The sequence below is a fragment of the Anopheles nili genome, chromosome 3 (assembly GCF_943737925.1).
Source record: "Anopheles nili chromosome 3, idAnoNiliSN_F5_01, whole genome shotgun sequence".
Taxonomy (NCBI): Eukaryota; Metazoa; Arthropoda; class Insecta; order Diptera; family Culicidae; genus Anopheles; species Anopheles nili.
The window spans coordinates 10,729,871-11,018,228 of record NC_071292.1 but is presented as its reverse complement, the minus strand read 5'-3'; the positions used below and the strand labels follow the sequence as shown (position 1 = coordinate 11,018,228).

The 288,358-nt window shown below is 50.4% G+C and overlaps 6 protein-coding genes across 7 annotated transcripts; 1 reads left to right on the top strand and 5 right to left on the bottom strand.

The window, feature by feature from the left end:
- Positions 1 to 54,394: 54,394 nt before the first annotated feature.
- LOC128726498 (COP9 signalosome complex subunit 8) lies at positions 54,395 to 55,131 on the bottom strand. Its single transcript, XM_053820311.1, has 3 exons — positions 55,075 to 55,131; positions 54,941 to 55,011; positions 54,395 to 54,879 (listed from the first exon to the last, which is right to left on the bottom strand). Exons 1-3 carry the CDS (start codon positions 55,129 to 55,131, stop codon positions 54,444 to 54,446), a joined length of 564 nt encoding a protein of 187 aa, XP_053676286.1. The 3' UTR covers positions 54,395 to 54,443.
- Positions 55,132 to 56,250: 1,119 nt separating this feature from the next.
- Positions 56,251 to 62,316, top strand: LOC128723452 (MPN domain-containing protein CG4751). The gene is made up of 6 exons (XM_053817195.1): positions 56,251 to 56,328; positions 56,416 to 56,523; positions 56,607 to 56,853; positions 56,919 to 57,021; positions 57,104 to 57,522; positions 57,601 to 62,316. Exons 1-6 carry the CDS (start codon positions 56,251 to 56,253, stop codon positions 61,554 to 61,556), a joined length of 4,911 nt encoding a protein of 1,636 aa, XP_053673170.1. The 3' UTR covers positions 61,557 to 62,316.
- A 5,630-nt stretch (positions 62,317 to 67,946) lies between these two features.
- On the bottom strand, positions 67,947 to 187,788 carry LOC128726528 (pneumococcal serine-rich repeat protein). Its single transcript, XM_053820343.1, has 11 exons — positions 186,831 to 187,788; positions 90,860 to 91,040; positions 90,634 to 90,759; positions 88,686 to 88,831; positions 85,613 to 86,701; positions 75,560 to 76,303; positions 75,152 to 75,523; positions 73,009 to 73,372; positions 72,765 to 72,879; positions 72,145 to 72,380; positions 67,947 to 72,078 (listed from the first exon to the last, which is right to left on the bottom strand). The coding sequence occupies exons 1-11, from the start codon at positions 187,753 to 187,755 to the stop codon at positions 68,652 to 68,654; spliced, it is 7,725 nt and encodes a 2,574-aa protein (XP_053676318.1). The 5' UTR covers positions 187,756 to 187,788; the 3' UTR covers positions 67,947 to 68,651.
- Positions 187,789 to 227,472: 39,684 nt separating this feature from the next.
- Positions 227,473 to 228,584, bottom strand: LOC128727378 (trypsin-4-like). The gene is made up of 2 exons (XM_053821288.1): positions 228,463 to 228,584; positions 227,473 to 228,271 (listed from the first exon to the last, which is right to left on the bottom strand). Exons 1-2 carry the CDS (start codon positions 228,512 to 228,514, stop codon positions 227,547 to 227,549), a joined length of 777 nt encoding a protein of 258 aa, XP_053677263.1. The 5' UTR covers positions 228,515 to 228,584; the 3' UTR covers positions 227,473 to 227,546.
- A 3,279-nt stretch (positions 228,585 to 231,863) lies between these two features.
- On the bottom strand, positions 231,864 to 234,807 carry LOC128727091 (protein argonaute-3). The gene is made up of 3 exons (XM_053820959.1): positions 233,422 to 234,807; positions 232,029 to 233,336; positions 231,864 to 231,968 (listed from the first exon to the last, which is right to left on the bottom strand). The coding sequence occupies exons 1-3, from the start codon at positions 234,805 to 234,807 to the stop codon at positions 231,882 to 231,884; spliced, it is 2,781 nt and encodes a 926-aa protein (XP_053676934.1). The 3' UTR covers positions 231,864 to 231,881.
- A 579-nt stretch (positions 234,808 to 235,386) lies between these two features.
- On the bottom strand, positions 235,387 to 275,473 carry LOC128727871 (cGMP-dependent protein kinase, isozyme 2 forms cD4/T1/T3A/T3B). Of its 2 annotated transcripts, XM_053821822.1 has the most exons (9): positions 275,353 to 275,473; positions 272,359 to 272,525; positions 242,764 to 242,983; positions 237,884 to 238,120; positions 237,657 to 237,806; positions 237,081 to 237,574; positions 236,876 to 237,001; positions 236,614 to 236,803; positions 235,387 to 236,537 (listed from the first exon to the last, which is right to left on the bottom strand). In XM_053821822.1, exons 1-9 carry the CDS (start codon positions 275,388 to 275,390, stop codon positions 236,372 to 236,374), a joined length of 1,788 nt encoding a protein of 595 aa, XP_053677797.1. In that variant the 5' UTR covers positions 275,391 to 275,473; the 3' UTR covers positions 235,387 to 236,371. The 2 variants fall into 2 exon arrangements, with proteins under 2 accessions (XP_053677797.1, XP_053677796.1); XM_053821821.1 differs by lacking the exons at positions 272,359 to 272,525; positions 275,353 to 275,473 and adding an exon at positions 262,110 to 263,752.
- Positions 275,474 to 288,358: the final 12,885 nt, after the last annotated feature.

Sequence of the window (288,358 nt, the reverse complement as noted above, 5' to 3'; positions counted from 1 at the left end):
GAAAATGGCTTTCCATAACTGGGAACTCAGTGAAACTGTGCCACTGTTTTTGGATCATTTTACCCCGAAAAAAAAACGGCCTTCGGTGTGAGGATGCGCCATTGGAGCGGGTGGTTATGATTAAAATTGATTTTTGGCGCCAATACAAATGGAACCGTGTTAAGACGTCACCGGGTCGGGGGAAAGAATTCACTTCCAGTTTCTATTTCCATTGCCTTAGTACGTTAGTTTGGGCACAAACGGTAGTAACGTACGTCTTCACCGTGTCGTTGTCGTCTCCGTGCGAAGGGAGAAAAGAACCGTAGCCAAATGTTAATCCCTTTTGGCTGGGGTGCAGATTTTTCTTGCTTACGATGCGTCCGGTGGGTCTCGAAATCCGGACCGTGCGAGAGACCATAATTGATAAAAATGAATCCCGCCCAAATCCTGGGGTAGGTGAAAATGGTTGGCTTACGGCTGTCCGGCAGATTGTGATGTATGAGCGGCCGCCGAGGTCCCGTGGGTGCACGCTTCGTTGTTGGTTGCTTTTCCTTTCAGTAGATTTCCTTTTTGCAGAAGAAATGGAGCTGCATGTGGGTTTGTTTCTCCGGATATATTTCGGTTTTTTGTCACATGCACCAGGCGCCATTGTTTAGTGGCCAATGGAGAAATAATACTTGACAGCTGTCAAATATGCGGGTCAGAAAGCAAGCCATGAGAATGTTTCCACCTGTTCAATGGTGATTAATTGCGATATTTATGGTGTTGTTATGGCCAACAGCAAGGGAATTTATGCTAAATATATAAATTAGAACACTTCTTCACACAAAACGCATGGAGTACGAACTTTGCCTCACGAGCACTTCAGGTCAAAAAGGTGCTCGGGGATCATCTGAAGATTTACATATTGTTTTCTCGTAGCGCTTTCGTGCCGCCATCTCGGGCCACATTATGGAGCACCCAGCAGATGTACAAATATTGAACCCCAGTCCCTCTATGCCCACGTTCGGAGCTTCACGAACCCTCCGAACGCGCCAACCAGCGGACGTTCCAATTTCATCACTTGCCCAAGCCACGGTAATACAGACATATATTCCAACCCAGGCGATAAAGGAACGTGTGAGCCCAACAGGGTTCGACCCACCGGTTAGGCCGGCATGCAGCCTGCACCATCGTCCATCAATCGTCCATCGGGTCGCCTTCCGGTTGCGGTCGAGAGTCGACATCGTGCCCAAAAATGGGCCCTCCGGTCCTGGCACTCGACGCCCTAGATCCGGCTCCTGAGCAGGGTGATTGACGGGCAGATCTATACACCGGGAAAAAGGCAGACCCCGTGTGCCAAAAGGGGCAACGGGTTCGCTTTGGCCCGCTGCCCAAGCCCTGGTTTTCCCGTGGGCGAATAAATCCCCAACGCCAGTGGACGGCCATCGGAGAGGGAAAAAGGAAAAACAACAGCTTCGCCGGCTTCGGGACGGCTACCGTGCACTGAGAAGCGCATAAACACACCGGGAGCCCGCACGGGTGCTAGGACCGGCGTTCAACCCTTGAACCCTCCCTCTTGCGTCCTCCAACACCCCGCAGCTGAATGAAGAACTTTCCACCGAGCGATGGACCCCCGACTCGGCATTCCCCGTTTCCGGGTCACCCTTAATCTGTGGCGCACACTTGACGGTTTTCATGGAAAGGGGATGAATAAGGGGATGAGTAGGTGGATGGGTGGATGGGTGGATGGGTGGGTGGAAAGCGACCGATCCCCCGGACATATCATTCTTCATTCGGGTGGCAACCGTCGCCGCAGGACGACGTCGATGGAGATTGAGTGAAACAAAGGCGCAAGGGTCGCGCAAAACCGTCGCTCGGTCGTTCTTCGACCAAGGCCGCTTTCACCGGTTGCCCTCTTGATCCCCGTCTGCTCCGTTCCCTCCCCCCGCAACAGGAGTTGAAGTTATTTTTATTTGTCCCGCACACCCAATCCACCCGGAGGCCGCACCGAAGCGTAAGTGGCCGTGCCGAAGGAAATGACGGCCCGGTCATCATTCGCCTCGCCTCGGTGACCTTTTGTGGGGTGGGTGAGGTAAGATGGTGGGCGGTGGGGGTTTCGGTGCGAGGGAAAGGAAGCAGGACGAGCCACACGGATCGGTCATAACATTTCATTCGTTTTACGATCCCGATTCCGCTCGTGCACGGGACCCGTCTCTTCCCGGCAACGTTTTATTGGCCGAACGCGCGGACGGTGGGTGGTTTTCTCCCCCTTTCTTTTTGCGAAAAGTCTCCCACCGCATCATCCCTCTCAAACTGTGCGCCAAGAGGGGTTTTGTGCACGCGAGCGGGCGAGTGGGCGAGTGGGCTTTTTATCGAAACGTTTTTGCCCGAACGGGAACCGAACGGAGAGCAACTGCCGCCGCCAGAGAGTGGCTTCATTTCGATTCATTTTTCCACCCATGTGGGTGGGCGGGTAGATTGGGGCCACATTTTATTACCGCTTCTGGTCGGGTGGGCGTGCAGCCCAAGCGTGCGTGTGGGTGCGCGTGTGTGTGTGTGTGTCTGTGGGCAGGGCAGGAATGCAAATTTCCGATAGACGGTATTTTACGATTCGGAAAGTTCGAACGGCAGTCGCTTCCGTGCTCGTGGCTTTGCCATTGCACAGGGTGGAATCGATAAGGACTCGAACGGTGCTGAAAAGGGTGTGCACGTGCGTGCGTGTGTGGGTGGAAGGGAGGGAGTTTTTTCTTGCTGTTGTTGTTTTAATTCGATTGGTTTTCTGAAACCGACCGGGGCGATGAGGCGTTGGCGAGTGCCAAGCGCCCGAAGTTTAATCAGCGAAGGTGCAATAAATTCACAATTTCACATCGGGCAGGATGTGACGCCACCGTTGCCACCGTATAATAATTAATTAATCCCAACTTAAAGAGAGAGAGTGAAAGAGAGAGAAGTAGCTACAACAAAAACAACAGCAAGCGAAAAAAAAGGGGTTGCAAACCTCTTTTTCCCCATCCTGGGCTGGTGAAAATCCTTCAAATTTCGGCACGCTTTAAGCCGCACGGTAAAATATGACGCCACACACACACACACCCACAAACTTTTCGCCGCACCTTTAACGAATCGAGCCAGAGGGAGGGGGGGAACGGGGAGAAAGGGGACACATTTTTCCAAGCCTCTCTCTCTCGCCTTTCTCTGTCTGGCCTTTTGGCCGTGTGGTGAAAAACGTTTCAACTCCAACTCCACGCAGTTCTTCGCTCGTTCGCTCATTTCACCTCTGCGGCAATTTTCCGCGCCGTGCGGACAGATCTCACCCCCCCCCCTTCCACTCCCACTCCCACCCATGCAGGAAGACGCCGTTGACTCGATAAAATAAGTTGTAGCTTTGTCGCAGCCGGTTCCTGGCTCGTTTTTCGTCCCAGCAACCGACGTGCGGCACTCGGGAGCGAGAGAGAGAGAGAGAGAGAGAAACTTTTAGTGACATTAGTCTTCCGCTTGCACGTCCTTCGTGGCCTGCTCGTCCTTCCCTTTTTCACCGAACGCGCCGCGTGAAACGAAGCGTGAAAGCGGCCCACTTCAGCCCATCCCATCCCTTCAAAGGGGCTTATGTGTCGAGATTTTCCACCGTCGCCGTCGTCGTCGTCGCCGACTGCCGCCAGTAACTCATCGGTTTCGGGGATCTACGGGCAGCATTAGCGGTGGAAACGATGCGCGCCAGTCACCTCACCGGCGACAACCCGGCTGTGTTTCGAGACATGTGTCCGTGTGTGTGTGTGTGGTTTAGGGCGCCCTTTTAGCGCCCTCCAAAACAAGGGGGTTGAGATGCCACCGACCGACCGCCCGTGGCGAAAGTGTCACGCGAGCGCAACCCGGAAGGGATTAGCCGCGCAAATGGGTGGCAAGGATAAGGGTTTGCTTTGCTGGGGAAAAGCGTGACCGGAGGGGGCGTTTTAGCGCCCGGTGAGCGACACCAAACTGGCGCTTTTCACGTGCCGGCGCACATCCCAGCGGTGCGATGGGGTGAATTTTATCCTTTGGCGCGAATAATTACACACTCACACACACACATACCGGAGGCGCGTTCTCGGGAGCCGTCGTAAGGAAATCGTCGAATTTCCACACCGCCCTTCGGGCGGAGGTGGTTTTAAATTGATTACGCGGAAATAATACGCGACCCACCGGGACGTGTTGTAATTGAATTAATCTCAACCGCGCGCGCGCCGCCAGCGAGGTGCGTCTTAAGAGGGGGCTTAAAAAGGATGGCGGGGTGGGCACCCGGAGCATCTAATGGTTGCTTTTTCCCCGAATGGGTACGAATTTCCCTTCGCATCAAATTACGCTAATATTACAATTATAATTGTAATTGCACTGGTATTTCGTAATTTTCGATAAATATTCCGCGCGCATTCGAAGGTCCTTTTTTTTGCGCTCCTGCGTGCGCTACCTGATTTGCGTGTTCCAAAGCGTCTGGACAAGGAAGCAAGGAACGAAAACACACACACACACACGCGGGCGCACATGCACACAGAAACAGGGAAATAAATTAAATTTCATTCCGGTAGCGCTCTCCTCGCCATTTGACAGGCCGAAATGAGTTTCATGAGCCGCCTGGACAGGGTTCTACCTTCGGCGTCGGGGTGGGTGTTTCAGGCCCGTTTTTCATCAGCCAAGCGTTTTCCCCTTGGGACGACGGTAAGGGCGGTGAAAACAGGGGGAGGAGGGAGCGGCGAGAAAAATCCAATCATCATCTTCGCAAGCATCCAGATCTAATATTTGTCATACACTTTGCGGGGTTCGAAGGACGGAAGGTTGGAGAAAAAAACCGAAACCCGGGGAGCCCCGTCTGCCGAAGCGCCGAGTGACGATTTCCACCCACACACCCTCACGACCGAAAGGACGCGTTTCCCGGCTGAGATGAGAAACAAGGGTGTGGGCGAGCGAATGAGCAGCGAAAAAATAAAAGGTAAGAGAAGAAAGAAAAGCAAAAAAAAAGAACGTCATCGCCGTACAGCCACGGCCAAAGAAGGAAGTGGAGTGAAGCGGTAACGAAAAAATAAAAGAAAAGAAAAAGACGACCTCGAAGCGCTCTTACACACATCTTGCATTTACAGGAACTTTCAACTCCGACGTGCAGCTTCCGCTTGCGAACGTAAACCCGGCGCACACCTTGCCCATTTTCCGGCACGTTGCGATGGTGCGACGCAGTAGGCGGGATGTTGGCGAACGTGCGGGGGTTTATGTCTGCAGGTTCGTTTCTCAATTTAGAACCGGTAGCATTTCGGCTCCGGTGGTGGAAAACGGCGATGAAAAAGAAAAAAAAAAACAGTGGAAGAGAAAAAAAAAGGCTGTCGAAAGTCCGTAGTTTATAGCCGGCCCGGAAAATGTGTGCCCCCTCTCCCTCCCCCTCCCGTCTCCGTGCAGTTTTCTCTCGTCGCGAACGTCGCGAGCCACAGCCGGAATGCCGGAATCGAAAAGTTTTTCCCCCACGGCGCGCACGGCACGAGCAGGACGTCTATATTTCAGGCTCTGGGTGGAGCTGTGGGTGGGCTGGTGCGCTTTTCCGATGCCACCACCCCCACCCCCGGGTCGGCACCGGTTTGGGAAAGTTTGCCGCTCAGACGCGGCCTGGCGTTGAGTTTTCTCGTTCCGCTCGGACCGTGCGCCTGAACTTTGGCACCCATTAGGCATCGTCCTCGGCGTCGTTGTCCTCGTCGTCGTTGTTCTCGTCGGCACGAGCCAGTGTGCCTTCTACAAGTGTGCCCGGCTGGGCAGGATGTTGGGGTGGGAAAGCCTCGGCCGGTCCGCGAACTTTGGCACGAGTTTTCCACCGGAAGCCAGCGTTCCTTCGAAAGGCTTCCCATGGGCCTGAGCGAGGTTGAGGCTCTGGGTTTTGTGGTTTTTGCAGAAAAGGTCGCCCTTCCAAGATGTTACGATGTGCGCGCGTCGTGGGTTTTCCGGTGGCCAAAAGCAGAGAAGGGCCTGAACGAATGCGAGGGAGATAGTTTTCGGGGATTTGCACCGTTTGTCAGTTTTCTGCACTTTGCTCCGGCGCCTCTAATCGGTTGGGTTTGAAACGCCGGCAGGACACGAAGGTCCCTACGCAGGAGCAACGGATTGTGTCACAAGACTCGGTGTGAATGTTTTTTGTCGGCATTGCTTGATGAGACTGGGTTGGGTGGCATTTTCCACCCCACAGGGGAGTTGAGCAGGAACAGTGGGCAGTTATTCTTTATTTCAGGCCCACCCTTTGGTCCTTTCCGTCCCATTCCAGTGGGTCTTTTTTGGGGCGGGAAAGTGTCCTTTGACACGCGTTTTCCCTCGTGCCAAACATGGCGCCAGCAGCTACGGTGCGTTCCAATCAACGAAAACATGCTCGCTTTTTTCGGTGAAGGAAGCTCGGTATGAATAGGGGGAAAATCAGCCTTCTTACGGACCAAAAAGGGCCGACCATGGGGGTCTCGAAAAAAAAACGCCTCTTTTACCCACTGCACTGCCACCGCATACAAACTGCTAAATGGACTTCCGCCGGAATGGAACGAGCGCGCACCGCATTTGAATAACAAACCGGCATAATTCCACCGCACAAATGTTACCTTTCGACGCTCATTTTAACGCGCAACGCGCCACCGTACGCAATTTTCTCCCTCGCGCCCTTTACGGTGCGTCAATAATTCATTTACACCGGCGGTGGTGGAATGAAAAATCCCTGTAAATTCAATAGATCGCACATCTGCGTGGACACAGGGATGTGGAGAGCAAGAGGGCACACACACACACACGCACAAAAAACGGGCCACACCATGAAATCCCGAGCACCATTTGTTGCATACATATTCGCTTCAACCTCAAGGGGTCAACAGGCGAACCCAAACAAAGTATCGTCGCAAGTGTGCCGACCGAAAGCTAAAATGTCACGTAGGCCAGGTCAACTAGTGGAAAGGCAGGATGGAAGTGAGTGGGTGGGACGAGAAGAAAAAAAAAATAAACCGTGCATATTTTCTAACCACAACGAAACGTGCCCCGTGTATTTGCACGCCAAACAGGCGGTTGGAGAGTGCACAAAAAAAGGGACAAAATAAAGTCCCACACCACCACCAAACGGGGCGAACTTAAAACCACAGCCTACTGGGGGGTTGCAAAAGAAAAAAACAAAAATAAAAGGGACGAAAAAAGGGAGAGAAAGCTGACACACACAAAAAATGTCAGCACTCGCGCCATTTCGCAGCCAAATATCGCTTTGCCAACGGAATGTCTAAAAAGGGCGATAAATTAAATCACGGCCGCTGAGGGTTCGCTTTGCCTTTTTTTCCGAGACCTGGGGCGCAAATCCTAGCGCCTGGTCGGAAAGTAATGCATTTAAAAACGCATCCTCGGTGTGGCGCGCGTTTTTCGCATTTCGAGCAGAAGGTGTAACTGAAAGGCGTCTGGCAAAAAAAAAAACAAACCAACAAAAAACGAATAGAAAATGTATGCCAAGGAAGGGAATTTGGTGCTAAAAACATGTGCACGAGGGTGGCAAATGACGCCACATGCTGCGAAAAGGGAAACAAACACCTGCAGGTTTATCCGGAAGCGGAGGCCTTAGATAGGCGACAGCGTGGGTTTTCATTCGCCATTTCCCTCGTGAGGTGGAAAGTGAATTTAACGAGTGAAAAAATGGGCAAAAATGTGGGAGCGTGAAACACACCGACACACACAGAACGTCGAGACCATTTTTTTCTCCCTCGGGCTTTGCGTAAAATAGGCAAGATATTCCGTCGCTAAATGAGACTTTAAGTATGATAAAGTAAAGCCGCTCTCCTTCTCCGAAGGAATGTCCTAACCACAACAGGCTCGCGTGTGACCACGACGGTTTTATCCGATTCGCCCTCGGCACGTCCCCGCAGGGGTGGGAAAATAAATTAAAAAAACGTTATCCTTTTTTGGTTTTTGCACGCGCTCGCTCGCTCACCACGAGCTGGACGCAATTTTTACACCTGTTTGTGTGTGGATGTGTTTTTTGCTGCTGTTGCACCTTTTTTTTCAATTTTTCCCACCACCCAATGCATCACCGGTAGTCGTGAAAATCTCACCCCCTTCAAAGCTGGTCAGCCACCGGCCATTACACTCCGGAGGCTCCGGCGCTCGCTCAGACCGGAACTGGAACTGCGCAAAGCCCGCCCACCCCTTGGGGGGCGCGTGGGCGCAATCAGGCGAATGAGAAGAGAAAAAAAGAGGGTGTGGAAAACTCCTACGCAAATTGATAATAACGTTAGCACACGCGCCAACCGCGTGCGTTCGGTGGCACAAAGTGCCTCCGGGGGTGTGCCAGGAAGCCCCGTAAAAGTTCGAACGGAAAGGCAAAATAAAAAAAAAAGCAGGAGGCAAACCCCACCTCAGGTCGAGGTTGGAAAATGCGCTCCATGGCGTTCGCGCGTCCGCTCGGTGTTTTTGTGCCGTCGTCATTTTCTTTTTTCCCCCTTTTTTTTCTACTGCCATTATTGTGGTGTGCCAGAATGCAGCAGCCCAAAAGGTGGCAGGATAACACGTGTGTGTGTGTGGGTGTGTGTGGGTGCGCAAGCGAAACGCGCTCCGTCCGGATTGATAAGTGCCTTTTTCGCTAGCTCGTAAAGAGGGGGGCTGTGTGCGTATGGGTGGTGAAATGGCGTGGGGTGGTAAAAGTCGCCAGCCGGCTTTTAGCGGGCGCCAAAAGGACACGGTGGGCATAATTTAACATCCATAACCGGTTTGCGAACGTTAAATCGTTCCCATAAATAAGATTAAATGGCCGAACGCTAAAGCGCAAATCAGCGCAGCAAATTTCCCGCACCCTTTACAGCCGGCGTGGAAAAATCCTAATTTAAATGGGTATCGCATTGATTTATCAGCTTCTTTCCAGTCGGTGACTTCTCAAACCGGGTGCAGCAAAGTGGCCCAAGCGAGCGAGAGAGTGTGTTTTAACATTTGCCTCGACGCGTACGGGCCACGGTGCCGTTTGGCCCTGGGTGTGCCGGTTTTTCCCCGGTTTTCCACTCACTTTCCTTGCGTTTCCAGAGGGGAGGACGAGGGGGTGGGGTGGGGTGCGCAAGTGCGGAAAAACTTTTCCCCACATCCGCTCGCAAAACCACCCCCTCCCCCACCCGACCCCACGAACGATGGGGAAGGAAATCGTTCCACCGGGACGCCATAATCCCTTCTGCGCCGGAACCCGAACCCGCGTGTGTCTCGTGTAGCGCAAACGGGGGGAGGGGGGGTTGCGTCTCGAAGCATGGGCGGGAAAATGCCACCCACACCCACCGGTGTTGACTGTTTCAATTGCCAAGCTGCGGCGGTCTGCGTAGCGTGAGCGCACATTTTCACTCGAGCGAAGCGTCAGCGGCCCGCCTTTCGTTCCGTCGCAGGACATTCGTTTTCTTTGCGAAGGAAAATTGCGACTCCTTCAGTTCCAGTTGAAGGTGCCACGAAAGGCAACACACCGCGAAGGGGTTTTTCTCCGGTTGGAGAGGGTCGCTTTTTTTGCTCTGTGTTCTACCGTCGCCACTGTTGTTTCCAATTGCTCTTGGCGCTTCCGGTTAACTTTCGCACAAACACACACACACACCTCGCGCCTTTCAGGATGCAAAAGGATGTGCCGTCCGCTGTTGTGGTGAGAGTCTGGAAACAAATGCATGCACGAATGGCCGCTAGACGGCAAGTTTTCTGGCACGAAACTGAGCAAGAACGCCGTATGGTTGTTGGCCACAAAGCGCTTTGTGTTTTGGCTGCGGTGCAAAGCAACAGAACTAATTATTCAGCTATGATGGTGTTGCCAGACCGACTTGGCTTGAAAAGTTGTCGAAAAGTCTCGCATATTATATTGCACTGTGAAACGAGATCAGGTACGACCGGTAAGCCCTTTTAAAAGTCAATCCGTCGATCTAAATATGCATGAGCTGGATAGAGCTTAGTGAAGCGATGAAAAAATCCCAGCTAATAACGGTCCCCTTTTTGGAGACTGCTCCCGTATTCAGGGCGTTAAACTCATCAACCACGGAGAAATACGGAAAAGGGAAAGTGTCATAACCGATATGCTTATTAGCGGAGAAAAGTAAGTACCACCCCGAAGAGAAGGAACGATGCGACCGAAAGATAAGCCTACTAGATTAGAGAGAGCGCGCGCGTGAATAGAAGGGGATCCGTTCCATTCTGCCTCCTTGGATTGCTTATCTTACCGGGATTACTTCGCAGCTAGTTCCGGCTCCGGTGGTGCCTTCGATGAATCCGATTTTGCACTCCATTTTCGGGCACGTGAAGAGCGTATAAAATATTATTACACCCTCCGTGCGAATATCCCATCGATTTATGGACTGACGGTAATGACTTAAAACGGTTCGTATGCGTCTCCTTTCATCAGCCCTTCGAGTGGAAATATGAGAGCGCTTGAGGGCGCTGATTTTCCGTCCTGTCGTTCCTTCCAATCAGTTTAATTTAACGCAGCAGCAAGGAGCTGGCTGCACCCTAAGCCACGAATCCGTTTGGAGATAAATGAGAATACACGCGCAATTGTTCGGAACAAGCGGCACGGAAGAACGCAGAATGTATCTGCGCCAACGGTTTGATGGGGTAAAGCGATCTTCACGGGCGGATTTTTATAAATGATTGACAGCTAAAGTATGCTCCCGGCGGGGCGAAACAAAGGGAACCCATTGAATGGGGCCCGAATGATGGATTTAAAACGCTTCCATTCACACCGAGCGGTTCGTTTTCTTCCTTTACGAATTAATGAATCGAACATGCGCCAAAAGTCCCCAGCTGCAGCCAGAGCCCCTTTGCAATTCAGAGCAAAATTTGCATCGTTTCCCAGCCGACACCATTCGTGCGCATATTTATTGGAGATCCTGCGATGATCCTTCGCCCGAAAATGAACGCCACCGGGCCCATTCTGGCAACCGTGTCTCATCACTCCGGCATTTATCACATTTCACCTCCCATTTTCCCAAGCCAGTCGGTGCAAAATGCGAAAAACAAAAAAGAACACACAGGCGCCGTCTCGTTTCCATGGTCACCGCAAAGGAAAAACGCGCCCCCAACCCCTAATACGCTCGAAGGTGCCAACAGCTCGCAAGCAGCTCGCAAAAAAGCAACACACGCAACAGCAAAAAAAAGGGTCGCCGGGGCTTGTTGCTTGCGTTGACGCGCGCGCGGAAGTGGCAATGGCACTGGCGGATTACCGCCTCCCTGCCTTTCGAGTGTTTTTCCCACCAACTGGTTCCGGAGTCAGCGCGCTTGTTTTGCTTCAATTTCCATCGCCAACCAATTATCCCGCCTGTCTGCCTTTTGCGACTTTTTTTTTGTTGTCTTCCAGCGCCTCATTCGACGCTGTCTTCTGCCGGGCGCACCGCGCTCGAGGAAGGCGATTCTCGCGTTTCTAATTCCTCCCTCTCCCCCCCCTCCCTCTCTCACATCTCCTAGCCCCAGCATCCTGATGCTCGGTGGCGGGTTTTTCCTTTTTCCGAGGGCGCACATCCGCCTGCTCGCGCAGCATTGGGGGATGATGATAATAATAATAAAGTGAAGAAAGTGTCGGTCCCGCTTTTCCTTCCGCCATTTCCGTGCGAGGGTGGAAAAACCCGGTGCCGTGGTGAAGAGGCGAAGAAGGAGGAGGCCTCTGTCGGTCTGGTCGGTTCTGGCTTTTTCCTTCCGGCACCGGCAAAATGTGTTCGCTCTCTACCCATCTTCGTTTGCCGTTGCTCCCGGAAAGCGTTTGCTCGGGAGCGTGGAAAATATATTATCACCCCACCCCCCGAACGGTCGGGCTTCAGCGAAATGGCGCGCATTTAGCTCGACGCCACCGCTCCCCCCCCCCCTCCCAGGACCTACGTTCGCGCGTCCCCTTTTCCGAGTCATTTATATTCCGCCGTTCGAAAACCGTCCCGAACCCATTCCACGCGCTGGCGCTGGCATTCCACGCGGAAAGAGGTCCGCTGGTGCCACTTTGCGGCTGAAGTTTTGCCCCGGCATCGGTTCCGAAGGGAAGGGAAAAAGGATTCGCGTGTCCGCCTGCCTGCTTGTGCGCCAACGCCACCGCCTCGATGGCTCGCTTTTCCGGACCGTGCGGGTTTCGGAGTTTCGGGGTTTCGGCCCACAACCCCGCCGTTGATGAGCGACCCGTCCGTTTTGCCTTTCTTCCTTATCCCCCTTTTTTGTGGCCTGCCCCCGTCTCGTCGACCGTGACGGCGTTTTCGCGCGGTGAACCTTTTTCTCGGAGAAAAAGGGAAAAACCTCGAACGAATGAATGAAGCCAGGGTGCGCCCGGGTTTTTAGAATGTGCGCTTTCGACGCCCCCGGGCCAGGCGTGCCTGTGGTATGGATGGGGTTTATTTTCCTTCTCTTCTTCTTCTTCTTTTGTGTGTGTTTGCCACCCTCCTGTCTTGCTTCTCCGCGTCCTCCCACACCCGGAACCCTGTGTCCTTGGTTGTGCGGAAGGCCGAGTAATATGTTGCCAAGATCATGGCGTTTTGATTGCGGCGGTCGAGAGCGGCCTTGCGGGTGCGCCCTTGGTCGGGTCCTTTCCCGATATCCTGCCGGGGTGTGTATCCTCACGGAAAGGATGGGGAAAGGATACACCAAGTAGGGTTGGCTGCAGATTGGCTCGTGAATTGGCTTGCCTTTGCGGAACCGAAAGGAGCGAGAGGAAAATTGAAATTTCAGCTAACAAGTTGAGCGCAACCGACTGGAGGCTGGAAGCGTGTTCACAGGGACACACTTTGTACCGACGGACGAAACACACACACACACATACAGAGCCCCCTGGAGCGGTACGTCGGTCGGCAAATGGGTCGAGTAATTAGTTCAATCCTAGCACGAGCCCGACCTCCAGGCTGTGGAAACTTTCCCCCTTGATGATGGTGTCCTTGCGTGGGTGAGTGGAACGCGCCCAGGAGAAAGATGAGAGGACAATTCTTCAAACCGAGCAGCCAACGAGCGCAAAGAGGGGGGAGTGGCCCGCGCACGTCGTTTCGAGAACGATTTCTGTGTAAATATTTACGCTACTATTAAAAACCTTAATGAGATAAGGAACATGAATTTCAACTAACGGACGGCGCGACGGGTCGGACGGTTATTAGACGGCGAAACTCACCGCACAAGTGGCAACCCCTTGAAGTGGGTCGGAAAGTGCAGAAGTTTTCTCTGAAGAACGGCGTGGCGGGAGTTTAATTCCGGCTGTAGCGTAACGCGTACACGTAATCGCTTGTCGTTTTGTGGGAGTGGGAGTAAGCGTAGGCGTGTCGTCGTCCCCGCTGCAAGTGTGGGGAATGTTTTTCGAGCGAAAAAACAAGCGATTGAGATCGCGCAAACTACAGCATCGCCAGCGTGTGCGGGAGGTGGCGCACTTATGCACGCGCTGCATTGCCCCGAGGAAAAACTCCCGCACAGTTGGAAGGAATGTTGGCAGGGAACAATTCGAGGCACACAAATGCACACATTCCTCGGCGTGCTTTCACGCTGGCTTGCGAGGAGTCCAGGCTGCGGAAGTTTCAAGCTGGTGTGGAAAACTATTGCAACTATTTGCCACCTCGCGTGCCCTCTGCACGGGAAAACTGTTGTGCAACTTGTTGCAGCCGGTCCGATGTTTTGCGAGCCATTTCATCAAAAAAAAGGACCAACCGGACCACTGGATGCTTACCCCATTGGGAGGAATTTTCTCACCGTGCACGAACGGCTTGCAGAGAGAAAAAAAAGAAGCAAAAAAAAGCGCACTCCGTCAAACAAACGAATAATTATCGCTCCCACGTGCAGGTGAACTGACGCGACGCCAGCGGTCGGGTGGTTCGAAGGGCGCGAGGGGGTTCGTTTCCTCCCACGCCTGCGAGTTTCCGCGTTACCGAGGCCACGCGTCCCAGCTGCATGCCGACACGCCACACAGCAAGCGTTGATATAAATGGCAGAAATGACAATGAAATGTCAACGGCAATAAATTATCACCCTCGTCGCCGTCGCCTGGGAAGGACTCGCACGCGCTCACCCCCGGGATGTGGTTTTCGCGGGTTGCGGACCATAATCCAAGTGAAATGTTCCGTCGTTCGGTGTTGGGCGGAGGGGGGGCGTGGTTGGTGAAAGGGAGCACCGAGAGAGAGAGAGAGAGAGAGAGGGCCCCATTCGGTGCCTTGCCACCGAGCCACCGAGACAGAAATGTATCACAATTTTATTGCTCGGGATATAAAAGTGCCACCCATTTTCTCGGTCACCCCCCCCCCCCAGATCTCCCCGGGTGCCGCGAGGGGTCAGAAGTGATTGGGAAGCGAGGGACGAAGGAAAAGCAACCCCAGTGGGTGAATGGGAAAGAGAAAGAGCAACAACAAACAGGCAAAAAAGAAAAACACCCTCCCGTGCCAAATTACGATTAGTAGGGCGAAAGGACGTCCGGAAACCTGATCCGGTCCGGTTCACCCTAGCAAGGATTTCCACCCACCCACCTACCCATCCATCCATCCAGCCCTCGGGGTCACCACCCCACCCAGGACGTGACACGCGGCACTGGACGGTTCCGTTTCCCCCGAGGGGCTATCCGTTAAATTGACGGGGGCAAAGGAAGTCGCAAATAATTTATTGAGTACCTGGGGGAGAGACGGGGGAAAGGGAATGGGCTAGAGGAGGAACGTCAGAACGAGGCCATCGGACGAAGGGGGTACAATCGAGGGGAGATGGGAGCAAATTTATGGGCAACCGTGCGCCTCCATTGTCGGTCGGTGGGTGGGTGGATGGGTGGTGGGCGCGGTACCACCCCCTCGGTGCACGGTGGCAACGAATTATTGCGGGTGAACGTATGATAAAGTGGGACGAATACTCGACGCCACCAGGAAACGGGCACGGTGTGCGAGACGAAGAAGCGCGCAGAAAGAAAGCGAAGTAGAAGGCTAGCTTGCGGGGGTGAGAAAAACGCCCCCTCAACACGCCCCAGGTAAGACATGGAAGACAAAAAGGATGGTATTTATTCGCGCATATGTGGGGGGGAGGGGGGCAAAGGAAGGACGGGCGCAAGTTTACCGCCCCCCCCCCCCCGCACGCCAGCAATAAATAACCCTCGATCATGGCTCGGGGCCGCTTTTCCGCGGGAAATGCGCGCGTGCACCTTTTCCGGTGGGTGGATTTTCTTTCGTCTCACCGGCTCACCCTCGCTGCACGCTTTGTTTCTGCTTTTCCGGTTGGGAAGGGGGACAAAAGTTTACGAGATTTTCGCCCGAAAGTGCGCAAGATATATTGGAGGGGAATTTATGGGAAAATTTGAGTTAAATCAATAAGCACACGCAGACATACGCGTGGGCTCGCGCGTGAACGTGCCTCGAGTGCCGTCTGAAGCGGTTCCGGATAGATCATGCCGAGCGTGGCCAGATGACTTCCGGGAAAGTGTATGCGTGTGTGTGTGTGGGAAAGACGGCGAAGAAGAAGCTTAGGCGAAAATCTCGCCCGAAAGTGTCGTTTAAGATTATTGCGTTATTTTTATTGGGAGCAATCTGTTTCGCGCGCCGCCACAGGAGCCGGAACTCGCACACGCGGGAAAGCGTAACGTGATTACGCTGGGCCGCCCTTTCTTTTTCAACCTCCCCACGTTTAGCGCCGAGAGTGAGTGGCGTGGAGTTGTATGTGTGTGTGTGTCTCGTTTGTAAAAGTTTGAGGTTGCGAAATAATCCATTAGAAGAAAAGAAACGCTCGACCTTCCTAAGTAGGCCGTGAAGTTTCAAAACCAAAAAAAAAAACAACAAGCCCTCCTTCGAGCGATACCGGCCTCCTTGATGTGCTCCTGTGAAGGGAGCTGCATTTTCGGGGTGGTTTACGAAACTCACGCTTTGTGCGTGGTTGGGTGGAAAATTAATTAGATCCACCCGTTACGCAAGCCGAAGCGCCATTGCGAGACGTCGCCCCAAGAGAGGGTGGGTCGTTTTCCGATCGATCGAAAAGCACGTCGGGTTCGCGTGCCGCCCAAGCCGCGGTAGAGAGGGTGTCATTTTCCTAAATTCTCCCCCCCCATGCGTCCACGTGCAGCGCCACATTCCGTGCCGTGCCGGTTACGTAAATTGAAATTTAATCGATCATGGAAGCGTGAAGGAAAAAGTCATCAGCGAACAGAAATTACCCCTACGCAGCGCAGCGCTGGGGTGAGTTTTCCCTCGTGGCGACGCAAAAACATCCACCCCCGTCAGTTGGCTGTGGCGTGCACGAACACCCACACACCCACACACACACATACACGCACCCATGCACGCGAGCCACACAGCCACGTCGAGTTGCTGGAGGTTCTCGAGCCCGTCGAGCCACCTGTTGCCGTTTCGAAAAACCGCACCGAACGGAACGTATGTGTGCTGACGAGCCTCTGTGTGTGTGTGTGTGTGTGTGCAGGAGGGGGCGAACATTTTCTCCGCACGTGTCAGCCATCCCCTGGCTCATCCTGGAAGGGATGGTTCACGGGCGCGCTTCAGCGAGTGAAGAAAAACCGGCCGCCAGCAAAGCGGTAAACAAACAGAAAGGGCACGCCTAAACCGCTCCCGGGGTTGCGAGTGGGCGAACGAGCGCACACACGTATGTGTGTGAGTGTGTGCGAAGGGAGGGAAAAATAAAATCGCCACCCTTCCAGGCATCACGCGACACGCCATGACAACGCGCTGCGATGAAAACGCGACGCAAAACTTCCACTTTGAGGTGAACCGCGAAGGGTGCGCTCTCGCGTTCGTGAATTTATGGGAAATTATAACCATCCGGTTCCGTGCCGGTGTCATGCGGTGTGATTAAGCCAAAAGAAGGGTGTGTAGTCGGAGCTGGCGGAAAATCGGGCCATCAATTTGTCTCACCGTGAGACGTCTCACCGAGCGGGCGTTAATGAGCGACGGCACTGCATCGGATATGAGAAGAAAAAAAACAAACCCAGCTGTGGTAACTCGATCGAATGCCATGGAAACCGTGTGATGGACGCCATCTTTAACGGCTGCAAAACGGGTGGCAGCTTTACCGGTTGGCTTTAGCGACACGTGCGTGTCATTCCACGTAACGGGATTAATAAAATATTCGCAAAAGGCTTTTTCTTTCTCTCTCTCGTTCTCGTTTTTCACCGACTCTACCGTCCGTTGGTTGGTTGTTTTTTTTTCCTAGCTTCATCGGTAGCGCTCGACTTCTCATCACCCCCGAGGGGCTCCGGGAAGATAAGAAAGAAAGAAAGCCTCAACCGTCCCAGACGACAGCGGGCGAGATTTTCCAACTTTTCACCACCACTAGCCGGGAAGGGCCGAGAAGGGTGTGTGGGCGGTGGGTGGAGGTGGTGGTCGCGCCTCGCGGGCGTGATTGAGAGTTTAATATTTAATGTAGCGCATCAGCGGAGGGCACAAAACTTCGGTTGGACCAGGCGCTTGGGCCGGGAAAATGGTTTTCCCGCCCGCCGGCTACACAGACGGCGGGTGTGATTTTCCACCGAAAAAACCACTTTCGGGCCAACCGACCGGCGAAGGGTGGATTGTCACCAGGCTAGAAGGTTAATCCTTCCCTCCCGGTGGTAAGAAGCTCGTTTTTTTTTTCTCTCATCCCAGTGTTGTTGTTTTTCCAGCCATTCCGCCCTCTACTGTGCTCCCTCCGAGAAGCTCGTCGTCTTGAGCCACGTCAAATTGCGTCACTTTGTGAGGTGGGTAGCATGGGGCGCGACGGGTGAGGACAAACTTTTCGTTTTCCACCCGGCATCGGGAGTAGTTTCGTGTGTCTTTCCCGTCCTTGTGCCCGGTTGTGTGTGTGTATGTTTGTTTTTCTTCACGCTTCATCGCTTCGTTCAGCACGCCTCGCGAGGGTGACTTTTTCCCCCTTTTGCATAGTGCATGCGTTCGTAATTTAATTGAAGCGATTTTTTGTCACGCCTTAGAGCACTCAAAACAAACCTCCCCAAGCCAAAGGAAAAGGCGAAAGAGAGAAAGAGAGAGAGAGTGAGTGTGAGCGAGAAGTCATTACATCGCCAACAAGAGATTCGAAATGTGTGGAAAAACCCATCATCGGAAATGAATTTCGAACACAACCGAACCCGAACCCGTCGTCCGGTGCGCACTAATTAAAAGGAAAACCGCTCGCTGGAAAATGGGGGGGGGGTTTTCCATTAAAATTCAAACCATTATCTGTGGCGAGAGCGGTCTTCATTGTAATCCACAGGCTGCCAAAAAACCCCTGAACCAGCCTGTGGTGCGTATTTTCGCATGCATGAAAAGCTGTGGTTGCGCATTTTCGTTCAGTATTCCTTTGCGGATTTCCACGAGCTCCCATGTCGCAATTAATCGTCCGCTTCCCGGCGGCGACAGCTGGTGCTGCGGATGTGCCATTTCATTATCACTATTGTCTGGCTTCGGTGGAAAACCATCCGCGCGCTATCTAAACTTCCCTTAGCCTTCCCTTAGAGGGTGAGACCCACCCTTTGTCGTCCTGGGGCGCGAATTCTGCCGCCGGCATTCATTTCCACGCTTCAATTCCATGCCGCTCTGCTTCTATATATATATATTTTTTTTTTCTCCTCTCGTGCTTCCATTTTTCTTTCCCTCTTTTGTTTCAATGACCATTGCTTTATCTGCCATCTTGTGTCGTGCCACCCACCCACGCTGCCTATCAGATCTGTCCCTTTTTTTTTGTTTGCTCGTAGCACCCCCGGAGTCGGGCCCGAGAAAAGAGCAGCTCGGTGGTTGTGCGGGGTGAGCTAAAATAAATTGCAACACTCAATCCCGTCCTTGATCGGAGAAATCGAAGCACAGGCGAGCCAAACCCTGCGGAGAAGACCCGTTGGAGGGTTCTCGGTTTTATCTCGCACTGAAGTGCCGGCTTTTCTTTGGGGTTAATTTCACCAGCACACCCGCACGGTGCGTGTTTCTGATCGGTCAAAGGGGAAAATGCTCACCCAGTGCCACCCCAAACGCCCGCGCATGTGAGCCAGCGCAAACGGAAAAGGACAAAAGGACTCCCGCCACGGCTTTCCATTTGTTCTGGAGAAAACAATGGAAGAAAAAAAAAATAGAGCGTAAAAAAGGGTGGCGCTTATTTTGCTTTAAATTTGACAGCACAAATTATCCTTCAATTATTATTCAAATTACCGGCGAGAGAGAAAAAAAAAACACTCCCACACATCTCTCTCGATGAGGCCATTTTCCCCCCAAAAACGTAAGGCATCCCTTTTTTGGGGGTCGCCGCCAGCGGGAAAACGGAATCCGACCGGAAGGCAATCGACGCTCTGCAGCAGAACACAAACCCGTCGACTTCCTTCTTCCGGCACGCTATCGGCCACCCACCCCCACACCGCGGGGGACCGGCGCACCGATGGATGATAGCCGGAAAATCGGCAAAACCTCAGCTTCCGCCGAAAAACTTTGCCCACGAGCGGGCAGGCTGCAGGGTGTTTTGCTGCGTCAAGCACCGGTGCAGTTTCCGTCCCGTGTGGTGGGTGCCCGAGAGGGTGGCACGGTGGGTGGAACGGGAGAGGACAGGAAATTCAATACAAAATGAGCAAAAATAAAACGAGGCACGGGAAATAAAACCGAGGCTCTCGAACGAACCGGATGGCAGTTGGTCGGGGTAACGGCGGGTGGGGGGACATCAATACCAACCCGAACCGTTGGGTAGGTTGGCAAAAGGGGAAAGAGAGAGAGAGAGAGAGAGGGGGCGGGTGATGGCAGCCACTTCTGCCCGCACTCGATCCTCCCGGGGGGCGGATAAATACTTTAACCTTTTCTGAACCGTATCCTTCTTCCCATTTTATTGTTCCGGGGGGGTGGTGGTGGTGGTGATGAGGCGGATGGGTGGGTGGTGTTGGGTTGACGAGCGACGAGACGGACGGTCTGTTTTCTCTTGTGTGTCCCTTCGGTTCCTACCATCCTTTTTTGCCCGGGCCCGGCCCTTTTACCGTCATGCCGGCCACGCGGTATTACTTTTCTTCATTTGGCTCAACGGTCCCTTTTTTGCCGGTCCTCACTCGATCTCTTTCCTCCGGGGGTTATCCTTTCGTCCCCGGGTCAATCCGCGCCGCCGCAAACGAAGGGTTTCCCGTGCTCGTTTTTCTTCCGCCGGTCCCCTGAAGGTGGGGGTGGTTTTTCCGATGGCAGCAGCTGAGAATGGCGCCCAGCCAAGTGACGGTGGCCAACGCAACGGTGCATCAGTCAACCGAATCCATCACGAGCTCGTGAACCAGGGAAAACCGCGTGCGCCAGTGCACCCCGTCGAAAGGTGCCGCAGGCTAGTGGAAAGGTCCTTGCGAGCGAAAGGACGTCGGCACTCGGGTTTGGCGGTGAACTTTCTTCGCCATTTGTACGGCGAGGCGAGTTACGATCAGGGACGACTCTTTCTTTTCTATTTTTTTTTGCGGTCTCCTTTCACTCCCTCGCACTCGGTCTTTCTCTCTCTCTCTCTCTCTCTCTCTCTCTCTCACTCATAAACTCGTGCACGTGGCCTTAGTTCCGCACCCTTATTGCTTTGTTTTCGCACTTGCCACCCTCCGTGGTGGTGGGCGGAGAGCCGAGCGCCGAGCTGATGAGGCACAGTGGAACTGATTTAGGGGTTTTCCGCCGCCGGCCAACATTAATTTGGAAGATTAAAGCATAATTCCGCACGGATGGAAGTAATGCGAACGAAGATGGGGAGGAAAAAGGCAACGCAAAAAAAAAACCGTACGACAGCGAAATGAAATCTACTCGAAAAGCATGCGAGGGTTGAGAAACGAGCACGCGGTGGATGGTTTAAAATTTGGATTCCTTCGTGCTTGTTTTTTTTTTTGGCTGCTTCGCGATACTCGCTCCTTAAAAGTAATAAATATTTTCGAAGCAGATGCATACGGCCACGAGTATTTTGGGGGTCTGGTAAAGCGTTCGTTGATTTCACCCGGCTTCGGATTGTTCAAATATGTTTAACTCTTGAGTTTTCACGGTGGTGACCGTTCAAAATGTTGTTCGTTTTTTTTTGTTTTCACTGCACTGTAAAGAAACAAATGCGAGGAATTTTAATTAAGCTAGAGCTGACTTTTGAAAAGCAAAAAAAAAATGCAAACAAAATCGATTCAACGATGGATCGAAGGTCATTACATAAGGAAGATTGGGTTTTACATTGAAAAAATCTATGAGCAAAGCATTTGAACCATCAAAACGCCGTTTGCAAATTTTCAAACAACAGAGAGAAACTCTAAAAGATCCATTTGGAAACCCTTAACCACTTCATTTGAGCCAGCAGAATGTTCGAAAAGTATGCGAACAGCTCATTTACGCTTACACAACCGTATTGGCTTCTTTTCGGCAAAAAAAAAGTCCCAATAATTAACGAGAGCAAGTTCATGTTCGTTTAAAATTTCCCCTGACCGCATAAAATTCACTTTTCGTTTCGTAAGGTGCACCCGGCGAAATGGTGTGGAAAAAAAAGAGCTAAACTGCATCACGAGTGGAACGGAAAGGCGAGAAAAAAAGGGTGGCTGGTAGCCCAAAAGAGAGAGAGAGAGAGAGAGAAAATTACCACTAGGTAGTACAGCACAACGCCGTAAGCCGTGTAAGGCAAGCGAACACGCCAACCAGCCGAACGCGGTGGCGCTGTTTATGAAGTTGAACTTTTGCCCGCACTACTTGCATTAATTACCCACGGTGTGGTGCCTTCCATTACGGCCGCCCTCGGAGTTCGATGTGCCGCAGGACGTGCAGCAGCAACGATGGCAGCATCAACGGCAGCCTGCCAGCAAACGGCCAGAAACAGCAGCAGCAGCAGCAAGTCATCGCATCAATATTTTTCCCTCACTCGTCGGTGCCTCGATACCCGAACCCATCTGTCATGCTCGTGAGGCTCCCGGTACACCTTTCCCCCAGGGGACCACCCTCGCTGCCAAAGGACGAGACGAGAGCATGGTCCTTTCGCTGGGGCACCGGGCTTTTGGCAGCACGGAATCCTTCGTCGAACGGAAACAATACCGCACGTGGAAGCGAGAGCGAAGAAGGACACACAAACAAATGCAACAACAAAAAAACTTGCACACCGAGCGCGAGGGAACGAGTCACAGGCAGGAGAGGACAAAAAAAAGGAAGGAAAAACCCCAACCAGGCTGCTGCAGGAAAAATAACCTCCACCATGGCAACGCCGCGAGCGCTTGCTACGATCGCTATCAACGAGCGGGCTCTGGCTCTGTGCTCTCGAACGTGCGTTTTTCTTCTTCCACTTGCTCTTGCTCTTCTCGCTTTCTCGCACTTGTTTTTCTTTTCACCACAAACCCACCCACTCGCCTGCTGCTGCTGCTCCTGCCTTATCAGATCCTGGTCGGGCAGGTCGTCCGTCCATGGTTCGTGATGATGGGCCGAGGAAGCATCGCACCGTCACAGGCGGCAATCGCTCATTCGCATTCGACCGATCCTTCCCCGCCCTTCACCCCCCCCCTTCTTCCGTGGCTCCACCATCCCACCCACGCACGCTCGAGGGCAGCCTTTTTTGTGCGCCTCATCGTCCTCGACCGGCGTCCTTTCGATGCTTTCTACCACGCTTTCCACGACAGCCAGGCAGACAGCCCTCAGAGCTCGGGCTTGTCATTTGCACACGGTTCGCCTTTTCCCAACCCACCCACTCGCCCTCCCTCCCCCTCCCCCACTCCTCACTTCAACCCAACCGCTCAAAGCCACATTAGTCGGGTGCTCCTTCCGGTCCGTGGGCAAACTTCTCGCTTTCTCTCTCACTGCCCCCCCCCTCTTCTTCCGGGGCCTGTCGATCCGACCGACAGCCAACCGCAATCCCTGCCCCACTCGCTCACCTCGAACCCATCGAACAGGACCACCCACCCACCCACCCACCAACCGGGCGAGCCGTTTTTCGGAAAACTCTAACTTTCCCACTGGGACGGACTAATTCCTCCCGCTGCTCGGTGGCGCAACCTTTTTGCTCTAGCGCTTTCGGTGCGGTTCGTCCATTTGCCCTCTCTCTCTCACTCACTCTTTGTGTTGTCTCTTTCTCGCCCCACCCGTGGGCGCTTTCACCCAGCCGAAAACCCCTGATGAAGCCGACTTTTCCAGCACGCCATCTATCAACGGAGCGTGGTTGCTCTTTCTCTCTCTCTCACTCACGCACAAACAATTGCTCTCTCTCTCTCACACACACACACACACACGCGCACGGCTTCACGCTCGACCCTCGACCTCGGTGGTGGCCCTTTTTCCCGACCGTTTCGGTCCCTTTTGCGAACGATTTGCTTGATTTTTACCCACCCACCGAAAACCCACACCCCAAAACTCCCCCTTTCTGGCGGGTTCTGGTTTTCCATCGAGTGGGCGCGTGTGTTTTCCGGAGGCGCCCACACCGTGTGTGTGTGTGTGGGTGCCAAACCAGCCCTTGGCTAAGCCGGGCGTTCGTCGTACGGGTGGAAATTCAATGTCCTCATCCGGACCAGGGACGTGCCGTTTGTCGACGGGGGGGATGCAGAGGTGGTTGTGGAAAAGGGCTGCTCCAACGATACCGCCCGCCCACCCCCCCCCCCCCCAACGATGATTTTGGGTTTGGGAAAAGTTTGCGCTGCTTTCGGCACGGAACCGCTGACGAGCGAACCGAACCGCTCCCGATTTGGGAGGGAATTTTCCACCAGCGAAAAAGGAAGCAGTCGAAAAAAAAACCGAACGAAAAAGAAAAGAAAGAAAAAGAAATACAAAACAAAACTCGAAAGACACGTACAACCGACACCCGGAGGGAAGAAGCGGACGCACGCGTGATATGGGGGTGGGGTTTTTTGGGTGGGATTTGGCAGCCGACATCGAATGCGAAACCGTGCCCGGATAAGCGATGGCGTGCGACATCCGAAATGGAACGGAAAGCCAAACCGAGAGAGAGAGGGTGGAGTGAGTTCCAACTGTTGGGTGTTGAGCTGTGCTGTGGCGTATTTCGGTTTTTCCTTTTTTTTCCCACTCTCTTTTTTTTGCTTCTTTGGCTTGCCTTCTCCGTCGCTCCGTCCGAACCGTGTCCCATGGGGGGGGGGGGGTGAGCTGGCGGATGTGGTGGGGGTGGAAGCGAGAGCGGTCGGGCTGTGAAAACTGTGCCCTTTTTCCGGCACCCTTCGCGAGCTGTGTCCTTCGTCCTTGCGGCAAGTGGCCACCGATGTCACCGTGCCAGCGCCAGCTCGGTTTGCGAGATGCTGGTTGGCTTCGAAGCATGACGGATTGATAAGTGTGTGGAAAATGTACCCGTTTGGCGTGACTCCACGTGGGTTCATTCTTCGTTTGCTTCCTTGCGTTTTTGGGCCAGCTAGATGAGCTGGAATGATTTTCCTGAGATGATTAACGAACGTTCCCCCCCACAGGATGGATTTTCTTTTGCCATTTCCGTTAAATTATTTCGCATCGAAAACTTTTCGCTCTTTTTCACCCAACCATCACCGGGTGTTCAGGTGATTAAACACAGGAAAAAAGGCGTACGAGGACGCGTGCTTTTTCATGTGGCTTCCCACAGCACGCAAGCACCGGCACGTTTCAATCCACTCGACCCGGTAGCAACCCGGAGGCACAAAGATCGTGCCGGGTGCAGCATAAAAATTAAAAAATGGAAGCAAAAAAAAAAAGGGAAGCCAGAACGAACCGCTCCGGACGGAAACCGGCACACACATACACACACAAAGGGGTTCCGAAGCGGTCGCTTTCCGTGGCGACGGTTTTATTTCTGCAGCGAGTCGCGCGCGCGAAACTCTGCCACGTTGCAGTGCGCCTCCATTGCGCTCTGGGAAAAAAGGCGAAGCGTGAACAATCGGGCCACTGTGGCCACGGTGGAGGAACAGCGAGCTGGGAAAACCGGCAAAGAGCGGCAGGTAATGGTGTGGTAAACTTTTTCTTCCAACCGGCCGCATGTGCTGCGACTTCCCGGTGGTGGTGCTGGAGCTGAAAGCTGGTGCTGGTGCTTTTTGTTTTGCTGCTGCAAGCGCACGAACGAGCGCCAGGGGGCAGAAAAAAAAAGGCAGCAGCAAAAAAAAGGACATCGTGCAGGCGCCAATGGATGCCTGCCAGCAATGTGAGCCGCACCGTGCGCGCACGTCGTCTTGCGCGGGAAATGAGACCTCCAGGTTTCGGCGTGCCATACTCTGATGGTACCTGACGGTGGCATAAAAGCGCCCGTGCCCGAGTTTCGCACGTGGCACCGAACAGGATGATGGGGCTGTGTGGGTGGGAAAATACGCTAAAGTAGCCCCCCCAAACTCCCAGCCCGGGGGAAGGTTTTTGCCGTTGCAGTTGCAAGCTCCGAGAAACCACCCACAAAACCCGATGGAGCAGAAACAAGCGAAGCCGAACGTTCGGTGGAACGCTTTTCCATGCGCTGGAGGGGTGGGTTGGGTTTTTCCCAACCCTGTTTTTTCATTCTCACCCCCCCCCCCCCTCTCTCTTTCACTCTTCATTCGCTTTTGTTTGTGCCACCTTCAGCTACGAGGCTCGCGCGCAATGTGGCCAAGCGTTGATGGCTGAGATTCATCGCGTGGGCATTTTCCCTTCCACCATTCATTCCTCTTTCTTTCTTCGGCGACCCCTTCACCACCCCCCATTTGGGGTGGTTAAATCGCGACTGCATCGAACGATCGAACCGAAACCCCGCTTGGAGCGATGCGCCCGCGCAAACACTTCGCGACTTCGGTTGCTTGCTGGTTTGGTTTTTCCTTTTTTTGTTTGCTGGTGGCTGCGTGGCTTGCTGCGATTTTCATTCGCTCTCACCCTTAGCTGGTTTTTGGGGTGGTTGTGGATGCAGCTGGTTTTTGCCCTCAGACACCACCGTTGCTAGCGTTGCTTCGGGCACGCAGCAGGCGGCGGGAAATAATCGGTTTGCAAAGGCGCAAAAGTTTGGCACCAGAAGACGCTTCGGATCGGGTGGGCTGAACGGTTTTTTTTTCACACGTTCTTTTCTCTCTCGCTCTTTCGGTTGCACTCCTTCGCTTGTGATGGCGTTCCACGTGAGGGTGGAAAGCGAGAAAAGCGAGTTAGGTGCCGAAGATTTGGGCTTTAAAGTGTGAAGCACGCCGCGGGAACTCGTGGGGAAGTTTTTCTTTCGTTTTGTGCAGCTCACTTTAAATCGGAGACGCTCTTTTGTTTGCATCTGCCAGAAAAATCTGCATTCTGAGACCGTTGGGTGGAGTAGTGAACGTAAGGCATTAAACAGAGCTTGGCGTTTGGTTTTGCACTTATCAAATATTTGAAGAAAATTATAAAACTAAGCGTATAAGCTTCGAATCGATTCACTTTCTTTTGGGGCTGTTTAAAGATTTATAACCTTCAGTGAAGCAAAATTTATGGAAAAACACGAGTTTTCTGTGCATATTTCGAATCCTGCAACACTCGTTCAATTTGAAGGTTTGAATTATGGATGAAAGGCGAATTGGTTTACGCAAAAATGGACAGAAATCTCAACCACCAAATATCGGAAAACACAGCAAGATGATCAAAAACAGCGTATTCCTTCCCTGACCGAAGCACCAGACGATTGATGCATTAATAATGGATTCCATCATTCGACCAGCCCCACATCCCATTCGGACCTATGATTATTTATGACAAATTTGCTCCCCTGCCCGCAAGGACGATGATTGCCAATCGTAAAGTATACATTTCCCCCGAATTTTGCATCTAATTCAATTAAAAACGCCCTACACTCGCTCGGCTCCTGGAAAGGATTGCTGCTGTCCACGTCCGGTTGCGTCCGTGACAGGGTTATCGATACGAGCGCACATATCGTTCCCCGGGTTTGAGTTCTGATTTATTTCCATCCACGCACCCCTGGGGTCACTCTTCACCATCTGAGACTGTAGACGATCCGTAAAAGCAAAACTTCGCAGACACAACGCGAGATCTTCCCGGAACGAAAAAGGGATAACGACAAAAAGGGGCGCAAGGCCGTTCGAAGACAAAACCCCATCTCTCCCAGACGCGTACCGTACCTGCGGCGGCCACTCCCGGGAGCCTTGTTTTATCGTCATAAATTTCCGCAAGCTCGACGAGCCCTTTTGAGAAGGGGATGAAACGGGACCGTCTCTGGACGGAGAACGTGGCGTACGCGGCGCTCTTCCGGTTGGGTGGAATTTTACGACTGTCGGCGACCCAAAACACCCGAATATCCTTGCGCGTGGACGCAAGGACACTGTGGAATGTGGCCTCTCGAAATGCTTCGCTTCCGTGCGCAGCGCCGAAGAAAAGCCGGGTGGAAAAGAAAAACTATAAAACAAAATCTCCGTTCAATCGATGGTTTATGGGTGACAGGCACAAACGATGACGGTGGGAAAACGGGAAAAACACGCGGCAAAGGGGTGGGGCGAATTATGGGCCAGGAACGCAAAGACCAAAAACGGGGGGAAAAAAAAAGAATGGAACAAAAATCCACCCAACCCGGTGGTCGATGAGCGAGGGGCGTGTGAATGAGCCCGGAAGGATGGCCGTCCGGGCAAAAGCGTGTCCCTCGGGTTTCGAATTAGTGAAGCCGCCCGTTGGCGAGGAGAGGTCAAAAGAGAAGGACGAAAGGACCGAGGGTCGTGTGGAAAATTGGCACGAGTTGGCGTCTGCCCGCAGGTCCAGCCGGGTCGCTTCTGCAGGGTTATCATTTGTTTTTTTTTTGCTTTTCTGCCACTCTTTCACGCTTTTCCGGCTCTCTCTCTCTCTCTACCACGAGTTCGTTGCCTGCCCTCGGGATATCCGTTGGGAGGGATTCCTTTTTTTCTGCTCTTTTTTTTTTTGTTGGCTGTTAGCCTGCAGCCCTTCGTTAGACTCGCACCTTTGCGCTGAACCTGGTCGGGCGGGATGTCATAGATTTTTTTTCGCCACCCCCACACCACCCACTCTCTACCCCTTTTGACGCCTCAACAACCTCCCCCCCCCGCCTCCCTCTCCCTCTGCTTCCCGATCCTGATCCGTTGCGTAACGGCGTTCCGAGCCCGTGGCGTGTGGAATTGAGATTTTCCCGATGGTCCGTCCTGCTCGGGCATTCGTTGTTTTGTTACAATTTTCTTCGCTTCACCAAGCGGCTACCGTTCCGCTCCAACGGTCGGGCGGATTCGGGTGGTTCGGTCTGATTGGAAATATTTTTTTTCTTGCGCGCCACAGGGTCGAACACGCCGGGCAGGAAAAGGTCAGCCATTTGCCACCCGATCGAGCCTCCCTAGTGATGGCGTTTTTTTTTCTCTTGTCCATCGACGAGGAAAACCATTAACCACCCCCGCGCACTGGTGCCATCGCGATGACAGGCCCTTCCGCTTCCGGTTGGGACCGCCCGCCGGATGGGACGGAACGGACACGCTTGGTTTCTGGCGTGGGAAATCCATCTTATTCGATTAGAGCCAACCGCGGGCGTGCCAAAGCCCAACCGGACGGAAGTGGACACGTCCTTTCGGCGGTTGTTCCTGCTGCTGTCGCACGGTTGAGCTGAAGCTGGGGATTTTTGCTGTTGTTCTCTCTTGTTGTTGCCTTGCATCCCTTATTCGCGTGTTTTTTTATTCTTCAAACCGATCCGATGGCGGTGGTGAAAATTGATTTTTTCGCCTCTGATATGCAAATCAGCACGACGACTTAAGGGGGTGGAAATGAAAGTGTGTGTGTGTGTGTGCGAGCCATTGGCAACGGGCAGCTGAGGTTTCGATGGTTGGCATTCTTCCGTTTTCCGGGCTCGCAAGGACTGCACGCCACCCCCATCATGGGCGGGTGAAGCGGAAAATCCGTAAAGCTATTAATTATCGCTGCTGCAGGTGCCGAGGGTGGAAAAGTCCCGCAAATTCTGGACCACCGGTGCAGCGAGTGAGAGCAAGCTAAGAGGACGGATTTTACCGTAATGCAAATGACACTTTTTTTCTCACTGCTAGCCGTACACTTCCATCATTATAGTATGGAGATTTATTTTAATAAGTGAATAAAAATTCACCGCATTTTTTCCCATTTATTATTTGCGATTTACATAAATCCATCCCTGCCGTGAGCGCCATTTTAGAAGAAGAAAAAGGGCAAAGAAAAACGGCTCCCCAGTACGGCTGAGGCGCGCCATTCATTAGCGAGCACGTTTTCCGCGCCACGGTTGGTAGATAAATGGAACTAAACCGCACCCGTGCCACTCCGCCGACCACGCGCAGGATCCCATTACTTCCCGAGGAAATCATAATCCTGCTGCAAACGACACCTTCGCGGAACGGCGCGTCCGGTCGTTGAGCGGTCGGTTGCTTTACTTTTTTTTGTTTGTTTGCTTTCTTCCTTTCACCACCCACCCAATCAGATGCGGACCAATTTCCATACACCACAATTTCCTCCCCACCCCACCCACCTGGGGGTGGGTAATTTGTGAAAAACAAATTCATTGAAATTCACCGACAGCCCCGGCCGCACGGGCGCACTTCAATCAATTATACGCCCGTCGACGCGGAACCACCCCAGGGGGTGGGGATTCGACGTGGGTGTGCATTTTCGCGCCATTCACCCACTCGGTCGCGTGGGGCTCGTGATTCCGATCAATTGAACGCGGTGCAACTCACGCTCAAGTGGAAAGGGGGCAGCAATTTGCATAAACGGTCAGGCCGGATACGAGTACGCGCCCTCGAGAATTTCGGTGGGTGGGTTGTGTGGTTCCAGATTTCGGTTGACCGGGTTTTGCCCTTCAACCGGCCACGCCAACCAAGCAGGCGTGGTTTTGGCTGTCGTTTTTTCGTTCACAATCCCAATAGCAACCCTTGCGATCACATTTGCACCACACGATTTAACCGTTGCCATTAGCAACCGTCGGTGGGAGGGTGATTTGAATTATGGCTGGTGGTGGGAAATTTTTTCTATGAATTTTCCATGCCACGGCAACACGTCAAGACACGCTGAAAAGTCATCCCTCGGTGGGGTTCGTTTATTGAGCTGTGTTTGCTTTTTGTTTTAATTAAAAAGACACTCGGGAAAACGAGTCACAGCGACACCCCGCCGAACAGAAAAAGAAAGACAAGGATATCCGATTCAATCATCCGCGCACACGAACAAAAAAAAAGGCAAAACCATAAATGAAACGGCCACCGAAACGTCATGCCGGTTTCCGCGCAAACACACGCCCCTTTTCGGGGTCGTTTTCGATTGTCCTCGGACGGACGTGCATGGCGTTCCATTATGAAACGGAAGCGTTTTGGGGGGGAAAAAACCCATCCGTGGTGTGGAAAACAAAAAATAACCCACCTCGCCGAGTGATCCGCCGAGTTCCAGCCCTTGTTTTTTTTTGTTCCCTGCCACTGGCAGTGAAGGACGAGTTAAAATTTCGCGTTTAGGTGCCACCCGGCTCGCACCGATGCGGTCACCGACCAAAAACCACCATGTGTGTGTGTGTGTGGGTGTGTCGTGCTCCAATTAGGGCTTTTCCGACGCTCAAACCAACCGGACAACCGTTTGACGTTTCGGGGTTTTTTTTTTCGGTGAGAATGGGGGACTGGTGAGGATGTGGTGGCAATCCGGTTAAAACTTTTGACCGATCCACTTTAACAAATGTGCCACTTTAATGCGCCAGGGCATTCGCCCCCATTCCGTCGGTGCAGGTGTCAGGCGGCTCAAGTGGCGATTTGTGAGCAGCAGGCGGGAGTGTGAAGGTGGGGAGGGTGGGAAAACGCCCTTAAGTGGCCCTTAAGGGTAGGGGCTTTGGTCACGTGCATCAATCCCTTCGACGGATGATGACAACGAAGCGTCGAAAGAGGAGAGAAATAAAATCACACGCCGATAAGCCTCGCAAGGGTGGCGCGTTTTCTTTTTTTGCTCTCTTCTTTTTGCTGGTATGCGAGTGTTTTTTTTTTGTTTCCAACAACTTTTCAGCGACCAATTGCGCGTCCCAAATGGGGAGGGAGCTCGAAAAAAAAACGCCAGCAAAAAAAAGCAAGCACTCCGGCTGATCCGCGCGGGATGGCCCCCAAAAAAAGGGCTCTCGGGTGGGTCGAGGTGCGAAGAATTAAAAAAACAAAAAAAAAGAAAAAGGGACGTAACCCGAAACCGGAAAATTCCAACAACACGCCCCAAATCGAGACCGGGACGGACCCCGACCCCCGTGGTGGCGTTATTTTATCCTTCCGCCCCGACCAATCCTTCTCCAGCGACGGTTTGGTGGAAAAACTTTGGGGCGATATTTTGGGGTTTTGCTGGCTTTTTTCTCTCTCTCTCTCTCTCTCTTTGGTGCTTTCGCGTTCGTGGGGCTTCGAGCGGGCTTTTCTACCCTTCGACCTCTCGTTCTTTCGTGAACGTGTGCTTTCTCTCGTGCTTTCTCTCTCTCGCGTGCGCGCGCTTTTCACCAGTTCTAGAGGCCCTTTCGGGCACTTGAGCGAGCGTGCCGCCCTTTTGCGGAGGATTTTCCGTCGGTGCCGAGGCGTGCGCTCGCTTTTTCTTCTTCTCCACTTCTCGCGTGCTTCTTCGCGTTTGTCATTGCGGCTCATTTTCGTTGTTTTTTTTGTGTTTGTGTGTCGCTCCCAGCAGTCTTCGGCAGTTTCAACGTCGTTGGGTGGATGAGAGAGGCACGATCCGTTGGGCCCGACCTGAGGATTGCGTTCTCGGAAGGCTGAAGTCCATCCTCCCAGCCCCCCGCTCGACCTCGAGCGGATTTTATCGCGCCCGAAAGCCCTTCTGGGGGTTGAGAAGGAAGCGAAAAACCACACGATACCACGGAGTTTTCGGTTTGTGCTTCGTCCGTTTTGTGAACGGGACGGCTACGGATGGGGGAGAGTGTTTTTCCGGGGTAGGATTTTGGCTCCGTCCCTCCCTGTGGCCCCTCGTCTTTCACCAGGGAAGCTGTTGCCACGGTGCGAGCCCAAGGTTTTGGATTTCCGAGCCGCGCGCATTTCGGTGATATATTGGCTGGATGGGGAGTGAAGTAAAAAATGTAAGAGAAGAAAAAAAGCGAATAGAACACCGAGTGTCGCTTTTAGCCGGGTCGTGGCGTGGATTTTACGTTCATGCGGACGGTACACCACCCAAGTGGGAGAGGTTTTCCCGATGGGAGTGGCGCCTCACCGGTGAGGCAGCTTTGATTTTTCCCTTTTTTTCTTCTTCTTCCATTTATCAAATTATGTACGAATTTAATGAATCCGTCTGTCCGAGGTTCGTTTACTCATTTTTCAAATAATTTTGTAATCCCACGCGGCAGCGATCCTTTCCCGCTGGGGGTGTGTGTGGGGGCGAATTTTCCGCCTCGTCCGCGGTAAATGAGTACGTCTGTACGGTCTGTGAAAATTGCTCAGTCCCTGTCGGGCTTCCGCCAGCTGCTGGCCATCCTTTCGAGCGAATCATCCACCCTATTGGGCTGCCTCGGATCCCTTCCCCGTGCCCTAAGCTCCCACACACACACCCACCACCCACCACCCGGTGCCAATGCCTGTGAATTGCGGCCTTACGACCGACCTTTTTCGGTTGGTTTCCCTCCATCCGGCTAGCTCGTGGTCGCTTTTTTTGCTTGTTTTTGCTTCATTTTCCCGCCTTTTTCCGTCCGTCCTTTCACGCAACCAGTCCGTGGGATACGCCCGCTGACTGACACGCGGGAACCAAGCGGAAAAGGGCTAAAGTGATGCCGAATTAAAAGAGGAGCTCGCGCGCACAGCAGCAGCAGCAGCAGCAGCAAAAAATGCGGGTCAAAAAATATCCTCGACCCATTCGTGGTCGACTACCGAATGCAGGGGGATGCGTGGGTGGTAGGGATGATTCAACCAGGATTCGACAGCTCCACTATCCGAATGGCAGCAAGGCCACCATCGTCACAAAGCGGACGGGATATTTTCACCAGCAGAAAGAAAAGTTCCACCCTCTTGTGGACGCTTTGGGGGGATTTCGTCTCAGGGCATTTTTTCTTTCCCGAGGCTTTTTGCGAAGGCATAAGGCCATCCGACCGACGTCGTCCAGCTGCAGCACGCTGGAAAGGCTTCCCGTTGAAAACCGTACGCCTTTCCAGCCATCAACCACCGAACCGAACCGTCGACCGTGTGTTCTGGGCGAGTTATTTTTATTACGCCGATACCGCGCGCCCAACCGACACGAAGGTCCTTGTCGTCCTTTTGCGCTCGGACGTGAAGGGAACGAAACACCCTTCCAAAATCGGTTCACAGGCGGCACCAGGCGGCTCCATTCCCAGCCAAAACCTCCCCCAAACCGGTTGCATGATCCTTCGGCGTTTCGGTTTGGCCAATCAATCCTTCCAGCCACCTGCCGCCTGCCAGCTCCCAACCGAAGCGGCCGTCCATTACTGCCCTGCCCTGGGCTGGGAAGGGACTCAAAGGCGTGGATTGGGTGAAAGGAAAAAAAAAGAAAAAGAAAAGGGTCACCACCCGGGTCGCAGGTGGTTGGCCAACACGTGCGGCGTCCTTTGCGCGAGGGTGAACAAAACAACAAAAAAAAAACGAGGGAGAAATAAATAAATCCCACCATCCTTTCGCCCTTTCAGGCGGCGTGGGAAGAACGCGCCTTCGGCAACGGCTTCAAACCCCACCTAAGCACACACCCGCGGTTCATCCGGCGTTTGTCGCGGTCCCTTGATTGTGTCCCATTCGTAGGCGGGTTTGGGTTTTGCCACCGGAAGGTTTACGTTCTCGCCGTCGATTGCGAACCTCCCCCCAGCCCCCCGGAAAAAGGGTTCGAAAACCACTACGTGCGTGTGTGTGTGTGTGCGTGAGCCTTTTTTTGTTCCCTTCCATTCGGATCCATCCCGCTGGTTGAAGGGTTGCATTCGCAACCGACCAGAACGGCTGGCGCCCGACAAAACGGATTCCGGGCACGCAAGCGAATCCGCATGGAAATGGGTTCCAATCCGGGGGAAGGGGCAAAAGGACGAGAAAAGAGATGCGGGGGAGGGGGAATAGATTGGGCCTCGCGCGCGTGATGGCCAGGCTCGGGTGCTGGCGTGCTATCCTTTCACCCGAAGGGCTTCGTTGAGGGTTGATTGCTGGCGCGGCGGATTGTTTCGCCGAAAATTATACCCACGCACGCAGGTTGGCCCACGACCCGTCGGAAGGGTCGCCCTTTTTTGGGTTGACCCAACCTCACTCCCCTCTACCCAGGGCCGTGTGGTCCCGTGCCTTGATTGCACAATTCCGCGTGCCAAACGCGTGGGTAGCGTAACGCGAACGCGCGAGTTGGTTTTCCCGACGGCAAACCGGGAAGTGAAAATTAGGCACGTTTATGCGGGGTGCTCACGGTGGATGGGGGGGAAACAACATCCGCCCACACCCCGGAACGTACGCACGCCACTCGGAAACGATGTGTGGGAGCGTAAATTTGAAGGGAAATTTATGTAAAATGGCTGCGTACATGCGAACGCCGCGTAACGCAATCCGTGGCTTCAACTATCCTTGCGGTGCTTGCGGAAAAGCAGCCCGCCAGCAGCGCGCGCGTTACCATGACGACCGACTTTGGGGAAGCGAAATAAGGCTTAAAAAATGAGCGTCTGGCTTAAGAGAGAGAGAGAGGGCGAGTGAGCACAGGCTTTAAAAGATTTCGTGGAAGCATGCAAAGCGATAAATTATAGCGCTACGCGAAAAGCGAATGCGTGGGGGAGGGAATATTTTCCCGATCCACCCGATTCGCTACCGATGACGGATATTTATTGCAACGTCATGAGAGCGATCTATTCCACCAGCACATCCTGCATCCCGGATAGTTGGCGTGTAAATATTTACATCTCAGCATCCTTTTAGGGAGCGAATTAAGAAACGTTGCTGTTTCCGCCCTCACCATTCCCGAAGCTAACGCCAGAAAAAGGGTTGGTACAGCGAAAGAGCTGCAGCAGAGAGCGAGAGAGAGAGAGAGAGAGAGAGAGAAATACGCCAACGAAGCACTTCACATTAGCACCGTGCGCCCGTGCGGTGTCTTTTTCGGCCGGTTGATGCGCGTAAATCATTTCCAGCACCTTGCGCAAAAAACGAAATCAACAGCCCTCCAGAAGCCGGTCGGATTTCTGCCATCAAAAGCGGGCACCGGTGGTCGCTGGCTCGTCATTTCGTCCTTCCGGGTTGTGGCGCAGTTGGAGTGGGCTTGTTTGATTTATTTCACCTGTCACGTGGGGGTGGAAAACCTCCCACCCAGGGAGGGTTTAGCCCGTGTTTTCCTAGCAGCGTTTGGCATCGCGCCCAATCAAACCTCCCACGTCACAGAGCGTCACGGATCGTTCGCGCACCGAGAATGGCGGTTCGTTTCGTGTTACGCCAGGATCGCGAACGCGAACAATTGATGGATTGCGCCATTCGTTGCGCGAGGAAAATGAACCAAGCGGGCACACACACACACGCGCGCGCGCGCACCCAAGCACAATCACAACACAACAACAGTAAAAAATACTCCCGCGCGTGTTGCCGCGAGTGCCGAATTTTCCATTTTCCCAACTGATACCACGGGAATGTTTATTTGTTGGCACGGGGGTCTGATTTTGCAGCGTGGCAATTATTCTCAACCCCCCGTTAGGGATGACGGTGGTTGAAAGGGGGTTAAATTTTCCCTCGCTGAGTTCCCTTCATTGTTTGTCTCGACGGTCAATCGCGTCTCGACGCCACATTACACTCCTACGCCTAATGGGTGGGGTGGATTTCGCCCAATGCGCACCCCCCCTCCCAAGAGGGTGGAGAAACCCCATCAATGCGCGGGCGGAAAAACATGTTTACGTCCGCCTCCATGGCGTGGCGCATGAAAAGATCCGTCGGAGCAATCAAAACCAAGCAGCCCTTTTTTTTATTACCCTACGCTTCGGGCAACACGACACAATGGTCCCCTGACCCTAAGGGTGGTTCATGCATGTGTGTGGGTGTGTGTGTGTTTGCATGCGGGTGGTTTTGAGCGCATCATCTAGCGCAGAATGAATGGGGTTTTTGCAATCGGTGGGTGCTCTTTAAAAAGCGAAGGCGCCTTCGGCATGATTTAATGCGCCGGAAAAAGGGGGCCACTAATTGAGGCACCCGCACGTCGCCTGACATCTACCCGGAAATGGTCGAGCCCTCCGGGGTGGGGGGAGTTCGAAAAAAGGGAACCCAGCCATCCTTCCGGATCGGATCCGAAGAATGCACCGGCAGCTTTCTTTCACCGGAACGCGTCTGGCAGGATTTTATCAATAAGCTTCCCCGCACGAGTTCAAGCCCCTGGGCGGCGTTCAAACAAATGCAACCGCGCCTCTTCGTGGGTGGGTGAGCGGGTGGGTGGGTGCGTGGGTGGAAGGAAAAGCGAACGTCCGGTGGCGATGGCAAGCCCTTTTCTTTCCGAACAAATTCCACGAACCCAGCCGCCTATGATCGGCTGGCGGGAAAACCGACCGCCCGACTCATTGTCCGGCGAATCCTTCCCCCTCCCACTCGTCCCCCCCCCCCACTACGCGCGCGTTTTGTGCATTGATCCCCCGAAGATTTGCCGCCGTTTTCTTGTGCCACGAGTGGGCTGGGGGGGTGAATTTCCCGGAAGCGGGAAGCAAACTTTCTCTACCGTCCCGACAATCGCTCGGGACGCAAATCCTTGCCCCGAGCGAAAGGATACATACAGCCGTACGCCCACTCACACACACACACACAGGGCCATGGAGAGTGGCGTGCGCGTTCGTCCAGTCCCCGGGAGGCTCGAGGGAAAAGCGGTGCCGTCGGAAAGCGTGTCGGGCTTCAAATTTCCGACGATCCCCCGTAGCGACGGAGTGGCGGCTTTCGAGCAGGAGGGTTTAAATGTTTAATTAACTTGTGAGGCTTTTAGCACGTACCCGAGCCGGCGGGTCCGGACAGTGACGGTGAACGGCGGGGGGGAGTGGGGGGGTGGGGGGTGAGAGGGCGTAATCAGGACGAATCGTCGCTCGCCCTCACCTGGCTCGTTTCCGCGACCATCGCCACCATCGAGAAAAGGGATGAACGGTGGGTGGGTTTAACTTTTGTCGGTTCGTGCCTCGACGGCTGCAGGCGACCCTCCACCACCTTTCCCACCCTCACCCACCCAGTGGCGTCGACGTCGTCGTCGTCGCTGCAGCAGCTTAATTAAAAATCATCTTTCAATTAGGGGCCGGAGGCCGAAGCTACGAAGGTTTTTCGCCGTGCCGTGTATTTATTTTGCCCGCGCCATCGACGACCACCAGGGCAGCGCATGTGAGGGCAATGGTGGGTGCGTGGGTGCGTGGATGGTTGAAGGGATAAAAGAGCGCCTGAACGGGAGAGAAGCGAAACGTGCCCAGGGAAGACGATTTCGGGGCCGATCGCTCGAGCTCGGTTCCGGTGGGGGGTGGGGAGAGCTGGTAATGTAGCGTCGTAAATTTGATGGGGTTGATTCAATTTCCCGCACGCCTCGTTTTTCCTCGGCTTCCGGTCGCAATCCGGCCGCCGGCCCTTTTTCGGATGAACCAGCTCGCTGTACGACGCCGTAGCGGTTCATTATACACGCGCGATGGTATTGGTTTGATCATTATTTGCTGGTTTGTGGTGGGTGGGGGTTGGGTTTTTCACCATCTTTTTTTGCCCACCCCCACCCAAAACCCGGCTGTCATCGGGTCTCGTTGTAATTGTCGCTTTCAACACCCCGCTCGATTGTTGTTGTTCGCTTGATTCACCCACCTTGTTGATCGGTTTCCGATGCGTTCGGTTTTGTGTTTGAAACTTTTTTTAATGATTTATTTGTAAAAGTTTTCCAAAAACACATTTCCAACCCAGTCCCTGTGAACATGATCTTTTACAAATTACACGCACATGTTTGTGGTGGTTTGGATGGAAAAAAGGTGCAAAATACGCACACACACACACAAAAACCTATGAAAAGCGACGGCTCTTAATGGGCGTAAATCTGCTTCCTTGCGGTTCGTCACAAGCGCCTGTTCGATGCGAAACTTCAACGCAACTCGTGCGCTTGTTAATGCGTAAACAAATTGGCCGACGATTACACGCTTCTCGACGTCCTCCTTCACCCATTGTGAAATCCGAAACTCCAAACCGGCGGAAAAACCCTCATCCCAAAACCAGACAGACGGGAGGGTTTTTGGGCGGAGTTCTTATTCAGATTTTCCACGCCACCGACCAATTTGTGTGCTACCCGTGGGGCTTTCGAGTGAAAAATCATTTTCCCTGCACGCCAAGCCACCGTCGGGCGACAGTGCCAGCGTCCAGGTTCGGTGACCAGGCGACAAATCAATCGCCCGTACGCCCGATTCGTCTCTCGGGGCAACGCTTGACGAGGTCGACGTGTGTCCCGCCGCTCATTTTCATGCAAATTGTTTCTGCGCTCATTTTTCTCCAAACACACACACACACACACACACACACACGTACAGACGAGTCCTGGATGTGTCTCCGCTGTTGTCCGACCAACCCCCGCACACACACCCACACACAACGTCACCGTCCGCATTTATTCAATTTTATTTACCCATTAGTTTAAAAGCCAATTGAATTTCGCTCCCCCTTCGGTGTGTCTGCCCCCACACTCCACCACACACCTCCCCACCCACGCCGGACCCGGTCTGGTTGGAAAAGTTCGGGCTACGATGCTGCCGTCGGTTCCCCCCGGTTAGGATCGGATCCGGCGCGCGTCAGCCAAACCACCGGCAACTGGGCGCCTCCATCGGGCCAATAAATTGCGCCACCACGTGCAAAATGCCGGCTGGGTTGGTGGAGCGCTCGCATAACGCTCGATTGTGGTCGAATGTGGCCGTTCCGATGGTACGGGGTTTGTGCACCCAGGGGGGTGGCGAGTTATGGACGACGCCGGAGCCATTTAAGCCACGCGGGAGTGGTGTTGGGTTGGGTCGTCATAAAGAAAAAAAACAGGGCCACCCAAAAACGCCACCCCCTTAACGGCTCGCGGGGATTGGGTTTCATTCCGGTTTTGGGGTTGTTCTTTTTTTTGTTTCGTTCCGTTCGTTCCGTTCGTTCGTTCGTCCTTGCTGCTTTATTTCCATCGCTTCTCGCAACCAAAGCGGGTCGAGCGCCATTCCGTGGCGTGCTTTCGAGGTTTTCGATGGGCCGCAGTTTATGTGCGCTTGCCTCGCCAGTGCTCTCTCTCTCTCTCTCTCTCTCTCTCTCTCTCGTTCGGTCTACGGTTTGATGTCGTTATTACCACCATTTCTGGTCCGCGTCTCCACCCACTCTCGCAGTGGAAGCTGTGGCCGAAATCGCACTGCAAGGACATTCGCGTGAGCGCGCGTTTGGATCGGTGGGGTGTTTTTTTTCCCTCTCTCTCTTTTTGCTGCTTCAATTTGGCCTTGTTTCAATATTATCACTCCCTTTCATGGACCACCCACTCCCCCTTGGTGTGGTGTAATTGTGCGTTACTGGTGTGGCCACCGCCTGGTGTCCTGTTTGCTGCGTGAGCGGATGAAGCCGTTCCGGCAATAATAATTGCAATAATAACCGACGCACGGACCGTACCGCCAATCAATATATATATCCTGGGCTGGGTGGCCGTGGGGGTTGCTTCACCCTCTCACCTACACCACTCGACCCCTTCTCCCCCACACGTTACACAACCCCATCCGAAGCCACAAACGCGACGTGCGCTGGGTGACGTTTTTATCGAATTAGTTGGAAGCTTTTGGAGCATCCGCGAGGTGGTGTTTGAAACCGAGCCCGGCGTGGTCGCCGATTCAGGAACAATGCACACCACGCCACCGGTTTGAACGTGTGGAAAATGGACGATGAAAAGCCACCGCCCTGGTGCGCACCGGAACGATGATGCTGTTTAGCTGCCCGTGATTATGATTAATTTCCCGCGTATCGCAAACCCGGGAGTTTTGGGCGCGTGGAATTTAAACAGGACAGGACAATGGGCAGGCTGCCCGATGGCACACTGGAATCGGGAAAATTGTTCATAAACGTTCAGCAGGGGTTTTTTTTTTAAATCGATTTATATTTAGTAACTTCAAAAGCGTTCGATTTTAGTATGCTTACTTTATGTTTGATGCGATTTTTGCTTGTTATATTTAGCTTACAGCGTTGTGTTGTTTGTTAAACGCTACACACACTGCGTGAACATTCCGAGCGTGTTTTAGGGGGAATTTTAAACAAAACACCACCCGCTTGTGTTGTCAGACCAGCTTTTGTCCTGTTGCCCCTTTTTCGGTACCGGTTGCCTCGCGGGTAATATTTGTAACAGGCGCAACCGTTCGATTAGACCACCAGGTCCTTTTCACGCATAAAAATCATATTCGTTACGGTCCACCGTGGCTTTTCTGCTCCTTTTCCCTGAGGGTGTGTATGCAACGCGCGCCCGAACATGCCCGGTGTGTGTTATTGTGTTCCCCACACGCGTTCTTCCTTTTGCCGAATCCTTTCCATCGCCCCGGGACGGCACTTGGGTTGGGTAACGTAGGAAAAACAAAAAAAAAAGAACCCAGGTGTCCCGGGTTCCCTTTTAGCGGCCAAACGTGATGGACGGTCGATGCTTGATTCGATGGTTCGATTTTTAGACCCTCGTGTTGGCTCGTGAGAGTCATCGAAAACGCACGCACCCTCGGTATAGCAAATGCCCGGCGTGTCCTGACGTCTGAATTTCCACATTCGCGTTCGCGTATGTTTTCGCTCCGGCGTAGTTTAATTTACAACGGCAACAGCAACCAAAACAAAAAGAGCAGATACATTCTACCGTGGCGCGTGCAAGGACCTTTGTGATTTATAGGGCCACCGTTGTCCAATGTAAACGGTAACGGTGGGAACAAATATTGCCCCAAAGGGATGGTGCATCGATAAACGACGCCAAACGAACGTGCGTCCTCTCGCGGCTGGTTTCGCGTGCGAACAAAAACCTCGAATCCCGCAACGGAAAGGTTTTCCCGAACCGCGCGGGCCCAGCGGGAAATTATTTATGGGCTTTAAATTGAATCATGCCCGCCAATATTTTCTCCTTTCCTTTCATTTTTTCGTTGGCCCGCTCAATTATTCAATAATCGCCCCGAAACTTCTTCACCACACGCGCGCCCCAGCATGCGGTGGGTGAGGAGCCACTTTTTATCGCCATTTGATTTAATCACCCAGCGGGAGGGGGGGGGGAGTGCGCACCAGGAGGTGACCTACCGCTCGGTTGCCCTCACTCTCTCTCTCTCTCTCTCTTTCTCTCTTGGACTCTCTGCAGCTCCCCAAGTCGAGGTGGCATTAAAAACTTGTTTATTCGCGAAGAAAATTCGCAACCGCCACCCATATTGGTGCAGGGAGGGGAGAAGGGGGGGGGGGGGTTTTCCATCCCGTGTGGGGGTGTGGAAAAACGTCACCCCCTCCTCCCCCTGCACCATCGACGGATCGATAATTTATTGACGGGCTAAAAATAAGTTGCTCGATCGCGCTCGGTGCTGCCGGTGGTGTGTTCGTTTCCAGTGTGCCAACGGAGACGGTTGAGGTCCTGGGAAAGGACCCGTGGTCGGGTAGGTGCCTCCGTGGTCGAGAGGTCACCGGTTGGGTCCCGTGGCAAAGGATAGAGGGAGTTTTCCTCACGCCAAGCGACGGGCTGTCAGTTAACTTTCGACAGGCGCTCGCTTCCGATCGATTCCGCACGACGCACGTACGGCACACGACCGAGACGGGACCGGCGGGAGTGTCACAAATAAATCTTAAACTTCACCCCCAACTCCCTTCCTCCCACCCCTCCGCCAACCACTGGTACCAGCTGTTGCCTCGTTCGGTACGGAAGCCATCGACAGCTTCGAACCCAAGCCCAGGAGCCACCTGCCTTCGATTCGATTCCCACGTGCGTACCCCGGGAAAAATGGGCCCGTCCCCCCGGTGATCCTGACGGTCCCGGTGGTTCGAAGCTGGCGCCCGGAGATCGCTGGCACAAATTTCCATCCCACCACCCTGGCTCCACCCACCACAAACCGCCTCACGGCACACGGAGCGTGTCATAGTCGCATACATAATTTATGCACTTTATCCTTCCAATTCGTCCGCATTCGAGGGCGCGTGGGCTTTCGCTCGTTCTCTCCATCTCTCTCACACTCACCACGGGAGGTGGATGCTCGGCTCGGCTGCTCGGTTCGGCTGCTGATATTGTTGCGCCACCGTCCCCTAGGCTGATGATAGCCCGGGTTTTCGAACTTTACTCCGGCACGCCAACGCGCCACTTATATTTGCCCGCTCAGGACGTTTGGCACGGTGTTGGCTTTCCCTTTGCAATCGGTTCGCACAGTGGGCCACCGGAGGCACTACCGATGGTCAAAAAAAGGGAACCTCAAGCGTGGAATGAAGTGTGCCATTTACTGAAACGTGTTCGAGGGGTGAAGACTGGCACAAATTTCACACAGATTTGTTGTAGAAATTTGTGCAAAGAAAATTGTATTTACATTCGCATGTGCCACCCAAAAACACCCACGTGCCACGGCGAGACGAGTCTGGCGTTGGCACAAAAGCAGGTCTCGGGCACAAAAAACAAAGCCCTTCGCACCACCGGGCGTGCAGTAATTAGGTACGGCTTCGTGCTCGAATATTGGCACCAGCAAAAGACTCCCCATTCCCGACTCAACGGACCACCGGAAGCCGCTGCCGTTCGTCACAAAAGCAACCCAACCCTGGGGGATCTTCCGTGCATCCGAACGTCACCATGGCAACACGGTGGCCCCATGTGGCCGTGTCCTGTGTGCACAGGACCTCGTGTCGAGGCGGGTGCTTTCACTGGTACGCTTTTCCAGGACCAGTCTAACCAAACCCAGTCTAACCCTCCCCAATACGGTCTCGGAACTCGGAAAATGTCACCCACCTGCAGCGAGCTGCGATGGAGGACGAAAGCTCGAAAGGACACCATCGGGTGGATGGAATTCATAAGCCGAAATGAACGCCCGAGGAATGCGAACATCCGCACGGATGGAGCCTCATTTGTTGGATGCTTCCCGGATGTCCTGCCCGGATGTGCCCGCTCCGGGTGTGCATGTGTGTGTGTGTGTGTCGAAGGGTACCGTGGTCTTGAATGGGGTCGAAAGGGAGCCAACCCCGGGCCAAATGAGGTTAGGACGCCCGGACCCGAACGAAGAAGTTCATTCTTGCGCGCACCCGCAGGTGCGAGTGCATTGGTGGGTGGTGGGGTGCTGGGAGGCAGGATGCGAGTGGGCCATTTACGTCTTCCACCCCTAAAACTTCCATTGCAACTTCCTTCCATCTCCGCCCATCAACGTGCCGCGTGTCATTGTAGCGGTTTTTGCGGATCCCCGGAGGGATTTACGGGCGATGACTCTCTTCATCTGGAACTCATCCATCATCCGGTCGCGTCGGACGAGCTGCACATGGAACGTGCGAATGAGCCTGTGTGCAATTGTGGGCGCCCTTTTCGTCCACCCTCTGGGGTTGGGGGTGGCTCTGTCAAGTGGCGTGACGCGTTGACGCGGCGACGACGACGACGACAACGACGACGACGATGGCGTGACGGTGGTGCTGGAAATTATCGACACACGACACCCGAGCGCACGGACGAGCACTACATAGATAATGAGACACGTACACACACACGCACATGCATACGAGGGCTGTGGTGCGTGTCGAAGGAATCGCACCAACGCCGAACGGCTGCAAGAGACCGCTCACCGGCCATTATCTCGGGAGGCCATGATTTATGTCACACCAGCGGCCGGTGGCTTTCGGTGGGTGTCCTTATGCTTGGGTGGGTTTTTCCAACCCACCCACCCATGGCCTGCTCCAGTCACATGCCCTTAGGACGCGAAATGAGCTCGTCAAACTGGCCGGTTCTCGGGGTGACGAGTTTGGAAATCGATACCGGGTTGCCGGGTTGTTGATGGACTGTTGGGGTGGGGGGACTAGGGAAGGAGGTGAAAGGGGACCTGACACCCCGAAGACGCCCTCGATTAATTGACAGTTACACCGAGTTCCACTTGTGCGAGCTTGGGTTCGAGCGGTCAGCCGAGCAATTTCGTCACCCTTTCGAGCGGCTCGAGAAGAAGGAATTATAAGCTTATTGATTATTTCGGGCCACACAATGGGGCCCTCCCTGGGGTTGGTTCGATTGTTTGATTTATGCGACGGCATGGGGGAGGGGGGGGGGGGCATGCTACAGCTTGCATAGCGTAATGGAAAACCGTAAGCCAAGATAAAATCGTACGGAATCAATTTTCCTTTTCAAAATATTGAGACAGAGAGCCTCTTGTCTGGCCGATGCGCCCCCGTGGGACGTAATCCTGGCGACAGGTCCTTTGACGAGGCGTCTTGCCGGCACTCCCCCTCCCTAGGGGCGTTTCGGGTGCTCCCGGGGGTTAGTTTAGCATTAAATTATCGGGGCGGTTTATACGCCTGGGTCCGTGGTTCGAAAAGTTATCGCTGAAACCATTCGCTAAATGAGAAAACGCTTCCTTCCCGTCGCGTCGCATTGTGTGCGCGATAGTTTGGCGAGAGCTGCACCATTTATATCCTTTTCAGGGCACCCACTCCACGCGTGTGCCACTTTCCGGCCACGCTTTTCCGGTGGGGGGTGGCGTTAGGATTTTTCTTCCCATCCGACTCGCTCCTAAAGCGCAACCCTCAACCGAACGGACGAACGGACGGACCCGTCGGTCACCGATAGCTATCGACCGAATGGACCGATTTCTATATCGAACCGTGAAAAGCGAAGGAAAAGCACACCCACACTCCCACACACACACACATACGGGCCGGGCGATACAAACCCATTATTGGCCGCAAAGCTCGAGGCTGTCGGTTGTGCCTGCGGGCCACACGGTCCCCGGTCGGTCGGTCGGTTGTCTGGTCTGGCTGTCGAAGGACGTCTTTCCTCGCTTCCTCTCGCTTTTCCACCCACCCAGCCCACCCCATCTGCCCGACACGTCAAGCCCGCAGGACAATAAGACCCAAAGCAGCTTAACTCGAAACGAGCGAAGCAGCCGCGGGTCAGCCCGACACGGCACGCCCAATGGGGGTCGGGCATGGGAAATCTATAAGGATTTTCACCCTCCACCCACTCTACTACCGCTTCTCTCCTCCCCCTCCCCCACCCATCCACCAACCGATACCGATACCGGTCGGTCGCCTTTGGCTCTTGGGTCGGTGCGGGTCGCATGTCGAAGCGAGAGCAGGATTTTTTTTTTATTGTTTTTCCTCCATTCGTCCACCCGCAGAATGGTGAACTGAGTGGGAGGGGGGAGAAAGCTGGGTGAGCCAGCCCTAGCCGGAAGGCTGCAAACGGGATTGCGTGATGCGAGCGTCCCAACTATCACGGAAGCAGAAAAAGAGCCCACTCCGAATAGAGCGAGGCGGCCGAGACGTTCGGTTCGGAAGGACATGGGGAGAAAGCTCGGAAAAAGCCAGCAAAAGGACGAGCGAGAAGTGGGGTCGAGCGAGCGAGAAGTGATGATCCCGATGATAGCCCTGGGAAATGGAACGGGTTTTCGGAAAAGTGGCCGTCGCACCGGAGAGTGGAAAAGGTGGGTGAACAAGCGTGGCGTCGCCTCCAAAGACCCTGGGGGGAGGTTCTACGGTACGGTAGAAGTCAGAGGGAAAAGTGTCGACGTCGACGTCGTCTTCGTCGTCCGGTTGCTCGTTGGGTGGAGTTTCCCGGAAATGGCTAGGCGAGGGAAAAACAGCAAACCAAACATACAACGCTACCGAGAGCGTACCGTCCGAATGCGACGCTGTTGAAGGATCCAGAGCGAGAGCGAGAGAGAGAGAGAGAAAGCGATAGCGAGATAGAAAGAGAGAGAGAGCCACCGATGGAGAGATAAAAAAAGGGACATCCACAGCACGTGTGCCGTGTCGTGCGAGGATTCAACCTAGAGGGCCCCGAATGCGTGCATTTTGCTAATCATGTTTCGCTAAAATAAAAAAATATTTCCCACAAAATGTGCAAACCATTAAGCTTCGAAAGTTTGCTCGGTTTCGGGTTCTGGGTTTGGAAAATTATTCATTCCTTGCGCCCTCCCGAAAATGCTTCCAGCCTGCTTAGATCGTGCGTCGCAGCTGTCAAAAAGACGTCGCGTTCGACGTCGAAAGGCTTGTCTCGCGAAAACACGAACGTGTCACAGCGCGAACGCTCGTGTCGAAGCGTGAAAAAGCCACCCACTCACCTCGCCCAGTCGACCACCCGCATCCGGTGTTGGGCGAACAAATTACAGCCCTTTTCCTACCCAGCACAGGCAGCCGGCGCCATCGCAAAAACGGTAAACACTAAACGAGCAAACGTGCCTCGCTAACCACGAGCCCCAGTGGGTGGGAGTTGGGTGGTCCAATCCCCCCTCAAACAGCCACCCACCGACCCTGGGCAAGCATTAGACGCACCGCACCGGATATCCACCATCCTCGTCGTCGTCGTCCTTCTCGACAAGCTCGTTCGACCTCGCCGACGGATGGCGTCGGGCCTCGAACCGACACGTCCACTTCACGAGAATTTTCCGACCTCCAGCTCCTGCCTCCCCTCCTCCCCTTTCCACGATCAGACGCACCGAAGCGGCAAAGTGCCGGCAGCCATCGCATCCCTTCGCATCCTTCCGTGGTTCCTTCGCGGGTCGAGCGATTCACGGGTGCGGTCGTGACGGTTGTCCGTTCCAGAAATTGACTGACGCTCGTGCCACCCTGACGGTTGAGGGGGGGGGGAAGGAGTGTGGGTTGGAGCCCCTTTCCGGTCGCCCCTTTGCAGCCACCGTAATCCAGCCCTCCGACACGTTAACGACATCAACGGCTACCGGGACGAGGACGAGCCTTGTCAGCGTGTGCCAGGACGACACACGCGCCCACCCACATCCATTCGTCATCGCATGCTGGGAGTGAGTTAGAAGAGAGGTGAGGGGGTGGTTTTTTCGCTCCTCCCCACTCCGCCCACGGAAGGAAGTGGAACCTTAATCCCGGGACGGAAAGGAATGAAATATACGCGCACCAACTTGGTGGCTTCCGGGTTTTCCGCGTCACAATCGCAGCTGTGACTCGTCGGAGGCGACGGGACCCGGTGGAAAAATGACCTTTTCTCAGCCACCCCACGTCGGCGGGTGAGCGATTTTTCACTGCAGGTGTCCCGAGCGGGCGATCAAGCGCCGAAGGGTGGATGCTCGTTTTCCCAAGGGTGCCCCGATTTCGAAGGCAACCCACAAAGTCAGCGCAGTAAAACGTTAGCCGGGTTGGGAGCGAAAATGTCACCTGCCTGTGCTGTGCGCTGCTGGCAAAGCCCGAACGTCGGAAAAGTGGTTTTCCACGATTTCCCACCACCCATCTGGTGCCTGGTTGCTTCGTTCTGGTTTGCGAGCTTCGTTCCTTACGGCGCTTCGTTCCTTCAGGCGCTTCGTTTATCGGAGCGAATCGACCTCCGTTCCGGATCGGTCAGTGGAAAGGTTCAACCACACCACCCATCCCACCCACTCGAACACACACACACACACGTACATACACAAACACCCCAAACTGCAGCGATGGTGGCAGCGTCAGGTCGGTAAACGGACAGATTTCCTCAATAATCAAATTAGTCTTGCGGAAAGCGATCGTGGCGTTCTGCCGGCGTTGCCGAACGGTGAGGTGGTTGACGAAAAACGGGTGGTAGGTGAACCGGAAGGCCACCCCCATCTCTCCCCCCCTTCCCCCTTCCACCCTCCCCCTTTGCATCGAGGTTAATACGGTTATGGGAATCGTTTAAGCGAATACATTCGAACCACTTTCGCTCGGACGGGATGCGAGTTGAGCCGGTTGCAGCCCTGGAAAAAGCGGAAAAGCGAGTTTTCCGGCGCTGGCGCTGGATTAATGAGATGGGAAAAGCGCGGTGGGATGATTGATTGGGCAGCAGGTGGAGCAGGTCTGTGGAATTTTCTTATCAAACCGATGCCAGAGGTTGCAGCTTGCACGGTACGAAAAAAGGGAGATTTATCCACTCACCGGGAAAAACACTCTCCACCCGTGCTTTGGTCTGGGAACCGCATGCGAAAAGGTATGCGGGATTTTTAACAATTTATTGTTTGATTTAAATTGGAATGAAAAATGCACTTGTGTGTGTGTGTGTGCACTTGTCAAATTTCGTGCATTAAACCTTGGAATAAATCGTGCCTTTAAAAGAAGGCATTCCTGCAGCAGCCAAAGCACAAATTCCGCACCTAATGGCCCTCAATTGAAACCCATTTCATTATGGGTCCTGGCAACGCAATCTTCCACCGAATGTCGGCGTTTGTTTGAGAGTGCCCTCACGCGAGTCCCCGCATTAAAGACCGGTGCACCTTTGATTGTTCTAAATTTAATCGAATTACACGTTTTGTGAAACGCCACAAAAGAGGACGCCGCTCGGCCCAAAAGGCACAAAGAGAAGCAAATGGGGGAGAGAGAAAGAGATGGAAAAAAGCACACACACACTCAGAGATATGGAAAAGCAAAGTCCCCACTCCAAGCAAACCCGTAATTATATTGAACGAAACCGGTGGCCGGGACCGACGCCCGCGTTCGGGGAGGAAATTGGCCCCAAGATTGCAATTATTTCATCGCAAATTAATCACCCTAACGAGGCACCGGGACGACGCTTGGCTTCCCCCTAAACCGGCAATCACCCGTACGGCAGGGGAGAGGGTTTTTCCCTCCGAGGGCCAGGCCCACTTCCTTTTTTCGGTGGCCCATCAGCCAGCTCCGTCGACGTCGTCGTCGACGTCGTCCTTGTCCCGGGGTCCAATCCGGCGGTTTGTGTCCCGCTGGGAAAACCGCGAAAGTCGGCACGAAAGCAGGGAACCTTTTGCTCGATGGCGCGTTGCGTTCATCTCGCGGTGGGCGTTGCCGCGTCGCAACCGCAGGATATCGAGTTTATTTTTGCGCCACCTCAAGTCTCCCCCAGCCCACCAACCTGGGACGGCACATCCGCCGGTGGCGCGAAAATCGAGTTCCGCAAGCGAATGTTTTCTAATTATGCAAATCGGAACGACAAAACCCCGTGCCACCATCGCCGGGTGTTGAATGGTGCTATAATAAAGGACAGTGTGAGAGGGAGTAGGAGGGGGAGAGAGGATTAAGTGAGCGAGTGTGGGTGTCTAACTGTTGAAACCACAAAACCAACCCCCCAGCGCTAGCCACCCGGTTTGGGAAATCGGTTCTTCAGCCGGCTTTTCCGGGCGAACCGACTGCGAAGGCGTTGCCGGTAGTAAAAAGTGTCGATCGAATCGGAAGCACGAGCACGAGCACTGGTGCCGGTGGCCATTTGCCGCCATGTGCCAGCGGTGCACGGACGGGTTTTTTGCCTGTGCGGAAAAGCGCGCAGAAATATTGAATCCATTAACGCCAATAAAGCCCCGTGCGGCGTTCGTTCGCAAAAGGACGACGATTCGGCTTCGGCTGTGGTGCTCCCTCTTTTTTCTGTCTCATTACGTTCGGGTTTGGAGCGTGGGACGCGGGTAGGTGGTTCCGTGGCCACCCCCAGAGGACCACCCTCAGACCCACCGATAAACTATCACCCAACCCAACGCCAGGCGCCCTCCCACGGGGCGTTGTTTCGCGCACGGAAAAGGAGAGATCAACAGCTGCCGTCAACGTGGTCCGTCGTACGACCAGGGCACAGGACCCGGACCAGAGGGTTCATTAATTATGTAACGCCACCCGGAGGCCACCCTTCTCCCAGGGGTGGTTCACCCCCTTCTGGCGCACATAATTAGAGTCCGAGAGCGAGGTTCGGCTGGTCCGAGCGCCATCGATGGTGCTTCGCAAAACCGATAATCATCGGTCGGTCGGTCGGTTGGTTGGTTGGGGCTCGCTGCCGGGAAAATGGCGGGTGGAATTTCCACCCAATGGTAACGGGGAAAATGGCGGCGCGCGCGTTGGTATCTTAAAAATTAACGAACCATCGGATCGGGTGATTAAACCGTGCGATAAGGCGGCTACGCGGCTTGACCGGCGGGTCCTTTTCCCGGTGGGACGCCCACCGAAAATGGTCGAACGAATCGAAGGATGAAGAGGGCCATGCAGAGAGAGAGAGAGAGAGAGAGAGAGTAAACAGCGCTGGAATATGCCGGGCGTTAGCGTTAAATTAACGCAGGGGAGGGAAAAGCAAATTAAGCAATTGGGAATACTTGGGTACCTTCGTTTGAGCGCACGCCAGGCGTAGAGCATTTTTAAAGGGGTTTGAATGGCTGTACCGCGATAGATGAGCGGTTTGAAGGAGTTCTGGGCTGTGTGGGAGATGAAACGATGAATTTAGACCACGCACAGGGCACACTGCAAGCGAAAAAGGCTGAAGAAAATTCTGGAAAATGTTTCTCTCGAAGCTATCAAAGTCAAATGCGTTTCAAGAATGTGTCAGTTGCAGGTTTCAAAACGACTTCAAAAACCTGAGAAAGCATTTTGACACACAAACGCACAATAAATAAGGTTATTTTGCTTACCTTTAGCTTACTCTTGGCTAATCATTCATTTGCATTAGCATTTTCTGCACGTTTATCTCTAAACGAGTGCTTTTTTTATTAATGAGTTGGTAACTCATTAATTCTCTATAATTTTCACAATTTACTCGCAAAAAAAACGCTTCCAACATACGCTTTCGCTGGAAACCAATGCATTGGCAAAAGCCACGCAACTCCCACAAATGCATAATAAGCTTCTTAATTACCGTCGAGCTGGAAAAGGGCACACAATTCTGAAACAAACAAAAAAACTCCCACCCCACGAAACAAACAATATGATATGAAAAAAAAACCCATTCAAGTGAGCTTATTTAATAAAAATCCAAACACAAAAAAAACGTGGTACCGGAAAGTTGCCTCCACTTCGTCCTTCGTGTGCGTGTGACTGCACAAATGTTTGCCTTCCAATCACCGGGCGGCCGAGGCCATGAATCGGTGGGTGAACGAAGATAGCATAAAAAAAAAAATAAAAACGAGGGGCCCAGCAAAACTGTAATAATCTGTAACCTGGCCCGGGCCAATAACGCAACACGTGAGGAACGCCTGTGGTGCACCGCCTGCATCCCGAACGCATCCACGCACCATCCGTAAATGTGTTGCAATGTGCATTGTGTGCACATCGGCGTGGGGAGAGTTTTCCAAACACACTTCCATCGGAAGCTGCGCCCGTGTGACATGACGCGTGAAACAAGCGCGGAAAGTGAGTGAAAGAGAGAGAGAGAGAGAGAGAGAGAGAGCGAGAGAGAGAACGAAAACCATTAAAAACTGCACCGAATGTCCTGTCGCGTCTGCCAAAACCGGTGCACTCGGAGTGCAATTGCACCTCGTCGGCGTCCTGCATCATCATCGGACGTGTCCGAAACGGAACGCTGGTGCACTCTTTCGTCCTTCCTTCCTCTCCTCTTTCTTCTCCTCCACTCCTCTCCCCCATCGTCCTGATGGCTAACAAGGCACCAAAAGAGGGGTTGGAATTTCGCTTTCGTTACGCACCACACATTCGAGCTGCGATGGGAGCGTCAACGAATCAATCATCGCGAAAGGCCCCCAACCCCTGGCGAGGTGGCTCGTTCGTGTGCAACCCATCGATTTTGCATCCTGTCCTTGTCCGCCACCCTCTCAAGCATCTCTCCCAACCCCACCGGGTGGCGTGTAATGGTGCATCCCCGCGGGTGCGGCGGTGCGTAATTTATTAAGTTTAGGTCAAATTATTGCAAATGAGCAGCGCGCTCCCTTGCAATTTGGCCCTTTTTAACCGACGACAAGCAGCAGAATGGGAAGCAGTCCCCATCCCCATCGGCCCACCGCCTCGGGGGGTTTGGTTTCGCGTGCCCCCGTGAAAGGGGTGGCAAAAATAAAAGCGAAAAACAAGGGAGAGAGAGAAAAAAAACCAGCGCCCCGAGAGGAAGCAAAAATTACAGGCGAGAAATCCGCGCACGGGTCTAACGGTGGGATGCAGCAAATGCAACAACAACAAAAAGTGAGCAAAAAATGTGTGTGGAAAGGGGTGGTTTGGTAATGGCGACGTGCGAAAAGCGGTTCCATTCGCGTGTGTTTTGATTCCAGTGGGCGGGGGAGATGCGCGGTTGCCCTTTTTTCGATTACGCGATGCAGGTGAAGAAGCGCGAAAAAGGTCTGGCAAAAAAAATCGTGGTACAGTGAGTAAGAGAGAGAGAGAGAGAAAGAACAGCCAGAGCCAGCAAACGAGAGACAAACGAGCGGCGTTTGGGCAAGTTGCCCGCCAGGCTATAGCCTGTAAAGGGTGTCGGTAACGATTTCGGAACGGCCATTAGATCCGGCCGAAAGGGCCTGCCTGCCAAGGGGAAACGTGAAAATTAACCCTACCGAACGCGTTGGCAACGAGCGACGGAATTAAATGGGCTGTGTGTGTAGCCCTTTTTTTTTGCAGCCGTATTTCTTTCTCGGTGTCCTTTTTCGCGACGGTTTTTTGTGCAATTTTTCAACCGTCGGTGGAATTATTTCAACCGGGGTTTTTTTTTTCAATCAAGAAACGATCTAGTCATCCTTGATGGCAGTTTAAAATGCAAACGTTTTCTCGAAAGGTTTCTATTAATCGCACCCAAATGCAGCGTTACGTTCGTTCGTTATTTCAATATTAAATTAAATGAATCACCTTAACCTCTCCGCCCATCTAGCGAAATGGGTGCGAAAATTCATTCGCTTTTTGGCTTCGTTACACGAATAATCCCCGTGCTCCATCATCGTCATCAACATCGTTATCATCGTCTGCGGTGCTGAGCTGCACTTCGTGGCGTTCAGCAGCAAAAATGCACCCCTAAAAAGGTGCACGCGAATCGTTCGTTCCTGGCGTTCATTGAGCAGTAAATTATTTATTGATTAATCGCTACCGGCGGAGTTTGGGCTTGTTGGCGTTTTTTTTTACTTTTCCTTCTTAACCATTCGTTCCTTAAGGCTCCTTTCCGAAGGCTCGTGTGTGTGTGCTGCTGTGAAAATTTGGCAAAGAAATCACCGAAACGTGGAGCGGTTTTTTGTGGCTTTGCTTATTTACATCAGCACACCATACCTGGTTTCGCGATGCATGCCGGACTGAGCTTGGGAAGTGCCCTTCGGACGCGTCGAGAATTCAATCAAAGGTGCAACGGCCACGATACAATTTAACGTCCACCAGGCGCAGGCTCCAAACCGCTAAGGTGTCATTTTCGGCGGCTTTAGGACGCACCGCTCCGTAATGGGAATATCATTTTTTAAAAACGCATCATTACCCATAATTACCGATGTAATGGGCGTCATTTCGGATGGGCGCACGATTATTCTTCATTTCGATCTAACGATCCGTTTTGCATCCGCGCTGGCAAGGATCCTTGCCTTGTTTAGGATGCTGCCGCACTCCATCCAGCATCCCCACGGGATGCTCAGACAGGCTCTCTCGAACGCGTCCTTTCTCATTACCGCGAAGCGCAGGTGTTTGATTATTTAAGCAGAAGTACGCGCGCCCGAGTGTGTGTGTTTGCTCGGTGCATTTGCTTTAGCGATGCACTTTTATGCATTGGGGCTCGCTCGTTTTTTTTTTTGCCTTCGCTTTTTGCGCCCGGCCCCGCTGTCGGTCGGCGGTCATTAATAATTGATTAATGAGATTTGATTTCGCCGCAATGGCATCGTAATGAGGCGCGGCGGTATTCGCTTTAAGGACGAGTACGCCGGGATGGGTGCGTGATGTGGCGGCGTTTGGCCATGCATGTGGCCAATGCACCCCAATTGCGATCTCGTTACGCCTTGTTGAAGTATCCCTTGCCTCGGGTGCATGGGTTGGAGTATTCGATGGGGTGAGAAAGGGCGGTAATCGCGGGCACTTTTGGGGCAAAATTTGATAACACGAAGCGTGGACGCGAGAGATAAATTGATGAACAAGTCCGCAAACTTTAGTTACTGGCGCGTACAACCGGATTGAGACATTGGATTTATGGTTATCTTTATGCGTATGACTTGGTTTTTAGTTTGAGAGCTTTAAATAAACTGTTGACCAGATTGGGACATGATCGTGTCATTTATTAATTTTGCTTTACTCATACCAGGAATGATAAAATCACGTTTTTTGACGTGCATTTGAATTTCAATTCGAGCCATTGCAGTTGGCTATGGGTTAGTTGCATATCGAAATCATATTCGTCATCATGTGTACCAGTAAATTAAAAGTATATTGTAAAACTATGCTTAAGATCCCTAATGCAACAGTCGGCCCAACGATGAAGCGGAGGACGATTTTAAGGCACAACACTCTGAGGTATCCTTATCAACGGTTTTTTTATACTATATTCTATAGCCATACATTCATCTCGCTCTTCGGCAGGAATGTAATGGATGGAACCATGAGATTACATCGCCTGCTGGCGTTGGAGAAGCGATTTTTGAAACAATTCTTAATCTATTTCAATTTGTACCAGCGCGGTATGGCCGTACAGGAAATGCGTGATATTAAAATAGCCCTAGAAGACAGCTTGAACGATAAAAGGTTCTTTGCTTCGGAGAGACAACGAGCGAAAACATGTTGCTGTCTTTGTCATAAAGATCCTTCAGATGTGTTTGCATCCTGATAAGTGCTACGATGTTGAGAGTATTTTTTTAGGAACTTCGCATCACTAGAGGTAGTAAATTGATTTAGCATCGTACTCCCAAACCACTGAGTAATGACGGTAAGGCGAATAAAAATTTGATTGAGCAAAGCTCATAAAGGATAACATTAAACACCACTTGAATAAATTCCACACATACATTGTTTGCCGAATTTATTTCCAATTTACTGACGACATAATTTATTAAACATTACCTAACGCTCAGTTCTCGAGGAACGACACAAAGTCGGTCAACCTGTGGAGCTGGCTTTCGGAGCTAACGACGATCGGCTTCTCGTCGACGGTCCGTTTCGGTACTATCAGGCGGGGAAACGGACCAGGGATGATCTCCCATTTGAGTGATTTGCATGTGTCCTCGATCATGTCGGGCGTTTGGTTGGTCATTTCGGCAAACACGTTCTCGAAGATGGAGCTGTACGCGCGTCCGATTAGTGCGATCGTTTCCTGTTGAAATTTCTCTTTCAGCTCGAACATCAACTCCGACACGTGCTTCGACCAGTCGTGGTTGATGGCCTTGTAAAATGCGGCAGTATTGTTATTCCACAGCGAAACGTACACTTTGTACATTTGCTCTAGTTCCGCGTTTCTGTTTTTCATATTTTGCGGTATGCGCTTCCATAGAAATCGGGCACTAGCACTGCAATCAACATCAAGCTAAGGTTAGTATTCGAACGATGATGTACTCCCAGTGTACTTACAGATCATTTTGATACAGGTAGGCCGCAAAGAGTTCGGAGTATAACTGAATAGATACAATTCCGCCGGGTGCCTGTAAATCAGAAAACGCATGATACAAACCACCAATGCCGCGTGTAACGGGTAGAAATCCTACCTCTAGCTCGTGCTTCTCGAGCACCAGCGTCAGTTGCCGTATTTTTTCAGAGAGCATTTTTTGCAAAAACTGTCCTAAACTTACTGTATTTATGTACGATTGGGCAGAGCAGCGATATTTATCACGGAAGCTGTTTATTTACAAAATCTATTCCTCTTGCGAGCTGTCATACAAACCCTCTGGTGGCAGACGTCATTTGAAGCGTTAACCGGAACGCACAGCGGTACATGGAGAAACTAACTGAAATATTAGTGTTAAATAGTGTTTCTACGCAAGGATAACACAATATAAAATCTGCAAAAAGTAACTAATTCAATGCCAATCAAATCTAAAAGAAATATACACACACGTTGAAGCAAAATTATATCTATTGGACGGGATTTAGTGAGCTCTTATCCCACTGTGCATTGCTGCTACAGTGTATGATGAATCACAGAAAATATGGTACACCAAAAAGTGAAGCGGCTGTCATTAGGTTAGTGGTGTGCATCGAAGAAAGTATGCCATAGAGTTTAATACAATATTGCAATCCATGCAACGTTTAACATGAATGTTAACACAATTGTAGCAAAGTCTTTAGTTTAACGATGTGTTAGCAAACTCTGTGCTCTAAGGGAGTTCATTCGTCGAGAAATTCTGAACCGCATCTATAGTCTGTTTAATATGAGCTGTTCGGTGAGCTGTCAAGCCGTCGCTCGTTTCGCTGAGCATTCGCGCACATCTCCGTAACCCATCATCAACAAAAAAGGTGCTTGCTTGTTAAAAATGCAAAATTTTCTGTGGTAAGTGCGTTCAAACCGGTGCAGTGTGGCTTTCCTGTGTGCGGCGGGTGTTCCGTCGATCGCGGAAAGGTGCAGAAACGCGCGTGGCCCCAGCGGTGAACGATTAAAAGCGAACGCAAAGTTCTGGTTTCCGGGCGAAGAAGGAACGCATCCCGGGTGATCAGCGCCCCGGTGCGGCTGCAGGTGCGAACGGGACAGGAAGCAACCGCAAGTGGTAGTGAGAGTGAGCGAGACAGAAGGAAAGAAATATTTGGCTTTAACGCCACCAGCGCCGCCCCGGTTCGTTGTCTCTGCGGCTGCTCGCGGAGGGTGGAAAGCTGCATAAAGGAAATTCAACGCTCTGCTAGCGAACGAATCGAGCCGGATGCTAATCCGGGCGCATCACCCTAACATCATGTCAACAAAAGTCTGCGAAGAGGAATTGTCCTCGCATCTGGACGAGTGTGACATCCCGGACGACTTCATCGATGATGTTTGTATCTGTTGTGTCGTACCAATAGGTTTTTGAGCGCTAATAGTGGCGTTTTTTTGTTCTTTTTTCACGCGCCGGATTGTGCAGGATGCGGACAAGCTGGGGTACTTCCCGGGGAAAACGGTCACGCTGCAAATGCTGCTCGGAGCGAACGTTCTGCAACCCGGCAGGAGTGCAATGACCATCGAATACCTGGTAAGAAGCTCGTTCCAGCATCGTAAGAGTATGCAAATGTTCTGCCACACCGTTACTCACATGCTTATGTGTTCCGATCGTAGGGACAAAAGTTTGTCGGAGATCTGATGTCGGATGGGAAGATCAAATCGCAGGAAACGGAGACCATTTTCTGCTCTCCCAGCGCTTGGGCCATCTACTGCAAGCGCATCATCAACCCGGACAAGAAGTCGGGCTGTGGGTGGGCATCGGTGAAGTACAAGGGCCGCAAGTTGGACGCGTACAAGGCAGCCTACTACCGGAAGCAACAGCAGAAGGAACGCGACCAGAAAGACGACATCCCGTGTGAAGGTGGGTTGAATAGGACCGCCGTTAAAGTGATAGCTTTTCAATGGTATCTGATTTTCCGGTTTCAGATCCGGTGGAAGAGACGGAGGAGGACAAAACGGCGATGGAACCACCACCAGTGCGGCGGAACATCGTATCGCACAACACCATCAGCAATCGCAATATCATGCAGTAAGTTTGGGTTGTGTTTTCTACTTCCGTGCCTGCCTGCCATCAGTTCTAATCGAAAACGGGTTCCTTTCTGCCATTGCAGCGACTCAAACACACTCATCGAAACGGTGCCATTTACGGCGATCGGTAAGATGCAACCATTCCTCGTGACCGTCAGCACCTCGACACTACTGGTGATGGACTTTCACTGCCATCTGACCAACTACGAGGTGTGCGGGTATCTCGGTGGTACCTGGGACATCAACGCGCACAACCTCTCCATCACGCATGCATTCCCGTGTCGGAACACGCGGCACGATCGCGACAAAGCGGCTCTGTGCGAGCTTCAGATCCAGAAGCTGATGATCAAGAAGAATATCAATCTGGTCGGATGGTACCACTCACATCCCCGGTTCCCGGTGCAACCGACGTTGCGGGACTGTGACGCCCAACTGGACTATCAGATCCGTATGCGCGGCCCGACGGAGGCCTCCTACATTCCCTGCATCGGTTTCATCTGCTGTAAGTAGATAAATGTGGAGTGAATCGTCCTCCAGATTGCTTTAACAATCGTTTTGGCTTTTTTGGTTTATTTCGCAGCTCCCTACGATGATCACAACAGCGCGCTGGAATCAAATGTGATGTCGTTTTGGGTGATGCCACCGCCGGAGAACCGCCCGTCGGAGTACGGCCGCCCGATGCTGATGTCGTACACGCTCGTGCAGGACGAAACGCTCTCGGAGGACGTGAAGGAAGAGATGATGCTGACGGTCGATTACTACAAGCAGTTTAAGCGCGAGTTGATCAACTTCCAATCGATGTACGCCGGCGACGTGCCGTACATCGAGAAGTTACGCAAATCGCTCACACCGCGCTTCCCACGAGATTCCACGTCCGGTCACTTCTGGAACTGGGTCCGGGAGCTACTCGGACTCGAGCCGGAAGAACTGCCGGAGGTCGTGGTCATACCGGATCCACCACCACCAGCACAATCGCAACTGACCGGCATCGGAACCGACCACCAACCGTCAATGGATGGTTCTGGGTCGATGAAGATCAACGACGACGTGACGATTGTGTCCGCGAGCCAACCACCGGTCGGTCAATCGCTGCCGGTTGTGGTAAACCTGGAGGAAGGAAGCGTCACGACGGAAGCGAAGAATGAGGACGACTTTGACGGTGCCTCTGAGATGGGCGACTCAGACGTGATCTCCCTGAAGGATGACGATGGCAAACCGGCCGCTCCGTCGATCGCCGTGCCAAGTCTGCAAGCCCAGCTGAAACGCCCATCAGGCCTCAACATGACACCATCGCCGTTGTCCAGCTCCCTCGTGGTGTTACCGACGAATCTCAGCCAAACGGCGAATAACGGTGGTGCGCCATCGGCGGTTCCAACCGCTACCAATCTCTCCATGAACAGTGCTCCCGGTAGTGGCACGGGAATGGCCAACAACCATCATCACCAGCAACATCACACCCAGCAGCAGCAGCAGCAGCAACAGCAACAGCAGGGAGGCATGGGCTTACCTCTCGGAACAGCAAACTCATTGGTCACGACGACGAACACGAATACGTCCTCGCCACGTGACAGTCCAATCACGATTCCCTCGAACTCGGCCAGTCCGGCGAAGTTCGAAATGCCCGTCCGAGCCAGCCCATCGCCGGCCAAATCGGACACATCGTCCTGTCGCAGTCGCACGCGCAACTCTCCAGCTCCCAGTCCCGGCAAGCTGTCGATCGGAGACATCCTTGGTAGTGCGGCGGGTGTCGGCGGGAACCGAGGCAGTCCCACGCTTAGCTCACTCATTGGCCCCGGTGGTGGTGGTGGTGCGGGAGGTGGCGTTGGTGCTGGTGCCGGTAACATCCACGATCTGTACGCGGCCACATTCGCGTCGCTCGGCAGTGCGTTGCCTTCGAATCTGCTCTCACAGGATTACGCCGCCCTGTTCGGTGGCCAAGGAGCGAGTGGGCAAGCTGGTGGTGCGGGGAAACAACAACAACGCGGAGACGAGTATGGTCTGTCGGCTTTAACGGCTCTAGCACAGGTGGCCGCCGCATCCGGATTGTCTAATTCGCAGATCAACGAAACGCTGCTGCACAGCCTCAACCGCAGCATGTCGTCGAAGGCGGCCGGAGGTGGTGGTTCTTCGTCCGGTGGTGGTGGAGGAGGCAGTGGACAGGCGGCATCCACTGTAACAGGTTCATCGGCAGGTGGTAGCGGTTCATCGATGGTATCCGGAGCAGGATCAAGTTCGGCCGCGGGTCTTCCACCGATCCCGAACATGAAAGAGTTCATGCAACAGCTCGAGAAGGGTAATCTCAGTCTGCTGATGCAGTCGCAATATGGCAATCCGCTGGTGGGAATGGCAGGATTGACCTCAGGCCAAGGCACACCTGGAACCGGCGGAACGGGCAGCGGTGGTGGTTCTGGTGGCACTGGAGGCGGCGGAAAATCAGGCCGTTCCGGTGGTAAATCATCCCGATCGAAGGCAAATCAGCTGCAGCAACAACAACAGGCAGCAGCAGCAGCGGCAGCAGCCGTGGCAGCTCAGCAACAGCTCCAGCAAGCCCAACAAGCGCTCCTCCAGCACCAATCGATGATGGAGTATGCCGATTTCTCGTCCAAGTTCGATCAAGGCAAGCTGGCTGACCTGATGAAGTCACCCGAGTACTCGCAGATGTTGCTCCAGCAAGCGCAAGCCCTCGGAAGCCTTGGCAGCGAAATCTCGATCATCAAAAAGCCGTCCTCTTCGGGCTCTTCGAAGGGTGGTGGTTCCAACGTGAAGGATTCACACTCCCAGGCCGGCCAGCTGACGGGCAGTGGACAATCAGGTGGAAGCGGTGGTGGAGGATCATCTGGCAACTCGGCGTCGTCAGCCGCCTCCAAAAAGGAAGCGGCCAGCGAGCTGATCTCGAAGCTACGCACCGTATTTTCAACCGACGCGTATTTACCGCCCGTTCCGACAACGGCCGACATTAACCTGCTGGTGGAGCAATCGCAGAAGTACCCGGTCGTGCAGCAGATCCTCAATTCGGGCAACGTGGACGACATCCAGGTGTTGCTGAAAGCGCAATCTCTCTCTAACAACTCGCTCGATTTTGCAGCCTTCCTTGGACATACGGGAACCGGCGGTTCAAGTTCTTCCGGTGGCGGTGCCAATGGAACAGGAGGAGGTCTCAATCTTGGCGGACTCGGTGGCTCGGATGGTGGACAAACGGTGTCTTCGAGCAAATCGTCATCCTCGGGTGGAAAGGGTGGATCGAAGGGCGATAGTAGTGACATGGCCGCAGCGGCAGCAGCAGCAGCAGCCGCCATGAATCCGTATCTCGCCGTCCCCAACCTGTCGGCGTTGTTTGAACCGATTCAGCGCATGAGCGGTGGCGGATCGGTTGGTTCCGGTGGCAGTAAATCGGGCGGTAAAGGTGACAAAGCATCGAAGGCGGCTGCAGCAGCAGCGGCGGCAGCAGCGGCCGCAGCCATCAGCAGCAGCTCTATGACCAACCCAGCGGATATGTTGAACAGTTTGTTCACGTCGGCTGCCGGTGGAGGAGCTCCCAGTGCCGCGGATATGAACGCCCTTCTGTACAGCCAGGCGGCGGCAGCGGCTGCAGCAGCTGGTGGAAAGGGTAGTGCGGCGGATCTAAATCTTCTGTTCGGTGGCGGTGCTGCTGGAGGACTTGCGGTCAACTCTTCGAACTCAGCTGCCTCTTCACCGGGATCGGGCGGACAAGGATCGGCAGGAGGACAAGGGAGCGGAGCGAATGGTGGAGGTGCGGGTGGAAAGACGAGCTCAGCAGCGGCCGCCGCAGCCGCTGCCGCCGCCGGACTCGACTATCTGTCGATGTTCCCGAATTTCTCAGCAGCCGCCTCAAAACTGCCCGATATGTCGGCTCTCTTCGCGCAGGACAAATACGAAATCCCTGACCCACTGTCGAAGGCCACGCTTGAGGCCAACAACATGTATCTGGCCCCGTCCGCGTCCCTGCTCAAGCTACACCAGGAAGCGTTCAATTCGATGCTGATGAAACCACCCAAATCGTCCTCTTCCTCGACGGCATCCTCGGGCACGGGCAAAATCGAAACGCCGCCACCACCACCGCCTCCATCCGGTGCGTCGCTCGTGTCCTCACCCGGTGCCCGTTCCACACCGACAAAATCGGTCAGTAGCCGTGAAAGTCCATCGCTCGGTGTCGGTGGTGGTGGAGGAACCGGTTCCAATTCCTCCAAGTACAACTTCTCCGCGGTAGATCTGGCCGTTTCGAGTGTGGTACCGTTAGCTGCCAGCTCGCCGATATCGTCCGGTGCCTCGGCCGCTGATTTATCACGGAAATCCACCTCCCAGACGCCACCCGTCGATATGTCGCGCTCTTCACCGGCCATGCCGGGTACGGGTGGAAATGGTGGACCAACCGGAACGACACCACCGGGTAGTGGCGCGAGCAGCATGATCCTTCCACCGTACAAGAAGCGCATGGAGTTTGCATCGATCGCTGATCTCGTGGCGGCACCACCGTCGAAGATACCGAAGATGTCGACGGAAAATCTGGACCCTTGAGCGTGCGTCGGATCTCGTTGCGATGGGAGCGCGTGCTGGAAGCAAACGCCACGTGGCGCTATTTATTAACACGAGCCTCGTGCGAGCGCGCGTATCATGAATCACCATTTTGTGTAAGAATCATTCACCCAGGGGCAGGAAAAGAGGGCCTGCTGGTGGCCATGCTTCCCTAAGCGAGTGCAGAGTAGACTTAATACCGGAATCTCAGAGAAGAGTGAATAATAGCTAGCACAGGATCGACGGGCAGGGTCTTCCATGCGTGGGGAAACCAGTGGCAAGCGCGGAAGGCAGGACATATGAAAGGGGAACGGAATGATTTAGATATATATATACATGCGCATATATATATTTTTAGTACACTCTAGCGATAATCGAAACGCCAGGTAGAAGAAAAATGTATCCATAGCGGAGAAGCAAGTAGCCAGTATGGAAGGAGTAAGGAGAATCGGCAAGAGAAAGAGAAGACGAAGTAGGGAAGCGTTAAAAAACGGTGGATCCCAACGTACGTTAATGCCCCTCCAAGGGGAATCCCCGGTTCGGTGACGCACATTTTATTTTTATTTAAATATAAGCACGCCGTTCGAATGTGGCTTTGCGTCGGGATCCGGCATGTGCGATCCCTCGCAACTGCGAGTGGCTACGGAGAGACCAGGGTCTCGACCCGCCGGCAGTTGCAGCCATACTGACCGGTTAAGCCATCGCGAACGCGCGACAAAACAAGTATTAGAGAATAACAATAAATACCTTCATAGTATTTTATGTGTGATCGAAGCCGTTAGCACGTGTTGCTTGTTTACTATTCTCCCTCCGAAAGAAATCCCACGCGCGAGAGCGGTGGAGCAAATCGCTCCATCTCGAACTCACACCACGCGTCGCCCGGGGGGCACGATCTTATGGGAATCCAGTGGTCCCGCTCTCGCAACAGGCAGCATCCAATAGTCTCTTTCCGACACACGCCATCGCCGGCCTGCTTTGGGCGAGAACGAGACACCCGGTGGGCTCGGGAGCCACGACGGCCTTCCTCTCTGTCGGTCAGGGTGAGTGAGCGAGACAACCGGTTCGCCATAGGTACCAGGCACAGCAACCTCCTGAGTTTCCTGCGCTCCTGTTACTATGGCTGGTTTTCGATGCTCATCGGCATCAAATTTGGGATTTCGGATTTTAACGAAAACGCGACCGCGAGGGTTTTTAGCGGCGTTTGACGTCGGGAAGGTGCGTTTGCACGGATTTTGCGATGGGATATCAAAGATAAGGTCCCGAAGAATGTTTTCTTACCGTTTTGACTTTTTTTTCGCACCGTTATAAGGACGAAAAAAAATGTCCTTTTCGGTTTTATGCCCATTTGATCGCGCGGGTCGTCGGAAAAGTGCGCTGGCAAGGATTTAGCGACGTGATATCAAGGATAAGGTCCTGAAGGATGTTTTCTTTCCATCTTTACCTCTCTTTCGCACCGTTATAAGGACGAAATGGATGTCCTTTCCTATTTTATGCGCATTTCCACGAGGTTTTCTTTCCATTTCGTGAGTTTTCTTTCTTGCCGTAAATAAAGACACACAATTCAATGATTTAATTTGCATTTCTTTGTTTTTATTTTCCACATTTCGTCCTTTTCGTCCCCGTATCCTTCGCCCATCATCATCGTCATCCCATTATTGTTATCATTACCATTTACGTTCGGTATGCTTGCGCACGCGTGTGGATGTGTGTTGTTGTTTTTTCTCATTTTATTTATTTATTTTCCTTTTTATTCTTTACCGTAATTACTTTTAGGTTTAATCTGTTTTCCATTTTCCCTCCCCCTCCGCCCGCCACACGCGTCTATTTTCCACCACGCGCGTGGACACACTCCGCCACTTAAACACTACAATAAAAAGTAAAGCTGATCAATATCAATGTATGAATTCAGAATCGTAAATTGAACACAGTGTTTCCGGTTTAATTCTCTTGTTCTCACATTGTTGGTTGTTGGTTTTTGTTTTGCTATGTTATCCGTTTCCGTTTCTGCACGTCTGCATGCCTGCGTGTGTTTGTTGCGTTGCCCGCGCGCTACTTCCGTTTCATTTCGTTTGTGGATTATCCTTTTTTATTTTCATGTTACACTACATGCTGTTTATGCCTGCCGCCACCGAGTGAGTCCTTTTAGCTAGCCTGCCTGCCTGTCTGTCTGCTGTTTTTCCTGATTATTCTCATTTTATATGCGTTAGATTTATCCTTTTTCTACATTAATGCATCGAACGAACTCTTGCACATGTTTTGCTGAGTTATTTTTGCCTTCTTGCATGTGTCCTACATTGAAAAAAAAAGATAAAAGGATCTTCTGGATGGTTTAGTATCTCCTCTAACGCCAACACAACAGGAAGCATGCTACACTTTTCGTGTCCTTCGCTCGCTTTCGGACCATTCAGACGCCTTGCTTGCATTGCTGTAATTTGGTTTTGCTTGTACACCTCCTGCGCAGCGGAAACGGCAAAGAAAAACCCCAAAAACGAAACTTCTCTGGGCTTATTTTCTCTACGGCAGCTTTAGGTTTCCGAGGGGAGACCAAATCCTCACACGTTTCCTTCTGCTGAGAGGATCAAGACCACGAGGGCCTTATCAAGGACCCAGTCTCACTTTCTACAACGTGCCTTGCTTGTTCTCTTGCTATCCTGCTGCTGCGTGATATAAGTATATATTACAGTAAGGTCCTGCCCAAAGGAACCTGCCTAAGGAGCGACACGCACCACCGCACGTGCGATGAAATTGATTTAGAGACCAGGACATGGGTGGCTGAGTTCAAACAAAGGATAAACGGATCTAGGGGATGCGGTTTGCCTTCCACCTTCGTATTAAAACGCCTTTTTTTCCTATCCGGTCGTGTACGCGTGTGAGTTGATTTTTTTATCGATGTTTTGGATCATCGGTTCCGTTTGTGTGTGTGGGTGAGAGAGTCTTGGACAAAATGGATCGCGCAATGGTGGATTTTCCGATCCGATCGCGATGCGCTAGAAGTCCTTGTTCGAGGCAGTGACTTTTACAATATGTGGAAGGACGGGAGAAGAGATTTTTTTAAACAAAACAAAACGAATTAAAGTTTAGTACTGTGCCAAAACATTTGCTAGTTTTTCCGACCTTTCGCAGAAAGGTTCTAGGTGTGGGATTATAAAGGAGTAGGAAGGATATGATCCTTCAGCGTCATGCCATCTTTCGTTCTCCTTTGGATAGATACCCAAGAAATATCTCGAGGATAACAAAAAGAGTGTCAGAACATTCAACAAGCCTTCTTCAACGTAAGCTAACTCCCATTCGGGTAGATCCGTTATGGTATTCTCTAAAAAGGACATACGGAAAGGAAGAAATGCGCTTCTCCTCACCATTAAAGGTAGGAAAAGAAGCGACTGCAAAAACAATACGAAAAAAGGAGCTCCCTTTTTCCTTTTTCCAACAAACGCAGGAATGCCTAACAAGGAAGAGGAGTAGGAATAAAAGGAAAGGGCTGTACAAAGGGAAAGGGAGGCGGTGTGTGATGGCTTTTCTTTTGCGGTAGTAGTAAGTAGTAATAGTAGCTGGTATTAAGTTTAGTTGCAATAGTAATAGTAATAGTTTAGCTAGCAGTTGCCGAAGCCGTTACATTACACCCTGCTCTTATCCTTGCCGTTGCTCCATTCATGTGTGTGAGTGTGTCTTTCTATGTCTGTTTTTTCAAGGGTTTTACCATCTTTCCCCCCAAACAGCGAGGTGTATGCTGTATCCTTTCCTTGTTGAAAAAAAAACGCATTCCCAGCAGATTTTTCTTCCACTTACTACTCTACCGGTGAGTCTCCTTGTCTGCAAATGTCATATCTCTTCATCCCGGCATGGCCTACTTGTCCTTGGGATCCCCACAATTGCTACCATTCCCCCCATTGGCTACGTTGATCTAAGCTTGCTATGATACCCTCCGATTTGGTGGGTTTCTGCCATTCCTGCAGCGGTTTTGTGTGATTTTTCCTTTACCTACTTCACGCGATCTTTTCTAACATCCAAACACCCTGTCTGGTTTTTCCGCGAGCAATTTGAACACCGTTTCTTACATCCATAACCCTTGTTGCTGCATGACGTGTGTTGACACTCGGATTAATCTAGTGTGCCTTGTTTGCTATCCTCGCGTCTCTCCTAGCAACGGAAAGAAGAGGCCTGGCAAGGCTCCCAAAGCCTGATCCTGCTGAACCATGTTCGCTTCGATCACCCCACCGGCCGAAGGGCAACGCAACTTTGTCCTAGCTCTATTTCTAGCGCGCATCCTGGAGCGGTTTTCTTCGCTTTTTTTAGCTTTGCTTCGGTTTTCCCTACGCGTCGACGGCACCGTCGTGTTTCTACAATCGGTTACATTCCTTATAATTTTCGTGTGAAAAAATATATATGTATGTATGTGGCGCGACATATTTATACATACATTTATTTATACATACATGTATATATATAAGATATTTGTGTATATATTTATAAGAGGAACGAACGGAAAACCAACAATCGGTTTGTAACTTATGCGTGTGTTTGTTTGTTTTTTTTTCTTATTTTCTCTTTCTTTTTATATATACGATAAAAACTAAGTAGGAAAATAACGTTCAAGTAAAGCTTATTTTGGCATTTTACATTCTCCTGTCCTTTCCCCCTCTCCCCACTCCGCACATCCTTGCGCTTCTCATCCCATCGTCCTTACCGGCTACATAGGGCTTCATTGGGTTCAATGTATTCGCAATCCTTACTGGTACTAGCCTGTTGCTTATCAGCTAAATTTCCTTTTTTTTCCCACCTTCGAACCCATACTCCCGCCTCTTACCCTCTACATTAAAGTGTTCTTTTTTTGTTGCCTCCTGTTTTTTTTTCTCCTATTTTCTTCTTTAGCGTATTACTTCAGTTCTATTTCGTTTTCTTTCTACACCAGGCTGCATTCTGCGTTGCAACGCGGAAGGTTTTGGATGAGTGTATGGGATGTGTGTATAATTTTTTTATCTCGCTCCATTTTCTGCTCACTTTTTGCTCTGGCTTTGCTAAATTTACAAGATACATGGAATAAATCTTCATTGTTCATCATTTCTTCGCTTCTGCTCTATCGCTCGATGCACGACGCTGAGACGCGTGTCCATCAGCTCATGTAAGTATGTGTGTGTGTGTGTGTATGTGTGTTTTCTTGTCTTCTTCTATGTTTATTTTTCGTTTCTTCCTTGTATTTTGTTCATCTTATTCTACAGGTTTTTGATGGTTTAATTTCTACGTTATCTTTTATAATTTTCTCTCCCCCCCCCCTCACTGTGGCTCTTATAAATATGCGTGGTTCTCTTATTATTTTTGTTTTTTTTTCATTTTCTACACTTTACTTCTATACCGGCGTTCTAAGAGCAAAAATAGCGCCGGGATCTCCCTCCCGTTACCTACCATCGACTTTTTTCCCCCTTTTTTCACCACCCGCATCCCGTTTCGCATGCCAAACCCTACAACAATATGGCTTGACTACAAAACGAAGAACACAAAAAACCAAAATGCAGCCGCGACCGTATGGTCGTGCCCTTCCATGCTCCACATTAAACCGCTCACAATCATAGCGTCTTCTGAGTAATTATAATTACAATTTGCATGGGTTTTGTGGCTGACCTTTTACAAGATTCTCGTTCATTTTTTGTTTAGTACAGTACAACAAAAAGAAGAGGCCTCAAATGGTAACAGAGAGCTCCGCCCGAATCGCGCACACTCTCGAATGGTAGTGTAGTATTCGTTTTATGATTAGTAGTAGCCATAATAGTAGCAGTAGTAGTAATAGTAATAGTAGTGGTACTAGTAGTAGGTAGTACAAAAAATTCTCCCCAACCCACCCACTTTTGGTTGGCGCTTTTCCTTCTTCTACCATTCACCCACCCACTCCCATCGTCAACTGGTTAACTTGTGTAGTCTCGTGTGTGTGTTCTGCTGACCGGGATCCTTTTTGCTTTTGCTAGCGCTCATGATTTTGCTACTCCCTTCCTTATCGTCTGTTGTTCCCTGTCCCCTTTTTTTTCCTCCCCCTAGGTGTAATAAAGTTCCAGTGGGTCCTTATCGCCCCTCTGGATTGGCGGTTCCGCTTCCGCAACACAGGTACGATTCCCCGTTAATTCCCCGCGGCTCCCTGGAAGTGGTGTGTGAGTGCTCACTGCTGAACGCGTGTGGCTCGCTATCTGCTACATAGTTTTAATAAGTCTGTGATTTGTGAGGTTGTGTACCGTTCGCGTTCCGGACAGGCTGGGACACCAGCGGTCGCTCGAATGCGTGATTTCTTCTTCCTTAGCTTATCGCATCGCGCCAGCATTCGATCGATGCTTGGCTGCGTGCTTCACTTCTCTTATCCTGATTCGTCGCCATTTGTCTTGTATATAAGGACTTTCTTTTGTAAGTATGTGTGTATATATATATATATATAGAATATTATATATGCAATTTCTCTTCGTTTCACGATGCTACTTTTTGTTTGTTTTTTTTTCATAATGTTTTCTTTCGGTGTTGGCAGTTTTCGGTAATTTTCCTATGGTCTTGTCTTCTTTCTTCGCATATCTTCCCTTGTATGTGTTGCACACAGTTAACGAAGCGGGCTTTTTTTTAGCGCCACTTGCTGTGATTTATGACTTTGCTTACTCTTTGTTTCTTTACATTTATACATATACATATATGCTCGGCCGTCTCACCTGCTCTAGGACGAACGAGGGAGCTTTGGCGCATAAGAAAATTGGTGTTACTTATTCGGCTAGACAAAAAAAGTAAACAAAACAAAACGAATAGATGCAAAAATAAACGAAACATGCGAATGTGAACTCAAAAAGTCGTTCCGATGCAAAAATAATCGAATTAATAGCAAAACAAACAAAAAACAAACCCCACGTTAGTGTCGGTGGGGTGGAAAAATGATACAATGCAAATAATAACCCCCCATCGTTCGTTGAATTTGAAGCAGCAGTTGATTCTAGCCGCACTTGTGCATCTAAGCATCTGCGCTTGTTATAGACCTCCTAAATACAAACACCCTGTGCTTTACAGATACGAGAGCCACCGCTTTCGCCGGTTTTGCGAGCCCTAGACACCCCCGTAACAGTCCCTGCCGCGCGCCTATTACGCCTGTGACGACTGTGGTGTGTTGCTGCTGCTACCGCTTCCTGCTCCTCCTGGTGGCGCAGGTCCACTCGGTGGCTGGTGGTGTTGTTTCTGCGCCTGCGAACGCACGAAATCGATCTGGGCGTAGGTGAAGGCGGCACACCGGACTGCTTGCTGCGGCTGCTGCTGTTGCAGTTGCAGGTTGCACCCGCTCGAGCTGGGACTAGGGCTGGAAGAGCTCACGGAATCGATCGAGTTTCGGGCCTCACTCGATCCGGGCAACGGTTCGTCGACGTCCATCTTCGTGATGCCACCGGTTGTCGCGCCCGGGGAAGCGCACGTTCCGGGTGTAGCGTTGACCGCACTTCCTGCCACCAGCATCATGGTACCGGGGGCGAATGGCGAGGCGACAGGTTGCTTGGTGCAAGGCGGCAAATCGAGACTAGCGTAGTGCAGCTCACGCTCTGAGCTAACCGAGGGCGGTCGGGATATGACGTGTGGGTCGGTGACGGAGCTGACAGAGTCCGGACGGGAACCGGGCACGGTTCCCGGTGCTCCTGGGGTGCCGACCAACGTCGCAAGGGCCGTACACGACGCCGTAGGGCTTTGGTTTTTACTCTCGCACAAAGTCGACGTGGATGAAGCGGACGATGAGGTAGCTGATATGATGGGAAGTCGCTCGCTGTTGGCCGAGCTGGGCCGTGTGCTCCGATCGGTCACACCCGTAATGCCGGCGCTTCCTTGGGTTACTACGGAAGAACCGACCATACCGCTGGGTGTCGTTGAACCTGCACCCTTGCCGATCAGGTCGCTGTTGACGCTGTTGGGACGTGTTCCGGAACCGGTTCGTTGCAGTGGCTGCTGCTGATCGGTGAGAACAAACGCCGGTTCGGTTGATGTACGTCGTGCTATCGTGTTGAGAGCCTTCGGTGAGCAGGCTCCGGCTCCTTGTGCCTTACTGTGCTGCAGCAACTCGGCGTCCTGCGTCGAGGCGATCGGTTTGAAGCCCATCTGGGGGTTGGATAGCAGCAGGTTGGACTTTCGTGCCACCAACAGTGGCGGTGTGGTGTTGTCCTCCGACGTGGACGCGAAATTGCTCGATCCAGTGCCGGCGACAAACGTGCTTCCGGGTGTCATCGACGGTGTGGAGAGTTTCCGGATGCTGGCTGGGTTCATCAGTGCGTAATCACCAGCACCATCGTCCTCGATGCGAGACCGTGGGGAAGACTGCACACCAAACGGTGCACCAGTGTGTCCGTCAGCCGGTGGAGTCGCCGACGTCGATGGACAATAGTTCACGTAGTCAGGCTGCGTGAGGTTGACGTTCAATCGGCTCCCAATCGAGAGCTTCCGTGTGACGATTGACCCACCTTCGCTGGACTGCTGGTGAGCCTGCTGTCGACCGAGACTAAGCTCGGCGTAGTTCTGGCTGAGATCCTCCAGCGGTTCCACACTGGCGGGTTCTTGCGATCCTGCTCCGACGAACGGTTTCGTGGGGCTAGAGGGACTGAACGGGAAGATGGTCGGTTGACTGCCACCGGACGGGGTCACAATGCCGCTGTCCCGTGAATCACACCGTTCCCGTTCCGGCACATCCATCGCCGATGGTGCTTTCGAGGGCGTGAAGCCCACGGAACCACTTTGCTGGCCGGTTGTCGTCTGAATCGGAGCCTGCGCCGTCAACGGCACGTGTTGCTGCAGCGGGATGATGATGGCCACCGGTCGGTGCGGATGGTGGGCGATTTTGCGTGCGTCCGGGTGTTGCCCCAGCGGCAGATATTTCGGGATGTTCGCGGCCGCTTCCACCTTCGATTCACCGCTCAAATCCAACCGGCACTTGCCAGCCACCGGTTGAATGGTGATCGGTGCCGAGTACGCCCGGGAAGCGTCTTCCGGTTGCGTCCCAAAGGACATGTTCATGTAACCATCTGCACCGTTGGATGACCCGGCGCCTCCATCACCACCACCAGCTCGGCTCGAGGAGGATGACGATGCAGCGTCATTGTGGTTCCAGGACATCTCCATGTATCCTTCAGGGGCGCTCGCAAACTCAAGCGGTTCGTCCTCAGCACCGTGCTGGTGGGACATCTTCTCCTCGCTACCAGCCGCATCCCCCAGCGAGCTCATCATCAACGGTGCCATGTTCAGGTAATCTTCGGAAGGTACTTTCGTAGCGGCGACTCCGGCAGGCCGGGTCGCTTCCTTTGCGAGTGCCACCGCACGCGGGTACATCTCGAGGTAGTTGTTGTTGTTCTGGCCAGCGCTACTTCCGGCGCTGCTGGTTTCCGCCGCTCCGTGGAACGGTTGCTTCGGTGTGCTGATTTGTATCGGCGTCGAGCTGCCCGGTTTGGCCGCACCATCGTGTTCATCGTGTTGCCGACTCGGTGCTGAACCACCACCGGGTGTCATGTTGAGATAGTCACCCTCCTCGGACTGGGAGCTAAGCCTTCCCGGGCGCATTTCAACGTACCCAGCGTACGAGGACGTGGCCGGTTGCGTGATCACCGGTGCACGCCGTTCATCTTCCGCATGCACGTTCCCATTGCTACCGGACATGTCGAGGTAATCGTCCATAGGATCGGCAACAGCCTCAAGCCGCTGGACCACCGCCGGTTTCGGTTGCCGCGGGGACGAGTAGTCGATCTCCATCAGGTCGCTCATCTGATCGGACGATCCGTGCGACGGGGGTTTCCCGTGGCCCTCGAACAGCAGCGACCCGCTGGCCGACTTCTTGCCCAGCGCACCCGCCGAACCCGTGGCCACCGAACCCGCCAGTTCGTCCAGCGGCAGATGTTGGCTAATCGACGCCCCGTAGCTGCCCGCATGCGAGATACTACTCGTACTGCTCGAGCTGTTGTTGTTGCTGCTCTCGAGCATACTGCCCTGTGAGCTTGCTGACGCGAAGGGCACGATAATCGGTGCGGCACCGTAGCCCTTGTACATATCCGAACATCGTGGAACCTTGGCACGCGAGCCCACGGAAAACGCACGCTGTCGCGAGCTTGCGGAACCACCAACGGAACTTTCGGCCGAACTGAGCATGTCGATACGCAGCTTCCGCTTAGCCAGTTCCGGTCGGCTTCCAACCGAGTACGTCCGGTGTGGCCGATCGTTCATCTCGCTCTCATCGCTCTGACCGATGTACGCGTGCACCTTTTCGAGCGACATTCGCAGGTCCGTTGATGGTGTGCCGGATGTGATACTGCAGCTTGACGCAGCCGAGGACATTCCACCGGCACTGACACCGCAACCTCCGTTGCCCGTGGCTCCACCACCACTGGTAGCGTTCGACAATCGGCCACTTCCGGTGAGGGACGGATCCATCAGCATGTACTCCTCGGCGGGTGGAACCGCCCGGGACAGATGGTGGATCGGCATGTACCCATCGACGTGATCCTCCGCGAGGCTAGACGCTCGACTATGCGCACTCGAGCTGGAACACAACCTAAAACGGACAAAAAGGGTTAAAATCCCGCCGAACGGTACGAAGCACGTGGTGAAGAGGACTTACCCGCGTGAATCGGCCACCGGAGACATCTGCATGTAGCAGCTGGCGGACGGATCACCTGGCGAGCTGCCACTCGGGCTGAACATCTCCATATACGCGCTGCCCTCGACGGAACCAACCGTCGATGGTGGCGCAGGGCTGGTTCCTCTTCGTGCGGCCTGCGATATGGGAAGCGAGAGGGAATTATGATGCTGATGGTGGCCATGCCTGCCCGCGGTACTGCTGGTGTGGTGATGGTTCTGCATCGGATCGATCGACGGCGGGAAAACACGAGCACGATTGCGTATACCGGACCAGGTCGCGTTGGGATAAATTTGACCAACGATTTGAGGATCGAGGACGCGCGAAAACCGGAACGGAATTTGGAACCGAAACGTGAAAAAAAAACGATACATATAAAAGGAAGAGAATAGGAAGAGAGAGAGAGAGAGAGAGAGAGAGAGAGAGAGAGAGAGAGCCAAAAAGAAACGGGAACCAATTAGGAAAACATAATTTCGTCTGGGCGTCATTTCCGCGTGAGTTTCCGCACAAAAATTCGCGCTCCACAAAAGACGCGATCGTGTGCGCGAAGGATCGCAGAGTGTGCGCGTGCGTGTGATATTCAAACGATCGCGTTCACTTACCTGCCCACCGAAGTCGTCGTGCTGGGACAGCCCCGAGCGCAGATCGATATGGCCGTAGTCCTTGATGAACTCCTCGGAGTTTTCCTCCGGAATCGAGCAGCCGGAGTTGAGTTGGCTGCAAACGAACGAGAAGAAAGCGCGAGGGGTCAAACGGAGAAGAAGGGCAGATCGTCAGGACGCCCGGTTGAAGGTAAAGGACCTTCCCTAGCGGTTGTTGGGGGGGGGGGGTGATGTTTGCACTCACTTAATGACCTTAGGGTAGCCATTGCCCTCGTCCGGTGTCAGCGAACCGGTCACGAAGCTATCCGTCGATTCGTCGATGCTGAGCGACGATCCATCCGATCCGGTCGAGTAGGTGGCCGGTGGTGGTGGGCTGAGCGGGGACGAGTTGACGGGCGGGCTGTGGCTATGGCTGATGTGCACCGAGTGTGGCCGGCTGTTGCTTGGGATCATGCGCGGTGGTGGCATTCCGCCGCTGCTCAACATCAGCTGATGGTGTTGCTGGAGCTGCTGGTGCGGTTGCTGGTGTTGCTGATGTGGCATCGTTTCGCTGGTCGTTCGATTTCGCGTTGGAAGACTGTCGCTGCGTTCGCGCGCTATTGCGACACCTACGGGTGGTTTTTTTTACGTTGGTGATCGCGAGTTGGAAAAAGAACGAAGGAAACGTGTTGCGATTAGTACGGCGCGTTTGTGTTTGTGTTGCGGCGAAAGAGTCTCGCCAGGACAAAAGGGGTCCTTTCAGTGCAGGACGACCTGTCGAGTTACTGTGGGGGAGGCGCAGCGTTGAGGTTAGTTGCACGAATTAGAAAGCTAACGTAAACGCGGGGGCTCTAGCTTACTCCCGGTTTTGTTTTATACCGATCCTTTCGCAAGGACTACAGCACACGTGCAAGCAGGTCTGGCGGGGGAAAGAGATGTGCTTAGTTCGAGAGGGTTGAGGGTTGGCAGTAAAAAAAAAACCATTTCGTTCGCGGTAAGAAGCCAGCAGGCGCGGGCGGGTTTGGCATGCAGGGATTTTAATTGTATCAGTAAACCGAAAAAAAAAGAAAACACCAGGATAACAACCAAACGAGAGTGCCGATGGATGCGCAGCAGCGAGGTGTGATCGATTCAACAAACTTATTCGCGATTTTCCAAAAACAAACAAAACAAATGCTGCTGTTCGCTGCAGCGATAAGGGAGAAATTTTGAGAGCTGTGGATGATGAAGCGCAACCATGCAAATGTATGTGCGTGTGATGATCTACTGGCCGGAAAAGGGCCCCATTCTTTGCGACGATGGCTCCGAAACGCGGTCTGCTGCTCGCGATAAATGTGTGTAAGCCGCGAAAAGGCGCACCCCAAACAAAAAAAACTCGCTCTTATCCCTCGGTCCCAACTCCAAAACTTCCGTCCACTCAATAAGGAATTCGAAAGCGCTCCCTTCCCGAGCCCCGTCTAATTCGATTACGATAAGTCGTTCATGGGGGCACCCCCGGGAACGAGGATTATACGTGACATTTTAATTTAAATACACTCGAAACGAAACGACGAGCCCGCACCGCAACAGCACACTTTGGAAAGTGCGTACAAATTGGATTGATGCCGAAGCAGTAATGCGCCAAATCGATTACACCGAGGAGATGAGTTCAATTCGGTTCACGGGTCAAACCGCCGACCCGTGGCGTTTGGCGGTGGATTCTGTGGACCCGAGTGGTTGTAATCGGATTAGGACGCGGAGTGCCGGCAACTTCGGCTTACACCCTACTAGGTGCTGCGCTGTTGTTACACAGTCACAAGTTGCAACAGAAAAGCGAGAAACAAAAATAAAACAACCCCGTAACGGCACGCGTTTAGCGCCCTTCGAGCGCACGTATCACATTTCGTGGTGGAAGAAAACGAAACATTAAACACATTCTAATCCAACCGCAAACATGAAATCGATAAGGCTAATGCCAGACGAATTAAAACAAAACAAAAAATCCCACGAGCCCGCGTCAGTTTTCGTACAGCTAAGGAAAGTACAAATTGGGTCGAGAGAAAACGTAACGATAGTAATAAATAAGATCATACGAATCTACAAACAAAAAATGATAACATATCAAACAAAAGCATTCAATACGGGGTACTTGTGGTGTGTGTGTGTGTGTGTGGAACGTTCGTAAATAAATACAAAAATTTGGCATAAAAGGAAACAAACGAAATAATCGAAGAAAAAATAGAACAAAATGCAAACTATCGTAAAAGAGATGACGAAGAAAGAGATAAAATAAGCAAACAAAACAAAAAAAACAAATGATAAATCAAAGAAAGAACGTTGTGTAGGAACGAAAGAAGAGAAAAAAAAGGGAAAAAGAGAGAGAAAGAGAAAGGAATCAAGATGCAAATCATGAAATACAAAATACATACTCCTGCTGATCGTACCGCTGGCAGCCCGGCCACCGCTTGGGCGCCGCAGTGCTGCCGGTGAGGAACCGTTCGTGCTCTTATGGGTGCTATTGCTATTGCTACAAATGGCGTGATTGCAACCGCTACTGCTACTGCACTGCGAGGTGGGACTACTACAACTAGCACCGTTGGCGGTGTTGTGGCTGCTCGAGACGAGAAACGCGCCCGAACCGGCGGCCGGAACCCGCCCATCCGCCATCATGGCCATCTTAAGCCCGAGCAGTGACAGTTTGCCGGTGGATGACAACGCGGACGACGTGGACGTGGAGGACGCAGAACCTGCCGGTGGTTGCAGGAGGTTGCTGCTTCGCAACAGGCGACTGATGAGGGGCACTGCCGGACCACCACCACCACCACCACCACAACCACCATTACCACCACCGCTAGCGCCCTCGTACAGGCTGCTGACAGACGTATCCTCGATCGGTGGTTGCGTACTTGGTTTCTTCAGATCCATCGGAAGGTACCGTTGGTCCTCGATTATGCTCTCCATCGAGCTGCGGGATGGTACGAGGCTATCGGCGGGGTGTGGTGAACTGCAGAGCACCTCGGACACCGGTGGTGACCAACCTCCACCACCGTTGTTAGGACCTCCTGCTCCGTGCAGAGAGCAGTGTGTTGGGGCGAGTAGATATGCTGAGGACGACTTCCGGTGACACCCGCCAGCCGGACCGAATGGTGAGTAGTGTTGTTGTTGTTGTTGCTGTTGCTGCTGCTGTTGTTGTGGTGGGTAGTGATGCTGCCACCAGCCGGTGGTTCCGGACCCCGTGCCAGTGATCCGGGAGTGATCACCCATGACCCGGATGGCGGATTCCTCCGTTAAGGGCAACGAGCGCGTTCGATGGTGGACGGGTTGGATCGTACCGGTGGAGGACGCAGACGATGACGAGAGGGACGCCGAGAGGGGTACGATTCCGGGTCCGGCAGTCGGCCCCCCCGGACCGACCCCCGCGACGCTGCTCTGGGAGGAGGACCGGGTGGTGGCACCACCGGCCGCATGGATCGCACCCAAATGATTCGTATTGCTATGGGGAGAATGGCCTAACATGGGAGCGCTTGGCAATGATAAAGCTCTTTGATGGAACACCCCGGTGGCGGAGGATGCGGATGTAACTGCGGATAGAGACAAAACGGGTAAAAAAGAGATAGTACACACGGGTGTCTTTCGGCTTGCGTATCTTTCAGCCCTGCGCCAAGGACTCGCGGGAAAACAAGTCCTGCGAGGCCAACTGGCCAGGCGAGGATGGGAACAAGGCGCAATTAGTACAGGCCCCGCTTTGGGTGGTTACGTACAAAAAAGGGTGGGCCTGAGCAGCTGTCACGGAAACCATCGTCCTTTTGTCCTTGGTCCTGGGTGTCTATGTCCTTATCGAGTCGAGTTTTATATACATTTGAGTCCATTGCTCTCTCTCTCCGAGCTGCAAAGCTTTGGAAGTTCTTTAGAGCTAGTGAGGTACGTCTTTTAGGCTCCCAAAATTTGGGATCCTTCCACGTCGTAGTGTTTGTGTCGTTCAGCGGTAGTATGTCCGTACGCGTGCAACGGTTTCCAGCTGTCGCGGCAATATGCCCCACGGTGGTTAGACAAGACGTTAGTGCTACAGGCTCAAGCGGTAGTATAAAAAGGCGAGATCGAAAGACAAGTTAGTTAGTATGGGGGAATGAGAGCGGATCGAGCGCTGGTGTGAGTGTGAGTATGTGTTTCCAGTTTTAGTCCTTCCAAACGAAAAGCGTCCCACCCGAAGCGTACGCAACCGGAAGTAGAAGGTGCGTCACGTTCGGTTGAGCAATTTTACAGCATTATGCATCTAAGCAGCCTTACGCCTCACGAACGAAGGCGTGATCACAAACGATCACCACTTCTCGTATTTCCTCCCACGGAGAAGCTTAATAATCAACAGCGCGATATGGTACAGCGGCGATATGAGAGAAGGCAGCAAAACGTGCGAAGCTCAGCTTTCAATGAAGCAGACTTTGAATAATGGTAGGGGGGGCCTTGTGTGAGGTGGATCCACGGGCGCAAACACACAAAAAGAACATCCTTCACATCCACGGCAGCTCTCCATCGGGACCGTCTTCTGGTTCTGCTTGCTCGAGACGCTCGCTCAGGTATCCTGTCGTTATCCTGTCGCTATATCAGGTGTCAAGCGCCAACTCACGTGTAGGGCAAAGTGTCGCGACATTCCCATTCCACACATGGTCGCGTTCTCCGCAGGTTTTTCTCCAAAAAAACGAACGTTAGACATATTCCTCGTTTGGTTCCTCGTAGAGCCGAACGTCACCGTTGTGGATGGTGTGGCGGAGAGAGATTCGCTGATTATCTCTACCCTAATTAGTTTAGTTAACAGGAGTGATTACTAGGTGGAAATTTACGACTATCGTCCGCGGTACCTCTCGCGGTTCTTCTCACGGCGCGAAGGTGTTCCGTTTTTCCGCGATCGTCCCTTTTTCTTCGCGCTCCATTCCTGCCCAACCGCGACCGCCGGACGCGCAGGCTCGATGCTACACCCGTGGTTCTCTCGATGGCTATTATGTGTTCTTTTCGCTCGATTCCGTTTCGTTCGTTTTCATTACGTGCATCACTGCACCGCGCGCGTACCGGGGGAGACCAGCGAGCATACGAGGTCCTGGGTCCCATAAATAATCTTTATGAGGTTCGTATTTCAGCCAACCGCACAATCTGTAGTCTTGTAGCCTCCGTGGCCCGATAGCCGCGCGCGAAGAAGACGCGCACATAACACACGCACCTTGCGTGGGTCGGAGAACTAACCCCTTTAGTGGTTCCGTGTTGCTGCGATATTTAATTACATCCATTTCTGGCGCACTTTATCGGTCGGCGTCGCGTCGCCTTTGCGCCTGGATTATTAATTAGATGACTACATTATGAGTCTCGTTCGGACCGCGGTCTCGGGTTATTCTCGCTTCGCTTGCGGTTTGTTTTTTCCACCGGCGTTTTAGGGCTGGCTTAAAGCTGTCTAAAATCCACACAACCTCTGCTGGTCCTTCAACACTTGCTGGTTGAATTTCACCACAAACCGGGAGTGTTTCACGTGTTGTTTTGCCATTTTCCAATCGACCAGGGGTAAACGCTCGCCGACGGGGGTGATTGACACAATCATGAGAATTTATTGACCGGACCGAGAGTGTTATTGTTATGTTTTGGTTTCTACCGCTAAAGCCTCCCAATGTACAGATATACACACCCTGGTTGACTGAGGTTACGGAAGCCACTACGTCCCAACTCTACGAGCTACGACTACGGAACCGGATTGTTAATAGATCTATTCGAAGATGTGCCTTTGGATCAGCGCTTTGCGAGAAAATTCAACCAAACGAAAGGAGTGAGAAAAGGAAAATTCACCAAAGAAGAACACAAGCTGTGGAAAACTCCCCTCCCCCACAGTAAGACCGGGGGAATGCACTAACATGGGTTTACAAAACGAAAACGAGTGCAAAAAGCGACGAAACAAGCGAGAAAAAAGGGCCCCGAAGGCTCGGTTCCCGTTCCAGGCTCGAAAGGCGGAAGTTTGCGGAAATATTATTCGCAAACACAAAAGACATAAAACTTATGATTTAGAGCAGGATATTTTTTTGTTGTTGCGAAAGTGTACAGCCACCGCTTTTCGAGGAGAAGCGCCACGGAAGGCTATAACACTTATGTTATATGAGGATCGCAGCCGTATAAATGAATAAGTTTTAAATCAGCCCATTTATTAATTAATAGCCGCAAACCGGCGCGGCTCGGCACTTGCTCTTGGTGCCAAGGGGGAAGCGTTTTTAACATCTTTATCTCAACACCGTTCGCGAATCGTTTTTTTTTTGCTTTCATTTTCGCGAACGGCCTCCAGTGAGGAGGAAGAAAGTGGGCGGAATTTATGCGCGAATTGCAACGCGGCTGCAATAAATCATTCATTTCGTATTTTTTTATCTGCCTCAAGCAAAAGCAAAAAAAAAAGGAGAGCGAGAAAGAGAGAGAGAGAACAGAAGAAGCAAGAACAACCCCCGCGTAATGGAGCTGTCCGTACGGATCAGAGCGCTGGGGCGCAAAAATGGCGAAGCGAAACAAAAAAAACGCAAACTAAGATGGGAGCCCGCGTAAGCGGAAGAAGAAATTAAGTTCATTCAGCAAAACCGCACGGAACTGGCGGCCGTCGCTCAGGTTTACGAGGAAATAATGAGAATCGGACGCGAATATATTTGCAGTGAAAAGCGCGCGCTTCGGAAGCCACCTGAGTGGCTCGGGAGCAAATTGATAATTAAGACAAAACTGAAGCGGTCGGAAAATGGTTTTGAAAAACAAAAAAAAAACGGTGGAAAGAAAATATTTGTGCAAAAAAAAGCAAAAGAAAAAAAACCAACAGCATGTTGTAAAACGTCGAAAGATGTACGAAATGGGATTCCGGGAAGAGGAGATTTAATAGTGATTAGAGTAATGCACCGTTTAGCCCCGTATATCATTCCGGTTGATGGACAATCCAATCCCTGCTATCGACGGCAGGCGGCGCCTCGACTAGAACCGAAGCGAAAAGATCATGAAACCGCGCCGAAGTCGAGCTGAGAATAGGGTGCACGAGAATAGGGCGAAGAAAAGCTGCACCGAGACGCGGTACGCTTTCGGTGCCGGCCGAGTGCATCTGCACCGGTACGATGCCCATGGCCAACTTCGATCACACTTCCGGTCGGCAGGTTCTTTTTCTTCAGCTATTATGCTGCACCCAACCCCGTGGTGCCGTCCTGTCAGGGGATGGAGGATAGTTTCTTCCACGCGAGCGTCCAATCTTAATTCGTTTAATCCATTTCCCGGCTGCGACTCAAGGGGAAAGCGTGCACACACACACACACACACCAGAGATTGAGGAATGAGGCGAAAGGGGGCAAAGAAAGATAGCGTCTTTTTCCCATCCCCATTGCCGGTGCAATGGGTTTCCTCAAGGGCTGACGCCACCGCACGGTGCACCATGTGTTAAAACTAATATCTGATTGCGGCTGGTTCTCGCTTAAAGGTTTAATTAATTTTCATTTACTTCAGCCGACCTTCGGTGCACCTTCCTTCCTTTCGCTCGGTGAAATTACTTCATCCCCAACACACCAGCTAACTTGGGTGTGTTTAAAACTCATTGCCCGATCGATGCGATCCCTTTTCTTCCGGTTTGTGTGCATGTGTGGGTGTGTGAGGTAGCGCACCGACAAACGAATCAAGCGCCCATTTTATCGAGCCCCATCCGGTGAGGGGGGAATTTTGTTCGAAACGAGGCCGAAATTAATCCATTTTGGGGTGGGTTCGGAATCGATCGAACCGTATCGTGGCGTGTGATAATTGCCCTCACCGTCATCACCGATTGCCCAACCTGTGGGTTTCGTTAAACGGGAAATTCAAGATCACTGCACCATCATAAGGGAGTGTAATCGATCGCCGGGCTTCAACAATGTAACAGCTCTTTTATTACATCTTCAAGTCGGCGCTAATGAAGGCAAGGCCGCCCTTTACATCCGATGGGAAATGGGTTCAACGAAAAAATAAAAAAGAAAATTGTAAATTGCCCAATAAAATCCGTAATGAAGAGTGTTTGTGTGATTGTGTTATATCCCAATAAATCCCCTCCCGGAGCGCTATCGAGGAGAGTAGCTGAACGTAAAAAATCGACCACGAATTGACGCATTTTCGGAGAGATCGTGCCAAGCGAGGGCCAAAAAACAAAAAATAGGAGGTTTTCCCCAAAAAGAGCAAAACGAAAGCAGCAAAAACATAATTGCATTCTGAGCGCATTTGCATCTGCACAAGCAAAGCCTCTCCCACTCGATTGCAGCAGATCGTCGAGGAATCGCAAAGGAAGAAGAAACAAAAACAACATAAAAAAAGAGGACAACCCACAACCCCGCTCCTCCCAAAAGAGAACGGAAAGAAGAAAGCGGTAGCCGTACCTGAGACGGAATGGCGTCGCAACGTGCTGCGCAATCGCCGCAGCGGTTTGGCGTTGGTGAGGTAGCTCGCATTGGCCGAATGATGGCTGTGGCTGCGCTTATGGCACCGGGCCCCACGCAGGACACCCGTCGTCGGCGGCGGTGCCGGAAGGGAGGGTGGAAGAGGAGGTGGAGGCGGTGGTGGACCCATCGGAGGGATCGCGGTTTGAATGCTGATCGTCGAGGAGCAGCAGGACGACGATTTCGAGGACGAACTGACTCCCGACGAACTGCCACCACCCTCTACAGAGGCGCTGCCACCAACACCTGCACCAACGATCGAGTTGGTGATGGTGGCCAAGAGATTGCTGAAGGTGATACCACCACCCCCACTTCCGCCGGTTACCTCCTTGCCACCCTGCCGAGTGCTGGCGTAATGATGGAACTTGCTCATCGAAGCCGAAGGCGATGGTGGCATCATCATCATTGCCGCTGTCACTGACGCTGCGATCGTCATCGTCGCCGTCGTGGAGTTTGTCGCGATCGAGGACGAACCCGTCGTCGTGGGGATGGTGATGGTGGCCACTATGGTGGATCAAGGGATCACCGGAAATCAGGACATGGGGAGCAAATGGGACGTGAATAGGAAGACGACACGACAAGACGACGACGCGATTGACAGAGGCCACGGCGGCGCATAAGGGTTAAATTTATGTATGGTGGCGTTTTGCGGAAGAAAAGAGAAGAATAACAGACAGATTTCTCATTACATTCGTACCTGCTATGGTTGACCTGAATTTGGATTGATTTAGAAGGGCAGCTATAATGGAAACGGAAAGAGTACATGTTCGAACACAATCTGCTCATCTACGGTGTATGTGTGTTGCCGTGTGTTTTTGAAATTTTGACGTGTGGTTTTGAGGTAGTTAAATTTTGACAAAGCTGTTTTTGTTTACGAATACGAATAGTAAGTAACGGTTTGTACAAATTTAAAGCCAAATTTAAAAAGGACTAGAAGAAATTTTGATAAAATTTTAAACGAACTTAAATATGCCAAATTATTTTTGCCAGATGTGAGGATGAGCGGATGTGTTTGTATTTTGCCTAATGTTCCAACACAAATTGATCGAAATGAATTTTTTCAGATGATATGAACGTCAATGAGAAACGTGTCTTTACTCGTTTGAGGCTCTTCAACACTTAGCAGACACCCTAGGTCCGAAGGTCTTAACGTCTTATCTCTCTAGAAAATTGTATCCCCATTGTACGATGTCCTTGTTCAGGCTTTTTCCCACTCTACCACCTAATCGTGTGGCGAGATATGCTTCTGTAGCGCTTAACGGAGGCATTTTCCCATCGTAGATCATAGAGCATAGATAAAATACGCTTAATCCATTTCGTTGTGCCACCGATCGGGGGCCGCGATTCATGCAAATGTTGTGTTGAACATTAAACAAACGTTCTATCCAAAGAGCGAGAGAAGGATGAAGATGACACGATAGTCGATTTGTTCGTGGCGAATGAACATGAAGGCGAGAGAAAAGCGATAAGTTTGTTGAACGGTTGATAAAATAGGAAGACTTAAACGCATATACAGAACAGAAGAATCGATCGATGCAAACGAGCGATCGAATTTGACTTAACGTTTTTTAAATTTTCTATTTAATTCATACACAAAGACACGTAGATTCGCATGCAGGAAACCACTCAGATAAAAGCTAGGGACGACAAATGCGACAACGATCAGCCAAATGGGACGAGGATCATGCACAAAAGCACCATCGGCTCAACGGGTAGACAATGATACAGCTTAAGTTACGCATGCAGGCCGTATACATCATACATGTTATATAAATATTATTGGGCGGACCAAACGGCGATAGGGCGACGAAACGGGACGGAGAAAAAAGCTCGTTATATTAGGCGATGGAAGTAGAATTAAGGACCCCTCTTAATTTGTCCGTTTAGGCGTCGACATTACGATGGGGAGATTGAAACCGTTAGCAAATGACCAGTGGAACGCAGGATTCGTCATCGAAGAGAAGCTTTTAAAGGTGTTACACTTTCGATGGCGTCGTGGTGAGATGAACCGCAGACATAAAAAAAAATTACTCCCACATAATGTTCGCTCAATGTTAAACCAGTGAAGCACTCCCTGCTCAACACGCGAGGTCCTGGGAGTTAGTTAGGCAGCCGACACACAAACACACAAACACACAAACACAGAAAAACACACACGCCAGTCTCCACGTCTCTTGGTGTGGAAAGGACTCGCCTCATGTTTTTTTTGGTTCTTAAACATGGAATAGACACACACATTCGCACAATGAGATAAGACATAATCAACGAGCTTGCTCGGACGATGTTGTCGAGGACGGAAGGAAACCGATGTTGATCCTCTGTTCTGTCGTGTCGTTCTACGGTGCGAAACGTTGCCTACCTTGACTATCTGTACCTTGTAATCTAATGCATCTGGCATATCTTCACCTCGAGCCCTATTCGTTTTCGTACCGGCTGAGGAAAATAGAGCGGTCACCGGTAACGTGGCATCAATAATTCATGCTACTACGACCTGCCGCGGCAGGTTTGAGTCAGTTAACAAGCATTGTGACGCAAAGGCAGCAGCTTTTTTTTCTCTCTCTCTCTCTCTCTCTCCTCTCTCTTTGAGTATTTGTTTTTTTTTTCTGTCTGTCTATTTTTTCCTTCCATCATCTTCTTCCAACCGTGCCCGGGGGGCTGCTTGTACCGACCATTGTGAGGCAATTAACCAAGCTAGATACAAATTGAAAATTAAACTAAACGCAAAACGATGGCGGAGCGGAAGCGGCTAGTTGTGGGTGCCCGCTTCTCACGTTGCGTCCTCCACGCAACCCATCCCTGGCTGGTCTAGCTGTCCAGTCAATTAGTCACGCTTGAGTATGACTAATTTATTAGTTTATGCTTTTAAGGTTCGAGCTCGCAAGCACGGTTCTGCGAAATTTGCTACGCGATCTTCCCATTTCAATTTAATTCGCTTATCGCGTAATAGTACGCTGTGGCTCTGTATGTTGCTTTAGGGGTTTTTTGAAAAATAATCTACGACACGGAAGAACTGGTGAGTTTTGTTAAGCTCGCATCGATCCCGGAGCCCATCGACAACATCATCCTTGCTTACGCGTAAGAGATCCATCCATTCCGACGATGAATTTCAACGACTAACAGTGGAGCGTACATTCAACCCGATCCCAGCAGGGTACGAGATGCGAAGAGAGTTTTGATCCTTGAGGCCGAAAAGTCCGAAATTGAGTCCAAAAAAGGGGGTGAGAGGAAAGCTAGGTAACGCGTATATAAAATTGCTGCCACATTTTGCAGTGACTCAATGCGTTGCGGTCTATTTGGCAGTGTGCTTGGGAGTTGCAATAAAACAAAATGAAGTAAAATTTTGAGTTCCAAAGCAAAAAGACCAACAAAAAAAACTCGATCTAATAATTTTGCCAACCAAAAACAAAAAAAAAAGGAAACATTAACCGAGAACAGCCCACTGACGGAGCGCTCTCGGAGAGCCTTTTGCCAGGCAGCGAGCTGGAGGCCGAATATATTGGTGAACTTTAGCAGCACAAGCACAAAGCAATAGACAACAGCGAGCAACGAGCGCTTGGGCATTGCGTTAGCGTACCATCGTGGAACGTGTGTGCAGTAGGAGGTTTAAATTTTGAAGTATTGAAAATTTTGACCATCAAAACGCACTTCTCACTGGGTTTGCAACGAGGGCCGGAAGGGAATGAATCAGGAGGAAGAATAGGAGAAGGAGAAAGAGAACGGTCGATGGAGGGAAAAGGATTCAAAAGTTGTACCGTAGGTGGATGAATGAATGAAATGAGAGGAGCGCGATAGTATGTGAACATCACAATGAGGCATGAGAAGCGAATAAAAAAATCATTATAAAAACGAAGGAACTAAAACCAGGAAAGCAAAAGGTACATCAGCAAAGCAAATAAAGATCGAAGGTGAATGTAATTAAAAAAAAGGAACAGAAATGCTCTCACATTGTGAACGAGAGCTATCAGAGATAATGAACGCAACAAAAAGAAAAGAAAAGAACGTAAAAAATTGTAACCAAACAAACATGTAAACTGAAAGATTCGTTGTTGCTTTTAGTACTTCACGGTGAGCAGATTTTAGTACAAAGAAACTGATGGAATTGAAAGTACAATGAAAGCGGTTTCAACATCGACGCGTAACGGACAAATGATGGTCACATGACACCGGAATAGATAAATTAAGAAGTTGAAAGAATAGGGTATGAAAGTGGCTAACGTTTGCGGTGAAACAAAAGTACCAAAAGTACACATACGATGATATGCCGACGAAGCGAAGGGAAATGGTACGCGGGAAAAAGGAGATCGTTGATTAGGAACGGGGCGTGAGAGAGTGAAACTGCAACCAGCAGAAGTTTGAGAAGATCGGGAAGATGGGATCATATGGGGTTGTAGGGTGGCAGAAAAAAAGAAAGAAAACAAAAAAAAAACATATTCTTAGGCGTACCATGGTCAATCGAGGAGGACGAAAACTCATTGGTACCGGCGATGGTGTTGGTGCTGGTGCCGGTGCTGCTGTTGATGCTGCTGCTGCTACTTCTGCTGCTGCAGGTGCCCCCAAATCCGATACCGATCGCTCCCGGGATTGGAGTACCCGGGCGCGAAACCGCCGTAGCTGTCGAAGGCACTGGTGCCGGTGCCTGTGCTGCTGTTGCTGTTGCTGCTGCTTGTGCACCATGATGATGAAGGACATGATGGTGATGATGGTGTTGAAGGTGATTGTGATAGTGAAGGTTAGAGGAGGCTGGTGGGAGCATGGGAGAGCCGTGTGCCAGGTGTTGGTGGTGATAATGGCGTTGCGATTGAGCAACACCTCCCAGACCACGTTGACTCGCAGACAGCAGTGGCGATGCAGCGCCGCCATCGATCGCCGTGAAAGAGGACTTTTTGAGCGATGTTCGCCGACAACTCGGTGACTGAGCAGTCACACCAAGCCGTGGTGATCCGGTCAAACTGGCGCGACCCGCAACAGGAGTCCCACCACCAACACTACCCGTTCCAGCACCGGTTCCTACAAGCGGATGCTGACTAGGACTGGCACTGCGACCGCCAGCAGGAACAAGCGGAACGTACGCATCGCTCGGAGAACCCGACCCGATGCTGGTCAGAGAGGAGGTGCTGCTACGCGAACAGGCAAACATGGCGCCCGGGTTGCCCATCGCGGGCACCTCGGAACATGGTGCCGCGAATAGGGCGGATGAAGACGTGCTGACTACGGCGGACGCGGTTGAAGTAGCAGCAGTAGTAGCAGCGGTAGTAGACGCAACAGTACAGACAGTGGCGGAAGTAGCAGAAGTATTGGCGATGGAGGAGGAAGAGGTGCACGGGCCGAGCTGGTGATTTTCCGGCAGGCAGGGATTGGCCAACGCGGCCGGTCTTGGTTTCGAGCTCGGTGGTGGTGCTGCAGGTGCACCTGAGCCACTCGCTCCGGAACCCTTCGGCGGTGATCCGACCAGCACGACCGTACTGATGCTGGCGGCCGACGAGGAGGATTCGGAGTTCTGCCCATTGCTTGCCTTTTGCGAGCACTGCTCTTCTGGAAGATGCGAACAGAGTGAATTTATTTGCAATGGTTTTTTTTTTCTCGTTGTGGTTTGCTTGAAGTTTGCTGATGTTTTTTGGGGGTGTTTTTTGGTCTTGGGAGCTCGTGAAGCCTGGAAGGAGCCGGGATGTTGAGTGTGTGAATGCATTCGATCAGGACGGGGAAAAGAAAAGGGGACGTTGAAGAACAGACAGCTAAGAATGCACATCACTCACGCGGTTGAGCGATGGCTCCATCGATTCGATCGAGCTTGTGGAGGTTGATTCCTTAGGACCTTCCGAAAAGTAGATTAGATCGATTCTTGTGGTGGAAAAAAGCCCTTCCCGGTGGACCAAGTAGACGAACACAAAGAACAAACCAAAATCTCAACGACGAATAGCTCAGTTTGATTAAAACCCAAATACGTGGGAATTCCAGGACGTGTTCAAATCACACGCTCCTGAGGATGATCCACAACGAAAACCGAACCGAAAGATCTCCCACGTTTAATGATGCACCAGAATGTCGCTGTTTGACGAATGGATGAGCGCTCGCAAATTCGTTTCACAATAGAGAAGTCGATTCGTTCATGGTTTGGTGAATTGATTGAGTGAAAAATAAAATGACAGGACATTACATAAACCGTTTGCTTTCGCTAGACGACGGAACAACAAACGACCAGTGACAGATGAAGACATTACCTTTCGCACGGATTTTAGTGGGCACACGTTAATACAACACAAGTGGTGGCTGAAACACAAGGGCGACTTATATCCTAGCGCTAAGGCACGACTACACTAGAATTGCCCGACTGGCACGACGGAATTAGGATAAGTACAGAGAAGGAAACGCAAACAACGGGGGCTTTAGAGAAGGTTAGCTCACAAAAAAACGAGTACTAAACTACGGACTAGGGCTCTCAAAACTATACCAAACGCGAATATTTAAAATATGAGGTAACTCTCACACTAACGCCTACGGAACACTTCTACGATGTCAAAACAAAACCAAACATCAACGAAAATGAAACACTGCTTCAGTAACGCGTAAGTAAGTAAAATTATTGGAGGTAACAGAAACAAACAAAAAGTCAAAAAAAGGGGGTGGAATGGAAAAAAACATAAATCTACTTTGTGTTAATCAATCTTAATCGTATCTTCCGTAGCCTAGCGACGATTTTCGGTTAAAACATTTACATGAAGTAGTTAAGAGACACTTGCGTACATGGGAAACACCAAATTGGCTTGGAACGAAACGAATAGCTCCTTCGGACAAAAGAAAGGAGAAGTGTTACGGATGGAAATTGTTTGTTTTGTTTCTTTTCTTTTTGTTCAAAACACGATCGAATGAAGGAAAAACATATTTCAGGGGGGAAAAAAACGAAACAAAACAAAATTGCAATATACAACTAAACATCGTCTAACAAACATTAGAAGGCAATCATTGGTGGCGAGCTGAGCGCTAGTTTAACCATATCTAAGGTGAGCGACAGCAACCAGTGAATAAGATAGGAAGAGCAGAAAATCATCTAGCAAAGAGGTTTAAAACTGTCTACGAGTGAGCAAGTATGTAGGGCTCAGCATATTAATCATTAAAAAAAAAACACAATCATTTAATAAGGTGTAACTAGTGTAACCAACGGAATAAAAGGGTAGGTGAATAACTTATAGAGCAAACAACATTTCCAGGTGCTATATACCTAAGGGTAGAGAAAGTTTGGCGTTTTGGACGTGGTTGGGGGCAGGAGCGAAAAGAGAAGGTTTTTGGCAGCGGGAAAGAAGGGATGAATACTTTCTAAAACCCATATATCATCCTCCTCCACTCCCCCCAAAAGTCCTCTTAATTGCCGAGTGACTCCGGGGAGGATCGGCCCGAGAAGGCCAGGTGTGTCGGTGAAACGGGAGAGTGAGAAAAGGGGGGTGTGGAGAGGGCGAGTTTAAATATTAGCGGAACGTAGAGTTAAACGCAAAAAAAAAATGAAAACTAAAAGAGCACTTACCGCTCGATGGAGAGCAGTTGATCGGTTTCTGGCCGGTGTGCGTCTGGCGGCGGAACAACATCGACGTTGGCTTGGAGGCGGCATTCGCCGAGGACGATCGTATCCGTATCATGGGACCGAGAGCTTCATCCTTGCTTTTCGCCGACCTGAATGGGGGAAAGAGAGAAAGAGAGAGAGAGAGCGTGTGCGCACACGTGGAAAGTTAGTTAGCTTCCTACCTACGGACATCAAAGCGAACGACACCCACACACGACTTGTTGCCCATAGCCACAGAGCCACGCTAAGCTGGCTGTGGTTGTCGCCTTTGACGCGTTTCGAAGGCGACCGAAGGCACAAACGAGCCGCGTTATTTATCACCCGAACCGATTTTCCAGTCAATATCCTCTCGAACCCACGGGCAAACCAAAGCAAGAGAAAAAAGGAAGCTAATTTGACACTTGACTGAATTTTCCTCCACCAAGCAGGGGGCGCGCGCTGATTGATTCGTCTCCTGTTCGTCCTTAGCACGGGTCCGACGGGGAACCGCATGTCAAGAACAAAATGGTCGTATTTTGGGTCGTAAAAACACGCGTGTGTGTACCGTAATCACTGCCACGGTCCCTATCGACGGGTGGCTACTATACGTGGGATCATTGACGACCGAGCGCAAACAGTCCGAATCACCACCGCACAAGGATCTTGGGATCCATTAATTTGCGTTAAATCACCAACCAACACCAGCAGCAAACCGAAGGGCGCAACGCAGGACACCGCCACCGAAGGGTGCCTTAGCTCTTGCTATCGATTACCTTTCGGTTTTTGGCGTCTGGTGCTTGAGAAAAGGGACTAAAAAATAATGTTGTCCGACCGACGGGGGTGGCAAGCGTAATGGCATCAAGATGTTCGTGGGTTCGAGGGTAGCAACAGAATACGACAGAGAAAAAAAAATGGGCAAGCGCTCCTCAGACGTGAAACGAGCAAAATGGAGCAAATAAAAAGTGCTGAATTCCTGATGAACGACGGCGGCGTCCGACCGACGGTTGCGCCGCGGGACAGCAGCAGACGAGACATCCAAACACACACACACACGCACACACCGTAGCCTGCCGTGTGTCACTTGCCACCCATGTCGCGGCACGCGCGCAACAGGTCCTGTGGCGTTGTATGGTGTTGGGGTTTTTCCCTCATCGACTCTCAGACGCAGGACACCTCAAACCTCGGTACTGGTTGGCTGGAGCAGCCAGACGACGCTCGGCTTGAAGCTGTGAACATGCCATGTCTTCCGGTTGGATGTCTCGGAGTACAGGTTTTTTTTGTTTGCTCTCGATTTTCTTTTGGGCGGGAATGAAAGGAAGATCTGGTTGAAATTTCACCCAGGCAGAAAGAAATGGTTCCACGGCGGCATCCAACACGGAGAAAATCGCCCGCCAATCTAGTTAGCCGGTTTCTTTGGAGAAATTTCAAGGAGCCGCATTCGCAGGGATGAAAAGAAAAATCGTCAGCTCCCACGAACGGACGATTACAAATGCTACCCCGCCGGGCTGGACAATGTCAAGCCGGGAAGGAAACCGATGAAAAAGATCGTTTAGCCACGGCAGCGAAGAGAGAGAGAGAGAGAGAAAAAAACCGTCTTGCGCGCCACTTTTCTGCCGGCGTAGCACGGTTGTTCTTTACAATTTCATCGGTCTGAAAGACGTGTCGGGGGAGGTTTTTCTTTTGCCTGCCTGCCCACTTTCGCGCCGGACAGATTGAGTCATTTGGCGAAGATCACGGACTACGGCCGCATGCCATTTGCCGGTGGTTGTGTATGGGAATCGCAGACGCGCGTCTCGTTCTTAACCATATTGTTTTAAGCAACAAATGAAGCGCCAGCGATCGTGGAACGAAGGAACGCCACCCCCGGGCAGTTCATCGCACCGGAAGTGACCTTTCTGCTGAACGCTGGGTGAATTTTTCGCGTCTCACTTACTTCATGATGGTGGTGTACATGTTTTGCGCGATGATGGAATCCTGCACCTCCATCCAAATCTCGCCGGCACCGGTTTTCGAGCTGCGGCCGACCTCCAGGTAAAAGTAGCGCTGAGAATGTCCGCATCTGGAATATCGAAACAAGCGTTATTTAGCTGATTTAGTATCGTGGATGTTTTATTTTTTCTCATCCCGCAGTCTGACAACTTTTCATATGCGGCACTTACCGTCGTATCGATGCCAGCGCAAATTCGACCACGTCGGCTCGTTTTTCCTGGTTGGCGGTGGATTCACTTCCGATGCGGTTCAGTGACAGGATTTTGTCGGTGATGCAAAGCCGGTAGGTGCCGAGGATGCCGTAACTGTCGCCGAGGCCCTTGCGCTGCACGTAAACATCCCAAATGTGCTCTGGAAGGGGATAAGGATAAGAGAAAATGGGAAAAATTAGCTGGATGAAATGTGAACTTGAATGAACGAAAAAAAAAACACAACTATTGAGCCATTTAGCTTCCGTCGCCCGAACATTGTCGCAAACTACGCCACGGCAGCAAGAACCGCTTGAGCGGATGAGTCACACAAACAGTCCTTTTTTTTCTCCTCCAACGAAACCCTTTCATTGGGGCACTATAAAATATTACTCCTGAACCGAATACCGTCATCGGGATCGAGGGGAGACAAGCAACACGAAAAAAGTCTCCCATCTACCGTGAAAAATCATCCTTCCCGCGAGTTGCTACCAGCGTTCCGGCTTGTTCATTAAACAAACGAAACGGAATGGATTTTTCATTTACTGAATTGTCGGAATTGAAACTTTACAAAAAGGAACGCACACGCACGGCAGGAAAAATCCCCCCATTTCGGTGGGTTTCCAATGCACCGGCGCAAAAAAAAAGCGAGCGAGAAAAACAGGATCAGATAAAGCGAATGGAACCGAGCCGGCAAGCAAACCCAGTTTGTCCAGGTGGGGAGACAAACTGGCGCACAATTTAATTTAGACGGGGACACACGATAGTGTTTTCCACATCCACCGATTCCGGGCTTCTTCCTGTGCGCGCTTACCTGGCCCGATAGTGCACCGAAGCCGATTCCGGTATTTAGTTTAAATAGGACCCTCTCGCTGGCCTTCCCAGGAGGAGCTCCTGGCCCCGGCCCAGATGGGGGAAAAGCACCCGTAGGTATACGCACCGCAAACTCGCTTTGCGAGAAAAATGGTAAATTAATTACTTAATGGCTTAAGCGTGCGAAAAACTTTCCGACAGCAAGCGACACCCCGGATTGGACGCCGAATGGTTGGTTTTTTTTTCGTTTCCCTCCACTGCACGTTAGTTTGGTAAACTAAACGAGAATCACTGTTGGGGAAAGGGAGTCTCGTTGGAGAGCGCACACAAACGAGATAATGTATCCGATAAGTGAAAAGTGTCATTTGCGCAAGCAATCACTGAAGGGTAGGTAAGTATGAGTGGAGAAAATGTTGCTTGCGAAAATTGCCCTCAAAAAGAGTGGAAAGGATTTTTCGCATGCCTGAAAAATGAGGTCCTGTGTGCCGAAAAACAGTCATCCGCCATGTGATGTGCGAGTCCTTGCACTACATGCGTCATCGTAATCGGGTATGGCGGAGTTGTTTTTTCACACATCAAACCCATGCACTACCGCAGCTCTCCATCATCTCGTGATAATGTACTTCGGGGCTTCGAAGAAAGAGACAATGCCACATTTTTACTCGCAAGAAAACCTGCCCACCGCAAGAAATCGGGCTCGTGTCAAGCGATGGTGCGCTTACGAACCGCGACACACTGTCACACCGGCTTTTCGTTAATTTTCTCCAGACACCGAGCTCGCCAACTGGTGCCAGGTCTAAAATAGCACACACCACCATCCTTCCGACTCGGTGATAAACAGAAATAAAACAAATAGGAGCAAAATGCAACCCACCAGTGTGTGGCATCTGCCGCGATGGATATGAGTTTCATCTTCCAGAAAACCAGCACGAGGTGGGCTTGCATCGGTGCACTTGCACCCCAACCGAGGCGAAAAAGCCTTTCCCGTGAGCGAAGCGAAGCAATGTCACTGATCCTGCCACATCCACCGACGTCGTCATGGCCACGGCCGCCGGGGGCTTTTTGTTAATGCTTTCTGACTGACTGGCGATGCACGCGCCACGCTTAATTAATGAGAAAATAACGATTCACTTCGAGACGGTCGGCATTCCGCCCGCGGAGGTGTTCCAACGTTGGCCGAGGCACCCCGTGGGCCACGTGGAAACGACCTACCAAGGAGCAAGTGAAGCACAAACAGGCGGCATTCCGCGGAAACGAGACGCGTGCGAGTGTGTGTGTGTGTGTGTGCTTTTTTTGTATGTTTTTTTTTCTTCGTGTTCCCCGCCGCACAACGGGCGTCGTCCTGCCGCACCAATTCGTCGGTTTTCGGTCTAATTAATCGATAATTGGAGATGACAGTGAAATACATGCGCCTCTTGGGTGGTGCCTTCGAGCGATCTTGCTCCCTGATAGTTAAGGGGGAGAGTTATTAGAGGGCGCTCACGGAAAGGTACGGTGTTTTGAAGGAGAAGAGGAAAAAAAAACAAGAAAAAAGATCGCAAGCAAAACAAACATAGAAAAACAAAAAAAAAAGCTGGATCTATGCTGACTTCTGATCACGACCGTATCGCGATGGCGCACAGATCGGATAACAAGCCGGCACCATCCACGAGAGGGAACTATTTACACCGTAGTCTTGGGGTGCGTAACCGAAGATGGCCAGCCCGCCCTGAAGGCCAACGAAAAACTTCCGACACGCCCGACGACAGCAGACCAACGCACGCACGCGTGGAAGGTGGTGGTGAGCGCGCGCGAGACCTACAATTGCACGCTTAATTCAATTCAATTAGCGACTAATTAGTTCCACGTGGTGGTGTCCGGCGTTCGCCCTGGGGTTCGGTTTTGCGTCGCTGGTTTTTCCAATTTTCCTCGCGTATCGTTTCACCGTCCCACCCCAGGGAGAAGAGTGTCTCTCGTTGAAAGCACGCCAAGGGTAGCTGCGCCTGGGGGGGGTGGGTCGTTTCTCGCCTCCACGGTGCTCTGTCCGCCGCGACCGGAAGTGGTCATAGTTCGATTAGTTTTGGATGCGCTTGAGTACGCGCCGCTTGCACGGACTGGGCGGGTGTCAGACCCTTGGTAGGTGATCGGAGCTGACGAGGGATCGACTGGAAATGCTACGTGCGTGGGCTCAACGACGGTGTTACATGGCAATGCGGAATGGTTACATGCAATTTGGAATGGGGACGCGATCGGTGCGATCGAGCCCAAATCGTGAAGGAGGGCAATTTTCCACACAACCCACGTGCTGGGCTAATTCTCTCGGATCGATCGGGAACCCTTTTATTGGTGCAATCTACCACACAAAGCTAGACTCGAAAACTAAGGTCATCGGACACTTCAAAGCTGCGCAAGTTATAAGAAATTTACGTCATTTTTTCAAGAACCGTTTGCTTAAATGGATCAAATGTCATTTAAAAAAGAGATCAGGTTGAATAATCTCTGCTGAAAACCGCAACATGAGTGCACTGTCTAAAGGGATTTGCGATAAGAGTGCTGCCTCAGGATTCTCTATACGCTACAAAACTGCTGAATCATAAGCAAAGCCCAAGCCAGAAGTGCATCATCACTGGGGCAGCGTGTAGAAATGGATGCGAGTCGGGAAAGGCGCACAAACTCGCTCCACTTACACCGGGGACAAATCCACCAGTAAGCTACTCGCGTGATGTAACTCAATTACGGTTGCACAAGCGTGCCAAATATCTGATCCCAAGGATAATGGATAATCCCGCGGAAAAAAAACGCCATAAAAAGGGAAGCAGAATGAAACTGACGCCCTACTCTTGGAGCGTGTGCCAAGCATGACATTTCCCGGAAGTAAGACATTAGACTGACCATCCGGACCCCGTGTAGTCGATCGGTTCTTGAGATGCCCATTGAGTGGACTCCTCTCATCGCTTTTGAGCTCTTCACAAGGATCCATTAGAACGAGTCCTTCGAGGACGTCCTTTAGTGTAAATTTCAACTGACGGAAGGAAACTAGGAGTTGGTTTTTTTTTCAACATTCGCAGCAGCTCTCGCAAGATCTTCACGTAATGATGCGGAATTGTTGCACGTTTCCGTGCTCGTGCCTGTGTGTGTCCGACGCCTGCCTATCTCTTCCGATCCAGATCCCTGCCGGGGCGGAATGAATCGCCTCACGAGTGCCAAACTCATAAACATACGGATTTCATCGTGGTTTGTCACTACCCTGTCCTAACATTGTTGCGAATGGCCACGCTCATGCCACTTGGTTATGGCCATTACGACGACGTCGACGCTCATGGGGGCCGCCGCTCGTTCGCTTTGCTTGCGCTAGCCTGTTGAAGGTGTTGTTAAATTTGAATAATCTCACCGTGCGGCAGACAAGCTACTCCCCTCTCCAAAACGAGCCCGAACCGGTAGGGTGGCAGCGAAAACTCACTAAGTCCGTGATTAGTGCGCTTCGCGTCTCTTATGGCGCTGCTGTCGCTCGCTTCCTGAACGGGGAATCCTTGGAACGAAGCGTGGGTATTTACTTTCGCGATCGGTACACTAGGGAAGGTGGTCGGATTCATGCATGCAAATGTGCACTAAACCTCGACAGCAGCGACGAGGGATTTCTGCACAACACGCGGACAGATTTACTACCCGATGTATCTCGCACAGGGTGGTATCTTGGCGCACCAGTGGACGGACTAACTCTGACGACTGACTGATGGGCGAGAGAGTGAGTGAGCCCGGGTCCGATTCGTTTTCCCCGGGGAAGCGCAATAAGGGAAAATATAAATTAAATATAAACCGTTGCATTACAGCGAATGAGGCACATAATTTTGGGTCTTAGCGATGAGCTACCATTATCGTTAAACGTTACCCGGCTGATGGAGAAACGTTCCCGAGATCGAGAGAAAGCGCGCACACCACGCTAAACGTGCAATTGAACCGCACCGCCAATAGTCACGATAATTTGCATCGTTTGGATTTCGGGAAGCGCATCCGTGGGGATGAAACATACCCGCTATTGCTCGGCCGGCACTCAGTCAGGATTAGAAAGGAGCAAAATTATGCCAACGTCCACCGCGCAGTCGTTTATCAGCACGTTGGCCTACAACAAGATGCCAGAGGCTCAAGGGTTTCTCTAGTTTTTGAAGGCACACAGTTTGCTTTCTTCCGAAACCGGAGAGCCAAAAAAAAAAGAAAGGTCGGCCCTTGAAACCCACCAGGTTTATGTATCACGAAGCCTAAAGACCCTTCGGACGATGGAACTGCCTGCATTTTCACGTACGGCACACACCTGTTACCGCTTGGCCGGCGTTCGCGTGGGAGGGAAATCGGAAAATGAATTCCCTAGCTCGTGGTTCGTGCGGGCGGCTTTTAGAACGATGCCGTAGGCCGGGAAAGTGAAATCTTGGACTCCCGGTCGGAGTCACATACTGGTAGTAAATCCCGATTTAATGCTACACGCGACCGGTCGGTTGGACCGATGGCGCAAAGGGAGTAAAAAAAAATCCGGCAGTTTCATGCGGTGAGGGTTTACTCGAACCCAAACAAGGAGAAAATGGAGGGTTTCGCTTTTCGCTCCCGGGCGATCCAAATCGCGCCAGATTTAACGGAGAAGGAAGAGCAGCAAAAAAAAAAGCTTATGTGATTGTGGGCGCAAATTTGCCCTCAAAGCTTTGGAGGAAACCGACGAGTGCGCGAAAGAAGATGTCGCAAACCTGCGGGCTCCGTGGATGCGGAAGCTGCGTAAAGAAGCCACCCAAAGTGTGCCACCGCCCACCGTAACCGTAATAAATATCTATTCAATTATGGCCACAATAAATAATAGCAGATTGCGGCCGTTGTTTTTGGATCTTTGGTCCTTTTTCGTTTGTTTGCTGCTCTTTTACTAGCCGTTTAAGGTTACGTGTGTGTATTCCGGATATCGCGATAAGAAAGCACGAACCAAAAATGTCTTCTTCCGACGAGGAAAGCTGTTGCAGCAGCTGCCGACCCAGGGAAATGATTTAAACAAAACCGGTCATGTGCTTTAATATTCGGCATTTAAAATAATAGTTTGGAAGCTTCTTCTGTTTGTTGCACGTTTCCAAATGATATCGTTTTAAAAGTTCCTTAATACACTTCCTCATAATAGCACGCACGGAAGCAGATCATTGGCTAGAGTAAAAGTTTTTATTCTGTAAATTATCCACCACCCTATCATTATCTTTCGCGAATTTCCCCAACCGGCGTTTGTAAAAGCCGACGTCATGCAAATGATGAAGATTTAGGGGATTTTTCTCCCATCCTCTCGAAGCAACCGTGTCTGTCTCGCGGGAGCACCGATGAAATTTAAAAGTTATGTGGGCTTTCAGAAAAGTTTTCGTGCGTCCTTTCATCGGAGCGGAAAAAAACCACAACGCGTGGACCGTCGACGGGGCGTACGATTTATCGTCTACAAAACACCCATCATACGTAATTACCGAAAGTGTAATCGCTTCGTTCGCGTATTTGTTTGTCTTTCCGCCGGTTACCGGATCGACTTGCAAGGATCGAGGAAAACTAACAGGAAACACACGCCCCCGCCGCCGCCGCCCACACACCAAAAGAAGAAACGCTCCGTTCGTTAGGGTGGAGAGAGTGTGTATGATCGTGGAAATTTAATCCATATAACGCGCTTAAGTCACGAATATGTTTTCCGCGGCATCGGGAAATGGGAAGGGCAGGTTTTTTTTTCCACAGAGTGAAAGGATTGTGTGGTAAAGCTTCATTTCCCGCACCAGGAGCGGAAATAGATTGAGCAATAGAGTGGGCGAGAAGGAGAACACGCGCACACACACACAAAAAAAAACGCATCCTGTGAATTCGGATCTGGTGTTCCGAGCTGGTGTGGCAAATGAAGCGACATATGCAACTGGTAGTGCAAAAAAAAAAACTAAAAGGAAACCCGGCGGCGGAAGAAGCAATGGCGGGCAGTTTTTTGACTGGTTTTCATTCGCGATTGGATTGGACCCGCGACGGCCATGCATTACCGGTCGCGTCGTCGAGTCGGTAAACGTTCGTGATTTACCGCAGTTAGATGATTTATGGTGCTACGCTACTTGTGTGCGGTGGCACGGAGGAAAGATCGCGCCACCAATATCGAGAATGGATTCGGTTTATCGCACGGAGAAACGACGGTGGAGAATGGTGCAGAGAAAAAAAAGAGGACTCCTGGAAAGGACAATGCCAACAAACAAAAAACAGGGAAGTCATTCCTAATTTGAGAAAATTGTTTCCCTTCGTTCGCGTGTGTGGGAAGGTCGGAAAGAAAATGACGGTGATAGTGCAAACCCCCAACCGTGCAATCAACACTTTTTGAACCTTCTTTTGTGTGGGGAGGTAATTCAAATGAAGAAAGGCTCTGAATGTGGGATTGCATGTTGGTTCTAGCTCAATTTGGGGAGTGCACAATTGGTGGTAAGAAAATTACGACTACCGGTTGTTTGTTTGTTCTGCTCGTAGCCGCTAATTGTTGGTAAAGCGCAAGCAGGTACTACCTTCACGGGGTGAGAATGCAGAATAAGAGTCCTTTTTCGTACCGTGCCGATCAATTATCCGTCGGGGAGTTTTATTAGCGTAATTATCAGCAAAAAATGATGAAATAGCATTGATGGTAAAAAAAGATTTAAAACTTTTCTTAGAGCTCGTATGCTTACATGAGTTCTAGATGAAATTGATTTAAATTTATTCAATCAGCATGCATTTGAGGCAAACTTACAGATGCTTTGGATACATAAATTAGAAAGAAATGCTGGAAAAGATGCCACTCAAAGTGACACGCTGCAAGCTCAATCAAAGCTAGAATTGAACTGCCCTTCGTTCGAAAAAAAATCCGCCTCACGCCACGTGCCATAAAAATGGTAACAAATAAAAACCGGTCGCGTGGAATCTGTCCGCTCGCCCCATTCGAAACATTCTTCATGAGGTTCCAACAGATCCGAGGATGTGCACTCGAACAGGACAACGCAACGCGAGCGCATCCCCACGCAACGCCCGAAGGGCCCAAAGACAGACGACGTCGACGAAGACGATGGCAAATTTATAGGCGATTAATGATTTATTTTTCACATTAAAAGATGGACCTCAGCTCGAGGACCTCACTCCGGTTCGTTATCCATACCGAGAGCTCCATAAATAACGCTTGACCAGTAGGATGATGGCTCTCACCAGCGAGAGCCAGACAGGAAGGTGGGTCGCTGGTCAAATGTATATTTAACTTGGCATCGAACGAGTATATTTCCCCCCATTGATACAGACGCGTTTATAAAGACGTGCTTGACTTGGTTCTTGGTTGGGGCGCACACACCCACACGGCATGTCTTCAAACAAACCGTCGTCGGGTCAACTTCCTTGCCAAACGACGGGATCGTGCCCGAGTGCACAATCGCCAACAACACTCTCTCACCCTCGGACCGGTTGGGAATGCAGTTTTTATTTTCATCCTGTGCCTTTTTTTTTTGTTCTCACTCCTCGGAAGGGTCCGTTGCATTGGTCGCAAACATAAACGGGAGGCCCATCACAAACCCTGCTGCCAAGCCAGCCGACTCGAACCACGCGGACGGAACGACGACGTAAGCCCACCACGAGCGATGTCTTTGGCAGTACACAGCGAAACGCATTAACTTCTGATACAATTTATCAGTTTTAATGCTCGCTTAATGGCATTCTTTTGTGTATAAATTTCATAAATAACCGGCCAGCTCCACTCTGCTTTCCCCGCAATCGGAGCTGTGGCGCTGCCCTCTCGGGGAGGGAGTTGCCGTTTATTGTATAAACGATTGTTGTTTCGTGACCGAGCGGTTGCTGCTGCGAATTCGTGAAACCGGCTAGCACCACGAGCTGACCGGTGGTTGCAGCGCACTGCTGCTGCCAGCGTGAACCCAAGGACAGATAGAGCATTAGAAGGAAACGCTTCATTAAGGATGCACACCTCGAACTGGGTGAATATGGTTCTTTGCGTTTCCTCGTCGGTTGCTCCGATTGCTGGTGACAAAAGCGGAGAAATCGTGCGCTTGGGGTGGAAAAAAAAAGAGAAGTGTCCTGAACCGATGAAATGATAAAAATCTGCCGTCGTCGCTGAGTGCTGCACTGGGTGTGGTGGTTGCGGTGGACATAAGGATAAGCGATTTATCTTCCGGACGATTGTCGCCACCACGTTCGAGCGGAACACGAAGTATGCATCGTTTCTTGGAGTGAGTTCGGTTTAGAGAGCATGGAAGGAAGACTATCCATATGCGAAAGTGATAAGGATGAGCAGGTTTTCAATGTAGAAAAGGTATAGTAATAAAGAACATGAATAGGATATTTTTCATTTAATTTTACAGCATTCATAAACCTATATGAGCTCTACATTTTAAGCAATTTCCAACTTAAAACTGTCTCCGAAGCCCATAGTTCGGACAGTCGCAGAACAGTTTGCTTCTCAGCTACGATTATACAAGTGTTATTTTCAAAAATAGCTTCCACAAATAACGCCCCAAATCAGAGGGCCTCTAGCGCCACAGATTTACGGCAGCTAAGCTAACACAAAAAAACGTCTCAATCAAGGTGATCCAACAACTAGCACCGTTCCGTAATTTATCGCGATCGTCGCCCAGCGGGATTTTGCCGACGTTGACGAACGACCGCACGGCCCAAGAAGACACTGTAAAGCGAAATGAGCCCCATCTGTACCTGCCAGCCTGATAGCACTGATAGACTGGAACGGGCACGATTGGCGCGAGCGATAGATATATCTCGCTCCGTAATTAAGTTTCCACGTAAAAGGGCACCATCAGGCGAAAGGACCTGAGAACTGGTGGGGCCAAAGGCGTCACGGCAAAACGGCAAAGCAACACACGAAAGGAGCAGCAGCGCTTGTGCACGGTCTCCCTTTGGGGCGAGCTAATTCAATTAGATTCGTCTTATTGCCGCTGGCCCATCCGAACGGTGGTGGGGTTTGGAGCCTTTTGGCCTAAGTGGCCATTGGTCTTGGCGTGTTCCATCGAGCGCATCTTCTACCGTCGATGTCGTTCAATTTTTCCCTGCCAGATCGGCTTCGAGGTTGCAACTACATCGGTTTCCCACTGTGCAACTCATCCATTTTATTGCACATTCTATCGAACCCGTGCTCCTGCCGGCGGTCAGAAAGTAGCGACGCAAAACAGGCATGAAATAAAATAAATAGCATAACGACGTGATGCCGTCTTTTTTTTTTCGTCGCCGTCCCGGTGCAAACATTCCACGGTCCTTGCAGGCCACTTATCAATAAATTGATGGTCAATTAATGCCCCGTAGGTGGTTGGCGTCGGAGCCCACTCGAGCGGGTTCGCTTTTCCGTTCATTCTGGCGGGAAAATGATAAAGGTTAAATGTACTTGCTGTTGGGTGCATCATTGGAAACCCACAAAAAGAGTCGGAGTTCGATAAAAAAAACACTCATTAAGCGAGTGAGTGAGTTGATGCCGTAGACGACGCGCATTAAATGCGAGCTTTTTGAGCGTTTCCTGCGAGTCCTGCGGACGTGGAATGCAACAGTTCTGCTCGTGAGGTCCCTAGAATCGATTTACGGTTTTGTTCAACTGCTCAATTACATTTGCGATCGCTTCATCGGAGGGAAATATTTCATCACTTTCAAGAATACTCAACTGTTACAGAACTGTTACCTACTAAAGAAAAACGTGAGCTTTATGAGTCTAAATGCCTTCTAAAGCTTGCGTTTTGGGGAGTCATTTGAAGTGTCCACTCACTCAATTTGGTCTCATAAAAAACACTAACGACTAACGACACTTGTCACCTCTCTTGAACCTCATCCAGGATAAGACGATGGTTAATGTTAAGCGCGCACGTAAAACCCACCACGTAACGATCGTTCGGTGCGAGTGGCTCGTTCGTTCAACTAGGGCAAAGCAGAAAACAGCAGATGCGCCACCAGGACACCTCACTCACTCTCGAAGGGTTTTGGTGAGTCTGTTTTCTCGTCGGTGAAAATAACTACCATAACGTGTCGTCTTCCTTGCGCGCTGCACGATGCGGACGGGCATCCATTTTCGTGTGGCACTTAAATTATTTCCCAAAGCCCCCATCCCCGACTAATTCATGACAATAAGCGGAAGCACGAACATTAATGCTTTTAAGATGTTCCTTTTGCCTGAGCGCCGTCTTTGGGGCGTGCGATTTTTTAATCTCGTACGAAGCTCATCAGGACACCGATCCGGTCACTCTCGGCGGCATCCATTCGGAAGTGGCCAGAGGCTTCGTGTTTTTTTCGTGCTCTCCTCTTACTGCTTTTCCGGTAAACAGAAAAAAAACCCGCAAGCTAGTTTGCCCCGTCTGGCCAACGGTTGGAGGCTCCTTTTGACGCCCTTTTGGCCCTTGCCATCCGGATGCATCCCTTGACCGAAGTGGGAGACCCGTTGCCAGGGATAACCGGAGCCAAACGAGCGAAGCAGTATCCGCGCGGGCAGAGAGATAAAATAAAAACCCATACAGCATGTATAGTGCTCCATTTTTCGCTGTTTTTATTCCGTTCCGGCCGCCTGGCGCGGCCCGCGCGTCTTCATCGTGACTTGAATCGAAGCCAAAATCTTATGAAAGAGTTTTCATGTCGCTCGCTTATTATCGCTCGCCGGTACATGTCCTTCTCGGGATCTGGGCCTCGTAGCCGGCGGCGGCGGTATTTACTTATTTTTCTCTCCTTATCCGTGTAAGGATTTTTCATCCCACTTTCCTCACGGGGCCAAACTTCTGGTGCCCGTATTTATTTCTTTATTTATATCTGCCCCGCATGGCGCAACACCAACGGCTCTGCGCGCGTGTTCCTTGCCGTGGCGGAAATACCGAATGGCCGCGGCTGAACGGGGCAAAAAAAAAACAGCCAATGCTATTGCGAGCGACACATTGATATTATCTGCCCGACATCATGCCGCAGCTAAAGGAGGAGAGGCCCACCGTGGCTAAGGGGCGACGAGTTTTCAGCAGATTGTGAAGATGTCGAGCCATTTTATGAGCAGCACAGCCAGCAAGCGCGGAAGGACACCATACGTGCGCTGGCCATGTGAACGCGGGAGCCTGGCGTTCTGTATGGGCCGTATTATTACTATCAGGTTGTTGTAAGCTCCATTACACCGGATCTGGCCCATTTGCCGGATGTGTGCGGACTGCAGTGGCATGGGAAGGTGACCCGGGTAACGATTGCTACGTCTGATTGTTGGCCGTTCGCATCAACTGCTAAGGGATCGTTTTTACGCCATTTGATGCCGAAAAGGATGCCACCAACTGGAGCGGGATACGGCTTATCTCGCTGTTGCAGTGGCAATCTCAATCGCAAGTCGGCTAAATATCGGCAGCGGCCAGGCGAGAATAGTGACAATAGCGAATCGCCCACGAAGAGAACGATTTCGTAATAGGTTCCGCAATTCGGTTCCGTCTATCGATCGATTGGGGGGAAAAATCGGCCGCTATTCTTCGTAAGTTGAAGAAAAAAAAATCCCAGTTTATTAGCCAAGAGATAAGAGCACATTTTACAATTTTAACCACCCTGCGGCACTGGGCGATTGAGTGCGAATTTTCCGTCATTTCCACGATGGCAGGATGTAAACACGTGGCCAGCTAGCAGGCTGTAAAAATGGTCACGGGACCCGTAGAACGTTGTAACGAGGGAAAACCATCGCTTTCCAGCCAGAATGGGGCCACAGCCAGGACGAAAAAGGACGTGCTCGTTATACCGCCCGGGCAGCACCGGAAATACGGAACGCTGACACGCTGGCACGAAACGGTCGACCCCGGTTGCTAGTATGCAATTCGCTGCAGCATACTGTAACTCACGCCCTTGTCAACTGTGCCGCCGGAACACCGGAACTACGGATAGCGTTCTTACAAGTGACACACACTTATGCCGCAAAACAGCTTAACAAGTAAGTGCGATTTTATCGTGCTCCTTTTTTTTTTGTCTTCGTGAAGCCATTCCCTGCACAGCTGCAGCGTAAACTTCTCGTGCCCAAGCTCGTCAAGATGCTCCATTTTAATCCATAAAATTAATGCACACAATTTAGAGAAGAGCACTAATTAACGAGCACACCCATTTTCGCCCCATTTCGGAAAAGCTTCAATAAAACGTCACTTTCCGCTTGAGCGTAATATGTTTTCCATTTCGACCCCAACATAAACCATATCCTCACGGCTCGGTTGTTCCGAGGGGGAGGAAAAAGTGCATTTTCTAAAATAAAACCCAACCGCGGGCGCAGTTTATTTCTGGTTCGAACGCGTTCAGCTCATTGAACTCACCCACCGACCGTTCGCCATCCCGCGTGCCTGGGGCTGCCGAGCGATGGAGCATAAATCTTTGGCGCCACAATCCGCCCTGGCACAAGGCGCACATTACAAGACACTAACGGGCAATGGTAACCGAGCGGTGTGTTGCCAACGAGCAGCGAAATAAATCCCACCGACGTTCCGCACGACAAGCACGCCCCAAACACAAAACAAAGTAAAAAGAAAAGCGGGGCACGAAGATCCTTCAAATTACTGCCAATTCTCAATCATTCCCTCTCGCGATCATCATCAGCAGCAGCTTCCCTCGTCCTGATGACGGGGTCACTTGCCCGGCCGACGAGCGTTACAAGCAATTAATTCCGGGGTTGATACGTTTATTTCCGGACGAAATCCTTCGCCAGAGCGCACCTGCTGCTGCTCGCTGTGTTGGCTTACGATCCTTTGATTCCGTTGTTCTGAGGCATTTCGAACCCTTGACGGTATCGTGCGGAGTTCGAGCGCGCTGTGTGGGCATGATTTAATTACACGATACGTTCGCGCGGGTTTTTATTCACCAGTTAATTAACGGAAACAAGCCGCGATCGCTCCCGCACTGGCGCAACTTGAGCAAGTTCGCCCAAACGGCGGTTCGTCCCCCAAAACCCCGAAAGGGTTATGTTTGTCGTTCAGAAAGGGCATACGCGATGGGAAAATCCGCGTGACGGGATGTGATGCCATCCTGTCGGTCTTCGTTGCTGCTAATCGACGGCTATTTTCGGGTCCACACCCCGTTTGATCACGAGCCTTCCGCGGTTCGGTTTCAACGAAGCCGTGTTAGTAACAACAACTGATCGACCGAACCACCTCGCCGCTTCAATCTCTCACACTCTCTGCGCGATGGTATTTGGGGTGGCGTGATCATCCCCGTTCGGGTCCGGTTACTACCCTTTTTTCGCAGGCCCTTTTTTGCTAGGGGTGGGTTGCAAATATTTCATTGATGAAGCGCGCCACGACGCCCAGACGAAATCCGACCACAAACACCACGGCGAGCCATTTGACACCGTTTTCGAACCGGCTCGATGATGATTATTTACCCCGTAATCTTCGCACGCACAATTTATTTGCGTTAGCGGTGACGGGGTTTCACTTTTCACTTTTGGCTCGGATTAGTGGCCTCGCGGTGTCTGCCACGAGCGAGCGAGTGTCGGTGCGACGACCCACATCTTCTTTGTGTTTCACGCGCCACAGCGATAAGCGCGTTTCGTTGGGCGGTTTGTTTTCTATGGTTTTTTTTGTGAGCGAGCGATATTTAATGAATTGTCCCCGCGAAGCTCCGATCTGATCGTCAATAATGTTTGTAGCTAAGCTATCAAGGCTCGTTAGTCACATAATAGACGCGCTTTATTTCGAGCCGTATCCGATTTCGTGCGCGTGCAATCAACGGAATGCAATCGTACTTAAGCGTACGAGACGCGCTTTATGGGGCTTGATGATTTGTGATACACATCTGGCAACATCTCAGGATTGCAGCCATTACCGTCCAAAAATTTCGAGGAAGATGGCGCATTGGCTTCGCGTTTACAGCCAATTTTAAATGGCCATGCCAATAGAACGGAGCAACGAAGATACGCTGCTGCTTAGGTGCAGTAGTATGAATAATACGCCCCGATCTGGCAAACTCTAGCTGGATCGAGAAAAAAAAACAACTAATTCTTCCTTTCCATCTGGCGTCCGAGGGGGGTATCGAGTTTTCTCTCTCCCACGAAACGGCTCCAAAACGGCGATGCATTTCCGTGAGTTAGAAGCTTGTTTTGGTCGCATAAATTGAGCGCACCGAAAGTGGTTGTTCCATTCTAGATTTTCCCCCCCCCCCAGCATCGCCGTGTGGAGTGCGGGTATCGTGTTTCGGGCATTTGATTGTTTATGGCTAACAAAACAACTGCATGCGGATGTTTCATGGCGAGAGTGCCACAATCTTTTGTTACAATATTGTATTCCCTCGATGTATTGAAATAGCTTTGGATTTTAGCGATATTTTTGATGTATATTTAGCGTATGCAGGCCCTTAAACAGGTATGTACAAAATTTGTGTAAAAAGGAGTTTAAAAAGCTCAAGGAAAGTTGGACATAAAGCGTATTTTATGCAGCACAATCACTGCACTTTGGTCAGCCGTCAGCATAACCAAAAGGATATTAATATGCTACGCGGATTTTCGTTGCAATCATTCTATCAAAAATTCAGCCATATTGTGCATCCGTATGACTTCATCCCTGGCGAACCGCAAAGTGAACCGAACGCTCCACGAAACCAAAACAAGATGATCCATTTAAGGCCACTCCGGCACCTCTCTTCTCCTTCGATTCCAAGAGAGGGAAAACCGACGGATCAAGATTTATCTTCTTCATAATTTATAAACTTTTAATTACGCAGAACACTTCATAAGTCGCGTTGCGTTTTTTTTTTATCTTTTTCGCTCCCGCCACCTTTACGATTTGTCTTTCACTTGCGCTTTTTTTTCGGCCTCTTTCTCTCGAGTGTGCATCTTCCTTACGCCGCGGCACGTTCGCGTGGCTCGTGGCTTTGCTTTTGGCAAACTAAAAGCCACCATAAATTACGGCTGGACAAAAACGAACGTGTGGACAGAGAACGTGGCAGCAGTAAAGGGAGCAAACACACAAAAAAGTGCAACCATTAACCGCACGCGCTTGCCACCCTTCGTTTTGGGGTGCCGTAATAAATGCACACACACACACACACACACGCGCAGCAAAAAAAACCACACGCAGTTGAAAACGCAACCCCTGGGTGGCGTGTGCTTCCCTGTTCCCGGAAGAAGGCCCTTCGTTTGTTTTCTTTTTTTTCGTGGACCACAAAAAACAAACACACCCCGAGAGAGCGAGATGGGTGAGCTGCATTAATTATTACATCGTTCCCAGTGTCGCCTTCTACGGTAAGCGAACCGGGAGGACCATTTACGGATACGGAAGAGATGTTTTTGCCTTTTCGCTGCTCGTTCCCGTGCGAGCTGTCGAGCATCACCAACAAAAAGAAGAAAAAAAGAGCCCTCCAAATCCAGAGTCGTTCATTCAGCGGCACGATTTGGCACCGTTCTCCGAGCAGCAGTCGTCGTCGTCGTCGTCGTCGTGCTGCATCGTTATCCTTGCGGATCGGAAGATCCGACCGTGAGATAGGGACGCGCTCGTGTGCCCACTCGGCCAGGGCCACTTTTCCGGTGCAGCTTCCGGGTGGGCTTTCCACCACCGGTGACAAATTCTATTTGCCGCTCGTTGCATCGAACCGGCTCATTAGCTTCGATGGGCACTGGCCGTGTTAATCTGCAATGCAATTTGTCTACACGCCGTCAAGCGAAACGGGCCCCCCCTTGTCCCATCGGTTCGGTCGGGGTTGACGACGACAAGTGTTTATATCTTTTATCGGATTGTTTGTTTAGTCTTATATTTTTTTTGCCCCTCTTTACGACCCGTTTTTATGGCCCCACATAAAAACCCCCGGGTTGTTGGACCAACGTTGTCGTTAGGTGTTCGGGCAATATCTATGCTAATATGAGCCCAGAACCTCACCCATCGCCGTCGGTATCGAAAATGAATGTCAAACTTCTCAAAACACCCCTTCCTTTTTTATGTCGCCTCTCGAAAGTTGCCGTCTTGTGAGAAATTCACACCGGGCCCCTTCGAACGATATACACCGATACTTACTATCAATCTGTCCCATCACTAACACACGCCGGGCCGAGCTTACGACGTGTCTTAGGATGCCCAAGGAGCTCGCTTTTCGCACGTCCCATTGGCCACCGAAATCGGAATGCTGTTTGACGATTTCCGGACCGCTTTGGCCGCATAACCACCCGCGCATTTTGCTTTAGCAAAACCCTTTTCACGCTGATTCCCCAACCGCGGCGATGATGCTGCTGCTGCTGCTGCTGCTGATGATGATGATGATGATGAAGATGATTCGAGGTTGTTTACTGTCTCGTGGCATGATCCGATGCGGGCAATCTTGTTATTTTTAGATTGTTATGATTGTTATTTCTGTCTCGGATTTTCCTTGGCCACGCCGCACGGTCAGATAAAGTACACGCCAACGTGTATTCCCCCGCTCGCTACTGCGGATTCTTCGTCGCGTGCGCCTTTTGACGAACCAATAGAAGCAGCGAGTCGATGTCAGCGGTTGATACATCGACTACACACACACACCCTGTTGGGGGACGATGTTTGCATTCTTGCTCGTCCTGTCAGGCACCTGCAGAGTCGCGATACAGCTGCTGCAAACTCAAGACAGTTTCACTGATTTTTTTTTTTTGCACGGCCGGTTCTGATACCCGCGTGTCCTTATTTGCACCTAAGCAAAAGCAGTACAGCGCCCTCTCAAGCGCTCCGTTAATTAAATGTACTTTATTGTGAAGGCGAGCATTCATACCAGAACTCCCTCGAGAAAAAAAAACCCATCGCAATCACGACGAAATCCCGATCTTCGGAACCATTCGCCCACACCCGCCACAACGAGACGTCCGCAAAATCAGAAAACAATTTCGAAAACCATATTCGTTCGCCATTCTCGGGTACGCTCAACACGTCCAGACACACGGGGGATGATGGTGTTTTTTCGTTCAACTCGCCATCGACTTCCCTTTATGCTGCATTTACGAAGCAGCTCGAAACGATCGAGTACGTCGGCGGCGGATGACTCCCCATCGAAGGGTCATCATCTCGCCTACCAAACGCCATCTCTTCTTCCGAACTGTCGGTTAGGCAAAAAAAAAACCGACCGCCAGGTCAGATAATAATAACGCGCTCAGTGGCAACGGACCACAGCTCCCAATGGTGGCAGACAGGCAGGCAAGAAGTCAGGCCCAATACTGCGGAGGTGGAGCTGTCGATATGAATACTGAGCGTTTGGAACCGCCCTCGAGGGAAGAAGGGCATCCCCGAGTGTTGCCAGGAGCCGGTTGGTTGCAAAAAGACAGGCGGCATAAAAATTCATGAGAATGTCAAAACCATTCCCAAACGCCAATGCCACCCCATTCGGTCGAGGGCAAGCAAGTCGAGTTCTCGACCCCGTGTGTGCGCCGAGATCTTGCGTTTTCTTTTCCACCAGGACACGGCAGTTCGCTAAATCGCGCCTAGTTGAAGACCTAGCAGAAGACCTCCGGGGGTGGAAAAATGTACATCTGTCCAGGTCCGGGACCGAAGCCACCATCCCAGCAGACTGCCAAACGAACAACGACACTGTCAACTGCACGTCGTCCTGTACTCCGACCGGGAAACGTCTCGAGCGCGCAAGGAAAAACTCCACGACCGAGAGAATAAAAAACAAAAGAGCGAAAAAGGAGTAAAGTGTTTCTAGTAAATACTGATCCGCGATTACGAGGAACGCTTCCACACCAAACCTCGGGTACCGCGACACGCCGGGGAGTTGTCGTCCTGGGCGAAAGTGCACCAGCAGACGGACACGCCACTACCGGAGGCGGTTTTCTCGTCGTACGCTCACGTTCCCATTCGTGGGCACATTTCCTGGTTTTGTCTCGATTTGTCCGCAAACGATGGGGGCATGGCATCTGACACTGTCAACTCGGCAGCTACAGCGCGGGTAGAAAATAATAAAAAAAACGAACGAAAGGCACACACATATCTCCGACATGTGATGTGTCCTCCGACCAACCAACCCCTTTCAGAGCACACGCCGGATGGGAGAACCGTACCAGAAGGAAATGGAACCGAGCTTCCGGGGGTCCCTGCATCCAGCTTCGATTGTTACTCCCCCCCATTCATTCTCGCTTCGGCGTGCCTGCTGCTGCTGGACAATAAATTTGTTAATCGATTTTCGATTTGTCCCCCTATTCGGGAAGGGGAGCTATCCGGATGCAGCAGCAGCAGCAGCAGCTGTTGTTCCCGTGGGCGGAAACGGTCGACTGCGGCAAATCAATTTGCATAGTTATTTTGGAATGCCGTTCGACGGTTCCTTTTTGCTGCGAATGTCGAATGTCAACAGCAAACCGTGGATAGTGCCATTAGAAACGCGCAACTCCACCCTCCGCAAGAACCGGGCTCGTTTACACTACGAGTAAAGCGCCATCTGGCGAGGTCCCGGCGAAACAAACACACGTTTCCACGCGTCATGCTTCCACTGGCAGGGAAAGCAGGGCGACATTCTCGAATGCGTGCCCATCAATTCTCGTTCGAAACGTCAAAGGGGACCGAGATTGGAGTTACTTCCATCCAGATCCGCGTCTATCTCTGCAGGGCTGTAATGGTGCGCAATTCATTCACAGCAAATGAAGCGCACCCCCCACGGCAGATTACTTTCGGCCCGGACACGCCACGCTACCCGATGTCCCTTTATCCATGGCCATACACGCCGACCGGCGGTTCCAAGATCGTGCCAGCATTCGAGCCATACCGGCACGTCGGCCGGAAAGATCTACGAGCCGGAAACGTGAAAATATCTTACCATGTACCAAAAGACGTTCACGTGGGGTTACACGCAGTCTCCGGTGCAGCGCTGTGGTTTATCCCACTCGATCGTTACGGCCATATCACTTTCGTTACACCGCCCCGTTTTTGTCGTCAAAAACCGAAGTGATATTAAACACGGTGCGGCAATATCTTCTTCACCGTGCGATGACAACATCCCAGGTAGGGTAGGGCTCATCTCTCCCAGGCGTATGTTGTCATTAGATTAATTAGGAAATTATGTTGAGTGAGTCCTTGCGGCTGGCCCCGGGATCGCTCTCATCCGCCACACACACACACGCACGTACTCACGCAGGCGACGCAATAAAATGCCTACATGAAATCTCGCCCGACACCGGGCACCAACCAAGATAAGCGTTTTATGCGCGTGGTGTGCTCGAGAAAGCCTTGCGCTGGCGCCGACAGTCTCATCCGCCGCCCCCACAAGCCGGGTTGCCGTTACGATGCTTTTCTTCGTGATGAGGTAATTTGAAGAATTCATGAACGACATTTTCCGGTACCGGCAAAAAACGGCGTACAACGACGACGACGACGACGACGACGGGGTGAAATCCATTTTCGAGAGTGTACGCACCAACGATGCTCCATAAAATGGTGGCAATCGCCGTTGGCCCCCAAAATAAACGTGCCCTTAGATGCCCCCCGGCCGGCAGACGATAGCGGTGACTCCAAAAACATCGCGAGCAAACCCACTCGAAGAAAGGGCTAAATTGGAACAGGTGTTTTTTGTGGGTCGTGTTTTTTTTCTGTTGTTCCTGCGATGGCTGGTTAGGCGATGGAGAATAAGACCCACAAATACACACACACACACGAGCAGAAAAAACGTCTCCATCTCGGGCACCCTGTGAGATTCCAAGACACCACCCGTTTTGTACCCCCGGGAGCAATTAACACACCCCTTCCGGCGTGGGGGTGCGCACAAGAAACGTCAGCGTACTGCGATGACTTACCTGGAATGAGAGAAGAAGGGATAAAATTAGACGATTAGCCACAACACAGCTCGGACGGTGAATTCGAAACGGAACAAATGAAGACATCTCAATCGAACAACGGGCGGTGGGTGGATTTGGAAGATTCTATTTTTGCATTTTTGCGCGACCCTAAGCGAGATTCAATGGTTCCTACGGTTTTCTACGGTGCTGCCCCACCGGCCGGGGTGGATGAAATAAATCTTTTTCGCACCACCCCACCACCTTCCGAGAGGGTGTAAATGTTCTACATCCCCTCGCGTAGGGGGTTGAGTGCGGTGTTTTGTTGACTTCGCTTCTACCGTAACGAGTGTCGCGCCGTGCGGAGATGCATCGCGGCACACGAGCGGCCACGGACGATTGGGGTTCAATTGAGTAGAATAAAGTATGCGTTTCGGTGTCGGTTTTTATGGTGGCCAGTGTCGCCTCCTGTCCGCGGTGGTGGTGGTGTGTCTAGCGGAAAGCGGCCGTTTAGATGCCCGAAACTATCGCTCGTTGGGAATCTTGTGCTTTACGGATCAGATCGAGCGAAAGGAACAGTTTTCCGCCACTGAGTTGGTAAAGGCTTTGAGATGTGCAATTATTTGTAGGTTTGTTTGGAAAACAAATAGCATTTTTAATTAGAAAAATTACATACTACTCTCTCTCTCTCTCTCTCTCTCTCTCTCTCTCTCTCTCTCTCAACCTTAAAGCGTCCTTTATTCGCGTCTTCACACTAAGCAGAAAGTTTTCCCATTCATCGCACAAAGCAGCTTTGAACTCAATTGCAGCACTTTCCCAGGGCTAGCATAAAGACGATGATGCATTTGCAAGCAAAACACCGTACGAATAGATTTCCATGAACACCAGCAACTGAGCAAACTACCAACAAACATCGCCTTGCGGCAATTTACGGTGCTATGGAGGAAACCTTTTACACCGCAACATCACCAGTCGAAACGGACATCCTACGATAGGAGAAGTACGATAGCATTCAGTCAGGATAACTCCACCATGGCGATTATTGCAACTAATTATAAATTTAAATTAATCATGTAATAGCCTTCCGCTGTGAAAAGGAAGCGACGAAAAGTAAAACACGATACGAGAATGGGGGAAACCTTAAAAGATCCTTCGAGCTACTAAACGGACTTGACTGTGGTGTACCACGCGTCAATCTCGACACAATTTATTAAATCGACTATAATGCTTCTTCCGATGGCCGATGGTCGACGATCGCCGACGAAGGACCTTGCTTTCCTGTAATCGCACCCCCTTCAATTCACCTGATCCTGGCGGGCGAATAATATTGCCCGCGAGAACCAGTTCTCCTTAGCGAGGTGGAGGGGATGAATTTCGAGAAATTTGAATAAAAATGCACTTGCCAACATGCAACGCCGCGATGCAGGCTGGAAGGGCATTTACATTCCCCGAAGGGAAGTATTCAAAACCCGGCATGTTCGGGGAAAGCACTAAGCTAGCGTGAGGGAAAAATTCCATCCCCTCCCGGGTGGCTCGCTAATGCAAACAATTTCCGTCTCCCTCCAGCGAAGGCAGTAAAAGAGCCCGATTTTGAGTTTGTGTATTTTATTTCGCCCTAATTATAGCTACTGGAGTCGGTCTGTTCCGCAGAGGCGGATCCTTGCAGCTGATCATTCCGGCAACACACACACACATACACACACATCCTGCAAGCTCGCATACGATACGAAGTAAATGCAGGCCACCCGGCTGCGCTCTATTACCCGCGTACACGATGGAAGCTATTTTGCATGATTGTATTTTTGAAAAGTATTTCCACAACTCCAAACTTCCCCGTGTACCGCTAATTCTACTGGCGCTGAGGCTGCTCCCTTCAACTCGGCCGCATGAAATGTTTCCATTAGCGTTTGTAATGTTTCGGGAGAAGGAAAACTCGACCAGACGACGTACGGCGGTAGAGGGCACCCGAAGCCGCCAAATTGATTGTAATTGCCCCGCAGATTAGCATAACGTAAGAGGAGGGAGTATTTTAAGAATGAGAGCAAAAATTGAAGCATTTTGATGGCGAGGAAAAAAAGGGAACACAAACCACCCGGCGCTTGCGAGGGTGCTCGAATTGGCATTTTCCACCGCGACAGGTTTATAAAACAGCGCATTTAGCGGTATAATACGCCAGTGTGTACGTATTTCATTCACATCTGTCAGATGGCAATGAAAGGGCAATCGCGAGACAAGCGAAGAGCTGCAGCCCTACTTACGCGATGCAATGTTTTGACATTGGCGTGCTGAACTGCAACGCGAATGCGTGGTAAAAGTTAATGCCACAAACGGCGGGACAAAAAATGGGTTCCGTTTAAACAGCGGCTAATTTACGGCGGTTGCAAACAATCATTTTCAACACCATGGCCATGATTAAACGCGTGCACCTGAATGTGGGGGAGAAGCAAAAAGGGGCAAAATAAAGAAGCAAAAAAAAAAACACACAAAAAAAGAAGCGATGCCAACTGAGATTGTTGCCTGGGTTCCGTTCCCAAGAGAAAAACTTTCCGGTTTGCAAATCCCACCATCGCCATGGCGACAGAACACGCTTAGGGAGGAAGCAAGAAGAGGTGAGGGCGTACATACACACACACACAACCCACACCTGGGAAACTTCTTGATTAAGCTCGTCCACATCGAATTTAACTATCGGATTCTTCTCACGCGCACTCATCAGGGGGGTTGGTTGCAAAGCGCCATCATGATGGCGTTGTTTGTTTTATTAGAAACACCCACATCCCACCCCATGGGTGTGGAAGGGACACGGACGGAGTAAAAACTCGTCCATTCGATGGGGTGTTTTTTTTTTTGCTGCTACCCCTTTTCAGCTGCACTTTTTTTCCCCTCGTTTGAGGTGATTTTCCACGCCAAATGATGTGTCCTGGGGTAGCTCTGCCGGTGCTGTTTCTTATTCTCATCATGCGATAGCGAATCGGTCCAAAAGTGCATTCTCACAATGCACACCCGAGATGGAAGGCCGCGATAAGGGCTCGAAAGGTAAACAAAAGCTCGCTCGCTTTACGCGAACTGATATCGGGGCAAAAAGGAGGCATCGAGAGATGCGTCGGGTCGTTCCAGAACAAAACGAAAAAAAAAGAGCCCATCTAAGGGGGTTGGGGTCATGAACATCCCAAAAACAACAAAAAAAAAGAGAGAGAAAAAGAAAGAGAGAGAAAACGGTGAAACTTGAAGACCAAAACCGACCTGCACCCTCCTGTGCACTTGCTTGCAGTGTGTGAGGGTTTGCGCGGGTTTGAAAAGGAAGCCGCGCGGAAGCGAAGCAAAAACAAAAGCGAAACGAGCCGTAAGGGTGCACACGATAAGAGGCAAAAACAGGACAGGCGCATACCCGTGGGGGGGCGGGGGGAGGGGGAGCCACCACCCGCTGGTAAAACTGCTCTAATTGCATTGTAAACGAAAACTCACCACAATTTGCATTTAAATTTAATTTAATTTAATGCAATTCATTCGAGCAATTAACGATGGCGTAATGCGAAAGAGAAGCCAGCCGGGCTGGGCTGGGCTGGCTGGCTGGTGGTGTTGGTGGGTATGAGGAAAACGAGGAACGAGACCGAAGGAGCAGCAGGTTGAAAACGAGCGCGTGAAGCTTCGGTTCGTTCGCCCTGCAGCCTTTTCGTTCTCAAGCGCCCCCCAAAAACCGCTCGTAAAGTCCGGGCAACGATTCCGTTGTTGGGTTTTCAGAAGACGCCACTTCTGTTGCACGCTAACGGTTATCAGTGTGAGTTGGCAACACGGAGCACGCAAAAACAGCTGCACCGTTTAAATGCAGTTGCATTGGAGGTCTACTCGTTGATGTCGATGACAGCGACCCAATGTTCGTTAGTGCTTTAATTGTTAGCCCCACCTGAAAAAAAGTTCTATAGCAAGGCTAGCCAGCTAATGCCAATACTACCCCCAACGATATGCCACCAAAATCAACCACCTTCGGCATTCTCCGTGACCACCGGAAACAGCTTAAGGATTAAAGCACGCCCCAGCTTGTGGTGTCACTGCCTGCGATAGGCACCAAATCCTGTTCGAAGCTTATGCTCTCTCTCTCTCCTCATTGTGCGACAGAGACAGCAAACGCAAAGCTCGTGGAGTCGACAAGCAACAGATGCTAAGTCAACCAGAAACGAATGTCTGGGGGGATGGCCTCCTCCAGCGAGCCGTCTGGATCCGGAGTGTTTCGGTAGCATCACCGGACCATATCAGTGGTGTGATTATGGAATGCCCTGTGTCCGTGCAGTACCCGGCCCGGCTGGCTCGGGCAACCTGTTGGCAAGTTGGCCGCACACTCCTGGCGTGCCACGACGGGGTAGAGTGTTCTGAAGCGTGTCGGGACAAACCACACAACCGCAGCACCTCCAGGGACGGGATGGTTCGTTTCGGCAACACCCGTCACTCAACTACCCAGTCAACCAGGCGGAGACGCTACTGCTGGCTGGCCGTGGCGATATCCACGCTCGGTCGTGGTGGGAGTTCATAATTTATGGTCTTCTGCTTACTCAGCGAATAATGCCCCAATGTGCGGGGTTTGGCGAGCCAGGACACACGCCACGCCAGCTGGGGAGGATGCAAGCTAGCAGTCAAGCCACACACACACACACAAGTGCCGCGTAACCGGAAGCAATGATCCTGTCCTGTCAAACGGTGGATTTACGAGCCGCCTAACCCATCAGAGCGTATCGATAGTGTGCACGCGTGACGATAGTGCGCTTCGTGGTGTTTGTGTGCGATGTATGTGTGATGAATTCGTCGTCTCTGCCAGCCCGCTCGATAAGCATCGGAAGTCGATGTCATAATTGTCCGTTGATTGCAGTGAACCCCCAGAGTTGGCACTTTATTTAGCCGCCCAGGATACGCCATCTTCGGTGGAAGAATAAAACCGAAACATAACGGCCGGGTTTTGAGGTTGAACCTCTTTTTTGTTTGTGCCGACGCGCGAAATTGGGGCTCTCCTATTATCCTTCAGCTCCACACCGCACGGCTAACGAGACCCGCGTGTCTGTACGATGAAAGCGCATCTCACCTGGGCAATTGGGCGCTTGACAGCTGCACGCGGCCCGGGGCTTGAGCCGTTGAGGTTTTGAAGCGCTGCACCCACCGGTCTAAACGGTGCCCGCCCTTGAGCGTGATGACCGGATGGCCAGGCACACATCACACACGTCAATAATTACTCGCTCGTTAGCCGGCGGTGCTTTATTCTCGAACGATAAGCGTTAGGTTATCAGAACGTGCGGTCCTTTTTTTTCCTAGATTGCGTAAAAATTGGAAGCGCCTGGTGGTTGGAAAAGCGGGAAATGCAGCACAATTGTGTGGTTTGCTTTTCCACGCAAATGCGCACCCTTGGCGCCATGACGAGTTGGTTGCGCAATGGCGCGACACAGCGCCAAGAATCGGTAAGTACTGAGAAGAGGAAGGAAAAAAACGACACACACACGGATACAGGGATACGGCTAATAAGCCAACGTTATGTACGCTCCGTTTGCATGCCATGTTACGGCATTTCTGCAGCACGTGGAATCCTCTGCCACGTTATCATAGGCCGTGCAGCTGTTTGGTGAGTGTTTAAGGATGAGCTTTTGGAGGGCAGTAAAATCGCGAAATTACACCCACGAGAGCAAGACATTCGCAAGCAACATAAAATTATGAACCAGCTGGACTAGGGCTGGAGGTGAAGTTTTAGCGACGCATAACTTTAAAAAAAAGTCATAACAAAAATGGCTACCCATAAAGAGAGTAAAGCGCACTCTCCACTCATGCTTAAAATAATTGTATTAAAACAATTTAGCAAGCGCCCTGAAATGAATCCTTACAGCCATACCCGGAACTGTCAAATGGCCCCGTGTGCCATTACTTCGAAAGGCAGTGGGCGAAAAGAAAAACGGATGGTTCATACCCCGCTAGGATCCCGGGGGCCTTCTCACGCGCGGGCGTAAGTACTTACACCTTGTCGTGGGTGAAGTTTCTTATTTCCATCGACGACGACGGCGACGACGACCAGGACGGCGCGTTCCAACGCGCCATCGAAGCGGATGCAATAAACAACACCAGTGGGGGGGGGGGGGACCATTCGCGACCCACTAAACAAACTAAACGCCTAACGTTCCGTGTCGGTTCTCGTCGGAAAATCCGCTTTACGATGGCGCAAACGACAAACCAACGCACGAAGAGAAAATGGAACCGTCGCAAACAACGGGTCTCGCTCCCGCCTAATTTGCTGCGTCGAATGTTGCAATTTTTTTTACCACCCCCATCCCACCGGAGTGTGTGTGTGTGTATGTGTGTTTGGGGGTATTTTGCGGCGCTTCAACGATTATCGCACTGGCGCCAGTGGAACGCGCCGTGCGAATCCAATGCACCACCCTCGCTCGGGAATGGGACGGTTGGGAAATTTGCTGCACCTGTGAGGTGGTGGGGGAGGGCGAGGGGGTTCTACCACTTATTAGATTAGTGTAACAGCATGCCCGCGTGTCCCGTGTCAGTGTAGGAACGTGCCAGTGGATGCGATGAGAGGTTTAGGTCTGATGTCCTGTGGCAAAGGGATGCCGAATGCACCGAGGCTTGCAATTGCGTTGTTATTGTCGAGGAATTAGATATTAGCGGCTCGTGCTTACAATCTCAAGTGCAATCAATTTTTATTCATTATCCTCGTCCTTTAAGGGACTCCCAAACGGAGAGTTTTACACTCACTTATTTTTGAATGAATTTTGCGAGCTGTTTCGAAAGCCAACCAGAACCATGTCAGAGAACATGTCTGATCTGATCGCAAAAGGGGATTTGCTTGGAATACTGCATTCACGGTTGCACCCTGGCGCTACAAAGTATGCACTTGTGCAATCACGCGTCGGTGGCCGCGCATCCATTTTAATTTTATCGCCTCGCCATCGCTCGCACACTTGCGCTTATAAATTGTTATCTCACCGAGCAGGCCACGTCACACTAATCCCTCCGGCTAAGGGGGTGTTTGCCATGTGTGTGTGTGTGTGTTTGTGCGTTGCTGTGCTTGTGACCACGATCAGGGTGGGCGCCTTCCCGGAGGTTAGCGCATGGGAACCGTCACAAATTGTGTTCCGTGCAATCCCCGCGGTCCTACCAGCAAAGGGGTCACGCGCACGGGGCGCGGTGTACTATTTCCTGGAAAAACGCCCCAGGGGCGTACTGAGCAATCGATGCCACAACACACCAACCATAACAATCGCACGACAAACAAACAATCCCCCCGTCCGATGGGGTGCCCTGGGGGTGGGCACTGTTTTCGCGTACGAGCAACCTTGAAAAGGAGAGCTTGACTGGCGGTGACTTCGCTGGTCTACCGAACGCGAGACACGTGTTGCAAATAATCGACGGTGTAAACGACGGTCTAAAGCCAGACGCCACGCCTCCGGGAGGAATGGGGAGGATTTGGCAGGTGGCACGCGCGAAGGATCAATGGATTGATGTACAAGAGGAAGAGAGAGAGAGAAAGAGATAGATTTCTGAGTGCACGCATCAGTCTCGGAAAGCAGACCATGGCGTGTAATAGAGGCTACTTAGTACAACTTTAGTACAAGGTGTATTTTTTAGTACAATCGATAACGATGGCGCGTGAAAACCTCCATCGAACCTTGGTGTCATTTTTGCAACAATGTGCACACATAATTGTGTCCATAAGCAGGAAGCACTCGCTGTTATGACCTTCAGTTCACGATCTCGCCCGATGGCGGGAACAAACGCACCACAAAAGCTCTCCAGTATCACCCGGCGCATGGGATTGCGTCAATTTGTAACCACGCTCATCCCTTGCACGCGTGCATTGGGTTCAAGTGCACGCCTCGCACGGATCGTGACTATGTGTAGAATGTTGCAAATCTTATCAGGGGAACTGCTGTTTGCCAAGCCGGGGAGCCGGAAGCGCTCGGGAGCGATGGAGCGCTGGCGATGTGGGGTAGATCAAGAGGGAGTAGAACAAACCGGACCAAAGCCATAACCTACCGTAGCGAAAGAGACGGGTGAATGCAAACAATTCGACACAATGGGGTGTGGGGAACGCGTGTTGTGGTTTGTTTTCCTTGCGAAAGCAACAACCCTTTCGGGGGGGGGACCAGGACAGGTTGTGCCCTAGGGGTAGTGCAGTTGCAGTAGCAGCAACAACAACAGCAGCAGCAGCAGCAGTTCAGTTGTGCGGGGTCTGTTTATTTTCCTATTCCAGCCCTATTTACATTGGCGATCTGCTCCGAACGTGGGGTTGTCCATCAGCGAGACCTGCGGCGGCTTCGGCATTCGAGTGCACTCGAGAACCTCGACTCGAAGGTGGAGGGTTTGTGGTTCAGAAATCGAAACCCGGGGGTACGGATTTATTATTTCCTCCCACATCCTGGATCGGAGAGATAATTAGGAAAACATTGCACCCGGCCATGTAGCACGTGCGGGGCCATTTGGCGCCACCGGTTCCGAGAGCTCTGTGTTGGAAACGCTGGGCGTATTTGTTTTGGACGTTTTTATTTTCATCTTCAATGTTGCATTTCATGAACGTCATTGAATGAGCTGCATATCCGGGCCCAACAAGGACACTTGAATGAACTGAATGAACAACTTGAATGAATCACTAGGATGAACCGCCAATCTAACGATGGGAAACTGTTTACATGTGACAGTTTCAATACTCGACAGCTGTTCAAAATTCATCTTTGGAATTGAAAATTATCCAGCATCTTCAAGGCATTCCATTTCCAGCGTGCATGCACTCCGGGGACAACCAAAGCGTACAATTTCCGTTCTGCGAAATACCGGATGGATCTTCAAACCCATCAATCAGCACGCCGGGGTGAGAGTTTTCTCCAACCACAAGCAGCTTCACTTGTGCCTTTGACGTGGCCTCATCAGCTCTCAGCGTCAGTGGAAGTTAACTTTGGCCCCACAACACCCCGGGCATGAAGTCAACCGGAAGGATGGCAAACCCACACGGACTGGAAACCCGAGTGTGGTTTGCACTATTTTGTACTTCATTTCTTTTCTCGCTGTCTCGCTGCAAACCCGTCACATCATCACGATGACATCCGCGTGCAGCGCTTCAAAGTAAAAAAAACCCTTTTAAATGCAGTCTCCAGCTGTAGGTGGAGCGGCCACGAATGAAGCCAATAATATACATACGTGCGATGGAAGAAAAAAAAACAGGACACCACAACATGAGCTAAACCCCCAATGCTCCACACACAAACGGCGCTATACAAAACGATCCGAAAACGACTCTTCCTGCTCACGGTTTTGCCCTACCTGTCTGTCCGACGTTTTCCCTCGGAAAATCGCTTACTAGCAAGCGCCCATTCCGTTACTTTATCTCCTTGGGTGCGCTGCTTCCGGGACCTTCATCATGCACCCCCCGCAGCAGTAAGCGCTCGTGCTTCTTTTCCCCGTTCGCGAGACTTCAGTTACATCGCCCAGCGAGCGAGCTGTTACAATGTGCGAAAAGTAGAGCACACCATGTGCTGGACACGACGAGACGTGAGGACACGCGAACCCGCTGACTTTAGAGGGCGAGAGAAAGTGCGAGAAGCAGGAGGAGGAGCTTTCGGTAGGGTTGCACCAACACGATGCCCAGGACACCCGTGTGCGAGTGCCAAGGATCGCATCCAATTTAAGGTGTATTACTTCTGGTATTACTGCAACGATTTTCCGACCATAAGAGCCACCACCATGAAAAGCAAGGAGCAGTCCGGAGTCTACAGTCCCGACTGGCGCCTCCTAAATGCGGGTACCGAAGCAAGGATATCTCCCCCCGGGGAGAAAGGACCTTCCCTTCGACCGGGACGAGTGAACCCGGGTGTGTCAGCACATCGCGCTCGGTGGCTGCTAATAGAATTCCCATACGACCGGAAGGGTGTGTTTAGTGTGTGTGTGTGTAAAGGAAAAGATTGTCGACAAAATTGAGCAACAACGGAAGCGGCGTCCGCCGTCTGTAGCTTACGGTTGCAGGAGCCTTGCAGCAGCGCTTTTTACGAGCTTTGTTACAACAGACGAGCTGGGTGGTTTTTGTAGCTCAAAGCGTAAGGTACCTTTCTCTGGAGTAGGTGGCTTTGTTACTGCGGGATCCTGCCACCGTTCGATAGTGTCATATATCAGCAGGCAGGACCAACCACCCACTGCTGGTGTGGACGGTGGAGAGAAAAACGGAAGCCAAATGGACCGTAAAGCAGGTCCGAGCAGGAGTTGAAACAGCTGAGCTGCCGTATCAGAGCGGCGGCTACTGCTCACCGTAGTTCGCACAGATTCTGCTACAATCTGTGCCGTTGATCCGAATTAAAAGTCTGCAAGAAAGACCGCTTCGGATTTCCCCACCCGTAGGAGACTTTGCGATTCGTTTTCGAGGGATGAGAACCGCGATACCATCGCCAAACACTGACCAACGGCTACCGCGCGTTTGGAGGGCAGCGGCAAACAACGATGGTTTGAAGTCGGGAGAATTTGTTTGATTTTTCAAAATTAAATTTCCTCCCCTCATGAACTAGCTGTCGGTAACAGGCGTCGCGGGAACGTCGCTTCGAGAAGGGAAAAGAAGCCTCTGAAGACGCAGCAGATTGGCTCGAGACGCGATAAGCCACAAAATGCCGCCGTGCAGCCAATCGTTTTGCGTCCAGACAGCGGTTCTCGTTTGGTTTCTGAAGGGTGGGAAATAACTGGGAAAGCCGGGAGTACGATAACTCCGGGGGGCACGTCTTTATCGCCAGCCTGAAATCGCCGCAAAAAACGATGTAAATAATGGCAGATAATGCCGCTGGGTGTGGGGCGAAGGCATATTTATATCGCAGACCAGAACTTTTGGATTTCACAGCCAAAAGCGACGCATAGCTACGGGAAACCGAAGCTTATCGAACCCGAGCGGGCGGAATTGATGTTCGATAATTTACTGAGCGCGCTTAAGATACGCGCAAACACCCGGTCAATTTATTCCGTTTCATTACGCGAAACTTCTGATGGTTTGTTTTTTTTTTTGGTGAAGCTTAAGCACGAAAAAAAGCTGCTTTGATCGACGCAAGTCTCACGACAAAGAGCGAATGCTTTAAATCTTGAAACAATGCTCCACGAGCAGCTCTTGAAGGAGCCACACAAGTACCGAAGCACAGCGGAGCTGATGGAGCGGTAATAGAGTAATGTCTCCCGGGCGCGGGACAATTTCTTTTGTCTTGCTTTAAGCCGGACCCATTCGGGTGCTTCCCATTTTGGTGAGCTGATGAGCGACTCGCGTTGGTGAAGCAATTTTCCCTTGATCACGCTACCCTCACGTCGTCGTCGTCGTCGTGGTGGGGGGTTCGCTCTAGCTTTTCCAGCATCGTGCGCAAGAAAATGAGCCATGAATTCCGTTTCGTCCGGTGAATGCATCGGCGAGGGACGAGAGAGCTCAAAGAATCAAGTTTGCACAACGCTCGCTGCCTCGGTGCATCAGGAAATCAGGAATTTCCTTGCGGCTCTGGCCCCCGGGGGCATTTGCTCGTTTTCATCAAACGATTTTCTTGCGCTTTTTCATCGCATTATGTGCCTCGCGTCTTGGCGTGCTGTTTTTTCTTTCTTCTTCTTCTTCTTCTTCCTTTTTTGCTCGTTCTCTCAAGCGGGAGTGTGTTTATTTTCCCGCTCTCCTTTGCTTTTTCATTACGTTCCAAAGATCGTTCCCGTTCTGCGCTCCTTTAATTCCACACCGTCGATTCTTATTGATGAAGCATTTACGTTCCGAGCTTGCTCCAACCTTCCCCGGGTCCGGACTCGTGCTTCTTGCTCCATCTTCACACTCAACACGCACACACACACACACACACACACACACACACACACACCACGCCACACCCCGATGCAGCAAAGTGCACCGAGCTGAACGAAAGTGCACGAATTCTTATAACCTGCCTTTCTTGTTGCCCTCTCCGTGCGTTTATTTAAAATGCATTCCGTTTGACTTCTTGCAGCCGGGCAACGGAACTCGGCGCACGAGAAGAAGGAGCAGCGGAATAAAAAAGGGCCTTCCCGCAACCCCCTGCGTTCGCATTTATTATTTATAGTCAATTCCTTTCACTTTGTTCCGATTATGCACCACGCAAACAAACCCGCGCAATCGCCGACGCCGCCGCCTTCCGGGGGCGCATCGATAATGCAGTTGCAGTTTGACGGCGTTCGAAACCCCACCTTCGGACCCCCCCCCCCCACTTTTGTGGTTCAATTTTTCGTGCGTTTCAATCTCGCCGATCTTACAAATTAATGGCTGCGAAAACGATTTTCCGACCAGCGGAGCACAAGAGAGCCGTCGTGCAACAACAAACGTGCCCATTTACGGATGGTGGGAGGGTGGGTAGGAGCGTAGGAGGGGGGGGGGGAGAGGTGGCCAGCCCAACATCAACATTAGCCGATGGCGGGATACACACACACACACGCACGCACGCGCCCGTTCCCGAAGATGATTACGATGATGATGATGTGGGATCGCACATTGGGCGGGTTTGATTGAGCAGGTTCGCGTCAAAGGTGGATGAAATTTTGAACAAAACTAGCACCGTAAGCACGGAAAGGCGTGTATGAATGAGCTGAAAAAAAGTCGAAGCAACGTTCCGAAGCTTTACCGCATACCAAATGCGAAGGAATTTGATACACGCGAAAACGGCAGAGAAAAAAAAACAAAACAAAAACATTCCTCAACGGAATCTTTCGCCGTCCATCAGCAGGTCCCATAGTGCCCGTGGACGCTTTGTTGCGGGAACGGTTCCACTGCAACATTGTTGCAAAAGTGCGCTCATAAATATGCAGGGGCATACACACACAGACACACACTCACACACCCACTTCAGGCACCGGCGCGCGGAGTAATAATTGGAGCACAGGTCCGTTGAAGCAAAGGCGAAGCCCATTCCAGCACCGGTGCATCGTTCTTCCGCTCGCTGCACTCGAGGAGGTTTGTGTGAGAGAGTGAGAAGGAAGCCCGTTTGGCTTCCGCAAACTCAATAAGCTTTCGCGCAGCGGGGAGAAATAAAACAACCCACAATTATCGGGGCGATTTTGCGCGCGAAACCGAAGGCATGAAAGCTGCCCCTGCCATTCGGGGAAGAGTCATCGGGGATGTTCCTTTACTACAGCTTTCGTTCGATTTTAGCCGTGCAATCAATGCACCAGCATTCCTGTGCGGCCTTCGATAACGGTCGATCGGAAGGAATTCGAAGCGAAAAAGGCGATCTACTCCTGCTAAGACACGATCTCTCTCTCTCGCGAGCGAGCGCTCGATCGCTCCAAAACATGGTACCAGCATTTTCGTGCCGTAATTTATATCCATTACCCGGTGACGTCTCTTCATTTTAAATTCAATAATTTTTGCTACACGGCCTCCTGTGTGAGCTTTCCCGGGGGGTGATTTTTTGTCGATCGATCGATCGAGTGGTGGCGCGCGATTGGCGCCGGCGGTTCGCGACGCCGATAAAGCAGCACAATTTACGCGTCCTTTTTGATTGGAGTTCCCATCCTGCAGGGGGCGCGCCGGAATGGTGAAAAATTGATAATCAGCAGTCTCCTGGCCGAGCACGGGCTGGCCCCCAAATCACTGGATGCTGCGCGAGCCTCGGGTCATTTAATTAGCGGCAACACACGGCCGCGCACGGTTCTCTCCGTAGGCTTCCTGCTGGGATGAACGAGTCCTTGGATGGGAAGTGGGAGCGAGCAAAATGAGAAAAAAAAAACCCCGACTTCGAAGCTTCCCTCCCACGGTGGCAAGAATAATTCCACTATCAAGCCGGGGGTCCTGGCGAGGGCCAAGGTCAAACCGTTCGCAATTTCTCCGCGCATCTTTTGCGGTGCGGTTTTAACGATCCTTTCGCTAGGGAACGCAATCATCTTGCCGCCGGTTTGGCGACAGAGCCGAGTGGTGGCGTGGGACGGCATAGCGCCGGTGTAATAAATTCAGTGACAGTTTAAAGTATTATGATGCATAATTTCACCCGTAACAACCTAACAACGCCAATTTGCTACGGGGCCCAGTCGGATGGCCCTGGCCTTGTGTGCACGTTGTCTCAATTCAATGCCTTCACACTCTCTTTGCGGCATCGGATCAAAAGGGCCTCAAAGGGCGGGTTCCGAAGGGCACGCATGCATGTCATCCGTCGTCGTTGTCGAGTGGAGGCGAACGCCAGCTCAAAGGATGATTATGCAGCAATATTTTTCACCTCCAGATCTCGCCCGAGCGAAAGGTGGCGTGGGCCATGCGAAAAACAAATCACCAAGCGCATGGCACCATGGAGTGGCGAGAAGCGTTGGAACAGCGAGGGCTATCATATATCAAAATCGGGATCGTGAAAAACGGACCCTTTTCTGTGTCCGTTCGCCGGCAAACAAAGGTATACCCGCCTAGGGTTCGCTTCTAAGCTCGGAGTTGACCTCAGGTTGAGATGACGAACGTTGGCACGTGGAGTAGGGGAGTCAGCAGAATTTATACGCCGAGTGACCAGCAGAAGCAAGATTGAATGCATAATAATGTGCACCGAATGTCACGGGAGATTAGGGATCGTCGACTAATGATGCAGAGCACGGACAAATGGCATTCTGGGGTTGAGATTAAAAACAAAAAGGGTAGCATTGGACACTAAAGAAGAGGAGGTTGCTTAATGCATTTTTGTGCATATTATGTTTAACGATAATTTAACACACTTTTTAAAACATAAGAAAAAACTGATTCAAAAACAAAAAAAATAACCATTTCCTTTTTAGCAGGAAAAATTCACTCCCACCAAGTCCGCTGATGTCTGAAAAATTTCCCCGAAATCCTTCAAAAATGTGTCGCTTAATCCTCGCCAGAGAACATTTAACAGCTGCTAATTTTGTGGCCATTGTCAAACCACATCTTTGCTGTTTGTTTTTCTGAAGCAATAAGTTCTTCCTTTCGACTCCTTGGTGAACGGCTTGGCGTATGAATTTATACAGCGTCATTGGCGTAAAGGCGAATAAAAAACATCTTTTCACCCCCATCGACCATGCCCGAATTATCTCCACAATACTATTCATTAGGCATGTTTATATTTATTTTCTTCCGCTTTCTTTTTAGCCAATAGTGAATGGAAATAATGCAGCGATTTTTTTCCTCACAATCCTCGCCAAGAAAGAGGCGTTTTTCGAAATGAAATAAAAAGAAGGGAAAATAGATACGCCAATTCTTGCGGCATTGCGATCTGGCTATTGTGTGTTTTTGCCCATCCTGCAGAGCGTACAGCAAAAAGAATATTAAAGAGCTTCCGTATTACTCTTTGCGGATGTGATTAATGGAATTCTTAGGAGGAAAACAACGGAAAAAGCTGTTATAATAGTGACTCTCTTCTACTAAAGCAGTACTTTCAAGCATTCTGTAAGGTACAATTTGAATAGTAGAGCTATTAATGCATAATAGTTCATGCTAGACGAGACCGTATTATTTAAAACCACTCCACCATACACCGTTCATCTCGGTTGAGATGAAATTAATTCCAACAGCTCGGTTTGCTACGTTCAAGGAGTCTGATCTTCTGCGAAGGAGGAAATTTTACCGCACAAAAGATTATCCACCAAACAATGAGATATTATCAGCGCGTGCAGAGCTCCCTAGCCATGTCATATCTCCTGCTGCTCGACCCACAACATCGGTCGCGGAATCGAGCAATTGAAACAGATTGAAATTTTCCTTCGCCGATACGATCGACGAACGAATAATACGCCCTAAAGCCGGCGCGGCAGAAAAGTAGCCGTTGGATTAGATTTATGAGCCACGAGAACCGTGAAAGTGCTGCTCCTCTACAAGCACGCGGAATGAAAACTCACGCCCACGTGGACGAAGGCGCAGCATAAATCCAGACCGGACCCCCGGAACGACACTGGGCCCATGATCCGGTGAAGGTCAATTGCACTCGAACCAGGGCGGTACGCTTCAGGGCATCGGTGCAACAATGTTGCAGCGTTCCTGTGCCTGCAAAGGGGACCCGGAACCCTGAGAAAACCGCACCGCGGCAGCAAGCGAATGGTGGAAAACGGCGAGGATAAAGTTGAGCCCAACCTGGGATCGACCTCCGACCCGGAATCGATCCTCAACGCGGGCACCAACCCGCATTGAAGACGATGATCCCCGATCGGAGTGAACAATCGACATTGAGCGAAATGAATCGATTTTCAGTGAAATGAAGTTGTGTCGGTAAAAAAAAAAAACGCGTTTCAGCATAATTTTTCCCTCAGATATGGTTTGTTTGCTATTAGAAGCACTATTTTAAACACAGCAAAATCCGGGTTTCACACATTTTCCCCTACAGCTGCAGGGTTGCCGACGTCAGCCACTCGCTAAATCCCGTTTCACGATAATTGGCACAGCACAACAACGCCATAAACATAAACACGAGAGACAAATGTTTATCTTCTCATCCGCTCGACCTTAAGCGATTCGCCACGGATGGATTTATTGCATCTTGCGGAGACATAGAAAGGCGCAAAAAGTGGTATTTGCGTACACGCAGCACGCCTCAACCGAAATGTCATCCAGTTCCCATCGCCGGTGGAGGAAAAACTCCGGCATTTGTCTAGCAAAAGCCGAGCCCTGCCATTCACACTTCATTTAGGCGCGCATCGTCTCTTCCCCGGACGCACGTTTATTCGCTTTTGGTTGTTGGATGGATAAAATAAAATAAAGAAATAAAGCAATCGCGTCTCATCCACGTCACGCCAAGGGTGAATTTCCGGAACGGAACGAAGGCTAGATGACGTGGGGGGGGGGGGGGAGGTCAGCGGAAACCGCAAACACCAAAGGAACCTGGGTGGGGAGGGGGGGGGGGGAGTGGAAAATGAAACAACCGTGAAATCCAACAAACCGGCGCATCGGCGAAGGCGTTGCATATCGCATGCTGCACTTCTAGTGCATCGAGTCTCATGCAACATTGTTGCATGCAGAGTGCACTCACCCCCCTTCTATGGGGAGCTGTGGGTGGGTTGGAGTGGGGTGGAGGGGTGAAGAGGAAGAGACGAGTTCCCAGGTTCGGACGGGACCTTTTCGAGTGGATTTTGCGTCCCTCACGCCCGGTTTTCCCATGGCTCGTTCGTTCATTTATGATGCGTACTTGTTGCTGCGACCACGATGGGTTCGAACGTTCGATGCACACGCACTTCGCGCGGACACAATTTGACATGAGCTCGCTTTACTGGGTGGTAACCATCCCCCCCCCTTTGCGATAAAAAAAAAAATGGTGTCACAGAACAAACGCGAGTCAAAACGCTCTCCCTTCGAGACGCGGGCTTATAACGCAGGTTTCGGTGAAAAAACGCTGGCTTCACAGCAACCCTCAACCAACATAAGCCTGCGCCGAGTGTGTGTGTGTGGATTCCTTTTTTTTTGGTTTGTTGCATACATTATATTTCGGCCCCATCAGATGCAGCACGCGAATGCGCCTTTTCGCTAAAAGGGCTAGAGGGTGGTTGCGCGCGCTTTCGCAGGGTGTTGCTTGTTTGTTTATTTTAGTCTGGCAGGTTCGCGCGTCGTGTGCGAAACGGAGGTGCCTCGTGACTGCATCGCATAAACACCAGAGAAGTGTTCGTGATGGTTCCCCCACCCCTTCTTTGGCGCACTTTCCTACGTCCCACTTTTCGCTGCAATCACTTCAACAGCAACGATTGCAAGCGGTAAGCACGGCCCAGCGTTTATCGTATGGTTAACTCCTTGTTTAACAACACTTCACGAAGGATGAGTGGTATGAGAGTGCTGGGGTGGGGGGATGTCGTTTTTTTTTGCAACAAAGGATCGCATCTTCGAACATCGACCGAAAGCACACCGTAAGCAAATACACAAATCCTCTCATCAAAAGACTTCAAAGACAATTTAGTACACGAGTTTAGTACACAAACCAGTCAACGCCTGCCAGCGAACAGACACGTCCCACAGGCACCCCAAGAGGTGGCCTTCGTGTTGTTTGTTTTCCGGGCTCATTACTTAAAATGCAAGACACCTTTTCATACCTGACCCGAACCCAGTCACAAGTGCGCTCAACGCATCCTTGCGCCCCCAACAACGCAAGCTGATGACAGCCGGCAGCTTGTCACCTGCAATGTTCCACCTGAGTGGAGAGCCAACACTCAATCCCACACAACCGATCCGCCATGCCCAGCAGACGATCGAGACCGAGGTCTTATGATGCACAAAACCCCGGAGCGAGCCTACAATGTTGCACCAGAAGAAGCCGAGCCGACGCGGATTGGCAGCGAGTGTGCACACTCGTGTTACACGCCGTAAAAACAGCACTTAGCACACGGTGTGATCACAAATTTGCACCGTGTCTGGCGATGATCGTTTGTCATATCGCCACGCTGTGGTCTTCGCTTACAGATCCGCACAACTCGAGTGAAAGCCGAGAAGCCACCTCAATCAGCCAACGGGAAGTCATCAGCGGTGCAGGCAAACTGCAGCTCTCATATCTGTCATGTCGAGACAGACGCGCCGCCGAAGGATGCACGATCGTTTGCGATCTTAATCGCATTCCTTTTTTCGCAAGCGGTGTGGCGGTGTAAAGGTAGCCTGTCTCTGGTGGCTCGGGAGCAAACTACTTCTACTTGAATTCCAGGTGAAGCGTTGTCTTGCGGCCATTCAACCTCTTCGCAGGAGAACGTCGACGCTGGTCATTCGTGAGCATTAGCATCGTACGGGAAGTTTGATTTCAGCTCCAGTGACAGCCGGGTACGCGAGAGGCTCATTTGAATTACCAGTCTACACCCGTATCGGTCCGAATCATCGAAAGATCACCGAAAGATTAGCGCCAGTTCAGCTTCAAACTTCACCGTTCGCTCTCGTCTTCCGGGGCTTATGTTGTGGCGGGTTTGCGCAGATTTTGCGCCCCATAACCACGACCCAAACACGCTCTCGACTCGCTTATGCTGGCTTACCTTTTCCACCTTTTCTTTTTTTTTCGTTAAACACTCACCCGATCGGAGGACGTACACGATGATCCCAACGACGGAAATCATTTGCAGCCAACCGAAGCACAGCTCCATCGCTCCGTGCAGAGAAAAAGACCCACCCGCCCACCGAACCCAACGAACCCCAGAGCCCGCGGCCGTCCTTACCGAGTCGTGTTGCAACATTGTTGCAACGTGCATCTTAATATTAAATTTATTTACTCCATCATCAAACCGCTCCCTCTGGTTGCCGTTCGCCGTTACCAACCACCGCAACAACGGTTCCGACACTCGATACCTTCGGGCCCTTTTTTTTTGGTGTGGATGTGTGTGTGTGTGTGTGCTGTTTCTCTGTTTCACGTGCGCCTTTCCATGGCGGTGGTCTGACTTCCTTCCAGCGTTCGAGCCGGGCAGTCCCTTGACGGCAGGAAAAAGCAGGAGTCAGGCCAAAACCAACGACCAACTCCGGTCTTTGGCTGGGGCGTTTTTGGCCAATTCTCAGACACTAACCAGCCACCCGAGGAGCCGTTTACTGCTCACGCCCTGGTGTCTCAGCACTGCGCCCCCGAGAGCATGAGCATGGGCTCGGTATTTTGTTCCTTCACCTGCCGCGCACGACCGACGGCGCGTTGGGGTTGTGCCTTTTCAGTCAGCCTTTTAATGCGCCTCACTCTACCCACGCCCTTTAGAGGGGCGGTAGGGTGGGGTGGGGTGGGGTGGGGGTAAATGTGTATTTTCTCCCCCTCCACTCCCCCCACCCCTCTGCTACACACACTCCACCCCACCCCATTGATGCTGGGCATGATCAAGCGGGAGGTTAAGGTTAATGGTTTGTTTTGATCGTTTATGATACACGAGAGAGTGTTTTGGCCTTTAGCGCTTGTTTTTTGTGCCCTTGCTGTTGGTTTCTTCTGTTCCTCCCCCCCCCCTTTTTTTGCTTCTCGATTGCCTGTTGCCTCCCTTTACCGCTACCGCGTTGACACATGCCCTTCGTCTTCGGCTGCTTCCATCGCCCATCGAGAAACCACTCGCATTTTCCTTCGCAGTCAAACCGCGAGATCGAAAACCGCGTCCGAGGCGTCAGTAATGTTGCTGTTATGATGCCAACGTTTATGCACCTTTTTATGTGCTTTTTTTTCTGCGCTCAGTTCCCTTTTTTTGTGGCTCGCACAGTTCGTCGATTTTTCATCCCGCACGCCGTCCCTTTTATTAGCGCCGATCGTGAAGCACCGCCGCCGATCGTCGATTGGAAGCGTGCAAACAACAACGTAAAAAAAAAGACCCCTATCGCAACTAATCATACGTTGAGGGGGCCCCTCCCGATCGCGGGTTTCGGAGGTTCGGGCGAGAATGAAAAAAAAAAATGAAACGCGCCGACGGGCGCTTTTGTTTTTGTTCGCACACCGCCCTTGGCTAACAGGGAACTGATTTAACAATTACCCGCTCTACGGGAAGTGATGAATGGGTTTGGGAAATTTATGAACCTCAATGTGCATCATCATAAGATGTATTCAATTTCATTTGCGCTTCGCAGAATCACGGATGGGCAGTTAAGGCTTTTAAAGCCGAATGGGGCATTTAATTTTGAAATCGACACACAAAAAAACCGTGTAAGGGCGCTGAAGGTTAAGGATTAGGGATCGAATGATGAAGAAGAAAAAAATCCATTCTTATCTACTCATTACTCAGGACCAGACCAGACTTTTGTCGTCGGATCGGGGGGGATTTCGAATCCGTTCCCTGGGTACCTGTTCCTTGACTGGTTTTGCCTTCTTCGTTTTTTCCTCTACACACTTGCGCACGCTGGCTCACTTTGCTGTCGCACTCGTTCCGCGATTTATCGTCACCTTAATCACACAAATCATGCCGACACCGTGTGCCCGCTAGAATGGCAAATCCATAATCATTTGTCATTTTACAATTTTATTGACCAAACTCGCGGCCGTCCACTCGAAAAGCTTTGCGCCCACGCCACGCTCGGCTAGCAACACAACCGGTTGCTGGAGAGGGTGTGACAAAAAATGGAGTCAAAAAAAATATATATAAATATATATTCATACCCCAAACCGGGCAAGAAGTTCCGTCCGCTAGAAGGGGAGCCTGGCAGTAACAATAATAAATAAATAAATAAAAACACTCATATGGCGGGAGAGTTATGAGAAACGGGGCGCAACTATCGGCTGCGCAGTAAATTCCCGATACCGGGCCGACAATCGAATGAGTTATTGTGTTTTAGTAGCTACAAGTAGCGATTTATGAGCAAACGGCATGAGCCGTCGGTCAGGTTTACATTTTTCCCTTCCTTTTTTTCGGGCGTATAATTTACTACACATTAAACCTCTCCCTGCACGATGCTGATAAGCCAGCCAATTCCGCCCTTTACAACCCATAGCGAACGTCCTTAAACGAGCAGTTATGAGACACACAGCAAGACGCGATTGAGCCTTCGCTCATCCATCGGCCAAACGCGATCGAACGATCATCGGTTCCGGCAGTAAAGCCTTGTTTGTGGTTGCTCTTACTCGAAGTGAGAAGAAGCCTTGGGCAGTTGTTGGTAAGCCGTTAACTCGATATGAACTCCTCCTTTTGAAAGGGGAGGTTGCCGAGCTAAAGCGAGCGGTTTATGTATCCGCGCTAGAGGTCTACGAGCATAAGAACCCGGCTCCGGGAAGATGATCCTCGAAGAGAGAGAAAGAGAGAGAGAGTCCCAGTCACCAGTTGCATCGAGAGACCCAACGGCAGTTGGCGAATCGTGGGAACGTCCTCGAAACGTTCCCGGCCACCGAGCCGACGAAACATGATACGCCGACTCCGCACACCGCCCAACCGGCGGACTCCTTCGGGACCGTTTTGTTAGTCTGATTTTATTTTCCCGCCGGGAACCTACTGCCGGTACCGATTTACCGATCGACAGGCGACACCGGATTTGAATGTAGACAAGCATCTTCGAGCGTGTATCAAACGGTTTTTTGTATAAAGAAGCGTTTCAAATTCTTCGCCCCCCGGGAAGAGACGTTTGTTAGTCGTAGAATAAGTACTTAACACTCTATCCCAATTGCTGTATTGAATGTAGCTTACTTTCCATCGTACAAAAGGTACATACCTGTAATGAAAATAACAAAAAAAGTACATAATTAATATTCTTCTACAAATAAGGAACAAGCTTAAATTAAACACTCAGCCCCTCTACAGCTTCACATAAATGAGTATAAGTAGTTTATTACTTTCATTTTCCATCCCAGAAATCCGTTTTCAGAGCAAAGCGCTCCCGCGTCAATGAAACATTTCCCAAAAAAGGGACACCATCTGTCATGGCGCACAGCACAGCTCCGTGTGTTTGTTTACGAACCCCAAAAAGGGGCAACAAACGAAAACATGCACTCTGCGTTTTAACACCCCCAAACAGGTCCGCTCAATGAATGCAACAGCTACAACGCAGCAACAGCGGCAAAAAACTGCATATCCACGCCCGTTTCATTATCCAAAAAAGCGCACTTTTGAAATAACACATTCTCCAGGCAAGCTAGCACTAACGCAAAAAAAAAGAGCAAAACCGCCCAGGCGCTCGAAGGCGGAATAATCAGGCCGCGCAAAATTCCTTTTACAGTCGGCAAGCAAACTTTATAAATATGTTTTCGCAGTTTCGTGCGCCGACGAACCGGGCGGAAGGTTACAGTTTGTGTTCCATTACCGGTGTCGGGGTCCAAAAATCGCCCCCTACTTAGCAGGGACACGCCAGGGACCGAAGCTCGAGTTTGGTGAGGTGATCGTGGTCGCAATAAATGCCTGCACCATTATTCCCGCCCACAGCGGGATGGCGCGTTCAGCCGGACACTCCATTTCGGTCTCCGATTGAAGTGTTGTACCGTTATTAGGCTATCGAAGGAGTTCTGCTCAAGCACTGAGGTGAAAGCACCACCATGAAGAGAGCCTTACAGGGGAAGCTTTTAATCATACGCCGTGGATGGGGGGGGTTTTATAAATGGGTTCACACAACACAACAGCAAAAAATATCCTCCCACAAAACTAGAACACAACTAGTTTCTGCTAAATGGGTGGCAAAAGATTTCACCTCTCGCACCGTTGGCCAGTGCGCGCAGTTGTAACGACGAGACATAAGCTTATCGTTTATGGTTTCGACCCGACCGGCGGCTACGGCGCTCAAGGGAGTGCTTGTGGGAATTGGCCAGTTGTTGGGGCCCGTTCAGTGGTCTTAAATCCTTTACGACTCCCATTTCCTGACCGGGTTGAGCTGATGCGTTTAAATGGTGCTTAAGCTGCAGCAATTGCATCGCGGAGCCAAAACTAGCCGAGAAGGGAGCGCTTTACGATCGTTCAGAGGCCACATTCCAACCCCGGTGTGTGTGTGCTTCTCAGGAGCGGACAAGTTCACTGCCACGGCTTGGGAGGTGTTGAGAAGATGAAGTAACATCGCTGATGTGCCATTGCTTCAGAGCAAGCTGTCATATCGAAGCTCGCATCTTCGCACGGTGGAAAAACAATTTTTCAGCATGAAAATATCAATCCAACCAAAGAAAAGCAAGACGCTTTTCCCGCAGGGATCTGCTCGGAAGGAAATTCCACACCGAACCCACTCGTGTGTGCGCTCGCGCAGGCCAAGGCAAACTTTTTGATGCGCTATAAACTATCCGTAATCGATAAAATAAACCACTAGAAAAGACGTTTACCATAATCCGAGCACAATAAACAATCCACCGGCAGTGGCGAACGCGCACCATAAACCAGCCATCGACCGGAGCCGGCCTTCACCCGTCTCGGAATGTGAACCGGAACCTCGGAGAGCTGGGGTGGTGACTTGGAGGGTGAAAAACACAACAGGAGCATCGCCCCTAGAGCACAAGGAGCATACTTTTCCCCATTTATCCGTGGCACCCAAAACACCGGAGCGGCTCGGCAAGGCGGCGTGCGGCAGTAGTTTTATTCGCAGCGCAGCCTGCAATAAAATGTCCTCCGGAACGCTGTCTCGCGTAAATCATACCCCGTTTAAGAACCTCGGAACGGAAACTGCTCACTTTACGCCGCCGGTGGTTGGGGGGGAGCTTGACGCAAGGGGCGGAAGTGCAAACAAAAATAAAACCAACTTGATGACAACACGAACAAACACAGCCCCGGGGCCCGGCTGGCGAAGGAAAGCGAGACGGAGGCGAAAAAAAAGGAGGCTAACAACGCGTCCTTACACACTCAATGTGGAAAATAATAGTAATTTATTGAGACATTATAAATACGGAATTTCTATGCTACCATGGGGTTATAGTTTGGCCTGCCCCGACCACCGGCTCGAAGAGACCGCATCAAAAAAAGGACTCGACGAAAAGGACTCGAGCTGCACACACACTCGAAGGGAGAGGAGAAAAAAAAGCTTATGGCGCGCGCAAGCGGGCTTGAGCGCTGTCGTCAAGCGGAATCGAACGGTCGCGCGCGCAATAGAGGCGACATTTTTTATTCATTCTCTTCGGCCAATAAAAGTGACATAAACGCACTGCTTAAGCATAATCGCGTGTCGGCCCGGAAGAGGGACGGATCGCGATGGCTTTCTTTACAGAGCTCTCGAAAGGGTGGGGTTGCGAAGGACGAGAGAAGGACGAACCGGCAGCGCGCCGGTTTGTGTGTTTGCACTGCGAGAACCGCATTTGGAGCGGTTCATTTTGGCAATGATTTAATAAATAGCTATGGAAACAGTTTTGCCGCCCTTCGGTTGGGCGTTCGGTTTGCGTTTGCTTTTGTTTCGCCGTCCCCACCACCACGTGAGTCCTTTTTTATGCCGGAGATGTTACGCGCCAGCGTTAGGGGAGGGAAAAACTAATCAACCGCTTACTGCTCTTGGTGGAGAGAAGGCTCAAAAAATAAAAGAAAAACGAATAGAAGAAGTATTATTCCGCGTCGAGGATTCTTGGGCCAAACAAAAGCATCGCGCACCATTTACAACCGAATATGCCGCCGCCGGCTTCCGGAAGGGTTTCTCCCTTTCGAGCTAGGAAGTAGGCGCTGCAGGATGGTGACGAAAACTGCGCCAACTGCGATGTGGTGTTGGCAATCGAATAAAAACGCGTTTTAATACAAAAAACAGTAGACAACTTCAAGGACGCATATCCGGCGCGTTGCTAAGTAACGATTAAATTATGTTGAGCTGAATGCTGATGTATGAGGGGATAGGTCTATGCATTAAAAATGCGATGACTTCGAAGATATAAGCGAACAAAAGGATGTTGTTGCTAGGCGCTAAGGAACGCGCAAAAAAGTTTATCTACAAAAGTAGAAAACTTTGCTTTATTGATGGCTTTTATTGCATTACTCTTTTGCTGATAATGGTTGCAAAATTTAATCTGCACATTCCTCAACTACAATACACGGCGCATTTTCGCGTACACCAAAGTCATATACATACATGATGTAAAACTCTCGCGAGGGCATTCAAATTATGAATATTTCGTCCCCAAAGTGCCCGCCGGCTCGTTCGTTCGTTAGTATTTCACCGCAAGGAAGCTACCACCCGGCGGCTCGATCGTAAAAATTGATCACAATCTGTCTCTGCGGCGGAAAAGAAAGCTGCCAGACGAGACTCTAACAAAAATGGGCAACAAATAAACAACAAATAAAAGAAACAAAAAGAAGAAGAGAGAAAAAACGCCACCAGAAACGAAACCCACCCGAAAAGGGCGCTCGAAGGCTCGGAGCAAAAATCAATTATCAGTATGTTTGGCATTTTTATTGGCGGTACGTAATAAAGTATCCGGCGCGTCGGTTCCGTTGGTTCGATTTCCCTCGGCCCCCGGTGGGCAGGAATTCGCAAACGCTTTCACGCCCATCGGGGACCATTTGGTCGAGAGCCGGCGAGCCCACGGATTGTGTGCGGCCGCAGATTCACGATCGCACCAGAAATAAACGTGTCCCGTGTGGAATGTGCGCGTGAACTGACGCCTTCTGAAGCAGTGAGCATAATTTGGTGAGCGCGAAAAACACTGTCTATATGTTAATGTGGAAATGTGTGAAACTACGCCGCGTGCGTAGAGCAGAATGTATAGAACAAAAATGAATCATTTCTAAGAGTGGTGTTGCATAAAACGATTATCAACTTTTGATCACCAAAAACTGTCGCTTCAAGCCAACGACGGGCAGCAAAAAAAAGCTCGAACCACAAGCGGCTTGTTTTGACACATCCCGAACAAGAAGCAGCTGCGATAAATGCATCTCTCGGTGGGGCGATAAAAATGGAAATCGAATTGCCAAAGGCGCGCTCTTCCGCCAACGAGCAACAAACCGGGTGAAACGAAACAGACAAATCGAAGTAAATTGTGAAAAATTCAGAACAGATTTCCTTCGCGCACCCGCCCGGGGTCCGGAAATTCAACCCATCCCGGCCAAACAATCACCACCCGAACCGAACTCTAATAAGCATCGCGAGCATAACTGTCAGTTCCGGACATTATTGGCAAGCGAACTGTCCAAACACGACCCCGGCCAAATGCGATAGACGTTTGCTTATAAAGTTCCTTTCAAATCGAGTGTGTGTGTTTGTGCCCAGTGGAGGTTGTTGGGAGTGTTTCCTTACACTTTTTTTTTCTCTCGTTGTTGTTTGCCATTCCGTGCAGTTTCGCGCACCCTACCAGCGAGAGGTCAAGAATCGCCGTTCCCGTTCTGCAACAAACAGATTTTCGCGAAACTTCCCTTTCAAACGAACGAGAAGAGTGAGAGGGCAGGCAAAAGGCTGACGCGGAAGAGCCCGGTCTCGACGCCCGAGTTGGTGAGATGAATTCACTGCACATTCCAGCGGTGGAATTTCTCCCTCCCACCGTACCACCCCCCCATGATCAACAACATTTCACCACCACTTACACCACGGTTTCTCATGCTGAAAGCATAAACTTCCTGTGACCAGGCTGGGAAGCCTGCGAACCGACCGAGACGGGAGAAAAGTGGAACGGAGTACCTTTCCCTTCGCGATCGGATCTTCAGCCTCGGCTCGGAAGACACACATCTCTCTTCTCCATCCTTGGTGGGGTCCGCGAAGTGATCGAGACACCAACCAACCAACCAACCAACCAGCCACACACACATACATACACCTCCTCGCGTGTGGCTATGTTTTCGCCGTGGTTGATATTGATGCAGTTGACAATCCGCGGCGTGGAAACTCGAGACGATGTCTCGAGAGGGTTGTTGTTGGGGGGTGGAGGGCGCCACCCGGGGGGGGGGGGGGGATAATGCAATGACACGCACGAACGAAAGGCGAGCAAAACAAACACAATTGCAGTGTGTAGGGTTGGTGTGCGAGCGAGATGGGAAGATGCAAATGAGAGAATGCACACAATCGGGAGGATTTGGTTTTCTTCTCGACTGTTTCGCGCTGTTTCTTCTTCGCGTGATCTCTCTCTCTCTCTCTCTCTCTCTCTCTCTCTCTTTCACCCTTTTGTGATGGTTTTTATGTCACTTTATCTTTCGCACGCGCGCCTCCGCTTGTGTGCTGGATTATGTTGTTTTTTTTCGTATTATTTATATTCTCGCGCTCATTTATTTGTCGCTAAAGAGCCATCGTTGCTCGATCGGAATGCGGTTTCCCCGTGGTTTTCCCCGGGAGCAGCTTCTCGGTCGCTTTGCCTCGAGAGTGGGATGCGATAAGATCGCTCCCGGAGCAGGACAAGCTCGCTTGGAGTGCGCCAAAAGTGGAAAAGTTTGACGTACGTTCGAAAAGTTGGCATCGAGAGTGCGACAGGCGACGAAAGCGGGAAGCGAAGAAATCCGTTTGAAAAAAAAAAAGTTCGACATGGAAATTCCATCGAATCGAGCAGAAAGCAGATGTAACAGGTATCAATTGGTTAGTAATATGTTGAAAACGACCCTTATCACGATTGTGAAATAAGATTACGATGGAAAGAATGCCATGTTTTATCGCCCAAAAAGGTGTTTAAGGCTCTCATTTTGACCAATTCATGTAGCTGGAGAGGAAAAGCACAGGAATGTAGCATTTTGACACTTGAAAAATCACTAGCAATCCACAATCTCCATGAGCATTTTTGTTCAAATTAACTATTTTTAGAAAACCAAAAAGAATTCGCGTTGAAAAAGGCACGAAATTCCACCTGCACCATTCACCGGGCTCAGAGGTCGGGAAATATTGCACCCGAAACGGCCTCCTTCTTCCTGTCCATTCCACACATTCCAAAAAGGGACCTCCTCGTCCGTCGTCTGTCACCATGCCCAACGCCCTTTCTCCCTCGAAAAACAAGCCAATAACATAGTACAAGATTTTCCCCCGCCAGGGCTGGGGCCACCCAACAACGATTTGGGTACGATCCCCGGGCGTGTCCTGCGCCTGGGCGGGAATTGATGTGAAAGTCGCCACACGGCCGCGAAGTGAAAGGTTCCGCTGACGGTTTTCGACGGTACGCGCCTGCCGGCATAGCAAAAACAAAAAGGGCACATACACACAGGGCGCGCTGGGCGCTGGGATGTTGTCCAGAGCCCTCGAACCCGGAGGCTGGCCCAACCGCCACCAGCACCATTTCTGGCGGTGATGTGCGTGCCGGTGCGCTGTTATTTCGCTGCAACCCGGCGGAACGTTTTGTTTGATGTGTTGCGAAGCAAAAGTCCAAAACAAAACATAAAACGTACCGAGCCACGAAACATTCCGCAGAGCATGTACCGAAACTCACCGTACCATGCATGTCCGGGCGGTGGTGGGCACTTCTCTTTTTTTCTCCCGTTTTACCTTTTCTGTTGCACTTTCAGGGGTGAACAAAAAAAAAGCCCTCCTTCGCGCAGTATTGTGCCTCGCGTGAGCTCGACCACGCGCGCGCGCGCCATTCTTTCTGTTTACATCGATTTTATTTGGAGATTTCTTGCCTGCAAGGAATCATCATTATCGTCGGCGTATCGGGAACCAGGCGATTCAGAAAGGCTGCACGGAGCTTCCTCTGTTTTTCTCCTGCCACTGGCACTGCTCGTTGGCGCATATTTTGCCCTTTTTTGGGCACCAAACCATCCGCGATCGTGTTGGGGCACATTTCTCTGCCCGTTTGATTATAGGGCCCGCGAGCGCCGCAGCAATTGGCGCGCTTTGCGAAGGGAGAGATTGAGAGAGCGAGAGAGAGAGAGATCGCCGAAAACAAGAAGGGGTGGCACATTTTACGTTGCGTTAAATTTGTTACCGTTCTGTCAACCCCACACACACACACACGCTGCGAGGTGGTGGTGTATCATTTCAAATAATAAAAATAACTGAAATAAAGCCGATATTTATCTTGCCGTCGCTGGCGGGTGTGTTCGCTGCGGCAACCGATCGTTGCTTCCTCGTCGAAAATAGCACCAGGGCGGGTTTCAGGTACACAAGCCGGCCCCTTTTCCGATAGCGCAATGAGATGCAATTGCACGGGGACGCCAAACGGACATCAATAATACCGAGTTCATTGGGTGGATGGTGAGTGGGGAGGGGGGGGGAGGGGGCAGGGGAGGCGGAAGACAACGGACGAAGGGACGCAGCTAAGCATCGATCTGGTTTTGGTGTCGTTTCTTCCGATGGGTAATTGGATCCCCGGTTCGTATCCAAACCAAGCACGTAGGAGAAACGAGTGAACGAGAACGAGTGGCCAGGCGTCTTTTCAACGCGAAGCAAGACGAGAGGAAACGGCAGGAGGAGATTCGGTTTCTTGATTTCTTCTGGCCGGCGGAAAAACAGTCACCAAAACGGTCCCACAGCATCAGGGCGCTCCGTCGAGTCGAGATCGGCTCTGGCGACAAATTCATTCCAACAATCTCGGGGGGGCTCGATTCCGGCGAGAGGGCGAAGGGATAAAAATACCTGCCCCTGGTGGGAGTGGGGGGGGAAGGTGAAGGCTGGGAAAAGCCCCGAGTGTGTGAGAGAGAGAGGTAGCCAATCGTAATGGCCGTAAAAGCGACACGCCATAAATAAGAAAACAGCGAAATAAATAAAATAACAGAAACGGCGACGAGAAAGAGCAGGCGCGAGAAAGAGACGGAGAGAGCAAAAGAGTGACTCTACGGTGGAAAAAAAAGCCGTAAGCAGAAACAAGATAAACAAATAAACAGCAACAAAAATGCATGCCGGGCAGCATCATGAGACAGCAAACGCCAGCGGAGAAAGGAATGTCGGCACAATCGAAAACATAAAACATACTCGCGCGCGCCATGCGGGGCTTTTCTGCGAGAACGGGACAGAATGGTCGACGCAGGCAAAATCTTGGTCTTAAAATCGAGCAGCCGAAGGGACGCGCGGTGAGTTTAGCGAAAAATCGGCCACAGGGTACGTGTGCGAACGTCGTGCAGCAGCAAATCATCTTCGGGATAAGAAGGCACCACACCACGCGATGCGCCAGTTTCGATGCCCTTTTTTGAGCAAGCGAGAAAGATGGAGTACCCTTTAAAGGGAATTGCAGAAGGAGCGCGAACAAGGAAAAGCGATACACAGGGCAACCCCAAAGGGTGCCTTCGAAGGACGGCAGCACGGTTGGAAGTCGTTGAAGTCACCGCAATGCAGGCGCACAGCATCTATTGGATGCATTTTTCATTCTTTTTCTGCTGCTTTTCAAATCATTCGAGCCCGTTTGTCGACCCCGTAACGCGGCATGTGCGAGAGAGCAAATTCAATTCACGTCCGGCGGGCGAAAGAAATGACCGAGGGAGCTTCGATGGAATTGACCAAAAAGAAAAAAGAAAATGAATCAGTTTGAATACAACTGCAAAGCTGGTCAAATTTCTCCAGCTAGATCGAGCGGTTAATTTGAGATCATTTTCAACGAAGAAACAAACCCATTTTGCTGCCAGAAAAAGTTTCACCCTCACTAAACGCGAGATTAAATCATCCCCTTTTGAAACGTGCAACTCCCGGCACGAATGAAAACTAATTGAGAACTAACTTGCACGTCTATATTGGGGCACTAAATAAAACTACAGCGAATAAAACCCTAATGAACAGCAGCTCTCAGCTGCGATGCGACAAACGTAATGGGGCTCGTTCCGCAGCCCACTAAAAACAGCATGCACCTCGCTACACTTCATGTTCGTGAACATGTGTTTAGTAAAATGAAGGGGCTAGATTTTATTTTTCCACCCTCGCCAGGCGCATTCGAAACACTTTACCGAAGAGCCATCCAAGCGCTGGAGTTTGCTCTACCCCGCGCAACGTGAAGCATTTTAGCACGGTTTAGTACGCGCACGTGTCGTCGCTAGTAGCGACTATCACCACCATCCGCCCCAAACAAAAAAAGGGCAAACCATCTCCGGCTAATGGTAATTGCTTCATGTGACGACGTTCGAATTCAACCCCCCAAACGGCACCTCCAGAACGGCGTGTATGCGGCAAACGTACTCGAGTCGATGGGCTGAAACGGCTCGACTTAACGCTTTCTCGGGCAGACTGACTTCATCCTGCACAGGACTAGCTGACAACCCTTGATTTTAGCAGCCCGTCTTCGTCGTCGTGTCCCGGTTGGTGGAAAACACAAAAAAAAAACACAACCGATCCACGATCACGAAAGCACCACCAGACCCGACCGACCGACCGAGGGATGGAAACATTGGGAAAATAATTTCCATTCATCAGCACCATCTCACGGGAGCACTTGCGACTGAAACAAAGAACTTTTACACCAGCGGTGGCGTTACACCGTGCTCCGGCTGTGGTACACTTCAATTACACGAAACTTTCCCTAGTACCAGCCAGCCGGGGTTGTGTGGCTCGTTTGCATTAAATCCGTCTGGTTCGGATTCTACGTTGAAGCGGAGATTTACGGTGGGTTTGTGCAATGAAGAGACGAAAAAAAAAGTGCATTGTAAACTACTCCGACACACCGTCGTGTCGATTAAGGGCAGGACTTTCGGTGACACTCTCAGCACTATTAACGTTCAGTCCACCCCGTGCGTTGATGATTGTACAAAATTTTCGTTCCCATTTTACTGTAAAACACGCGCTTCAGCGACTTCGACTGAGAGGGATTGAAAATTCCCGCACTATCTGTCTTCGATCCGAGGAGCTGCGAGAACTCGTTCTCAGCACTGGATCGAAGGGTGAATCGTGACCGGATCCGTTTCCCACTCGACTCGAAGTACCACGCGATCGGAAGCGCAAACAATAATACATAAATTATCATAAATCTGTTATGATAGCGCACCCGGGTCGAAAGATCAAAGCCGGGCGTGGCTGAAGCGGGAAGCCCGAAAGGATACCCCGGATGAAAGGAGGAACAACAACAAAAAAAAGCGACACTCAAATACAGCACGGATATCCTTGCGCCAGACCAAAGTCGATGGAGGCGCCCGTATCGAAGGGTCGGAAAATGTGTGGCTTTTTTTTTGCCGGCTCGTTTTTGGCTCATCCGGAACACCGAAGTGCGATGGTAAATAAATATTATTCTCACCAAACCCGACCCGACCGGCGGAAGCCGGGAAAATGGTCGGACCGAAACACGATGAATGTGATTTTCTTCCCGTGCTTCCCACTCGACTCGACCGAGGAGAATGGAGCGCGCTCGGTTCGTGTGTCAACAGTTACAATGTTTTCTGTTTATACAACCACCAACCACCGTCGGCGAGGCCCGCGAGTCGTGCCTAAACAGTGTTGACCTCAGCCCCAGACGCCACGTGGCGAAATTCGATTAGCCTCGCGGCCGCCATTCGCCCAACCATCCCCATTATCCACAAAAGGACCCGCTACGTGTCTAGTCACCACCCAACGGGAGCTGCTGGCTATTATGCCTTTCGCCGGGTGGCTGGCGCGTGGAACCGATCGGCTCTCGATTGTTAAACACACTTTTCACGCTGTCAGTTGACGGACAGCCGGTATGACAGTGGAAAAACACATCACTTAAGGGTGGAGGATCGCCGTCGTACGGAAGCGCCGCCACAATCGACGATGATAATAACGGCTTTGAACAGCGAGCAGAACAATCAACAATTGCAATTGAAGCGTCAAAGCCAAATTAAGTTACGTGGGGAGTGAGGTTATTGAAAGGATGTCCTTTCGACCTCCTGGTTGAATGTAGTAAGTGTGTTTTAAATTAATTTTAGCGCTATTTTTAATGTGCCAAAAAGGAAGCAAGTATTATTCGGAGGTACATGAAAATGTCACAATCTTTTGATTGCAGTTTCCATTCCGTTGATACTCGATGCACTCCGAGCTAATGAGGGATCGTTATTCGGTTTCCGCTTCATTGAAATTGTCCCATAAAGAGGTAGGCAAATGTTTGGTGGACCTAACTGGAGTGAAATCCATATTTTCTCTCTTCATAATGGCCAGTGCAAGGAGAAGGAAAATAATTGATAATCAACTTGTGCCTACCAATTTTGGCTTCCGAAGAGGGAATAATTTGATTTCCTCCAGAAAGCAGATGCTCGAATCCAGCGGAAGCTCAGCACCGTGAGGGATCTTTCATACATCCTTAACCATAACAAGCATTGCTCATTGTGCAAGAAAATAATGACATCCGCCCACTAGTTAACAACCCCACCGGAGGGAGGAAGATGAGACAGCTTTCAGTTGATTTGTATGCGCCAACAATGAAAGTGACACACACTCATCACATTTGAATATCATCATCCAAATCCATTTCCGTCGGACCGCAGAAAAATAAAGCACCATCCTTTCTTCCCGACGAAACCAAACCCAACGAGACACGAGTCAAAGTTTATCGTAAATGCAATAAATATTACCATATTCAGTGGCGTTATAACGAGTGTGTATTTTAAAAATGCGCACAACCCAGTCACACCAAAGGGCATAAACAACACATCACGCGCTCAATGGTCGAAAAGTGGCGAGAACAAACGAAAAAAAGAAAAAGAACCTAACGAAATATCAACAGGAAGAAAGTCGTAAACTCGCACGCCCCGGCTCCGGAGTAAGTGGGTCTTAAAATTAAATCCTTCTAGCCTGACAAACCGGGGACCGCCACGGCGGGCGTGACAAAGGCGAAAACAGCGAGACAAATTGATATTCTAATTAAGTGATCCTTTCCCTTCGTGCGATCCTTCCTTCGCCGCTCTTTCCGGCCTCGCCTCAAACGGCCCATCGTTTGTTTCGAAGCCGTCACCACCTCGGCAAAGAAGATGCAGCTGTTTTGGGTTGCCCTTTGCCCGGCCCCATAAATGCCCTCCCGAAGGGTGGGCGGGCGCGTGACAGCCGGGCACGTCGTGAAGGTGCGTGTGTGTGTGTGTGTGTCCGTGTGCTGAGCAGTTGTTCGGGCGCGTTCCGCAATCATAATTCATGGGGACGCCACCACAACGCTCCGTTCTGAGGACCCCTGTCTGCGCCACCGAACCGATGTTTTATGAGCGTCTCATCAAACGATCCGGGCGCGCGCGCGCGCGCTCGACTGGCCTCCTCCAAAACAACAGCAACAAAAAAAGGAAAGCGCCCCGAGAGCAGAAGGACGAATTAACCAAACAGAACAGCAACCCACCGTCGGCTGCAAGCATATCGCGGGCTGCTTTGCGCTCGGTCCTAAAAACGTCACACTCGCAGCCACGTTTCGGTGGTTTTTTTTTTCGATTTTACGATTCCGAAAATTCTTCAAACATCGCGCGCACTGACGGAATTCTCAATTCCAACCGCCAGCGGACTGCGGTGGGGGGAGAATCGCTTGAGCTGGAGCGTGTAAAAACCGACCCCTTTAGGGGCCCGAAAGACTACGAGACTTCAAACGGGGCGCGTTCCGCGGACGATATATTCCGCTCACATACGCACGAGCGAATCACCGTACATACCCCGGTGTGGATTAAACACCACGAAAGAGTCTCATCGTGGGAGTGCAAGGGAGTGAAGGAAAAAAAAAGGACACCCCATACAAACCGCGACTAATGAAGCGGTGAGAGAACTTCACACTTTGCGCTGCGACTGCAGTGCGGCGTCGGTGCATCGGTTGGGATGCCCCGTCGAGATCTGAGAGCTTCGAAAGGTTCGTCTTACGGTAATGATAAATGCTCAGTACGTGTGTGTGATTGGGGGCAACATTGTTGCGCTTGGAGCCAACGAAGCGCATCAGTTGCAGCAGCAGAAGGCAAACACATCAGTACGTATGATTAATGATGCATCGACGGGCGGTCAGTGCGATGCCATGGGGAGAATAGCACCAAAAAAAAAATGCAAATGAAAAATGGAGAAAATGTTGGATCCGTTTCGCCTTTTAGGACTTCGGTTCTTTGTAGCATAGATTCGCTGCATTTAAATTCGCTAAGCCAGTGATCGATAACGCCAGATCCAACCGTGGAAAGGAGCTAAATTCCTTTCCCACACGGGTTGAAATTCCAACCAGCCCGGGAGCTGTAATTAATTGATCCTGGAAGCTATTTAACTCCCACTTTAGTAGCTGAAAATAAACCATTAACCTTTCGAACCATCTGGAAGGCTAATTTTTCGCCTATTTATCAGTGCTGGTGGGTGACATTTTCACACGATAAAAGCTTCGGACATGCAATGCAAGAGGTCAAATAGTGAGCCTAACTGGTCTAAAGGATGGACAAACGTTCCGGAAGGTTAAAGGTTTGGAGTGCATTAAACAAATCCTTATCAATATCCGTGCCGAGAAAATGCCAGATGTTTTAAAAATTCCCATCCATTTAAGACTACTATATCACAGAGAGCGGGTTACGATAAGTGACCTGCTACCAGGGCGTTGATTGTTTTAAGTTGCACAGGTTGAAATTGCAACAAAAAATAGATCTAATCTAAAGCACACAACAACCCATGCCTTCGCTATGAAAACAGTTCAGTCTGAACCCTTCGTGGAACTGTATTGCTTCGTAGAACGCAAAAAAAAGAAACTCCACAACACGATTCACACATCACCGCGAACTGCTGCACCTGCTTGCACATTTCTATTCAACCGTTCCTTCTTCTACCCTACCAGCCATCTATAACAGTCTGGACTGTGAGCTCGGAAAAACCCGTTGCCCTTTCGTGCACCGAGCCGCGCGGGGGCTTATCGATCCATCTTAATTGTTCTAATGAGTTCCAATCGGCGGTCCGAGGCGCCACACACCCGGGATCCGGTTCAGCGATAACGTACGTGTTTCCCTTCGAAATTAGTGCCCGTTTAAAAAACAACACGCGGTTGGGGAGGTGAAGATAGGAGAACTTCCTGCCTTCACGTACCCAAAGGTGCAGCAAACCCTCGAGGCCCTCGAGTAGACGCGACACTCCACCCGTGACGCGCGAGTAATAGAGTGATTATTTTGTCGTTTTGCGCGCGGATAAGCGCACGTGGGACATGGACTCGACAGAAAAAAAAAACGGGAGCAAAACCTGCCGTATTTCACGCATTCCGATGGGTGCGACGAGATAAGACCCCGAAGCCAGCCGGCAGCCGGCAGGTGAGGCATTGTGAATTGATGTGACCTTTGCTTGACGTAGCCGATTTGTTTTCGACGCGACAAACCGACGACCAGATAAGGATGGATTCGGTGCAAGATAGGCGCACCAGCGGGAAGGAGTAGCGCGCTCGATAACCGCCCGATAGCTGTTTATTTTTAGCCAAAGGGCTGCACCAACCATCGGGCATATTTTTAAATCTATCCAAAACAAGGTTAAGTAATAGGTTTGACGCCATGAAAAAATTACACCCCGCATAAGCGCATACGGATTTGGGGATTTTTTTGTTTCCCTTTGAGGGGATGGTTTTGTTTTCGCAAGCAAAGCATTTCTAAAGTAACAAACTTGGTGCGGCAACAAAAACTTGCCTCCAAAATGCCGACTCATGCCCACCAAACGCATGTTCTATTCATGCGTGAACACAACAGGATTGTTTACTGATGTTTTATGCAAGAAACAACCCTGACGCATACCAGCACGGAGAATTGATTGTTCAAAATTATATCCAACCCGCAGCAAATGCTTCTCTGGGTGGACGGGGCGCGAGCTGGGTGTGGGAGCTAAGAAGCTACCTCGATCATGTCCCGATCGTTCCAGAACATGGCGATGGGAGGTGAATGGTAGCCAACCGACACACACAAAAAAAACCCCCAACGTGTCAAAAGTGGGCAAAGAATTTTTATTACGCATCAAATTTCAGGGCGCGCGAGGGCTCCACAAAAACAGGACGACCTCGGAGGGGGGGGACACGGTTGACGAAATGCATTACTACAGCTTTTGCGCTTACGCATCAACAGACAGAAAAAAAGCGCGCACAAGGCGACATAATACTGCACACGCGCGCCCACTGAATGCCGCTTAAATCAGCAGGAAAGAAAAGAGAACGATCTGACAGCGGTCCGTCATGAAACAAACAACTAAAGGGCGTGATGAGGATGAGGTGAGGCAGGTTGCATCAAGTGGAAGAGGGGTGGGGTTGGGTGCAGGGCAGGGCAGGACACGCAACAACACCTTCCCGCCCAGCTGCTATGTCGAAGCCGTAATGAAGCCGGTTTCAAACCCCACGAACGAGGTGGTGAGCCGCCACAGGGTGACAACAACATTCCACCACCCCAAACGGCCAGTGAGGGAGGATGGGGGAAGGGGGAAGTGGTAGAAAAGAAGCAAGGGGAAGTTTGTTTACAGGCCATTACCGGGTGTGGGTTCCCGCGGCCGATTTTTAATGAATCTGCCACCGCGAAACGGACAGGTTATCGTCGAATGTCGCGCGCCATCCGAACCCGCAGCAGTGCAATGTTGGCAGTGGTCTCTGTCGGAGCAACTCTGTTCAACCGGACATAAAGCAGCGCCCCCCAAAAAGGGGGTTGGTGGGACGGTCCACTGGGAGGGGAAATTCCACAAACAATTCCAATTATTCGCGCACCCCCCTTCGGTGCTGCTGGTCGGGTGAGGATGGTGCTTCATTCCACGAAGTAATAAACTGCGGCAATTGCAGGCGAGGCTGAGATTCTTTTTTTGCTCTTTTTTTTTTTTCTTTCTCGCTCTCTCATCCTTCCTCGCGGTGTGATTATATACGCGCGAAGGTTTACGCTACACGGGCGGCACGATGCCCACGATGCATGTTACGAAACGTGAATTAGAATATGGTTTTATCATTGGTTTAGCTTAAAACATAACGCACTGGCACGCTGAAGCCACAATGAAGCCAAAACAGCACCCGAAGTCGAAATAGATTGAATTCATTAATCCATTTCGATCGTCGATTGCATCACGTTTTCCACCGAAATGCCGTTACACGCGCAAGGGGGCACACATGACGCAAAAACGTAATCCTCCGTGCATTCCGGTGCATCGATTGTGCACCGCCAATGCATCGATGGCCTGAACCGCAACGACGACATCGACCATCCCGGTCCGTCAGCCTCTGCTATTTGCGTGTTGTTTTGCCGTTCGATTCCTTGTGGGGGGGAAATCACTCGGAATGGGTGGCTTCTGGTGAAAAATAAACCGTAAACTAGGCGAACGTGAGCGACACACGGTTACGGCCGGAAATTCCGTCAGGGGAAGGAGTTTTGTTGCACCGAACGGGTCGGGGTGCATCGGGCCGGTGCATCACCCCGAGGTGGCACACAAACAACATGCGCCCTCTCTCTCTCTCTCTCTCTCTCTCTCTCTCTCTCTCTCTTCTGGGCGTGCGAATTCTATTACTCATCGATTTGGAATTGTGTGCAGAAACCGCGGGAAGGACAAAAAATATGCTCGCACACACACGCGCGCGCACAGATAGGGAGATAATTTTATACCACCGCCACGATCTCGCGATCTTTAATCGAGAAGGGGCGACACATACACACACACACACACACACATACATGGACCGAACCGTTTCAGTGCAGCACCGGTTCTAAACCGGTTTGAAAATGGTCACCAAACGGGGTGGAATGCAGTTGGCGTTTGAAGTAAAGAAAAAACCAGACGTGATGTGCACGGAGAAAATCAAAACAACTGACTCACTCGCTTGAGCCGCGTTGTTTGTTATTTTTATGCCATTTTGTTTCGCGCCCTTCCCCCTCCGTTTCTCGCCCTTTTCTCCCACCCGCGCAAGGATGCCGCCAGCGACACGTCAGCGGGTCGTTCCGTGTGCGAGAGCTGTTGTTTTGGGGTGAGCAAACGAACGTTCGTCATCGACGCTGGGGCACAACAATGATGTCATCGAGAGCGAGAGAACTCGATGATGCATTTTAACCCGATCCACCCGAGATGAGTTCGGTGAAACGATAAATTCCTCCCGGCCGCACATGCAAAAAAAAACCGCAGGCAACAGGTTTTATTATAGGCATTAACCACCCACCCCCCTCGATCGGGGAATTTACTGTATGCGTTTTTCCTGGGAAATTTGCAAATGCAATATTTGGGAGAGCGCCATGGAAATCACACACGTGGGTTTGGCTTTTCGATGGAAAAACCATCAAAGCGACTCGAAGAACGGTGCTGTTTTGCTTTCGAGAGCATGTTATATGCGCATTCGAGTGTGTTTGCAACGCGATTCGAAGTTAATGAATATTCTACGAATCGGGCGATGAGGCAAAAAAAATCTTATTATTGGTACAGCAAGCTTGTAGCCAGGAAGTAAACAGGGAATGAATCACTCAAATGTACACTCTGCTCGTTGTGTCTAGAGAGAACATTTTAAAAACTGTTTTACATGTGAAAAATATTTTAAATGAACAGAACGATTATTCAATAAAATGCGAATTATGTAGAAGCTTTTCGAAATGACAAACTAACGGTGGTCACGATGGCGCGACATTCGAGCGTGACCGGCATCAACCTGCGTACGCCGGCGACCTCCAACACGCCAAACGCCTACAAACCACCACTGACACCCACACACACACCCACATACACACTCAACGATGCATCGGGATGCAAATTTCCAGCCCCTCGTGTTTCCTCCCACCCGAACCGATTAAAACTCCCCGGGAGTTCGTTGCGTGCTCGTTTTTCTTCACCACATCGTCGTACGTACCTGCGAAGAAAGCAAAGCGAAAGAAATCCAATTAGATCTTGTTGGTCACGTTCGTGTGGTAGCGCGCTGCAGACGAAGCAGCAAAAGCAAAGCGCAGAAGAAACGCAGCCTGGGTCGCGAAGTCACTGATTGCTATGCAACTGGAGCAAGATGCACTGGAATGCGATCGGAATGGCCGGCAGACACCGGCGATGGGTCTGGAATCGCGCAAGCGAAGTTCAAGCGCAATTTTGCGCCACGGGAAAAGGTTATGGAGTGAAAACGAGTTACTGCCCCGTGGGTGGGTGGGTTGGGATGCTCTAAGCACCCGCGGTGGTTCCGAGGGCGGATAAAAACTTGCCAGATCGTAAAACCAGCACGTACGCATCCTCCCTCCTTCGACTGCCTTCGACGCCGGTGCCGGGATGGGAGCGAATTTAATTCAAATCACTCCCTATTTGTCACCACCCGACGAGGTTGCGCGCCACTTTCCGCGCTTGGAATGTGTCCTTTGCGCGCGTGCAGAAAAAAGGATGAAGCAAAAAGGCGCCAGATCGGTCGGTGAGTCCGAATCGATTCCGGGACCGATTGCAGCTATTGGCCAAAACTGATAGAAAGAAGAAAAACGGCAGCCACGAACTAAAGTAATTAGATGAACTTGGCTGTTGGCAACGCTTCAACTGAGTTGTGGAGCGGAACTTCGAGACGAGCGAAAAACGGGGCCGCCAATTTCACAGAAGATGGATGGAATGTGAGCAAGAGAGGTCCGATGACAAGGTCGAATGGGACATTATTCGTGCGAAAGTGCATTCCATCGTCCATCAAAGCGTGCCCGAAGAAGTGCGACCCGAGGGATCCTTCGGAAGCAATCATGTCCTTTCGCTGTCATAACTTATTACCATTCGGGTGGACGCGCTTTGCGACTCCCACTGGGAAGTGCGCTTCGTTCCATTACTTCCATTCGACGATTTGTTATGAGAAGCCCTTCGCCCAGGTTCGTCTAATGTTGGCATATTTCTAATGTCCCGCATACTTTGTACCGGTGGTGCAATATTGCAAACGGACCCGGAGCAGTGACAAAGGACGATAAGAAATCCGGAAACGAATAAAAAGAAATTGCAACTGACTTGGATAAACGTCGCCAGTGTAACGTTACATCAGAGTTCGGAGTGCAAGAATTCGCCCCGCGTCTCGGACGGGAATCCGAAGGCGTCACATCCGATTGCAATGCACACACTTTGCGCCCTTGCTGGCGCCAGCAGTAATGATTTACTTCGAGCAGCGCTGGCTGTGTGGGCAGTAATGCACTTTCGGCAAACCCACGCTGCTCCCGAGAAGGAGCACGATTGGCGATGATGGATTATTTGAATGTTTCTTTGGGGTTCGCAAGAGGCCAACGATAAGTAATGATATAGATTTTTTCTTTTTTGGAGAACTCCTCTTAACCCGGAAATGCTTTATAGAGATGTTGAACGCAAAAACAAACCGAGATAATCGTGAAAATGAATTACCAGTAAAACGCATACACACGAAACACGATATAATTAAGACGTGTTCGTTTTTTGATTCTGATTTTTGTTGTTTTAAAATTTACACCAATTTCACGTTACAGCACTTAGCAACGCATTGCAGACACTAGGACGAAGATCAAGGAGAACGCTTCCACTGGCCCGAGGTGCCGTAGGATGACATTTTCTTCCAGGAAAAGGATGATTCCGCTAATAGCACCCGACCAACCCAAACAGATGTCAACCGGTTCTTGTAAACGACACGAAACAACAACAGCAAAAAGTACTTCAAACCTCCTCCGAAGGGATGATTTCGCTGCGCTGCACAACACAGCACCGCTCGAGGATGGTAGCGATTTTCTGTGACGTTGTGGACACCGCGCCAGTAACACGATAATGTAAACATGGAAATGTAATGTAATAGAATTTTGTCTGCAGCATTGAGCCAAAAGAACGACGGCAGGAAGGATCTGCTTCATCCATCAGCCGGGTTAAAGGGGCCGGATTGTCTCCATTCTGTTCGTTTGACTCGCAAGCGCGGTGCACATGCCGGTTTTTTTTTGCTCGCTTTTATCGGTGGATGCTTCCGGGCTTCTGGAAAAGTAACCAGCCGCACACGCCGTTCATCGGTTGAGTGCAGCAAAAACCGAGCAGAAACGTGCCGACCGGCCAAAAGCTAGTTTGTGAAAAGCTGTCGATAAAGTAGCCCCAATGGAGATGCAGCTCCCTTAGCCAACAAGTATTTTACTCGAGAGAGAGAGAGAAAAAAAACGGATTGATGATAAACGACAAAAGCAGCGAGGGTGTCGAACGGATCGACAAGGACAACAAGGACGATGAAAGTAACACATTATTCTCTTTGCCACGGTGGATGGAAATCCGGCTTGCAAAGATGTCACGCTTCACGGAAAGAAAAAAATAGTAGCTGTTGGAAGGAAGGAAACAGAATAAAATTTGTCCTGTCGTAAAGAAACACAACCTGGCGATAAAACCATTTACTTTACATATTTATTCTCTGTTCCAAGCTGCGCGCTTCTACCGTTTTTTTATTTAAAAAAAGGGCTTTGGAAACTTGTAACAAAACTAGCATTTGAAGCACATTAGCTAGACTGTGCAGTTATCGCCAAGCATGTCGTTCTGGGAATTTTCTATTAGGTTGGAGTTTAACATGTGTGAAAAAATTCTGAATAAATTCAAATAACCTAACCTTTAAACGCCTTTCATAAAACCATTTAAAAAGCATTTTAAACGGAAATTTTCCTTCTGTTTCCAATACCAAATTGGGACAAATTGGCGTTCCGTGAAAATGTTTTCTAATCAATCAAAAGAAGGAACTGTGTGAACACAGCATTCATAACTTGCTCTAGCTTAAATGTAGTTTTGGAGAAAATTATTAACATTTATCCAATTTTTGGAATCCGATGCAATATTCACAACTTAATTTTGTTTCACTCGAATTTTGCTCATGCTTGCCGTATTTCAACCTAATGAAGATGAGAACGGATAGCAAATGAATGCTTGCTTTTATTATTTTCCCTTTAATACGACATGTTCTGCGATCATATTTCCTCACTGCGCTACCGGAGCCGATCTAACGCCCATATTCCGCGAACAGCTTCCGCTCGAATAGACTGTCGAAATAATTGCCGCATTATTTATAGTAAAAGGAACACGACCCCGAGATTACACCCGTGTGGTGTGTGCCAACTCAGCCCTACAGATCGGCCACCCTGCACCAAACACACACACACGCCAGGCCGGAGCACACCATGCGCAAAAGAAGGCACAACTCTTGCCCGAGAGGGATGAAACTGATGCGAAACAAACCCACCGCCCCGGAAGAGGGCCAAATCGGGCCCCTGAGGGAAGGGACCCTGACCGCAACGAGGGCTTGTGAGCTGGGAAAGGGCCTGGGAGTTGGTGCAAATTTCAGTTCATTCATAAAACTCGGCCCCCCCATCGTCGTCGTCGTCGTCATCATCGTCATCGTTGGTTCCGTCAGCCGCGAGTCACTCGCGCCGCATTTGGTCGTGGCGTTTTATTTCGCTGCGTCGCGCGCTACACACCATCCCTTCGCGCGTGCGCCCTCTTTTTCAACCCTCTCGCCTGCGCTAACGCCACCACCATTCCCACCCACCCACAAAACGGCCCAAAACCCACACACGCCCTCTCCGCAGCAATAGGTGAGGCGAATCCGGGGCTGACACGTCCGCCGCAGCCGCAGCCACTGCAGCCGTTTGTTTGGGGACCTTAGGAATTTCATTGACGGAAACGGCACACACAACCACAAAACACAGGCCCCCGCATGCAAGCGAGAAAGGCTGAGGGAAAGAGCGAGCAAGCTTGAAAGGGTAGAATGAAATGATTGACGACGACGACGACGACGACGACGACGGCAAACGGCTGCTGTCCTCTTTTGCGTCCGTTCGTCCGTCCGCCCACCGTTTGCGAGATGTAGCATGGATGGAATGGGGCCTTCGGAGTGCAATAATAGCAGCAGGAACAATAGTAACACGGCAAACAACGTACTAACCGAGAAACCGAGGGCATATTACATGCACACAAACACACACGCACACGCACACGAGCGCACTCGCATAAAAGAAGTAGAAAAATGGAATAGAAATAGAATAACAAACCATTCAATGGGCCACATTTGAGGGCAACACAGTGCGATGCGGTTTTAGTCAGCATGCAGTCGAAATTGCATTGTGTTTTGGAGAAAAAAAAACACATACATCACTTTCAAAAAATCCGGCAAATATTTCAATCTAAAAATGTGATAAATAAATACCACACTGTTGAAATTCAAACACCCTGAATTGTGAGTACAGGCAAGAGGTTTAGTTCAAAACCGAAATTAGAAGCCGCTCGAAAAACGGAGCTCACCTCTGTAGTGCACACATGCAACGGCCGGCGGCGTAAAAACGCACCAAACGAACGGCATCCGTGCCGGATCTGTGGCGGCCAAAGAAAATGATTGAATGAAATATGAAAAGTGACGCGAACACGCGACACAACACAGCCCTCCCTGGCGGCACACCACGAGCTCGCAAGGGCACGGAGGACGACGCTGGTGGAGCTAACGACTTCCTCCATCCACCCATCAACCCCCTCCTTTCTCCCCACCCATACACAACCCCCAACAAACGAGCAACACCGTACGAGCGTTGATTGAAGTACGGCGTGCCGCGCGCCTCCATCGTTTCGGGCCCAGCCGGGGCGGAAATGCACCCACGGAAAGTGCGAAAAACGAGATATTATGGTGCGGCGGCGGCGGTAGGCACTTGCCATTCAAACCACTTACCGGTTTGCCACCGGAATTGTTGCGTGTTTAATTGCGGCTTCGCGAAAAAAGCAGCTCCCAAAAGTGGCCATTTATGCACGCGTCGCGTACTTGCCCCCCCCCCACGAGCCGGTGGACGGTTACACACCTTTATCAATTGAAACGAATTACAAAATGAGTAGGGATCGAAAGAACGCTCCGTGCAACGGGCCCTCAAATTTGCCGTGCGCGTTAATAAAAGTGTTGCGCGAAATGGAAACCTCAGAATGAATCACACGCGCGCATTCCGATGCGCAACACGCCACCGGAAGAGTGTCGTACGAGTGACTTAAGAAGGTTGGAGCTGCGAGCAATGAGCTCAACAAGCGCACAAAAGAACCGCGGCACGACGTATATATCCCGCCCCGAACCTCGCTCTCGATCAAATGGCATCTTCCGGTTGGTGGTTCGAATGAAGACAGCCCGCGAAAGAAAATCATACGAGTTCAGCTAGGGGTGGAGCAGAACAAACGAAAAAAAAAATATGCAAAATGATTGATATGATTTACGAAATTAATTAGCGAAAACGACGCAATCTTAAATCTACAACGAAATAGAATTGTTCCTCTTCGCTTTGGAAGGCACCGCTCGCCAGGACGGTCAGCCGGCAATAGCAAAAAACAAAACAGACCCCATAGATCAGTCACGTATCGTTACGTGCGCCATGATCGCTATCAAGCTTTCAGCTAATTGACACAAAATCGACAATATTAGACCGCGAGATGGCAGTGCATTATTCATGGGAACAATAAACGAACACGGGCGTGGAGAGGATGAACGAAAAAAAAAAATACAGGACACCCCTCCTGAAAGCCTCATGAAAATACAACGGCGATGAAAAGCGATCGGACTCGATCGGCGCGCGCTAATGACCCCGGCGCGGCAATATTGGGAGTATCAAACAAACCACTGCCCCAGGCAAAGGCACCAATATATAACTATCGGTTTAACACGTATAGAGAGATATAACTAGCACCTCGCAGAAATAAATGCGCCGCAATTTTTGGACGGGCAAACGCACCGCAGTCAAAGTCCTCGGGCCAGTTTGTAGACAAACGCGCCACAAAATTAACAATCGACAAGGAAAACCTCACCCCACCACAAAGGCCAATTGCAACCGGTGCTATAAAGCGAAGAACAAGAAGTGAAGAAGAAAAAAAAAAACATCAAACCAGCAGCAAATGGCAGTAGAGAGAGAGATAAAAAACGGTAAAATTCCCATTTTTATTAATTAGCCAATGTAATCTACCCGGCTAATTCGCACACAGTTCGCGATTTTCGCGGTTTCCGCCGCTGCGATTCGCGAATCATCAATTCGGAACAAATGAAAAACCGAAACGATACGCAGTAAAAACGGGGTGCGCAACAACAACAACAACAAAAAATCCGCACGCCAACAGTCTCATTCACGCACACCGAGGCGGGAATTATCGAGGGAAGCCAACAAAAAAAAATGCGAAACCCTCGCGCCTCGCCGAATCACAGCCTGCGTGATCTTCGAACCGAAAAGTTTGCAATGTTTCTGCCCCTTTTGCGGTGATCGCGGCCTTTTTTTCCCTGGCTCATTTCCACCTCCCTCTGCAGCCAAAATCAACCCCTAGCGATTGGGGTGTGTGTGTGTGTGTACGAGTGTGTGTTTGCCCATTCGTTTCCTTTCCAGCACGTTTCTTCGCACCGCGCCAGATTCCCCCGGGTGGAATCGGAAACATCTTCCCGCCGAGGTGAATGTAATCTAACTAACCGCATTCTTTTATACTTATCGAGATACGTCTCTGCATTTTCGCTGCCCAATCGAACCGTGGCGCGCGGCCTCTATCTTAATTGACGGTTGCCCGATCGCGTAATTTCGCCAAAATCCTCCTCTCTGCGGTTTTTTTTTTGCGGGGTGCACGAAAAATCCTCCCCGAAGAGGATGGATGATGGAACAACAACAGCAACAACACCAGCAAAAAGTGTACAACAAATCTTCCGACCCCATGCACCCGCATCCTGATTCTCCGTGGAAAACCACCCCGAACGGGGTTGGGGAAAAGGTGAAACACGCCCCACGACATGCCTAATGGACGGGTCACACACACGCACTCACCCACCCATCCACCCACACACACGCATACACATTTGCCACCCCGCGAGGCTGTCGCGGTCCGAAAACCCGAAGGGGGAAGGCTAAAAATATCCGAATCACTCATCAGCTGTCTGCGGCGTGGAATCATAAATCTAAATCTTCTAAAAATACTCCCAACCAGCCAGCCATGCGCCTTCACTGGGCGGCACCTTCTCGACCCCAGCAGTGGTGGTAGTGATTATTGATGGTTGTGTGCGCGAGAGTGATTTTCCTGATCGCGCGCGCGCTTCGCTTGAGTTTTTCTCCGGACCATGACAGATCTTTATCGATCTCTATCCTCGCAGAATCGCGCATTCCACACGAGGGTATTATCTAGGCCTGGGGAACTGAACCGCTGCCGTAAATTGAACCATTTATGCCGTCAAGGTTGCTTTAGGGGTTTGGGCTCGTCGTGGGGTTTCAACCTTAAAGAGGGTTTCGATGTTGTGCGCTGAATATCTTTTGCTTCCATTTCAATCTCGGTGGTGTTAAGTTCAGTTTTGTGTTGCGGAAATTTTATGTTAATCTATTTGTTTCTAGCAGGTGCCACCAATTTTCCACAGTTTTGTAATTAACACTTCACCTTCTCTCCAGTGATGGCTTTATTAGATCTACTTGGGAGGGTTTACATGTCCTTTTTCTTGTTTTCTTGTAAGTGCCTGCCTTTCTAGATTGGTCAGGAGGAGAGAAAAAAAAACCTAATTTATTCCGCACTTAAAAACGGCACTCACGTGCTCGCGCTTTTCTCCTCAAGCCTTACGATCCCGCATTCCAGCATCTTCCCAGCGTATAAGGCCATTTCCAAACGTTCCAGGGCGAAGGAATGCAGCCACAAACGACCTGAAACCAATCGAATCCAATCGAACCAGCCATCCACAGCGTAATAGGGGAGGCAAAAACCGAAGCCCCATCATAGTATGATCCATAATAAACCCCCTCTTCGGCGTCTGGCTGATCGATCCACAACGGCTTCATTCTCGAGCTCTCGAGCGGTTGTGAAAAAGCGCAAGGTAACGCACGCGAGCACTCGCGAGAGAAATAAAAAAAAAAACGAGCAAAATAATGAAACCGATTCAGAAATGCCACAATCGATCGCAAAACGGATAAAAAACGGACGGTACCGCTGCAATGATTTCAGCCCGCATTCCAGACACGGCGACCGGAGCGGGAAAAAGGCAGCAGCTGGAAGTGGAAAAGATGCTTTGGTTCCAAATTAGCCAATAAAGCGGGCAGGAAAAAAGAAGTCAAGCGCGAGACGTTTCACGTCGAATTTTCACGCCAATTCGCGGTTCCGTTCCGTTTCCGATACCTTTTTTTCACCGATGAAGGAGCTTTTCCCTTGACCGAGATTGTGGTATTGGTGCGCGTTTCTTCTCGGTGATGCAATGCACAATTTGTTAAGAAATGGTTTGCAATCACTGCTGAAAGCGGCTCACAAAATCAAGGATAAAGTGGCATACAAAATACCCAAATGCTTGATTTTTCGTGTATCAGGGTGTTACACAAAAAAAATCCTAATTAATTACATCACACTAGGCGTGCAAAGGTATCACGCAAACCCGAAAAAGCACACCTTCCCAATCCGGCACAAAGAAACGGGCGAAACTCGCCATAATGTGAGCCTCCGACGCGATCACGCAACTCAAGGTGCATATGGGAACGCGCCCGGCTGTCGACTGGAATGCAAACGCATTCAAATCGCACCGCGAATTGGCCATAATAAATTCATCAACTAATAAACCCGCCTGCTTCGCTAACGGGACGAAGAAGCTCGATGAGGCGGCTTGCCGGTTGATCGCGCTGCTGATGAGCAATATAATAATTAAACATACATCAGCGTGCTTTATTGATGAGAAACCAGACGGGGACACACGGCGCGTCGAGGCTGCGAAGAAGCATTCCAATGAATTATTCGACAATTAAGACGTCGTCTGGTGTGGAGTTCGTCGGAGCTCAGGAAGAGGAGCAGCGCTGGATGAAAATTCCTTATGCTGTCCCGCCGAGGAATGTGTCGGAATTATGCACGCGAGTTAAACAGATCGAGTCAGGTCAAGCCAGTATATCTCCATTTAGGCGCCGTGGAAAGCGTAACGGAGCGAGCGCTGGCAGTGACGTCTTTTCTCATTTTGAAGGATGACGTCCGTGCCATCAGTAGAACGAGAAAGAATGATCATCAATCTATTGTTCAAGGATGGAGTAGGATGTACATCCAATGTTCGGTGCCGCGGCAAACGCCTGCCTCGAAACCAGCTCGCATAATTTCCGATTGATCAGCCCAATTAAATCGTAAATCTACTCCGCGCGATGTATCAAAAACGCACAAATTAATAAAAACATAAACCGGCGGCCCTTTTCGGGAAACACTTGGCGGTTTTCCGTCGAAACAGCATCACGAGCGATTCCGAGATCAGCATAATTTTATGCGTTATGTTTGATTTCGGTTTGCCCGGCTCGCTCGCCGGTTGCTAAACTTTATCGATCGAACTTTTCAATCTGCTTTTATAGCCCCACCAGATCTCGCCTGAACGGCCATGGGGTTTCGATCGTTGGATTTTCCCTTTTCATTGGCGAGTTTTTCCTTGCACCCTGGAAGCGGAAGATTTGTGCGAGGAAATGTATCGTTGGAAGAACAAAAAAAAGGACCAGCACGCGACAGAACCGTCCAGCAGAACGGCCTGTTTGCAATTGTCATTTGCATAAAGGTCGTAAAGTAACATGAACGTATTGCACCAGCAAACCCCAAAGAACATCCCTCCACCCTGTGAGGCCACCCCGAAAGCGGGCTGCTAAAGGGTTTTCTCGTCCGCTCGCTGGGACCGATTTATCAGTCGACACGGCAAAATACGGGTTTACATGCTTGCACGGACCCGGCCCACTGGACGGTCGTTTTTCCGACGTTTGCAGTAAGGAAGCTGAAGGCATTCCTTACTGGCCGTGTTTTTTTTCGGTCTCCTCCCACTGATATGACCATTATGCGATGCAATCTGATGGAATGTGCCGAAAGGCAATTGTTTAGCGGGCTAGAGTTCGTCGACATTCCACGCGTACGCTGAACGCGATGGTAAATCATGTTCTCGAGGACATCTTCGTTATCGTTTTATCTGCTCAATTTTATGGCAAATAGTTCTATCAACTATGGCGATGCTAAATGAAGCGTATTCCGTTGCAACCATAACGAGTAGACGCCTCATTTACTCTAATGGAACCAGCAGAGGTACAAAAAAAAATTAAATAAAAAAGCACGCAACAATAAAACATTTCCTCCATTTTGCGAAGCGCAAAAACATGCCGCCGTGCATTTGTAACGAGAATGTTAGTTTTTTGGAAGGTAATTTATAGTTCCAATCGTTGCAAATCGTACCAAAACTTCATAAATAAATCTTGCATTATTATTTAAAGGCAAAAACAACACACGGCCAGTCCCACATGCGCATGCGGAGGAGAAGAGCAAAAAAAAAACAGGCCTACTCCTTATGGGCGGATTTGCATTTTTATAGCCAATATGTCGCGCATTAAGGACTCCTTGCATATGTTTTGCATGCGGAAAATAAATCTCCACCGATAACGAACCGTCCCCGAAACATACGAAATCATGCCGATGCTTCGAACGCCTCCGGGACCAGACCAGAAGGCTCAAAACGCGGCTCTTGCTTTCTGATGATTCCGCCACCGGAATGATCACCGTCCACGCAACAGCAGATCCAACCGTCCGGAGAGAAATCTCGGCCCTCGGTTCGCTCAATTTACTAATAAACGTTGCAAATGGTTGTACCACGACCGATTGCGTGCCGGCGGCTTTGCCTCGTGGGACGATTTATAAGGCACTGCAAACGGGCCGAAGCGAGATGGAAGCGAGAACTTACGAACGTTTTCAAATGAACCGGATGGAGACATTGATCGAATGGCGCGGGTCCAAGCGCGCCGAAAAACTACCAATGCTAATGGGTAAGATGGCAGCTCGTGCGTGCGTGGCCATGATCCGGATCTGGACAAGATACAGGCAGGCAGCAGACGCGGCGGCGGTGGCGGTCGCCGGAAGGAAGACACCATAAATTTATTGGCCAATAATGTCACCCGCCCGGTGCAGGGTGTGGAGCGAGAAGAAGCATATTTTACAAACTTCCGCCAATTCGCCGAGACGCGCGGGGCTTAAAATTTGCATAATAATTTCCGGGACCTGTGCTTGCCTTCGCGAAAAATCCTCCCAACGCTGGTGCTGCTGATGATGATGTGTAGCACGCGACAAATGATATCGAATGCGGGAGAGGGAAGCTATTCCACCCGCTCGACGCTCTAATGCTGCTTTATTGCGAGTGGCACAAAAATTCGGCTGAAGTAGAATTTATTAGGCTGCTGGTGCGCGCGAAGGACCGGCTGGTGGGTGCAACAGACGTCCCTGCACCTGCATAGGGCGACAAGCGAGCGTTGCACCAATGAAGGCATTCTCGCCAGGATTGGAATTCGCTCGAACACCGTTTTCGTCAGGGGCCCGCTGGTCGGGAGGTACATTTTTATTGCCGATAATTTCACAACTATTTGGCCCATTACCGACCCCCGAAAGGTAGCTTTTTCGACCGCGGACAGACACATTCTGTTCCCGTTTTGGCAAAGTTTCGCCCTAAATTATAGTTTTAAAACAGCCCCGCAGCGGCTGCCTCAGAGGTCGCGAGAGGGAGTTTTCCTTTTTCCGTCGGCGATTTGTTCCGTCGGTCTGTTATCGGTCACCCGGAAACGGAGCAGTGTTCGCTTGGGCGGCTTCCGATGATGCCGAGAATGCGAGGCAAGAAATGAGCGGGAACACCATTTATTACGAGCAATTTATGAAAGCCGCTCGAACATGTGTGCAAACATGATTGTTCTCATATATCATGGCGGCTTCTGCTGCGTGAGCAGAATGAATCAGATTAAAACGCACCGGAATGATTCTAAAAAAAATTACTTCTTGGTACATCGATATTTTATCGAACGATATAAAATTTAATATACAAACGCATCAAAAACAAATCAAAATGCAGCTCTAAATTGCAATATCATGCGTTCAACATTCCGAACATTCTTTTTTTTCCTTTTCCGGGGAACTTTAATGTACTAGAAGGTGCCTAATAAATTCTTGAGTGCCTTATAATATCAACTCAAGTGAAAAGGATAAACCATTGGTCGAGTGGTCACGACAACGGACATAAAAAGAGGAAAGGGCCATTGAAAAATGAAGCAAGAAAAAAAAATAAAGCAACCCCCAGCACACTCGACACCAAAAACGCAACTGATGCAGCGTCAGCGCCGAAAGGACGAACAGGGACGCAGCAGAAAAAAAAATGGCAAGCATTACCCAGCCTACGACACCGCTAAGCTACTACAGCGCAAAGATGTTATCATTTTAACGAGCCCTTTTTGTCACACGGCCACTGAGCCCCACGTCCACGGTCGACAAAATTCATGTTTATGCCGATTCGTGTTTTTTCCCACGATCGCGGGGGAGCGTTTGGTTTTTTCTTTCGTTTCCCTTTTTTTTTGCCCTACCATTTTCTTTTGCTTGGTTTCATTTTCCGAGTCGTGGGTTTCTTCTGTTTTTCTTCGCCTTCAGTCCGCCCCCACTGCCTTCATTGTGCCCTAATCTTAACTTCGAGCCCGTGCGCCCTTTGCCTTTATGCAGTTTACCTGCCATCCTCGAAATCTGCTTCCCAAAGTCGTTCCTCATCCCAGCGCAAACCCGGAACCACCCAGAACCGAGCGGGTACCGCCAACTTGCGAGAAGGTGGAAGGACTCGCAGAAATGCAACCATCCACACACCGCTGAGGCATCGTTGAAGACGCGCGACTTTGACACACACAAAAAAAAGAAATAAGTAGCATTCGCTTCCTTTATACTCTCGGGAGCCAACTGCGGCACGAAAGGCACTCGACAGAAGGGCTGGGGCTTCGAGTTTCGTGCGCCTGCCAAACGGTAACTTTGGCCACTCGAGAAGTAATGTTGTGGTGGTTTTTTTCTCTCTCTCTTCGGCTCTTAAAACGCGAAACAAAAACAAACCCTACCACCCAGCAAGCAGTAAAACAATTCCTCAAACGGCGCGACCCGCGGACGACAAGATTTAAGGACTGGAACCAAGTTTGTAACAGGTTTTTCGTGCAGGGGGGGGGAGTGTTTCAATTTATGGGGATTCTTTTTGCGACAGTTTGGCTGTTTGGTGGGTGTTGCGTGCTGCAGGGCTTTTGTTGCTTTGCGCATCCGTTTTTTATCTCAAAAGTAACACGATTTATTAACGTATCATGGGAATTTGCTCGCTTTGAAGAGAAATGTCGTATCTATATGCTAATTCATGCAATAAACAGTACTCCAAAATTGCCAAGCTTTTGCAAATGCCTAACTCCGTGCACTTCGTGTGCTAAAATGGGCCTTCAATTGTTCAAAACCCTATCTTCATTTGAATCCACGATTAATGATGTTTGTGTATGTTGGTACTCACACCAGCGTCAAGGGTATATTCCGTCATCGCGCTTCACGCGTGGCCACGTGTTCTTCAAGCCAACATTAGCATACTTCTAATGCTTTAACCCACCCACGACGCTCCGATCACACAATAAGTCACAGCAAAATCGCTTTCGGCCAGGCCAGCAAGGGATACACGAATCGCGAAAGCAGAGGAGAGCAAAAGTCGCTCTCGCCACGCCACTGCAACCTTCCTAACCTTCGTGATCGTGCTGTTCAAAGTCATTCTTCGCTCCCCTTCAGGCCGTATCATAATCGATCATCTAACAATTCCGTGCCACCCACAACACAAACCGACCGGCTGTTGTTTGTTGTTTGCTGGGGCTTGTTTGGAAAATGTTGCCCCACTCCGTGATCACGGCGCACCACGAGCGCCCAATTCCAGGACGTTTCTTTCCCAGGCTCTGAGGCTTTCGTATTCGGTTCCATTTTCGAGAACGGGATCAGCGATTTGCGTGACGGGGCGTCGTTTCGAGATGAGAATCTTGAATATATTTTTGTTCTATTTTTTTTTGTATTGCCAGCAGAAATGAACGTTCCACGCAAACGCTCAAAACAGTGAAGGCTTAAAAATATCGCACCCAAACAAAAACAACCGGTCAAGAGCCTTACCCGGCGGGCTTATAATGGTTCTACTTTCTCTCCATCATTATGATATTTAACGAAGTAAATTTGGGCAAATACGTGTTCATCGCTGCAACAATTGCACCCGCGGGCCGGTCGTTGGCGCGGCACGGTTCGATGTTTGATTGTGGTTCGTTTTAGCTTTTCCTTGTCCCTTTTTATTTCATTTTTTTGTTTCACTCTCTTCCCTTCACTTCTCGTCTACCACCCCCACCGCACCATGGGCGGCGCGTGTAACCCGCCGTGGGAAAGTTGTTCTCGCGAAACCAAGCGAAAGCCACCCAAAATCTGGAACGTGAAAAATGGCGACAATATCGGCGGGCCCGTCACGGCACAGAAAAAAAAACCCACCGAACGCCTTCCGCACCCCGTGTGGGTTGTTGTAAGGGAGTGTTGTTTTGTGTTATCAATTTTTATTTATTTCCTTTCGCGCCGCACTTTCAACTGGCTCCGGACGGGGCGTGGACGGGTTTTTTTTTCGCTCCTGTTACTGCGCTTGCTGCACATGCACGGGGGGAGCAGCCCGAGTGAAAGGAGATATCGATTGCTTCCCGATTGCGAACGGACGGACAGGGTTGGCCGTGTTGACAAAAGCCCGCGCTTGGACCCGTTGGGCCGCGTTGGCTAAGGATGGAAAGGCCTTACGGCCGAGGAAGCACATGACAGGAGCCAAAAAGCCGCCCTTCTAGATGGAAGGGGGTGAATTATTTCACCCTCACACAACCGGGTCATTGCGCTTTCGGTACGCAAGCCGGATCGCGTTACCAAAGGTATGGGTGTGAGTGTGTGTGTGTGTGCGATTAATTGCATTACTCACATTCGCATGTGACATGCGTTTTGGGTGAATTTGTACGAATTCAAGCACAATTTTAGCCACCCCGAAATACACCAATTTGTGGGCGTTAGCAGCTTGGTAATAATTAAATCGAAAGCCACCCTCCCATCGTTGTTGGTTGGTTTAATTCAACTGTTCCTGGAAATGGTTCCGCTTTTGTCAGCACGATCGGCTGGGTTTGCGGACGGCACAAGTGAACCACTTTCACCCAAGCATCGTTCAATCCAAACTGCTATTCAAATCATCGCAACGCTCTCTATAGCCTCGCCGTCACCGTTGCGCGTCGTCAGCATTTCTAAGTTTTCCTAGCCACGTTAAGATTGCTTTCCCCCACCGAAGGACCCACGGTAGTATCGCAAACAGGAAGCGTCTGCTGGCAGGCTCGATTACCACGTGACGCCTGGGGGAAGCGCGAACGATCCCGGAATGGGAAATGGGCGGTTTCGAGTGCGGAATCCGGTGTGGTCGCCGAATTTCGGCGAACTATTAACGGAAATGTTTCGCTTTTGGAGTAGAAGAAAAGGGTTCCGTCGTTGTCGCGCGGAGGCAGAATCGGTCCCACCCAAGTGGGCCAGCGATGTAAAATGTAACGGAAAAAGGATCTTGTTTCGTTTGCACGACTCACGCGCACATTCCGGTGCGATGGTGTCGAAAGAAGTGGAAAAGATCACAGGATTACCGAGAATCCTCTCTCGATGGTTGGAAAACGTTCAAAATGTTCGAAAAGGATGTCTTTTCGCTGTCAGGCACATTCTAAATCGTGTTTCAGTTTACACAAAAGTGAAGCAACGAAATAGTTGAATGAGTGTTTCGTGGAGTTCCCGGAAGGTAGCACTTTGAAGGTTGCATTAGCACTTCGCAGGAAAACGGTCAGGGTACCCTGGAAAATGAGACATTTCAAAGTAGTGAATCTATACCGATCATTACTGAAAAGAATTCCAGGATTTTAATAAAGATTTCCAGGACTAGCATATTTGTCTGATTTTTAATTAAGCAAATTATCATTAATTTCTATTTCCACAAAAGTACGAAATATTTCAAAGAGCGCAAATATATTTTAATAGGAAAATCACTTATCAACCCAATAAGTCATTAGAACGTTTGCTTCATACGTCCCAGAAAACCAGAAACACTGAGCTGCAAGAACTCACCCTCGACCTTACAATATCTGCCAGTACCGACGCCACCATCCGGAACCACAATCAAATGATCCGAAAAGGCAGCCCTGCCGAATGCACCGAATGCGCCACGGCCACAAATCCCTTGACGTGCACAGAGGAAGCCGTACAGGAGAGGGAAGGACCTTTTAATTAAACCGTTATTACAGCATGGACGCGAAGGGCGAAGAAGTTGCGTCTAATTTTGTTGCTAATTTTCGTACATTCTTTTCCGGCCGGCTCGCTCGCTGGTGGCGGCCGAACTCCTTCCACCAGCAGCTGAAGAAGAACCGCCACAGCCGGTCGCGGTGGGCCAAAAACTTTGTCCTTGCACGCCCCGGCAGCCTCTTTACGGAGGAGCTAGTCAAACTTTTCCTTCGTGGTTTCGTTTGGGCCTTCACCATTTGGCGAGGTGCGGATTTTGGTCCCGCCGGTTGGCCAATTAGCATTCTCATGGGAAGAGGGAAGGGGCAGCGACGGCCGGAGCAGGAAACCGGAAGTGGAAGCTCCAATTCGGACCGCCGAGCTGTCCGAGCGTGGTTACGATTAATTGATAAATAGTAGCAGCTTCTTCCTTTGCCAAAGGAAGCCCGACGTGGCCGAAGTTTTTTTTTCTTCCGTGAGGTCGAAAACCGTTGTAAGTACAAATTACAGCAAATGTTGCCTGAGGCGTAGCATTTACCCAAGAAGCGTACTGACAAAACAAAATCCTCCTCAACTATTAAATATACAAATATTAATTCGACAACTTACGTTACGGTGGAGTTTGCAATCACAATCAGGCTTCTCCCAGGCACGTCATTTTCATAATTAAAGCAACGACACTTACCTATAAAGAGTGATAAATGAAAAACATACTGTTATTAAAACGCAAAAAAAGCTATGAGACAGTAAAAGCCTAACTAATAAACCATTTACTTTGTTGGAAATGTGGCTTGAAAGCTGATTAAAACAAAAATCGAGCAGCTAATAAAATCACTGGCACCACCGTTACATCGACGTTACGGCAAACGGCACCGTGACACGCCCGACGAGATGCAAATCGAGCGCCACTCACCAAATCTACTTCCGTCCGCGACACCCGGGCGTGGCGTAAGGCTAGAGATCCTTTTACGAGACCACAACCCATCCACCCTCCATGGCCTAACGAGTGACAAAAGCTTACCCACTGGGAGCAGAAGCGTCAGCGAAAACTACATCCGGTTCTGGCCGCCATCGACACAGGCGCCGTGTGTCAGCCGCATCTTCCCTCGGCACAGCAGCCGGAAGTACGGAAATGGTGAGCCCCGGCGCAAAACAAAAGGCGCCACTGGCAAGCGCCGCCATCTTACGCACGGGCGCACGCAATATGGTCCCCTTCGCCGGCATATTATGCATGCCTGGCGGTGCACACGCTCCACCGGGCACAGGGAGGCGGCGAAGACGCTATTTGTTTAGTTTACTATATGTTTTCCATCGTCTTCTTTTTTGCTTGATTTTATTTCGGTCGTTTAGTGCTTTATTTTTGGAAAGTACGCCCGCTACTGACCAAGGCGTCACGGGCGATTTCGTCGCCGGGGAGAAGGCTGGCCACCGCAGGGGCAGACTTTCGGTCGAAGCGGTCTCCCGAAACCCAAACCGAAGGCGGCGACGGCGCACAAAACCCAATTAATATTCACCAACCAATTCTTATGCAAATCTTCGGGGCGGCTCTTGGCGTGCCCCGGTCTGACTTGGCGCCCAATCACCATTTTGCATGGCGCGTTTTTTTTGGGGTGGGACTCGAAAAACGAAAACACACGCACCACCGAACGGACCCGGGCAACGAGAAGTGTCGTAAGGAGCGACACTTCCCGGCGTGGCCCTTCGTTGTTGCGCTGGCTAGTTCTTGAGGAGCGCGAGCGGGCATAGGCCTACGCGCCCCCGGGTCGGCGTGTAATGGCAGTTCATTACAATTTTAGTGCGCACTCGCTCATATGACGCAATGTCATATACGGGAGGGCGACGACATTTTACAGTGTGCCCGAAAACATTCGCAGCTGTCAGAATGTGAGTCTGTACCGACAGGTCACTTGAGTGCACGTCAACGTCGGGGCTCGGATTGAATTTTATGATTCATTGATTCTGAAGAAAGTACGGGGTTTTCCCCCGCGATCGAGCTCGGTTCGTGAAAAGCATCCATTTTCTTTGCCGACAGAACTAATAACTAGCTGCTGAGTTCTTCGAAATTCTTCCAGAAAACCCTCGCCGTCTGGAGGGCGAGATATAATTGCGGACGAAAATTGGCCGCATTCCACGAGCCACGCGCCAGAAAACCCTCTCGACGTACGCGGCACTCGAACGCATTGTAATAGTCGCATGAGAGCCCTTTAGCCGGACGGGCACCGGATGAACGGAATAAATACTTCGACGGCTCTCCCTAAGATGGGTTCCTAGAAAACCGACCGCTAATCTTTTGCCATCGATCGGGAAAACCCCCGAGCTTCGCTAAGCGAATCGAGCATGCAAGAATTCGTTCGCCAAGCACCTAAAAATTAATCGAAGTGGCCTCGAAACCCTCGTCTAAGGACATCCGAGCACGTTTGGTGGGTTCAAGGGTGTGAACGACAGACCGGGCATGGAATTTTTGGTGAATAGAAATGTTCATTAAAAGGTCTAGGAAATAGCCTAAAGTTATGCTACAGTCTCGAGGTAGAAAACAGCAAAACAAAAATACTTAGAACAGAAACTATCCCATGAAGTTTTTTTGCCGATAACTTGAAATCAAAGCATTCGTTCCTTGCGGCCATGTTTTCACAACAATTCCCCACACGTTAGTTCTCCAAAAGCACCGATGGGGTCGGTTACATGATCGGTGCCCCATGAACAACGCTCGGTTCGGAGAATTACAGCGAGTTTCCTCATCGAGGACTATGAACACAACATCGTCACCGTACAAATCAACGCCTGGCATGAAATGAACATGAACTTGAAATCGAACCTGTAACATTGTGTTCCGTCTCGGTAGAGCAACAAATCTAACCTTATAGAATAACATGTTTCTAACAGGGGATTTTCTCGCGCCTCTCCTCGCATGAGTGTACTCAAACACACAGCCAGCTGATCTGGCTCCCTCTTGCGGAGCCTTCCAAAGAAGGAGAAGAACTCAACAGTAAAAAAGAAGCTCATAATCATACAACTAGTCGGCGCGGGGCACGTGGAGAGGCCCGTGAATAAATCAGCATGCTAAATTAGATCAATCGATGCGATTGCCTCCGGACGCGGACCGATACAAGCGATGGTCCTGTCAAAGCGCGTACGGAGGCAAGTCAGCTGTCATGTAGTACGGGGGGACGTTTGGGCAGGCACAGAGGGGTTCTGTTGTTGGGATGCTTTCGAATGTCAAAATATTCCAACTTCACAGCGATCGCAGATCGGTCCGAGAGGTTCGGAAACCAATGGACGTGGCTATCTCGCGAGCGCGCGTACACTTCGAACAGCGGCGACCTTGAATTCTAATCAGATAAAAGGAGACAACGACAACCATAAAGGGACCCGCCGCAATCGGGCCTCGCGTTGTCGATGCGCGATCGATCGGTTTCGATGGCGATCTCAATCTGCCGATCGATCAATAATCGAAGCCGCCGATGGTGATAGTGGAATTTCGTAGAAGAGAGTGTAATTAATTGGAAGTTGGAACAGATCACTACGCCGCACGTTGAACGGTATACCGACTAATTTCATCCTACGGTCTACATAATCCCAGTCTCAGCCTTAATTGAATGACAACGTGCTTCCAGTGCGGCAGAAACTCTTTCGCCTTTCCCAAACTTTGTGCTCCAGCTCTAAAAGGCGCTCTTGATCTAACCCCAATTAGCTAATCCCTGGTATTCACTCAAACTCAAGACTGGCTGAGACGTGAAAATGGGTTTTATTTTCAACCAAACCGAGGCGCTGGTGAGGTGAAACAAGGCGAAGGAAAACTCACAAACCTCACCCGATGTCCCGATTCGAGGGATGAAAATTGACATCCTTCAAATCTACCTCCTCGTGCGATAGCAAGATTTTTTTTTCTCCTATTTTGCTAAGCCATAACCGAGGCGTCTCTCTATTTAGCAGCAGCGAGTCGACTAATTCTACCAGAAAAAAAATATTTCCCCTTCAGCCAGTGGCATAAACTACCCGTTGGCAGGAGCAAACTTCGTGCGGACGAGCGTACGGTGTTGAAACCGAGGCTCAACCGCAACCAACCGAGTCCTGCTGCTTCATGAGCCCCGGTATCATGTGTATCATGCATCCTTTCCCACAACTGCCTCAGCAACCAGCACCAGCTCTAAATTGAAGCACGTTTCAACCGGCGCTCGTAATCGAATAGCCCCCCCCGCGTGCCGGTTATAAGAAACAGAAAAGAAGCATAAATCTCCGCTCTCGCGAGACCGCGCACTCGTCCTTGCGGGCAGAATCCATCCATTTCATCCTCCATGCTCCACGGCGATGGCAAGTCATCTTCGCGCTGAATCATAATTTTCCGCACGGCGCGCTCCCGTGGGCATGCAAAACCAACTGCATCAGCCACTGATTATGGGGTTGGGTGCGTGGAGCTGGCGTGCGAGGGTGGAGCGAAGGAAGTGCCACCCATGATCCGTGAAGGAGTCCTTGCGCTTGTTGGGGGACCACACGATCGGCGGGATAGATTGGATTTCGCTAATGAAATTGAACACTTTATATTCGTGCCTTTTTCACGCGGCGGCGTTCTCGAATCCTGCCACAAGGATGGTACGAGCTAAACCCTCGAGCCGCCGAGCGATGAGCGCTCGATCGGCTAAATAAAGGACACTCCGCCTTGCACCAGAGGTCGCACAAATGCATCAACACAGCCATGCAAAAGGAGTCCCTTTCTCTGACACCGACCGGGCGGGCTGCAAAACTTAATACGCGAAAGCCGGATCCATCTCGGAGAAAGGGGTGCGTTTGGATAATGTTGGTGGCAGGTAGGGAGGAGTTTGTGGGGCATAATGCGAGTGGTGCGGGGGTGGTGCATAATGCGGCATAAAGTTAAGCGAGAGTTGGGTTTGCAGCTCGACGACTTGACGGGAAGATGGTAATAAATCAATGCAAACGGAGCTTGTTTTGTTGGAGCAAAAACAGCCATGATCGAATTTTCCACCCTCACTACTAAGATGATCTTATAACGGGGCGTTTTCCCAATGCAACGATGCGCTAAATACGTATCAATCTGAGAATTTATTTATTGTGAAAATAAAACCTACGTAATGGGTGAAAACCTGCATAAAAGCATTGATTGGAATCCAGAAAACGGTGTGGTTGTACAACAAGGCTTCCATGCGCTACGTCATTTAGAACGTATTGCCCATTTTCGAGAGACACACCCTCCACGCATACACACGTCGAGAGATACAAGCCGCCATTTGAATTCGGAGCAATTTGAAAACGTCCCAAAACACACGCGTTGGGAAATGTTTTTCCCCCAATCCGGAGATCGCGACCGTTTAACTAAGCACAATCTCTCGATGGACCCTTCTACCGACCATCACAAACAAGGGCCTTTTTGGGGGCGTAGGTTTCGCTCTAAGCCTTCGCTGTCCTTGCGCATCTGTCTTAATCTCTGTCGCCCATCTCCTCAGGGCACGCCGGCGACACGTGGTGTTGTGCGTTAGGGAAAATGCGACACTGCCCTTATCTTCGAGGCGCCGGGCGTGATATTTTTAAGCCCCTAAGGTCCCCTTCTTCTAAAGGTGCAACCTCTCGGAAGACAGATCGATACCGCACGCGGGAGTCGCGCTCGCTTGACATCGAAGTTGGGTCGCATTTGGAGGGGGCCTGGCACGTTGAAAAATGCAACACGATGCGCGCGACTCCCCCGTCGGCGGCCAAAAACTGTCTGTCCATCACACCTTGGGCTGTTGACAGCTGGAAAACTGAACACACAGGAAGAGGGTCACGAACGGCTGCGTGTGGGTTTAAAATAACGGGCCAAAATTGATACGCGACAGGGCCCGGATTGCGCCACTAGCCCGCTGCTTTACCACGCAGAAGTTTTAAAGCATTTTGATGAAATTTTGAACACCCGTTTCGTACGCAAACTAACTGGAGCAAAGCAACCGATTGTGGGTAAGGATGGAAGACACAACGGCACAAAACGGACCACTGGACCAAATCCCCATTGGGTAGGAAAAGCGAGCGAGAGAGAGAGAGAGAGAGAGAGAGAGAGAGAGAGAGAAAAACACACTGCGCTCCCAACGACGGCGAGGTTAAACCATAAAAATCACTCCACCCAGCAGCGCGGGTGGCAAATGGAAGAAGAAAAATAGAAGCCCCACGCGACCCCAGGATGAGCGGGAGGGTGGTTTTTTTTTCTCATCCCACCCTCCCACGCTTCCGACTTAATTTTTCACCTCCCAAACCACCCGCTCTGCGTCGAACGCGCGCGCCACGAAAGAAAAACCCCAAGCGAAACGCAAACTGACAAGCCATGTCACACACTTTGTCAAACTTAATCCGAGCTGACGGATCCCCGCCGCATGTTTTGGGTTAGGCGGGCCGACCGGGAGGTCGGAAGGATGTACGGTGGGTGGTTGGGGTGGTTCGGGGGAGCCGGACAGCCGGGTCAGCCGCAGGACGGGTGCGGTTTGCGATCGGCGGCTTGGAAGGATGAATGAGGGTGGTGGTTTTGTCTTTCGCCTGGCGTTCTTTTGGGGGAGGTACGAGGATGGTTTTTCACAGCCTCGGAGCTCCGGGGGATGGGGTCGTGGTGATTGTAAATCGCCCAGGGTCCCCACTCCAACGGAATGATTGAATCATTCTAAACGATTGCAAATGGATCGGAGCGACCCTTCGGTCTCGACTGCTGCTAATCCCGTTCAATTTTCACGAGTGATTTCTGGCAAACCGGGGTTTGTGAGAAGATTTTTCCGATCAATACGCGACGAAGAAGGTAAGTGTTTGAAAAGCTGAAAAATGAGACGGATAGAATGGGTGGTAGAAAAAAACACACCACAAATCGAACGAAGGTTGACACAGATTAGGTGGATTGAAAAATTTACTAAACATTACGACACCAAACAAGCAAGCAAAACTTCACGCAAGCTTGCTAAATCACATGAAAAGCTTTCAAGGACACACAAATGGAAAAGCGTTTAAAAGTTGAGCATTTTCCGCGCCACCCCGTGGTTGGGGGAGAGAAAACAAAATAGCCAGCTACCGAGGGCGGCAAGAAAGTTGAATTGTCGTCGTTGAAAACCTCGCCCGCACACGCGGCAGCTTCCCAGGGACATTTTCTTCTCTTGCGCATCCTCCCATGCATGTCATCGAAACCATTTTTCCACCCGTGCACAGGAAAAACAAACCACCCTGTGCCAGCCAGCATCATGTGTGCGCTCGTCGCTAAATATTGGCGATGGCGTGCGCGGCTGCTTCGAAAGCAAGAGGCCGAGATTTGAAGAAAAACACACACACACACACACTGAGGGCACAAAACATTCAAAAACCATCCGCTCGACATGGCGGCGTTTGATGTTTTGAGTCCAAATTTGGCCCCCACAGCGGGAAAGCAAAACACGAAACGCAACCGAAAGGCCACCCCACCCGTTTGCATCAGTTTTTTTTTCCACCACCCACCAGGCCACGGAAAGACGCCACCGGTGGGCGAAGGAAAAACAGATTGGCAAAAGTTATCCAATTTTCACTTCAGTAACATCATCATCGAGCGCCCAACTTTGTCGGTTTGCGTCCCAGGCGCCATCGCTGCTGCTGATTACCATTATGGGCGCGGTAAATGATGCCGGAAACGGTTGCACCTTCAAAACCGTTTGCGTCGGACCGGCTCGGGGCATTAAAAGGACGAACGACTAAAGGTGTGCTGAGAGCCCCGGTGTTGCGAAGGGATGCGACATATTGAATGGGGGCAGAGGCAGGCAAACCGCAAAAATGTCATTAAATGGGGCGGCGGCAACAAACAACCAACGGGGGTTAGAGTTTTCCTTCGTTTTTTTTTATGTCTCCTCTATGCCGGTTTAATTACGCTTCCGGAGTAAATTAAATCTAAGGACTGCAGCATTTGCGTCTCATTTCGCACGTATTAGACATCATAACTGGCCGGAGATACTTTTAAGCCTGTTAATCAAAGCGAAAAATGTGGTCTACCTTTAGGAACGATTTCCGTAGCATTTTACCTCAAACAAAAAAAATTGCACAAAGTTGTTTAAATTTCAGGTTATATATTTTTTTTAAAGCAAACTAATTTCGATTCATTTCTAAACGTGTTCAAAACCCTAAACCGGCAGCAATATAGCTTTCAGATCAATAGAAAACTGCCAACTAAATCGCACCCATAAAATCTGTTCCACAAATCCACAAAAAACGAACCATACGAACGAAAAGCGTGGCGCATCTTTTCTAGAGATCGCATTAGACCGCGCACTCGCGAGCCGACCGAATTCTCCTGGCAAAGCATTTAAGCACCATGTTGTTTGTGCTATATTTCTCCCTCCCACCTTGCTGCGCTCGCCAATTTTCTCCTTTGATTTCCCACCACCAAAAACCAAACCCCAAACGACCCGAAAACCGAGGCACAATGGGGATTGGGGACACATTAAACACACCCGGGGGGAGGGCGGCATCCGCGCGCGCCCGATGGCACAATCATCGAGAATTGGAGGAGCATATTTTTAGCAAACATCCTCCCTCTCTCTCTTCCTCCCTCATACATTCCCCCCCCCAGCGCCCGAACGAACCAAACTGACCAAATGGGCATCTGAAATGGGCGACCGCAAAATCCGCAAATAAAATCTCATGTACGTGTGGCGGCGCGTTCTAGCTGGGCCGCTTTGAGGACACGAGGCCCGAAACTAGCCGCTCCTCCGAAAGGGAAACCACCACCACCCCCCCCCCCCCCCCGCCCACACCCCCGCATGCGCGCGCAGTTGCCTATTTTCTTATCGTCTAGCTTTTGTTGTCTCAGGCCCGCTGGGTCGGTGCTGGGTGCACAAACAAAACGCGGAAATAGCCACAGATTGCGATCGGCGGGTTCGCCATTTTCCATCGGAGCTCGGAATCAACAGATGGGGAAAATGCGCCACTCCGATGCTTTCTGGGATGATTCTTGCGTCGTATCGAGCCATAGGGCGCGCGCTGGGGGTTTGTTCATTTCGTTTGAATTGGCGTTTAAAATTTGATTGGAAATGGACGCACCGCAATTGATATGAAAACACACCGGACTCTTCGAACTGGAATCGCTGTGAACTGAGACATCAACGAACTGAGGCAACACGCCGGTCGCCGTGAAGGATGTTTTTCATCGTCCCGACGAGGAGGGCGCGATCCAGAGCACGACCACAAAGGGCAGCGCAAGAGTCGCGAATTTTCGCGACGACAAAACACGGTTAAAGACGCAACACAAAACGGGCGAACGAACTGCTCTCGCTGCCACCGCTGCTGTCGGTGATGAAAAGTTCGCTCTAAAACCGTACGCCTGACTCACCGGTCGCGAATTTGTGTTTGTTTTTCTAATTAAGAAGCTGCCGGTGCGCTTCGAGACCGTTGTCGGTTGGTGTGCAAAATTGTGTGTGTGTGTGTGTGTGTGCGTGTGGAGTTTCCTTTTGCTTGCATTTCTTCTCCCTTTTGTGGTGCACCCATTTTGTGATTTTTTCTCACCAGCCCAATCTCACAGTCTCCCAGAAGAGATGATCACGGGAAGAAACTAGCGCATCGGGAACTTTAATCGAATCGCAACTCCTAATCCCATATACGGTGCATACGGAAAAACGCAACACTCAACTGCGCAATAAAACACACTTCAAAGCGAGAGAAGGTTTGTTGCGCGAAATGAGAAAATGTTCCGCTTAAAAAAAAGAAGCTCCAAACACCGCCGCAGCGCGCACATGCTAAAGCCGAATGTCGAGACACAAATTAGCCCGAGTAGCGAGTGGGGCGAATGAAAAAAAAAAAGATTGAAAGGAACCAGGCTCCTGGAGCGATTGGGGGCACGGAAAGAAACAAGTGTTAATTTCAAAAACAAACCGATCCATTAACATCTGTTTCCGCGGGCTCGCGCGCACAACATTCTAATTACTCGCCCGCGAATGGGGGGTTTTCTTTTTTCTGCGATCGATCTTAGAATCCGCGCCACCGAATCCGCCACAAATAGCGAAACTTGCGAAAAATAGCCCCCCCTCCCCCTGCCTTGCAACCCTCAACCACCACCCCTAAGCAAGGGAAGGGGGACACAAATGCGTAGATTTTCCTAGACCTTCCTCGAGGGTGCTCTACTCGCCCCAAAAATACGCGTTCTGCTCGCGCGCGCGCGTACCAAAGCAGATGATTTGTATCTTTTGCATTCGCGAATTTTGCAACATCGCAGTCGCGACCGAGCGATGGGATGGGCAGTTACAAAACAACAACACCAACAGAACGACGGTAACGCAAACAAACATACATCGTCCGAAAGATGCAGGCTCGCGGAAGAGAGAAAAAAAGGCGAAGACTTCGCCGGCATGTTTTTATGTTTTTCTGCACGACTCTCTCTCTCTCTCTCTCTCTCTCTCTGCTGCTCGCGTGCGTTTGTTTGTGTTCGAATGTTTGTGTTTTTTTCTCTCTCTTCTCTTCGTTCACTCCCTCCCCCTCCCCTCCCCACGACAATCCCTGCACCCTTACTTTACACCCTCATCCCTCGTGATCTAAGCTCACGCATGGTGCGTCACAGACACACGCGGCAGCACGAGGGGGGAAATGGGTTGTGGACTGGCCAGGCGTTTGTGTGTTTGTTGAGATTTTTTCGCGTCCCTTCCCCCCCCCCCCCCCCACCCCAAAGAAGGGGTGGAGGGAGGGTGAGGAGGTTTCGCTGTCGGAAGGCGGAAATTAGCGAATCGTTTCCGCGCCAATCGTGAGACCTTGGCAGCATGGGAAAGATGCTTCGAAGGTTCGTTCAACTTCGGCTCCAAAAACTGACGTCCGCTTGAACTGTGGTGGAGAACGTACAGAATGAAGGGGAGGAGGGGAGGAAAACAGGTGGAAGGGTGGAGAGGTCGAAAAAACCAAACAAACATGCAAACACACATACACACACACACACGCATACACTTGCGCATAAACGAGGACCCAAACACGCGCGCTCATAATGGGTGAAAAATGAGGGCAATGGTTGCAAGGGAGAGTGCGAATGAGGGAGAAAAAAAAAGGGCAAAATGTTGGCCCGCAAACTATGTTGCACCGAAAGGAAAATGGAGAGAAAGAAAGAAAAAAAGCCCGCCACCTAACCGAGCTGTCAAAAATTGGCAGAAAACTGTCAAATTGGATCGCGACCGGACATTTATAATGAAAACATTACGCTGCGGGTGGGCGAGCGATCGTAGGGCGGGAAAATGACGCCCCCTCCCGCGGTGTGAAAGACGCACAGAAAGAGCAACAGATTTCACCACCGTTCAAGGAGGGCAATTTAGGGGCGAAAAGGAAACGTCTTCCTTTTCGAAAGCCAATGCAGGCGAGTGGTGGAAATAAACGCTTCAAATGGAGAAAGAAAAACGAACTGATAAACGAGCACCACATGCACGAAGTGAGGAAAAACGTGCTCTTTTAAGGCGTCCTGGATCAAAGGAGGAAAACCCATCCCCGTTGGAACGATTAAGGAAGCCGTCGCTGCCAGCTGGCGACTTGTTTTTTTTTTGTTTTGCCGACGGTCCTCAAAAACTGGCGTGTGGAAAGGAATGGCTCGAATCGGCTTCCGAAAATCCAAGGATTGTCGCCTGCTCTCCAGCGAGAAAGAAGCCTGTGCCTTTTGTTCGTGGCGGGATTTTTATGCGCCACTCGTATGATGAGCTCTCCACGCTATCTTTATGGTTGCATCATAATTGGTCATTCGCCTCCGTCAAGGCGCCATATCTCCGTTGAGCTGTCCTTGCTGGTCTCGTTGAGCGCGAGATTGAGCTGCCAAGTTTTCTGCAGTTCGTTACGCGCTTTTCAATCGGCGTGAGGACCGCCGTCATTTTAACGACTCAATCGGTTCAATCATCGCTAACACCATTAGAAACACTTTTCGGTGCGATTTGGATTGCTATCTTACTGGAAGGTCCTTTTTTTGGTGTGAAAAAGGGATCGCCTCGTCACGAGAGGTAATAATATTCATTAATTTTATTGTAATTAATTCTCTCTCTCTCTCTCTCGGTATTTCTCGCTTTCAATTAAAGCCCATCACACGTTGTCTTTAAGCCACCGAAGCTGCCCGTCGAGTAAAATGTTCACCTTCAACAGCATTAAAACTCCTTCTTCTCTTCGCAAACATCATTTAAAAGCTGCGACCACATGGTCAAACGCTGCGAACGCGCAACACGAAACGTCTTCATTGCGTTTAATTCAGCTCATTTTCCTACCCATGCGCGAATCACGCGATCCTCCCCGACCCAAGAAGCCTTTCCCACCCTGCTAGCTTCTCGCATAATCAGGCCAGTGACACGCGGCACGGCTTCACACCAAAAAGTCATCGACATCACACGCCACTCCGCGTGGCTTGTCCGATCGCTTCACGCGGTCTAATTAAATCGGCGCTAAGGAATCGTTGTTCACGCGCGTTCGTTGATTAGCTTGGGCCCCTCGCCATGGGGTAGATGGTCAGGGAGCTGAGGTACTGCACCAACCAAGGGGTTGCAACTGGGGGCGGAAAGTGACAAAAAAAAACGAAAAAACAAAACACCACACCACAGCTGCAGCTCGGTGCAGCTGTCGAGTGCAACGCCATTCCGAATCGCAAAGCCGATGACCGATCGTGGTCGCGGTTTTATGGAACGGACAGGCCACCCCACGAGAGGGTTGTTGTTTTTCCAACCCCCTTTTTTCACTCCCTTCGCCGGCTGCAACATTGTAACCGTCGCACCTTGCGGTATGAGACTGAGACTCCCAAAACGAACACAATCGGTGCACGAGCGAGATTATTGAGCTCGCGCGCCGGCATACTTCTGCTGGCGGGAATTCGATGGGCGGGAAAAGAAAAACGACCCCTAACACTCGGGAATGAGAAGGATGCATTTACCGGCTGCAACAAACTGCAACTCAAACACACACACACACACACGCGCGCGCGAGCTGGGGGGGGAAGGTTTTGACGATGATTAATTTTTTAACTCTTCCTGGTCCTGGTGTTTCCAACGGGAAACGCGGGCGCAATAGTTCGCCACAGGAGTCATCCCCTCGGGGGTAGCTTTTACGACTCGGCTAAAGTCTCGAATCCAGGCACGTTCGCGCCACCAACGCGTGACTGGCGCGAAACGGGCGGATTAACAGCCTCACACACAGGTCTCAGACGACGCCACTTGGAAACAATATTTCTGCATGACTGTACGGTTTTTTGTGCTCGAAATAATTCGGGAAAATAGCGAGCTGAGGCGTGAGTTCAACCACCAAACGGGCGGTAGAGGCGATCAGAGTCATAAATGAAACACGAGTCCTGAATATGTGTGGTTTTGTGCGCTGGAGGATTGAAATGAAAATCCACAGGACAGTGAGTTTCCCGGCACAAACTGGACGTACTATTTCTCGGCAAATCCAATAATGGCGATATTAAACCCGTATTGAAGAATTCGAACGCGAATATTGCATCTCCAACGACACCGAAGCGCGTGCATGCGACAAACATGCGCCAAAACGCATCAAACGAAGCCGAAATGAATTATTACTCCCGCGAGCTACAATTTCGCTTCAGGTTCGCAGTAAACCCGGCTGGAATGTTTAATTACCTAACCAACAACCGCTTCCGGGAAGGGCTGGGATTCCGGCGTAAAACCTACTCCCATACATTCGCAGAATGCACGCGGCACAGTACGTCAGACAGCAGACAATTGCGACTGCGGTCGTAATTACGACCTTACCTGTTACGGTCCAAAAAACGGGAACCCTTGGCCGGGAGGGAAAATCCAGAATCGGAAACCCCCGACCAACCGGCGATGATCGTTGCCGGATTTTCAGGATTCCGACACACCGTGCCCCGTATGATAAGTATCAAATTTCACCCGCCAATCGGGACCAGGACCGGACCAACCGTGGTCTCGTTCGCGCGAAGGAATCCTGCTAACGGAGCGCCTGTAAACGGGCCCGATTTGACACCTAATTAAAACCGATCCTTCGGAAACCCGCCAAGAGTACGCCGCCGAACGCCGGGCAAGTCTGTCGAACACGGGCGATACTACCGCAACGAAATTGTAACGTCGTAATGGGATATTGTGTTTTCGGTGCTTTTGGAGTAAGCGTTTCGGGCGCGCAAAGCCAGCTCCTTGGCCAGGTCCTATTAAACCGCAAATATATGGCGGCAGCGGGCGTGGTGGTGTTCACAATTCGCGGTTTCAAAAGGACACGCGAATGTGGCGGAATCATGCGCATGGTAGGGTGTAAAATTAGGTTCATCTGTTGTGCCGATTGAAGCCGGAAGTCACCAAGGCGACAAGTGTGTGGCATGGGTCCGTCCTTTGTTCAACCCGTTCAAGACTTACAGGACGAGCGATTCAATCGCGAATGGTTCACTCAATTAATTGTAAGAGCTAACACCGCTTACAAGAAACAGGTGCTCTCGACGGAAAAGAAAACTGTCCCAATTTCAGCGTAAAAAACACAAAAAAAAACAATCAGCCACATTTCCAACCGACACGCACACTCACAAATGGCGTATCAGTTACAATTTGGGTATGGTGTCGAATGTTGCGCTCCTTGAACTAGCCGCGCGTTTCTTTGTGACATTTCGCGTGACATTTCGAACCGATCACCGGATCACCCAATACCGGATCCATTTCCAGCGCGCGCGCGCTTTACCTTTCACCGCCCGAAGGACATTCGATGCGGAGTGACTTTTCAAACGTCACACCAACACCACCACCAAAACCATCGTGCCGCTCCGAAAGGATCCCACCCAGCTCGCCAGTGGGTGGTTAATTGTAAACCAACAGTTATCGCAAGCCCTCGCTTGAAAAAAAAAGCATCCATCCCCCACCGCGGAACAATAAAAGCCTGGCCGTCGTAAATCTATTTTTCCCAATCAGCTTCCCTCGCGGCGACGAAAAGTGGGGTCAAACCTTCGGTCGGCGAGAAAAAGGGAGGCTTTTTTTCCATCGAGCGCGCATTATGCTTTGCGCCACGGTGTGTAACGGATATATGTTACCGGAGCCGAGCCGGCTTCAAGGAAGGAAGGAAGACGAGCGAATGAATGCCTGATGTGCCATAAAAAAAAGGACCACCCGAACACAAAACGAGTGGCACATAAAAACGGGCCGCTCGACGAGCGCAAGCAAACGCGCTCAACGACAGCATAATGGGCGCCACCCCCACCTCGGGGTGGCGAACGGCGAGATAATGGAAATCTATTGATTCAATTATCTCCCCATTTATGGGCTCACGCTCGTGGCCAACTTCCGCGGTAGGATGCTGTGCGGGACTCGTTGGCCGAAGGGGAAAATTCGGAAAATTGGATCCCCGGACGTTCGGTGGCCAGTGGTCCGTCGGTGCTGTCGAGTGTTCGGGACGAACGAAATGCGCATCTGTTTCAATCCCCTCGGGGTTCCTGCATGCTGCTGCTGCTGCTGCATTGCTGGGGGCGTTTTTTTTCACAAATGGAGTTGTCGGAGCGATTTTATTTTCTTTTTTTTGCCTCCGATGTTGACGTGGAAAGGAACGGACACGGAACTGGTAGGCCGCCTCTCGGAAACGAGACACGCTACGATTAGTAGAAGAAAGAGCCAGCCGCTCACGATGGTTGGCTTGAAAGCCAGCAAAAACACTAAACGAAAGGTTCCACACCCTTATCGCTAGGGTTCAAAACGGCGCCTTTTGTCATTCTCCGCCCGCCATTAGCCGTACACCTCATTAGGCAGGGCGAAGAGAGAGAGTATTGGCCTCATAAAACCGACCGTTACTCGCGCTTTGCTGGCCGCATGCATCATGAAGTTCACTCACAAGTTTACAAGCTCTAAAAATAAATGCACCCTTCGGCGGATGAAATCAATCGTTTTCTCCCTGATTGCACGCTTTATCTGTGAGTGCGCCAAACTTTATCCTTCTGTCCCCACGGCGGGGCAGTCTTATCGCGCATCCTGATTCCTTTTGGTGAATCAAACACGCGCTCCTCCCTAGGGTCCGATGGTCGGTTGATTTTCTTTCGCCTTTCCCAACCTCGGGCCAGAAACTGCGCCAAAGCACGTAGGATTTGGCCGCGCGCACACGCCTGATGACCGTTTAGCGCATATTTATGCAAAACAATGCCACATCGTGCGACGACATTTCAATAAACCCCGTGTGGGGGTGGCATGGGTGGGGAGATGGTGGGATGTTTGCTACGCAAATAAATGTCACTCGTCGAAGTGCGGGGGCGCGCAATTCTCGGCGCGTCGTTTGCGTCATCGATGGAAGTCCTCATCATAAATGGTGCGCGTGTCCTGAGACGCGAATAAGAGTGAGAGAGAGAGAGAGAAAGATCGATCGCCATATCCGCCCACCAGGGAAAAGTGGAAACTTTCCCTCCTAGCCCGCAGGAGGTGGTAAACTCTGCAGACCGGAACTGGCGAGATAACGCGTACGCTTCTCGTTCGATTCGAAGCATCGGAAGCCGAGTCGAAGCGAGTTGGCGATATTTATGCTGATTGATATTTGATAGAACCCGCTACATTTGCGATGGCGGGACAAAATCCCTCCCCAGCAGCCTGTTTTCCGGTGGCCAACTAGCCATGTTTACAATAGCTACAACCCCAAAAGCCCCAGTGAAACCCAGTGTCTTGACACGAAACAACAAGAAAAAGGCAGGCATAAAATAAACCTTAGAAGTGAAAAAGAACGGCTACGTTAAACCTCTCATCTAAACATGCTCTCTCTCTCTCTCTCTCTTTCGCCCGGGATAACAGAACAAAAAATCAAGAAATAAAAACAACCGGCCCAGCACGGCCATTGCGCCATGGGACGCATAATTGATTGAGTCGAAAGTAGGGAATCGCTCCGACGTCTCTTCTTGCCGTGGTTCTACGTTTATTTCCCCACCCCTTTTTTTTTGTTTCTCATACTTCTGAACCTTTAGCTTCTTTTCGCCGGTTCGACCCGGAACCGGTCGAATTGCCGCCACGGCAAAGCCATACGGGCTGCCCCGGAGTTTGGAAAATTCATCGCACACGTGCAAACACGTGGTGCGCTTGTTTCGCAACGGCCATACACATACACAAAAAAGGACCTCCCTCTACCCGGAACTGGCGGGGGGGAGCAAATCCTTCGAGACTCGGAGCGACGGGCGCACCGGAAGGGTCGCTAAAAACCGAATTAAAGCACAAAAACTACACAAACTCCGGAAGCGACGACCCGCTTCGTGCGCCTTCGTCCTGCCACTGCATCCATTCCTTTCGATCTTCTCCCCACGGATCAGGAGCCCGGCCGGCGAATTTTAAGACGAGCTTTAGCCGAATCTCCCCGCCGCAGGGTTTTCTTCATTTTTTTCTGCATGTTTCCTTTTTTTAATATATATCCTTCTTCCCTTTTTTTTCACCAAACGTACGCCTGTGTATCGGTGTTTTGTGTGTGTGTGTGTGGTTGGGGGGGTCTGCTTTTTTGTTTGTTGTGCATGAAAGTCACGAACACGAAACGTCGCAGAATTCGCGCAATGCGTTTCGCCAAAGTCCGGACCCCGGGAACCGGTCGGGCATGCTAAAACGAAGAACGTGCAGCACACACACACACACACACACACACACACACACACACACACACACAGGACTCCGACGTGCATGGAAAAAGCGTTAAAGAAGGAAAGCTAGCGCCTAGGGGACAAAAGAAAGGACCTTCCGCCTAGACCTGAGCGGGAAATGGAAATAAATCTACTGCACTCGATGACTCCCGCCGGGGCGGCTTCCGATAAAAACGTCCCGAAATGTCGCGCAGGAAAAGAAAAAAAAACCGAGTATCATCTTTTCCTCATTGGAGAGCGCAACTCGCGGTAGAACAAAAAAAAGGCGAGAAATAGTTACCCCAAGACAAGCGCTCAAGTCCTGGTGGGAAACTTCTAACGGCACCAAGCGACGTGACTTTGCGTTTTGCGTTCAAAATTGTTTCCGCATTCTTGAGGTGTTTTACGTTTTCTTTATGGTCCACTAGAATCATCAAACTTTCCATTAAAACTATCGAAAACGAACGTCGTATTCGTTTGCTCCTGTGGAAGTAACACTCTTTGTCACCTAGGGGGATGCGATCGATTTTGTCGATCCTCAATTATCTTTCCGGCATGGAAAGATGCAGTCCTAAAATCACCGGAAAAAGCCGCATCCCGTTCGTGTGGTATCGGGGAGGGTGGTGGTGAATAGGACGAAACAGGAAGGGGGATTAAAGGGGATTCATACGTCAAAAGCATGAATAATAAATGCTACCCAAAGGGGCACTCGCTATAGCTTCAACACGTTCCTCCGCAATGACAATGTGAGGCTAACACAAATTTATGACCCTTGTGCGGGTCCACCCAGCCTACTTTTCTTCCCTTTTCCCATGTCACAAGGGAAAACACACACACGCACACACCCTGTCGCAGGTGCACACGATTTCAAACACCAAAAAGCTCACACATCTCACACATCTGCGGTAAAGACAGCATCCAGCAGCCACGGATGGGGAATAATTTTTGTGTTTTATTTTTCTCTCCTTATTTTAATCCGCAACACGCCGCCGGAAAAGTCCGCCGCCCTTTCACCCGGGCGGGGGGAGAAAAAAAAAACACTTCCTTCCGCGGTGAACGCGAAAAACTCGTAACCATCTCCCGGGTGCAAAACGCGAGACAAAATACGGCCCACCGGAGATTGGGACGGGATTTGTGTTGGCGAAACCACCGTCGTCGTGTGTGCGAATTTGCGTTTGGGGCCTGCCTTTTCCAAGGGCGAATAAATAACCAAATCCATCTCAAACCGCGCGCGTCCGAGAGCGTGGGTGAGTTTTGGGCGAATTTTAAAAGGCCAGCCGACGGTGGCCAACCACCCAAATGTAGCATTAGATTCAGCCCGGCAAACGCACGGCGGAAAAGCGAGAAATTACGCGAACGAAAAATTGCCGCTCTTTCGACGTTTCGTTTTTTTTTCCCCCCAACGCGAATTCCAGTCCCGTTCGTGAAACGCGCGGTGGGAAACGACGTTCCGTGGGGGCTCCCCATGAAGCGGAAAAGAAGGACGACCGAGGCAAGGACGATGATGGCGGACCGGTTGCATTAAATCCCCACCCCATCATGACGCTGTTTACCCCCAACATAAGCTTAATCCGTTTACGTCATTCGAGCCACCATCTGGTGAATGCGGCGTGCCGCCTGTTTTGCGAACCGAGCAAAGAGGAGTTGAACAAAAGCGAAAAAAGAAGGAAAAGCTCGGCCACCATAGCAACCCTTGAGTCGAGTTTCCATCAGGGTTGACTATGGAGAAGGTTGCTAAGCTTGATTGGGCGAGAAAAGAAAGCTTTAGCTGGCGGATTGGAGACGATTTGTTGACGGTCCGAAGGGAAGCTTTTTGAGGTTTGAATCGACGTTGAGACTTCAACACACACACACCCACTCCTTCCTCCCCTTCCCCCCGTGTATCCCCCTTAAGGACCTCTAAAGCTCAATAACAATCATTTGCAACCTGCAACAAAAGCGCATTTGTGACAAACGTGACTGCTCCAGCAAAATGGGCGACCGAATTTCCAGCAACACTTACCGAACGTGGGCTTCGGGGGATCCCCTTCCGACTCCTCGCCGCGCTGCAACCGCAGCAACGTCCGCAACCACCGGTTCATCTCGTCCTCACTCTCAAACAGGATGCAGAAGCAATCGTCCTTCGTGTAGAGCGCGATAATGTGCTTCTTGGTGTCGTGCCGCTTGTTGATGTTAAAGCACGACCGCAACACGATGCTGCGCTTGGCCACCGGGCCCTCACCCCCAAACCCACCCCCCTTCGTGAACGATTGCTTAAACTTCTTCTCACTGTCGAAGTACTCGAGCCGGGCGAACTTTTCCGGCCGATCACCGTACACCACGAAGTACTTCTTCTTGTTCGTCTTCATCTTGCGCTGGTACCCGTGCAACACCACGTTCAAGGCCTCCGGGATGACAAGGGATGACCCACGGCCCGATCCACCCCCACCGCCACCGACTGTCGAGGACGCATGGGCGAGTAATGGCGCCGCCGTGGACCCATCCATCGATCCTGCCGGATCCGATGAGCCACCGACGGACGACGAGGACGGGTACATCATCTTCGAGCGGGCAAAGGGCAGAAACAGCTTGGCGCTAACTTCCCGCACGCCAAGAATTCCACTGACGACGACGCCGCTGCCACCGCCGCTTCCGCTAGTAGTTGTCGACGTCGTCGTTGGATGGACGCTGCCGGTGTTGCTGATGATGATGTTGCAGTTGCTGTCCGAAGCCAGGAAGCTGCTGCTGTTGTTGTTGTTGATGGTGTTGCTCGACGTGGAGAACGCACCACCGGTCGGGGTTGACGTTGGTGAGGCCCCTTGGGGCGATAGTTGATGATAGCTGCGTTGTTGAATGCTGCTGTTGCTGCTGTTGCTGTTGCTACCGGAGCCGGCGCTGTTGTTGTTGTTGTTGTTGTTACTGTTGGCGTTGTTGGTAAGTGTGGACATCGCGGCGGCAATTTTCCGCCACGGTGGCCCATGAGAACTGTTTGAGCGGTACCGGGTGCTGGTGGTGCTGGTGGGAATGCCGCCGGTACCGGACGTTCTTTCCTTCGCAGACGTTTTCGGCGCTCTATATGAGAGAGAGAGAAAAAGGGAGAGTTAGAAACGTGTTAAAATACGTGAAGGTATTTAGGATCGCTTAAGCACAAGGGAGCGGGTTTATTTTTTCTTTGCCCTTAGTGAGGAACCCACCCTGGAACCCTCTAAACCTTGCCACCCCGATCACTAAGACAAACCCGCCGGATTGATAATTTAGTGTTCCCTTGGTGCAGTTTGGCTGCCGCACGCCGAGGGAAATTCATTTATTCACATTCAGCTAGATTTCTTTCTCTCCCCCCCCCCCCCCAGCTCGCCGGCTAAATGCTGATAAATTTTAAAAACGGAAATGGCCGCCCCGGAAAATGGGGGCAATATCCAAAAATAAAACCCCACCCCCCACCGGCATGGTGTGTTTGTCTTTCGACGATAAATCGAGATTAAATCACGCATAATGCCCCGATGCCCTGATACGATGCCAGCCAGCGCTTCTTTCCTCGCTCAACACCCAATTCCGGGGCCTCATAAAGCAATCGTAAAGCAGCTGAATAAATGATAATTATTATCTGTTACTTCACAACCATCCTTCTCACTCCCCCACCGGGCCCTTCCTTCACCGGGCCGAGAAGGGAGGGGTGGATGGTGCGTGCGAGGGCGGCAGGCGCGCCTGTTGATAGCTTAATCGGAAAATAACGTTTCATTAGCGCCGGGGCTACGCACACGCCCGCCCTTTCGCGGCTTCACCAGACCAAAACTAATTCAATCATAATAAATCCATTCACCACGGCTCGAAACCAGAAGGAAGGAAGTGGCGAGCCCCTCAAGAGGATCCATTTCTTTTCGTTTTTCCCTCTTTTTACTCTCTTTTTCCCGGCGTACGTTAAAGGGGTGCATCGCGCAGGAAAAGCACCGTGAAAGAAAAGCCACCTCGTGCAATGCACACTTCTTCGTGGTTACACTCCGGTGGGGATGCGATTTTCCAAAATGCTCTCCCCCACCGAAAAGCTGTTTCATCACCCCCCCCCCCCCCCCGGTGATACATTGCATAAATCAGCTTCACCGGAGAATGGGGTGGAAAACACTGATCATCAATTAAAAAGCGATTGAACGAACGCAGCGAAATGGGAACTCTCTCTCTCTTTCGTTCACTCATTCATTCGCTCTCTTCGCCCGAGCAATTGGGTCACCCCCTATCGGCGGCTTCTCTCGGGTGGTATCGATTGCAACCCTCTCCCCATCGAGGGGGTGGGTTTTAGCAGATGATAAATAAACATGCCGATTTACTGCACGCCGGTTCTGCTTGCTCTATTTCACCCGAGGTCTGGGGCCCGTTTGCGGGCCTTGGTGGATTATAAAATGATTATTAATTGAGGCGTTTTTTGCTTCTTCTTTCATTCTCTTCAACATCCGCCAGCTGGGGTGGTGTATTTGTTTCTAAATCGCTAAAAAGCGCATTCGATTTTGGAGCATTATTTTTATCAAAACGAAGGAAAAGCCATTGGTCAAACTTCGAGCAGACATTAGAATTTGTTGGTACATTCTGCGCACAAGTATGGGCGTAGTCCCTCCTCTCTTGGTCCTTCCTGCAAACACCGCTTGCTTGGGCAGACAAACATACATTCGCCCACCACCGCTAGACGCGCATTTGTCACACACTATTCTTAGCGCGCCTTGTTTTGATCATATTTCGGGCACTTTTGGCACCGCCAGTCGCCTTCAGCTGTCCTTTACACAAACCCCTCTCTTCTCCCCCCCCCCCCCCCTTCGTCCATCCCAAGGAAGAACGCACAAACAAATTCCACCCCGCGACCTGCATTCCACCACCGACTGCAACTAACCCGCGAGCTGGCTGGCTCGATTGTAGGTGCAGTCGACGATTATGACACGGCCAAAAGTTACCCAACCGCAGCGGGTGGTGGGTGTGCCTTTTGGCCCCACAAAAAGAAGCCACTTTCTTTCCGCAGTTCTCCTCCCCCTCTCCACCCTCTCCCAGAACATGTCGTTTGTCGCCTAGCAGTCCTTTGCGGTTGAATGAAACCCGCCGAAGGATCGCTTAGAAATGCGCCCTCGCTCAAAGCGGAGTGTGAGTGTGCCATTTTTATGGATTTTTATTGTTGTTTTGTTTTCGAGAATGTGTACGTGCATCCGTGTGTGTGTGTGTGTGTGTGTGCGTGGTTGTTTTGCTGTAGCGACTGGAGCAAAAATATACGCGGCTATTTTTAAACCCTCCAACTTAATGCGAGCTGGAACACGGGACGGTGCTGGTACAAGCAGCTAGCGATCCTTTCTGCCTGCTGTTTGGGGTTCGAAAATATGGTGTCACATATCTGGACATTGTAGTTTATTGCGCCACCAGCACGATTGATCGTGCCTGGAGTGGGCCCGCTTAGCCCGATGGGAAGAAAGGACACGAAAAACCTTGTGTCCAAATTGTAACCACCGGACTGGAAGTCCCCAAGAACGGTTTTACATCGCACTAACACCGCGGCTAGTTTCATTTTACGGCGCGCTTCCAGCTCGTCTCGATAACGAGGGGGCACTTCTTATCGTGCACTAACAGCGAAATAAAAACGGAAGCCTCACAATTAGTTCATAAATCAAGCCCCTCTTTTTTACTGCCCCCACGGACAAATCACATCACGCGAACGCAACCACCTGCTTCTTCGTTCTCTCGCTTTCTCTTTCTTAAAAGAACGAACTCACAATCCGTCGGTGAAAGGTTCCCAAATTTTCACCACCACTTACGTTGTCGTCCCGTCGGGTTCTCGCAAACTTATGAAGCGATTGTCCACGCTTTTTATGGCACATCCAGGACACGGGACCGAGTGCCACGCGCTGAAGCCACCATTTTACGACCACCACCGGGGGGGCTCAAGCACCCATTAAAGGATCGTAAAGTTGTGTGGGAAGCCCTTTTTCCCGGGCAGCGAGCGGATCGATCGTTTGTGATGGCGCGAGACGGCAATCGGCGATCCTTCCCTGGGTCCAAGGACCCTCTTGTGAGTAGTACTTTCAGCGTCTTATCAGCATGTCAACCACAATCGAGCAGGGGTTGGTTGTTGCCGCTGCCAAAGGGAGCAAAAAACGTGGCACAGAAGCAAAAAACAAAAAAATACACGAAACCGGATGCGCGCTAATTAGAATAATTTTCAATAACAACTGCAAACGCCGCGAAGGGGGAGCAAACGCTGGGCTCGAATGTCCTGCCCTGGCCGGTATAGTTGCCAACCCTTCGCGCGCCGGTACTCGTAATTATTATTTAGACGCACAACATCGCAACAGTAAAACAAGCAACAGCAACCCAGCGAGGAATCCGAGAGAGCCGGGTTTTGAAGGGCGCTACGATGTTATTATTTTTTATTTTCTCCTTCCATTCCGGGCCACGTGCCGAGGCTTTTCCCCACCTAAGGATGATGGCGAGCCCTACACAAAGGGGCCCTTGTTTCCTTTGGCCCTCCATCGGCAGGAAAGGGTGCACAACCACCCGGGGGTTGGAAAAAACAAGAGAAGGGAACAACACACACACACGCACAATCAGCCATCATCAATCGACCCCCGGAGGGTGGCGTGCGGCAGACATATTTCGATGTCGCCCGATCAAAAAGCCGATAATTATTCTAATTAATCGGCAGACAGCAGCCGGCATTGGCATTGTTTTTTATTCCATCGCGCCAGAGGGAAAACCCAACTTCCGGTGTGTCCCGTTTCCGGTTGCACTTCGCGGACGGGGGATCGCGATGAAGGGTTTACCGCGGACTCCTTTTTTTTGGGTCCTTCCAGTGGTCCTGTTGCCGGGTTTTCATGCGTTTTTACGAGGGAAAAAAGGGGTTTTTTTGCAGATTAAAGGTGGCGTACATTGTTTGCAAAAATGTATCGGTTTTGCTTATGGGGAGAGAAAAAAACACACGCACACACAAAGGCACACGTCCTTAGATATGAGGGCTTCCGGTTCAACGACCCCGCCGTCGTTGGACTTGTGAAGGGGGTTGGCGAGCATGCAAATTGTGCGGTACGTTTGTGTCTGGAAGAAAAACGGGAAAAACTGAAACTGTCACCTTCAGACCAGCGGGACACGATCTCTCTAGGGTTTTCGTTGAAGCTAAAGCCAACGCACCATTTTCTTTCCTCCCCGCATAGGACACATTAGCAATCAGGCGCGCTCCTGCAGGCTTCACGAACAAGAGAGCATGAATATTTAAGCCAACACAGCATACGCGGCGGCAGCTCATAAGCCCCTCGCGCGCTTCAGATGCGCTTGCACACGCCTGTACAGGAAGGCACCGATTATGCGAGGCGATTTAAAAAGCAACAACAGGAACTCGCCATTTCCAAGGAAAGTAACGTACACCTCCCCCCCCCCCCCTGGTTAGTAAGGGGCTCTCTCGCGCGCAGAAAAAAAAGGGAAAGGAAGTGCTCGATTTCCTCCGCGTCGAAAATGTGAGAACTAGGCCGAAGACCTCGAGACCTGCGTGTGTTTGTATATTTTTTTTTCTCCTACTTCTTCGCCGTCTGTGTCCGAGCCGATTGCCCAGACGGCCCCGTGCCAAAAGTGAGGTTGAGGTTGCCACACGCACAAAGCTTCCTCTCTAACGTCCCCTCCACGTCTGGCTCGTACCCCTTTACGTGCCCTTTCAGCTCTCTTGGCCCTGGCGCGCGTTGATGAGTCCACCGAAGCCGAAACATAACGCGCAGCAGACAGACAGCGCAACGGTTACGCACAATTTGACCTCAACCCGCGGACAGACGGACCTTTCCTCTCACCCCCTACTGCCCCATCATTGGCACCTTTAAATCATGTCCACCGGTTTTCCCTCTCCATGCACGTGCTCGCGCTGCTGTGCAAAATTTCCGTCCCAAGGAAACCGAAACATCAATCCAATGGAAGGAGGGTGAGGGGGTGAGGTGCGACACAAGAGGAAAACAAAGCCTTCATCCTCCTCTTAACCCTCTTAACCCTCTACATCCCCCCCACGAGTCTGAACGGGAAGGCCACAGCAAAAGTTGCACAAAATTCCACGTGTACGCACCGCAGCCGTTTGCGTGTGTGTCTAGACGCCCGAGACGCGACGGTGGTGACGATGGAGATGATTTTCTTTGTTTTACCCCCAACCCCCTCCCACCGGCACAACACAACCGAAAACGTACGCACGATGGCGGAAATAGGTGCGCGTGTGTGTGTGTGCGTACAGCAACAGCACGAGGTCGCAATTTTACAACGAGCAGGCTTTAAAAACGCACCTCTTCGGCGTCGACGGCTTTTGTGTCTTGAAAATTTGGGCTTCACCCGCGCCACCCCCTTGCGGTACACGCATAAACATCAATGCGTAAGCCAATTGGCAAAAAAAACCCCCCCGAACTCGCGGGGCAGCGAGTCCACGATGGAGTGGCGCGAGGAGAAATGCTTTTAAAATCGTGTTTCATATTTTTCCCTTCCACGGTAGCAAGGGCACCACGCAGAACAGGTGGAACGGGGGGGGGAGGGGGAAGTGGATTTGAAAACCAAAAAAACAAAACCCATTTCGACATGCACCGCCCTTCACCCCCCGCCGTTCCAGCTTTTTACAGTTCGGTTTTAGTTCGGATGAAGGAAAAATCCTTGTGCCTTGTGCGGATCTCCCTTCCCCATTAGCGGAGCCAAGGAGGGGGGGGGGGAGGGGGACGGGGTCCCCGCTCCAATCCGCGTGCGGTCCTTTTCCTGCTCACCTCGTGCAACCTCACTGGACGCAAACCTTCCCCAACCCCAAGGGCACAGCACGTTGTCTTCGCCGTTTCTTCCCGTTTCGGCGGCGTTCTTTTTTTTTTGTGGGGTTGTATTTATGTTGTTTGGGGTTATGTTTTGTCGGCGGGTCGACGGGGCGTACATTCTCGCGCCACCGGTTGAGCATAACAGAAGGGTTGGAAGGGGGGGGGGTTTATGCTGCTCGTTTCGTTGTGCCCGTTTTTTTTTCTCTCTCTTCTACTTCACGCGTAGACGCGTTACGCGCGCGTTTTTCGATTTTTGCGGCGCGTTCGCGAAATGTGGCGACCACCGGCTAAGAGGTCGAGTCGAGGCCACCGTGGTGGGTTGAAAAGTGACCGCAGCTCGTGACAGCAGCGAACGCGATCGCGATCGTACACACGTGCTTCAGACAGCTCGTCCGATTTTTACAGTCAAGCACATTTTATTATTGCGTTAACTCACCTCAACAGGGGGTTCAGTGTTCACGGCTGTAAAGCAGCTGCACCCACCATAAACCGTTCCAACGGCTTATCAACCGGAGGGGGGGGCCGAAAAAACAGCACACGCAAAACCACGCAACCCACCGACAAAAAAAACACACCGACAAAAGCGCCAGGCAAAACAAGTCCGCCACCGATGGGATGGGGAAGAGGTCTGGAGGGGGGGAGGAGGGTGTGAGGACGATAGCGAGATTGGCAGACAGACGGAAGGGGGGGGGGGAGCGGTTTTTAAAAGGCCACCCAGTTCTCGCTTGCGCAAAAGCGTCTGCGCGTGTGCGTACGCGCGTCATGCGTGAACGCAACCGCACTTCCCTTTGTGGATGAGTTAGAGGAATGGAAAGTGGTGAAGGAGAACAGCGGAGAGCGGCGGTGGGGGGAAGGCTAGACTTCCGCGCGAGGGAGAAGAGTTTTGCGCGGCCGCTAAGGCCCCGTTAAACGCCCCGGCGGAATGCTGACTCATAGGCACGCACGCAACCGACATGTGGTACACACCATTGCGTTTGCGTGCGTTTGCGTACGAGCTGCGCAAAACACGAAAGAAAAAAGGGAAAAAAAAGCACACAGATTAAATGGATGGATTGGCACTTGGCAATTTCTTTTAATTCACGCCGAGAAGGTTTGATTTTTGGGAAACACCGCGCTCTGGACTTTCTCGCACTCGCGCCCTCGCGTCTCAAAAAGAAGCGTATCAATTTTGATAAGCAAAACCGCCGAACCGGAGGGCGAGACGAGAGTTATTGATGAAGTGCGCGCGGTTGTGTAGTTAAATATTCAACCAAACTCGTTATGCGAACGACGACTTCGTGTACCCCGTTCGAGCTAATGGAACGAAGGCGAGTAGTCCTTGGCGGCGCGCGCAAAAGCGCACCTAATGGAACGCGCATTTTGGAACCTCCGATGGGAGGCTGCTGTTGGGCCTTGAGAAATCAGACGAAAACAACAAAAAAAAGCACCCCTCAAACGTTCGAATCTCGGGACGCCGCCGTATACCTGACTGAGAGAGTCTTTATCGACTCTGCTTGCCTCCATAAACACGTTCCTTCGTTTAACTACCTGCGAGCGCTCATTCATTACCGCGTGTGGGGGGTGGTTTGGTTGTTTTATTTTTTGACAAAATGCATTTTGGAGATATTTTTTAATTAAATTTACGCTCCGTTTTTCCCGCACGACCGCGTGTGTGTGTGTGTCTGTGTGCATAATTTGCATTCCCGCAACCCAAAACTGGACGGTCGTCATTTATTTGCAGGCCTTTTTTTTGGAGCCTGTGTTTTTTTGTGTGCATTCCAACTCCCCTTCACATTCACATCCTTTCGGCGTGCCACTGGCGAAGCAACACGTGTTTGGCCGACGGGCAACAGGCCTCTAAACGAGCCAGAACGTTTTAAGGCGGCTGTTTTTTTTTTATTCTCTGCATGTGTTGTCTCTTAGTGCTGCTGCAGCAGGGAAAAATCCTCACAAAAGGTCCAGACGAACGGTCGGTCGGACGGACGGAGAACAAAGCCATTTAACGCGGACCCAGACACAACTTCCTGTTTTCATGTGAGACGCAGCCTCGCCACATCAGGATCCAGTTGAGTCTCGCGAACCGGAATCACGCGGCATGCGAACAGCGAACCCATCTCGAACGGCGAGAAAGAAAGGAAAAGCAAAAGACGCCGAAATTCGCCAAACCAACAAAACCCAACCGCCACCGGGGCGAGCTTTGGCATTCCTGACCGAGACGGGGAGGTTTTGGGAGGGTTTTTTTTTTGTTGTCTCAAAAAACACACACACACCAAACGAGGGGTGGGGACGCATTCTCCTTGGACCAGAGGCCGGTTCTGTCGCTCTGTTGTTTCTTTTTTTTGCTTCGTGTGTTTGCACACCACGACCCGAGAAACGCTCTCGCCTTCCGCCGGCAGAAACTCGACGCAAGACATATGATTCGACAATTAAACCGCCGTTCCTTTGGCATTCGGGATTCGGCGATGCTCCGTTATAAGGATCGCGCGCGCGGGTCGCCACACCGCTGCGGGAAACATAAAACGGAGCTTTTTTTTTTTCGTTTGTATTTTCATGTCCATTTCGATAAAGTCCGGCTTGCCTCGGTTGGGATGGCGGGCGAGTCTTGGCAGCCACGCTTCGCAATCGGTGCAGTACGATTAAGCCATTGAGAAGGGATTGAGCACGATCGAAATAAAATGTCTAAATTAAATTGATATTAATTAAAAAACGAGGCATGCCTTTAAACATGTAAATTCTAATTTATTTCCGAATAAACATATTATTCCAAAATCAGGTATTTTTAAACGCAACATTATGAAATGAATGGAAAAGGATTAGGCGAGGCGAGATGATTTCGATCCCTTCCAAAAACGGGGATAAACAACCTTCAGCAGAAAGTCCAAAACAAGGCTCAGACGAAACAAAGCCGAACATAAACCATAAACTGGCAAGAAACATTAATCACAAAATAGCACGTTTATCGCTTGCCTCGCGCTTTTGTTTTACTGGAGGCATTAAAAGGAGTAAATGTGCCGGCGGAGTACGTTGATCTTTGCCATGTTTGCTTATCTTGCACGATAAGGAACAGAAACATATTGTCGTCAGACGCTTTGGGAGCCAAAAATAAGGCATTTGTAAAGGCAGAAACAAAAAGCACTAAAACCTAGAACAAGCTGAGCTTGTGTTTGGAACGAATGTAAGATCAGTCGTTATCTGAAATGATCGTCAACGTTCTGCACGAATAAACCCACCATGTCCAAGGATATTGGTAGGGCAATTCCACAAAAAAAACCCAGAATACTAAAAGAAGCTATTTTCGTAATTTTCATCATTAATAAACCTACTTAAATCGGGTGAACGATTGCGCTCAATCAAGGAGCACGGATCCTCTATCGAATTTCACCAACGATAATCGATATTAATTTCCCAATAAGTGTGAGTAATCCTTCCTCACCTACCGACGCCATGCCCCCGTGGCTTCCCTCTTAATCCCTCTCCCGAGAGTCCTCAACATCAAACGGAAGGCAGACAAATTCCGCCCGCCTGGTAAAGAGGCCACACCGGGCGACCTGCGAGACCGCGCGCCAACGAGGACATTACACCGTCGTCCGTGTGCAAGATCCCGCGCGATAAACTCAACGACACACAACAAAATCCCTAGCCCCCCCCCCCCTCCCCCCACAATCCTTCTGCGTTTCGCAACCCCAAAACGGATTATGCTGCAACGAACCGGCGAACCCTGGGGCCTCTGCCGGGACATGGTTTTTGTTTTTCGTGCGTCGTCTGTCTGGGTCGGAGAGTTTTCTTCTTGGTGTCTTTTCCGAGGGCGCCGATTCGGTCGCTGTCGTACATCATCATCTCGGCGCGCTCTACCTGAGTCCTGTGGCACCTCCTGCTGCTGCGACCATTTCCACAAACTTCTTCCCCAACCTGAGGGCGGGGACACATCAATCGTGTCTCGCCGGTTTTATTTAATTTGGGTTTCGTTAATTCCTGCCCCGGCCCCGACGAAAAGATCACATTTTTGCAGCGTGCGCGGCGGGCTTTTGCTCGTTTTCTCTCTCTCTCTCTCGCTCTTGGCGCAAGAAAAAAAACCGCGCGCACTCATTTGCCGTCTGCGAGTCGTAAACAAAAGCCGTGCAAAAATCGACCACCGACTGCGCGACAGCCATAGGAAAGCAAGAAGAAAAAGCAGAAGGAGAAACAAAAAGGACCCACCAGCAAACAAACACACACACACACACAAAATAAAAGGGGTTTGAAGCCGGCGTTGTGCCGAAATTATTTTGCAAAATCCACGGGAATCGGTTTGCCTTTAGAAGATCAACGCCACAAGATCTGCGAACGCCGGCCGATCACCCGGCGGGGGCCACATTCCGTTTGGTTTATGCGCTTTCGTTTTGCTTCCCGTGCGCCGTCGTGCCGGGCCGCGTGTTCCCACGTCCTTTTTTTCCGGTTGCGCCGGAGGAAACACACGGGTGGAAAGGCTCGCGAAATCGATCCAGTAACACCATAAATCAACCCCTCAAAGTAACTCGCGCGGATTCGCGAAAACAAAACACACACACAAAAAAACACCCTCTCGCGATCGCGCGGTGGCGCTGCGTCGTGAGTGAGCGAGATGGGGAAAAATTCTTCACGCAGGTCGATCATCACACGCAGACGAGCAGCGGAAGGTTCGCGAAAAATTCAAACGAGCTGCGGGAAGGTTCGGGAAGAATTTCGCCACCCCATCCCCTGACGGGGTGTGTGGGGGTTGTGTTTTCGTTTTCTTCTCTTTTTTTCGAGTCTCTCGCCTCTGATTCCCATCCCAACGCAAGGTAGGGCCAGATATCGGTTGCGATGGGAAAAATTCGGACGGCTTGAATGCGAGACGTTCGTAAACAAACGCCCAGGCGTCCGGAAAACGGAAAAGGAAGGGCAAGGCGGAAGAATGTGTGCGAATTCGCTCACAAACGCACACGCGAATTCAGGCTGGAGGACACGTCCGGTTGGGTAGCAAAATATTTACGAAAATAATTCAAACGCAACACCGGACGCGAAACGTCGGACGTCACCGGACGTGCGAACCCCCGACAACATAAATTGCAGTCACCGATTTCGGTTCAGGGGACGAATTTTTCACGACACTGCGATTATGGGACTTTATTTTTGAGGAGTTTCATTAATTACTAAGAACTGGGATTAATTATTAGAACTTTGCCGGCAGGTTGGCATGGCTTGGCGAATATTATTAAAACCCTTCCACTGACGCACCTGTTGCTGGTGCTGTTGCGGCGAACATTGAATTTAAACACCAAGCAAGCGAAAACGATGCTTTTCCCTCCCCGCCTAGAGGAAACCCAACTTCCTTCCTTTCGCAAACCGGATGCAAGTTCTTATCCCCAAACTTGAAAGGAGTGAATGAAGGAAAAACAAAATGAAAACACACCCTGCAAAATGAGACCATTTATCGTTTCTCTATCAAGAAGTCGCTAGTGGAGTGCGAAAGAAGAGAAAGAAAAGCGCACAACAAAACAAAATGAACGGCTATTAACGATAATGGCACTTATTTCGAGACGCCCGGAGTTTTGGTTCTCCAGGCCTGTCGGCAGCCGGCCAAAACGACCGATTCCGGTTGCGGTTCTCGTTGCACGCCTGCTGCAGAACGAACGAACGTACGAACACGAGCTCCTCGTGGGGCTTTTCTCATTGATCTGAAGATGAACTTCCCGAAACCACGCGGCAGCGCACTCGAGAGGGTGGCATATTGAATTGGCTTCTGTTTTTGAAATATCTCTCACCGACCGCTGCTCGCGATGCAAAATGGAGCCAATAATGTAGTCGAAAACCGGGGAGCGGGCGCCACACTTCATTTTCACGGCTCTCGGGCACGCATCATTGCGGATTCGTGCTTGGATTGGCGTGTAAGAATTGTACCTTCGCTTGTAAATCACCACCCATGAATGCACGGCGCGGCTTTTGCTTCCAGCGAAAGGATGGTGTCCAAAATTCGTGTCATATATATTTCACCCACAGCAGAACAACCATCCACCTCCGTTGTTGCAGGCGGGCTGGTTATGCTCGATTAACAAGGAAGTAGAGAGAAAAAAAACGGCCGGCAACAAACAGCTTATAATTTATCCGATCCGTTCAAACATACACCAAAGCGAGAGCGAGGCACGGCAATTAGGGGTCGATTGAAATCGAAACCCCACCGCCCGATGAAGGAGAGGCCGGGAAAATGTAGATTAGCCAAAACGAGCTCCCACTTTTGATGCTTGAGCGCGGAGGGAAGTACCAGCCCCTTGGGTTGGGGCAAAAAAAAAATTAAGAACATCGAGTAAACAAAAAACACAAACAGCTCCACAGTATGTCTCGGAACAACATTTGGTTCCATTTCCGCTGGCTCGACCCCATACGCGTGTGTGTCAGAAGGGCTGATTATCTGTTGAATTATTCTTCTCGAGCTTCGTAAAAATATTAACCCACCAAGCGAAGGTAGCCACCGCAAAACCACGGCTCTTCTTCGCTCTCACAAGGAAAAGTGCGCGGAAAAGTGATTGATGGATCCTCGCGAAGGGCGGGCGAGGAAAGAAAGAAAGAAAAAAAAGAGTGAAAGAAGGAAACACACACGCGGAGAAACAGACAGGGGATGGTCGGCCCAAAAACGCCAACAAACAGCATCATAACCATCGCCGAATCATCGGTTCAATCGCGAACCGTTTTACGGCCTATTTCCTGTTACCGGGCCATTCCTGCCGGTGGTTCGCGGCACCATAAGGTGGCAATCACACACTACCGGGAGGGGAGGGGGGCGCGTTTTGGCATAGCGGGCAGCATAAGCGCGAGCATAAACTCGGCCCGCTGAAGGAGCGCATAGGCGGAAAGGAATCAGGGAGCGCAAGAAAGCGCGTGGGGAGCAATAATACAAAAAAAAACAGCGCAAACTAAATAAGCCGCCATCGGGCCGCCCTTTCATCACTCGTTCGCGCACGGAGGGTGGATTTCGTTTGCTTTCCCACCCCCTTCAGTGATTTTCATCCCACCCCCCAACGTACTCCAATGTGTGGTTGGCTTCTTTCACGATGAATCACCCCCTAGTGGCCAGAGAAGCCGACATATGAGACTTTTTCGCCTCTTCTTCGTTACCTGTGTGCGCATCCCTTTTGCGACCTTCTCTTCGAGCGACAGAAAGAGAGAGGGAGAGAGAGAGAGTGTGTGGGGAGCTTTTTCGAGTGCCGACTTTCATTCATTCATCGTCAGCCGATCGTCAGCCCTTTTGCTGGCGCCCTCTTCCTTGGCCGAAGTGGATTCATTCACGGATTTGTGGCAGCCTCCGGCGAACAGGCGAAGATGATTGGCACCCGCGTGTAAGGCGAGCGAGGTGTGGAACGTGTTAAGAGATTGAAAATGTAATAAGCACTATAGCGGGCAGTCCACAGGCCAGGCGCCCACAGGCCTACAGTGAAGCGTTGGCAGCGAGAAATGTGAAAGGTATGACGCAAAAGGAGCCCCACACACACACACACACAAGCACACATGTCGGTTTGAAGGGCTCCACGTCTAGCCGTTGTTATGATCCCGCACTAGCTGCCACTAGTGTGCTGATAAGCTGACCAGATCTGGTACAGATTAAATGATGCTCGAGCATGCACCAGAGAAACCCAGAGCAATTAAATATTCATTCACGCGCGCTCGCGAATGTGCGGTTTTTCCCAAACACAAATCATCCCTCGTCCGGGCTCAGTTTAGCTAAACGTTCGCAAGAGAGAGAGAGAGAGAGCTAGCGCGAGAACACCGATAAGAGGAAACTAGATCGAGTTGACGCCGCCAGCTAGGCAAGGCAAGCAAAGGCAACGAGAAACAACCACCAAGACGCAAAAGAAGAAGAAGAAGAGGGCGACGAAGAAAAGCACCCATCTTTGCACGGGTGGGTGAGGCGAAAAATTCAACCACCAGCCGCAGCCAGCCGCTTGTCAGTAGGCCAAATTCCAAATTTGATACGCATTTGATACGCAGCCAGCAACCGACGGCGCCAGCCCCCATATGGACACGCACACCACCACGCGCGCTTGGGGTGGTTGGGTGGGGGGTCGCTCGTCTCGTCTCTGTCGTCGCGCCATCGCTGATAACAGCCGCGTGTGAAACGCGAACGCCACACACTCGAACCGGACACTCTGGGGTGGGGGCCGTCATATTTCGCCACCCCACACCAACACCTGGAATGAGGTCTCCTCTCTCGCTCTCTGTGTGTGCGTTCGCCCTGATAGCATGATTGGTTGGTTTTTTTTACGCTTTTTTCTTCGTTTTTCTCACCCCCTGCCATAGGCTAGTCCTGTGTGCTCGTTTCTCATCCTGCATATCAGCTGCTCCCAACCCGCACAGCCGGCTTTTGCGAAACGGCACCACCGAAAGGGGGCCCTCTTTTGAGCCGTTTAGTCTCACCAGGGCGAAAAAAAACGCCACCATAACCCTTATAATCGCTTAAATAGAAACATCATATTTTGCCGGGTTCCTTTATCGAACAACCACGCTTCTTGGGGTACTGCCTTTCAACAACAAAAAAAAGGAGCTCGTGTGGTTAGCTAATGCTCGACCGGCATCATGTGTCGGACGGATGGTTTATGCTTCGCAGGCATGCCCCACCCAGGGGAGGGACATTTGTTCATTAAATTTTTTGTTATAGCTTACATACCGCTCACGGGTGCGAGTTATTTCCGCTCAATGTGCTGCAGTTTTATTGGCTCCCAATTTCAATATCTTGCTTAATACTCGCTCTTCCATCTCGGATCCGCTTTTAAATACCGATACATTTCGCTTTCCCAGCATCGACCCGCTTTATCGATTTCGCTCATGTGTAGCCAGCCAAAAAAAATAGGGAACATTAAATGATCTCCAACTTCATCGGGACATAAAAATTTAAAGCCCGGAAACGGGAAAATGACGGTTACAAAAGAAAGACGAAGAAAAACATGCACACGCACACACTTTCCCGTTTCACGCCCATAAAAAAAGAAGCGATCGCATGTCCTGTGAAGTGAGGGTGGTAGAAAAGGAAAAAGCAACCCCCAACCTTCACAAAACATAACCCACGTATGATCTCTCAATGTAGAAAACGCCGCCAATGGAAAACGTAGTAATCACCACCGGACTCCTAAGGGTAGTGGTCATCACACACCACCACCATCATCATCATCATCATCGTCATTGCCGTCATCATTCGCGAGGATTCCTCCCGGTCGGTGCGATTTTCGCGAGATGCTCTCTGCGCCCTACTAGGGGTAGTAATACTAGTAGTAGTATTAGTAGTAGTAGTAATACACGACAACGTCCCTTTCTCCCCCCAAAACTCCATTTGCAACCCTAAACACCACCCCCACCCAACGACGGACCACCACCGCCGCCGCCTGTGCTGGTGGTAGTAGTGTGTGCTGTTTACTTTCAAGGCTACGCTTAATTTTGTTTTTAGACTGACTATTAATTTGTTTATCAAGCAAACGGTAACCTTGGCGCCGTTCGTTGACATTTCGGGACGGGGGCCGTTTGTCTCGGCAACAACAACGCGGGCTCGACCGCGTAAGGAAAGCATCATCGCGCGTGTGAACGAATACGAGATAGAGAGAGTGAGAGAGAGCGAGAGAGTGAGAGAGTGAGCAAGGGGCGCAGGGCCAGCAACACAACAAATAAATAAAACGCAGCGAAATCTCGCGCTCACACACCACCGTGGCACCTGCACACCACCAGCAGACGGAATCTGTTGTTGCGAGGAACGCAACACACGCAAGAACCGGACGCCGGACGGGGTGGTGGGTTGAGAATTTGGCAAAATGGTGACACGTGGGAGCCTGGGCAGGGGGGGGGGGGACATGTGGAGCAGACAGGGGAGGGGATGCTTGCCGGCGATGTGTGCAAAGTCCGGGTACCGATCACTATGGGCCGTTGGGAGCTGCTGGGAAGCTTGGAGATAAGTGGCACAATGATTTCGCAACAAGCAGGAAATTGCCCTTTGCCTTTCCCTAAAACCGCATTTATGGTAAGCATATTTTGAGTTAAAAGGACATTTTCCAAGCTCGGTCTCATGAGGATCAAACAAGTGAAGAACGATCGAGGAATCATGTACAAAATCAATCGACGACGCAGCGACGCATAGTGCACGCACATACACAAACACTGCGAGAACACCGGCATATCGAGAGAAGCTGCCCCCGAAACGTAAGAAAAAAAAACAAAATAAACCATCCCCCCCCCTGAGTCGTCAGGCCACCACGATCGCGATCGAAAGGGAGGACTCGATCGCCAAAACGCAGCGGCATAAAAGGATCGACGGAAAACGATCGCATTGCTCTACCACCGGATCCGCTACTCCACGAACCCCCCCGCCGTCAAGATCGACGATCTAACGCGATCGAGAGCCGGATCCAATAGCCTTCTCTTTCTCTCCCGATCAAGGGGAGAGCATTCACCCGTCTGGGGGTCTCATGCTCTCTCTCTCTCTCTCTCGTTCTCGCATTTCAACCCCGACAGATGCGGAAGCGCGCAAAAATCGCCTCTCACGCACGCAAAAAAGGTCTCCCCAACCGGCCAGCATGAATGTGTGTTTGTGTGTGGTGTTTTCCCCACAACCCCTACCCCATTTACGCGCGCGCGCGCGTGTGTGTGTGTGTGTGCATGTTGGGGCCAAACCACCCCGTGTTGGGGCGATAAAAATCGACGGACGATTTTTGCGGTGCTCTGCCCGCGCGTTTGATGGTGTTCGTGTGCTCTCGGGGGGTGATGTGATCGCGAAAAATTCCTTCCCATCCCACCAGAAGGGAGGGAGGGAGGGCGGAGGGGGGGGAGAGAGGGTGGAGCGCGGATTAGGGGGTTGAACAGAAAACACAAAAATACCGGTCGGGGTGGTCTGCGCAAACCGGTATCATTCAGAATAAATAATACCCGACACCAACTTGGCCGGGCGCGTCGGATTGTGCGTAGCGTTCTTTGTGTGCGAGCACGTCTTTTTTTCCACGTTTTGTTTTTATTTTCTCTTCTTTTTTGTTTGTTTGTTGATGGGGGGAAGGAAACAGGAGGTGGCCAAAATTCGCTTACCGTTTTTTTTTTTGGTTTTATTCAATCGTTTCGCTTATCGCAACCGGCGCGAAGGAGCCACAAGCAGAAGGTTGATCTTGGGGACAGCAAAAATCGAAAGTGTAGTCATTCGCGCTTCCTCTTGTCTCGAGGGGTGCCAGAGCCACTCCCACAGGGCTGGGGCGTAAGGGGAGCATCATCACACCCCAGCACAACCACCACCCCTCGGCTCGGTAGGGGAGGAATACCGATTGTCGAGACGAACTGTCGAGAATGAATGAATGACAATCCCTTGCTGTTCTGAAGGGGGGCTAAACAAAAAAAACACACCTTCACATGATCCCAATCATAATCTCACGCAGATAAAACGCCAAGGCGTGCTTGTGCGTGTGTGAGGGGTGGGTTTTTGGGGTGTACTCTGGCCAACCGAACCTCGAGCCTGCTAAAGTGCGTCAAAACATCACGCCGCCATGAAATAGCAACATCAGCAGAACGAGCAGCTGACGAAGCCAAAGCAAGGTGTGTGTGTGTTTTTTTTGACTTCTTGGTGTGATGGAGACCAAACAAGACGAGTGGTAAAACTCGGTGCGTGATTGAGTTTTGCCCGTCGCTTTTCCACTGGCGTTAAGGGGTGTCGTTACGGACTTAGGTTGTTTAGCAAATTTCTTCCTTCACTCAGCTCCAGGAGCAGTTTCGGAGGCCCTTGGCAATGCTTAAATATTCCTATTCGTTACGGGTGGTTCATCTGACGGTGAAGGATCGTTGGGATCAGAACGTTGGAAAGTCTTTTAGGCGTATTTGCGTAGAACAACCTTACCCAAGACGATATGAGTAGCTGGCGTTTGTCTGTCTAGGAACAAATCGCTCAAATTCCCGATGCTTTGTATCAGGGTTTGAGAACATTTGGATTTTGACTGAAGCTTTTAAATCTATATTCTTCCTATCAACCGAGTACATCAGCTAAAACCTTGAGGAATGCTCTTTTCTATTTGAAATACTTTTTATTAAATCGATCAAACCCATTTTTAATCATTTTATGTGTGGTTTAATCAAACCAAGTGCAGGTTAAACACTCCCCAAGCACTGCACGAGGCGACACGATGGCGCCTAAAATCCACCCCAAATGAATGATGATTTAACGCTTTTAATCACTTAAAACAGAGGCTCACCAAAGCCTCCCCCAAGAGGCTCATTCGCGAAAGGGAACGGCTTTTCCTATGGCCACCCTCTGACCATTTTATGGGCTAATTTTTGCAGCCCTAAGCCCATCGCCTGCATAAACACCTCCCCCGAAGGAATTCTAACGCCGACCATATACACTTTTACCACCCAAAAATTTACTTACTTTATTTTAAATTGTAGTGAAAAATTGGCGCGCCTTTGATGCACGCGCTTCACGTGTGAGATTGGGTTTCGCGAGGCTAGAGCTGTCCCTTTTATTTATTTGCACTTCAGTTCAGCGGGACTTTTGAGGGTCTTTTCGTTGCGATGTTCACTTTCTTGAACTCGGACGGAAAACTGCCCTGCAGCACTTCTACTGAACTTCGCGCCGTTTCCGTAACGTAAGCTCGCAGGACGAAAACGAATGAATTTCGAAACCCGGAGTGAAATGGAAGAGCAACACGAAAGGCGGCCCAACCACTCAACCACCACTTGACGGAGCTCCGTCCGTCTGGTGTTGGGGGGGGGCGACTTCTACTCTTTCCTTACTTCCTTGTTACGATGATGTTACCTCTCTCGCCTCGATTGGGAGGGACTAATTTTCATTCAATTTCTAATTGATTAGCTCACGGCACGCAATGCTACCACTCCGTCGAAGCGGCTCGCGAACCGAAACGCCGCTAATACGCTGGGAAACGACGAAAGGACACACTCGCACGAAAGAAAGAGAGAGAGAAAGAGAGCGCGCGCGAGAGAGAGAACGAAGTATAAGAAGCTTATGCTCGCTCTGAGGGCACGGCACCACCGAAGGATTTCCCTGGCCTTGGCTTTTATTTGGCGCCTTTCCTTACGTACACATTCCGATAGCGCGAATGTTATCCCGTTTTCCCGAGGATTCGTATTTTTCGAGGCTTCCACACACACGCACCATTCGCCTCCATCCACACGCGCGGAAAACCGTTTTCCTTCCACACATAAACACGCTTCCACCGGAAACTCGCTTACTTTCTTTTCCCCGACCACACGCACTCACGTTTCTTTTATTTTTCCTCTTTTTTTTGTTGCTTCTTTTCCCTGCTCTTGCCGGGCCTTTTTGGGGAGGAAATAAAAGGGCCAAAAAAGCGCTTTTTTCCGAGAGGAAAGCTTTGCGGTTCTTTCCCTACACTGATCCTTGAACTTTTCCTCTCACTTCCGTGCGGCACTTCATTCCACACGCTCTGACGCTTGCTTTCTCTTTCGCGCTGGTCGCGGACTGGGGGGGGGGACACGAAACAACACCCACCTCTCCACAGGACCGCAGGTTGGTTGGAGGCTCCTTTTAGGGATGATTACTATTATTATTATTTATTTTACGGCAACATTAACGCACTCCACCCGAAGCACACACCGGCCCGTCCCGGTTCGACACACGCCGGAGCACAAACACACACACCCACACACACTCCGCCAATACACCCGCACAAGGCGCCTCGTCCCGACGGAAGGACGAAGGACAACGGGGCTTTGCCTTTTGCCCATGCACACGCAACGCCGACGCACACACGCGGACAAGCAGATCGGTGGCGGTTTTCCAAGCCGGCGTTTTCGTGCGAGAGTATGGCAGGGCTTTCTTCACGCAGGATTACTGCCGGTAGTAGTATTATTATTACTATTGATTTTCGGTATCACTTTCGTTCTCCTTTTTCTTGCCGACTTTTACCCCGATGTGGTGGATTTTCTTTTCTCCCTGCTCTTTTTTCCTCAACAAACCGGGAACAATCGACCACGCACAAGGAGAACCGTTCGTTTCCCGTACAGCTCAAGGAGAAGGCTGTAAGCGCCGGTAAAACACACGCTCGAAGCGAACTAGTTCGAAATTGTTTATTAGGTTGTTTTGTTTACACGAATTTTGTTGGCTAACACACACGGCTAAGATCCTACGTATTGAGGTGAGACAAAAAAACAAGATGAAACAAACGAAACGTTTTCATATTAGACCAAAATATCGCCACATGCGAACTGTGCATTTAGAAGGGCCTGTTCAAATACGCTTCACGTGAGAACTCGTTTAGACTAGCTCAGCGCAATTTCGGCGGGGAAAAATTGTGACTTCCGGCACCGGCCACAATCTTGTTTTTCCGCCAGCAACCCACAACAATTCGCTCCACCAGGCAGGCGCACATTCCAATCGCATGCCGGCATCTTCTTGCCGCACGCAAAAGTATCACCAACTCGCGCCCTTATCGGTCACATTAACGCTTCACTCGCGGCCGCGGGATGATGATAGGCGATTTTCTAGCCACAGTTCGCACAAAACGGTGATTCGGGAGGCAGCGAGAGAAGCGAAAAAAAAACCACACCATCGTCGGGTGTGCAAACCCGCAAGCAGAAAATGAAGCGAGAGAAGAAAAAAAAACACACTAAAAACACAAAACACACACACTTCAGAAAAGCCCACCGTGTCTCGATCTAGCGCAAACAACATAAAATGCAATTGCGCAAAAATGTGCTCGAATATGTGGAGGGAGAATCCGACGGTTTGCTGCTGGGCCTCGAGGAGCGCGCTCACCTCGTGGCTGGGCGTTTTACCGCAACCGAACCGCGATGGTTAAGGTCCGAACACAAACTGACTAGCATCCAAACTTCATCCAACCACCGCAGCACGACGACCGGTTTTTCTGAGCTGCTGCTGCTGCCGCCGCCGCTAACAACACGTGGCGCAGCGTGGCTTGTGAGCGACTCGCGCGTATGCTTTTTGCGCGCGGTCACTCACTCGGTCACTCTTTGGGCACTCAGCTACCCCCCCCCCCCTACACACACACTCGTGAGCGTGCGCGCGCGCGCGTTCCTGGGTGCATGAGCGAGCTGCTGAGTGACCCGGTTTCGCCCGAGTGAGCGAGAAAGCGCTAACCCGCGGGGCGAAAACAAAACCGTCAAGCCGGATGCATGCCCAGGAGAGTGCGTTTTTTCGGGCGAATTTTCCTCCCGCGGGAAAACCTCTGCGAAGGGATTTTCCTTCCACCAAGCGAACAAGCCCGCCGGGCAGTTCAGGTTTCAGCTTATGTTGGATCGGTTTTGATTTTCCTTTCGCATGCACTTCCACCGAACGGCATCGCGCACACAGGTGCGTGTTTTCTGTGGCGCAAGAAATAGGTGGTGTAATTATTCAATTTAGAAGAAACCGCTTCATTATGCGGCGGAAAGGTGGTAAAAAACATTGCAGGCCCTCGTCTCGGATCGGCCGGCAACACATTAGCTTGTCGATGTTCTTGCTCCAGTGTGGATTAATCGGAAAGGAACAAGGGGCACGCTTCGCTCAGCGGGAGTACAGAAAGAAAAGCTGAGGAAGAACAAAAAAACACACACACAAAACAAAAGCATAGCGCCAGCTAATGCAAATACGCCGGATCGACATGAAGCAGCATTACGGCGAAATTGGCAAAAGTGCTCCACGCGGGAGAGGCGATTGTATTATGCTTCTACCGCCCCCAAACATCTAACGACGGGCTTCCGACGACGGTATCGGGCGCGATTTTTGTTTTGTTTTGTTTTGCCCATCCCCATTACCGGGGGGCATCGGCTCAATTAGAGATAAAGATTCGCGGTAGCATTAAAAGCCGATACATCAAGGGGTGAGAGACCGACAAATAACGGCGCGCGGAAGCCCTCTAGAAATAGCTGGCAGGCGTTATATATCGTGCCCACAATAGGTTTGCTCGCCGGCTGTAGCGAGATCTGATTTGGGCTTTCAAATTAGACGCGCTCTATATCTCTCATCATTTAATTAAGGCTCAGCTTGTAATGTCTCGCCGGAATGGTTAAGCATCGAGCAATTTATCAATCAACTGCTAGAATGGGAAAAAATTGATAATGAACATGAAACACAAAAGAAAAAGGATGCATCGTTCCTTAGCTCAAACGAAAGGCTTCCAAATAAGAATCGAGGCGCAATAAGAGCATACCGTAAAGCCAAACGTCCTCGCCCCAGGCAGACATTAAATTCGTATTAGAATCACAATAAAAAGCCATCGAACTATGCCCGGAATAGTTTGGGCCCATTTATTCGCAATTGTTTTGTGAATCCCTCAAGGTCAATGGCTGTGGGCAACAAACCGAAAAGAGAAAACACAAAACCCCATCCACAAAGCGGAAATTATCCTTTCTGCACATGCCGGTTTTGGAAAGAAAAACTTCCCCGTTTCAACCGCGCCCCGGGCGCACCAACAGCTCGCCACAGAGCCTTTTTCTTGTGTCTTTTCCGCATACACAACAGCAACAAAAAAAACACTGTTGCTTCTTAATGGTTTGATGCTTTCGGGAAGCAAAACACAATCCCCAACCGGTTGTGGTCCGACCGGGGTCCCATCTCCTCACCGTAGGGTGAAAGACAAATCCTTTCTTCTCGGGCGATTCGCAGCCGAGAAAAACCCGGAAGAAGCCTCGGACAATCCCCGGCCAAACAACGCCACCCAGCGCCCGCAGGGGGAAGTCGGTTGCGACATTCAACATGAATAATGCGTCGCCGTAAAATGATTAAAATGGAATTAAAATTTCGTTCAAGTGGTCGTTTGCGAAAGGAGCGAGTCCCGCATGTGGACAAAGGATTTCAGGAGGGACGGAAAACCCCCCCCCCCCCTATTGAAGAACCCCGGGGGGAGGAAGACAGAGCAAAAGAAAGCGAGAGAGAGAGAGAGAGAGAGAGAGAGAGGGCGCGCGCACACGTAGAAGGTTAATCGCCGGCAGGATGCGGAAGGAAACTGCGACAACAAAGGACATTAATAAAGCAGCGCAACCCCTTTTCCAGCTGGCGCGCGTGTGGCCGCACCCCTGGGGGGTGAAAACGGCGAAGCAGCGCACACAACTGTGTCCTTCGAGCGTGGCGCGCGGGTCAGGGAAAACCGGGAACACGGGAACCCAAACAACGCATTTATCCCGTCTGTCTGTCTGTCTGGATGACCGACACCGCCGTCTTCTTCGCCGGGGGTAGTCGATTCTCTTCCCGGGGAACACGGGAACGAGACGGAGCGCAAAGCATATAGAACCAAAAGAGACGTGACGGCGAGAGAGGACGCATAAGGGGTGGTCTGGAGAGACGCACGAAAAGAAAGAACACACAGTTTTTCTCACCAACACCAGCATCCGGAGGCGCAGGATCACACACCGTCAGCGGTCTTGTTCGCTCTTTTTTTGCAAGCGGTCCCATTTTTTTGTATCCCCCCCCCCAAAAAAAGGAACGAGTGTTGCAGAAAAAAAAGGGGGAAAGAAAGAAAACATCAAAACCGCACCAATTTCCTGCCCTTAAAGTTTAGCAGTGGAGAAAATTGGCTAAACAAAAAGCGTAAAAGAACACTGGGAGAGCTTCTTGCGATGAAAGCGGGAAGGCAGATGGATAATCGCAATTTTGAACCGCTGCTGAGTTTTTTTGAATCGACAATATGCTTAACATAATTTAACAATTACAGAGAGTTGTGCACTGAATTTTCCTCAACGAAACTTGCTGAATACCCTATACATGGGATACTAATATACCTCTAGCTATCCTAGCGGCCACTGCAACATTATCATGCTGCTTTATTCCTTCAATTATAGCAAACCAGCTTCCACAGACCAGCAGCGCCGTTTCCCAATGCCGGGGAAATTAGTCTGCAAATTGGGACAATCCCTTTTTCCGCCGTAAAATGAAGATAAATAAATAAAATGTACGAGGGAAAAAAGGGCAAAGCGACCAATACTATCAACCTGTGTGCCAGTGCAGAGGAGAGTAAGTGAGAAAGAGCTAGCGGAGGGAAAGAGAACGAGAGAGCACGAGAGAAAGAGAGAGAAAGCGAGTGAGTGTGCCGGAAATGCTAAATTCTCACCGAATGTCTCAAGGTCAGTGATGAAATCGAACCCTGCACACACCACCGTAACCGAGGCGAATTTGCGCGCCTCGCTCTGAGCTTCGAGGAAGATCCTTTTCGTCCTTTCCCCTCTGGCACACAAACATACGCTCCTCCAACCCACCCTACCCCTAGCCCACACACACACACACACACACACACACACACGGCTCGCGATAGTAGATAAGTGGAGCCTTATGTACCACCGGCTTGGAGGGCCCAAAAGGGAACGCCACGAGGCTATCACGCCGTCCTGGGTCCTTTTTCCTCCTTTTCCCAGCCAACGGTGGACCAAAACGAGGCTCCCCTTTCCGATGCCCCTCCTCACCAACACCCTCTCATTCCCTGCGTCTGGTGTCGTCACACACGCAAACGCGCGCGCGCGCTCCTTCAAGGATGCGATCCTTGCTCCCAGATAAGGCAGCCGGCAGCAGCGGTTGCGACAGTGGTGGTTGAGGGTGGTGGAAGGAGACGACGGGCAGTGGTGGGTGAGGGGGGAAACGCCCGTCACAACACGGGCCACGCAAAAAGGATCACGAGAGAAGGACGCGCACCGTTCGGGCGGCAATTGCGCCGTAAATTTGAGCTTCTCTGCCGCCTAACCTAACGAAGTGCGTGTGTGTTTGTTGGGGGGGGAGGATAAGGACGAAACAGGGCGACTGAAAGCAAGGAGCAAGGGTGGCCGCCGCCGGTGGAATGTTGCGTAAATTGTGCGTACGTTTCCCTCGACCGTGCGTGTGTGGATTGGGTTTGCGTTTTTGTTACGTGGATTTTTGTGCCATTTTGAATGAAAAATTGGCACCGGTTGAAAGGGTTGTAGGCGGACAAGGATGTGCCAGGTAAGAAGATAACGATGATTTGACGATTACCCGGGAGAGGGAGCCACTGCTCTTTAGCTTACTAAGAAGCGGTTAAGTATGCTCTTATCACACACGAGAAAAATACAAGCAACGTCATAGTATTAATTTTCCAAAAGCCAATCAAACTTTGGTGAATAAAGCTTAACACTATTTCCCAACACGAAAACGTTCCTGTTAATTGGCCCTCGTAAACAAGAGACCAAACACAAAATCCTGTCCTTCACAAATGGTCTCACAATCTGAAAACGGAAAATTGAAAAATTGAAACAAACCACACACAAAACCAGCAAACCAGCTGTCCAAAAGCGAAGCAAATAAAACACACCGCAAAACTTCACAGACAAACTAGCTTATACACATATTTATGCTTGCTAATAATTATAGTCTTATCCGCTCCGTGCATCGGCCGCGGCGGGACGGTTTATTTTATCAAATTCGCGCACTGAACATCGACTGGATGCATGCTGCTTCAGCATAAAGCACGGAAGCTGTGCCTGCTGCTGCTGCTGCTGCTGCTCTGCTCTGCGCCCTGTACGCTCCGTTCGCTGCTATGTGTGGGTGAAAATGGCATTCCACCTCGAGACCCCATTCCCACAGCATCCTTTTGCAAACCCACCCACGAAACTCTCCGCACCGTTGCATGTGCACCTTGGCTCGTGCTTTCTCACTCTCCCCTGTGACGCTGTGCCGTCTCTTATGTTGCGCGAGCGTTTTGGTTCGTTTTTCTTTTGCCTGTCTGTCGCGTGAGTTGATCTACTATGGCCTAGTTTTGCGTACCATTCAGAGTGTGCGAGCGAGAAGGCGATTAGGTGCACGATGCAATAATTCTGCATCCATCACCGCAGCTACCTCCAGACACTCTTTCGTCCTGTAGCAGCTCGCGCACGAGTCCTTACCGATACGCGCACAAATACACCCACATCGGCAAACCCCGTAAGCGCACATGGAATAGTCGGGCGTTTATATATAAAAGAAGCCGAAGCCTCGGGCTCGCTGCAACGTGCATCGTAGTGTGCAATAGTGCATCCTTCGTCCCAACAAGTCCTCCTGCGGGTAGCATTCCATCAACATTGAGGTTGGTCGGCAACTTGCGGTTCTTCTGTTCAGGGGGACCCACCTGGCACGGTCGCGTACGGTTTGTGTGCATTTTCCAGGCGTATTGTTTCATTTTCTTTTCGTTTTGTTACTACTTTTCCGCAGCATCCCTCGCTCGAATGCAGGCCGGAAAATAGCCGCATCAGCGAGACACGCGGGAAAATGCACCTTCTTCCTTTCCATCCCGATAATACACGCCGCTACTGCTATATACTCTTGCTGGCCCTGATTCGACTCGAGGATGGCGGATTTTCGTGAATCAAACCCGCACCAACACACAGGCGTGAGAGAAAAAAAATTGACGTGCGTATCCTGGCGGACCCGCGTTATCAGGACTACGCGCATATAAGGCGATGGCTTATATGCTTACCTTCTGCGCGTAGCCACGGACGTACATAATGACGCGGGAGAAGTGCATCTTTCCCGACCGAGTTGGGGGGGGGGGGGGTTGGATGCAGATAGCTTGCTCGAGGATATGTGAGGGGGTATAGGAGTGGGTGTATTTTTTTTTACCCCCCCGTGGAAATGATACCCCACTTGACCGGTGTGTTAAAATGCTCCAATTCCGATTGTAGTACGCAATATGGGTCTTTTTGGTGATGCTTGCGTGTTGCAATGCCATCTTCCCTTCGTACCCAAAAAACAAAGCGATGGTTTTATGAACTTTTCTTAAGTTTCAAAATGTGCAAAGCACCCAGTTTTTGTTTATTTCCCACAACTAATGGGTTCTTAACAGACCAAATGCTTCCCAAAACTATTATTTGCTATTAACGTCAAAAACATTCAGGTAATTCATTCGCAACAATTCGTTCCCACGATAATTAAACTTCATGCTTTTAACAAACTTACGTATGCTGCATAGAGACAACCTTTTGTGGATAGTTTTACCCCAACATTTGCATGATTAGTAGTCAATATTTACCTGGAAATAAATTAAAAAAAACAACATTAATAAACTGATATTCAAGCTGGTTCATATATCTTAAGAGCATACAGAATATTCCTTTCAAATGAAAACGCTATACAAAAAAAGTACATCACAAACTACAATACTACACGAATCTCCCCACACCCGGGACCAATAATCGATATTCGGTTGAGAAAACTAAACCAGAACAAAAAGCGCCTTCCCCAGCATCGGTTTCCACCGACCGACCAACGGAGCTGCACGCGAAAAGGGACGACAACAGAACCCCCCTGAAAGCGGATCCCTTCCTTCGCAGAACCGCTGCACCACGAATTCGGACTACCATGTATGCACACAGCCCCACCCGAAAAAAAACATGCCTTTTTTTCTCTGCTCCCCAGCCAGGGAAAGATCGCAGCCCCAGTTTCCACCTCACGACCCGCGATTGTGTCCCACGAATTATGGGCGGAAAATGAGCAAGCGCATGCGTGACGAAAAGCGCGCCCCACGAGCCAAGGAGCACATCATCGGCCGACGAGCGTGTTTGGAGGGATGCTTTTCCGCGCGTATCTCCACCGCACCGGGAGTAAACAGTGCGTTCATCCTACGCACGCAGGATTCGAACGAAAACCCGCACGATTTGGGTTGGAAAAATACGTTTGCAAAATGCGTCGCAAATTGACAGAAAATTAATCATAATTGCTTTTGACGGCACGCGTAACAGGAAGCGGATGCCAAGAGGGGGGGGGCGTCTAGTGGCGCGACAACTATCATGGTTTCCATCTTCCCCGGAACGCTATCGCGAAACAGGCGCGAACCTATCGCGTATCGGGCAACACGCAGGTTCGCAGAATTAATAGACTAAACATTAGCTCCGCTTCGTGCCTTCGTTATAACACCAAACGCCACCAGAACTCGGCGACATCGAAGCGCTCCCGGAAGTGGTGCTGGAATGCGGTGACGTTACTCGCCGTTGTAGGGGCGTTATTTTTGCGCACATGACGTATGTAACGCGGGGAAATAACGCGTCACACGTGTCAACTATCCGTTGCCTAGATAAACCAACGGACGAGCGCTGTTGGTGGAGCAGCAACGCGACGTACGAGCATGATTTCGTCGAAACCGAACGGACCGAAGACCGAACGGATAAGGCAGCTTCCTGCGAACGTTTTGACCTGATTTATTTGCCTTTTTCTGGTTTGCGATGATTGTCACCAACACTGGCGCGCTGGAAAACAACGATGAAAAATGCATCCGCTACGTTCGGGGCACGAATTTTCCCGATGCAGTGCGAAAATTTCATTCGTACCTTCCGGGAAAATGCTTCATCGTGTGCCCTACGAGGATGCTCGGATCCTCGATTTATCACACTCGCTCTCGCTCTCTCCCTCTCTCTCTCGCTTCTCTGTCTCGCATCGGAGAACTGAAGCTCAATGGCTTAATAACTGACCACACGCCGTACTACGCAACCGGAAAGAACGTTCTGCCACCCTTCTCTCTCGGACGCCCCATCGCCCGGCGATCCCTTGTCAACCGTGGCGGTTGTCTCGTGTACGGTGGCATAAATTAGGACGAATCGATACTCGACGGTTCGACCCGCGCTCGCGTCCTTCCAACTTCCCGGAAGGTTTGCGGAAAGTTTCATGTTTTATCGATTTTTAATTACCGCTTCTTGGAACGTATTTCAAAACGGTAATTTTAAAACGCGTTTCAGGCGAATCCTTTTGTGGTTGAAGAGATATTTCTCTTATTCAAAAGTCCTTAATCGAATCAAGGTATTAACGAAAATTCGGTATCATCAGCAATCAGGAAATCGCTTAATTCAAAGCGACAATTTTTATAACATGCATTTAAATCCTACTTCACATTATTTGTACACACTTTTGGTGAACCATTATATCAATATTTGAGGTTAATCCATTGCAGCCTCCGTCTCGAAGGTCGGTGCTCCCGTGGTGACGATACGGAGCAGCCTGAACCACTCGCAACTGCGACATGGAAACCAACAAAATTACTGACCTTTGAAACGTACTCACTCAACCATTTTAAACCACAAAATCGAATCCGTTTCAAGGCTACGGACCGCACTCCCGCCCCACCCTCGCCAAAATAAAAAAAAACACGTCAAAACAACACCCCACAACGTTAGAGGTTGGGAACGAGGGAAAGCAAACCAAAAAACCCAAACATCTTCAAGATTGTACGCCAAAACAACACCTGCACGTTTCGAAGCGAGCCGAAAACAGAGGCACACCGAAACACAGAGAAAGGAGAATTGGAAGTGGGAATGCAGAGAGAGAGAGAGAGAGAGAGAAAGAGAGAAGGGTGTGTAAAATATCGACAGCCCCCCTCATTTCAGCTCGAGACAAGAAAGCGGCTCTGCAGCGGCGAAAAAAAAACATCCACAATGGCGGAAAAGGTGGAGGACGCCGCCGCCTGGTGGAGCAGCACAATTTTCTAATGCGCAATTTGTCCGAAACCGGAGATCCGAGACTCGCGGAGGCGGCCACCCGGTGGCGGGGATGAAGGAAGGTTGGCCAGAGGCGGGGGGGGGGGGGGGGTGTTGGTAAAAATTATCACACAAAACATGGCGAACATTCGCGCGCGCACACACGCACCGAGGAAAACGCTGATAAATTCGCTCTCGAAGGGCTTTTTTTTCTCGGCTAGGGGTTGGGCCCCGAAAAAGCCACCCTTAGATAATCGTATCGATGGTCCGTCGTGCGTCAGCGGATGAACTCAGCACCGCCTACACCCCTGCAAAAAAAAGGGCCCACATTCGCCCCCACCGTTGGCGTTGGCGTTTGCTATGCGACAAGAAACGACGCCACAAACAAAAATTTGCAGCCGCGCGCGCAAATCCCACCGGACTTGGGAGGGATTTTTATCGTTGGCGGCAAAAAGGGTTGGAAATTTTAAAGGGACACACACAAATATTGGGAGGGCACCCCTGGGAACTGCTAGCTGACACCGAGAGCGCCCGCACACAGCGCCACAACCATTACGCAACGGAAAACGGTGAGGTGAGAAATTTCATTCATAACTCGGGCGCGCCCGAAACGAGGCCGCCGCTTGGGGCCGGAAGTTGGCGATCGATTCTGCTCTCACCGTGCGAGAATCAACCCCTATCAAGCCCGGCTAGGGGTTGGTGGAAAAGCGTGATAAAATGAACAGCACGAGAGCGGTGAACTCGAAGAGAGAGAAAGAGCGAGAGAGAGAGAGAGAGAGAGAGATAGATGCCACGCTGCTGCGATGGGAAGATTGCTGTGTCTCTATTTCTCTCGTGTAACGAATACGAGCTTCAGCTTACGGCGTAGTTTATTTTATTCTCTCTCTCTTTTTTCCTCTCCGAGCTGGGCTACGGTCGAGTGATCTGAACGCGCTTCATCTATGAGGTAGCCAAGTATACCAAGGTGCCTGTGGAGGGGAGGGGATGGATGATCAGTGGGTGGAGGTCCCCTTCACCTGCCACCCTCCTATATACCTCCTACACAACCAAACAAACCGATCCGGATGCCAGCGAGCCCCAGCTTTTAGAGATCCGGTCGCGCGGTAAACTGTCGGCGAGTGACCGTCGAGTGTTCATTTCAGGGTTGCTTCGAACCACAGCTTCATCCATGGTCACTCACCAGGGCCACCCCTTTCGACCGCGTTTCATCCCCCCAGCACTTCTCGTATTTCCCTCATTCCATGATGATTTTCTTCATCCCCCCACCAGCCGGAATGACGCGCAGTAAAATGTAACGAACTCCGCGCGTCAGCAAGCAACCCTCGCGTGTTTAAGGGTGTGTGATGGAGGCAGTGTGCATGTTGTTTGTTTTGATTGTAGGCTGACGCAAGGGCTCTCTCTCTTTCTCGCTTTCTCGCTTTCTCTTCGATTCCCGCCGATTCGTGGAGGTTGAAAACAAACGAACCGACACATTCACAGACGTGGAGTCGCGAGCAGGATGCACTCGCCACTCGCGCTTGATGCACACATGCACGCACACAAACACACGCATATGCACCAGCGTGCGCCTGTAGGGCTTCCCTGGCTCTTCACCTGCCTGTCTGCGCGACCGTTCGCCGGAATAACCGGATGTTGATGTTGTCCGATTACCCAATCGAGCACAGGCGCCTGCAGCGCCCGGTTGCAGTTGCACATATTTGCATTTCTACTTGCGGGTGTGAAATGTGTGCCACACTCGAAGAGTAAATAATGACGGCGCAAGTGAGCAAGCGAGGGAGCCCAACCAGCGGTGACCAACTGTTGAAAAAAAAAAAAGACACAACGTGTCAGAGGAAGGAAATGCACATTTGAAGCTGTACTCTGCAACAAAAAAGTGCATCCCTGTTGGAAGGATGGACGATGATTGACACCCTCAAGCGAACGAGCAGGGAGCGAACAAAAAAAAGGGAAAACGTACAGTAGAGAGGAGTGAAAATTGGTGGATGAATGTAGGTCAAGAGCGGTTTCGAGTGTTCTCTTCCACCCGTACATTCAACACTTTGCTAGCTGTAGCACAACCCTTTCGAGGGTACCTTCAACATTCATAATCATTTACTTACGTCGCGAGAGGCCGTCGTATTATTAGCCTCAGGATTATAAGTTACGAAACGATTTTATGACAGAATCTCATCATAAAACGTAGAGCTAACTATTCGAGCACAACACGTTTTATTTTTCAAGCCCGGCCCAATCTAACTAATGTCAGGCGAATGTATTACAGAAAAAAACCCCCCACACACAGAGACTCATTCTAAATGATTAGCCCACGGAAGGAAGTTAAGCCTCTCTATCGTCTGAGCGGAGAACGCCGTGCTCCTTTGGCTCCTTTCAATCGATCGCGTTCTATTTCTGTACACCTTTGCTACGTTCTGCCTTCAATTTCTGCTGCTACTCACTCTTCGAAAGTTCAAAAGGGTGGCTTGGGGGGAAAAGGAAAGACACAACCTAACATCCGACACGAGAAGAAACACCAAAATGGCACATCACCACCAGTGGAGCATTTAAAAGCAATGTAAAGAGCCTTATCCTAGTGGTTGGAGGTAATTTCTTCCAAACACCAGACGGCTCCATGTCGAATGAATACAAATTCTAAGTAAGCCAAATAAATCATGCTAATGGATCCTCTTAGTTTCATGAGCTAAACATGCGGACGAGCATGAGTATTGTAATAAGTAGCAATAACTTACCTTAGTATGTACAATTGAAAAGCCTTAAAACAGTATATAAACACAGGCAAAGTTTTGATTGATGCTGCTTATCTCTGTACACTTTGTTCTGCCACACGCGATCTGCTACACTTCGGGCAATAATCACCTCAACTCAATGTCGAACAACGCACGCAATACTCTACAAGCAATAGCAATTCTCTAGATGGAAGCTGCAGCAACACCTTCGGTTTCCACTTGCACTGCACAAGCAAATATGCTTCTTTTGCTTTCTTGAACAAAATTCTTACCACACACTCTACACTACACACACGCGGGGTTTTCTTCTACACTACACACGTGACTGAACACACACACGCACGCACGCGGTACGAACACAAAATTTTTTTCACACTCGCGCCCTTTTTCGTTTGAAGGGACAAATTTTCACGAATTGTTTTGCTTCGAGAGCCTTACACAGACCCTCTTTGCTCTGCTGAAATGAGCTTATCTCACGTTTGGCATTCAGTAAATGGGTGATACCTGCATTTGCGACTCTTTTTGCACACACTGTAACACGTGACGGGAAGTTGATTAGGCTTTTTTCGTGTCCTTTTTATTGTTTGTGTTAGTTTTTATTGTTCACTCTTAGCGTTCATAGAACAGACATCTGAAAGTATTGATCGAGAAGAAATTCATTATAAATTATTATGACAAAAATGGTAAAAAATAACTGTCTGCGTTTACCAGAAATATTTTATCAATACACTATCACTATATTTTATCTAGTTAAAACCCTTGTCTGTAGACAATTGGCGCAAGAAACTAAAGTAAAAACTGACCAAGCCAAGAAGTAACAAGAACACCCATTCAGAATATCACAAGTTGAACCAACAACTCATAAAACTCCACCGTGAAGAGCGAAACCCTCCCGTGCACCATCATCCCGCGTGCAATAAACCACTTTCAGCACGCGGTAATGGGCTTCCTCTTGCAAAAAAGGAGCGCGACAGAAAAAAAACCCAACCGTCAACAAAATAGAAAAGTGAAAAACGAACACCAAAAACCGCGTCGAATCGAGAGGTTCTTTTTTTTCCACAACCTACCGCAACGCGTACTGACGTTGAGGTGTTCGCATCGCGAATGCAGCTCATTCATCTCTCGCTCTCTCACTCACTCACACATTCTCTCGCTCACTCAGTGGTGCCACCCTTTCCCCCATTTCCCGGTGCATTTTTGCATGACTTTCAGACACCCCCGACTCGCTTATGGCGGTGTACGAAAGCCCCGTTCTCTCGTTCCCCACTGCCATCCACCCTTTGAACGTGTTTTTGCGTTTTACTCATTTCCCCGGGTGGCCTTCTTTTTTCCACCCTCTTCCGTGCCGACCCACCCCACCCCACCCATCGCCACCCCCCTTCACGTCTGTCTACGGTCAGACGTCGATGACTTCGCTCGCCCAGGGAAAAGAGCCGCGTTCCCTTCGTTTGATCTGCTTTTTTGTTGTCTTTTCCCTTTCTCCAACCATCTCCACCCGGCTGGTTTGCTCTTGCGTTCCGTGTGTGTGCGTGTGTGTGGGCCACGAAAGTGGCGACAAACCCCCTGCCACGTGTGCGACGCGTAACCACCGCGCGTGTGTTGGGAGACATTTCAAACCGGAATGTTGTTTTATTTTGAACGTACAAATGCGTCCCTTCTCTAATTGCTTCCCCACGCGCCAAGCCGGGATGAGAAAACTCGCATTTGGCGCCCTGCTAAACGCGCATTAAACCAACACGCTACGCTTGTCTCAGAAGGCCTCGCAAAAAACAACGCACTTAAACCTCAATCGGTGCGTTTCATGGCGACAAAGGCACATTACTTCAGGCGAGCGCAAAGAAATAAATTGCACCACGCTCGCGCACCGTCGTGCGTAATTTATCCCTCCTGCCACCAGCGCATCGTTCCCAAGGATCTAGGTGGGAAAAAAAAATCGCACAACAAATATAGAACACACGCACGCCGATCTGATGATTGCACAGCTTCTTGGCTCTCGCGGCTCGCGGTAGGTTAATGAAACAAAGAAAGAACACGAACGCCACCAAACAAAGCGCCAGCCACCAAGAAGGATCCACGACAAGCTCAAAGGAACAAAAACCAGACACCCCAAATGCTGAAGGTGGTGTCCATCTATCGCGAAGAAGCGACATCCGAACGGCCAGCCAGCCAGCCAGCTTCACCATCGCGTGTTTTGCCCCCTGGTAACCCCGTGGTCACAACCACACACACACACACACACACACACACGCACACAGACGTGTCTGATTGCATTCGTCGGTGCATGGCACATGCACATCTGCACGGTTCGGTTCCGTTCCGAGCCGTTCGTTCGCTTAAGCGAGCTTGTTCGCGCGCTCAAAGTACGCGCCAGGTGCCGTCATGTGGATCCTTTTCGTCTCTCGGCGGGAAGATTAACGCTGGCAGAGGGCATCACCCACCCAGAAGGGATGCGAGAGAAGAGCGCAACAAAAAAAAACCCCGACAAAGCGCAAAAATTTATGCTCGTCTGGTGAGGGAGCGAGATACGAGAGGAAGCAAAAAAAGCGAGAGAGAGAGAAAGAAATGCCCGCCGTCGTAAGCGCAGCATGCAAAAGCACGTTTGAAGAGTGCGCCAGCTGCAACACGACGCAAAATGCAACAACGCAAAGGGCGCTTTAACGATGAACTGCACGTTCGAACGATAATGCTGGCGAAGAGGCACAAGGATGGGTTTTAACCGCGAAAAAGGCATATACAGAATTTAACCCAATTAACCCCACCACTAAGGAGCTAGCAAACAGAACGTCCACAAACACACATTTTCCCGACGTTTGTCACTTGACGTTTCGCATTGGACTCGCGGTCAGTGGACGATTTCCTCGCGACGGTTTACTAAACAGCAGCGAATGCACCCGAGCCCCCGAGAAGTGCAGTAGTTTGCATGCACATACTCACACGCACAACCACAAATGCACTCGTCCGCAAACAGGAAGCGGGAGGGCAAAAATGCAACACAAACCAAACTACCGAACCGGAGGGCTTGGGCCCTGGCCTGAGGAGGTATATTAGTAAACAACCTACTTCCCCGCCCAAAGCCGGATCGCCCGGACGCGCACAAGCCGGATGAAAGACCAAGCTCAACGAAGAAAATGTTGAGTGTCTAGTATCACTCTTGCTCACTCGCTCTCTCTCTTTTTCTCTGTCACTCCCTTTGGCCCTTTGTGCGTCGTAAAGTTTTAGTCTTTTTCTCGCCTTAGTCTCGCCTAAAACAAAAAATGTGCACCACATAAATGAAGCACAAAACCCCCGGGAAACGTCACGCCCTCCCCCCCCCCCTCCCCCCGCCTTCGCCATCAGAGTCCTTCCCGCCACGAAAGGGCCACAGAAGGGCTCTGGCTGTAGGGCGGCGCGAGGAGAGACAGGATGCAATAAACATGCAACAAACTTCAAGGCGAGCGCCGCCACGCCAGCGGGGTGAAGTGGTGGCAGGTGGCAACGAGCCGAGAGAGGAATGCAACTCACCTCTCGCTGTCTCTGTCCAGCCTTCCACCACGCGCGAACCCCCACCCTCTTCAGTGGTGCAGTCATCGCAAAAACAAAACAAAACCCCCCGTCGTATCCACCCTTCCCGCGGCTGGTGCATGATGGTGGAGAGACGTAAGAAGGGCTGAGGCAGACAGAGAGAGAGAGAGGGGGAGAGGGGGAGGGAGGAACTACAAAACGAGAGTAAACAACGTCGTAAAAATCCACCCCTACTACGGGACGCAAGCGCATTGCAATGCGCAACGTTTGCACAATATTGCACACTTCTAGCCGTCTCGCTCTCTTTCTCTCTGGATGCCTCACTCCATTGCTCTCTCTCTCTCTCTCACTCACGCGCGTCACTCGCGAGCTCCCGCAAGAAATGCAACGAGAGAAGGCACGCGAAGACGACGCAAACCCCGTAGTAATAATGCGTAGTAACGGATTCAAGGAGTAAAGGGGGTGGGGAGGGTTGGAGGGGGAGGGCAGAGAGAGAGAGAGAGAGTGTAGAAAAGGGATGAAGAAGAGGAAGGAAAAAAGCATGTAAATGTAATATACACGCGCGGCAGCACGTTGCATGTAATGAGTGGCCGGACGGCAGGGCTTCATTCTCGACAGCTGCACCGCTGTAGTGGTGCAGTTGTATGCACTTTTGCACACACACACACACACGTGCGCGCGCAAAGGGGGGACTCTGGACGGAAAATTAAAAACATCCCTCAACCCAGCCGGACCCGCGTTCTCGGGGCCTCTCTTCTCGCGCTCGTGTTCCTTTTTATCCCTTGAAAAAAGAAGGCTTACGCGGTTTGTTTTCGATCAATTATTTCACGCAGCTCGGCACACGAGGGATTACGATTAGGTTCACCGCTCGAAGGGTTGGAGATTGGAGGAAGCAAAAAAAATAATCACCCATCGATAAGGTGGTTTACCCGTGACCATCGTAAAATGCGTTAAGGGCAAAAATGCGATAAAAAAGGGCCGCCTCGTGCGGCGTATAGGAATCTTAATGAGTTGAAAAAACACCATTCTTATTTTCCATTTATTCACTGCAGACACAGACACAGCGGTGTGTGAGGGCCAAAGAAAGGGGCCACCACAAGCTCCAACAATAACACCAACTGTACTCGTTGTAACCACCGCTTTCGGGTGGTGCGACTGACCGTCCCTGTTTCTTCCCCAAGCCGGCTACCTGGGGTCGGGTGATAAGAACTGTAGCAAAACACGTTTCAAAAACCTCTCACCTTTTGGGGGCTCGGGAAGGGAAACATGTAAGCCCCCCTCTTTATCCTCCACCCAGTGCATCCCGTGGTGCAACCTTTCCCTGTGAACAAACGTAAAAAAGCGAACGTAAAAGCAAAAACAACCCTCTCGAGCGGGTTGGACGGAAAATTGAATGCACCCAAGAAAATAGTAAAAATAATTCCACACCTGCCCACCGAAGCCACGGGCCACGTGAGCGTGTGGAACAGAATAAGTGAGAGAGAGAAAGAGAGAGAGAAGGTAGGCAGAATGAAGGGAGAGAAAGTCCACTAAACGGTTGTTTACAATGAGGTTGCACATTTAGCTTCCCCTTTGCAGGTCGTCGTCGTCGTCTCGGCGGACCCTTCCGCGGTCTCCTCTTCCATTACACCCCTGTAGCCCCCCACAAACGGACGACCTTTACGAAGGAAAACACGTTGGGGATGCCACAGCGGCGGGCCACCGGCGGGAAGAAGGTCGAATGTGTAGTACGCGTACACCTGACGATGGCAGAAGGCAACAGCCAAATTGGAATACCTTTTCTCGACATGAATGATGCTCCAACAGGCCCTTATTTTTGTTTTGTTTCGCTCTCAAACAGCTTCGAGCATCCTCGAAATTCACTGAATGGCTTCGAATGGCTTCTCTTTCATTAAAACGATTATTACTCAAAATTCCTCCCGCGGCTACAAAGCAACGCTTTGGAAAAGAAACAAAACACAGGCACATACGCACGCACACGTGAGCAGACACGCCAGCCACAATTTATCAAACACCCCCACCGCCCATGCCGATGCATTCGCGCCCTTCCGTTGCCCATGGTTTGGTTGTTTTCGAGTTCCGAGTGTGGCCCCCACCAACAACAAAAAAAAGCGTGTCAAGTTTTTGTTTTGCACCCCCTTGGCGTGGCCCTTTCCTCCCCCTCTCCCTCCCTTCCCACCCACCCGCTCGTTGCTCTTCCCCATCTCCTTTGCGCGGTTGTTTCGTAACAAAAACAACACCACCCCTCTCTTCAGCGTGCGCACGCGGGCCACGCAAGGCGCGGGAACCAAAACAAAACACCGAGCGCCCTTCCGCACGCGCCCTTCGAAAGCCAACAGCGCGCCCATTTTTGGCTGGTGGCGTTTTATCGCCCATTTTATTGGGTCACTCGGGGTGGATTATGTGTTGTGGCGTATGTGCCGCTTCGCGTGGGGTAGGGTGAAACGATGTTTCGCGCAGAAAATGCCGTCACCATTTTGTGTCACTTTTTTTTTGTTTACATCAAGATTTCCTGTTTTGCGTGATAGCAAAAGCGTACCGAAAAATGGGCACTACATTCCCAGCATTTCTCGCGGGCGAAATGACGAAACAACGCCAATGGTTCACGAAATTTCACGCCACACGCACGCATCGCGTATTCACAGCTCGAGTGGGACTTTCTGTTGATATGCGACGGCACTGGCACTATTTCACTGCGACATTCCCTAGCTAAACGAGAACTGGCCACAAATTCACGGGACTCCAAGCCCTTTTCCTGCAGGAAAATGGTCGCATACCGTGTGTTTTTCCCCTATGTTTTTTTTTCTCGTTCGAAAGCGCACAACGTTTTGGGCAGCAAAAATATAGTGAGAAAAAAAATCGTTTCCCGTTTGTTTGTGTTTGGGTTCGCTCGACCGCACGCACACACGCGCCAAGGCATGCTGTGGTAGTGCGATGAAAAAAGAAAAACAAGCGCTCACTGTGGGTGCGAGCGAGCGTGTGCGTGCGGGCATACCCGACCTGCACCGACGTCGCGCGCGCGGGCACACACACACTACAGTTGCGTCACTTTTCGATGCTTTTCACAATGGAATCTGGACCATAAACATGCATAAACATGCCACCGAAGCCGTCCAGCGCTCCGTCCCCGGCCAGCACCATTCACACAAATGGCGCGCCTTCTGCTTTTGCGGCCCGAGGAAAACACACACTCACTCCGCGATGGCGCGAAGGCGCACGGGATTTTCACTCGTAATCACTGTGGAAAATAAATACGCCCCTTTCCGCCGTACGCCCGCGACGCCCCGTACCCCATGCGTTGGCGTCATGGCTCGCATCAACAAAACAACCCAATCGCACTGCAATCTGGTGCGGCAGGTGGATAAAATGCGTATGATGCCACGAAATGCCCATGCTGGGGCCACGCTCAATGGTGCACGATCCCGTTATAGCTCCCGCATACACTAACCACCGATAACAGCAAGTGATTTACTAGCGCCCTGCCAGCGAGCGCAAAATGGGAGGGAAATGATTGTTTTGCCTTTTGCCGCCCATTTGATACGTTTTAACACTACACTAGCGTTATTTCGGTGCTTAATTATCACCAGCTACTCACACAACGTGTTTTACACATCTTACCACCTTGTTTTTCAGCACGAAATGCAGGAGCACAAACCCCTAAACTAAATGCGAGCATTTTAGCTATTGTATAGCTTCTTCTTCCTCTTCTTGGCGTTCTTGCGCTTCTTCAGCGACGTTATCCCACGATACGCTGGTACCGGGATCCAGCTTGCACGCCCTTTACGAGCTACTGCGCCGTTCACGGCCGATAATTACAAGGCATACGCTTTTAAATTTATGAGAGCATATAATACTGAACGTTTTACATTTTTACATGAAGCGCTTCTATTCTAAAATGTGTTCAAAGTTGTGAAACATTTTACAGTTTTGTTGTTGAATTTCCAACATTTTGACACTCCCAAAACAGTTTCAATGACAGGTTTCTGGTTTATACCACGTGCTGCGAGTGTCTGAGCTGACATTTCAACCTGCATCAGGACATGCATGCAGCGTGTTTGCTTATTCAAATTGAATTTTCTAGTAGTCTCAAATAGATACACAAATATTCATAAATTAACATTCAAAACAGGTGAAATAGAAAAAATAAAAATGATAGAAGAATAGTTGTCGATCAAAAATAAAAAGAACAAGCACTTTGATAGAGAAGAAGACATGCGTTGATCGATTCGCGGTGTCTGAATGAGACAGCAAGAGTGATCAAGGTGATCATATATCGGATGCGCCTTTCCCATTTCGAATAAACTGTTACATGATCTGCTGCTAATAAATATATTTAAACAATATTCTCGCAAAAACGAGAATTCCCAACGAAATGGGTTTTATCTGCGAAGCCGCCTATATTCCGCTAACTTCTCGTATCCAATCACGCACGGCCGAAACCCGAGCGTTGACTCCAGGATAGCCGGGTTTCGCACATCCAGTTGCGAATGAAACAACACCGACCAGCAGATCTTCTACCACAAATGGACCACCGGAATCGCCCTGGCAGGAGTCACTTCCACCGTGGAAAAAGCCACCACACAACATGCGTTCCGATATGTCAACATCTCTTCCATAGGCAGCATCGCAGTCGCTTCGTTGAACGATCGGCACAAAAGTGGCACGCAAAACTCGGTTCGACTGGTATTTGTTCAAAGTTGCACCCCAACCGGAAACCATCGCCTTCGAGCCCGGTGCCGGATCCTCTGCGTCCTGTTCGGGCATCTCGATCGAAGCTATCGTTACTCCATTCAAGTTGAACGGTGTTTTCAGTTCCAGCAAGGCGTAGTCAGATCCATACGTGTCCGGGTCCCAATCCGGGTGGCGGACTATTTGGCTGACCCTGCTAACCTCTCCACCCTTATCCTTCAGCGTCGATCCGGCGCGAACGGCAATCTGGATACTGAAAAGGTTATCGAGGCAGTGGGCTGCCGTTAGCACCCAATTCGGTGAAATGATGGAACCACCGCATGCGTGGCGTCCGTTGATCATCAACGACACTTGGAAGGGGGCCTCAGAGATGTCGATCGGGAATCCACCCACGATCCGAAAATTATGCTTTTGCTTGTTTGCGGATTCGACTGCAGCAATCGTTTCCGAAAAAAGAGAAAGAGACTTTAGTGAGGTGAGGTAGTTCAAAAACCGGATGCCTGATACACAAAACTGATCGCAATTACAGCTATTGTTAAGCTGCATTTCAATAAGTTAATGTGCATTTTTTCAGAATATTTTTTCCCATTTCATCGCAAGCCAAATGGCGTCTTGAACTTACCCGCAACTGCGAATAGCAGCAAACAGCATGCGGCAACAATTCGGTTAGCCATCACTCTTGTTGAGTTTAAAACACTATTTCACGATCGACGAATGCACTTCCCAAGTTCGGCACACTTGTCCAGGCAACTGATACCGAATGATGGTGGTCTGGTCGATTTTATACCTCCTCAAAGATTCGGTCAAATAGGTAAGAGCCTGGCTTATCTGGTTCGCATGTGGCGCATGCCGGCAAGCACTTAAACCGGCCGGTAGCGGCCAAAGAACAGTAGGCGACGATTGCCTTAAGGATGCTTACGGAAGGATTGCGAAAAGCTAGACGTTTGGATTGAATTGCGCACGTGAATCAATGAAAACGACGCAAATCAAGTGCTAGACGCTAATTAACGCTTCAAGAGTGCGGATGAAACGTGTGAGGTAACATGCAGGCATATGATCTCTTGAGTCGCCGCTTCTTGAAACTGTCTCCTCAAGCCGTTAAAGAATGTTATTAAACGCTCGGTAGAAATTACCTTACAAATTATCTAACATTCAATTATATTATGTTTAAGATGAAACAAAAAGAAGACTAGAGCAAACAATTGAGCATTGTGTAACAATTACAAAGCGTTCAAAAGTCCATGGCATAAGCTTATCACCCAAAACGCGTCCGAGAAACGAACTGTTTAACAATTTCAGCTCTCGTTCAAACGAACCGCCCCAATGGCGGGAAAATGCGACAATGTTGCGAAATACGTATCGCCCACACGTGCCCAACAGCTCCCGCCCGCCGAGTTTCTCGATTAACATCGATTGTTTTTGTGCTTCGCACGCTCCTTCCTTATCCTGGGTAGAGTTTGCTCAAGGGAAGGCGCAACCCACGCACATCCAGCGCCAGCGCCAGAGCCTAGCGGGGGAAATTGCGCCTTATTTTTCGCATCGTGCGTACGCGCCACATTACGTGTACGTATACACGCTTGTTCGATGGTTGTGTGGATCACAGCAAAAACCCCAACGCACGCTGGTGTTGGTGTGGAAAGCTGGGAAAAACTGGCAGCGTGCGTGCAGCGCAACCCGGGAAACGGAGGCTTCACGCAGCGTGGAAATTCAAATTCGATTCAACCCACGCGGGCTCAAAAGCTAACGTCGCCAGTGGTCAATGGGCAATTAAGGCTTCTACTTTGAAATCAGAGAGCCTTAAGTGAAATTAAGCTAAGGAGCAAATACGCACGTAGCGAGAGATTTCGCAACACACAGAGAGGATGTGTGCCAGGATGGGTAACCCATTGCCAACGCCCATAACATCCTGCACAAGCATCACCGGCAAAGCAGCTCGTAAAACGCCTCCCCCATCCGGTATCTCTCATTCATACGAGCATAGTAGTGGAGCACGTTTTGCAAAGCGAGCCTTTTATGGTCAGGGAAAACCACCCACCCACCCAGCCACCTCACCTGCAGCACAATGCAGCAAGACCTTCGGCGGTGGCTCCTGCCACTGCGGCAGCCAATTATTGGGCCGGCTATATCGATTAGTACGCCAGTCTATTTATAAACAAATTGTCCTAGATACGACAAGCGGAACCGCGTCATATCCGCCCTTTTCGTTACCAGGCGCCAAGGCCGGAGCGAAAGCCGCGCCTGGATGGCATCGGGGTGGTAAGCGCAGAAAGGGACTCTACGTACCTTCCGCGCTAACTACGAAGGATACTCGCCACGCTCGCGCACCAACACCACTAACCGGGCCGGGCTAGTGCGCACACGGCGGAAAATGGAGCACCATTTTGGAGACGTAATACGTGAGCGAGCTGACAGGATATGGCGGCGCCCCAACGCGACGGGCGTAGTAAACGGAACCAACACACGCGAAACACCGCAGCGTCCTGCACGCATACCTCCAGGCCGCGGCGTTGTTCTGTTTGCCATTGGCCCCAAAAGGCACAACGGTAGGGTGGTGAGAAAGGCTCGGGACTCGCCGACGGTACGACGGCGGCAGGATCCCACATGCGAACGCGTTCGGGTAGGTTATGATGCCAAGAGAGCCACGAGGGCTGTTTTCCCTACCGTATCCTTCACCCAATGGGCCTAATCCACAAACGAAGTGAGTGTTATTGCGTCGTATGTTTTTGTGCTTCTAATTATCTTCCTGTTTTGGCCAACAATTGTAGTATGTTTTGCAGCATGTTTCAATTTACGACAATTTAAATAATTTTAAATCAGTCTAACGGAATACATTCATTCTTCAATCTAAATTAGCAATAGTTGTCATCCTGTTCCATTCGGATATTTTTCTTCGTCTTTGGTCCGGTTATAATTATTTCCATATCATGAAAGTAGTCCCTCAAACCTCAGCTACAATCAATATCCTGCAATATTTGATCCTTTAAATCTACCTGTTAGGCTCGCTGTACCTTTTTGTGCGTTGTGCCGCTGATGAATTCTGAAGGGCTTCACCAATTTCATAAGATGTCCTAGTCATCGAATACTACTTTTCTTTGCTACCACCACTCGGCATACTCGTATGCATTCCTGATGATAGTGCAAATTTATTGAACCCTGCTGAAACTTGGCAGTTTGTCGTGTTGTGAACCATTATCCTGAAGAGTGCGCCTTCGAAACTCGCTGCTTACGTCATTGGCACGTCACGAATGTCGAAAGACGGTTCGGATATTATCAAATCATTTATGCAATTGTCTTTCTGAACTAAGATCAATTTTCCACCAGAATCAAAACAAATTTCAAGCAATTGTGTTTTATCAAACTCATTGGAAATATGAAGTAAAATATATCACACGGCATTTTATAGAAACATGAACATAAAATTTGTGGATGATGTAAATGTAATATAAGAATAACTAATTAATCATTCAAATAATATGCATATTATTAAAATCAACATAAACGTATAACAAATTATGCAATATTTGGAAAGTGACATAGATATTATAGATTGCGTATCCTCCCTTCACCTTATTCCTGATATTTCCAAAATTTTGAATGTTAGATAAATTCACAATAAGTATTACTTCAAACCACGATGTACCATTAGAATATAACTTCACGATATAATTCGATATATATAATTCAAAAAAATTGTGTCTAAATCTTACTGTATATTCTTATACATGATGAGTATTAGTAATTAGTTAAAATGTTAGTTTTAACTTCAATCAACAAAAAGTAAATGTAAGTGCATTATTTTCTTTGTTTTAGGTAACAGGGCTTTGGTTATGGTACATAAAAATATTTATTAGTTCAATTGAAAATCTTTGAGATCATTTTGATTAACAAAGCTATCACGAACAAACAAATATTAGTACACATAATACCAATATTATGAATGTTGATTATTATTACCTTACATTAAACGACGTAATTCTTCAATGTCGCAGTTATACGATTACAGCTCCGATGTAAAACACTCTTGGAAGGCACGAATTTCGTCTATAGGTAGAACAGTTTGTCGTTAAGTGATTCCGCTGGCATCCGTTTCACGGATTGCCCGATCAAGTAAGCCAGTTTGTGCGCATACTGTGGAGTTACAAAAGAGTTATCACTTATCGTACGTGTTGAGCGGTGGTGGATTCTTACTTGACAACACGCGGGCACGCGTATACTACCCGGCCAGTTGTAGTACATGTAGCACATCTTGTAACTAAGACGTTGCAGGATATCCGGAGAGAAGTTTGAATCATTCCGCAGCACGATATAGTGCGTCGGCGTGACTGTTCCCATCTGAACGGCTTGCGCGACGAGAAAGTAATCGAACTGGAACCGGCGGGTCACGGTGTGATCGAGTACGGTGCCGGGCGGCGCGTTGCCACTTCCTTCACTGCTGTTTCGGCTCATGTTGAACATCCGCGTGATGATACGCTTCTGCACCACAATAAACGTGATCTTTGGCTCATAATCTGGAGCCATCAAATTGCAGGCGGCCAGCAGCTGCGGTATCTCGTACTGCTCGCACATGGTCATCTGCGAGTCACTTACACCGTCCCGAAAAATGATAATTTTCTCCGGCAACTGACAGTTTCGCCGCCGGTACGCCTGCAGCGTTTTCTCCATCGAGACACACAGCCCATTCATCAGTTCTTCCTTGCGCTCTTGTACGGTGGCACGCGAGTACCAGCGCGTGAACGAGGCGTCAATCGAGCCTACGAACGCGGACACCGAGCCGGAACGGTGCTTGGCTTCGTGGTAGGTGTCAATGCCGCAGATCATCGTGCCGCTGAGCGGTATATTGACGCCCCAGAGCGTCCCACCCAGCTTACAGTTCATCTGCAGAAGGATCTTGAGCACGATCGAACGATTGCGCTTCTCGTTCGAGAGCGTGCGAGCGTTGATGATTTGTGTCGGGATGGGAACCTCCGTGCAACAGATGCGCTTGATCGCCGCGTACCGATCGTCACGATTCGTCGGACAAATGATCACCACGATCTGCGTGTCAGGCCGGATGCGGGTTCGGAGAAGCTGCACGTACAGATTGGTCGAATCCTGCGGTATGATTTCGATTGTTGGTTGCGCTATATCGATCCCGAGCATGCGACTGCTGCGTTTTACGCAGTCGGTGAACGACATGGCGTACTTCTCGTCGCGCTGCGTATACACCAGCGTCCAATGGCGAATGTGGACGACTTCGAGCATCGGGTTGTTGGTCACCTGACGGTTAAAGTCTGCTCCTGGTCCAGCGCTACCCTCGACGCCTCCACCGGATCTGATGTTCTCGTGTGGCAGCTGCCGTCCGTCCATGATTATGGCTTTCGTCTTCAATTCCAGCCCCCACGAGGCCAGCAGAGATCGCGTTTTTTCGTTGTTGTTTACGTTCTCGCAGAACTTTTCCATTGCCAGAAGGCGCTGGTTGGGAGAGATCCGTGTGTAGGTTGCGATATCGCGCATCACCTACCGATGGAGAGACCCGAAAATGACAGAAAATTCATGAATATTTCGATAATGTTCATTTTTACGCCCCTTCCTGCATACGTACCTTGTAATCTTTTCGCATTTCGTCCGTCAGCCCGGTGAGATAACAAATTTCCGGTATCAAACAAATGAGCATCTCCTGCGGTTCGGCCTTGCCGGCCACTCGTCGCTCGGACCGGTTCAGCAGAAGCGGCTGCTGGTGATCTAGAATATCGATGTCGTAGTGCTGCTTATAGTACTCGACATACGTCACGTCTCGATCGCCGTACCGGAACGTGCACATCGGGTTCGCGTCGAAGCAGATGTCGTCGATGCGGTACGTTTTTTTGTTGTACCGCGTGAGTACGACCACTCCAAGCAACGACTTAATCACAGCTTCCTTGAACTGGGATTTCTGCAGCATCGCGATCGTCTTAATGTGCGTGTACACAGTGGTCTGCATCAGCACTCGGTGCGTGACGTCGAGATTCAACATCAACCCACCTTCGAACGCGTTCACCGCGGTCACGAAACCTGGCCAAATTTCCAGCTTGTGTTGCGGTACGATTCGAGCCTGCGATGAATCGAAATGCTTGCGACCAATTTCGTTCAGCTGCAACATATGCATGATCCGACGGAACAGCTTATTGTAAAAGGTTACATTATCGCTCATGCTCTGCTTTGCCCGAAACACAACCTGCATAGTAATTTCCGCGTCGATCGAGGGGTGCCTCGTAACGATCATAGACATTTCCTGTCCCAGAGGCTTCGGAAGTAAGAGAATACGCCCGTCGAATGTGTACGCTTTGCCGAACACATTCGACTTGCTATCGACACACTGTTTTCGTAACTGCTTCGAGTCTAGATTTGGGATGAAGTCAACAGTGTAGAGGAAGATCCCGCGACCCGGTTCACACTTTAGTTCCATGAAGTTGCTCATCAGCTGTACCGGCGTGCCAGCTGTTCCTTGTTTAACGACAGGTGTCAATGGTTCCTGCTGTTGCTTTGGCACATACGATTCTTTTTTCTTTGGCAAGGATGCGCAACTCGAGCTCTCTCGGTCCTGAACCTTATCCTTAGCCCTAGCTTTACCCTCAGCTGACGCTTCCGTCAGATCGTCCTGCTCAGCACTGGTAAGTTCTGCTTGCGATGGGTTGCGGCTTGCGTCCGAAACACTGCTTAGCAGCTTTTGTACGAACCGACCTCGACCTCCAATCACTATGCTCTGCATCGAGCCTTCCAGCGATACCACATCATCGGATGATTTTGGCTGTGCGAGAAATGCTGTAAACCTTGCGCGACCGCGGCCATGTCCTGGTTTTTGCAGTGATTCACCGCTGGAAGACGGACCTCCGGTTTGGTATCCACTGTCCCGGTTTTCAGGTCCTAGGCTGCGCTCGCTCGATTCATCCACCGAAGCATTTGACGACGACTCGATAATCGAGCGTAGAAAATTCATCCGCTGACTCATCTTGCAACCGTTCTTGAGCGGAATACGGAGAAATGGGCCGAAACGTTCGGCTCTTTGGTATCAGTCAAAATGGGTCAACTTTTCCCACCCGGCTTAATTTTCATATGGAAATTTTATACGGAAATTATGGAGGTTATTTACGCACTTGCAAGTCAATGACAATAGCCACTTGTTAGATTACACGCACTCATTGAAATTGTACACTTTGGACAAAATTGTTCAGTCTATATCGGTGCATTCGGAGTATACCTTATTTATTATTACGATCCTTATATTCGGGTCCAATTACCTATTGTGCCAACACAAATTTGAGTATTATTTACCGAATTGTTGATTACTACCTCCGAAAAAAAGGCGCAATCAACACCTGTCGCAAAATGCAATAAAAACGTGTTTATTTTGACAGAACTACTGTCAAACACGATTGACGGTCACACTGATTTTAAATCGACCCAGTCATTAATCCAGCTACCGTTGCAATTCCTACTGCAAACATTAAAAAAGAATTTTATACATAATTCATGTATCTTTCAAAGAAATCGAAATAAATGCACACAACGCATACAAGGATTACGGCTTTATTGTATCTCTATTTGGACGACTCTAATAACTAACCTGATTTCTAATCAGCTGCTGAAAGGAAACTAGTTGCAATGTTCTTTTTTGCTTCACATCCTCAATTTAAAAACATTTATACTACCTACCATACGGGCAACATTCGCAAACACTACAGAGCGAATCGATTGAATTTCTTTTTATCTCTCATCTCACTGCTGCACAACTCTCAACACGCACTATGTACAGATTTGTTTAATGTATATGTTACAGAATCTCGATTGCACGAATTGAACAATGCATAACTATTTATCCGAGAGAAACAAATCTAAAACTGGGGGAAAACAGACGGCACTACTCCTCTCCGTAAGTTGGCGGTTTCCAATTTTGTTGCATGATGCACTGCGCGGGGTAAAATAGTTAGCATTTAAAAGCAAACACATGTTAGCTAGTTTGATCGCTTGTTTTCATCGCAAGCGATGGAAGCGGAAAATTTTAAACAGGCTTCCATAAACGAAGAAATCAATGCTATGCTCGGAGACGATCTTTCCGTTTATCGTTTGAATCAACTGTTAAGCTCCGTTTCCAGTATATACTAATTGCACTTTCTATTGCCTTCACGCGAATGCTCTTTATCCTGCGCATCCTTCCGCTAAAAATAACTCTAACACATGCCTCCTGCCGCAACTTTTTCTTATTATCTCTCGTATGATGAATAAAATGATAAAATTAAAAGCAAAACATAAAAAACGCTACAACAATTACGGTCGAAGAAACATGATTGAAAGAAGAGAAAATAACCGCTCCGGCCGGCACACGCCACGGCACCATCCACGAACATTCTCACATTAAATCGCACACCGCAGTCAAACGTGAACCATTCTAACCCCGTGCAGATAATGAACGCAAACATCCGGAGCCGCGGCCGGTATTCGTCGGGTTGGCGAAAGGAGGAAACTAGGACATGACATGAAGCAGGAAAGAGCTTAAAGCACGAAAGACGCCGTGCTTAGAAATCGTCATCCCATCCGGACAGATCGTCCGGCGGAGGACCGTCGGGATCGGCCGGGTAGTCATCGAAGTTGGCCGTATCGACCACGCTCTGCACCTTCGGCAGGATCGGCGGCGGGAGCGAACGATTCCGCAGGCCTTCCCAATAGAAGCCATCGAACCACCTGCAATCGAACGAACGAAACGGAAGTGAATCTGCTGCCCAATGTCGCTCAACCCCCCAAGGCTCTTTAAACTTACTTGTGCTTTTGTATTTCACTAATGCCACCCCGCTGATAACCGAGACGTTCGGTTGGATTGTCCCGGCACAGCTTCTTGATCAGCGCGCTGGCATTGCGGGTGATGTTGCGCGGGAACTCGATCGCATCGATGCCCTTCAGGATGATGTTGTACGTCCGCATGGGATCGGCTCCGGTGAACGGCGGTGTACCTGTGGAACGATAATTCCGTTAAAAAAATTGCACCCCAAAGTAACCAGAAGGGATTCACGGTATTTACTCACCAGTCAGCAGCTCGAACATGAGCACTCCAAGCGACCAGTAGTCCGCACTGATGTCATGGCCTCGGTTGAGAATAACTTCCGGCGCAACGTACTCCGGTGTGCCGCAGAACGTCCAGGTTTTGCGTCCTACATACGAAAGAAGCAGACAAATTCGTCATAAGGCAAAACCCTCATTGGTTTCCCATGAGCCACCCGACATTCGTACCTGATTGCAGCTTCTTTGCGAACCCGAAGTCAACGAGCTTCACGTACCCGGACACATCCAGCAGCAGATTCTCGGGCTTCAGATCACGATAGATGATGTTGCGCGAGTGCAGATAATCGAACGCTTCAACCACGCACGCCGTGTAGAAACGCGTGGTACCATCGTCGAAGTGACCACGATCGCGCAAGATCGTCCACAGCTCACCCCCGAGGCAGCTCTCCATCAGCATGTACAGGTACTTGCGATCCTTGAACGTTTTGTACAGCTTCACGATGAAGTCACAGTTCGCCTCGCTCATGATCTCCTTCTCCGACATGATGTGTTGCTGCTGGCGTGTCTCCACAATTTGTGCCTTCTTCATCTGCTTCAGCGCGAACGATCGCGACTTATCCTGGGCAAGCTGGACCAGCTCCACGCGTCCGAATCCACCCACACCGAGCGTGGAGATCACGCGCAAATCGGACAACTTCACTTCCCGGAACTCCTCGTAAATCCTGCATCATTTGAGAGGGTGAGAGATAAGCAATAGACACGCATTGGAGGCCATCGTCCTCGGTGAAGGATACTTGTACGTACTTCTTCCGCTCGCTGACACCCTCATCGTTGTAGCGGTTTCGGATTTCGTCCAGGTTCGAGATCAGCTGGTTGAACGTGTCCCGATCGATCACCAGACAGGTGACGCCCTCCGGCGAGTCGCAGATGATGTTGGCCGTACGTAGATCATCACTATCGGAAAGGGAGTAGAAACCGCGAACCGTAAACGCTTGCTATCGATCGCCATCGCTGCTTTCCCAGCGACTTACCCTTGCAGAGCCTTCTCGCCGAAGAAGTCGCCCTTTCCGAGCGTGCGGATGAACTTCTCCTCCTGCGTATCCGGTTGGCGTATCGTCACGCGTACCTGGCCCTTCGAGATGATGAAGAACGTGTCTCCGCGTGCTCCCTGGCGGATGATGTAGTCACCTTTCTGGTAGTAGCACTCCTCTAGCACGTCGGATATCTTGCACAGTGTATCCTCCGGGAGGTTTTTGAAAATCGGCACGCTGAAACAATGGCACAAAACGAAGGTAGTTTGAAGGTAGTGTCTAGTGATCGTGACAGGTGGGAATATATTCTAAAACGGGGCCCATATGGAACAGTGATAAAGCAACAAACGCAAAAGACAAAAGTACATCACTGGTACCAAGTGTCCAAGTAGGCATAACTCAACAAACGATCGCTCAAGCTCTGCTCATGTTCAACTCGTTTGAATGGAGTCAGTTCAACTCCCCAAGGGCAACGTGGGGCCATTGTTTTCTGGCGCGAAAACCCTCACAAACTGTGGACACAAACTAATGACTGTAGCGTGTTAACGCAGCGAAACCACCCACCTGCCCGTAAGTCGATCTTTTGGGACGGAAGGGGCACTACACAATAGTTCCGCCAACGTAGATAGAGGAGTGTAAACTCCGCACACGGCGTAATGCCAAAGATCAGTCCGAGTGGTTGGGGATGTGGCTAAACACTGGCCAACCAAGGGTAATGTCCTAATACCGTGACCACCGGCCGGTCCGAGGTCGATGCCATCGGTAATGGACGGGATGGATTCGTGTTTTTTTTTTTTATCACTTTTTGGCTTTTTTCCCCTTCAGATGGACCTTACCGAGGGTCACCCAGGGACGTGTTGAATTGATTATGCGTGTCACACACCGCCGAGGAGTTAATAACAACGGGGAATTTTGACTGGCTTGGACGCGGCTACTGCCGATGATTTTAATTTTCGTTTGTTTGGTAATGGTTGAGTTTTTATGGAGAATGATTTTTTTTTGGGTCACGGTGTCTCGGTGTCAGTACCGTTCGAGCGGAAAGGCGGAATAACGAACCTTACATGCCAAAAATGTGATCCCTTAACATTCAGCTCAATATTTATTACATTTTGGGTAAAATGTCTGAGAATAAAATTGCATGCTGCATGAGAGAGATACAGAGCATGGAAATGAAGCAAACACAAGGAACTGAAAATGCTTTTGTGCGCTTAAATTGCATTAAAAACTGTTCACACTCTAGCTGCAATGCCAGCATAACTCCACATGCAATGGGTTTGCATGCGATGCACTTAAGTGCATTTTACTGTCGCTTAGAACTCGTGAACACATGAACAGACCGACGAACATAAACATAAACCCTTAGGCCCGGTCACGAAGGCCGTGTTGATTTATTTATCGTTTGCCACCAAGGGAAACGGAGATGCCCTCAAGAAGTCAGAAAAAAGTTATGTCATCATGCACCGTCACGCCAGGGCAAAAGGAATAACCTCCATTATGTGACGATCGGGCTGCATCAGGCACGCTGTTTTCTTTTGCATCATAAACCATGCGAGCCCGGGCTGCATAAGCGCTGGGAGATGCAGCATTAAATCGGGTGCAGCATCCAAGTGGATGGAGATTACGATTCAGCGCGTCATAAGCACGATCAGTAAACGATCGAGAAGTAAGGAACGCTTTCTCAGCTTCCATCGCCAGCTGGAGCCAGGTGAAAAGACGTGGAAAATCCATTCATCTAATCAATCCACCCGCCGCCCGTATCGTGTTGGGAAGATAGCGGGTTGCAATCGTAGTGAAAAGTGCTGCCCAGCAAACGCCCGGTAGCGACAAAATAAAAAGAAATAATGCGTTAATTACATGGCATCGACGAGAGCGAGAGAGGGAGGGAGAAGTTGCATGAATGAGATTTTTCACACGCTTTTCAGCGATCGCCGTATCGTTGGCAAATAGATTTCTTCTTCTCGTCACCGTTGGCCGGCAAATAAGAGGCATAAAATGGACAAAAAAATCGCACAACCTTCTAACGCGATCGGTGGCCTTCTGTTCTGCGGCCACCGAGGACTGCGTATGAACAGCGAAAGGGGAGAAAAGCAACAAAAAATTAATTACAAACTTAACGATAATAGAACGCCAAACAAACGGTCGCGAACGGTGGCTCAGACCGGTCTCAGGCAACGGGGCTCGTTCTTAAGATGGCTTACGTGAAGCAGAAAAAAAAGTCCACCTCCCGCTAATTCGCGTGCCGAACCGAGGCTTGAAGGTGGCGAGTAAATGGCGAAAAGGCTGCAGCAAATCTTTCCCAGGCGCCATTCTGTTCTATCGCTTCTTTCTCCCGTGCCGGGCAATTGGTTTCCGCTGCGGGATATAATGGAGCCATCAAAAAGCTGCCTAGCCTCTGGATGGGAAAAGCAAACCCCCTAGACAGGCTGGACCGGCGCGAATTTCTTTATTAATTCCGGTTCGGGTTCGTGGGAAAATTCTGGTCAGCGAACGTGTCGAAGGAAGTCAAAACACTGCAGATGCGAGCACATAAAGATGTTGCTAACTGATAGAAGATTGTGGGGCGGAAATTGAAATATAATCAGATTCAGCACCAATTTCTAATTGCTAATAGCAAGTTTTTCTGCAGCATTCATATAAGCACGTATTTCAACACCCTCAAACACATATTATCCTCTTGCTTCTTGGCCATCTTTTGACTGACTGACTGAAGTGGTGAAGTCACCATCGGAAGAGAGATCATTTGATTAATTCAAACTCATGTCGCATTGATCGTTCGAAACACGATCGACGTTGTGCTCTGATAGCCCCAGGCTAAAAAGTGTTCCCATTTGCCCACGATTATGCTGGTGAGGTGTAAAAATATGCCGCTCCAATTTAAGCCCCCAAAAGACAGCGCCAATGAATGAACGTGAGCTCAAACACAAAAGCAAAAAGCACACACGCTCGCTACGAATGGTGGACAAATTTATTGAATCACCCTCGGGCGGTGTTCGGAAGCTTTCGATTTCTCGTTTTCGCTTGCCCACCCGCCGGGGGGTGGGCCCTTTGCGGCCCGAAGGGACGGGCAGGACGAACGAACGAATCCTGCCTCGATGGCGTAATACGCGGCAGTGAAAGAGACGGTCGCGATCGCTGCCAGAAATCCATCACCAGGCAGTCCAGCCTGCAGGGTTTCGGTGGAGGTTGAAACAACTTTCTCCCCAAAATGGAGCAAATTAGCCGGCGCTTTTGGCAATGGCGCTCAGGGTGCGCGAAGGAAACCCACCGAGAGGGCATTATGTCAGGAAACAGGTTTCGGGGAGTTTATGTCACAGAGCGTGCGACTTTTGTGGGGTGCTTTTTAAATACCCTGTTGATCCTTACTTGCGCATTTGCACAAAAAAGGCTGCACCCGCAATGTGCTGGACGCGTTTTCGGTGGATTCCAAAGAGTTGCCATAAAACCACGCACACTCACCCAGCTTCCGAGCGCATGTTATAAAAGCTCCCGCAAGGAGCATTAAAATGGCTGCCACCGGTTCCGACGGTGGCATCGTCTCGATCCTTTCACCCATCGATCATGGGGCGCTCGTTAATCACCTGTATGACATATTCACAAAAGTGCGCTTACGCAACATGGTCCAGGTGACCTCTCGGTACTCGCCAGCAGAATGAGGCTAGACATGTGTTCAATCGCTTTTATGCAGATGATGTGAAGCTGCTATACGTGGTAGGTACGATCGGGATCGCGGGATCGATTTTATTAATATTTTTAAATGTCGTACAGGTTCACAGGACCGTTTCCCAACATTGTCTGTGGAATTGCGACCTCAGAAATGGTGGCTGCGAACGATCCAGACATCAAATCGGCTTCTTCCTGCTACCGAGCCAGACGAGCCAGGCTGAGCTAAACAGCTCCACATAAAAAAAACTCACCTTAAAACCCGCCATCCGGCGGCCTGCTGCTCGCTAAGCCTGCTTTCAGATATGAGCTACAGGCTCGTGCCTTGTTGTGAAGCCACAAATATTAGCCAACTCGCAGGAAAAGCAACATGGGCAGGAAGCGTAATGTCAGGCCCGGCACAAGTTTTACTCGCCGAGCTCCGCTTTAGTGCGGTCGAGCTCCATACCGGTTAGTTTCGTGTTGCCAATGGAATAAAAGTGAATGGAATCACACTTCGGAATAGTTGCGGAGTTGGTTTTTGATCACCAATCGAGCACATACGTTTGTGTGTGTGTGTGTTTATTGCGCCAAAACCCCTCGCGTTGGTGGTCGATCTGTTATCGATTTTCATTGCCCCCGTGGTTACAAACACGTAATTTGTTGACTGTTTTTTTTTCTTGACTGTATGTTTATTTGCTCTTTACGAATTGGCATAATGCTGATGGCAAATAACGTTTTATGGCTCGTAAAAGAGTGACAATTTGCCATAAAATCAATATAAGTGGAGCAATAAAATAAAACCCTTCAAAACACACGTAGTTATGTTCAGCATTTCCCATGATCAAATAGGCAGAATTTATGCTCCATTCGAAGGCATACGTCCGAACGTGTAATCTAGGTTTTCAAATGTATGTAATTTACTTGAAAAAATAACCAGGCTCCAGCCCATCATTCATGTAGGGCTGTTAGAGTCGACGCCAAGGTTTGTGAGGTTCCCACGTCGAGCTCGATCGGTCGATTGGTCGGCCACAAAACGGAACCTCTCCGAGCGGCCGTCCGATCGATCGTGACAAATTGATCATTCGCTTCCGCCCATCAAAGACCAACCCACCGAAGCATGAAAACCGGAGACCAGCAGCCGCCCAGATATGGATGTGACGGCTCGGACACCTGCGGAAGCTTGGTTTAGGAGCCCGTGCCAGATCTAGATGGTGTCATGCGCAACCGTTGCAACTTACCTCTTGAGGAAATCGGAGTACTCGGCCTGGCGTATCAGGCCGGTTCGCATCATGATCGTCTGGAAGCATTGCCGCTCGATCGCCCACAGCTTGCAGTCGGTGGCGGCGGTGATGGTGGCCGTTCGCTGGCAGTGATACAGGATGGCCAGCTCGCCCAGGACCTTGGCGCCGGACAGCGTCGACAGGTACTTGCCTTCGCGCGACACCTCAACGCGACCCTCTGAAATGGAGACGGAAAAAACGTGCGATATGGTTGTGAGAAAACAGGTTGTTGTTAAGTTTTAGGAAGGAATATATAGACCCCCAACATTGGTGGAGAGAGACATCACATTAACCTCACTTAATGTGCCCTTATCAAGCTGACTGATCACGATTTAGACGCGGAAAAGCATACAATCTTGTATTGTAAACCCGTTCCCTCAGCACGGGATGCGGGTTTCCGGGACATGCGATCGCCAGTGGCCGTTAATATCTTGCCCACTAAGCATACAAAAACGTACCACGAGCCCTTTCCGGCCCTTCGGGGAGTATGGCAAGTAAAATAAGAAAAAAACAGCCCTCCAGACTAACAGAGAAAGGACCAGTTTTTGCACGCGCATTTTCAAGGCACGCACGCGCTCGCGAAGGGCCTGCTCCCGATTGTCAATTACATCCGCGGTGGCGATCGTACCCTGCAAACCGGCTAATCATACGATCGGGAGCTACACCGCCCTTCATTACACCGGGTGTGGAAAAGCGGAAATGAGTGAAAATTGGCCCCGCGAACCATGCGGGGCAGGTTCCGCAATCGGAAGCAGTCCTTTCACGGACGGCTCGCGTGGAATGCGATCGAGCGCGTTTGCAAGGCATTTGAATTCATTACATTCACGAAAGAGCACCCCTAAGCAGATAGGATGAGACTATGACAAGATGAGATAAAAATGTTATGAACATATTTTGACTTGCTGTTTCTAATTAAGCTCCGTGGACATGTAATTATGGATTTCACAGTGCTGCATTAAATCAAATAATTAGGCAACATGCTTAAGAAAAACGCGTGCTTTTGATGACATCAAAGCGGACATCCATTTTTCATGAACGCAGGCTTATCTGATCCCACATCTTTCCTTCCCATATCTTCAATCAACCATCGTGACAGCGATGTTAATAACCACGGAGGAGCGTAAACTTTCGTAACGCAACTGCTTCATGCCATGGCTCAAAATACGACACTCGTCTTGATTGGACCGTACGCGTTACTCTTCGGTTACGATTAGCAACTAGTTCGCGGCAGAAAAAGCCACCGATTTACAGCACCCCATAAAAGCACCCCACTGTCGCTTCACCGGGCGGGAAATTTGCCAACCACCAGCAACGGGGGTGTGAAAATCGTTCACCCACCCCATCTTTTGCCGCGCGTGTGCGCGAAAACACAACCAAACAGCGCATAAAATTCGGCACCCGCGCGGTGCAAATTGGTGCAATGTTGCGCGAGAAATAATTACCCGAACCGATCCGATTTGCCTCCCAAATGGTGGTTGGATTTTTTTTTCGCGTGTGTGCTTCTTTCTTTCTTCGCCACTCACCCCCACCGTATGGCCGGCGGCATTGGTTGCATCAGGGCATAAATCATAGTGCAATGAAGTGCAATACCTATCGCGTGCCATTTTCGGTGGTGGATTGAACCCGGCGCTACGAAGCCGGGTGTTTGTATTCGATTTGCCCATTTTTTGCTCCGGTTTGTGCACGTGGATTCACCCTTCTGGCGGATGCACCGACGTGTGGGTTGCAAGTTAACCTACAGGAGCCCGTCGACGCGTGGCCACGTCGATGTCTGTCGAAACAAAAGTGCTACAAAATTCTTCCACCCCGTGCGGTTGCTTTGTTTGTGCGCATAATGCCGCTCGCGGGCGCGTTATGCTTCGTGCGCAGTGCTGAGGGTTAAGCATAAATGTAGATCATCGTGCGGGTTGTGCGCGGTGTTAAAAGGAAAAACAAAGCAAAAGACACACACACACACACACGCACAGTGCCGCGCTTACCTAACGGTATGGGAAGGTGCACTTTATCGTAGGGTCGCGCATGAGGGGAGGTTGGATTTAATAAAGGATTATTTAAATGTCTAATTAAGAGGCGTGCGCTTGCGCATCTTCACCCGAGATCGGTTCCCGTTCGGTGCTTTCGTTGAGATCATAAAAAAAGCCACAAGAAAACAGTTGTATAACAGTCGAATGCTAAATAACTAATTAAATGTGGTAACGGAATGAAATTCCATTTGTAACACAAAAACACACACACCGCAAGTTGTGCCTTGAGCAAATGCAGCTAAGCAAATGCACCGAGCTCGAGGTGCCATTTGCGCATTCCGATGTCATCGCTGCACATGCACATTGCCGTCAATGTCACTCCACGTGGCTAATGGTGATCGATGATCGATGTTCGATCGCGATCGGTGCGAGACAAAAGCAAAAGCTCGCGGTTGAGTGGCGTGAGGTTGTGTTGCATTATCACCGCTCGTGCTAGGGCCGGTGGCGATTAAATAATTGCCCTTGCACCATGCGGACAAATGGCATGCAAATGGGGTTTTCACCCATCGCGCAGCCGCATAAAGGCGTGTTTGGAACGTGTCCACTGACGTTTTCGCAATCCTAGGGCAATGGAACGAACACCTTTAAGGCTACCGAAGTGGATCATTGTGCGGCTTAGCTTCGGGGGGGAATTGATAAAAAAACGCCGCTCGCAATCGCCGTTTGGATTATACCTTTTTCTGTGTTCCTACCCTCGAAAGGTAAAGCAGGTGGGATAAAGAACGGAATCGGACACATGCACCGTGGTGGTTGCTGTTGGAAGGGGTTGTTATGAACCTCAAGGTGGAAAAGTCACGATCCTATACACGGGTTGTGTTTGAATGATCATGATTGGTACGTCCTGTACCTCGAGTAGTGTTAATACCATTCCCATCTTCATGGCATTATGCGCATTACGAGTCAACCTGCTTCGAGCTTGAAACTAAAAGTGATCAAACGAAACCATAACCTCTCGTTTAATCATTCATCATCCATTTTTATGCGCCCATTACGCACTCCGGGAAGAGCGCAACTGCATTCGGAAAATGGCAACAACGACAACCCGCACCCGGGTGTTGCTTCCATCCACGACACCGGAAGATGCGACCGCAAAACCCGATCGCAAGGGGCAGTTTCCGATCGAGGCGGAAAAGCCCCGTTCGGTTGCGCAAGATGTGTAACAAAAACCCACCCCGGCATGTTGACGGCATGATGGACATCATTGCGGAACTGGCTTCCGATGGGCGGAAAAGAAGGAAAAACCTCGGTGGCACACGCATAATTTCACGCCCAACCCACCGGTGGGTGGACATTTTCCAACAATGGCATCACCCCGTTGATGGACGTTGGCAGCGCGTTTGCCGTTTCGAAGCGGTAGATCAACGCCTTACTTGTACTCGGATGTAACGCGTTGCCATCCCACTGAAACCCTCAGGTCACAAACCGTACACCGTTTTGCACGCTGACACAGCAATTAACCTAGAAATGTTGCCGTGGTGTGTTGGCAGGGTGTGTTGGCCATCCACGTACTGGCACTTTTTTATGCTTCCACCAGGCCGTTTTCGTTTGCAAAATTTATGTGCAGAAAATTAGCCACCCACCGGGAGGGCGGAACTGATGTAGGGTGAAAAGGTGGGCATGGGTGGCGGATTTGGGGGATGGGGGGATGAATGAAAGATGAAATAATTTTCGAGCCCATCCAACTGGCCACGTCCCTTTTTGCGCATTTTATGTGCACGGACGGACGAAGCGAGGGCCATTTCTTTTTATTATGGACAATTTTTTTTTCCCACCGGACCAAACGCTGTAATTATTACATGTTTTGATGAACATCCTCCGCCCGCGGTTTCGGAGGGCGTGCAGTTTGTGTTGCGGATGAGCGTAGTACCGATTTTCCTCGAGCGGCAATTCGTCACAATTCGTTTCATGCTTGTGCAACCGGTCGGCAGGGTGGCAAATTGAAAGGCGAAAGAAAGATCACTCCTTCGGGCAGATGGGCAGAGAGAAAGTTCGCCACCGAGTATGTGTCAGCGGGTCAATCAAGGTGGGCCTGTTTTGGGTGGCGTGGGGCGGAGAATGGCGAAAAATCATTAAGAAGGATATTTAATTTAAAAAGCAAACCGCGAACAAACACGCGTATTAAATCGACCAAAATAAAGCAGGAACTTAAATTTAGCCTCCTCGCTTCCAAACAATAGAATGCTTCTGGGATGAAATGGCGCAACAAATGCAGCCTCCTGAAATGAGGCCACCTCACGGGCCATTCGCCATCCCACTCGACCGTCGGCATGGACAACAACCATCGGCCGTTGTGCTTGGGGGAAAAAACCATTTCCACCCAACCCAACGCTACCGCTTCGGAAAATGCTTCATTTGTGTGATTATCCGTCGTTAGCGCTAAGTACGGCATTGTTCGGATCGACACATGCAAAGCGGAAGCACCGATGGGTCCATCCCCCAATTCTATTCCCATCGCAACCATCGCAACCATGAATGGACGCTGGTCGGCATGAATGGACGGTTGAAAACCGTTTGATTGATTACTGGCTTTCTTTCGCCGGTTCGTCGAATGGGAGGAAAAATAAATCATAGTCGTACGCTCGGATTGACGGATTCTCGATAGCATCGGTGAGGAGGCCGCCATTTTCATCCCCCAGGGGTTGTAACGGGGTTAACGCTTCGTCCGTCCGCGACCATCGGAGTACGGCTAAGTACGGCCTCGAGGATACGATCGCTCGTTGAATTGAAATTTAGCACGGCGCTCTTCCCGGCTCGAGCCACGCTGCTGCAAATGGTCAATCGAACAGTGGCGAAGATAGCGCAATAGGAACAGCAGCTGCGGATTCGATTCCGTTTGTTTCATGTCTCCGCCTCATCTCACTCGACGTGGAAGCGTGGAGTGGGTTATTTTCGATTTTTCAGGTTGGCCTTTTTTTCGGGGGCTTCAGGCCCGGTTCTCGCCCGGATCGACGTTTATTGATAGCGGATGTAGGCCAATGAGATGCATTGGTTCGTCTGCTTGTTGTTTTTTTCGCTTCTGTTCCTGTTTTCTTCGGCGGTTCCATTCCCGGGTTGATGGGCAAGATAAAAGTACGCCTCATACGCGCCGATTGTTAGGGCTACCGTGTGAATTGAGGCAAAAACCGGTGGCCTTTCATTGCTTAGGGAAATGAAAATAAAGCGGGTCGAGTTGGGTGAGGTTGAGGCCATTTCCTTATCCCGAAAGATGGACTTAATTTGCGGGAATAGGTGTTATTGTACTAGAAACGCACAAGAAGTTGATGACGTCGATCGACGAGCAAATGCTAATGATTCACATGTTTATTTCCCTTGATTCAATACTAGTAGGAATTTTAAATTGCGTATCAATATCTAGCGGGATGTTTGATTTAACCAAAGTGTTGTTTGGTATAATATTTTATATCGATAATATTTGCTGGATATCTAACGAATGAACATATTTAATTTTGTATATCATACAGAATGTTTTTTTTTTCAAGCGCATGTTAAACATGTACCTTAAACAAACCATGTGTAACCATGAAATAATAATATAAATTGAGAAAATAAATAAAATAAAACCCTTCCAGAGCATACGATCGATTGAACATTCATGTCCAGTCGGCCAACTACCACACCGATAGTCCGACGTGCGCGGGCATAAATTATAGACGTAACTTGTCCGTTGCCCTCCAGTGCCGTTGATCACATCAACCTAACTCTCCCTACGGCGAACCGTTTCTGCATGACGACACTCCGATGCCGACGATTAAGTAACTCCTCTAGGGATGCGCCCCGAACCGTATCGATCGCGATCATCCTCCAAAAAGCTCCGTCCATCCGTTGGCTAATGCCTTTCTGAATTCGATTCGCATGCATGATCGTTTGATTTTTGCGAAAGAGAGAGAGGAAAAAAAAATTGCTCCACCCGGAACCCGAGCAAGGGTGAGTCATCCTTAGAGGGATGATTCACTCGGGGCGGTTCTGGGAAGTGCTCACGGGCATCCGAGACAAGCCTTCCTAGAAGGGGAAGGTTATTTGACCCACTTTTGCAAGACGAAACCACGGTCGCATGCGCGAAAAGTAAAAGAACACATAAGCACGTTGGCATATGAGTTGCAACATGAGAGCTCTCAGCACCTTTATGATGGAATTCAGCAGTGTTTGTTTTACCCTTGACGGGGTGGCATCGTTGAAGAAGAATAAGCACCCTCAGGAGGCTGGCTTGGGCTCCCAACAAAAGGCTTGGTTAATCCCTTCTTTCGTTTGATGAAACGGTGGAACGAGAACGCAGCATTGCTCTTCCAGGAAATTACGAAAACGCCTTCACGCGATCGTGTCGTGGCTGGGAAAGGCCCGTACAAAGTTTGCAATGCCACCTGAGTAAAACAATCACGCGCGGGATGAAATCGATTAGCTCGACACTTTCCACTCAAAAGCGGCCTGCTTGGTAATCAACGTGGCGATTAATTGCGGCACTTCATCTGCCATTTCACGCTCCAAAGGGCACACCACAAACTAAACCCCGAAAAAGGGACGCAGCTTTTCCGCTTCCTAGCAGTCCCACACGTGACTTCTCCTTGGCTTCATCTGGCCACCGCAGAAGTAGGCCAGCCCGTGGGGGATGTTGCGCTTGTTTGGTACCGGTTGACAGCAAATCGGCGTCACCGTTGGCGTAACACGAATTTCTCTCGCCCGCACGATGGCACGGACGACGGGATTCTTGCCACCAAAATGGATCGTAACGATGGGTTTCCCCTCGTTTGGGGAGGCACAATTGCGCCAAAGCGCAATTTACTGCCGCGTGTACTGCTGCTGCCGGTGATGGTTGGCGCTTTCTGGGACGATTTCGGAAACCCGGTGTCGTTCGTTGGCCGGTCACAGGCTGCCAGATCAATTACCTGGGAAAATTGTTTCGAGCGACCCCGGCACAAGTAAGCAAACATGCTCCAAACGCTGCGTCCGGAGAGGCCTCGCAAGCACTCGTTAGACGGTGGGTTGGATGAAGTACCACCTCTTCGGTGTGTTTTGGACCTTCAGCAAAATTTGGACGTACGCCGCTTCCGTGATTGGATCATTATCGTGCGTTTTTTTTCTTGCTTCCGCGTTAGAGCGCTTCCCGTGGAGTGGTTGCTACGGAGCTAGCGGTAGCTTCGAGCGAAAACCGAGTCGATTGGATTAGAAGAAGTTGAGATGCGATCTTCACTGACCTAGAATGCTGTGATTGTGCATGATCGTGCAAAAAAGGCTTATGGGACAAGTGAACCGCTGCTGAGATCATTTTTTTTACAAGAAAATCAATTAAAATTAGTTTCGACATGTTTTCAAAATTGATTATAATGATTTAAATATTGCAATCGACTTCAAAATGGTGTGAAATTGAACGCTTGCTCCCAACGCCCTTTGATAATCGCGTGTCCTTCCGTTGGAACCACTTAAGGATGTGTTTTGCAAACGCACGTTGCAATTCTAATCGCTCTCCGGCGACCTGGTTCGTAACGATTTCTTCCGACCACATTTTGTGCCACGACAAATCGTGCGCTTGATTGTCATAATTGTCGCACACCCGGCCATGAAAGCAGTTTCCCGGGGCTACGATCACTTGCAATCGGCTAATTGTGGCGCTTATTAGCTCAATTTGTGCGCACAAATTTCGAAACCCAACCCCTACCGGTGCACGCCTCGATAGGCTATCTATCGCTCGCCATAATTACACGAGTGTTGGGAAAATTTCCGAATGCGAAACACACAAGCAGAAGAAGTAAAAACATGCGTCGTACTTGATAACGATCGACGCGCTGATCGGCACCCGAGTGTGCGAGTGTGTGAAAATCGACACCCACCCTGCGGCTGGATTTACTCGCACTTTCGTTTTCGCATTTATGATGCACATTCGGGCGGGAAATGCGCCGTTTCGAACACGTGCAATTTTCGTTCACGCACCGTAGGGCTGTGGGTGGCAAATTTGTAAACTCCTCCGCACTCCGTAGCCTCCCGTGCGGAGTCAAATTTGTGCCACGCGGGCATCGATCGCGCGATAATGCACTCACCGGGTGAAAAGTGCGATCGATTGGAAAATGAGCGCGTGGCGGCGATGCGATGTGCAAATCGCGTTCCCGCAGTCGAATTTTCACCATTGCACAAAATTATGCAAAAACCACTTCGGGCGATTTGGATGAACGTGAGCGTGTGTGCGTTTGTGTGTGATAAACCAAGTCAACGCTGCACTGATGGTTGAAAGCGAAATCGGTTAGGAAAAATGGGATAAAAACCGCGAGTGAAATAAAACGCAAAACCGTTCGCGCATGAGTCCGATTACACATGAATGAAGCACACGTGCATGGTGCAAGGTGTAAATGCCCTTGAGTTTGTGTGTGGAGTGCCTTGGGAAATAGATAGCTCATATAATAACGCTAGCTCTTCAAGAGAAGGCGTTTGAGCATACTTATAGGGAAAGATATGCAAATTTAAGGTATGATCTCGTTTGCATGAAGCATCCCATCTGCGAAGGGCATCGACGGGTGGCAGTTTCAGCCACGCGTGAGAATAAAACCCGATGCCATAATAGGTGGAGGGAGCGTTGAGTGTCACAAAAAAAAGGCTGAGAAGAAAAGGGAGAAAGTTGCAGAAAGTGAACCATTTTATGCAATCTTGGGGCAGTATTTAATCGGAGTATTTTTTTCCCCTATTTTCTTGGGGTGATTGATTTTGAATCCATTCGATCAAAAGTGAAGATCGTTTTGTGTTGTTCAAGAAGTCGTTTCCTCTTAAGCTGATGCAGACGATGCACTCGCATAACCGTAGCTAACTTTCCGTAGCGCAACGCCTCCTGCTGATGCAGTCGGTGTTTGATTGCTACCATAAAAGGAGGAAATTATTTTCATTTTATTATTCACACCCCAAAAACAAAAACCAACAAAGCGCATGATAGAAAACCCTCCGTAATTGCGGCGAAATATGCGCGCCTTGCGCCGATGGCGATTTGATTTGATTAGAGAGCCGCTCTTATGCTACCGAAAAGCACTCCAGCGGGGGCTGCATTTGCAACATTGTCTAACCGCCGGGCGCAGAATGGTCCGTGCGGTGGAAATTGCGTCAAAAGAAGAAGTAGGAGAAAAAACACGAAAAGATCAATCAATCACACCGTGGCCCGTTCCGAGCGGGTGAACCCGACCCAACCAACCGTCCATCGGAGGCAACACCGCATCCGTTCGGTGAAGAAAGTGAATCTACTCCCAGTCTGGTCGGGGGTGGCCTAGAGGCCAGCTGGAAAACAAACTGCCCTGCCCGCTGGTTTAGCATGCACACACACACACACGCAGTTTTGGTGTGTGTGTGTTGAACCGCGACCTGAGCGCCCGTTCGCGGCCCAGGCGGTGGAAAAGGCCACCAGCGTGTGAGCCGTCAGGTGGAAAACTGTTGTTTCTTCAACTGCACGGACGGCGCCGGCCAACGATGGCGTCGGTGATGTGCAATGGCGTGCGCGATGAGCCACCCCTTTCGGGACGATCGCGGGGTGGCATTCGATCACGCGTGGGTGGGTGGATTTTTCATTTCGGCACCGAACAAACCAACACGGAGTTGGTTTTTAGTAGCCGACCGTTTAGCGGCCGGTAAGCGAGGCGTTGGTTTATTCGTTCGTTTCGGCATTTTTTTGTGTTATTCGGAGGTTTCGGTTGAGCTCCGGTTGTTTGTGCCGCCGTTCCAATTCACTGGTTGGCAAAGCGCCGAGAACGGATGGAAACGGGATTTTTCCGGGGTGGAAACACACCACTGGATTGCGCATTTTCCTGTGGGTCGACTGATCGATCGCCACTCGAATCAGCGGGGCCTGAAGCAGGTGTTTGTACGAGCGTCAGTGGTGTTAAAAGAATTCTCGGTAATGATGAAACAACGATCTCGAGAGGTGTAACGGTTTGATACACACGATTAGTTTTTTCCTGATCAACCAATTTTTGTTAGACAATTACTGATGGTTTCTTTTCGTTAATCATGCTGAAGCTTAGCGATGTAATTAGAACAAAATCAACTAAAAATACCGTTCCTTTGAGGATCAATAAATAACTCAAGCAAAATACGAGCACACGTTTTAACAACCTCCCACTTCAAGTGCCTCCTCAAACAGCTCCAACATCGAGTTGGCTGACAAATAAACCCACCCGAAGTGACGAACAATCAGGAACATCGTTCAAACTGATTACGTCCTGTAAAGACGTCGCTTCTCTCCCTGTCACCGTGGCTGATTGCGGTCGTCGAGAAGTCTGCATAAATCATTCCATCGACATGACAGCGGGACAGCACCCTTTTATCAACACACCACCAGCCCCGAGTACCGATAAGCAAACCCCCGGACAGCGTTCAACGCTACTCGCGAAACCTCGCAAGCCGCCTATCGTCTGAAACGTGAACTACGCCGGAATTTATGGCCCTCGGGCTCGGGCGACCCATCACCGACCGTGGGCCGTGACTTAGAATGGCAACCGGTACGATTGGGGCCTGCTTCCTACACGAAAAGATCGCGACTGGGCGTTCATCTGCGACTCGCTCAACCTCTAGTGATGGTTTAGGGTCGGATAACTCCCCAAACCGAGTCACGATCGTGCCAAATAGAACGTCAGTACCCCGATGGATGAAGGGTTCCCCATTTTGCTTTGTGCTCGAGGTGCAGCAGAAGGGAACGGCTGTGTTGCAAGCCGGTTAAGGTGCAAATATTTTCGCGAAACACCCGCTTGAAGCGTACCTTCTCGTGGCCAAAACCACAGTTGCTAACGAACGTGAAGAGAAGGGAACCTGCCGCTCATAATTACGGGTAATTGTGATCGTGAAGCAGTTTTAAAGTTCAGCTCCGGGAACTACGCCTGCCGATGACATTTGGAGCCGTGTGGCTTCAACCGTGCGAGTCTTTGTTAGCCAAGCGCGACAGGTCCACATTTTATGGGTAGTGGCCCTTCGGGAGGGCTAAATTTATGCTCGCTTTCGGCACACGCCCCTTCTAAGGTCCACTGCCCAGGCCAGCTGTTGAGACACGCTCCAATCTTGGGAGGAGTTTACGCCTCGTGTAGCTCCCTACACCGTACCTAATCGATCGATCCCGATCACGCACGCGATCGAGCAGAAACAGGAACGCGCGCAGACGTTTGCCAAGGGACGAGGTGAAACCGTTTAATGATCGTGTCAAACCACTTTCTTCCGTTCGGCTGGAGGGCGTCTGGTCGGTAAAAACCGTTTAGTGAAGCAAACGGATGTCCTCCGTTAGCTGCCGCCACGATGGGCAGCGACCTAACGGCCCGTTTGAATGGTATATTAAAGCGGTTAGTAAATAAATTCTGTTCTACAGCGATCCTGCGCGTGTAAGGGAAGGCGGTTTAGGGTCACGATCAGCGGCAACGATGAGAAGCCCTCGATCGTGCGCTTCAAGATGAGCTGCCCTTGATGAACGGCGATAACGATCAAGGGCAGAATTGGTTTCGTATTAATTACGGTTGATTTAATAATCTTCAATATACTGAAGGTGCTTTAACTAATCGTCCCTGGATGCTGCTTAAGGAAAATGGCCTACACAAAATATGAGAACGTGATTTATTTTATGACCGAAAGGAGTCATTTGTTATACCAAACATAAACATTCGTCTCACACGATCATTATAAAGGGAAAATAGTGCCATAAATTGAATAACGAAAACAAGTTTTCTTCCACGCGTCGGGTCGCATCAGTTATCCCAGATTTCCCCGCGAGCGCATCTGATCACTGTGGAGGTATGCCATTTCGATCGACCCTGTTTTAGGAATGCACAATGTCTACAAACGCAGCCCTGGAGTAGGGTTGCAGAACGTGCAATAGCGTGCCGTGAAAAACTTGCCCGACGCGACGCGTTTCAAGCGAGAAGCGATCGATTCAATCGACGGGAAAAAAAGGACACCTCCTGCCATCTGAAGGGCAGATGATGGGGGATGCTTTCGAATGTCGGAAAGAAACATCGATCGGACGCATTCCTTGGGACGGCTGAGAGAAGGAAAGTCATAAGAAAAAAAAACATGACGCCAAAAGATTGACGCCACAGAACGGATCGTGTCTGAGACCTTTCCCGGCCCTACACCCCAAGGAAAGCGTAGAAACGTAAATCGACAAACGTAAATCGGCCGGATCCCGGACCTGCGCAAATAAAGTGAAAGGTACGTAATTTTGCTTTTGTTTTCGTTTTGATCGACGCTCAAAGACGTGGGAGAATGCGGCCCCGTGCACGAAAGCCAAACGGGGCGAAAATGTGGAGCAACCTCCAGCGGGAGAACTGGATGTTCAGTCAAACCGGGCCGCCCCTGGAAATGGGCATGGCCAGGGACGGGTTTTTCCTCACGGTGCGATACCGTTCCGGCGTGCTCGCACACGCACACACACACACACACAAACACACGTTTTCACTTCCCAGCCAAGCCCGTCGCGGTGGGTCCGGTTGATTAGCCCTACACCGGGATCGATCGTGGCCGTGTTTTCTTGCCCGTGTTGACATTTGCCGCACCCTGATAATGACATTTAAGTGGCACAAATGGGGAGAAAAATGAGGGTCCCTAGTGGAAGTGGGCCAGCGTACAAGATCGCTTGAAAGATCGTCCCGTTTTGGGGCGCATTTAGTTGATGTAAAAACCGTTTCGCACTCACGTACAGCCTCGGGGGCAGGATGGGCGCTTTTCCAACTGCATTAAAGGGGGTCGCACTTACCTAAAGAAAGGAGAAGAAAAAAAGGGGAAAAGAAACGTTGGTTTAGTTCGAGCTGCTTGTGCGTAATTGGGGGGGTTATTTTGATCACCCAACCATCCATTTCACTAAGCAAACACACGCGCTACCGTGACGGAGGCGGATTTGAATAAGGTCGAGCCCAATCATCATAACGTTCATAATTCGTGAGGGTTGCTTTTGGGGGTGTGTTTTCTTTACTCGGCAACCCGTCTATTAATTGTGGCTGTTGAAATTTAGCTGATGAATAATCAAAAGCTCACTTCCTTGCGAGGATTTATGACCGCACCATTGAAACCGATAGACCCTCTCTCGGAGGTGTCCGTTCGCATGGCCCACACGGTTCGCCGGTCGCATAAAAAGGCTAAGAAGTACATGTACACACACACATAAACACAAACGATCGATCCATCCGAGTGGCCCAGGTGGCATTCGGCGTGGCAGGGTCGTTGGCTTTCCGTTAGGGAATATAAATGTATCGCCGGTGGTTCGATCGCGCGCGTGCAGGGCTTCGGAAAACCGCCGTTAATGGGCAATCGGATCATCGATTCGCAAGGCGGATCGTTTGCCTTTAAACGTGCCCGCAAACGCGCACACGGAAAGGAGCAAAACTACAAGCCACTTCAGGCAACCGCAAAAGACTCCCCGCCACGCGAAGCGCTGTTTTTATGAGCTGCCAAAACGGCTGGCGTTTCCTTCTTCCTGGTCGAACGGGGTTGGATGGTGCGTTGAACGCACGGTAGGGTTGCTGGCTTTTCAAGGGCTCGAGCGAAACGAAGCTCAGCTAACAACACATTTTTGGACATTAATCAAAACAAAATACGGAAAGCTGGTGCGATGTTTGGGAAGCACTAGAATGAAGCGCTCGATCGGGAAGCTAGCGGTTTTGGTTCGTGTATTGATTGGCAACAAACCCAACGAATTGTGAGTAAAACCGATCGACCGATCGACCGGTCGATGGGGGCAAACTTCCTCCAGTTATGAAAATATTAATGCAAATCAACCCCGAGAGCGTGTGCCGTACAGGGGTTGAAGAAGCTTTCGCCTCCCGTAGCGAGCCCGATTTCCGTTAGCTAACGAGCCGGTTAATGGGTTTTAGCTCGATACCGATCTCGGGTGCTGTTTTTGGGTGCCAATCGGGAAACATTTTCCATCTCTCACTCGCCGGTTCAAGCGCTAGGAAAAACACTCAACCAAATGCGGGTGTTTCGGTTTCGGTTGGAAGCAATTTGTGCGCGAAATCAAACCCGAAATGACCTATCACCCGGCAAAACAGCACCACCGAAGTGCTCATTTCGAGCATTTTCCGGTTTTTCCTTGCACTTTCGTTGAACGCGCTCTGGACGGAACCATCAATCAGCGAATCTCGTAAAACACCACCACTGCACCATGGGGAAGGTTAAACAGTGACACGGTTCGTCCATCATTCGAACGCGCGAAACATCGCCTTTTGCTTTCGTCGGCCTCGCCGTTGGGGTGGTTGGTTTTTCCGCACCATTATACGCGCGGGTTTTTGCGCCGAGCACGGGATCGCGATCGCGAGCTGATTGAAAAGCCCCACGGCGATGGTAGCGGGCTGTTTGAAATGGACTTTCCGTGCCGATCGGCGACGCATCTTTTATGCATTCACAAAACGGTTCCATGCTTTTGTTCGGGTCGGCATTTTCTCCTCCGTCAACCAGCGCGAGGGTGGCGTTTCTTGCGAGCGCAATTACCACCCGCGAGGACGGAGGCGCAATTTTAGGGGTGTTTATTGTCGGCGCGTGCTGGAAAACTCGACGTCGATGGTTCTGTCGCCGATGGAACGTAACGAGACACGGAGAGAAACCCACAGACTTGCACTCATGGCCACGTTTACCCGTTCAAGATGCAAAGCTGGGCCAGTGCGAGCGTGTCCTTGGCTGGGGGTGAAAATCGGACTGTTTTTCCTTTGCCGCCGACCATTTGCGTAAATTGGTGCCGACGCGTTAAAGTGTGTCCTCTCGGTTGGCATCCGTGCATCCGAAATTGAAACTGGCCAACGAAATGTGTGCCAAGGACACGGTGCAGCAACCCGTCGGAACGATTGTTGATCCAATATTTGCCCAAACAGTGCCAAAAGCAAACGCATAAAGCAACGAAGACACGCGTTTTGCGATGATTAATTGCACCGCGAAACAAAACCAACCCTGGGCCGTTTTTACAACAAGAGAAAATGTATTTGTTTTTCAACATCTGTCACAAATTGCGATTAAAAATTGCAACCCAAGGGGAACGATGTAATGAGCCCGCTAATTCGCGTCCAGTTTAATCCACTTACAGCGCGGCAAGCAAATATGTGGACACATTCCTCTCGCTCGGTCGATGTTCCGCTTGAGAGTCCACATTTCCCTCACCAGACCTTGCACATCGCACGGTTCGGTGGTGCCGGTGTCATAATGTATGTGATCCAACCGGCCAAGACCGGACCGTCCTCCGATGACAATCAGAGCATCTGACGACCGAGGAGAGGGCATTTAATGACCGTCACTTATGCACACATTCTGTGAAATATGCACGCACGAGTCGGCGAAGGAAGGAAACCGACCGGTTCGCTCATAATCGGTGCCCCGGAGAAGAACCCGATCGCGATCTCGGCGGACTCTTATGCAAATGAGCAGCAAGAAGATAAAGCAGAAGATAACATCACGCCCTAATGATGCCGGGAGCTGGATGCGCTACCGGAATGCGGCCAATCGATCGATCGCGGTCACATGTCCCCGAGGCCTCGAAATGACCTTAATTAAAAGCTAGCTTAGGTGGTGAATTACGCGAGAGAAAAGGGTGAGATTTTCATCTTTCGTAAGAATTAATTGACGAGCGGTAGAAGCAAACGGGGTGCGATATGATCACGAATAGGGTCGCACGTTGGGAATTCATAAGAAATACGAATACTTTCTACGAAAACATCCGAAATGGAGCTGTTCGAGGATCGCTAGAAGATCGTCCATAAAGAAGATCACCAAGGCGTCTAGGATAGCAACAGTTACGGAGTGTATAAAGCATCATACCGGTGAGAAAGAGGAATGCTGCCGTGATGAAAAACAATACACCACCCCACGCGCAAGGGATGATTTATCGCCACGTGAGCGGGAGCTAGATTCCATCAGAAGCCCCTCGTGGATCGTGAATACCGCGCGGTTTTGTCGGCTTGTTCATCAAATTGTTTGCCTAATACCGATAGCGCGGTTTCGAATTACCACCGCACGGAAAGTAAAAGGATGCTCTTCACGTGAAAAGCACAAGCTAAAGCCTTCCAAGCAACGCCATGGCACACGTTCCGGCGTTTAAAATCAAACAGACGATCGGTTGAAACCACCACGCGCGCGCGAGGGAGAACATGCGAAAACTTTGCCCAAGCGAAGCGAATGCACTTTCGCCGAGGAAGCACCACACGCGTTTACGTAACACGGCTTCAACGCTGGTTCCGATGCTCCAATGCATGCATGATGCGCCACCCTCTGGACGAGGCTCGGGCAAGAGAGTGAAAGTGCGCCCCATCCTGACCACTGGGTGAAGCATGGCTACGCGTGTGGTTTGGAGAGGATACACATACACACACACGCAGACCGGCGACTTCCTGTTCTCTGTGGAGGGTTGGCAGACCATCCGATAAACCACACGAACCACCCACTCGGGCTGTAATCCGTTCCATAAATTTAGGATGAATTTTGCAATCGAAGGTGTTTGTGTGGAAAACATAGAAAATGCCTTCATTTTTTGTGGAAATAAATAATAAAGAAATATTCACATCAGTTACGGTGGGCTTCTGGCAGCAGATGACTGCAACATCATCGGTAGAAAAGCGAGCGAAAAAAAAAACAACCCACCCCACAAACATAATGGCCCGCAACATGGCAACATCGTCCAACGCCGGGACGTCGGTGGCTCGAATTTGTTCCAACTGGAAGCAATAATTGCGGTTAAGTAGCGTAAAATTGCTGTGTGAGAATAAATTACGAACGGTCGCAGACGGCTCTCGTGCGTGATTTGGCTAGCGGTTTTTTTTGTTGCTCTCTCCCCTAAACGTGTTGCGATCACCATTTCTGTTAGCGTTTGGGAGTATGGACACCTTTTTGGAAGCAAAACAGGTTTTTGCGCACAGCCTGCGCCAGATGATGCGGCTAAGGGAAATTAATCAGTATGCGCAGCTGAAAGGCCAATCTTGGCAGCAAAATCGTAACGGCTAAAGCTAAGGCGCTTAGAGAAAGGTGGCATATAGCTGTTAAAAGCTGTTTGAATACTGCAAAAACAAAAAACATGTTAAAATGAAGCAAATGCATTCAAATCGAAATGGAATGGTTTGTTTTTGCGTCAAAACAAAAAAAACCGAATTAATTTTCAGAGAGGAGAGTTTTTTTTTATTTTGTTTTCCCTCTAGAAAGTTCAACTAATAAAAGCGCCCATAGGGCTCGACACCATGGCCATATAAAAAGCACAAAAAAGGCACCCCAACAGGGCGGTGATAATGAACCAAACATGGCATATCAATTTTCACCACCACGTGAAAGCGCAGGCCTGCGTTCCGGGCGGGAAAAATGCTAAAAAAAAGCCGACGATTTGAAAGTACTTAGCCCCGCGGCCGGTAGGGCTCATAGGGCGTAATTTAGTCATTATCACCCTCGCCACATTAGCCACACGCCGGCTGGACTCGTAACGCGGACGCACCGTGATTACATCACGGAGAAAACGCACATCTCGCTAAACGGGCCCCAGAATGAGGCACAAGAGGTCCACCGGCAAGGTTGACATCACACAGGGCGCGCGGAAAAGGTGACGATTATCGAAGGATTTGGCTAATTACGAAAGCTTTCCAGCGGACCCGGCGAACCGGCGGCGGCTCTGGCTCTCGATTAGATCTCGCCAAGCCGCCTCGTAAGAGCCGTAAGGCCGTAGGATGAGACGATAAAACGAGCGTCCCTCTGGGACGTGAGCCGGCTTTCCAGTGAAAGGTCGCGCGTTTGGACTCCGGGAGCTCGTCTTCATTCGCTCGTGCGTTGGCTAGAGGACGCCGATTATCGGCGAGCCCCCTTTGGCGAAAGTTCACCAAGGCTGTGTGGCGATCAGCGTCCAGGGGACCAGGCCCATCACCTACGTTGGTGTGGCGCACGTTAGGCTCTGTTCAAGCGCATCACGCACCCGAAGCCGTTCGATGTTGCGTCCGTTCGACGCGAGCTCGCCCCATTAAATGCGGAAGAAAGTGAAAGTGCGATCGGGAGGCTCGCGGGCGCGACTTTCTTCGCCTTTTTCGGGTGGCGATGCATCGATGCCCTTCGAGGTCCTGCAACACGGGATCGTGACAGATCGGACTGGTTGGATCGGCATGAGGGGTTTTTGTGCACATCCATTTGGGCACATTCGGTACGGTAATCACGCAAATGGTCGTGAAAATGGTGCACTGGATTGCTGTAAGCCCTCCGGATGATTTTCCATTTCAGCTCACCCCTCGAGAGTGGGATTGTAATTTTCTCGCCTTACATAAAGTGCCGTTTTCAGGCGGCATCATCAACACAGTCCGACACGAAACCACTCGCTGTTAATAGGCGCCAATGGCCGAGCGACTGGAATATGATTTTGAGTGATATTTAATAGTGCCTTAAGTGTAATCGATTCGCTTGCAAAAGAGCAAATTATGCAATTATTTTCTGGGTCGCTCTTTCACCAGCACCCGGGTAGGAATGGAATGGCACAAAAACGGGACTTTATTGCTAATTTATGACCCGCGCGAAAGCGAAAGAAGGGACAAAAATGTCCCTCTCATCTTTGCCAGGTGGATGAAATTAATATTTCCGATTGAAATATTTCACGCTCTCGACTCAAAACTTCAAGATCCGATCGGACATGGGTTCGAAGTTCTTCGACCTCACCAGGACGGATGTCATCTTCCCGCTCGAGATCCTCCTAGTCCTTTGTGTTAAGTAAATTCTAATGTTTCCCTTCACGCCGTGCACCGGCCCAAGGTATCGAAGATAAACATCGCATCGTCACATCCGACGCCTGGGAACGAAAACCGGACCTAGCCGGGTCCAAGTGTTTGCCCTGCCGGGCTAATGGCCAGCCACCTATTGCGCGGGCTTTGGAGAAGCACCCAACGGTCGAAGCAGGACTACGAGCCCTCACCGTCATTTATTGTTATCGGGTAGCACTTTTCAAAAGGCACCATCCATTACGCTAGCGACGCGAGAGCTGTGGATGCAGTTTTGCATCCCAACCCGAGCACCGATGCACACCGATGCAATTCCTCGCGATGCATCCGGCTGGACCGAAGTAATGGTTATGATCTTGACGCACAGCCGCAAGATGCTGATGCAGATGATGATGATGATGATGATGGAGATGAAAGTTAGCAAATGGAGAGAGAGAGAGATAGAGAAAAAAACGCGACATAAATGCCACCATTTGACGGAACATTGCAGCACTTGAGCACTTGCCGTAACTACTCGTAACGAATCTAACGTAGATGAATGTATCAAAAGAGGCGGGAAATCGCATCACCAAACCCCCCAGCAGGTTGGGATAGAAGAAGAAGAGAAAAAACTACAACAACCTACCATCGGGATTGGCGTAGATCTCCTCCACATTGCCGTAGATGGGCTCGGTCGCGATCAGATTGCCCGTGCGGCGTTTCCGTGCGTACGTATGCACCGGAACCAGCGAAGGAAACCGGCCACCTGTCGGTCCAAATCGCGTAGAAGTGACGTACGTTTCCGTTGGGTCTACACTGAACTGCTGCTGCTGCTGGTGTCGAGAGACATTGCTGCTGTTGCTGCTGCTACTGCTGCTTGTGCTTCGACTGCCACCACCAAACAACTTCCGGAACGAGGACGACTTCGAGGACGAAGGTGATGAAGATGACGGCGATGATGATGAGAATTGCGCTGGAGAGGACATCGGCGAATCCCGGTATCCACTAACGCTCTCATACTCCGACCCATCGCCCTCTGGTGGGCCATTTCCGAAGTGCGATTTAAGCAACGCTCGCGGGAATTTCGTCCCGGCCGAGATCGTGTTGTACAGCATCTTCCCAAAGCCCACTTTCTTGCCAGCGCGTTTCGGTTTCTCTGGTTCGAGTCGGGGCAGCAGATCAGCCGGAATGTCCTCCAAGATTGGACGGCCCTTGATCGTGCGGTTCCGCGAAAGTGTGGCCGTCGCCCGCGGGATACTCGCCAGTGACCCATTCCGACTACCCTCGCGGTAGATCTGCGAACAGAGATCGTTGTCCGATCGGTACGACGTCATGCGATCACCGATCGAGAGGTTACTCTCACTGTCATCACTTCCACGGCGGTAGTCTGGGACAGGAGCACGTCGCGAGGAACCTGTGTCGAGTCGATCGACACTTCCGATCAGATCGGTCATCGAAGGTGGAGGTCGCAGCTGATGATCGGAGTACTCGTCCATTGGCTTCTGCTGACGGACACGTTCCTTTCGAGGTGCCTGTTGTGGGTTTAGGAACATTTCCCGTCGATCGAGCGTTCGTTGTTCGGTTCCGGTAGGGCTTTGAGCCGCCACAGTGTTCGAGCGCTTAAGAGTTGCATTTCGTACCGGCACTGGTGGAGCTCGGTCTTGAGCTGGCGAGTGTCGCAGGTTAGAGTACTGGGAAGCGTCAAACTCGGCCATGCTAGAACCTCGCAGAGCTGGTCGTGGTTTGTGCGTGTTCTCGAACATACGCCCACGGACGGTGTGATACTTTGTGCCGGTGATTGACTCATCCGAGTACAGCTCCTTCGAGTCCTTCAGTTCGTCCCATTCTGGGAACTGACGCTGACGAGCGCGCCTAATCGTAGCTGGTCGGTATCCGTTGAGGGCCTTCAAAACACCACTGCTCTCCTGAAACGTGTCCCGACCTTCATCTTCTTCTTCCTCTTCGTCTGGGAGTCCTTCGTCGTCCTCGGAAGAACCAGCCACGTGCGACACCCGGTAGGTGTCCCGACTGGATGGAGGCTGGATGGGTGCCTCGTAAGAACCCGCCTCGTGGTGACTTTCGATGAGGGAGTTCATGCTCGATTGTACTTTGTTCCAGTTCGCTTCGTACAACGCTCCCATCGCGCTTCGTTGTTCCAGCGAAAGACTAGCGTCGATCGCACGACCTGGGTGATGTGTGATCCTCATGTCGCTCGGTTGGACTTTTCAAAATTTTCAAAATTCCTAAAGCACTGACACAAGGCCTAACGGAGATTCTGCAGGAACACTAACACGACACCTCACAAAATGAACCGTGCCATTCTGAACCACGTCAGGAGATTCTGGACGATCTAGCACTTCTCGAATGCACGATGTCTTTGAGGTGTTGGCTTGAGCGGCCTCACCTGGCAGCCTGGCGATCCATCCACCAACGGTTCTTCTCATGTAACACTACACTATTATTTGACACGCTTCACCAACACCGGCTGATGACGCGGGTACAGAGAGAAAGGAAAAACAAATCGTCGAATAAACACGATGAGTCACCGAGCTCCTCGAGGGCGATCGCGAAGTCGAAGGGTGTCCGTGTGCTTGATCACTGAGCCACAACCTGCCGGGCGGTGGTTTTTTGCTTCAGCAGTTTCTTTAACTCTCAACCGCAGTCAAGTTACGCTGATTACGGACTATTCCGTTGGTGGAGTAGGTCACGTTACACGCTACAAGCGACGGTGCTGATAACGTTCGGTTGATGTTATAACTTATGGAATACACTCCGTTTGGAATCCCAACCCAGGCCAGAGGATCACAGCACGCTCCCATTTCTCGCGTAGCAGTGCGAAGGTGTTGTGTGCTGGCATTCCATCGACGGTTTTTGATTTTGGGATTTACTGCAAATATGTCAACATCTCGCCGCAGGTGGGGTGAGAGATCGTTGCAAAATGAGACGTCGCTTCGTGAAAATGCGCAACCTTGAAACATTTGCGACAGACGAAATATGACGAAAAAAAGCGGCAAGCAGCGATCGAGCATCGTTAGTGAGGTGTGGAGACACGATTCGATCTGGTCGCAGCTGGAACGTGCCATTGGATTAGCTTTTTGCAGGCATTTTAAAGTGAGAGAGAGAGAGAAAGAATCCACAAAGGTTGAGCAATGCTGGTTAGTTTAAGGTTCAACTCGTTTTTCCAATCATCTCCCATCGCCACAAAGAACATGATGTTGAGTTTTCCCTGCAAGTGCGGCTCATAAATTCGGTAGCGTCGCGTGCATGACATCGATCACCATTTTCCGGCCCCCCTTTTGGCCGCTGGTGACGCACGATCCTTGAACCGGTTCATTCGTCTCGGCTCGCAAACGTCGATCGCATCCTGGAGCTCGAGAGTTTGTGTGGCTTCCTCGCCCGTTCGCTTCGGACGAACGAGTTTTCAAGGTCTCGCATGAGGCAAGCCTGCTCGAAATCGCACAAAAGCTTGACACAAAAAAGCGAGAAGATTCGAATGGTTGGCAAAATAAGAAAAAAACCCTTAAAAAACAGAAAAGCAAGCCAAGAATAATAGCACGACTAGGCAATCCAGTTTCCGCAACCGATTTTTATTCGGGCGATTAATTTATTTATGCGCATGTGTGCGGTTACTGGCTTTCGGAGGCGATGCTCCGGGTCGATACTCGTTCCGATCGATCGCCTTCGGAAAAGGAGAATGGCGGCATTGTTTGGGAAAAAGCAAGTGATTGCGGTCGATCGATCCAAGCCCTAGTCAAGGTTTGCTGGATTGAGAAACTAGCCTTTCGATAAAAATGCTGCCTTTTGATAAGCGAAAATACCCGATAGTTCCGCGCTTCCAAACACGTAAAATAGGTTACTGGAACATGAATTTCCCGGGTAAATCAATTGCCCAAAACCGACCAACCAGGGTTGCAGGAATGGCGGGTTGCAAACGAGCGTGCGTTTCATCGATTTCGCGGCTGTCTGTTTTGCATTTAGCTGCCGTCGCGAATGCGTGCGTAAGTGAAATTCGATTCCAAGCGCTCACGACAACGACGACGGATGGCTAATTAACGGACGCACGTCAGCAACCGGTGGGTTAGTTCTTTCTTTTGCTATGTTTTTTTTTGTAATTTAAAACAAAACCTACCCTACCGAGGCAAATTAGATACGTTATCGGTTCTACTCTACATACTCTGCCGGCCGAATCTGGGCCAGTAAGACTCTCACCAAATTGGAAGCAAATTGGAAGCAAATTGGTGCGATAGCACGGTCGTTTGTCTTGCGCATCTCCATCAATTAGGTGGCGAGAAGGATGTTTAAGGTTTAATTTATAACCGGCCCAACGTCCGACACGCTTGTAAGAATGCGAGTCCCTCTCGTTCGCGCTGCATTCCGACACGCTTAGAAGGGCCTGGCTGGGGCCAGTCACGCGACACGTCCTTCGTGGGCTAAAAAGGCATTTTCGCTGTCGTTAGTTTCGCGCCGAACAATCGATCATCGTGTTTTATGAAGACAGGGGGAATTCGCGAGTTTTCGCGAATGGAATTTGGCGTGTTTGAGCGATTTTTCCAATGGCACGCGGTCGGTGAGAGCTCGCCTGATCGTAAAGACCGGTTTGGAAGGAGGTTCGATGGAGCTACTTCGAGGTTGGCGAAATCAAAGCCCTACGAATGAAGACGTCGTCTACGGGTTGTTCTTGACACCACTGCGCGATCGTACGCGGCTCGAGCTCAAGAAGCTCGAAACAAACGGCGTGCCGATCGTAATGAGCACGAATCTCTCAAAAGGCCGTTTTTACAGCTCAATAAGGAAGCGACGGCGCGATTGGGCTCGCTCGTTAGGTCGGTTGATCTTCTCTTGGGCTCGATTACCGAACCGAAACCGGCGGTGGCCTTTCAATTTGAGGGGATCGATGTCTCTCACTCTGCCAGCGGTGTGATATGTAATCGATTTTCAATCCTCCTCTTGTTGCGTTTTTTTGGGTGAATTGGGCGCTCTAAATGAGCTTGTTAAAATCGACCCAAAAAAGACCCCAAAACGGGTCTAGTTGAATTGTGTTGAGTACTGGCGTCTTTAGACGAAGGCAATTTCACATTCGCACATATCTTGATCCATTCACAAGCTATGGTTTGAGTGCCCTTCTTGTGGAGAACGCCGAATGAAAATAAAAAAGCTACTACAGAGTAACAATCACTTGAAGTGATCTTTTAAGGACACACAGCCGTACAACGTTAATTATTCTCCACGCATAAGCCTCCAGTGGTCATGGCTCTACCTCTTTTTCTCCTTCGTGCAGTTGGGTGGGGCAGACCTTACCAGAAGCAACATCGGTGCATTGGCTGCAAATGCACCACCACCATCACCATTACAATTGCCGCCGACCATGGACCACACAATGACTCGTGCGGTCCGTTCATAAAACCCCTAGCACGAACCTGGCAAACGCAAATCCAGTAGCGCCAAAAGTGAAACGCCACACGCGTTACCTTCGGCCTCAACATGGAACGGGACCATGGTAAAATGGACAGGACACCCCGTAAAAAGGAAAACGCCTCCCCCAGCCAGAGGGTGAGGCACTTACGCCGCTGGGAAGGAGTTGTCACCAAACAACGTCCAGGGTGGTGATTGCTCACCAACGCTCGAGACGCCAAATGACATAAGCGTGTGCACGAAAGACGAAGACCCGAATGTTGGTGACTTACTCACCCCCACGTCCTAACAGCGAGTGGGGAGGGGGAGAGGCAGGTGGAATGCTTACGTCCTTCCCCATGACTCAGGGAAGGTCCGGGAGGTCGTATAGCTGAGTAGCGAAAAAAAAAAATCCATCCTCCCACCCAACCGAGACCAACCGGTTCTTGGTGTTGCCAGTCGCGAACTTCCTGGTCATATGAGGCGAAGAAATTGACGCTTTATGTGACCGCTAAACCCGCCATAAACCGCCTGATCGGTTCTCTGGTGAAGGAGACCCTCGTTGGAGGTAAATAGCAAAGGTGTTCTATAGCTCAGCTGCGATGCAAGATCAATGTAAACCCCGCCCATAATCCGTCGAATGCTCAAGCGCACTTAACCCGTCAAGGAGGAGGTATAGAACTACGTCAGCCGTGTCCTTCACTGTCACTTTCGTTGGCTGCCTTAACAAGCAGACACTGTACAGACTTTCACGCAACGGAACGCGTCAGATTAAACATCTTGGAGTGCGCGTCTGCTGTTTGACGTAATATTTCAAAGCCCAGTGGAGATAAGGTTAAAGCTTCACCCATCCCGAAAACCACAAATAACACCAGCAAAAATAAGCCTATCACATCACTAGAGGATCACTTTCATGCCACACATAAATCCCCCTCGAAACGAAGGGGCCTGCTGGAGGCGTTCAGCTCTGAGGAACGGGTTTTTTTTTCGTTTTACTCAAGGTTTCCACCCCACTGGGAGGAGGCTGGGCTTTAGAGCTCGTTACACACACAGTCACACACACGCAAAATCACGCACGGTTCGTTCGTTTTCTTGATCCTTCACCATGCTGGCGTCACATACCGAAGTGTAGCACGAAAAGGCAAAAAAAAACAACTTAAAACACGGTCGCCTTCTCTCCCGGTACTGCACCACGTCGAGTGCGGCCGGGAATGCGCCCTCTAGAACCCGCAAAACGACCAAGAGCGCACGTGTGCGTGCGATCGTGGCTGCGATTGATCGTTCACTTTGGCTGGCCGCCGTTTGGTGGTGGCGATCAAGCGCTGCTATGCTTTCCGCTTCTCTCACCAGACGAACTCGCCGAGCAGAACGGAGCAGAACCGCAGCCGCGGCCAACGTGCGGACAAAGACCACTGAGCGAGTGGTCGCGGAAAATAAACAAAACAAACGCTGGCTCGCGGTGGAAAAGGTCGAACACGCGAACCCCTCCCCGGACCGAGACCGAGATTGAGCGAACCGAAAAAACGCGCCTGCTGCGTCGACGGGACGCGAAGCGAAACTGAACGCTGAACGATCGTGCTTGAGCCGCTCGAAAGCTCGCTGGGATAGTGGGGGCAGAAATAAGGGTGGTTGCGGTTGTTGCACTAAGGGCTGGTTATTGAGTGAGTAGAAAAATATTTTTTTATTTAATTGACTATTTTATGACAGTCAAGTCAACAGTAAACAAATTATGAAATATATTTAATTTAGAAATCCTAAAATTGATGAAAGCTCTGAATGTTTTTTTATGAAAAATATTTGATTTATTTTAAGAAGTTAATTTATATGTGGTATAGATAATAATATTTCATGATGGTTGTACTTAATTTTTATTTTCATTCATCTTATTCAAAAGAAACTCATTTAAATATGTTGTAGCATCGACTTTAATTCCCCACCAAATGACATTTATGTCCACTCTCGCTCCCACAGTGCAGTACACTCTCTGGAAAGCTTTTACTCTCCACGCGTACGATCGCTCTGTCAGAGCTGCTCTGTCAGAGTGATCTTTGTCTGGTGATCAGTGCAAGAGTGGGGACGGCTCCAACCACTGGAGCTCCGAACGCAATGCAAATCCGGATGTGCTCTCTGCTGGAGCCACGACGGAACAAGAGCGCGCAAGAAGTGTGATTTTTAAAGGGCAACGGTTCAAGGAAGAAGTGACGGGGTGAGAAGAGGACGTCCGCCACCCCACATCAACCCGCTAACGATGCGGTCTGCTACCGAGAGTGTTGGAATCTAGCGATAAGATAAGCGAGTGTAATCGGATGTACTCCAGCGCTTGTTTGATACCGGCCATCGCAATCTGACAGCGATCAAGCTCTTTTTCTGTGTTAGGACACCCACCGATGGTTGCAATGCACGTTTATGGCTGATGAAGAAAAATTGGAGCTCATGAACAGAGTTATGGCCCCTAAAAAGGCGTAATTTGTGTATGCTTAATCCTCCCAAAAAAGACACGACGACTGCCCACAAATCACGACGACCAGCAACACAATCGCCGATGTCTCAATGCTGTTAAACAATTAGTGGGCATAAAAATATTCAATTAAAATGTTACAGCACGCGCGCGGGCGAATTATTAAAAACGCCCAGGCCCAGGGCCCTTCACGAGGCTCCTCGAAGGGCCGTTTTGGGCTAACGCACCGTCGCAATCTCGTGAGAAGCGATCTGTACCGAATTGCCGAATCGGACGCGTTGATTGCGAACCCAACCAACAATGGTGATCGAATCGGACGGCTCGAGTCTTCTGCGCCCAACAGATGGAGCGATCATTCTCATCTTTAACCCTGGCATTTGCCAACGACTCCATTCGCTGTTGAACCCACGGGGGCGATCGTACGTCACCCCCAGGTTGACGCGACGAAGCGAGGCCATTGTTTGCGAGACTGGGGATGAAATAGAGACGCGATCGAGATTGCGATCGATGCAGACCTGCATCATAAAGCAGACGATCGGTACCGCGGTAAACGTGAACACACCCTCCCATCGTTTGAAATAGGACGCACGATTTGAAATAGGACAGCTCGGTTGGATTCGTCCAACGGCCACGGGTTTGAACGCATTCCAAACTCGTGTGTCTAACCGCCAGAGGGCTTGAAAAAGATGTCGTCCTTCGAAGTGAAGCCGATAGCTTGGTGTTGGGTTTTGAAACGCGACCTCAAAAGTAGTTCTGCAGCTTCAGAAGCTCGCACGCGATTGCTGACCACACCCCCACCAAAGGCCACCGGTCGACCACTGGACCACAGGAGATCAGCTCCATCATCGTGACCTTGGAGGTGCTGTAAACCAAATTCTTAGCCACGCAACGCGCCTGTGAACGGTGCAGATTTAGATTGTCCCTCGAGCCAACCCCCCTGTGGGGTGGAAAAGAAACGGACTTCCACTAGGTCTATCAAGTTGGGTCTATTTCTGGCGGCTTGTTGTGGGACGAGATCAGGCAGCCAAACCCAAGGCCACTACCCCACCGGTTCTTAGTGGCATGAATGCGCACGGGTCGTTGTCTCAAACCACGCTACTAGTCAGGTGGAGGAGGCAACAGCTCGCTAATTGGCGGGTTTTGGACACTGTCCGTCCGCGTATCGGAACCGGCCCCGGGAGGAAACGAACCCTCGAAATCGGCAGGCATTGTTGGTTCGATGGCAACATCTGCTAATCGATTCGCTCGTTCTCGAAAGCCCCGGGCCGTTAGACACGCCGGAAAATGCCACCCATTAGCGTGGCACTTACGGAGGGAAAACGGAAGTGCAGACACCTAGCGAGGCGCCTACGGTCATTTGTATCGTGACGCGACGCTGCCCGACAGTCGCTAGTGGAGCGTTAAATTATGCTGCACGCCTCGCAAGAGAGGTGCACAACATACACGCTTTTGTTTCGGATTCTTCTTTCGCTTTGCCGAAAGGGACGCTCCGGGGGTTGCTCAATTTGATGGCGATCGGTGGGATGTGTGCTTTTTTTTTTGTTTCTGCACTCGGCCGTTAATTTTCACCTGATTTTCTGCCACGATGTTTTGCATAATATGCGAAGCGGCGCTTCTAGCGCACGTGTACGGGTTTTTGCGATCATCAGAAAATCGAGCAGGGCCGGGTGGCGTGATAAATTATTCTGTTTTCGCACTAAAAATTAAGACATTTATTAGGTGTTGGTTTCGATTCAGGATAGCAGCAGCACATCGCGCTGTTATGTTTGAGGAAGAGAGTGAATGTTTCCTGAAGCGTATCGTTTTCTGATAAGATCGCACACCACAAACTATCCGACAAAATAGGTTTGTTTCACATAAACGTGCACAGACGAGTTATGCAACGAAAATCAATAAACAAAGATGTCTTTCTGTGGTTATTATCCGGTAAACGCACCGTTCATCTGCTAAACAAACGGCCAACGATGGGCTTAAGCATCGATGAAAGTAGAAACTGTCACGATGAATGCCGCCAATTGAACAAGCGCTGTTTCGTTCCGTCGTGCCGCTTTCTTCTGACGAACGGCAAGCATTTCTTGGCAATTACTTTCTTCTGAAAAGCGCAAGGGAACGCTTTGACGATGGTTAGATAATTCATCGATTGTCATTTGATCTGAAAGCGAAAGCAATCGTCCACGTCGTCGTCGTCGTCGTCGCCGTGGATCGTCGTCGGATGTCTGGTGGCCATTCGTCTTCGAGCTGCGGTCGGCAATATTTCAGCCCAACCGGTGCGAAAGCCCATTTTCGCAGCGCACAGGGTCCGTCTTTCTCGCGTGCGATTCACCGCGCGGTAAGATCATCGATCAAGCCGCTACATCGCACGCGGAGACGCCGTTTTCGTAGAAAGTGAAAATGAGGGAAAAATCTACCTCCCAACTGTGTGTATGCAGCCGTTGATCGGGTGCACCGTTCGTCAGGGATGCTTTTCGTTATGTGCAAACGTTCAGAAACCGTGTGATAACAGGCGAGGTACACTCTTGTGCATTTCAAATGCGGAATAGCCACACAACAGCCTTACGGCAGAACAACTTGATAGTATGGTTTAATGAAACGTAATGTCTCACGAGATTCGCAAACAAATATTTTTCATATTCCGGTGTCAATCAATTATATGCATATGAAAGTACAGTTGATTGCCTAGCTGCTTCGTACATATTCTCTCCAAAAGTAGGCAAATGTCGACTTTGTCGACTACAAATAAAGTCGCTATAACGAGTGCGCCTCAAAGTATGCAACGTGCATACCACATACTCGAATTCAATTCAGCACGAATTGCAGTAATTTCAGCAGAGGTGGATTGAAATACGTTGCATGTAGATTCTGCGAATATTTATGTTAAAAACAATTGTTAAACAAAACGAACAAGTTAAAGCAACAATTTTGCAAAATTTCCCCATATTCACATTACAATTTCCGTAAAAACATCATTCTTTTAGAATACTGCATGAACAAAAAATTTCCCTTATCAAAATTACAAAAATAAAACGATTTTAATAAAAAGACTTACCTTCCATGACGTACACGATACTGCCGACATCTCCCTCCTTGATGATAAGGCTTCCAGCAGCATACTGCACTGGGTACATGCAATCGACGATCTCGCGTATTTGTGTGATCTCCAGGTTCTTCATGAAATCATTGTCCAGAATGGCAGATTTGATTATTTCACGGGATCTAAAACGAGACGGCAAGATCGAAATGGTCGGCTCTCATTAATCACACAAATCGCAAGTGAATGGCTAATTAACAAGCAAATGGAAACCCCGCACGCCACCATTATGTTTCCCTGTTCCTCGGATTCCCCGTCACGATGATCGATCGATGGTCGAATCGAAATAAGACAGACCTGGGGAGAGAGTTAATCATGCAATCGCCTGCACACGTGCAGTCACTCGTTGCATCGCTCCGGTAAGACAATTAGCGTCAACATGTGCAAACGCTCGATTTGCCGATTGTGATCATTAATCACAGGACCGCGCTTGCGCTCGCTTTTAATCAAGTATATTTCATCGAAAACCCTACTAAATTTTAGTCGACACAACGATACGCATAATATGCTGAATAAGACATCAAAGGACATCGAAGCCAGAAATTCTTTATTAAACAACTGATCTGAAATTATCTGAAAATAAACAAACATTATAGTCCAATAAACCCGCAGAAACCTCCCGTCCCGTTCACTGAAGGACCGCCCGCTGCGACGGTACCACTTCGTCCTACGCTTTCGAAGGGTAATGAAATCTGTCAACCGTCGGTCGTACCTTAGCGAGATAATAAATCCATCCGAAATCCCACCGCTACCGGTGCGGCAGTGGAACCGGTCGCCAACATCCCGAGACACACTCTCATTCGTCAGAGTTATTAATTTTTACGATTACGGTCGAAAGTAGCGAACGCATAAAACATTTAGCGAAAGATCGTTACACTGGGAATGGAGGCAGAAAAAAAAAACAATCCACCATCCAGTAGCGATGGAAAAGGGCGCGATCGTAAGGCGCGATGCACGGCTTATGCACCTCGCAGGTTAATGAAATTGTCATAGTTGTTTAATGGTGACAAGCGATGACTGCAATGGACTCGAGCGAGGGCATAAAATTTAAGACCGAACCGGAGCAAACGTATTAGCTGCCGAGTGAGCCGTTACGGACGGCGGAAAATCAGGTGGGCATAAGCCCGTGGGTTTGAGGTTGCACCGAAAGGGCAGCCGGTGTTAAGCCTCCACTAGGTAAGCGTAAGTCGAGCGCAACCTCGCTCAACGCAGACGCGCGTATGGGCGTACGCGAGACGTGTGATCCCATGGAGTGCAAATGTCAGCCACAGAGTTTCTGGGGCCGAACAACGAGATCCAGGTGGCCCCCTCGTAGGTGGTAGACACCGACACCCAGACAAGCTGGGCTCGGCACGTGCTCTCGGTGCTATATTGAGCCCAAAATCTCCACCCTTCAAGCCATCACGGTGTGTCTGGGAATTTTTGATTCATTTTTCCCGCAACGAAAAGGCGCCCCTTTTTTCCGAGGGTGAGCATTTCGATGTAACAGTACGCGCCCACGTACGCGTGGCTGTGCTCTGTTTTTGGGGAAGTATGGCCTCAACCACTATATTATTGTGTGCCTGCACCGTCGTCTACCACGCATGAGTAATGGTGACCTTTTCACGCGCGACGTACGTACAATTATTAATGAGGTAATTAGCAGCTGATTAGTCATCGGCTAGCTGAGGCGTTTTTGGGCTTCTCGATTTGTCGCTCCCGTTTTGGGAATGAATTAAGCTCAAGGTAAAAGATGCGCGATCGCACGCGTTCTGCCCTTAAAAAGCCCTACTAAAACGCTGGAAAAGCCGGCACTTTTGAAGATGAAAATGTCTATTCCAGTTTGCATAAAACAGTGTTTAATGCAGAGTGTATTAAATAGCACGCCATTAGGTCGTAATGTAGCCTGAAACACGACTTCATGCCGATTAAACGACATCAAACTAATATACTCGCCGTGGAACACTCCACTCTATCGAAAGCTAGAGCGGAGTACTTCTATCAACGTCAGAGTGCAACAGATTGTGCTAATTTCTCGCCACAGCGTATGCATCTTGCACTCAACTGTCTCAACTCGGCAATGTGTCAAAATGCGTCACCAATCGCGCCAGTATGTTCCCGCAACAGACACACAGCACCACCACCAGACGGTGCCGTTGTCGCCTCGGATTACCTCTAATCGCCAGTGAGGTATTAATTTAGATTGAATTAAATCGTTCATCAACATTAGCGCTGCCCCGTTCGGGTTGCAGAGTTGCATCGTAATGCAACGGCATCACCGCGTGGCATTAGCCGCGTGCATCGACCCTACGCAAAGCCACGGTGTCACCCGGACTGGCCACTGGGCGGATGCTCGACGCGATGCACGGACCTACGCACAGGTGCGACGAACCAACGGGGTGGTAAAGGTGGTCTAATCAGTGACAGAATTAATGCCGCTTAATTTGCGCCACGGATACGCCGCCCGCGATCGACCGGCCGGAGGGTGGAATGTAAACATTTTAATTAACTACCACCGGACACGCGAGCGTTACCGAAGGCGAAACGAAACCGTCTGCGGTTCGATCGATTACACGCGACCGTGCTGGGGAAGATTGCATCCTGCGTGGTTTTGAGCGTGTGTTCGAAAGGAACTTGCGGGTCTCGTGCAGGATGCACGATATTCTGGCTTCTCCATCCTAAAGTGTGTTTCTGGTTCTTGAAACCAGTTTCTTTCGCGATTGCTACCGCACGAATCTCATCGCCTTCTCACGCGCCACCAACGTTGTGCGACCGGAAAACCAAACCCACACTCACTCACGTCCCGGCTGAACGGAAGTGGCGTGAGAATAGCTCACTCGCCCGACGCCATTGGTGCCATTTTCCCGCTATCCTTCGGCCTGTCACTCATTCTCTCCCGTCGCACGGAGGCCAGCCAGTGGTTGCGTGTAACTGGAGCGTGTGAATCGATCGCCCTCACGGAAGCTGACTTACAGCGATGATTTGGGGATCTTGATGAGATCGCCCTGCATTCCGGCGAGCGAGGAAAGCGGTTCCGCGCTGATAGCCTGCCGTTTGATGCGTGTCTCGGTGACGGGCAGGATGCGTGTGTTCTCCACCCCAGGCGACCAGCTGTCGAACGTATCCTCCGAGCAGCGTTTCTCGATCATCGCCTTCGTGATGGGTCGCACCTGGAAGAGCGATGGAGCAGAAGAACCGAAGTTCGTTAGTGAGGTCCTTTGATTTCGGGGTCGAGAAAGACAAACGGATTCGCACTCACCACCTGCCGGAACTTATCGATCTCGTTCTGCAGCTCGTCCAACCGATCGTCCTTGCTGAGTGATTCCTTCTGCACGAAGATGAGATTGTTCGACAAACGGATCACCTTCTGGTTGAGCTCACGCACTGTCTGGTCTTTCTCCTTTAACTCTTTCTGCAGCTTCTGCAGCAACTCATCGACACTAGCCGTCCCGTTAGCTTCTTTGCCGTTGGCTCCGTTCAAGCTGAAGTTTGGCGGCACCGAAAGATCGCTCTTCGTACACTGGTAGTACTCCTTCAGCTTGCGGTACTCATTCTTCAGATACCGGATGCTAATATCCCGATCGCGCACATCCTTCTCCAAATCGACGAGCTTCTCGTTCTGCTCGCGTAACGTTTCGTACACGGTGCGAAGCTCACGTCGCAAGGCTACCACCGTATCCTCGATGCTCCGATCGTACTTGCAACCGGTAGGCGCGACAGAAGCCACCGGACGCCCACCATCCGTGGTGCTCCCGTTGCCGGTGTTGCCATTTTTACCACCCTTTCCGAGCATGCCGGTCCCATGGTGGGTCGACTTCATTGCCGTCGATTTGGAGGATGACATTTTCGTCCACTAGTCAGCCTCAGGAATCTCCAGGAATTCCCGACTCGCTTTGGGCACGATCAAGAATGCAACCCAAAGTCGGTTGAAGAATGCGTCCTCGACTCGACTCGAAATGGTTACCGACGCGACGTAAAATCTCCACTGGTTTAAGACCTTTTTCTTGTTTAAAACTCCGAGCTTCCAAATTCCAGATGTCACAGAGCGGAGGCAGAGTGCGCGCGCACACGAGAAAAGCAGTCTGAGATGAAGATGTCCCGATGATCACTTTACACAGGAACACATACACTCATTCGGCTACTGTACGACGCCCGGGGCGGGACATCTTAGCCATACTCTCGAGACACACTGTCGGAACGCTGTTTTTGGTGCTGTAATTGGCTTGTACTGAGATGTTCACTGGAGTTGCCGTTTCAACATGATGTCGTGGCATTAACGCCACGACCTTAAGATGCTCGTTGGAACACACACACAATACCACACACACACACGTACACGCACTCTTGGGCACGTCGTTTGGATGACACTTTAATGGTCTTGTTTATACGTGGGCTGACGACGACGAGGATGGCGAAGTTCGCGAGGCTTCACTTCACATTCAACACCGGGAAACGCTGCACTGGCACTGTTTATCTGTCGACAAATCGCTCGTGTGTTAGGCGTGGTTTCGTAAGGTTATAAAGGCGGACTATAAATGTTTTTTAGGGGTGAGCTTTCGTGGAGCCCGTCGTGGATCATTCGCGATTAATTAGTTCGTCATTAGCGAACCCACTAGAAGACGATCGTACTTCGATCGTGCCCTCCCCCAAGGTGGTGTTCAGTGGCACGGTTCTCATGGCGTGATTCCGACCGTTTACAACTCGAATGATTAGTCGTCCTTGGACAACTCCCACCCCGGGAGAAAAACGGCATAAATTCGGAACTGGTTTTTCAATTTTCTAAATGCCGCACTCGATCGATGGCAAGCACGTACGTGCGGATCGTGGCAATAAAAAAAATATGCTTCTCTCAACCTTCCACGGCGCAAGTGAAGGAGCGCGAATTTTCGCCGCCGGAAAATGATAATAAAAACCCGCGCAAACCACCGCACGTAAACCACTTTCCATATCGATGAAGCCGTCGCCAGACCGGGGGCACCCGGGCGGGCCGGTTTTGGGGCCGAGTCCGTTCACCGGACAATCCCGCACGGACACGGTCGATGGTTCCGATCCGGTGGTTCGTTAAATTTTAATGATCACCAACAAAAGTCGCCACATCTAAGCCACGCCGCTGGTCGACCGGTGGACGCGTGTCTGCGAATTTAATTGAGTAAATATTGTTCCCATTTTTTGTTTGCTGTCCTTTCTGCACGCGACATTACTTGACTTTGTTCCCGGGCTCCCTCGTGCGATCACTTTACAAATGTCCTTGATAGTATTCAACCATAAAAGGAACAGGTAGACGGGGGAAAATAAGGAAAATGTGTTCCATTACGAGCGGGATTGGTAGAAGAGTTATTTAAGATGTCATTTGGTGACATTACCTACTACTTGACACTAAATACTTTATTTACAAGCTGTTCCTGTGTTGATGATTATTTTGTAGTTCCTTAAATCGTTCGAATTTCAGCCCGTTTCAAAAACAAAGCCCGGACCCTCAAAGCAGAGCACACATAATTATCCTGATTTTAATGCCTCGCGATCACCAGATAACGATCCCAACCCTTAACGGAGGCGCAGTTATGCAAGCATCCGAAAGCAATTTAATGAATTGCACAATGTTGCCCTGCTTCGTTATTAAAACAACGAGTTTGCTTCGTCCTGAAATCATGTTTATTGTTGTTGCTGTTGCGTTTTCGAGGCGTCTGGACGCCTTCTTCAGGACGTGTGCCCTTGAGGCAGCGCTGTAGGTGGTAAACGATGGCTCGTTAAGGATCTTAATTGAATTCAAACAATGAGGCGGGCGGTACCGCGATATGCATAGCTGCCGAAGCATGATCACCGTCATTACAACATGCTGTAATCACCATGCCAAGGATCACCATGCACGGCCCGAAGCACCGTTCGCTGCGAAAACGTCTTAATGAAGCAACATCGAAACATCGATTTCGGTGGAGAATAAGTAAAAAAGAAACATATGCACTGTTTTAAGCCGAAAATCCCTCGTTACGGAATGAAACACGATCTCCGAAGATTGAAGCCCACGCCTGTGCGGTTCGCGCAGTTTACTTTCGCCATCCACACCGTCAGGATTGGCAGCTTTGAACCAAAACAGAAATAAACAAATGATAGGCCACAAATCAATCGCTGATTCGGCGAGCAGCAAAAGCAATATGAATAAGCGTGAAGCCATCACAGTCCCGACGCGTTTCTTGTGCTTCATCTTCTTCCTTTTCTTACCATCCTCACATGCGCATGGAACACTCGCACCCGAAAAAGGACCTCCTTGGCGGGTTGGATCTTGGTACCCGATTTGGCCAAACGCGTTGCCGCGGGCGTCTAAATTGGCAAACCACGATCAAAAATCTACGGTGGGTCGCAATAAATTCGCATCTTAGTGCCCTCGGTCAAGACAAAAGCCCGACCCCCGAAATCGGATCAATTTTTCGCGCAACTTTACGATAATGAACCCCCGCCGGTGGCGTAAATCCTATCGAATGCACCCGGGAGAGAAAGGATCGATCGGGCACGATCGACAGGCCCGCCGTCCCGATTCGGTCACGCGAAACGGTAATGGTTTTGTGCGAGACACGTTCATCTGGGGTTGGATTTTTTCTTTGACCACTCATTCGGGGAGCAATCTAAAGCTGAGAGTTTATGGACTTCTTACACAGATAATCGGTTGTTTCTAATGTCTGTCAAAATCGTCATAAAAACTCTCGTCAAAATGGTCGTAAAATTTAATTTCAAATCATTCCTATCTTGTCTAATTTATAATCCGCATTCGAATGGCTTTTCAGCACCCCGAACACCGATGACGGTTGTGGCCTCTCCCTCCCGTGTTGGTCCATTCCCTTTCGAGCCCTCGCAGCCGATGATCTGCCTTAATGGAAGCCTTCATCGAGCGATGCTTGAACGAATTATCGATCGTTCAACTGTTCAACAGGCCCGGCCGGAAACAACAGGGCACCCAGGGTTTCGTCCTCGTTGACAGCCGGGGACGCACCGAACGTTGGCTGCAAACGCAAATGGTTTTCCACGCGATGTCAATCATGTCGGGCAAAGGAGAGATCTGACAAGCGTGCGTCAAAACGCGATCGTGAATAATAAACGGTTTGAATCGATTTATTCATACCGAGCGAAGGACTGACTGACACACGGTGGCGCCTGTCAATTGCCGAGTTGATCTGCATATCAGACATCAATGCAATGTCTTCATAAGACAGGTCAATTCTGTCTGAACAGGCCCTTGTGCGCTGATGCCAATAAACGTAGTTTTGCAAATGTGCACCGTCTGTAGATCAGCATGATTAACACATGGCACAGATTTGATCACCAGAACGCATCGAAATTTTCAATTAAAAGTTTCCCATGCATCTGAACAAATAAGCCAACGAGAAGAAATCTGAAGATCCGAAAATCTGGTTATCTTAGAGACCAATCGCACCGCAAAAGGCGTGTTCTTTTAGGCACAAAACCCGTTCACGACACCCAACGATGTTCGATAAGCGACGTTCAAGCTCATGTTAGCCTGCGTGGAAATTACTGAAACGATCTCCAGCCCCGAAGGGAGATGATTATCCTGCGTGTATTAAATTTCCTTTCGGTCACGCCCAACGACTCCATGAAGTCGGATTAAAAAAGTAACGCCACCGGACAATGAAGGGCATTCAGACAGTCCTTTCTCCAAAGGGCCACCCCAAAACCCCCGAGATGGATTGCTCTAATTATGGGCGCGGACAGTTTGCATTTTTCTTTCGGCGTTTGTCGGCATCGCCGGCAACATATTGCCGCAATTACGCTTATCTCAAGCGACGGCGACCGCCGGGTTGACTTTCTCGCCTCACTCGAACCGAAAGAGTCAGCCCGGTCCTTGGGGACAGATCTCCAATTAGTGCACCGAGCACGTTGCTCTCCAGCAATGGTCGGAAGCATAAATCATGCTGGCTGTCATCGGGGTTGCCCCGAATGCAGCAGCCAAAATTGGGCCGCCCAGCAAAAAAAATACACACCCCACGGTTGCGGTTGGTTAGCGAAATTTGTCGCATGTCAGCGAACGTGTTCGCATGGTTCGATCGTAACGTACATGCATCTGGCTCTCGGGTGGAGCAGAAAAGTGCGCTTCCTCACCAGGCTCACGTTTACCGAATAAATTACCCGAAAAACAGCCGTCGCTGAACGCGCGACGAGTAGCTAAATTAAATTTAATCATCATCATCTGTTCAGCCTAATTTCGGGCACTTGCCATCATGCCCACCTCTCTGCCTGGGGCAACGCATTTTTAGCGGAGGCGCCAAATTTTGCCGCAACACCCGCTGTAGATGCGCACACGAGGGATGTAAACAAACCGTGGGGGAGGTTTTTAGTTGAACCAAAAAAAAAATTGAAAAGCATTTCATGCGGTTCCACTAGCAAAACAATGTCCGAAAAAGAATCGACCACCTCGAGCAAACGGCGAAATTTCACTTTCTATCGCAACGAAAATAAACCGATGGGCCACGCCAAAACAACATGACCACGCCGGCCGGTCTGCTGGCGTGATTTTATCATCGAGAACCGTAGCCGCGTAGCCAGGGAGCTGGGTTGAGGGTATGCCCGCGTGCGGATTTATTTATATTTTCCGCGAGCACAATGTGCGGTGAGGCGTGCGCGCGTCGCGAATGGGTTGAGAAATGTGCTTCCTTCGAGCTCGGTTCGTTTCAGAGCGAAAGGAGATGGTAGTGTTTGAGCGGCTGTTCGAAAAGGCCGGGTTTAACGCTATCAAAATAGTCTTAGGAAGCCATTTGTCAGAGGAGCTCCATTAGTTGGCGTGATGGAAGTGATGAAAATGAATAATGAATCTATGATGAGCAAAGGATTTATTGAGTTCCCTTCAATAAAACCCCTCTCGATTGTATATAAGATTAAATTTAAATGAAAAACGCAACAAAATATTGTTGTAAAAAGTAAGATCATGATCACGAAAGAACGTGCACATGATCGCGAGTCACGATGCACGCAAGATCGAGTCGGACAGCGCGTAAAAACGCACTTCCTTTCACCGAGCATAATCGCAACGAGTGCGCATTTAAATCCCGCTCAAATTGCCCATCAAATCATTGGTCCCTTATCACGCTCAAATGCGATGTCGATCAACGTCCACGAGCAGTGCATAAAATTCCCGTTTTCCATCGAACCATCGATCGGAGGTACACCAGCAGAAAAAAAACCTCCCAAAATGAATGTACCAACGGGAAAGAAAAACGCGGTAAAATCGTTCGCGTGCTCACCCACCAAAAAAGTGCCCCCCGGTAGCAAAATATGTCCATTTTTGCACCGAACGCTGTCCATCAAACCCGCGCGAGTGAAGGGAAACTGTAAAGCAACCTCTCGAGGGACAGCCATTTTTGGCACTGCGTTGTGCGGATTGTTGTTTTTTTTTTGTCTTCCACCACTTCGGCTGGTGAATGTTTTGAGACTCTCGGGAAAGATCTTTCACCCGCAACGATGCGGCCACTCGGCTGCCAACGACGATCACCCCACAATCCCGTCAATCAACCGAGCGGGCATGCAAATTCATCCGACAGTTCTTGGCTTCCGTGAGGCCATTTCGCCACGGCCCGTTCTGGTGGAGGGCGCCGACCGGACAAATGACTGATTATTTGCTTAAATCCACTTCAGAAAAATCGCTTCCCCGAACGATCGCCTGATCGCTCACTTTCCTGCCAACCGATTCGAACGGGCCACCAAAGAAGCAAATAAATAATTGCCCGTTACTGTCGCGAACGGGCGATTCACGCGGAGGAAGCGGAATGTGCCATTTGACAGCGCGATCGCGAGCCCATCTAGGAGACACGCACGCACACAAGTGTGCCAACGAAAAGCGGGGAAAAAAAATCAACACGACAAGATAATTTGCAATGCCCGTCGTAGGGTGTTCCGCCGAGGGAGAAGGTTGCTGGGAGCGCGCGGTTGATTGGAATTAAAATGTAGCTTAACTAAGCTAAACCTCCGCCGTTCCGCGCAAGGACCTCGGATCGGTTTTCCAGCCTTTGCGCGCGTTTCGTGTCGCTTGCACGCCCCGCCAAGCATGTCGTTGAGTGTGTTATACACATCGCCAGACCGTAGGTTTAACATGTATTACTTTTTTCCCCTCACAAAAGTGCTGAAGGCTTCCTTGGAGGAGGGTTTACTTTTTTTTTCGCCCCGTTGCTGCTTATCTTGTCTCTTATTTGTTTTCAGTTTGAACAAACAGAACCAACCCCAGACAAGGCATGAGTTAACTCGATCCCCGTCGCTCGTGCGCTTAGTTAGCGAACTAATTTCTACATTCCATTACCGGCAACAGGTCGACAAGGCGATGATTGAAGGGTTCGTTCACGACATTGTGCAATCGCAAACGCAGGAAAGTGCGCACGGAATTATGAAGTTAGCTTAAGCCCCACTTCTAACCGTAGCCATCAATAATTGGGGGCTTTAATTACACGTGCGAGAACGACGCCGATTCGGAGGTACTAATGTGCGGCATGGCAAATGCAACGATCTGCATCATGCACTAGATACAGCAAAGGCAAACAAAATGGGTCGTAAACATATCGCCCACTTCCTTCTTAACCAAGGCGCAGCGACAGGTGCACCCATTTTGTTCGGTGAAAAGTGTTCGACGCTGGACAGGATCATAACTTTCGGCTTCATTTATGTCGTCGCGAATCGATGGCGAACGGAAGTGTAAATACAATACGTTACCCACCCGCCAGCCAGGCTCAAGTGTGCATCTGCTGCACACTTGGAGCTATTTGCGGACGGTGCGATTGCAAGTCCCATCGAATTGATTTTCTATTTTTACACTCGTCACCGGACTCAAGCCGGCTCACGTGTGGCACATGCGTTCGATGGAAAGCTGCTTGAGAAATAAGTACAATTTACGGTTAAGGATGTGTTTGATGGGAGAGATTAAACAGCGATTGCGTGATCGACTGAGACGTATCGTATCGAATTGAAGGGAAGCCCGCTTGGACGTATTGGGGATGTTTTTAAAGGACTTTAGTTAAAAAATTAATACATGCTCGCCCGGGTCATTTCGCTCATTATCATTATTATTCTTCAACACTTCAAGAGGGAAAATCGAAATGTATCTTCTATGAGTCATACATTTAAATGCTCGACAAAGCGATTGAAAGACGTTACGAATATTCGAAGAATTACAAATCTCCTCCCCAATTGAGTGAAAGGAGCCAACCACACGAGTCCTTCCCCCGGCTGGTGATGAAAATGAACCTGTCAGGCTAATGTCAAAACTTTTATTACTCCCCGCGAGGCCGGATGCTTTTATGGTGTGTCGTAAAAAAAACGGGGCGCGATATGTTCGTATACCCTTATTTATTTTTTTTTTGCTTGAAAATCGCACGCTACGAATCACGCCACGCATCCGCCGGGAGCGTCAAGATATGCTGTCAGTAATTTATTTAATTATTGCACTTTCGAATGGGCCACCCCAAAACGCACGCAAACCCACGGCGGAGGTTGTTGCTACTTTCCCACTCATCCATTCCCAGGTATTATTACTCAATCAGTTTCAGTTCGTGAGCCGATCATCACGCACCACCGTGATGGCGCGTGAAATGGAGTCAAGATTTTGCAGAAAAAAGCCACCACCGCGTGGCACGCGAAGCCCCTGCGAGAGATCGCCGTCACAAGGCGTTGGGGAAGCAAATCCAATAATTTCTGTCACCTGAGAGCCTCCGGCGATGGTTTAGCAGGTGAAGCTGTCCGACTGGGCAGTGACATTTATCCGCTCAGGTTGTCCATGGAAGGAGCTGTCGGTTAACTCAATTCGTGCAAATTATACACTCTCGTAAAGCCCGCTTCGGTCACGGTACGGTTGCAGGAGATTATCGCCAATTAGACGGTTTGGAGAATCGAACTGACTCGCAGTGCGTCTCGATCGTATCGGAACAAAAATAGCTCAAACGGTGCTGTTATACACACGATTTGCCACAGCGCGTGTCGCTGTGATGCCCGCAAAAAGAGTCCGATATCGGGTGAGCTTGGAATTCTTTCAAGCATCAAAAGCGGGCCAATTGTGACTCCCATCTGCAACCTTTCAGATCTAAGATTGCAACCGTACCTCCACCGAGTTGACGTGCGAGTGTCAGCAAATTGGCATGTACACAACAGCCGTACATGAGAACCCACTGAATGGTGGATTAATATGTATGATCGTACCTAAATCCACGACAATCACGAGGAGGACGACGACGACGACGATGATGATGGTGGTAACGATTCCATAATTCAATCAAAAGCTTCATCTTGTCGCATTGCAAACGGCATACCGCTTGCGAAGCATACGGAGCCCTTGCTGCCAATAAATCATCCATAATGTTCAGTTTGGAGCACTCAATGCGACGGTCCAAGGGCCCTGGAGTAAATCGTTTGCAGGATTTATTAAAGTACGCAGCACCGGCATGACCGTGTTACCTAGCATTAATCTAATCTAAAACGGAGATTTTTTTCTCTTCTCTTCCAACGTTGGATATTTAAACTGCCACAGAGCCACAATAGCACGGCAGAGTGATCCGGAGCGATCTGTCGGATCTCCACAGAATGGCTCTCAGCCTTGAACGGCGAAGGGCACCGTGTCGGGTCGAGCGTTGGTTGAGACAACGGAATGCTTCGCAAACCTCAACGAGGGTTTTTCCCCCCCATTTACGATCAGGGGTGTTTCCATTGGGAATTAAAAGGTTCCCAATTTTAATTCTCATACGACTCGGACGCACGTTTTTGCTAGCGGAAACAACTTAACGTAACCTGAATAAATAGCGCATTCGAAATTCGATACCCTATCCGATGCCGTCAAAGCCGCCTCCTTTCGCAAAAGATCGCATTAAATCGATCACGTTGCAACAGGTTCCGGCCCGGCGAAGGTTTCCGCGAGTCGGCCGGAAATACTTTAGACAATACCTCCTGGTGGTGGATCGAATTTGCATATTCAAAATTCGTGCGAATATTCGGTCAACCGAGAAATGTGCCATTCACCCGAAACCCTGTTTAACCTTTAAAGCCAATGAAGGGGTCATACTTTGTGTCGCCAAAATCAAACCCTGCTCCGTGGGCGTCCCGACAAAGTGACCGAACGCAAATGTGGGCCAAATAGAAAGCTATAAATCATGGTCGAAAAAAGCCGACCCGGGAAAACTCCCATTAATCATGCGATCTAAGGTTTCAAAAATAAATAGCACCCTTGTCGGGTTTCAGATGCGTAATAAATTTTTATTGTAAACTAATTGCCAGATCAAACACGATGGAGCCGAAAGGTTGTGACGCTCGTTTTGGGGCAATCGTTAATTTGCCCGATTTATAAGCATCTTGTTGGGGAAAAATTACCGCACGAACGAACGTCACGTGTTTTCCATTGCGCAAAATGATGTGCATCCGTTGCGAAATATTGCTAGATTTAATTAGATCATTACAACCGTCGCGACATGTTCGAAAACTTTTCCCCCGTCATCGGAGACGATCGGTCTGGTTGTACGCGAGATCGCAACCTGCTTCTTATACCTGCCTTTGCCAATGAACACCTTGCGGGTCTTGTTCGATCGCCCACGATCGAAGAAACTTTGCACGTAATTCGACGCCTCGTGTCGTTTCACGGGACCCAAGTGTCGGCAAGATGAACGACCGCAACGACCCGGCAAACATCAGTTGCACATCACGCAACGCCCTGGGAAGGTCCTTCGACATAAGGCGTTGCTCAAAACGCGTGTTGTGAGGTTCCCAATATAAATTACATTTATTCACATTTTTCTCAAGCATCGTTGTTTAGTTATCGAAGCTTAGTTTCGACTTGTTTTTGTTGCTTAGGAGTAAAAAAAGCCACCCTTGTAGTCGTAGGATTTGACGTGATAAACGTTTGACACCATACAACGTTCTTCAACTAAGCGGTTTTCATTCGTGTTGCTCTGGCTCTAGGAGACGTTTACCCCCTAGGCGGCAAAGGCGACTCAGAAATTCGTAAACTTTGTAGGTCACTTCATATCAAATCCACCTATTCCTAGCCGAAAGCGCGATTAAGAGCAAACAAAATTAATCGAACCAATCCCGTCTAAGCGAACCAGAGCTCTCGAAACATCGGGGGGAGGCTTTGATTATTTGAACATGTGGCCTAGCGGGTTTACGTTATCGCGCAATAGATAAACGCAAACACACACACACACAGCCGACTGCACGATGCACAAACTGCTGCACCGGTGTTGCAGTGTGGTTTTACAGAAAGGAAAAAAAAATCCCACCCCAGAACGAACCGAAGTTCGATCGAACACGCGCGATCGCGTTTTTGAACTTGTCCGCCAGCGAGGTAAGTCGATTTTTGTTTTACTTCTTCTGCTCCTTCACACTGTCACGCTGAGATGCAAAGAAAATCCACACCCAAAGCGAGTTCATTCAACCCCACATGCCATTCCACGTTCGCTTGAACATTTGTCGTTTGGTTATGGGGTAAAGGACGAACAGTCTGAAGCGAAGAAGAAGGTGTCACACGTTGCTGACAACGGACACTTTGTTGCATAGCAATTTTCGGTTGGCACCCCCTTCGGGCAGGTCGGGATGGCCTCAAGGACGAACGTCATTAATTACGAGCTGCCACTGATGCCATCGGTGAACGAGAGCTACTGAGCACAGCCTGATCAGTCTGATCTTCGCTTGCAGTGGACATGAGCCCACTATCACCAATACTATCACCCTTCTGGGGATGTCTGTCAATCGTCGAGTGATCATGGTTTTCGGGCACGTCGTCGAAAGGTCCTCCACCATATCTCGACATCTCCACGAGCCTCGCGCGAGGTGCATCGTGAATGCAGGCTTCACTTCCAAACGCACGCGTACACACACTCTCATCTGGCCTGTGTCTCCGTACGCACACCAGCTCGGCACGCCGTAGTGCACGCACGTAGGTGCCTGAGCCCAACAAGCAGCAACAACCTTGGCCTCAGCCTCGCGTGCGTGAGGAGTGTGCGAACGCAGGCCCCGCGGGTGACTTTCAACAGGCGTTGTTTAGGTGTTGCGCGCGATCGTCGTCGACCCTTGTTTTGATTTCGGAAACCGTCAGATCTCCACCACCAGACACACTAGAACGCGTCAACAAGGAACACTTCCGCGAATGAGAGAGAGAGCACGCGCGTGACTCGATACGGACACCTTGATCTTGTGTCTGGTCTTGGCTCTGGTAAACGCACAACACCAAAATGGCTACACGCAGCTCGAGGATCGTGAAGCTGAGTCGAATTCACGCACCGACAACAGCACAACCGCACAGGTGTCTAAAATTCGTCCTCGACGCGCACGAAAAAAAAAATCACCGCAATTCCGTACCGCGCTCAGGAAGAGACGCTGTACCACGGACAAGTGAAAACAAGCCAACCCCAAAACGGAACCTACCCCCCCGGGGGATTCGAGTTTCGCGATCACTCGCTCGTTCACGTTCGCACGGAAGGAAAAACGCTTCCGAACCGCACGGTGTCTTGTTTTGAACTGATCACTCTCTTCCGCGCACTTTAGCGGCGCGACATGGCAGCTGCTTCGCGGAGACGCGTGCTCTTTTTTTTGTGCTTTTTCCTTCCCGCGCTCGAGATTCGCGTCCCAGCGAGATATGGCGGGCCGGGGGGTTGAAATTAAGAAACGAAAAACTCCTCTCACTCCGTAGTCCCGTCGTCACCGAATGCGGCGAATGTGCGACAGCAAGACGTAGACGAACTCGCTCCGCCAAGGACCGCCGCGCTTTGGGGGCACCTTAACCGGGTGGGGGGGGGGGAGCTAGCAGGGTGTGTGTGAGTGTGTGTGTGTAGTACACAACCGAATGGAGTCGGGTAGGTGGCGGGTTTGGGGGAGTGCATGACTTGGTGGATGGTGGTGTGGATCTCGCTCGCGGTGGGTGCAGAAGGACGAAGGAAGCGAAAAAACTTGAATTATGTCATACGCACGTCGAGAGGAACTGGCGCGAGAGTGAGAGAACGCGAGCGAGAGC

What these genes read in the sequence shown, in the direction of transcription:
- LOC128726498 (XM_053820311.1), bottom strand. Translation starts at nt 55,131, where the DNA reads ATGCTCTCTGAAAAAATACGGCAACTGACGCTGGTGCTCGAGAAGCAC. An exon ending in TCGAGAAGCACGAGCTAGAG is followed by an intron (nt 55,012 to 55,074) that starts GTAGGATTTCTA and finishes TCTGATTTACAG; the next exon opens with GCACCCGGCGGAATTGTATC. An exon ending in TACCTGTATCAAAATGATCT is followed by an intron (nt 54,880 to 54,940) that starts GTAAGTACACTG and finishes TGTTGATTGCAG; the next exon opens with TGCTAGTGCCCGATTTCTAT.
- LOC128723452 (XM_053817195.1), top strand. Translation starts at nt 56,251, where the DNA reads ATGTCAACAAAAGTCTGCGAAGAGGAATTGTCCTCGCATCTGGACGAG. An exon ending in AGACGACATCCCGTGTGAAG is followed by an intron (nt 56,854 to 56,918) that starts GTGGGTTGAATA and finishes TTCCGGTTTCAG; the next exon opens with ATCCGGTGGAAGAGACGGAG. An exon ending in AGCAATCGCAATATCATGCA is followed by an intron (nt 57,022 to 57,103) that starts GTAAGTTTGGGT and finishes CTGCCATTGCAG; the next exon opens with CGACTCAAACACACTCATCG.
- LOC128726528 (XM_053820343.1), bottom strand. Translation starts at nt 187,755, where the DNA reads ATGTCCACACTTACCAACAACGCCAACAGTAACAACAACAACAACAAC. An exon ending in ATGTACACCACCATCATGAA is followed by an intron (nt 88,832 to 90,633) that starts GTAAGTGAGACG and finishes TCCCCCATTCAG; the next exon opens with GTCGGCGAAAAGCAAGGATG. An exon ending in CAACTGCTCTCCATCGAGCG is followed by an intron (nt 86,702 to 88,685) that starts GTAAGTGCTCTT and finishes CGCATCTTCCAG; the next exon opens with AAGAGCAGTGCTCGCAAAAG.
- LOC128727378 (XM_053821288.1), bottom strand. Translation starts at nt 228,514, where the DNA reads ATGGCTAACCGAATTGTTGCCGCATGCTGTTTGCTGCTATTCGCAGTT. An exon ending in GCTGCTATTCGCAGTTGCGG is followed by an intron (nt 228,272 to 228,462) that starts GTAAGTTCAAGA and finishes CGATTGCTGCAG; the next exon opens with TCGAATCCGCAAACAAGCAA.
- LOC128727091 (XM_053820959.1), bottom strand. Translation starts at nt 234,807, where the DNA reads ATGAGTCAGCGGATGAATTTTCTACGCTCGATTATCGAGTCGTCGTCA. An exon ending in AAATGCGAAAAGATTACAAG is followed by an intron (nt 233,337 to 233,421) that starts GTACGTATGCAG and finishes CTCCATCGGTAG; the next exon opens with GTGATGCGCGATATCGCAAC. An exon ending in GCGTGCCCGCGTGTTGTCAA is followed by an intron (nt 231,969 to 232,028) that starts GTAAGAATCCAC and finishes GTAACTCCACAG; the next exon opens with TATGCGCACAAACTGGCTTA.
- LOC128727871 (XM_053821821.1), bottom strand. Translation starts at nt 263,670, where the DNA reads ATGAGGATCACACATCACCCAGGTCGTGCGATCGACGCTAGTCTTTCG. An exon ending in GGCGAGAAGGCTCTGCAAGG is followed by an intron (nt 237,807 to 237,883) that starts GTAAGTCGCTGG and finishes CCTTTCCGATAG; the next exon opens with TGATGATCTACGTACGGCCA. An exon ending in CGCAAAGAAGCTGCAATCAG is followed by an intron (nt 237,002 to 237,080) that starts GTACGAATGTCG and finishes TTTCGTATGTAG; the next exon opens with GACGCAAAACCTGGACGTTC.